Source organism: Dendropsophus ebraccatus, chromosome 10, assembly GCF_027789765.1.
Source record: "Dendropsophus ebraccatus isolate aDenEbr1 chromosome 10, aDenEbr1.pat, whole genome shotgun sequence".
In the NCBI taxonomy this organism is placed as follows: Eukaryota; Metazoa; Chordata; class Amphibia; order Anura; family Hylidae; genus Dendropsophus; species Dendropsophus ebraccatus.
This window is the reverse complement of record NC_091463.1, coordinates 91,590,807-91,879,164: the sequence shown is the minus strand read 5'-3', so window position 1 is coordinate 91,879,164 and position 288,358 is coordinate 91,590,807. Positions and strand designations below refer to the sequence as shown.

Genomic DNA, 288,358 nt, shown 5'->3' with positions numbered 1-288,358 from the left:
AATGTCAGGGAGTCCCAAGATTGGAGGGAATGTAGGTTTGATTCTGCTCCATATGGTAACGTGCAGTATAGAGCCTGGCTCCTCCAGTCAGGAAATAGAGGGGTCTCCCAGACCCCAATAATAACACTTTCTGGCTGTGCTATCCTGTTTTCATGTTCCAACCATAACAGAACTGAAGCATATTTATCCTCCTCAGTAGCACTTGATCCCCCCTGCCGCCAGTTCCCTGGAGTTCCTGGGTATGGAGTATACACGTGCCAGGGCACAACTGCCAATCAGGACGTATTCACCACAGATACACGGGCAACACCAACTGCAAATACGGACATGTAATATATACAATGTCACCATTAATATAATGGGCGGCCGCGGCTGACCTAGAAATGTTTACCTGGCTGGCACAGGAGAGCAGCGAACCAAGCCTGGCACCAAGCGAGCACCCTAGCAAGTGATAGGGTATAAAGGGATTACTGGTATACAGAGGTCAGTGCAAGGGAAAGGGAATGAAAAGTAAAACGTAAGTAAAGTAAATTATGGACACCTATAATGTAACTGAACTAAGTAAACATCCACAGTGCAGGAAGAAAGTAAGTGAACCCCTTGTTAATCACTTCCCCAGTATGTGATCAACAGCTATGAAGGGTTTTCTATTAGGGCTTCCATCACACATACTTTTTGCAATACTTTTTCATAGAAAATGAAAAAAAGTTTTGTTATTAGTATGTGCTCAGAGGTTGGGGGCTCACACGCTGTTTCTCCCAGTGTCTCCCTGCACTGTGCCTGGCTGTTTCTCCCTGCACTGTGCCTGGCTGTTTCTCCCTGCACTGTGCCTGGCTGTTTCTCCCTGCACTGTGCCTGGCTGTTTCTCCCTGCACTGTGCCTGGCTGTTTCTCCCTGCACTGTGCCTGGCTGTTTCTCCCTGCACGGTGCCTGGCTGTTTCTCCCTGCACTGTGTCTCCCCGTTTCTCCCTGCACTGTGCCTGGCTGTGTCCCCCTGCACTGTGCCTGGCTGTTTCCCCCTGCACTGTGCCTGGCTGTTTCTCCCTGCACTGTGCCTGGCTGTTTCTCCCTGCACTGTGCCTGGCTGTTTCTCCCTGCACTGTGCCTGGCTGTTTCTCCCTGCACTGTGCCTGGCTGTTTCTCCCTGCACCGTGCCTGGCTGTTTCTCCCTGCACCGTGCCTGGCTGTTTCTCCCTGCACCGTGCCTGGCTGTTTCTCCCTGCACCGTGCCTGGCTGTTTCTCCCTGCACCGTGCCTGGCTGTTTCTCCCTGCACCGTGCCTGGCTGTTTCTCCCTGCACTGTGCCTGGCTGTTTCTCCCTGCACTGTGCCTGGCTGTGTCCCCCTGCACTGTGCCTGGCTGTTTCTCCCTGCACCGTGTCTGGCTGTTTCTCCCTGCACTGTGCCTGGCTGTTTCTCCCTGCACTGTGCCTGGCTGTTTCTCCCTGCACTGTGCCTGGCTGTTTCTCCCTGCACTGTGCCTGGCTGTTTCTCCCTGCACTGTGCCTGGCTGTTTCTCCCTGCACTGTGCCTGGCTGTTTCTCCCTGCACTGTGCCTGGCTGTTTCTCCCTGCACTGTGCCTGGCTGTTTCTCCCTGCACTGTGCCTGGCTGTTTCTCCCTGCACTGTGCCTGGCTGTTTCTCCCTGCACTGTGTCTGGCTGTTTCTCCCTGCACTGTCTGGCTGTTTCTTCCTGCACTGTGTCTGGCTGTTTCTTCCTGCACTGTCTCTCCCTGTTTCTCCCTGTACTGTGCCTGGCTGTTTCTCCCTGCACTGTGTCCCCCTGTTTCTCCCTGCACTGTGTCTCCCTGCGTCTCACTGTTTCTCCCTGCACTTTGTCTCCTTATTTCTCCCTGTGTCTGGCTGTGTCTCCCTGCACTGTGTCTCCCTGCACTGTGTCTCCTTGTGTCTGTCCGTTTCTCCCTGCACTGTGTCTCCCTGTGTCCCCCTGTTTCTCCCTGCACTGTGTCTCCCTGTGTCTGGCGGTTTCTCACTGCACTGTGTCTCCCTGCATCAGGCCGTTTCTCCCTGCACTGTGTCTCCCTGTTTCTCCCTGCACTGTGTCTCCCTGTGTCCGGCTGTTTCTCCCTGCACTGTGTCTCCTTATTTCTCCCTGTGTTTGGCTGTTTCTCCCTGCACTGTGTCTCCCTGTGTCTGGCTGTTTCTCCCTGCACTGTGTCTCCCTGTGTCTGGCTGTTTCTCCCTGCACTGTGTCTCCCTGTGTCTCACTGTTTCTCCCAGCACTGTGGATGTTTCCTCAGGGTGCGCAGTATCAGACATGGGTGTACAGCGGGCTGCCTGTTATTAGTGCAATTACATTGTGTTTGTCTATAACTGTGACCTAGATAACAATCAGATATCACATGATATTAGTGATCAGTGCAGAAAAGCAGGTCATGCCAAAGGGTTCACTTACTGGTATATAGGAGCAGGTGATGTATAATACTGGTATATAGGGGCAGGTATGTATATTATATTATTGGTATATAGGGGCAGGTGATGTATAATACTGGTATATAGGGGCAGGTGGTGTATAATACTGGTATATAGGGGCAGGTGGTGTATATTATATTACTGGTATATAGGGGCAGGTGGTGTATAATACTGGTATATAGAGGCAGGTGATGTATAGTACTGGTATATAGGGGCAGGTGATGTATAATACTGGTATATAGGGGCAGGTGATTTATAATACTGGTATATAGGGGCAGGTGATGTATATTATATTACTGGTATATAGGGGCAGGTGATGTATATTATATTACTGGTATATAGGGGAAGGTGATGTATAATACTGGTATATAGGGGCAGGTGATGTATAATACTGGTATATAGGGGCAGGTGGTGTATAATACTGGTATATAGGGGCAGGTGATGTATATTATATTACTGGTATATAGGGGCAGGTGGTGTATATTATATTACTGGTATATAGGGGCAGGTGGTGTATAATACTGGTATATAGGGGCAGGTGATGTATAATACTGGTATATAGGGGCAGGTGATGTATATTATATTACTGGTATATAGGGGCAGGTGATGTATAATACTGGTATATAGGGGCAGGTGATGTATATTATAATACTGATATATAGGGGCAGGTGGTGTATATTACTGGTATATAGGGGCAGGTGATGTATAATACTGGTATATAGGGGCAGGTGATGTATATTATAATACTGATATATAGGGGCAGGTGGTGTATAATACTGGTATATAGGGGCAGGTGATGTATAATACTGGTATATAGGGGCAGGTGATGTATATTATATTACTGGTATATAGGGGCAGGTGATGTATATTACTGGTATATAGGGGCAGGTGGTGTATATTATATTACTGGTACATAGGGGCAGGTGGTGTATAATACCGGTATATAGGGCAGGTGATGTATAATACTGGTATATAGGGGCAGGTGGTGTATAATACTGGTATATAGGGGCAGGTGATGTATATTATATTACTGGTATATAGGGGCAGGTGATGTAGAATACCGGTATATAGGCCAGGTGATGTATAATACTGGTATATAGGGGTAGGTAATGTATATTATATTACTGGTATATAGGGGCAGGTGGTGTATATTATATTACTGGTAAATAGGGGCAGGCGATGAATAACATATTACTGCTATACAGAGGTAAGTAACGTATAAGATATTACTAGTATATAGGGGTACTGTACGTGATACACAACATATTACTGGTATACAGAGGTAAGTAACAAAGAAGATATTACTAGTACATAGGAACAGGTAAGCTACCGATACAGCAAGTGACATTTACATCTATTTAGACACTACTCTGTATACAATATGACCGATGCTATATAGACACTACTCTGTATACAATATGACCGATGCTATATAGACACTACTCTGTATACAATATGACCGATGCTATATAGACACTACTCTGTATACAATATGACCGATGCTATATAGACACTACTCTGTATACAATATGACCGATGAAATGCTGGTATACAGTAGCAGGTGACATATACATCTATATATAGGTGAATAAAGCTCTGGTTCCTGTATACAGGGATATGACAGGTGAGATACAGGGACATTGCTGGTATACAGAAGCAGGTGACATCTATATACAGGGACATGACAGGTGAGATACAGGTAGATGGCTGTTATACTAGAGCACATAAAATATACATCTATATACTGGCAGATACTATTCTCTGTACACAGGGATATTACAGGTGAGATACAGGTACATGGCTGGTATATAGGAGCAGGTGACATGTACATCTATATACAGGTGGATACACCTCTGGTCCCTGTATAACAAGGATATTACAGGTGAGATACAGGTACATGGCTGGTATACAGTAGCAGGTGGCAGATACATCTATATACAGGGATATGACAGGTGAGATACAGGTATATGGCTGGTATACAGTAGCAGGTGGCAGATACATCTATATACAGGGATATGACAGGTGAGATACAGGTATATGGCTGGTATATAGGAGCAGGTGACATGTCCATCTATATACAGGCGGATACTGTCCCTGTATAACAAGGATATGACAGGTGAGATGAGGGCAGGAGCCGTCTCCCGGGTCAGTGATCGGTAAGTATAGTCCCGGCACTTACCGTACTCCTCCGCCATCTCTCCCGCCGCCCCCCGGGCTCCGCTCTGTGGAGACTCCGCTCCCGAATCCGTGCGGTCACCTGGGAACGCCCCCCGCTCACACCTGCGCCCTGCCACGCCCACCACCGCTGCCAGCCACGCCCACTCCTCGTGTACAGGACACTGGTGTGACCATACAGTGTGCACAGTGGTGTATAGTGTATATGTGTGATATGCAGTGTGCTGCTTCTGATATGTGTATGTGTGATGTATGTAGTGTATGGTATATGTGTACAGTGTGTAGTATATGTGTATACTGTAGTATAGTGTATGTGTACAGTGTATAGCATTGTATAGTGTATGTACAGTGTAAAGTGTATGTGAACAGTGTATAATAAGGAGTCATTCCGGCTCCGAAACGAATCTTTCTATTTTTTGTATTGTGCTTTTTAAATAAATGTTTAATGTTTTTTTTTTTTTTTTAATGTGGAGCAGCGCCTTTTCCATATTTTTCTCATCTTCATATTGTTACCGGAGGAGTTTTCCACACCGGATCCTGACCGACGGCAGCAGCTCCCATACGTTTTTTTTGCTTTGTTTCGGTGTTGTGCTCGTACACAACCCAATCAGGTGAGCAGGCTTTGACCTGGTGCGGCCATTTCCCATTTGGAGTGTCTGCACACAGCACTTTCCCTATTGGTTTTCCTTAGCTGTGTACAGTAGTGCGTTGTCTTCCTTGGGGAGACAGTCAGCATATATGGGTGTTTGTGGTTTGCAGGGATGGATTCATACCCAGACTGGGTGAGAGCGCCTCCACATGGATGAATGGGCCAGAGAACGTCCCCAACCACTGTGATTATCCCCCTGACATCACTGTGTATTATCCCTGTACTGTGACATCACTGTGTGTATTATCCCTGTACTGTGACATCACTGTGTATTATCCCTGTACTGTGACATCACTGTGTGTATTATCCCTGTACTGTGACATCACTGTGTATTATCCCTGTACTGTGACATCACTGTGTGTATTATCCCTGTACTGTGACATCACTGTGTATTATCCCTGTACTGTGACATCACTGTGTATTATCCCTGTACTGTGACATCACTGTGTATTATCCCTGTACTGTGACATCACTGTGTGTATTATCCCTGTACTGTGACATCACTGTGTATTATCCCTGTACTGTGACATCACTGTGTATTATCCCTGTACTGTGACATCACTGTGTGTATTATCTCTGTACTGTGACATCACTGTGTGTATTATCCCTGTACTGTGACATCACTGTGTGTATTATACTCCCTGTATTGTGACATCACTGTGCGTATTATCCCTGTACTGTGACATCACTGTGTATTATACCCCTGTACTGTGACATCGCTGTGTGTATTATCCCTGTACTGTGACATCACTGTGTGTATTATCCCTGTACTGTGACATCGCTGTGTGTATTATCCCTGTACTGTGACATCACTGTGTATTATACCCCGTACTGTGACATCACTGTGTGTATTATCCCTGTACTGTGACATCACTGTGTATCATACCCCGTACTGTGACATCACTATGTGTATTATCCCCGTACTGTGACATCACTATGTGTATTATCCCTGTACTGTGACACCACTGTGTATTATTCCTGTACTGTGACATCACTGTGTATTATTCCTGTACTGTGACATCACTGTGTATTATCCCTGTACTGTGACATCACTATGTGTATTATCCCTGTACTGTGACACCACTGTGTATTATTCCTGTACTGTGACATCACTGTGTATTATCCCTGTACTGTGACATCACTGTGTGTATTATCCCTGTACTGTGACATCACTGTGTATTATACCCCGTACTGTGACATCACGGTGTGTATTATCCCTGTACTGTGACATCACTGTGTGTATTATCCCTGTACTGTGACATCACCGTGTGTATTATCCCCGTATTGTGACATCACTGTGTGTATTATCCCTGTACTGTGACATCACTGTGTGTATTATCCCTGTACTGTGACATCACTGTGTATTATTCCTGTACTGTGACATCACTGTGTATTATCCCTGTACTGTGACATCACTATGTGTATTATCCCTGTACTGTGACACCACTGTGTATTATTCCTGTACTGTGACATCACTGTGTGTATTATCCTGTACTGTGACATCACTGTGTGTATTATCCCTGTACTGTGACATCACTGTGTGTATTATCCCTGTACTGTGACATCACTGTGTATTATACCCCGTACTGTGACATCACGGTGTGTATTATCCCTGTACTGTGACATCACTGTGTGTATTATCCCTGTACTGTGACATCACCGTGTGTATTATCCCCGTATTGTGACATCACTGTGTGTATTATCCCTGTACTGTGACATCACTATGTGTATTATCCCTGTACTGTGACATCACTGTGTATTATTCCTGTACTGTGACATCACTGTGTATTATCCCTGTACTGTGACATCACTGTGTGTACTATCCCTGTACTGTGACATCACTGTGTGTATTATTCCTGTACTGTGACATCACTATGTGTATTATCCCTGTACTGTGACATCACTGTGTGTATTATCCCTGTACTGTGACATCACTGTGTATTATCCTTGTACTGTGACATCACTGTGTATTATCCCTGTACTGTTACATCACTGTGTGTATTGTCCCTGTACTGTGACATCACTGTGTGTATTATCCCTGTACTGTGACATCACTGTGTGTATTAGCCCCCTGTACTGTGACATCACTGTGTATTATCCCTGTACTGTGACATCACTGTGTGTATTATCCATGTACTGTGACACCACTGTGTATTATCCCTGTACTGTGACACCACTGTGTATTATCCTTGTACTGTGACATCACTGTGTATTATCCCCTTACTGTGACATCACTGTGTGTATTATCCCTGTACTGTGACATCACTGTGTGTATTATCCCTGTACTGTGACATCACTGTGTGTATTATCCTTGTACTGTGACATCAATGTGTATTATCCCTGTACTGTGACATCACTGTGTGTTCTCCCTGTACTGTGACATCACTGTGTGTATTATCCTTGTACTGTGACATCACTGTATTATCCCTGTACTGTGACATCACTGTGTGTATTATCCCTGTACTGTGACATCACTGTGTATTATCCCTGTTCAGGGAAGAAACAGAGTGCTGCACCTCACACCTATGGCTGATACTAGTGCCCCTAGGCTAAATAAAAAACACATCAGAATTTTGTGTATGAATTGATCAAGCCATACTGCCCCATGTACCTCGTGCCGGTATCTGATCCCATGCCACAGGACCAGACCCAAAAACACCACACCAGAACCCGGCCAGCACCGCCGGCGGAGAAGGTCGCCCCCAAGCAGCACAAGTCTGGATAAGATATTACACTCACCATAGCTGCAGCAAACAGAATGATGTGTTTTTTATTTAGCCTAGGGGCACTAATATCAGCCATAGGTGTGAGGTGCAGCGCTCTTTTTCTTCCGTGAACCGCATTTTGTTTCTCTCTTTTCCCAGTGTTTTGCACTCCTCCTGGTGAGACCCACATGACCGCAATTAGCAGGAGACACCTGAGTGCACATGGTTTTAATCCCTCCTGTCTTTTCCCATTCTGTTTGCTGCAGCTATGGTGAGCGCAATACCTCATCCAGACTTGTGCTGTTTGGGGGCGACCTTCTCCGCCGGCGGTGCTGGCCGGGTTCTGGTGTGGTGTTTTTGGGTCTGGTCCTGTGGCATGGGGGTCGCAGGGCCGTCCCATGGCCCCCGTTCCCTGACTGTGCGCGCCTGCGGGGTTGGTGGCCACTGACTGGCACGGTGTGGACTTAGTGTAGGGACCCATGTGTATCAGATACCGGCACGAGGTACATGGGGCAGTATGGCTTGATCAATTCATACACAAAATTCTGATGTGTTTTTTATTTAGCCTAGGGGCACTAATATCAGCCATAGGTGTGACATCACTGTGTGTATTATCCTTGTACTGTGACATCACTGTGTATTATCCCTGTACTGTGACATCACTGTGTGTTCTCCCTGTACTGTGACATTACTGTGTGTATTATCCTTGTACTGTGACATCACTGTATTATCCCTTTACTGTGACATCACTGTGTGTATTATCCCCGTACTGTGACATCACTGTGTGTATTATCCCTGTACTGTGACATCACTGTGTGTATTACCCCTGTACTGTGACATCACTGTGTGTATTACCCCTGTACAGTGACATCACTGTGTGTATTACCCCTGTACAGTGACATCACTGTGTGTATTATCCCTGTACTGTGACACCACTGTGAATTATCCCTGTACTGTGACATCACTGTGTATTATCCCCTTACTGTGACATCACTGTGTGTATTATACCTGTACTGTGACATCACTGTGTGTATTCTCCCTGTACTGTGACATCACTGTGTGTATTGTCCATGTACTGTGACATCACTGTGTGTATTATCTCCGTACTGTGACATCACTGTGTGTATTATCCCTGTACTGTGACATCACTGTGTATTATTCCTGTACTGTGACATCACTGTGTATTATCCCCTTACTGTGACATCACTGTGTGTATTATACCTGTACTGTGACATCACTGTGTGTTTTCTCCGTACTGTGACATCACTGTGTGTATTATCCCTGTACTGTGACATGACTGTGTGTATTATCCCTGTACTGTGACATCGCTGTGTGTATTCTCCCTGTACTGTGACATCACTGTGTGTATTATCCCTGTACTGTGACATCACTGTGTATTCTCCCTGTACTGTGACATCACTGTGTATTCTCCCTGTACTGTGACATCGCTGTGTGTATTCTCCCTGTACTATGACATCACTGTGTATTCTCCCTGTACTGTGACATCACTGTGTGTATTATCCCTGTACTGTGACATCACTGTGTGTATTATCCCTGTACTGTGACATCGCTGTATTATTCCTGTACTGTGACATCGCTGTGTGTATTATCCCTGTACTGTGACATCGCTGTGTGTATTCTCCCTGTACTGTGACATCACTGTGTATTCTCCCTGTACTGTGACATCGCTGTGTGTATTATTCCTGTACTGTGACATCACTGTGTGTATTATTCCTGTACTGTGACATCACTGTGTGTATTATTCCTGTACTGTAAAATCCCCATACCTGCCATCATCTATGAGCCACTCCAGGTTCCACCATCTGTCATTGGACTAGGGAGCAGGCTGACCTGTGTGTGACATGACAATGGGTACAGGGTCTGATGTGATGCCCCCTTGTGGCCAACCTCCGCAGTGCTCCCCTTGTTGGTCAGGATATAGGGACCCCAGGCCATATAGTTATTTATATACTGGCTTTTTATAGTAACAAGCAGCGTTATGTGTACAGATACTTCAGTGCAGGAACTCCTCTGCTCCAATAAGACGTGTACAGGCGGCGGGCGCGTCACACACCGATAATTATACACAAGTAGATTATTATACAAAATAAGCTGACGGGAGAGGACGGTCAAACATTAACAAGATTTACCAGGAACTGAGCAATCAGCCATCTTATACCAGGGCCGGAGCAAGCACCGGGGAGACCTGGGCAAATGCCAGAACACATGACCTGGGGGCCCATGGGGTTCTATGCTAGGGGTATGAGGGCCCCTCTATCACCCAAGGGCCGGCACTAGGTCATTCATTCAATGAGCTCAAGACCGGCCATAGGGCGAGAAACTCTTACAGTGTTGTATCCAACTCCAAGAGACGCAAGATAACCGTACACGTAATCGCAGCAAACGATCAAACGACGAGCGAGAAATCGTTCATTTTGATCTTTGAACATGTTCTTTAATCGTAGTTCGCAAAAAATTTGCAGATCGTTCCATGTAAACAGTCGTTCGCCGATTTTACCTATGTGCGAGATAGGCTTAAGCGATCGCAAAACAAACTTCCGTACGATATATCGTTCCTTCTATATGCTGACTGTTATAAAAAAAAAAATTGTTGCTTCAAAATCGTTAATCGTACGATTGGGCGAATTATCGTTCCTTGTACACGCAGCATCAGAAAGTTAGATTTGTAAATTACTTGTTTAAAAATCTCTATTCTTCCAATACTTATCAGCTGATGTATGTCCTGCAGGAAGTAGTGTATTCTCTCCAGTCTGACACAATGCTCTCTGCTGCCACCTCTGTCCATGTCAAGAACTGTCCAGAGCAGGAGACGTTTTCTATGGGGATTTGCTGCTGCTCTGGACAGTTTCTGACATGGACAGAGGTGGCAGCAGAGAGCACTGTGTCAGACTGGAGAGAATACACTACTTCCTGCAGGACATACAGCAGCTGATAACTACCGGAAGACTGGAGATTTTTAAATAGAAGTAATTTACAAATTTGTATAATTTTCTGACACCAGTGGATTTGAAAACAATTATTTTTCCCTAGAGTACCCCTTTAATAGGGTATATGAACAGTGGGTGTCATGATGAAACAATCTGGAGGTCGTGGTCCCTTTAAATATAGAAATGATGGAATCTGTAACCTTGTCCAAAACCAGATAGATTTGCATATAGCGGAGGAAGACGCTTTATCACTTTAGTCGAAAAAGGGTCAATTACAGGAATAACAGTTCCGTCTCTGAGGATAGAAAAAAAACCCCGTAACAAGACACCGTACAGGTTTTTCTAGATCCGATAAGGAATTTGTTCCAGTAACTACAACCATCTAGTATAGGAGTGCAGGGGGGAGTAAAGGGCCGACACATCATTAGGAAGTGGGCAACCCTCATCTATCATGGTCACATGGTCTCTGGTTGTCTTCCACGCTTAGAAAAACATGGCTGCTTTCTTTCAGAAACAGCACCACTCTTGTCCTCAGTTGGTCTGTGGTATTGCAGTTCACTTTTATTGAAATAGAGCACAGCTATACCATACAGTCTGAGGACAGGGATGGTTCTTGTGTTGTTTTTCTAGTCCTAGATAACCCCTTTAAGCTTGCTGCAGTCCTGTGCTGCTTTTATAGTCACAAGGGCGGTTAAAAGTATTTATAGGTACCCTGTAGTCACGTTTATGTTGCCCAAAGCAGTAGTCATAGGGACGGCCCCCGGCCCCTGCCAGGTCCATACACACCTCTGCGATACTGCGTATATACACAAATAAAATGCGGAAAATGACAAAGTCCAATCCCAACAAACCCTAAATAAGGAGGAGACATGGCGGCATTGATGTCACTCCATAAAGGTGGTAGTGACAGATGAGTGACTTATTACTGCACAGATTAACAGAGGAAGACTGTACGGAGAGGCCAAGGAGTCATAATCAACCATACCGGAGACCACCGCACCACGAAGACCAAGAGAATGCAGAACGATGGGTCACACTTCCCAAGCCACAGTCTGAATTTTGGCATCGTAGGGTTAACCCCTCAAACATGTCCTTGTTTAAAGGGTTTCTATTGTGCCTCAACCTGTGACCTTCCAGCTGTTGCATAACTACAACTCCCATCATGTCCTACAGTGAGAGGCCGTTTTGTAGCAACTGAAGAATGCTGCCATAAAGTGTCACTGCCATTTGTGTCTGTACTGCTGCTATGCACCATTGTCTTCACACCCAATCACCAGTGGCATAGCTATAAAAAGCAGACCACGCAACTGCTATGGGGCCAGTGAAACCCCCTCCCAGCGCTGGGCCAGGTGAGTATGTTGGGCCTATACAATTTTTTGCTATGGAGCCCCATGAATCCTAGTTACGCCCCTTAACAATTACTGGGAATCATCATACAGGCATCCAAATGAGATGCGGCTGTGTATACCCATCTAGTTATACCTACAGTATACAGGACTCAGACTCCACCCATAACTGTAGAAGATAGATTAATCTCTGCTGAAAGAAATGCGTTTCCTCCCGCCGCCCCATCTACCTCTCAGGACTCATGTCGCAAGTGAAGTGAATCAAGCATGACAGAAGTGCAAACATGGCTGATCCGGCAGAGCGCTCTGCACACAGCGGACGCTCTGCGACTATTACATCACAATGAAACGTTACGTACGTGAAACCTACGTTCTTATATATAAAAAAAGATCTTTATTTAAATGATGAGACTGGACGATTTACAAGACAACGATCAGGCAGGAGAACGGTGAGCAGAGCAATGCTCTGCGAGATCACTGCGGAGTCCCTGGACAGGACACTGGTGGATGGTGTGATGCTCTGCAGGACGCGAGACGCTCCGATACGAGAGTCTAATTGATCAGACAGGTTGAGGAGGAGCAGCGGCAGATACTGGCACTGAATCGGGAACCTCGATGCGAGCGAGGCGGCTCTGCTCCAGGGCGATGGCTTCGGCTGAGTGTTTGCATCTCTCTGACCCACACTGACACGTGAAGTATTTGCTCTTGATGTCCCAGAAACGGTCGCCGTAATCAAACCTGGAGGGAGAGGAAAGGGTTACACAAGTAATGGAGATAACAGAGGACACCTCATGATGTCAGATGGCCGTTTTCCTGCATTGGATCAGTGTACAGACTACGGCTGGTGGGGTCCAGATCAGCTACGGAGCAGTCATTCTGGTGGGGGTACCATGGTTCAGGCCCCCCCAATTATACAGGGTGCTGTTACCATGTGGTAGTGGTTAGCTGGAGATTTCCCCATAAGGCTGGATTCACTCTACGTTTTTGCAATCCATTTTCTTCATCCTTTTTGCAAAAAATAGATGAAAAACGATGCGTGTGTGCATCCGTTTTGATCCGTTTTCCCATTGAATTCCATTATAAAAAACGAAAACAAAAAAAAAACGGATCTGTTTTTTTTTAACGGACACAAAAATGAGGTCGACTATGGCTGGGTTTACACTACATTTTTGCAATCCGTTTTTTCATTAGTTTTTTTGCAAAAAATGTAGTGGAATATCTGATTAAAAAAAAACGGATGCAACTGTGTGCATCCGTTTTGATCCGTTTTTCCATAGACTTTTAATTATAAAAAATCCTTTTTAGCATACACAAAAACATGGTTGACCTCATTTTTGTGTCCGTGGTTTTTTTTTATTTTTATAATGGAAGTCAATAGAAAAACGGTTGCATCCATTTTCTTTTAAACTAGTTTTTCGTCAGTTTTTTGCAAAAAACGGATTGCAAAAACATAGTGTAAACCCAGCCTACGTTTTTGTGTACGTGCAAAAAAAAAAAAAAAAAAACTGATCCATTGATTTTTGATTGATTTTTTTTTTTTTTTTTTAAATAATGGAATTCAATGGAAAAAAAAGGATCAAAACTGATGCGCACACACATGCATCCGTTTTTCGCAAAAAAAAAAAATGATGAAAACACGGATTGCAAAAATGTAGTGTGAACCCAGCCTAAGGGTGGTATTACACTGGCCGAGCAGGGCCCGATAATACCTGTAAACGAGCGACGATCTGCTAGATCGTCGCTCGTTTACTGGGCCTATTACACAGCCCGATAATCGTTTAACAATCGTTACCGATGTTCTTGCAGCCCTTGCTAAACTGGCATACATTACCCATCCACATTCCAGGGCTGCTACTGCCGTCTGCTTCTCCCGGAGACCCGCGTGTGCTCTAGCTTCACAGCGGCCTGTCAGCTGATAGGCCGCTCAGCCAATCACAGGCCGGGACCGCTGCGGCCTGTGATTGGCTGAGCGGCCTATCAGCTGACAGGCCGCTGTGAAGCTAGAGCACACGCGGGTCCCCGGGAGAAGCAGACGGCAGGAGCAGCGCTGGAATGTGGATGGGTAATGTATATCGTTAGTCGCTGCCCGTGCACCGCTATTACACGCAGCGGTGCGCAGTCGGCGCCCGACAAAAATAGTTTCTAACCTATATCAACGATCAGCCGATGATCATTGTCATCGGCTGATCGTTGCATTTATTACACGGAGCGATAATCGGCCGAAATCGGGCCAATTCGGCTGATTATCGTTCCGTATAATAGTACCCTAACTGCAGCCGAGATCTGAACTTCCTGCTGCTTAAAGCGGCAACGCCAGGTTCTGAACGTACACGGTAGCCACAGGCTCTTATGTAAGGGCGGCCTCAGGGTGAAAGCATACTCGGTCTGCAGGACTTCACCACAGGGGTGTAATGAGTGACATTTCCTGTGAACTCGGATATGAATCTCCAAACAAGGATTCATTGCCAGCTTTGCCAGACAGCATTTATTCTATGCCACTTGGTAGACGTACCCCTAAAGGAGTAGTCCAGCAACAAAAAGAAAAAAACTTTCAAATTAACTGGTACCAGAGATCTGTAATTTACGTCTATGAAAATCTCAACTCTTCCGGTACCTATCAGCTGCTGTATGTCCTAAAGGAACGGTGTATTCTTTCCAATCTGGATAGGAGGAGTATGGTAGAACAACAACAATTCCCATCATGCTTTGGCTGTCCAGGCATGATGGGAACTGTAGTTCTGCAACAAGTTGGGGGACCACAGGTTTGACATCTATCAGACACCCTGATATAGGGGCTGAAGGTCATGATGGATACTCCGTAAGAAATGGACTCACTTCGGTGTGTCACTTACCCAAGCTCCTCTCCTGCCTTGATGTCCCGTCCACTGAAGAAGGCAATGCGAGGAAAGCGCAGATCCTGGTGGGACATGAAGACTCGTACGGGGATCAGGTTGGGCTCACACAGGTGATTGATGAAGCGGCTGACGTTCCCATAGTATCGGGCGTCTATACAGTACACCTCCCCATCCTGGAAGAAGAATGATATCAATAGTAAAGGCATCATGTATGCAGCCAGTCACAGTGTACTCTACAGACAGATGATGGCCCTCAGCCCTATACAGATTTCTATACTCACTGTAATATCCTTTGTTTCTAGTTTATTATAGCGTACCTGTCACTTTACAAAAAATTCAGACACATCTGGAGGTTTAGACCCTCACCAATCGCTACAACGGGACAGGAGACAGGTGGCTGAGCGCTTCTCTCCCTTTCTGAGCATGTGACACACGATGGTCCCATAGACTAAGGGCCCTATTACACGGAACGATTATCATGAAAATTATTCTATCATTCGAATTTTAATAATAATCATTTGGTGTAAATGCAGGCGACCACCAAGCCAACGAGAAATCGGTCATCGTTCGTTTAGTGCTGACACCAAAATAATTGTTAATCGTTCGCTGTAACGCCACATTTGTTCATTAACCCCTTCACGTCAGCAATATGTAGATATATGTATATGCACGTGAAGGGGTTTGATGTGTGCAGGAGCGCTGCAGTGAGAGCGGTCCCGCACACATCAGTGTCCCAAGAGCTGAGGGTAATGAGAGGCAGCTCATTAACCCCTTACATGCTGCCATCTATAGTGATCGTGGCGTTTAAAAAGGTACTCAGTGACAGAACAAGCATCTGTCACTCAGTGCCTGAGACCCCTGCAGCCACACTGCGGGGATCCCGATCACATGTACTGACGGGCAGGGGGTAATCCACTTACCTCCGTGCTAGCGGATCGGTGATCTATGTATAGAGTCTGCTCTCAGGCAGGCTCTATGCACAGATCGGCAATAACACTGATCTATACTATGCTTTGGCCATTTATTGGAGAACATGGTCATAGAGGAGCCAGGGCTGGTCTAACTAAATCTAAAAAATAGCCGTGTACATACATACATTATATATAATATTATATACACACACACACACATATATATTATATATATATATATATATATATATATATATATATATATATAATCTAACCTTGTAACATTGTACATCTAATCTAACCTTGTTATCCAGGTCAAATAGATAGGAATCATCTTCTCTCACGTCAGCTTCTGCATCAGAGATCAGCTCCCCCACATACCTGCAGGAGGAAGACAGACAGACAGGTCATAGAGGAGCAATGGCTCATGGGATGTCAGAGACTAGGACCACAGCAATGGGGATTACAAGTGAACTTTATCAATATATTGTGACACTTACTATTATTCAGTAACATCCTGTATTATACCTCAGAGCTGCATTCACAATTCTGCTGGTTGCACTAAGCTTAAAGAGCGTTTAATTTCCCTATATCAGATTGATATTCAGCCCCTGATGTACACGTTACAGCCTACAGAATGGGCTGGAAGATTTCAGCTCTGAAACCTGTGAGAGCAGCTCTGGGCTATAACAAGTAAGACAATGAAACGTCTTAAGAAGACCACCCAAAATGAGAAGAATAAAAATGGTCACTATGCATAATGTAAGGTGGATTCAATATCCGCCACAGAAAGCCTTGATCTGGATACAGGGGTGGTCGTCTTCTGAAGAGGTTTCATTGTATATCACGTTTGCGAAGTTATTTAGAGTTGGGACAGGAACTCTCCAGCAGTTGAAAAACTACAATTCCCATTATGTTTTGGCTGTCCAGACATGATGAGTAATGTAGTTTTGCAACAGTTGGAGGGCCGCAGGTTGGGCACCCATGCTTTACAGCAGGGATGGGGAACCTTTGGCCCTCCAGCTGTTGCAAAACTACAATTCCCATCATGCCTGGGCAGCCGAAGCTAATGCTTTGGCTGCCCAGGCATGATGGGAATTGTAGTTTTGGAAGGCTGCAGGATGGGCACCCATGCTTTACAGCATCTATAGGGGTTCTTCCAATACTAAAGAGAATCTCCCTCCAGACTTGTAGCTGGATATGAGCAGGTAACAAGGCAGATTCAGGACTCTGACAGTGTAGAAGGCCTCTTGACCATCATGGCAGTGGATACTCACTCGCAGATAAAGGATCCCTGAGGAATGGCCTGCAGCGCTCTCACCCCCCAGCCCATCTTTGCTGTGCGGTATAGCTGCAGTCGGACCCTAAAAAAAACAAAATGTCAAGTTATCATTCGATCAGGGTCATGTTAGATCCTTTGCTCCGCTTACTCCCCTGTCACTACTCATGGGCTAGGGGGAAGTGTGGAAATAAACTCAGGAAGAAAGCCTGTAGACCAAGGGTATGGGACCTTGGCTCTCCAGCTGTTGCAAAACTACAACTCCCATCATGCCTGGACAGCCACAGCTTTAGCTTTGGCTGTCCAAGCATGATGGGAGTTGTAGTTTTGCAACAGCTGGAGAGCCATGATTCCCTACTCCTTCGGTAGACAGACACCTCTTCACTGCATACTAGGTCACATCATTAAGGAGTCTTCCTCTCAGGGCACCCCTTTCTATAGAGAGCGGCTGGAGGACCAGACTGATGCTCTTCCTACAACACTTACTTGATGCCGCTCTGCACCACCCTGTTCTTGCACGTCTGCCAGCACGCACAGGCTTGGTTACATTCAAAGATAAGCGGAGGCTCAATCTTGTTAAATTCCTGTAGAAGACGACCGTCCTGCAGATAGAAAACAAGGTTAGGGAGTGCGATGGCAAGAGATGGCGGTGAGGAGAGGACTCCCTCCGTGTGCTCTCACCTTATCATACCAGCAGCGGATACTCAGCTGTCCACACAGGCAATTGCTGGAAGAACAGTCATCCTGGCAGCTACAATTCTGTCCACACAAAGAGGAAAAGGTGAGCGACAGAAAGAGAGACCCTCACAGGGGAAGAGACAGGAAAACCAGGGCCTGTACCTGCAGGTGGGTTATGTTACGGTCAATGCTCATGGCCGATGTTTCACAGTTTTCGGAAACGTACTTATAGTCGTCCGGGGTTAGTTCTTCATCCACTCCGTTCACACAGGGAATGGGGACGTTTTCGTACCCATGAGCAATGTCCCTAAAAACAAAGAAAAGACAAAGCTGCAGCGACTTTATTCAAGGTACTACTACATTACAGGTGTGGACTATGTAACTACACAAAGCTGCTACTAATATCTCATCAGGGGGGAAGGGACATCTTCCTCACCTTCCAAGAGACTGCAGCTCCCTTCCCCCTGCCTGGAGACTCCTCAGTCACCAAAACAATTCATCCAGCGTAATACAGTAAACGAGAAGAGAAGGAAAAGGGGGAGGAGGGGGACGAGGCTGCAGGATCTTTCCCTCTATTTAAAGGGGTACTCCAGGGAAAATCTTTTTCTTTCAAATCAACTTGTTTCAGAAAGTTATACAGATTTGTAATTTACTTGTATTTAAAAAAATCTCCCGTCTTCCAGTACTTATCAGCTGCTGCATGTCCAGCACAAAATGGTGTATTTGTTTTGGTCTGACACAGCGCTCTCTTCTGCCTCCTCTGTCCATGTCAGGAACTGTCCAGAGCAGCAGCAAATTCCCATAGAAAACCTCTCCTGCTAGGGACAGTTTCTGTCTTGGACATAGGTGGCAGCAGAGAGCACTGTCAGACTGGAGAGAAAACACCACTTCCTGCAGTACATACAGCAGCTGATGAATATGGGAAGACTTCAGATTTTTAAATAGAAGTCAATTACAAATCTATATAACTTTGATTTGAAAGAAAGAAATTTTCGTCGGACAACCCCATAAAGACTAAACTCTATGAGAGAGGAAAGAAAGCAGCGGGAAGGCCGACAACTGCTCACTGTGTCCACATAGCTCAGCCATACAGACTCCTTTATAAATAAGATACTTGTGATACATTGGATCACAGCTGTTGATGTATCCCGTCTATATAGTAGAGTTGCAGGTAAGTAATTCAACATCTGAAACCCATTATGTAGGATAGAAGTGAGGAGTGTGGAGAAGTCAGGGCAGGACGTGAGCCCTCCATTACTGCAATCTCTGCTCCACAATCCCCTGGTACGTCTGTCCGCACCCTCACCTGCAGATGATCCTCTCCGTGCGGACTGCTCTGTTCAGGATACCTTGCCGGATCTTACGATTTAGCTGCAACGCGTACCAGACGTCTGTGTGCTCCAGGGTTAGGTCACATGGTGTGTCGCCTTCATTGTTCCGAACCTCTGTGTCAGCTCCACGAGACAGGAACAGACTGAAAAGCAATAAAACAGATGCAAACAAAGTCTCATCCAGATGTAATAGAAAAATATTTGAAGAGAGAATAGGCTATGCGTGGGGAACGGGGGGTTAACAAAGAACCTATAGTACAGGGGTGCCAAACTCAGGCCCTCCAGCTGTTACAAAACTTCTATTCCCATCATGCCTGGACAGCCAAAGCTAAGGCTTTGGCTGTCCAGGCACGATGGGAATTGTAGCTTTGCAACAGCTGGAGGGCCTGAGTTAGACATAATATTATGGCATGGTAACGTGTATGCGAGTACACATCAATAGAGCAGAATACAGATGCTCATACTTTACGCAGTGGATGTAGCCTTCCCGAGCGGATATGTGCAGTGGCGTATCCCCATGGAAGTTTACAGCATGCAGATCGCACTGTGCATTCAGCAGGATCTCAGCAATCTCGGCGCTGCCGGTGAAGGACGCCCAGTGCAAGCAGATGTTCTTCTCCTGTCATGGCAGCAAAATGCAATTACAATTTATTATGGAACAGATATCTGTAATCTAATAGAGAGGGGATGAGTGTCGGGTACTTACATTGTCCTGCAAAGTAACATCTGCCCCCCTTGTCAGCAATGTGCGAATGACATCAATGTGCTTGTGCTCTGCAGCCCAGATGATTGGTGTCCAGCCACCATTATCCTAAGAAATACAGAGAAATCACTGAAAACATAGTCTTATTGCTTTCCACTAGAAAGGTGGATGTAAAAAACGCCGGTATTCTCACCTGGGCGTTCACATTGACCTGGCCTGTAGACAGCAGGAAACACAACATCTCCAGATTTCCACTTTTGGCTGCGTGATGAAGACAGGTAGAACCGTCCTCCTCCTGCGGAATGAGAAAACCTTTAAGAAAAGCTCCAGAGAAAAATAGCAATACCAAAAATAGTGTATACAGTTTTTGCTATCCACATCTACAGTATGTCCACATAACTGCATTACATAGGACATAAAACTAAACATAGCGCCACCTGGTGTCAGAAAATGCTAATGGCTGCAGGACAGTCTCACTTTTTATTACTGGAGATTAAAAAGGTGACAAGGTAAGGATTCAACGAAAAGTCGGCTCAATGCATCCATGTTATATTCCTCACTACTTCAGACAAGTTGGAATTCGCTAAAAACACTTAAAGGGAAGCTATTATCAGGTGAGAAGTATCAAACCTGCTGATATGTCCCTATAGCACACTTGGCACTGAGGATGAAGCCAAGTTTTTTACCTTCATCCTTGGCGCCGTTTTCATTTACTTTGTAGTTTAATCCATATGATAATGATGCGGTTTGGTGCACTGGGGCCAGACCTCCCCTTTCCGCCCAGTGCACCAAATCTCCTTATTAGCATGTACATTAAACTACTAAGTACAAGAAAACGGGGTCGAGGATGAAGGTAAGAAACTTCCTCCTCATCGCCCTGTGTGCCATAGGGAGATATCATGTTTTTGTAGCGCTGGATAACCCCTTTAACCTGTGTCCGCTCCTGAACCAGACACGGAGGGACCCTAGTACAGAGCCTGAACAAAATGAAGCCAAGACTGTGACCAAGAACAATTCATGATACACACAGGAGCGCTTTTTTTCTCACACTAACTCCCAAGTTATGGAAAAATGTTCAAAAAGACAACTCCACAACTCCCACTACAGTCTACGAGTGTTATGTAAACAGCGTTAAACAAACCGTTCAGTTTTATGGAACCCCAGCCACCCCCAGCTGATGTTACCAGGCTGGACGGAGCCGTGATAGACATTTATCCTGTGTCTGTGTTATAGCCTGGATGTGTGATGTTACCTGGTGATACACACAAGCTCCACACTGACTCAAATATTTGGCAACTTCCAAATGATTATTGACAACGGCTTCTAGAAGAGGGGTCCGGAGAACCTTGTCGGTGGCATTGAAGTTGGCACCCGCCTGGGGAGGAGAATATAACAACATTAATAATTTAAAAAAATTATTAATGGACTGAAGACAAGCAGGCGGCGGTAGTGCACCTGTACGAGGATATGACACAGCTCCAGGCTTCCTCTCTGTGCCGCAGCGTGCAGCGGGCTTCTCTTTAGCTGCTGATCATTTAGGAAATTAGGGTCTTGGTTATCCACTAAAACAGAATAAGAACACAGAGAAGATATTCAATTGTACATAAGAAAAGATCCCAATAGCTGCACAGGGGGGAGGGGTGGATACTATTTACATCGTAAACATACAGGTGCAGATATAAGAGAAGATCACATTGAGAAGTCTTCCAATGACCCCCGCCTTACCAGCAAAGATTAACGCAGAAAACACACAAAGTGACAAAACAGAGGCAATAGATATGGGGTAGAAGTATCAGGACGTGGGGGCAGGGGACTCACTTAGCATGAGCAGGACTTTCTGCAGCTCCCCGGCCTTGACACTAAGGTAGAGCTGACGGGAGTTGTAGCGGATCTTCTTTCTGCTCCTTCCTTCTCTCTTTTGCTGGTTCAGACTGTAAAAAAAAAAAAAAAAAAGGACCATTATTTGTACATGATGTAAAGAGTTGGGAAGGAAACGCCAACAAGTAAGAAGACCGTCTCATACTTGTCAGTCTCTTGGGAGAGCAGGGCTTTCTGTAGAGCGTCGCGGGCAGGACCAGGGGGCAGACCAGCAGCACTGAGAGCATTGCCAGACGGAAGGAGAACAGAGGGGCCGTCGGCGCTTCCATCAAGGGCTGAGTCGAGGAGGGAACGCTTGCCGTCACCTACACCGCTCATCCGTGCACTAAGAGTGAAAACAGATGTTATAAAAAGGGATAAATACAAAAACAGATATAGAAAAAGGAAGCAGCTGGACTCACCTGGGCTGTGTAGTGTCTGCCCTTCCTGGTCCGCTGCCGTCATGTGGAGGTGGGGCAGGGACAGGCACCGGGGTATCGGCTTTTGCTATGGTGATCTGCTCAGCTTCTGTAGCATCCTCTCCGCAGTGAGGACAGAAGATGATGCCGTTCAGAGGAGAGACGCAGGCCTTGTGGAAGCGATGGTTAATCCTGAAGTCTGGATGGCACTCCAGGAACGTTCCCTGCACATGGGGGGAATAACTGAAGGATTAGAGGTAATGTCTGATCCATTACAACATACAGGATCATACAGAAGACGGCACCATAGTACAAACTAAACGAAAGACCCAAGGGTCCATATACACAGAAAGATTATCTGATAGATTACCTGCCAAAGATTTGAAGCCAAAACCCGAAAGACTATAAACAGGTCTTAAAGGAAAGCCTGAGATTTCTCCTCTTTTCAAATCCTTTCCTGGCTTTGGCTTCAAATCTTTGGCGGATAATCTGTCAGAAAATCTTTCTGTGTAAATGGGCCCTTAGTGTCATTCAATTAAATGGGAGAAGGCTAAACTCGATGTCCTGAAGTTTAAACAGGCCCCAATGTCACTTTATAAAGTGCAGGACTTGATTTGCTCCTCTAGCTACAGAGTGTAGGAAGACATCAGCTGAATGCTCATGGGACTGACAACTATTGCTCCTGACTACTGCACATGTATGCTCATTTTAGCCAAGTGTGCATGTGTTCTCAATAAGGATATGGGAAGCAGCGGCCAGACACCTCTGACGCAGCTTATCTCTAGTGAGAAGTAGAGATTGAAATATTTAAAGGGGTACTCCAGCAGGGGGGCACTTTTGTGCTGGGACCGGGGAGGAGGTGGCCGAGGGAAAAGACGTCCACTCACCTCCCCGGTTCTAGCGGCGGGTCCCGCATCGCGGCGCTCCTGTGCCCGGTTCCCGGCCGCTTCCAGGTGTCTGGCGCGGGCCCGAGACGTGACGTCTCAGGTCCGCTCAGCCACTCAGTGAAGGAGGCGGGATCTGAGCGGACTTGAAACGGATCCCGCCTCCTTCACTGAGTGGCTGAGTGAACCTGAGACGTCACGTCTCGGGCCCGCGTCAGACACCCGAAAGAGGCCTGGAACCGGGCACAGAAGCGCCGCGAACAAAAGTGCCCCCCCGCTGGAGTACCCTTTTAAAAACCCATCAGGCCAGATATCCCTTTCCTCTTATGTCTGCCACTGGGAAAAAGTTAGGACACCCACAAGAATATGAGATGTTTGGCCAAGTCTCACAAGAATAGCGGGTTCAATCAACATCTGTCAGTGTATGGGGGGCCTTAGATGGGTGTTCCACTCTCCCAAAGTTATCACCTTATCTACAGGACAGGGAATTACAAGCTGATTGGTGACAGTTTGACTGCTGGAAATTCCCTCCCCTCCATCAATCCAGTGACTGAGAACAAAATCGTCCCAGGAATGAATGGTGCAGCCAGCGCTCAATTCATTCTCTTTAGGGTGCCTTCACACATACCGCATCGCTGCGTATTTATTGCTGCGGGTTTCTCGCACATAAATCCACAGTGAAACTGATTATAGTCAGTGTATGTGTATTCTTGCTGCGTGTTTGGTGCGATTTTCACAGGAGAGTTCAACACCCCAAAAAACGCAGCTACTTTTGTGCGAGTTTCATGTGATAAATACGCAGCAATACGGTATGTGTGAAGGCACCCTTAAGGCTACTGAACATTGTCCAGCACTAAACTCTGGAATGTTGAGTGGCGGCCTCATAGAATGAATGGGGAGGGGGCAGTCGAGACAAGTTCCTCATGCACAATATATTCCAAGGACAACTGCCCTCCGCCCTATTGGGATCAGTGGGGGTCCTAATGGTCAGGCAGCACCAATCAGCTTGCTATCCCCTACACTGCAGCTAAGGAATAACTTCTTCAGATAGGAATACCTCCTTAATACCTCCCAGTTTATGACTGGTACTTACACTGGTGCAGAAGTATCCACATCCGGGGCAGCAGTGATGTTTGACCATTCTGGCTCGGTGGCTTTCACACAGGACCATAAGAGGTACTTTGCTGGAGGGACGCATGGTCTCTCGCTTGGTGATGGGAGCGTTACATCCACTAAGCTAAGAAGAGATAAAAAAAAGATGGCATTCACATGAAGACTTTACTGTCCGCAGTAGAACACTGTCTATGAAATGATAATCTATAATTTCCTGTGTATACATTGACGACTGTACAGAGCAAGGTCGCTCATTCTCTCAATTCCCGTGCTGCTAAACATGGCTTCCATCCTTCTCTAAAGCAACACTAGTTTTGGTGGTTAGACCTACTCAGGGATGGGGAACCTTTGGCCCCTTTAGTGGTTGCAAAACTACAATTTCCATCATGCTTTAGCTGTCCAGGCATGATGGGAATTGTAGTTTTGCACCAGCTGAAAGGCTACGCGTGTGACACCTCTGTACTAGATAACGCTCCCACTCTATTCTCTCTCTCACCTCTCCATCCACACTCTCCGTGGCCATGCACATGTTGTTAGCTTGCTCGCAGACCCTCTCCACGCTAGGAGCCTCCATACGACAGCTGCACAGGGGAAGTTCTTCAAAGCGCTCGGTGTCCATGGAACTCGACTCATTGCAAACACCTGAAAAGAACCAGGATGTCAGCCATGCAAGGAAGGAAAATGCGTGCAGTCGTGTAGCCATAGCATTAGGGACAGAGGCAAACAACAGCCACGGGATCTTTAGTGAGAAAAAATAAAAGCACAAGCATTGCCTAGAAGAGGTCGTGTCAATAAGAGTATGAGGTGAGGGCACAATGCCGGCATGCACAGCAGACACTGTTAACATACTGGGTGACAAAGTTACCTGTGTGATTGGGAGACAGAGTCCCCTCACTAGGCAGATCCAGGGATCCCAGAGGCACCTCTGTGTACTCACTTTGTGATCCCCCTACAGTACTAGCAGCTACAAGAGGAGGGTATAAAGTAAGGTGACAGGTCTGCGGCTACCATGATAAAATTCAGCCTATCATATTATTACAGTATTTCTCATCCTATCATGTATCTACCTGACACGTCCCCATCCTCTCACCTGTTCCAGGTTTCTCCCTCTCTCGCCTCTTCCTTTTCCTCGTCGGCTTCAGCCAGGCCTTGTCCATCTTCCATTTCTTTTTGCTTTTCTTTTTAAGGCTGCTGGAGCTCTGGAAGGAACAGACGACAATTCACGACCCAATACTGGAAGAGCAGAGAGACGTAACACTTCTCTACAGTGAACGGATCTACTTACCCTTTCTGACTGGTTTCCAGATCCTTCTTCCTCTTCCTCCTCTTCTTCCTCCTGCCATTACACAACAGACTCAGTTTCTAGACAATGGCTTCATCTGCTAAGATTTGACCATGGCTCTATTTACCTTGCTGTCGGTGTCCCCTTGGTCCTCCATGGACATGCTGTCATAGAAAAGGCTAAACTCTGTCCCAACATCGGGCTCCCACTCATCTCCCTCCATGCCGTCAGGGTCCCGGGAGGATCCTGGAGCCGGGGAGGAGGGCACTGAAGGCTCCTGACAGGGAAGGAAAACGTTAAAATGAGCTACAAATCCTCTACCTTCCTTTCCTCAACTAAATGATAAAATTCCTGTAACAACCTAGAAAGGAGGGGAAAAAATGCTTTCATCCCTTAAGGTGTAGCTGTCAGTCCACTGACCGGAGACCATAATGAGTGTGATTCACATGCTGATACAATGGGGATTGCATGCATTATGGCCTCAGTGTGTTTCTAGCCATGAATACCTGAACTTAAGGCCACAGAGAGGAATTCATTGGTACATTTAACCCGTCTAAGGCTGGGTTCACACTACGTTTTTGCAATCTATTTTTTGCAAAAAACGGATGAAAAACTGATGAAGAAAACGGATGAAATTGTGTGCATCCGTTTTTCCATCAACTTCCATTATATAAAAAAAGATAGATCAATCCGTTTTAGTACACGTTTTTGTGTACACCCAAAAAAAAAAAAAACGGATCCGTTCTGATCCGTTTTTTAACAATGGAAGTCAATGGAAAAACGTATCAAAACGGATGCACACAGTTGCATCAGTTTTTTTCATCAGTTTCTCATACGTTTTCTGCAAAAACCGGATTGCAAGAACGTAGTGTGAACCCAGCCTAACCTTGTTCAGCATATAGTACAGTAAAAAAAAATAAAATAAGTACAGTTTAAGGCTATGTTCACACTACGGAAGAGACCGGCCGTTCCGTGACCCCGCCCGTGTCACGGAACGGCCGGTCTCTGCCCGGATCATCTCGGCCGGTACTTAAGTACCGGCCGGATGATCTTTCCGGCGGCAGAGCTCTGATGTGGGCGCATCGGCGTGCGCCTGCATTAGAGCTTCCCTCTTCACACTATGGAGCGAGCGAACGGAGCCGCTCGCTTCACAGTGTGAACTGACAGGGTTTCCTACGGCCACAATTGATTGAATTGCGGCCGCAGAAAACTGACATGTCAGTTATTTGCGGGGCCACGCGGGATCCCGGCTGGATCGTATACGATGTGTATACACTCTGGCCGGGATCCCGTTGACACTAAGGCAGCTTTACGTAGTGTGAACATAGCCTAAAAAAAAAAAAAAAAAAAAAAAAAAAGTGCTTTACTGATCTATTCTTAGGCACCATTTAATTTCTTTGGAGTGCAACTTTAAAGTGGTTATCCAACAATCAAAAAGCTCGGTCACTCTCTTCCAGCGATAACAGTAGTTTGCAATTAAAAGGTCAAGTACTTTTTTTTTTAAGGCGGGAGAGAACATAATAACCAATCCTTACTTACATCTCTCTGAGCCTGCCATCAGCCACGTGAAGGACCCCCACCAGAAGGCATTCTCACCCCAGACCCCCGAGTTGTGATGATGTGAAAATGCCTGACCCGGCTGATGGACAGCCCGCTCGGCCACTCAGTTACTGCAGCCGCATTCCACATAGTGACTGACTGGCTGAGCAGGTAGACAATCAACCGGGCGATGAAGCCAGCTCTGGTTGAGATCCCAGAGCAGAGATCCAGTGCTGAAGAAGCACGGGGAAAGGAGAGTTGAGAAAGTTTTTTTTTAATGTTCTCCCCACCTTTAACAAAAAAAAAAGTACTTAGCGGACCTCTCCTCTAAGCAGCATCTACTTCAATGGAACTGTAGTTGCGGCCATGTTTTACTAATGCTGGATAACCCTTTAACTTTATGGCTGTGTAAAGTAAACAAGTAACTAAGAGCTCTGACTATCATATCGTTACAAATTTAGAATAGGAACAACTGACCTCAGAGTCCTTTGACATGGCAGCGTGCGTATTTGCATCACGCAAAGCGCTAGTTCTTTTCTGTGTAGAATCTGGAAAAAAAAAAAAAGAGGGGGGAGGGATAAGTCTGGTCAGTATGAGGCCCTCCATACAGAGAACACCAACTGATCATACTGCCTATACGTTTTCGTTGGGGTAGGGTAGGGGGATATCTCTGGTCAGTATCAGGCCCTCCATGCAGAGAACACCCACTGATGATACTGGTTATAGTTTATTGCTTGGTTTGGGGGGGGGTATTGTGTCTGGTCAGTATCAGGCCCCCCATACAGAGAGCACCCACTGAGGATACTGGTTATAGTTTATTGCTTAGTTTGGGGGGGGGGGGGGTTGTGTCTGGTCAGTATCAGGCCCCCCATACAGAGAACACCCACTGAGGATACTGGTTATAGTTTCTGACTAGGTGTCTCCGTGAATACTCTTTGCGCTGCCCTGATGTCGTTCAGTCGGGAGGATGGGACATCAGGACAGACTTACTGGTCATTTTTACTCCTCTAATTGATCAGGTATTTGTGTAGCTCAGGCTGTTCCCTCCATCTATACAATACCTGGGCTGTTCCTGTTCCCCATCTCACGGTCTTTCCTCGTGCTATGCTTCTCTCTGTCTGTAAAGAACATCCCATCTCCCATCACCTAGAAAACATTGGTGTAAGAATGAAATACACAGCAGCGTCTCCAGATTATAGATACAAACAGCCATCCCTGGAAATACAGCAGGGAATAATGGGGGCCATCTCTGTCAGACACTTACACCACCGGCCCGCGGGATGGTCTTCCTTGCGCGGTGCACCTTGTTCGCTCCCTCCCGGTTAATATTCAGCAGTCGCATGGCCAGGGTTTGTGTGGTGTGAGGCGTCTTTCCAGCACCGGTAAGAGACATTTTTGCTCTGCTTGAGACAGGTGAAGAGGTCAAAGATGGAGGAGCTGGGAGGGACTTGGAAGCGTGACCTGTCAGGGAGAAGAAGCAGAATGGACACTTATTACCAATTCTGTACACAGGGGACCACTAGTGACATCAGGAGGAGGAGGGGCAGCGCCAGCGACGTCGGGAGGAGGAGGGGCAGCGCCAGCGACGTCGGGAGGAGGAGGGGGCAGCGCCAGCGACGTCGGGAGGAGGAGGGGGCAGCGCCAGCGACGTCGGGAGGAGGAGGGGGCAGCGCCAGCGACGTCGGGAGGAGGAGGGGGCAGCGCCAGCGACGTCGGGAGGAGGAGGGGCAGCCAATGACATCAGACTGTATTACCTGACAGCCCTCGACTAGGAGGTGAAAAGTTCAGGTTCTCCTTCTCAGTCTCCACTGTGTCGTCCGCCTCGGTTGTCAGAACGCCGGCAGGGACATCCTGGATCACCTCCGCATCACCTACACAGATACATCATTGTATGAGTCCGACCACACATCATACCCTGCACTATGGGAGACACAGTGTGGAATCAGTACTTATACTCCATACTTACCCCTGCTGGTGGTGCTGGAAGACAACCCCATGGCGTCTTTCTCATGGGGGCCGTCCCTCTCGGGTTCCCTCACGGGCAGCACCTTAAATGATGAAAACAGTTGTTATGGTAGGGATCAGCAGTGTAGGGGTCATCTCTGGACATTCGTGGGATTGAAGGGGCCTCAGGCTGATCAGCAGTGATTCCTCCAACTGTCCGGGGGGTTTGGGGGGGACATTTATATGGTTCTCATGAGACCTCCGCTCAGCCCCGCTGCATCCCCTCCTCAGTCCCCCCCCCACTGCCTCCCCTCCTCGCTCCTCCTGCTGTGTCCCCTTCTCGCTCTCCCCCCGTGCTGCGCCCCCTCCTTGCTCCCCCCCAGCTGCATTCCCTCCTCGCTTCTCCCCCCCACGCTGCATCCCCTTCTCACTCCCACATGGTGCGTCGCCTCCTCTCTTCCCCCGCTGCATCCCCTCCTCACTCCCCCGTGGTGCGTCCCCTCCTCGCTCCTCCTCACTCTGATGCATCTTACTGTAGCAGCTTCCATTAAAGGGTCATTCTTATAAAATGCTCCCCTTTCCACAGGAATATGGATAACTGGCTAAGTGGTAGCAGTCCGACCTCTGGGCCCCCCTATAACCAGATGGGAGAACATCTCTCCTGTAAATGAATGGGGGGCAGCAGAGAGCACCCTCAGCCATCCCTCCAGTCAATGGAGCCTTAGAGGGGGTGACGTCACGGACACTCCAGCCTTAGAGGGGGTCACATTATAGACACCGCAGCCTTAGAGGGGGTCACGTTATAGACACCGCAGCCTTAGAGGGGGTCACATTATAGACACCGCAGCCTTAGAGGGGGTCACATTATAGTCACCGCAGCCTTAGAGGGGGTCACGTTATAGACACCGCAGCCTTAGAGGGGGTCACGTTACAGACACCGCAGCCTTAGAGGGGGTCACGTTACAGACACCGCAGCCTTAGAGGGGGTCACGTTACAGACACCGCAGCCTTAGAGGGGGTCACGTTATAGACACCGCAGCCTTAGAGGGGGCACGTTATAGACACCGCAGCCTTAGAGGGGGTCACATTATAGACACCGCAGCCTTAGAGGGGGTCACGTTATAGACACCGCAGCCTTAGAGGGGGTCACGTTATAGACACCGCAGCCTTAGAGGGGGTCACGTTATAGACACCGCAGCCTTAGAGGGGGTCACGTTATAGACACCGCAGCCTTAGAGGGGGTCACGTTATAGACACCGGAGCCTTAGAGGGGGTCACGTTATAGACACCGCAGCCTTAGAGGGGGTCACGTTATAGACACCGCAGCCTTAGAGGGGGTCACGTTACAGACACCGCAGCCTTAGAGGGGGTCACGTTACAGACACCGCAGCCTTAGAGGGGGTCACATTATAGACACCGCAGCCTTAGAGGGGGTCACGTTATAGACACCGCAGCCTTAGAGGGGGCACGTTATAGACACCGCAGCCTTAGAGGGGGTCACATTATAGACACCGCAGCCTTAGAGGGGGTCACGTTATAGACACCGCAGCCTTAGAGGGGGTCACGTTATAGACACCGCAGCCTTAGAGGGGGTCACGTTACAGACACCGCAGCCTTAGAGGGGGTCACGTTATAGACACCGCAGCCTTAGAGGGGGTCACGTTATAGACACCGCAGCCTTAGAGGGGGTCACGTTATAGACACTGGAGCCTTAGAGGGGGTCACGTTATAGACACCGCAGCCTTAGAGGGGGTCACGTTACAGACACCGCAGCCTTAGAGGGGGTCACGTTATAGACACCGCAGCCTTAGAGGGGTCACGTTATAGACACCGCAGCCTTAGAGGGGTCACGTTATAGACACCGCAGCCTTAGAGGGGGCACGTTATAGACACCGCAGCCTTAGAGGGGGCACGTTATAGACACCGCAGCCTTAGAGGGGGTCACGTTATAGACACCGCAGCCTTAGAGGGGGTCACGTTATAGACACTGCAGCCTTAGAGGGGGTCACGTTATAGACACCGCAGCCTTAGAGGGGTCACGTTATAGACACTGGAGCCTTAGAGGGGGTCACGTTATAGACACTGCAGCCTTAGAGGGGGTCACGTTATAGACACCGCAGCCTTAGAGGGGGTCACGTTATAGACACTGGAGCCTTAGAGGGGGTCACGTTATAGACACCGCAGCCTTAGAGGGGGTCACGTTATAGACACCGCAGCCTTAGAGGGGGTCACGTTATAGACACCGCAGCCTTAGAGGGGGTCACGTTATAGACACTGCAGCCTTAGAGGGGTCACGTTATAGACACCGCAGCCTTAGAGGGGTCACGTTATAGACACTGGCCCCCATTGTAGACAGGGTGGGGGTCCCCTGTAATAAAGCAGTCTCCTGTCTGGCACTATAGGTCTCTGCCGAGGCACGCTGGGAGTTGTAGTCCCCCACCAGCTGCACCTGTTGCTGCCTGTCCTCTCTTTGTCTCAGTCCCCCCCTCTCCCGCCTCCATTCACCCCCCCGTCCCCCCCACATCCATCTCCCCGCTGCAGCCCCGGCTCCGGTCACATCCGCCCAGCCCGGATCTCACACAGTTCCCCCCTTTTTTTTCTCACTCTCTCTCCCGCCGCCGCCTCCATCGCTCCTGAGCACACACCACTTCCTGTCTGGCCACTGACCTCACATCCGGCTCTCCTCTCACCTGATTGGACGCTTTCCATTGCAGGGGGTGGCTCCAAATACTACAAAGCTATGGTCTCTTTGATTGGCTCTTACGTTGTCATGGAGAAATACGTTCTTTCGGCTCTTCTCTGATTGGACGACGCTAGGCTCCTTATAAACATTTTGCGTTTCAAGGATCACGTGACCACCGGCTGATTGGTTAGAATCTCATCCAAGCCTCGATGTCAAATGCGGGTCGTTTTGTTTTAAAAGGGCAATGCCACTTACAGGGGCTCCGTACAAATCAGATATTACGAGATGCCAGAGCCTCTCATACACCGATTGTTAGTATGTACGAATACTATAACAACTCTCCAACTGTTGTCTGCCCAGGCATGATGGGAATTGTAGTTTTTTAACAGCTGGAGGGCTGAAGGTTCCCCATGCTTGTTTAACAGTCATACCAGCAGTTTTTAACCCTTTAAGGTCCATAATTTTTTTTAACTGCATTCCCTATTCCGGATCAAAATTGTAGTGTGGCGCTACTTTCTTTATAAGTGGCTGGACTATTGGTCCGTTTACGTGGCCCGATAATTCGCCCAATCGAACGATTAACGATTTCGAAGTAACAATGTGTTTTTTTATACCGATCAGCGTTTAGACAGAACGATATATCTTTTTGAAAAATCGTTATTGCGATCGTTTTAAGATCGCTTAAGGCCGTCTCACACATACGGTGAATCGGTTAAAGAGTGTTTACACGAAGCGATCTGCGAATTTTGAGTGAACGACCAACGGCGATTTGAGAACTTGTTGAAAGATCAAAATAAACGATTTATCGCTCAAATGCGATCGTTATTGTGAAAATTTGACCGATAATCGTTCCGTGTAAACGCACCATATGGCGTTTCACTTTATTATATTATGTGCACTATAGGAGTCCATCTGACCGCCCCCGTCTCACGCTTAGTGCATTTGATGTATAATGCTACAGTAACAAAAAAAGTTGCATCTAAAGGTGCATTTACACGTAACGATTATTGTGCGAATTTGCGCGATAGCGATCGAATGCGAACGATAATCATACATGTTAACGCAGCGAACGATCAAACGACGAACGAGAAATCGTTCATTTTGATCTTTCAACATGTTCTCAAATCGTTGTTCGTCATTCACAAAAAAATCGCAGATCGTTCCGTGTAAACAGTCGTTCGCCGATTTAACCAATGTGTGAGATAGGCTTAAGCGATCGCAAAACGATTTTCCATACGATATAATGTACCGTCTAAACACTGATCGTTATGAAAAAAAAAAAAACGCTATTCCGACATCGTTAATCGTACGATCGGGACAATTATCGTTTCGTGTAAACGCACCTTAAGTCAGTGGAGCACAACCTGCAACACTCCAGCTGTTGCGAAACTACATTTCTTATAATGTCTGGACAGGATGTCCAGGAAGGCATGATGGGATTTGTAGTTGTAACTGGGGGTGGCGGAGAGCAGGTTGTGCGCCACTGACCTGGCTGGCAACAGTGTGCGACCAGTCACCGATAATCCAGCTGGGTTGGCCTGTGTCATGAGGCTGGGGGTGACAGTGCAACCCCACTGATAACCATTAGATGAGACCTCACATTGAGATCTTCAGGTCAGTCATACATAGTCATCAATGGAGGAGATTTATCAAACATGGTGTAAAGTGAAACTGGCCCAGTTGCCCCTAGCAACCAATCAGATTCCACTTTTCATTCCTCACAGACTCTTTGGAAAATGAAAGGTGGAATCTGATTGGTTGCTAGGGGCAACTGAGCCAGTTTCACTTTACAGCATGTTTGATAAATCCCCCCAATGTCTTTGCCTTTAGTTCTCTTACTGGCACAGCATCTCAATGAGATGGCACAGAAACCTTTCTTCTGATCACAGCCACTCATGGTGGTCTTCAAAGTGCTGAGCCCCTTGGGATCTTCTAGGAGTTGTTCAGGTTTAAAACATGGCCACTTTTTTCCTGAAGCAGCGGCACTCCTGTCTTCAGTTTGGGTGTGGGGGGGTTTGCAGCTCAGTTCCATTAAAGTGAATGGAGCTGAATTGTAATACCGCACACAACCTGGGGACAGGGCAAGAAAGTACTGCTTTATTTTTATTTTTTTTAAAACCTGGATAAACCCTTTAAATAAAGATGTAACATGGCTCCTAGACATGGAACTATTCAAACTAGTTGCCTGTGGGGGGGGGGGGGGGGGGGGGGGGGGGGGGGGGGGGGGGGGGGACGACAGCCCTTGGCACTCGTAAGGGCAACCACAATTCTATTCATTCTATTGGTGACATCAATATATAAGATGTGTAAACCTATTAAAGAGGTTATCATGGCAGCTTTCTTCTCTGGGATCTCCGGAGCTAACACATTACGAGCCGGCGGATGAACTGGCCTGTCAGTGACTGGGACAGGACGCCAGTCCAGGCACTGATCGGCTGAGCTGCCAGTCCATCGGCCAGGACAGGCCTAGTCATCACAACTCAGGGCAAAATGACGTCCGGCGGGGTTCCCGAGGCCCCAGAGTTGCAATGATTTTGTTGCGTATGCCTTCAGCTAACATGAACCAGTCTACGCCAATTAATCAGCCCATTACATAGTTGAACAGCAGCACAGAGTATTTAATCTAACCCAGTAATGTCCACAATGTCAACTTTCATTTAGTTTAGTTTAGTTTAAAACACACAATTTTTTTTTTAGTACAACAATAAAAAGTGAACCTGAAAGACGAGGACAAATCCTTAATAAAACATTTAAGTTTGTTTTTTAAAAAAAAGTCAGTATTGCTACAGCAGAAACCGGGGGAGAAGAGGCGGACGAGAGAAAGTCATCGATTATAAAACCAGTTCCGCTCCGGATCTTCAATGCCTTGAAATCTTAAGGTCTAGGGGGCACGTTACTCTTCTAAAGTAAAGCCTCTAAACTACAGTAGTCAAAGCTAAAAAAAAAATCAAGTCACGTCTATAAAAAAGGAAGAAGTACAACCGGCCATGTATTAGTGCAAATTAGCCAAAAACAAAAGGTAAAGCTTATAATCTTGGGTGGGATCCGCACCCAGGGGGTCTAACCCATCATTATATTCAGATCCGGGACCCCAGATTCCAGGGGGTTGTGTGCAGAAATATTCATCTCCACCACGCCGGCCTCCAAGACGTTCTGGGCAGTGGTCTTCCCGTGCTGCTCCTTGAGGTGACGTCTTATGGCCGGCTTGTGGGCGAATCTCACGTCACAGTAAGAGCAGCGGTACGGCCTCTCGCCGCTGTGCAGGTTGAGATGGTCGTGTAGGGTGGATTTCTGGGTAAAGCACTTACCGCATATATTGCAGGAGTGGGACTTGACGCCCCGATGTACGTTCATGTGTCGGTTAAGGTTACTGCTGTGGTTGAACTGCTTCCCGCAGCGGGGGCACATGAAGACAAAATGCTGCGCCCGCATGTGAAAGACAAGTTTCTCCACTCCTTGGAAAGTTTCTTCACATTTTGTGCACCTTAATGATCGTCTGTTGCCGAACCTGGCGTCGCCCATGACCATGGTGCCAAGGGACGATGAACTTCCCAGTCCACCGAGAGAACCTCTAGAACCTCCATCAATCACAACACTACTTTGACAGCCACCAAGCGCACCATCTAGCACCTCTTCCTCCTCTTCGTGGTAGCTGCTGGGTATGATCAGCACCCCTTCCCCACCCTCCACCTCATCGCTGTAGATGGCCTTCATGACTCCTTGTTGGATGGCCCCATCCACCGCCTCTCCCTCCACTGTCGAGTTGACAAGTGCCTCCTCTGGTTGAGCCACCGAATGCTCCTCTCTTCCTTTCCTCCAAGATCGACCACCCTTGCCTCCACCACCCATTTCAGCTTCCACCTTTACGATACAAATATCAGCAGGCGATTCCTCTTCCTCCTCCTCATCGTCTTCCTCCTCTTCCGCCATCATCAGCATCTCCTCCTCGCTCTCATCCGCTTTCACAGGCTTGGAGTTCTCAGCCGGACGAATGGGGCGCAGCGAACTTGTGGTTGTGGACGTGGCCCCACGGGATGGCATACTTTTTGGGTCCCTCAGGCCTATTTGTGGATCAATAAATTGCGTCAGCGCTTGGCGGCACTTCTCAACAACATGTTCCATTTGTAAGTAGCTGGCCGCTGTTAGGTAGTTGACTATATCCCTGACTGAGAATTCCAGAAGTCCAGTGTAACAAGACAGTAGAAGGTCTGCGACCACCCTTGGTCCGTGCATGAGGGAAACCTGGAGTTCAGAACCAGGGTTTAGGAGGAACTGGTCTCTAAGGAAAGGGGAGCAGGCGGCGAGCACCACGCGGTGACCTCTGAACTTGAGTCCATCGGCCAGAACAGTCACGTCACAGAAGCGTTCCTCCGTCCTCAGCTGGTTCATGCTCCGTAGGGTGGCTGCTTCATGGCCAGGGAGCTGAAAGCGAAGGACATCGTAGGCGGACGTCATCTTGGATAAGACCAGTGGATAAACAAGGCTTGGAGAAGGGGAGAGAGGGTCTTCAGTTTTGGTGGAGGCTGGTTTTTTTTGCAGGAGATCACAACTTTATATATGAAAAACCGGAAGGTCACGTGTCATAAGATCTTCTCTTATGTGTCTAATGGTTTTCTCTCTTAGGGTCGGACATATCAGCATTCAGCCTTCCCTGCAGAGAAGAAGAGCGATCGTGAATTAAGGGATCAAAGAAAACTAAACAACATGTGTTGACCACGCCCGGCAACGCTAGTGGGACCAGACAACCATCTAATGTGTATGAGGCTTCCCGACTGGCCACCACAGGAGTCTGGCAGTGGTTTACCCCATCTCACTTAACAGGAGATATCTGAGGCACTATGGCTAATAAGTTTACATCCTAATACAAGCCCATGATTATGGTTAATGTTGGCAGACCAGTAGAATTGTGTGGCGGTGTATACTGATCTCTACCTGCACCAGATCCACTGACTTCAAGGACCAAACAGTCTAACGGTCAGCGCTGTGAAAAGACTAAACATAATCACCAATAGGCTACAGTCCGTCCACTAACGTCAATGGATCTGGTGTAGGCACCGGCTGGTAGATGTCAGCACACCATACTGTGGATCAGTACCACTATCGTACGGTAGTTTTCAGATGTGAACTGTGAGGGCGATGGACACAAGAGCTTACACACTAGGAGGACTGGGGGAGGGGACACAAGACGGACTGGGGGGGGGGGGGGACACACAAGAGCTTACACACTAGGAGGACTGGGGGGGGCACAAGAGCTTACACACTAGGAGGACTGGGGTGACACAAGAGCTTACACACTAGGAGGACTGGGGTGACACAGGAGCTTACACACTAGGAGGACTGGGGGGACACAAGACCTTTCAGACTAGGAGGACTGGGGGGGGGGGACACAAGACCTTTCAGACAAGGAGGACTGGGGGGGGGGACACAAGAGCTTACACACTAGGAGGACTGGGGGGACACAAGAGCTTATACACTAGGAGGACTGGGGGGGGAGACACAAGAGCTTACACACTAGGAGGACTGGGGGGACACAAGAGCTTATACACTAGAAGGACTGGGGGGGACACAAGAGCTTACACACTAGGAGGACTGGGGGGGACACAAGAGCTTATACACTAGGAGGACTGGGGGGGCACAAGAGCTTACACACTAGGAGGACTGGGGAACACAGGAGCTTACACACTAGGAGGACTGGGGGGACACAAGAGCTTACACACTAGGAGGACTGGGGGGACACAAGAGCTTACACACTAGGAGGACTGGGGGGACACAAGAGCTTACACACTAGGAGGACTGGGGGGGGGGGAACACAAGAGCTTACACACTAGGAGGACTGGGGGGGGGGGGGGGAACACAAGAGCTTACACACTAGGAGGACTGGGGGGGGAACACAAGAGCTTACACACTAGGAGGACTGGGGGGGGGGAACACAAGAGCTTACACACTAGGAGGACTGGGGGGACACAGGAGCTTACACACTAGGAGGACTGGGGGGACACAGGAGCTTACACACTAGGAGGACTGGGGGGACACAGGAGCTTACACACTAGGAGGACTGGGGGGGGGGGTTGAGATGAGAGGTAGTAAGAGCTTTACTTGCCGACGATCCGGCCTTTGTAGACAGAATCAGAAAGTACCTATAAGTGTTGGCTGAGCCGGTCACACACCAGTTTCTGACTACCGGTAAAACGATAAAAGTACATGGAACCATCAGAGATAGAGTAGAGGACGGGTTTATAGCAAAGGGAAATGCTGCCAGACACCTCTGTACATCATATGTAACGCTGTCAGGTAACAGTCCTGGGGCATGTGCTCACAGTGTGATTCCCCTTTGGGTCTATGGCTGTCAGGGCATGCTGGGAGTTGTAGTACTATACGTCAAGCCTGTTAGGGCATGCTGGGAGTTGTAGCACTATGAGCGAGGGCTGTCAGGACACGCTGAGAGTTGTAGTACTATAAGCAAAGGCTGTCAGGACACGCTGGGAGTTGTAGTTCTGTAAGCGTAGCCTGTCCGGGCATGCTGGGAGTTGTAGTACTGTATGCGTAGCCTGTCAGGGCATGCTGGGAGTTGTAGTACTGTATGCGTAGCCTGTCAGGGCATGCTGGGAGTTGTAGTTTTCCACAAGCTGTGCAGTCACACTGGAATCCCTCTGACCTGGCAGCACAGCCCCACAATGGCAGATACAGAGCTACAGTGGACATGGTGATCCCAAGCAGTTATCTCTATCCTAAATCCACTATAGAGAGCAGCTGTGTCTGCAGAGCATTGCACCCAGCACCTGGCACCTCCTGGGCTGCAGCACTGAGGGGGTTAAGAAGGCAGGGAGACCTGTGATTGGTGCAGGAATTAATAGGACGATCATATGCAAATGATAAAGTTATCAGATCCCCCCCGGCACGCGCCCCTGCTGCCCCCCACTTTCATTTAAAGGCACATTACCTGCCCAGCCTGCAGCCTGTCCGCCTCTCCCCTCCCCTTCCTGTTCCTCTCCTTTCTTCCCTGACTCCCCTCCCCGGACCTCTACAAGCTATTTAAAGGGGCATTGCTGCCAAAAGCGGCCGGGCTTAACCCTTCACCCGCGGGCTGCAGTGCGGCCGTGCGCCACCAGGGGGCAGTGTGTCACTAGGATTAATGCAGCAGCGATGTACATAGAGCTCCTCTGCCCGTATAAGGGGCATCGCGGTAAATAACCCCATCCTGCACTGGCAGCACCGTTTTCCCTCCTTGCCCTCTAATGGGGGTTTTACACGGAGCGATAATTCGCCCAATCGCACGATTAACGATTTTAAATGAACAATGTTTTTTTTTATAATGATCAGCGTTTAGACAGAACGATACATCGTACGGAAAAATCGTTATGCGATTGTTTAAGCCTATCTCACACATAGGTGAACTCATTGAAAGACTGTTTACACTGCGATTTTTTTTGCGAACGACCAACGATAATTTGAGAACGAGTTGAAAGATCAAAATGAACGATTTCTCGCTCGTCGTTTGATCGTTCTCTGTGTTTACACGTACAGTTATCGTTCAAATTCGATCGTTATCGTGCAAATTCGAACGATAAATCGTTCCGTGTAAAAAGGCTGCGTTCACACATAGGGGGAGATTTATCAGCCGTCGCCCATAGCAACCAATCAGAGTCCAGCTTTCATTTTTAAAAAGGCCTCTGGAAAGTAAAAGCTGTCATCTGATTGGTTGCTATGGGTGACGGCTCCTGTGCACAAGGCCTGATAAATCTCCCTCACAGGACGTTGGACGCGTAAAAGTTTCCGAGAATATTTGACATATATATATGTATATAAGACATTTTGGGCTATTATTTTAATGTTTTAACGTAACTTTTTATTACAACTCTTTTGTAATAAATTACAACCTTTTTTAAAAAAAAAATTTTTTTATGTTTTTTATGTATTTTTATGCGATCACTTGATTTCTTGGATAATATACTGCAACACTAAAGTATTCCAGTGTATTGTGAGCAATCCACTTCTTAAAGAGACTCTGTCAGTAGGTTTATGGCGTCCTATCTCAGGGTAGCATATAATAGTGACAGAGAAGCTGAACAGGATGATGGATCACTTACATTGTTCTGTGCAGCTGATTCGGAGATCTCCTCCTGAATAACATGGACAATAAGTAGTCCTCTCCATTATGTGCATGAGCTCAGCAGTCCTGGATATTCATAAGCAACATCAAACTTTGCCCACCATCCGCTGATTGGCAGTTATTTACCCATGCTGTGTATAGGCAGTCATCTGTCAATCAGCAGCTGGAGAATGGGGGATGTGAGGTGTGTTTGTGAGTGTGTGTGTGTGGGGAGGGGGGGGGGGGGGCGAGCGGGGCGTCAAGAATCCCATTCTCCTGTATATTCAGAGAACGGCTGAACTGACTAGTTTATGCTGCTCTCGTTTAGGCAGTATAAACCTAGTGACAGATTCCCTTTAAGTGCTAAAACGGTGGGTCCCTGGCTGCCTATGCACCCAGCAATCACACTGTAGCAGGAGGGACTATGGGAGAAGAGAAGGGACCAACAGCCAAGTTACCACAGTGCTATTAATAGTGGTATCTAGGAGGTTGTACAGCCAAGATCAGAGTTATCTCCGATCCCAGATGCTGCTCAACACCCTGACAGAAGCTTCGGAATCCTTATAGCTGTCAGTGCATGATGGAAGATGTAGTTTTGCAAGAGCCACAGGATAGGGATCACTGCATAAGGGTGGGTTCTCACCAGGGGCGTAACTAGAAATGGCTGGGCCCCATAGCAAACTTTTGATTGCCCCCCCCCCCTTCTTGACTGACCACTAAGCCGTCAAGTCTAGTCATAACTGCAAGCACTCGGCCACCTGGTGCTAAAAATAATGAGAGCTCAGGGGGCCCAGTGTATTGCTGGAGCAGGCAATGGGGCCCCCTTATGTGGTGGGCCCCATAGCAGCTGCTATGGCTGCTACAGTGGTAATTACGCCCCTGGTTCACACTACGGAATCCGCACAGATAAATTCCGACGCTAGTACGTGCTCACAGCCGTGTGCCTCTCTGCCTGTGCCATAGACAAATCTTTTGGCGGAATCGGCCCACCCACAAAATGGTGTATATGGGGCCAGCGGAGATGCGGGGCTGGGAACGCGTACTAGCGACAGAATCCACACTTACAGTATAAGCAAAGTTTGCTTTAGCAGGTGACAGCGTAGCAGGAAGTCACATGACAAAAAAACTCGACACACCTGCAAGAAAACCACACAGATTTTTTGGTCACAATATTGAACGTCATTTATCAAAAAGAATAGTCAGTGTTACTATCAACGTGAGCTGTGATTGGCTGTGGTGGGGAACAAAGCTAATGTATACTATGGATATGGCTGGAATACCCCTTTAAGGAAATCACTGACTAGTCAACGGTTCTTTGTAGAGACACATCACAATATTTACATTTCTTTGGACCCGGTACCATTGATATCCCTGCTCCTCCGTGTCACCCATTATTTACCTGTAGATAAAATTACAGTCTCCATGTGGAAAGCTGGTGGAACCCGTCCTGCTCCTACATGGATGCGAGCCAGAAACACTGGACCGAAATGTGAGCACACGGAAATCACTCATCACACACCTCAGAGACACAAGTGCAAGTAAACACAAGGTAATCCCTCCACAAATAACCAGACGCTTACAAAGGAGTGACCCCTCACCGCAAGCTGGTCACATCAGATCACAGACCAGGCCACCACTCCCTAATACTGTGTTATAGTAGTTATATTCCTGTACATAGAAGGCAGTATTATAGTAGTTATATTCATGAATATAGGAGCAGTATTATAGTAGTTATATTCTTGTATATAGGGAGCAGTATTATAGTAGTTATATTCTTGTATATAGGAGCAGTATTATGGTAGTTATATTCTTGTATATTGGGGCAGTATTATAGTAGTTATATTCTTGTATATAGGGAGCAGTATTATAGTAGTATATTCTTGTATATAGGAGCAGTATTATAGTAGTTATATTCCTGTATATAGGGAGCTGTATTATAGTAGTTATATTCCTGTATATAGGAGCAGTATTATAGTAGTTATATTCCTGTATATAGGGGCAGTATTATAGTAGTTATATTCCTGTATATAGGAGCAGTATTATAGTAGTTATATTCTTGTATATAGGGGCAGTATTATAGTAGTTATATTCATGTATATAGGAGCAGTATTATACTAGTTATATTCTTGTATATAGGAGCAGTATTAAAGTAGTTATATTCATATATATATAGGAGGCAGTATTATAGTAGTTATAGTCTTGTATATAGGAGCAGTATTATAGTAGTTATATTCCTGTATATAGGAGGCAGTATTATAGTAGTTATATTCCTGTATATAGGAGCAGTATTATAGTAGTTATATTCCTGTATATAGGGAGCAGTATTATAGTAGTTATATTCTTGTATATAGGGGCAGTATTATAGTAGTTATATCCCTGTATATAGGAGCAGTATTATAGTAGTTATATTCCTGTATATATGGGCAGTATTATAGTAGTTATATTCCTGTATATAGGGGGCAGTATTATAGTAGTTATATTCCTGTATATAAGGGGCAGTATTATAGTAGCTATATCCTTGTATATAGGAGCAGTATTATAGTAGTTATATCCCTGTATATAGGAGCAGTATTATAGTAGTTATATTCTTGTATATAGGAGCAGTATTATAGTAGTTATATTCCTGTATATAGGAGCAGTATTATAGTAGTTATATTCTTGTATATAGGAGCAGTATTATAGTAGTTATATTCCTGTACATAGAAGGCAGTATTATAGTAGTGATATGCACAAGCCAAAAAGACAGAAATGGCTGCACATCGCACCCATGGCTGACACGAAAGCTTATTCAGCTGCATTTAAAAACAACATCAGAAGTTAGTATATAATATGGCCAAACCATATTGCCTCATGTACCACGTGCAGGTCTTCTGATACACATGAGTCCCTTACCAAAAACATCACTGTGCCGGTCAGTGACCACAATCCCCGCAAAACGTGCGCAAGCAGAGAAAGGGGCCACAGAATGGCCCTGCAACCCCATTGTCACAGGACCAGACCCTAAAGGGCCCCCCCCCTCAGACCCTGCAGTGATATTCTTGTATATAGGAGCAGTATTATAGTAGTTATATTCCTGTATATAGGAGCAGTATTATAGTAGTTATAGTCTTGTATATAGGGAGCAGTATAATAATAGTTATATTCTTGTATATAGGAGCAGTATTATGGTAGTTATATTCTTGTATATAGAAGCAGTATTATAGTAGTTATATAATGCACAAGCCAGGTAGGAAAGCAACAGAAAGGTAACCAGTAGCACTCACCAGTCTTCAGGCAATACGTATCTTTATTTCAGCGTGACATCAAACAGGTTGGTGTGGGGCAGGGGGAGACATTGGAGCAGTATTATAGTAGTTATATTCTTGTATATAGGGAGCAGTATAATAGTAGTTATATTCTTGTATATAGGGAGCAGTATAATAATAGTTATAAAATACGGTTCAGGGAAGAAAAAGAGTACTGTACCTCACACCTATGGCTGATACTAGTACCTCTCGGCTGCATAAAAAACATCAGAATTCTGTATGTGAATTGATCAAGCCACACTGCCCCATGTACCGCGTGCAGGTATCTGATACACATGGGTCCCTACACTAAGTCCACACTGTGCCGGTCAGCGACCACCACCCCCGCAGACGTGCACAGTCAGGGAAGGGAGGCCATGGAACGGCCCTGCAACCCCCATGCCACAGGACCAGACCCAAAAATGCCACATCAAAACCCAGCCAGCACCACCGGCGGAGGAAGCTGCCCCAAAACAGCACAAGTCTGGATAAGGTATTGCACTCACCATAGCTATCAAAGATAGAATGGGACAGACAGGAGGGATTAAAACCATCAGCACGCAGGTGTCTCCTGCTAATTGCGGTCATGTGGGTCTCACCAGGAGGAGTGCAAAACACAGAGAAAAGAGAGAAACAAAATACGGTTCAGGGAAGAAAAAGAGCGCTGCACCTCACACCTATGGCTGATACTAGTACCTCTCGGCTGCATAAAAAACATCAGAATTCTGTATGTGAATTGATCAAGCCACACTGCCCCATGTACCGCGTGCAGGTATCTGATACACATGGGTCCCTACACTAGTCCACACCGTGCCAGTCAGCGACCACCACCCCCGCAGGCGTGCATGGGCAGGGAAGGGGGGCCATGGAATGGCCCTGCAACCCCCATGCCACAGGACCAGATCCAAAATGCCCCCCCAAAAAACTCCCAGCCAGCACCGCCGGCGGAGGAAGCTGCCCCCAAACAGCACAAGTCTGGATCAGATACCTGCACGCGGTACATGGGGCAGTGTGGCTTGATCAATTCATAAACAAAATTCTGATGTTTTTTATGCAGCCAAGAGGCTCTAGTGTCAGCCATAGGTTCTTCCCTGAACCGTATTATAGTAGTTATATTCTTGTATATAGGAGCAGTATTATAGTAGTTATATTCCTGTATATAGGAGCAGTATTATAGTAGTTATATTCTTATATACAGGAGGCAGTATTATAGTAGTTATATTCTTGTACATAGGGGGCTGTATTATAGTAGTTATATTCCTGTATATAGGAGCAGTATTATAGCAGTTATATTCTTGTGTATAGAAGCAGTATTATAGTATTAACTGCAGTATCATTATTAATACAGTATATCAGTAGTGACTAGAACTGTTGGTGAGTCACCTGGACACATCACATAGTGAGATCTCCACCCATAGATAAATATTTAGTGTTGGTGGACTTATTATAGAATAACATAGAAGTCCGGCTATATATTGTTAGATGATAGGGCTACAACAGAACCCATGAGGCTCTAATCCCCATGGAGCAGGGAGGTTTGCTTAGTAAAGCTGCCCAGAACTCTGCCTTTCTATGGGGATTCCTTCTTTCCATGACCATGATCCAGGGTTTAGATGTAACAATATGGAGAAACAGGCCATAGCTTGTGACATAGGATGACTGTTCTTATTTACATTAAGTTTGTGAACCCTTCGGAATTGTGTATTTTTCTGCATAAATTTGACCTAGTACAGAAATGTGTACAAATGGAGGAAATATTTGACCATTGTTACCCTCCCCAGGAGTGGTTGTTGCTGTTACAACCATTACCCGCACCTCGGGCCATGACCGCACTTGTGCTCCTGTGAGTGGCACTGTGTCCTGGATGCCGGGCCGCGGGTGGACTCATGATCCCGGCCCCTAGTTGTTCCACGCACCCATCCACACTCCCTGCTCTTTAGATCTTTAGTGCTTTGCCAATTGACAAAGTGTTCTTTTAGCCTGTTCTTGCCATATATGTATTAGACCCCTTTGCCTAGTTCTTGACCTCATTCGCCTGTCCCCCCAGTCCTGATGTGGTACTCAGCTAGTTAGGATAGCCAGTGATGCCAATTCTGTGGTGTACGGCTAGTGATGGTGGTTGGCCGGAAGTGTTGTACAGCTCAGCAGAGATGTTACTGTCGTGACGCCATTGCTAGTCCAGCACACAGGTGTAATGTTGGTTCCTGCTTTGTGTTGTGGCTGGCTGTAATCCCCAGAAATGGTTGGTGACCTCCCGGGTTGTGATAGGTCCCTTGGGCTCCTGTCACGGTAGTCCTGAGTGGCAATCAACCCACTCAGACTATTGGTACCGCCACCCACAAAAAGGGGAAAAATGACCCAAGGTGTGCGGCTAGTGTGTATAGGTGCTGGTGCGGAGGAAGGATGACTGAGTCCCAGTGATGAAGAATAGAACAGCTTTACTGTACAGTTTCTTAATAGTACAAAACACTTTGGCAGCAAATACATAGATCTTTGTACAGACTTTGGTGCTTAAACTCTTTTATGCTGCGGAGATGCTTGAAGAAGTAGGACATAGTAGAGGTAGTTGTAGCGGTGCTTGAAGAGCTAAGAGTAGAGTAGAGCAGTGTAGAGGAGAGGAGAGAAGTTTGTCAAGGGAGTCTCAACCCAATATAGTTCTGTGCTCTACCAGAACTCGAGAATGAGAGAAATACTTGTACCCCGTATAGACTCTAGTCTGACCACCCTTTACCCTATAGTGTCAAGCTTCCAGTCCTAATAGGGTGATACAAGCCCCAAACTTTGTTATCTGGATTAAGCTAAGTGTCCGAGCCTTCCCGGTTACCTGCACTGCGAGATAGATTACGTAGACCTTCTTGTAGCTTTGTTCTATCCAGGCTAGTTCCTCTTGTGTTTTAGGGTACTGCCCTGCACTTTTTAGAATGGTTCACGGTGTGGGCCAGGATTATCACCAACTCTTCTCCCTTGGTAGTGTCTATCACTGCATACTAGATATAGTAGATAGACTGTAAGAACTTATTGTCTCTGGTTGCTTCTGCATACACGTGTCTTAGACTGAAGTCACTGAACACACTGTCTAGACTGAACTTCAACTAGTTCTGGACAAGGGTCCTGGCAGAGCCAGGCCCTGGCTTGGCTACAGCAGGGATGTCTGCTCTATGTGTCCTTCTCCCATGAGAATCTGAGGAGAACTGACACTACACTTCCTCCCACTGATTAACTTCCTACAGGGATGTGTAAGAGACCCTGTGAGTGGTGGAAAGGAATGTGTGCAAGAAAAAGAAGAAGAGTGATAGGCTAGAAAGAAAAAGCATGTCCATTGGATAATAAAAGCAAATAGTACATATGAAACAGTAACCCTTTGTCAACTTCAGCTGTCAAATACATAAGAGCATACATATAAAATACTGACATCTTGTGGTGAGACTATAGAATACTACCTTCATCACCACTGAACCTAGAGTAAGAAGCTTTTGCAACAGGTTTAAGAGAGAAACACGAAACACCCATGGTGGGATACCACACTGACCTTCCTGCCTATGATTCTGCGTTACACTACACCTTATCTGCTTCCACAAGCCAGTCACTCCAGGGGTAGCTATCTGGGGGTCGTCTGCCACAGCAAGCCCATCCTGCCTTTTGGTGGCCTCCGGTGACTTAGACTCCGCCCTCTGATGTGGCCTACACAATTGGAACAATGTTTTTTGGGGTGAATGAAACCAATATAGAGCTTTCTGATTTATATGAGAGGAAAGCACCAACATGGCGATGCTTGCAGGACTATTCCTAGTCACTGGACACAGCCCCCGCCAGTTCCCTAAATCTAACAGGAATCTTCCAGATGTTCCCAATGCTGACCCATTGGGATCCAAACAGCAGAGAGAAACTTCAGAATAGCTCTATATAGTTACTATATGACTCTGTATTACACGCTGTATTGTACATTTGAGCACTGTATGGCACTTTGTATATAGTTTGGCACTATGTATGGTAACCCAGCTGTACATGGACACTGTTTGGCTCTAGGTGGCACTGGTTATTTTTATACTGTTTGGCACGATCCAGGATCTGTATCATACAGTAACGCTATTTTCATCTATAGGTATGCGGTATAAGAAGCATTCTCAGCAAAACTATTTTGCTCGTTCCTCTTTCATTGCATCATTTCGGTCTTTCTTTGATTTAAAAACAATGCTATATTATCTGCATTTACAGGAAGATCTGAGGTTCATAAGGGCAATGCTGACACAGGGCAGCTGCCGGACAGTGACCGCCCACAGCGAGGAATAACAAGACCTCTAGTTATAGCTGTAATTTATATAAAGAATGAAGGTACACAATCAATATAAATACTGTATTATACCCCAGAGCTGCACTCACTATTCTGCTGGTGGGGTCACTGTGTACATTACATTACTTATCCTGTACTGATCCTGAGTTACATCCTGTATTATACTCCACAGCTGCACTCACTATTCTGCTGCTGGTGGGTTCACTATGTACTGCGTTTCCCCCAAGATAAGACGCCCTTCGATAATAAGACACTCCTACTATTCTACCCTATAGTGTAAAGTAAGGCATACCCTACCCCAAACTTGGGCACCCTGCAAAAGTAAGGCACCCCCTGGAAGTAAGGCTGACCGCCATCCACGACTCACTTAATCTCCTCGTGGAGCTTCACTGCTGGCGCCAGCTTGGTCCATGGCCCCCAACGTCCGCCGCACGTATAAACGCACACCGCCACATGCACGACCAGGCATACAAGGCCGCACACACAACCAGGCACACAAGGCCGCATACATGATCTGGCGCACAAGGCTGCATTTACGACTTGGCACACAAAGACACAAGCACAACCCGATGCGCAATGCTACCGCCGCCAGGACCCACAGCCACTGCCACATGGACCCGCTTCTTCACCCATCCGGCAATGATGTGAGTATTGCGGGCAAGTCTGGGGGGATGTCTTATTTCTCTCCCCTCTCCTGAAAATGAGACATAGGGGGAGATTTATCAAAGGGTGTAAAATTTAGACTGGTGCAAACTGCCCACAGCAACCAATCACAGCTCCTTTTTCATTTTTCCAGATCTGGAAGCTGAGCTGTGATTGGTTGCTGTGGGCAGTTTGCACCAGTCTAAATTTTACACCCTTTGATAAATCTGGGCCATAGTGCCTATTATGGAGAAAAAATTAATATAAGGCACTGTATAAGGCAGGTATTATACCCCAGAGCTGCACTCACTATTCTGCTAGTCGGGTCACTATGTACATACATTACATTACTGATCCTGTACTGATCCTGAGTTACATCCTGTGTTATACTCCAGAGCTGCACTCACTATTCTGCTGGTGGGGTCACTATGTATATATACAGGTCCCTGAAAGAAGATGCTTTTGCAGTGTAACCTGCGTGGTGTTTGGTGGCCCCCTGCTCTTATTATACCCCCTTTATGGGTCTTTTTTTCTGATTCAGAAGGTGAGACACGCTGTGATCCACTTATTATCCTTCTTATAAAAAGGATTATCCAAAGTGGACAACCCCCCATTGTGTCCCTGAGGATATTTTTGAAGAAATACTCCATAGGCTTCTGATCCGGGAATACTCTAACCCTATGACCTGCCCCTCGGTGGGGTGACTGGGTGGATTAGTCTCCGAACTCTTTGATAGTTGTCCAAGTGATATAAAAAAGCAGACACCTTTAGTCTGGTTATCCCCCTACATAAACAGTTCCCGTAAAGTCCATGCTATCAGCCGCCACTGACCCCGGCAAGCACCAACTAAGGGTAAACAGATGAAGAGAGATAGAAGAAATGAAAGTGAGAGTAACATGGGAACGATTTTAAGGGGAACTAAAAGGAGATAGAACTTTCCATTGTAATTATTCATTAGGGAGTGTTCACACACAGCAGAATTGATGCCAAAAATTCTGCAATTAAAAGTCTGAACGGGGTCTGTTGTGCAGCTAGTAGATGGTTTTCTGGAAATCCGAGTTTTGCAGATCTGCTATGTCTGAATTTACCCTTAGGGGTAGTTATTGAGTACAAGGCTTTGCCGGACGTAGGTGATAGACCTGGAGGTGACCATAGGCATTTGCACAACAGGAATAGAACAATACTAGAAGTCATTCTGTTACCCGTTTGTCTTTCTTGGAAGGTCCAGGAAGCTGAGATATTAGGAGCTGTTTGTGTTCTATTAGAGTACTGAGGGTCATGGCCGCTGGGTTACCCTAGTTCTACATGACATGGTCTATGTTCCTCCTAGTTCCTGTAGACTCTGCTTGTCTTATTGAGTTCATCCCTGTTCATTCCTTGTACTACGCTGTATCTCCTGTGTCTAATTTTGTCCTCTGTCCGACTATAAACCAGTGCAACCTGACCCATTTACCTGTCTCTAAAGAACTCTGTCCAGAACTCGGCTAGTACTCAGTCTATACTCCAGCCGGACACCCCTGTCTTTTTGAGGCCTGCCACCTATATTGGGACCATTCCTAGAGGTAGTAATCTGGTAGTTCCCTGCAGTGATGTCCAGGTCGCCACCTATGTTAGGACCACTCCTGGAGGTAATTCCCTGCAGTGACGTCCAGATCTTTATACTATGATAGAACTACTTGACAGGGTATTCCACTCAAACATAACTTTTGATAAGTTGCTGCCCATGGTGAGACTAACAATTCCTTCCATGCTTGTTATTATCTATTCTCTATTCAGTCTCCTTCCCCCAGTTCTCAGCTACTGCTTTCTGCTGAAGACACAAAAATCTGTGTGTGAGCTCTTCTCTCAGACAGTTTATATAATGTGCAACATTGTAGCATTGAAATTCTGAAATTTGTAATTCCGACAGGATTAATCACAGTGAGTTCATTAGCAACTTGACCTCAGAATAACCCTCCCAGCATTACAAAGAAGCTACAATGTTGCAGACAAAGCCAGTCAGGGACTTGTTTACACCAGCTGTCTCAGAAGGGAGGGGGGAGGTGGGGCAGAGAGGAAAGCTCACACACAGTTTTAGGTGTCTTTAGCAGATAACTGGGGGAAGGAGACTGAATAGATAATAACAAGTGTGGAAGGAATTGTTAGCCTCACCCTGGGCAGCAACATATCAACAGTTGCGTTTGAGCTGAATACTCCTTTAAGGACCACTTAGACAAAGCCCTCAAACTGCTGGTCATTACAGTTCGGTGGGGTCCTAGAGCTGCGTTTGCTCTCCATATATTGCTTTTAAAACAGAGAAAACCCATGGTCACAGACTCCAAATGTCATTGACCCTATAGAACCTCCTATAGAACGTCTGCGTATTAATTGATCCCTGTAAAGTGTAAATAGAGCTGGTTCCCTGTGGGGGGGCGACACAAGTCCTCTTTACCGTTACATATCTATCTGCAGCTCCCTTTCCTCAGTTCCCTGTGCTTCACTCCTCCCCGGAGGTGTAGTCTGGACTGTATTCTTCTCATTGCTCTGCACCTCGTATAGCAGAGCCGAGGAGCGGTGCAGAGTGACATGGGGCACAGGCTGCAGGCACAGGATATGTTCCCAGGTGGCCTCCTCCAGGTCTTCCTCCTCTTGGGGTTAATATTAGTCGCAGGTATGTACAACCTTCATTTTACTGGATGATTTTTGCATCACCTCTTTTTTATTGCCTGACAGTATAACACAGATATTGTCCTAATGTTGTGTGGCAGCCTGAGATGTGCCCCTGTAAGTGCCCCACCGCTTTACCCCCATCAGTCTTTTTACCCATGTGTGCACCATGGCACAAACACCTGTTCTGTCCTTTTCTTTAGATGAACTGAAAAACACTTAAAGGGGCAGTAAAAAGGATTGTCCAGGACTATGTGAAATTAGACATAAGTGCACAATGTAATTCCAGTACAATAGAAGCAGCCTGTCTGGCTACTATGGGTCGTTTCTTTTTGGCCAGTGGGAATGAACACAGGACACCCCCCTCCCCCATAAGCACCACATTGTTATAGAGGTTTTCCTATAGACACCTATTTGCATTATATGCTTTAATAAATGTCCCATCTCAACTGTTTCTGTAAAATCCTGGTGGAATGGAGGTCAGGATCATGGGCAGGGTCCAAGAAATGGCATTCCACTCTTCTTGAAGGGTGGCCCTCAGGGTATTGAGGTTCTGGGGTGCAGAGTTACGAGTCTCTTCATGGGGACTCTTCATGGCTGATCTCTTAGGTTTTCTATGGGATTAAGATCTGGAGAAAGCACTCCATGTGAGGTCCCCCAGTCTCCAGCAGCCGCTCCATGTGACGTCCCCCAGTCTCAAGCAGCCGCTCCATGTGAGGTCCCCCAGTCTCCAGCAGCCGCTCCATTTGAGGTCCCCCAGTCTCCAGCAGCCATTCCATGTGAGGTTTCCCAGGTCTGGAGAAAGCACTCCATGTGAGGTCCCCCAGTCTCCAGCAGACGCTCTATGTGAGGTCCCCCAGTCTCCAGCAGCCGCTCCATGTGAGGTTCCCCAGTTTCCAGCAGCCATTCCATGTGAGGTCCCCTGGTCTCCAGCAGCCACTCCATGTAAGGTCCCCCAGTCTCCAGAAGCCGTTCCATGTAAGGTCCCCCAGTCTCCAGCAGCCGCTCTATGTGACGTCCCCCAGTCTCCAGCAGCCGCTCCATGTGAGGTCCGCCAGTCTCCAGCAGCCGCTCCATGTGAGGTCCCCCAGTCTCCAGCAGCCGCTCCATGTGAGGTCCCCCAGTCTCCAGCAGCCGCTCCATGTGAGGTCCCTCAGTCTCCAGCAGCCGCTCCATGTGAGGTCCCTCAGTCACAAGCAGCCGCTCCATGTGAGGTCCCTCAGTCTCCAGCAGCCGCTCCATGTGAGGTCCCCCAGTCTCCAGCAGCCCCTCCATGTGAGGTCCCCCAGTCTCCAGCAGCCACTCCATGTGAGGTCCCCCAGTCTCCAGCAGCCGCTCTATGTGATGTCCCCTAGTCTCCAGCAGCCGCTCCATGCGAGGTCCCCCAGTCTCCAGCAGCCACTCCATGTGAGGTCCCCCAGTCTCCAGCAGCCGCTCCATGTGAGGTCCCTCAGTCTCCAGCAGCCGCTCTATCTGACGTCCCCCAGTCTCCAGCAGCCGCTCCATTTGAGGTCCCCCAGTCTCCAGCAGCCATTCCATGTGAGGTCCCCCAGTCTCCAGCAGACGCTCCATGTGAGGTCCCCCAGTCTCCAGCAGACGCTCCATGTGAGGTCCCTCAGTCACAAGCAGCCGCTCCATGTGAGGTCCCTCAGTCTCCAGCAGCCGCTCCATGTGAGGTCCCCCAGTCTCCAGCAGCCCCTCCATGTGAGGTCCCCCAGTCTCCAGCAGCCACTCCATGTGAGGTCCCTCAGTCACAAGCAGCCGCTCCATGTGAGGTCCCTCAGTCACAAGCAGCCGCTCCATGTGAGGTCCCTCAGTCTCCAGCAGCCGCTCCATGTGAGGTCCCCCAGTCTCCAGCAGCCACTCCATGTGAGGTCCCCCAGTCTCCAGCAGCCGCTCTATGTGATGTCCCCTAGTCTCCAGCAGCCGCTCCATGCGAGGTCCCCCAGTCTCCAGCAGCCACTCCATGTGAGGTCCCCCAGTCTCCAGCAGCCGCTCCATGTGAGGTCCCTCAGTCTCCAGCAGCCACTCTATGTGACGTCCCCCAGTCTCCACCAGCCGCTCCATTTGAGGTCCCCCAGTCTCCAGCAGCCGCTCCATGTGAGGTCACTCAGTCTCCAGCAGCCGCTCTATGTGACGTCCCCCAGTCTCCAGCAGCCGCTCCATGTGAGGTCCCCCAGTCTTCAGCAGCCGCTCCATGTGAGGTCCCCCAGTCTCCAGCGGCCGCTCCATGTGAGGTCCCCCAGTCTCCAGCAGCCGCTCCATGTGAGGTTCCCCAGTCTCCAGCAGCCGCTCTATGTGAGGTCCCCCAGTCTTTAGCAGCCGCTCCATGTGAGATCCCCCAGTCTCCAGCAGCAGCTCCATGTGAGGTCGTCCAGTCTCCAGAAGCCGCTCCATGTGAGGTCCCCCAGTCTCCAGCAGCTGCTCCATGTGAGGTCCCCCAGTCTCCAGCAGCCGCTCCATGTGAGGTCCCCCAGTCTCCAGCAGCCGCTCCATGTGAGGTCCCTCAGTCTCCAGCAGCCGCTCTATGTGACGTCCCCCAGTCTCCAGCAGCCGCCCCATGTGAGGTCCCCCAGTCTCCAGCAGCCGCTCCATGCGAGGTCCCCCAGTTTCCAGCAGCCGCTCCATGTGAGGTCCCCCAGTCTCCAGCAGCCGCTCCATGCGAGGTCCCCCAGTCTCCAGCAGCCGCTCCATGTGAGGTCCCCCAGTCTCCAGCAGCCGCTTCATGTGAGGTCCCCCAGTCTCCAGCGGGCGCTCCATGTGAGGTCCCCCAGTCTCCAGCAGCCGCTCCATGTGCGGTCCCCCAGTCTCCAGCAGCCGCTCCATGTGCGGTCCCCCAGTCTCCAGCAGCCGCTCCATGTGAGGTCCCCCAGTCTCCAGCGGCCACTCCATGTGAGGTCCCCCAGTCTCCAGCAGCCACTCCATGTGAGGTCCCTCAGTCTCCAGCAGTCGCTCCATGTGAGATCCCCCAGTCTCCAGCAGCCGCTCCATGTGAGGTCCCCCAGTCTCCAGCAGCCGCTCCATGTGAGGTCCCCCAGTCTCCAGCAGCCGCTCCATGTGAGGTCCCCCAGTCTCCAGCAGCTGCTCCATGTGAGGTCCCCCAGTCTCCAGCAGCCGCTCTATGTGACGTCCCCCAGTCTCCAGCAGCCGCTCCATGTGAGGTCCCCCAGTCTTCAGCAGCCACTCCATGTGAGGTCCCCCAGTCTCCAGCGGCCGCTCCATGTGAGGTCCCCCAGTCTCCAGCAGCCCCTCCATGTGAGGTCCCCCAGTCTCTAACAGCCGCTCCATGTGAGGTTCCCCAGTCTCCAGCAGCCGTTCTATGTGAGGTCCCCCAGTCTCCAGCAGCCGCTCCATGTGAGGTCCCCCAGTCTCCAGCAGCCGCTCCATGTGAGGTCCCTCAGTCTCCAGCAGCCGCTCTATTTGACGTCCCCCAGTCTCCAGCAGCCGCTCCATGTGAGGTCCCCCAGTCTCCAGCAGCCGTTCCATGTGAGGTCCCCCAGTCTCCAGCAGCCGCTCCATGCGAGGTCCCCCAGTCTCCAGCAGCCGCTCCATGCGAGGTCCCCCAGTCTCCAGCAGCCGCTCCATGCGAGGTCCCCCAGTCTCCAGCAGCCGCTCCATGCGAGGTACCCCAGTCTCCAGCAGCCGCTCCATGTGAGGTCCCCCAGTCTCCAGCAGCCACTCCATGTGAGGTCCCTCAGTCTCCAGCAGTCGCTCCATGTGAGATCCCCCAGTCTCCAGCAGCCGCTCCATGTGAGGTCCCCCAGTCTCCAGCAGCCGCTCCATGTGAGGTCCTCCAGTCTCCAGCAGCTGCTCCATGTGAGGTCCCCCAATCTCCAGCAGCCGCTCCATGTGAGGTCCCCCAGTCTACAGCAGCCATTCCCTAATGATGCTGTGACCTCGATGAGTTGGAGTATTGTCCTCCATGAAGATGACATTAGGCGACTGTGTTGTTCATGCAGAGGCACAATGACTGGATTACTGATGGTATTCAGGTAGTATGGCTGTCAATGTACTATTGACACCACCACTAGACACACCTGCCCTGTACACTGTAACACCACCACCACTAGACACACCTGTCCTACCTTGCTCCTTGGCCCATGCAAGACGACAAGTCTTTGGTAGCGGTGTTACGGTGTGGGCAGAAGAGTGTAGGGCCCAGTTGTAAGCCAGACTTAAGGATACAACACCTGAAAATACGTGATTAGAAAAAGAAGAAGGGGGACTACTACCAATCAACTAAGTGTGGCTGACATTACTACTTCCACAGAGGTTATCAGGAGTTACCCAGCTTCTCTGGAGTATCTAGCAGCTCCCATATCACAGCAGAGATTCTGATACATATGGCTAACAATATCCACCACTGTAATGGCGGCCATACAGGCTTGTCTTCAAGCTGAACAGTATTTTAGGAACCAACCAAATCCTAGTTAGATGTATATACACCAGCACTGTAAGTTATTTTTCATGTTTAGATGCTCTACTCTCTTGCAATCTCATATCTCAATTATTTTTCTGCAGCAAGTGAATCAGAGGTTCAATGCCCCCAAGACCTTGGCACCAAGATCGCTACTGTTGACTTTACGAATGGACGGAATGTGGGAAGTGTTGCCAAATTCTATTGTCCCTCAGGAGAGTATGCCTGGCCTCAAAACAGCCGCACATGCCAAGAAAACGGCAAATGGACGGACATAAAAAACAGCTCTGGAAGGAAGATGAGAGAAGTATCATGTAGAAGTATGTCATATGTGAGAAAGATGTCACAGTCCTATAGTAGTGGGTGATGATGGTAGTTGCCAGGGATAGTAATGGGCAATTATTTCTTTTGGCACCTAATAATGTAATAGACTTTTTGTGTGGATGGTATTTGGATGGTAATGGATTTATACATTATTTTTTGCTTAAAAAATTACGGTGGTTGTTATAATGCTGGGATGGTTGTGTCAGAGGCACTGCAATGGCTACTTACTTATAACCAAGCCACAGGGAGTGCTATGGGTACCTGTCTATAGCCGAGTACCCATAGTCATATAGCCAAGTAAGTACCAAGTCATATGGACTGTTATGGGTACCTTCCTATAACCAAGTAAAAGGCCCTTCCATAGGTACTTACCTATAACCAACTCACTGGAACTGATATAGGTACTTACCTATAACCAAGTAACAGGCACTGCCATGGGTAGCTACCTATAACCAACTTACAGGAACTGCTATGGGTACCTACCTATGACCAAGTCACAGAGACTGCTATGGGTACCTACTTATAACCAAGAAACAGGCACTGCCATGGGTACCTTCCTATAACCAAGCCACAGGAACTGCTATGGTTACCTACCTACAACCAAGTGATAGGAACTGATATAAATATTTACCTATAACCAAGTCACAGAGGTTGCTAAGGGTATGTACCTATAATGAAGTAACATGGACTGCTATGGGTACCTACCTATAACCAAGTTACAGGAACTGATATAGGTGCTTACATATAACCAAGTTACAGGGACTGCTTTGGGTACCTACCTAGTTCAATGACTGCCACTTGAATGGGCCAAACTAATAATGACAATTAGTCTAGTTTCTTCACATTGATACAAATGGAGCATCTACTTTTCATTTTCTCTTATATTTTTAGAAATTAGATGTCCCGACCCCGTTGTGTTTGAAAATGGAGAGTTTCATCCTAGAGGTCCCTTTTATGTTAACTCAACTATTAATTTCATGTGTAATGATGGTTACATAGCCAGGGGATCTATGGAAAGAACCTGTAAGTCAAATGGGAAATGGAGTGGAGAGACGGCAATCTGTGATGATGGAGGTGAGTGTGGGGATACTAGGACTAGAATTTATACAAACCATATATACAAAGGCTAGGTTAAATGGATGTCCGGGATTATACTGGAGGCTTAAAAGTTCTTAACGTGCTCAAAGGGCATGGTGGATACCGGATTTTTCTTCTAAATCAGGGAAGGGGAAGCTGTGGTCCTCCAGCTGTTGAAAAACTACCCGAAGTTTTAACTTTGGTTGTCCAGCATGTAGGGAATGGTAATTTTGCAACAGCTGATGGGCTGAAGGTTCCCATCCTGGTTCTTAGTGGTTCGAATACTATCATAGCTATCATGGGAAATGTTAATCCTAACGATATCTGAATTAACTAGTTTTTTTACCCCACAGCCGGCCACTGTCCTGATCCAGGTTTACCCCCTGGGGCAATAAAAACGGGTATTCGATATGACGTAGATGAAAGTGTCTCCTATAAATGTATCACCGGCCTTACCTTGATTGGATCATCAAAAAGAATATGTTTAGAGAGCAGGCGATGGAGTGGGACCGAGGTCAGCTGTCAGTGTGAGTACTGAGCACAAGGAGGTTAATATAGTATAGGTGATAAATAATGGACCTCCACCAGTCACAAGGACCCTTGTTCTTCCAGTAATTGGCAGCATGCAGGCTTTGCCTCTACGCCATTTACTCAACATGGGTACAGCACTTATTTATCTTCAGCCGATAATGCAAGCCACCATACCATGCACTCTGGGAACAAGGGACCCCTGATTTTATGAACAGTGGTCAGATTTCACCTATCACCTATCCTATGGATACAAGTTAGAGGGAATCTGCCAGCTACAACTCACATTCTAAACTGCTGACACTGTTACAGAAAGGAGACACATGGTACCTTTCATATATCTGTCTGTGCTTCCAGAAAAGAGCATTTATTTTCTGGAGTAAAAAGTCAAAGAGGGTTCTCAATCTTCTGACTTGTTAAAGGCCGTAATGCCTTTCCATTCCTGTCCCTGCTTGATTGACAGAATTTATGCTGCGTTTACACGAAGCGATAATTCACCCGATTGTACGATGAACGATTTTGAAGTAACGATTTTTTTTTTATAACGATCAGCGTTTAGACGGAACGATATATCGTACGGAAAAATCGTTTTGCGATCGCTTAAGCCTATCTCGCACATAGGTTAAATCGTTTACACGGAATGATCTGCAAATTTTTTTGCAAACGACGATTTAAGAACATGTTGTAAGATCAAAATGAACGATTTCTCCCTCATCATTCGATCTATCACTGCGTTTACATGTACGATTATCGTTCAAATTCGATCGTTATCGTGCAAATTCGAACAATATCCGTTCCGTGTAAACGCAGCATTAGCCTCCAGACTTTGTCATGGACTGTAAATGTGAACTACACACAGGTGTGAGCCCTCAGCACTTTAGGAGCTCTAGAAAACCTCAATAACTCTTTGCAGTGGACGATAAAGCATTTTCTATTAGCACAGACAGATAGATGAAAGATACCATGTGTCTCCTTGCCATAACAGCTATCTAACAGTGTCAGCCAGTGATGTAGCTACCATGAAGGCAGACCCTGCAAGTGCTACGGGGCCTGTGCGGCAAGGGGGCCCGACGCGGCAAAGCATGGTCTGCCTCCATGGTACCAGTGCCTCCTAACCAGGACCAGCATATTCATACTTACCTGGCCTGGTGTAGTCCCCTGGGGAACGTGAACGAAGTAACGTGTGACTGGGGGACTGCGTGGGCTGGACGAGTGCACAGGATTCATGGGGCCTGTACAGTTTTTTGCTATGGGGCACCATGACTCCTAACTACACCCCTCGTGTAAGCAGAACCTGAATAAACAAATGGCCTTCTCTGTCTCCTTCCCAGATCCTTATACATTTGACCTACCTGAGGAGGCCGGACAACACTTTGCAGGGTCACTCTCCGGTATCCTGAAAACTTCTGAAAAGAAAGGTCAGTTGTCACCAAAAGTTCCACCATGGAAAGGGAAGCCGGGGATGTCTGTTTTGTAGACAGTGAATCCGCCTCCTCATTGCCATGTTGGTTAAATTCACACCTAACAGTGGACATCTGTTCTCTTAAGGCCCCTTTCACACATCGGTACTATACTGTCTGCAACTACAGATCCGTAATTGTGTACAGTACTGTACCCATTGATTTGAATGGACCCTTTTACATATCCCAGCTGTAGTTTTTTTAGATCCGAAAAACGGCCATGATTCGTGCACTTACAATGCATGGCTTCATGTAAATGCGTAGGGGGGCGGATACACATCCTAACACCTATAGTTGCAGGTCTGCAGTTACAGACAGGATTTCCGATGTGTGAATAAGGCCTAAGGATGCATTCACACTATGTTTGTATCCTCTGCGGCAAAATGAAATACTGATGTATCTATATACACTTAGAGGCCTTAATTTAAGTGGCTCAAACCTAATGACTAGCTGGTTATTTTCAGGCCATTGACATCCGCATGCCCCATGCCTTCATGTTTACCACTGAGAACTACAATGGCAGCTTTTAGTGGAACAATCAAAAGTCCTCCTAGTCGGAGGTCCAATATGACCACTAACACCTGTCCCACAGGCTGTGAGGCCTGGAGAATAGAGCCTCCTTAGGGGGCTTTATTCACTGGGACCTCACAGCCTGAGGGACAGGTGTTAAAACCTATTAGTGGAGGTGGATGAGGGGCTCCTCCATCATAAGGAGACCAACGCAACTAAGAGCCAGCGAAGGAGACTAAAAAATATTGTCTCTGAATGTCCACCGTACACACAGTCATTCTCTATCGTATCCTTTCTTTTATTAGGAGAAGTGGGGGGGAGAACCTTCACGATAACAAAGGACGGGATCCTCCATGTGTATATCCTCCTGGATGCCTCCGAGAGTGTTGGTGAAGAAAACTTTAAGATCTTCAAGGAGTGTGCAGTGACTCTTGTCAGCAAGGTTTGTGGTGGTCCAAAATGTGTAGAATCGTCCATGTGGCTTTATTGTAGCAAAACGCTCAAACATGGTGCTAAGACGGGGTTGAGACCTTTGGCCGAGTCTGGGGCTGTGAGGTCCTTGTACTACTTCTCCTCACGGGCTTCTCCAGTGTGTCTTCTCAGAAACATCCAGCTCCTGACTCTTCACTGTCCTGCACTGAAGTCCTCTCCACACTCACTAGCCTTATCCTGAAGACATCTCCCTTCCAGTAGGTTTCTATAGTTTTACGGGAAACCCTTCTCAGTCAGTGCAGACAGCAGCACAACCTCCTAAGGGCCCTATTACATGGGACGATTATCGTGCGAAAAATCGTTAAATTGTTCGAATTTTTATGATAATCATTCTGTGTAATCGCAGGCAACGATTGAAAAATCGTTCGTATGTCGTTGATCGTTGATTTAGGTCTGAACCTAAAATTATCGTTAATCCCTCGCTGATCGTTCGCTAATCGTTCGCTGTAATTCCACATTCGTTCGCTCAAGTTCCGCATTTGTTCACTAATCATTCAGTGTAATTGCACATTGTTCATTGTTTTGCTGGGATCAGATGGAGTAAACGATCATAGTAACGATTGTAACTAACGATTATCGTTCTGTGTAATATGGTGAACGATTTCAGGTTAACGATAAACAATCTCATCATTAATCCTTAGGGTGGTATTACACGGGCCGATGGGGGCCCGATAATACCTGTAAACGAGCACCGATCTGCTAGATCGTCTCTCATTTACTTGGCCTATTACACGGCCCGATAATCATTTAACAATTAATTTAACGTTACCGATGTCCTTGCTGCCCTTGCTTAAACTATATACTTTATCTATCCACGCTCCAGGGCTGCTCCTGCGGTCCGCTTCTTACCGGGTCCCGTGCGCTCTAGTTTCAAAGGCTCAGCCAATCACAAGCGATAATTGTCCGAATCGGGCCGATTATCGTTCTGTGTAATAGTACCCTTAAAAATCACTACGTAAAAGTACAACCATTGTTGCCATCTGCAATAACGGCCAAACTTTTTGCGGTGTGGAACAATGCCTCTACTTCAATGGGATCCCGGCCGGAGCGTACACACATCATATACGCTCCGGCCGGGATCCCATGCGGACTCGCAAATAACTGACATGTCAGTTCACACAATGAAGCTAGCGGCTGTGGACGCTTGCTTCATAGTGTGCTATGTGAAGTTTTGATGCGGGCGCGCGCTGCTGCGCCCGCATCAGAACCCTGTGGCTCGAAAGATCGGGATGATCCGGGCAGAGACCGTCCGGGTCACGGAACGGCTGGTCTCATACATAGTGTGAACATAGCCTTAGTCTACTTCACTGATTTTGGTGGTGTTGGTCAATGATTTAATGTGCATAGGGGCCTCCTGACTCTTGCCTAAAGTGAGATGGCATGGAAAAAGAAGGATATGTAGACTTGTGAATTGTTACACAGTCCTCCCATCAGGTAGAGATGGTACTGGCTGTAGCTACCCATGTGATGATGTGCTGATGCAACATATATAGTAGATTTGAAGATGAAGGAGAGAACGCACTTGTGAAGTCAAGGTGGTGGCTGACCAGTGGTCACATGACCACAGATACCATAATAAAATGTGTACATACAGCTGAGCGAGGATTAAACAGATGACACTGGAGGAATAGTGGTGGTGAGTGTACATTATATGGGCAAAGAAAATCTATAAATGTGGGATTGCTTCATTAAGCGTCTTGTTTTTAAGGCTTGGTTCATGGGTGGCAAATTGCTGTAGGAGCAAAACTGCACATTTTACAGCAAACTGCATCATTTTGCTGTAACACATTTTTACATGTGTTATCTGTGAAAACCGCAAGGTCAAAAACCAGATCACATTGGTAAGGTGTATAGTTTAGTCAGATGGAAATTGTCCACATAGCAAATAAAATACCTTAAAGGGCAACTCCAACCATTTTTTTCTTTCAAATCAACCGGTGTCAGAAAGTGCCAGAGATTTGTAATTTACTTCTATTAAAAAATCTCCAGTTTTCTAGTACTTACCGGCTGCATATCAGTGTGTATGTCTATTACATACAGCAGCTGATAAGTACTGGAAGACTTGAGATTTAAAAAAAAAAAGTAAATTACAAATCTCTGGCACTTTCTAATACCAGATGATTTGAAAGAAAACAAAAAATATGCTGGAGATGCCCTTTAAAATTTAAAGGGATATGCCAGTGCAAAAATAAGTATATATTTTTCTTTGTCTACTGTAAAATGGAAAAAAAAGCGATACTTAACTCCCCTGATTCCCTGCAGCTCCCATTGTGACTCCTTCTGATCCACTTCCACTCGTCTTTTCTCCTTACTTCCGAGACATGAGGTTGCAGCAGGACCTGGTCAAAAGTGGACACTCATCTATGGCCAGCGATTGGCAGGTGCTGTTTTTACATCATCTCAGAAGCAGGGAGCAGAAACAAACATAGGAGGACTGGAAGGAGTCACAATCGGGCTGTGGGGGACCAGGGTCATTAAGTATCTTTTTTTTTTTTTTTTTTCTTTACAGCAGCCCCAGCATTATAAAAAATTCACATAATTTTCAGGCAACCTTAAGATTGTACATCGATGACATCTCCATCTCATTTTTCTCATCCCGCTAGCTCGGGGGGTATGATATGGATGTTTATTTTGGAGTGATATCTTTCGCCACGGAGCCTAAAGTGATTGTCAGCATTCATAACAAAGAAGATGCAGATGAAGTAGTGGAGCTCATAAATGATAGAATGAAGTTCAACAGTGAGTATCACAGCGTGCACGTACAGCCAAAAACATTCCCGGTTCACAAATTGAGGTATTCGTTCCTTGTTTTTGCCTTTAGATCACAAAAACAAATCAGGGACAAACACGTTTGCTGGCCTGAAAAAGATCAATGAGATGATGGCGTTTGAAAAGGCGGCCTCCAAAGACCTGAAGAAGTGGAATTCTATCCAACACGTAATAGTGCTACTGACTGACGGTGAGAGAGATGGTGAATGAGTGATATAAAGCTGGTCATACACATTAGATCAGATTTCAGCAGGATAGGGAAACCATCTACTGTGTCTGTCTGTATGGCGGCCTACCCACACTCCCCCGAGAGCTGATGTTGGGCTTCGACATGCCCTATTCTTTTCTTCTCTCAGAAATAGAAATAAGGTGTCTCACTATGGCTTTCCCCGTCCTTCCATGCAAAGTGGAGGCTGATCCAGATGTCCATATGTAAATGAGTGTAGGAATAGCGGAACAGTGGGAAGTAGATTCTTTGGTTTGGAGGAGCAATGGAGGCCCAGTAGTGTCCGTAGTCAATCAAACAATCCAAGGCTTGGTATATCCCCTTCCTGACCTATCATCAGTGAATCAGGGCATAAATAATATCCAATATGGCCATTCCGTTGATCCTACAAGCTTTGATTAAAAAGTGTCCTCAATTATCTTACATCATTTATAGAGCCTATTTTTTCATATGCAAAACAAGGATCTGACAAACACCCAACCATACTTAAGCTGGAATAGAGCTGGCTCAGGCAACGAAGCTGGTTAATTCTGTAGAGGTAGGATCGCAGGGGGTGCAACCGCAAAGGGGCCCATAAATCATTGACTGATCGCCGCATCCGCTAATTAGGGCCATTAAATGCAGCTATCAAACATGACAGCTGCATTTAAAAGTCCTCCATGGCGATCACCTGGTGGTCTACTGGCTGGATCATCCCCCACCCCCCGCAATGTGATCACGGAGGAGGGGATCCCCTTCTTATACCGGTCTAGGACTCAGCGTCGGAATGGCATTGATCCCGACTCGGTATTCTATTGATCTGGTCTGCAGCAGACCATACCAATACACCAGTAATCTAATCGATCAGTGCTGTATAATGCATACTACACAGGTCTCTATGAGGCATCAGTGCTGTGTATATCGACATCTAATTAATGCGTAATCGCCCGAACTATTAAATTATCACATTTCTGATCTTGCATGGTAAACTGCGCATATGAATTTTTTTCTGGTTTTGCAGCATATTTTATGCAAAAATTAGGTCATTGCAAAGTAAAATTAGTGCCACAAAAAATGAGGGCTCATCTGGGTCTGTAGGTGAAAAAAAGTGCTTTGGCCTTTTGAACACAAGGAGGAAAAAATTAAAGCACAAAAATGAAAATTGGCTCAGACCTTAAGGGGTTAAGTTAGGGGCTGTCGTCCAGTTTTCCACTGCTTCCCAGGGCAGTTGAAGCAAATTGCGGGGTGGGTACCAGCGTCAGGGTTGCAATTGTCTTTTGTTGTCCAGTCCCCTTGTCATGAATGCAACTTTGGCGCAGTCCTCCGTGCGTAAGGTACGACCGAGACTGCGCTTTTGGCCATAATCTTCTATTTATTCTGTGTTTTTTTTGCCTTTTGTTTTTGCCCTGTCTGAACTGTTTTTTTCCTTCTGGTCTGCTAATTGATTTCCCTGCCCCACCCATGTCTGTTCTTCTAAGCTTCCCTGGTCATGTAACGGTTAACCTGCCTTTGCCTCAGTGATTGACAGCTGGTCCCTCCTATCATCTTCTGGACTTGGTTCCTGGTGTCCTATTTAAGATTTCTGTTTCTGCCTGTGCCTTTCCGGTTATTGACTTTAGTCTCTGCCTGCTTGTGTGTTCTGTTTCTTTGCTTCTCCTGATTTCTGCCTTGTATCTTTTGACCTTGCTTGCTTGCTGCCTGCCCCCGACCATATTGCCTGTTATTTGACTACTCTTTTGGATCCTGATTTTGTACCTTTGCTGCCAGACTGTTGTGACCCGGATTGCTGACCATTCTTATTGTGTTTGTTCGTTTTGTCTTGTCTATTGTTTAACGTATCCAGGCCAGGGATCGCCACCAAGTTGTCCGCTGCCAATTTAGGGCAGATTGCGGCAATTAGGTAGGGACAGTGGGCGGGGCTGAGCTCAGGGCTCACTGTCTCTGTGTGTTTGGTGTGACTGGTCGTGACACCCCTACTCTAACAACTACAATTTTGTACTTCGCTGAACGTTTGTTGCTAACCTTGCTATACTGACCACAAATTTTGTATTTGTCTGTCTTGTCCACATTTTGTGTCACACCTGTACAGGCCAGGAACTGTCAACCAGTTATCCGCTGTCATTTAGGGCAGTTGAGGTAATCAGGTAGGGACAGCGGGGGGGGGGGGGGGGGGTGTCAGTGCTAGGGCATCACCTGTCTCAAAGTCCCCAAGTCCTGACAGAATCATTCCTAAAATCATTCATTTCAGGAAAATCCAATATGGGAGGACCACCCGTGCAAATGATAAAGAGGATCAGAGATGATCTAGAAATCACAGATAAAAGGGAAAAATATCTAGGTGAGATCTATGTATGTATGTATGTATGTATGTATGTATCTATCTATCTATCTATCTATCTATCATCTATCTATCTGCAGTGATAGGGAACAGTGGGGGTGTTAGTCTAGGGTCACTTGGGCACTTGTCACGGTAGCCTGGAGTGGTTTGGATCCTCACTGGCACAAAAGGTCTATGTCCTATCTATCTATCTATCTATCTAATAATGTAGAAAAATGGTTGCGGTTTTGGGCGAATAAATCACCATTTTTTTCACTACTTTTGAGTGCCACAGTGATTCCTATATTGTATTATCTATCTATCTATCTATCTATCTATCTACACTGATTTGATGGACACATGTATTCACCTATTGGATTTGTTTGTTATTTACTGACACTTGTATAAAAGGAGGAAGTTGTACACTGAGAAGTATGCTTGAAAAGGGTGACGTAGGTCACCGAAACGTCACATCGTACTTCATCATTTTTTTGCTGTGCTGCACGTATGCCTTTTTCTACTTGAATATGAAATAAATAACATAAAGTTTTTTCAACACGAGTTGTGCTGCAGGAAATTTGTGAAATTGCTGAGTGGGTACTCCGATCTATCTATCTATCTCCTATCTATCTATCTATCTATCTATCTATCTATCTATCTATCTATCTATCTATCTCCTATCTATCTATCTATCTATCTCCTATCTATCTATCTATCTATCTATCTATCTATCTATCTATCTATCTATCTATCTATCTATCTATCTATCTATCTCTACATAACTCACATTTGATGTTAAAATCCATCCGTTATACTTGTGTTTCCATCTCTCTCTTTAGATGTCTATGCATTTGGCATTGGTGGCAGCACAGACAGGGCCGAGCTGAGTGAACTGGCTTCTCAGAAGGAGAACGAGAAACATGTTTTTTTCGTGAAAGAAGCAGAAGACATGAAGAAAACATTCAATCAAATTATGAGTAAAGTGCCGCAAATCTAATATCTGTCTATCTACTCCTACTGTATAACACAAAGACAAGCAATGTAATGCTGCCACATACCTAGACATACATCCTATCTATCTATCTATCTATCTATCTATCTATCTATCTATCTATCTATCTATCTATCTATCTATCTATCTATCTCCTATCTATCTATCTATGTATCTCCTATCTATCTATCTCCTATCTATCTATCTATCTATCTATCTATCTATCTATCTATCTCCTATCTATCTATCTATCTATCTATCTATCTATCTATCTATGTATCTATCTATCTATCTATCTATCTATCTATCTATCTATCTATCTATCTATCTATCTATCTCCTATCTATCTATCTATCTCCTATCTATCTATCTTCTATCTATCTCCTATCTATCTATCTATCTATCTATCTATCTATCTATCTATCTATCTATCTATCTCCTATCTATCTATCTATCTATCTATCTATCTCCTATCTATCTATCTATCTATCTCCTATCTATCTATCTATCTATCTATCTATCTATCTATCTATCTCCTATCTATCTATCTCCTATCTATCTATCTATCTATCTATCTATCTATCTATCTATCTATCTCCTATCTATCTATCTATCTATCTATCTATCTATCTATCATCTATCTCCTATCTATCTATCTGTTACGGCCGCGGCGGCGTCCCGTGCTCCGGGCCGCCGCCGCGACTCCCCACTGCCCCATGCAGCAGCCGGTGTCCGTAGGCAGGGACCCGGCGCTGCTGTCACTTCGGCCCCGGGGGGCGCCTTACCTCTCCACGCTCCTGTCCGTCGCTGTGCCGGCCGGCGCGCGCGTCCCCGCCTCCTAGGGCGCGCGCGTGCCGGCTGTCTCAGATTTAAAGGGGCAGTGCGTCCCTAATTGGTTAGTTGCACCAATCACTCCCCTATAAATCCCAGCATGCCCTGTCCCTTGTGTTGGAGCCTCTACATGCTTCCCATAGCGTTTGGCCCAGCTCCCTGTTGTTCCTGATTCCTGTCCGCTACCTGGTCCCCAGTCCTTGTTCCTGATTCCTGTCCGCTACCTGGTCCCCAGTCCTTGTTCCTGATTCCTGCCCGCTACCTGGTCCCTAGTCCTTGTTCCTGGTTCCTGCTTCCCCGTTACTCTATTGCTCCTGTCTTCAGCCTGTCTCCTGCGGTCACGACTACAGACCTCTGCCACTACCATCTCCTGCCTACTGCTCCTGCCACGCCTCGCCTGCCATCACCAGCAACCAAGCCAGGGGTAGCGACCTGGGGGTCGCCTGCCGCAGCAAGTCCATCCCGCCTTGCGGCGGGCTCTGGTGAAAACCAGCGGCCCCTTAGACTCCGCTCCCTGGTGAGGTTAGTGCCATCGCTGGTGACGGTCCAGTGGATCCACTACTCCAGGCGTTACAGTAGGCTCCAACCATGGATCCCGGCGAGGTGCCTGATCTCCGTGACGTCGCCAGAGTGGTCGCGCAACAGGCTCAACAAATCCAGCAACAGTCGCAGCAAATCCAGCAATTGACTGCCGCCCTACAGCAGCATGCTACAGCCCAGCGCTCACCACCACCAGCAGCCACCTCGAGACTTCGACTGGCCCTCCCGACTAAATATGGAGGCGATCCCAAGTTGTGCAGGGGATTCCTGGCTCAGTGCACCATGCATATTGAACTTTTAAGTAGTCAGTTTCCCACCGAGCGCTCTAAAGTGGCTTTCATCATTAGCCTATTGGAGGGTAGAGCTCTGGCCTGGGCCACGCCGCTGTGGGACCGAGATGACCCTGTTGCTGCCAATCTCCGAACCTTCCTGGCCGAGTTTCGCTCCGTCTTTGAGGAACCTGCCCGTGCTACTTCAGCTGAGACAGCTCTCCTCAACCTCTCTCAAGGGAGCTCCTCTGTTGGTGACTATGCCATCCAGTTCCGCACCCTGGCAGCTGAATTGGACTGGAACGAGGCCGCCCTATTAGCCACCTTCAAGAAGGGCCTTTCTACTCGAGTGAAAGATGTGCTCGCTGCCCGAGACCTTCCTACCTCCTTGAACGAACTCATTCTACTGGCTACCAGAGTCGACACCAGGTTTTCCGAGAGAGAGGAGGAGGTCCGACAAGAACGGCGTCTGAGCCTGCCCCGTCGCCATCCTCGGTTGGCACCGGTATTCCAAAATCCCGTTGCTCCTATGCCCCAGTCGTCTCCAGAAGTTCCTATGCAGGTGGATCGAGCTCGCTTGACGACTGAAGAAAGGGCCCGTCGACTAGAGCTGAATCTCTGCCTATACTGCGGTGGCGCTGATCACTTTCGGCAGAGATGTCCCCAACGTCCTCAGCGTCCGGGAAACGCTCGCACCTAGGTCCAGTGGGAGAGGTCTCCCTAGGTGTGAATGCCACCTCTCCAAGATTGACTATGCCAGTCTCCATCCAGACACCCTCAGGGCAAGTTCTCCAGACTACTGCCCTCATCGACTCTGGCGCTGCTGGCAGTTTCATTTCTGCTTCGTTGGTCCAAAGATGGCGGCTACCCGTGATACAGCTAGCCCAACCCCGGTCTATCTCTTCGATCACGGGCGAGATTCTTACCGAAGCTGTGCACTGCCAGACTGAACCCCTAGTCCTCCAGGTGGGCGCCTTACATCAGGAGAGGATCTCCTTCTACGTCTTGCGCCATTCCTCTTCCGCCATCTTGCTGGGTCTTCCTTGGCTGCAATTACATACCCCTAAGCTGGACTGGAGAACTGGGGAGGTTCTCAGCTGGGGCCAGGACTGTCCAAATAGGTGTCTGAGACCTCCTCAACCCAAGTGCTCTACGAGGTCACCTGCTAATACCAAGCCTTTGTCTGGTCTACCGCACGAATACCAAGACTTTATGGATGTCTTCTCGGCCAAGGAGGCAGACTCTCTACCACCTCATCGGTCCTATGATTGCCCTATAGACCTTCTTCCTGGAACTTCTCCCCCACGAGGTCGAGTATACCCTCTCTCTGTGCCCGAGACGGAAGCCATGTCCTCCTACATCCGGGAGAACTTACAGAAGGGCTTCATCCGTAAATCCACGTCTCCCGCTGGCGCTGGATTTTTCTTTGTGCAGAAGAAGGACGGTTCCCTCCGCCCATGCATAGACTACCGGGGCTTAAATAAGGTGACTGTCAAGAACCGCTATCCTCTTCCGCTAATCCCAGAACTATTCGACCGTCTCCGTGGAGCTAGGATCTTCTCCAAGTTGGATCTCAGGGGAGCGTATAACCTGATCCGTATTCGTGAAGGAGACGAATGGAAGACCGCTTTCAACACCAGAGATGGGCACTACGAATATCTGGTCATGCCATTCGGCCTATGCAACGCCCCAGCGGTCTTCCAGGAATTCGTGAATGATTTATTCCGCGATCTCCTCTATGTCTGCGTCATAGTCTATCTTGACGACATCCTGGTCTTCTCCCACGACCAGCAGACCCACGTGTCCCATGTACGACAGGTTCTACGGAGACTACGGGCCAACCGTTTGTATGCCAAGCTGGAGAAGTGCGTTTTCCATCAGCGCAGCCTGCCGTTTCTTGGATACATTGTCTCCGACCAGGGCCTACAGATGGATCCTGCCAAGCTCTCAGCTGTTCTCCAGTGGCCTCGTCCTGAGGGACTTAGAGCTATCCAACGATTCCTTGGATTTGCCAACTACTATCGGCAATTCATCCCTCACTTCTCTACCCTGGTGGCACCCATAGTGGCTCTCACAAAGAAGAAGGCGGATCCTAGACGCTGGCCTCCCGAGGCCGAACATGCCTTCAAAAGCCTAAAGTCTGCCTTTGCCTCCGCTCCTGCTCTAGTTCGCCCGGATATCTCCAAGCCGTTTTCTCTTGAAGTTGATGCTTCCTCTGTGGGCGCCGGAGCAGTCCTCTCGCAAAAGGACACATCAGGCAAGACCAGAACCTGCGGGTTCTTTTCTAAGACTTTTTCCCCTGCCGAGAGGAACTATACGATAGGAGATCGGGAACTCCTGGCTATTAAGCTGGCACTGGAGGAGTGGCGTCATCTCCTAGAGGGGGCTAAACATCCCGTTAACATATACACGGACCACAAGAACCTCCTCTACCTCCAATCGGCTCAACGCCTCAATCCCCGGCAGGCCAGGTGGTCCCTCTTCTTCTCTCGGTTCAACTTCACCATTCATTTCCGTCCAGCCGAGAGGAATATCAAGGCCGATGCGTTATCCCGAGCATCCGATGTTATGGGGCAAGAGGAATCTCCTCGACACATAATACCTCCTGATCGCCTAGTACCAGTTGCCACTTCTACTCTGCAGCAGTTGCCTCCCGGTAAGACTTATGTGCGCCCCGCACTCCGTAAACGCATCTTGAAATGGGGTCATTCCTCTATGGTGGCCGGGCATCCGGGAGTTCTAAAGACCGGGCAACTGATCTCCCGCCACTACTGGTGGCCTAGCCTACTCCTGGATGTCAAAGACTTTGTGGCGTCCTGTACCATCTGTGCCAGAAACAAGTCCTCTCATCAAAGACCTGCCGGCCTACTTCAGCCCTTGCCAGTCCCAGACCGCCCCTGGTGCCATATAGGCATGGACTTTGTCACAGACTTACCTCCATCTGCGGGTAACACAGTCATCTGGGTTGTCACGGACCGCTTCTCCAAGATGTCCCACTTCGTGGCTCTTCCTGGATTACCATCAGCCCCTCGCCTGGCCCAGCTGTTCTTTCAGCATATCTTCCGCCTCCATGGTCTTCCTCTTCATATAGTCTCTGACCGAGGCTCACAATTTGTCTCCAGATTCTGGCGTGCTCTCTGCTCTCAACTCCAAGTGAAGCTGGACTTCTCTTCGGCCTATCATCCCCAGACCAATGGGCAAGTGGAGAGGGTCAATCAGGTCCTTGGCAATTATCTTCGACATTTCGTCTCCGCTCGCCAGAACAACTGGTCCAGTCTGCTTCCTTGGGCAGAGTTTTCCTACAATCATCTGGACTCAAGCTCCACAGGCAAGTCACCCTTCTATGTGGTCTATGGACGTCACCCTCGTCCTCCTCTGCCTCTCTCTCCATCCTCTGAGGTCCCAGCCGTGGAGGAGTTGTTATCTGACCTGCAGTCAATCTGGGAACAGACTCGACAATCTCTGCTCAAGGCATCTGTCCGCATGAAGGACCAGGCGGATAAGAGAAGAAGACCCGCCATGAATTTTCTCCCTGGTGACAAAGTCTGGCTCTCGGCCAAATATGTCCGACTCAAGATTCCCAGCTACAAGTTGGGTCCTCGATTCCTCGGTCCTTTCTCGGTGCTAAAACGCCTCAACCCTGTCACCTACAAACTCCGCCTACCCCCTACGATGCGGATTCCAAACGCCTTCCATGTCTCCCTCTTAAAGCCAGTGGTCCTCAACCGGTTCTCCGATAAAGCTTCGCTCTCTGCTCCACAAGCCGTCTCTGATGACGTTTACATTGTCAAAGACATTCTGGCTATGAAAACTGTCAGAGGGAGACGATCCTTCCTAGTGGACTGGAAAGGATTTGGTCCTGAGGAGAGGTCCTGGGAACCCGAGGCTAACATCCTGGACCAAGACCTCATCAAGAGGTTCCTACAGGCCAGAAAGAGGGGGAGGCCAAAGGGGGGGGGTACTGTTACGGCCGCGGCGGCGTCCCGTGCTCCGGGCCGCCGCCGCGACTCCCCACTGCCCCATGCAGCAGCCGGTGTCCGTAGGCAGGGACCCGGCGCTGCTGTCACTTCGGCCCCGGGGGGCGCCTTACCTCTCCACGCTCCTGTCCGTCGCTGTGCCGGCCGGCGCGCGCGTCCCCGCCTCCTAGGGCGCGCGCGCGCCGGCTGTCTCAGATTTAAAGGGGCAGTGCGTCCCTAATTGGTTAGTTGCACCAATCACTCCCCTATAAATCCCAGCATGCCCTGTCCCTTGTGTTGGAGCCTCTACATGCTTCCCATAGCGTTTGGCCCAGCTCCCTGTTGTTCCTGATTCCTGTCCGCTACCTGGTCCCCAGTCCTTGTTCCTGATTCCTGTCCGCTACCTGGTCCCCAGTCCTTGTTCCTGATTCCTGCCCGCTACCTGGTCCCTAGTCCTTGTTCCTGGTTCCTGCTTCCCCGTTACTCTATTGCTCCTGTCTTCAGCCTGTCTCCTGCGGTCACGACTACAGACCTCTGCCACTACCATCTCCTGCCTACTGCTCCTGCCACGCCTCGCCTGCCATCACCAGCAACCAAGCCAGGGGTAGCGACCTGGGGGTCGCCTGCCGCAGCAAGTCCATCCCGCCTTGCGGCGGGCTCTGGTGAAAACCAGCGGCCCCTTAGACTCCGCTCCCTGGTGAGGTTAGTGCCATCGCTGGTGACGGTCCAGTGGATCCACTACTCCAGGCGTTACACTATCTATCTATCTATCTATCTATCTATCTATCTATCTATCTATCTATCTATCTATCTATCTATCTATCTATATCTATCTATCTATCTATCTCCTATCTATCTATCCATCTATCTATCTATTTATCTATCTATCTATCTATCTATCTATCTATCTATCTATCTATCTATCCCGTATCTCTCCCTTTCTCATTTGAATATAAGTATGTGGTGATTTTTTTCCCTCTACAGATATCACCCATTACGGGGAGATGTGTGGTCTCAATGAGGAGGGTGAGGAATCTGAAGTCAGTTTTCATCATCCTTGGAATGTGGGAATTAAAGTGAGTGGAGACTGTGATATCTGAACGATCTCTTCTTTGTATCAGCAGGAAGGGTGTCATGTGACCCGCTTCATAAGGAAACCTGTCATCACTTTCATGCTGCCTGAACCATGAGTCATTGGGGGGGGGGGGGGTACCCATTGGCTTCTCTCCACCCCACCAGCCAATTGACAGATCATCTCCTGTTTTGGTATAGAAGCATAGAGATCTATCAGCCAAGGCTGGTGAAAAAACACTGTGGACCAACCTGATGACTCGTAGTTCGGGCAGCATGAAAGTGAAAAGTTCTCTCTGAAGTCGGCCTACACATTAGATGATCAACAAGTCTGGCTGGAATCGGGTCGAGTCAACACATCGAGTGTATATGGCCAGCTAAACACGAAGGATTATATGCGCCAGGAAAGGTCTGAACATAGCCATAGGCCATTGTTTCCTACCTCCAGTCCTCAAGTAGCCACAACAGGTCATGTTTTGAGGATCTCCTTAGTATTTCACAGGTGATATAATAATCAGGTGTCTTTAACATGGGATATCCTCATATCATGATCTGTTGGGGGGTAATTGAGAAACGCTGACATAGGCCTGCACCGACCTAGGTTTTAAGCGGAAGAGGCGAACGTGTGAAAATAATCTATCTACAACCAGACAGGACGCTTATCTGTATGTAACTCTTCTCCTTCCCAGACTGAGTCCGGAAGCCCGTGCTTCGGGTCCCTTATTTCCAGCAGCTGGGTCATCACTGCAGCCCATTGTTTCAAAGAAGGCAAGGCAGTAGAGGAATACAGCTTTAAAACTGGTACGCAGATCAATTGGGTTACAATGGTAATTTATCAATGTGTCAGTGGGGCAGCATCAGGCTTTAGGCCTGTAACTTCAAGGGATCGTATCAGAATACTGAAAGAAGAGATTACAGTTTTTAAAGTGTCTCTGTTAAAAAATTTTATCTTGCAGAAATAAATAGTCCAGGTGATTTTAAGAAACTTTGTAATTGGGTTTATTAGGCAATATGCCATTATCTGCCTTCAAAAAGACTTTCCCCGGGTCCCCACCCCCTCCCTCCTCTCTCTCTCATTCACTGCTTATTATCAGGAAATCTCAACTCCTTTACATCAGTTGGGCCCAGTGTAACCTATGGAGAGGGGAGGGGGGAGGAGGGAGATAAGTCACCAGCAGAGAGCAGAGAACAAAGGATTACACAGTGGGACCTGTGTGAAAGCCGGTATTCAGAGGTCAGAGAGGTCAGTGCTGACTTCAGAGGAGATAGCCCGGTGTTGTAGCTGTAAATTAACTCTTTGTTGTCCTGTTTTGGTGCCTCATCTCCCTCCACCCCTCCCCTCTCCATAGGAGAACCATGAAGACAGGGAGGAGAGCTTCAAAATGCTTTTTAATTATATAAATGCATTTTTCGGCTAATAAACCCAATTACAAAGTTTCTTAAAATCGCCTGTGAGGTTCTCCTTACTGCACCCCGACCTGCATGAACTTGATGGTGATGATCACGAGACACAAGCTGTGATTGATAGCCTTCCCCCAACAATAATAGCGACAGCTCCCTCTCTCCTGATACAAAAAAATCATTCTTTGCTTTGATAATGACTGTGCCTGATGCTACACCCACTGTGACCCACCGGGAATTTGCCCAGTTGGGCAGGTTGTCAGTCCAGGTCTTCATTCATGCTAGTGTATGTATCTAGATTGCTAGACAAACCAACACGCTATGTATGACTAGCCACATGTCTTTGATCTATTCTCTTGTAGGTGATAAAGAATACAAAGCAGAAAAAATCCTCATTCATGACTGCTACAACCTATTGCGTAAGGAAGGTAGAGGGATACCTCAGGACTATGACTACGATGTGGCTCTTGTAAAACTAAGTACAAAAGTGAAATTCTCCAAAAGCGCCAGGTAGGACATGTAAATGAGTTGGATATTGACTAAAGGGGCCACTTAATATGGTGGTTTTTGGTGGTCTCCTTACAGAAGCCAACCCTTTCTAGGTCCTTACCTGGAGGGATATCTGGCTTGTCTTGCTTTGAGTCTTGTAACTGAAGCTCTGCGGACTCTTTTGCATATATGTATAAGGAGTCATTGGGGGAGATTTATCAAACATGGTGTAAAGTGAAAGTGGCTCAGTTGCCCCTAGCAACCAATCAGATTCCACCTTTTATTTTCCAATTTTCCAAAGAGTCTGTGAGGAATGAAAAGTGGAATCTGATTGGTTGCTAGGGGCAACGGAGCCAGTTTCACTTTACACCAGTTTAATAAATCTCCCCCATTGTGTTTTGCTAAACTGGACCTGACTCATCTCAAAAGTTTAGATGGATGGCGGTCTGAGTGTTTAGATCCACATCTTTCTCTCTTATACATACGATAAAAAGCACTTGGCTTAGCGCTGAGGTGCAATTAAATTGGGAAGGTCTCATAGACTTAAGGCCCTATTCCACGGAACAATTATCGGCCATATTCGTCCGATAACAGCCGTTACGGACGATAATCGTCCCGTGGAATAGAAGCCAACGATTAGCCGACATCGTTCCTGTCGGCTGATGGTTGCAGTCGTTTGTCTTTCAACCATGTTGAAAAACAAACAACTGTGATAGCAGCGATCTGCTGTCGTCGCTCTGTGGAACAGCAGCGGCGGCAGCAGACCGCCACTATACTCTATGAGCTGCCCGGACGATCTAGCGATCACCCGGGCAGCTCCCCGCGGCCTCTCCCGCACTCACCTGCTCGCTGCCACCGCGTGTAGTAGCGGGTGGGGCTGACAGCGCTTGTTTGCTCCTCATAGTCGGCCCATGGAATAGGGGCTTTACACTGCTGGAGAGAAAATACATATCTAGTGATCAGTGAGGGGTCTAAACACCTAGATCCCAACTGATCATAAACCTTTTACATTTTTCTACCACATGTCGAAGGGTTTTTAAAGTGACAGTGCCCTTTTAAGTTATTAAAAATTCCACTCAGGCACTTTAGAAAGGTAACCGTCAATGTTGCCAGTTTTGTATTTATCAAATAGCGAGTTATGGACCTGCTTCTCCTTAATCTGGCCATACACATATAATAGCTGTCTCTTAAAATCCCTTCTGTTTCAACAGAAAATAAAATTATCAGGCAGTGGAATTTCAAGGTGCCCAATCCTTCACTCTTCTAGGATAATAAAAGGTTGGCTGTTGGTTTGTTTGGCCTACAAGTTTCTGATCGGTATGGGAGCCATTACACGATAAAGGACTACCTCTGGCCACCACTAGGGGGAGCTCACTGCATACAAATTTTTTTAGCTCCCATTGGGTAATGCTTTGACAGTTGGTTTCCCCTGGTGGTGGTGACAATTATCCAGAAGTATATAATCTATCAAGTATAGGAAGAAAAACTCCCAAAAACAGATGAATTAGGAATCGAATCAGCACACAAAATGTGAACGTGAAAACGAATCAGTGGCCGTTAACTTTAACAAGGTGATAGAACATTGGTTGGGACTAAGGCCCACTGGGGTTGGCACTAAGCCTGCATTGTAAATGTTTGTAGAGATGTGATACTCTCACCCACCCACACCCGGTAATTTGCAGGAGAACCTGGTGTCAAGGGTTTAGTCCTTCTGCAGCGCCCCCACAGGTGAAATCATGTATTACACTGTGCTCTTTAAAATGAATTTGCTGTGTGGCACATGGACATGTTGGGGCCTCCGGATGATGATGATCTTTGTAGCCTCGTTCTGCTCTAGCTATTAGGTGGAGCTTATGAAGAATTGTTCCTCCACCACAGACCCCCTCAATGTAAATCTCCTTTTTTTGTGTATGACAGGCCCATCTGTCTTCCCTGTACGGAGCCCGCCAACAGAGCCATGAAAAAGACAAAAGATGCAAGCTGCGATGAGCACCGTAAGGTCTCCCGTGTGTCCTGTCCGTTTAGTACAATAACAAGCAAGCGCATCGCCGCTCCATTCGCGATGTCGGCTGATCATGGTCTTTTAACATGTGGAATAATCACGATCAGTGCAGAGACGGTCTGCTGTTCGTTGCTTTATGTAATAGGAGCAGAGGCAGCAGATCGCTGATTACTTCCATGGGCGATCTAAGCATTGTCCAGGCAGCTTTGCATGTGCCCCCCCCCTTTCCCAGCTTGCTGTCTGTGCGTGTAATGACACAGGCAGCGAGCGCGGAACGAGGAGGAAGCGAGCTCTGACCTGACAGTTTGGTGCTTGCTTCCTCCTCAATATTGTGCGTGTAGTACGGCCTTTAGTCTGTGGAGCTTTAGGCAGAATCAGCTGTGCTTGGGCCCCTGTAGACTTATATACCTGTCCAGGAGCTGTAATGCTAATCTTGTCCTGACCATAGCTATAATTCATAAAACCAATCTATAAATTAAAGAGTTAATTGTTTTTTTTTAACCCTTGTTGGTGAACAGTATAGGCAGATACCACATTGGGAGGAAGGGGTTAACACACAGTTCATATCACTCCTGCTCCTGTCACCGTGACTTTACTTCTCGGACCTCTGTCAGTGCTGCTGCACAGACCTGCATATACCATTGAGCATTGGAGCTGAATGTTAGGGTCCATTTACCCAGAAAGGTTATCTGACAAATTATCTGCCAAAGATTTGAAGCCAAAGCCAGGAACAGACTATAAACAGGGATCAGGTCATAAAGGAAAGCCTGAGGTTTTTCCTCTTTTCCAATCCATTCCTGGCTTTGGCTTCAAATCTTTGGCAGATTATCTGTCAGATAATCTTTCTGTGTAAATGGACCCTTAGGTCAGACATGAACTGGCAACTTTAAAGAGGTGAGCAGGACCTCTGGGCTCCCTGGTTTATGGGCCCGGTTGCAGCTGCACACCCTGTGACCTCCATAGCTATGCCACTGTGGAACGGCCAGTCTGTGCCCGGATCATCCCGGCCGGTACTTAAGTACCGGCCGGGTGCTATTTCTGGCCGCGGAGCTCTGATGCGGGCGCATCAGCGTGCACCCGCATCTGAGCTTCCCATAGCCCACAGTGAAGCGAGCATCCGGAGCCACTTGCTTCACTGTGTGAACTGACAGGTCTTTCTGCGGCCGGAATTCACTGAATTTCGGTCGCAGAAAACTGACCTGTCCGTTTTCTCTGGCGCCGCACAGGTTCCGGGCCGGAGCGCATACGATGTGTGTACGCTCCGGCCGGGATCCCACTGACAATAAGGCTATGTTCCACCCCGCAAAACTACGGCCGTAGTTTTACGTAGTGTGAACATAGCCCAAGCCCATTCCATACTTTATCAATGGTTGTTAGACTAAAAAAAAAATTGTCCAAATGGGGAAGTGCTGTTTGGTCGCAGTCATGGCGTCATTGTGGCCTATAGAGGTCTAGTAATCAGATCTTTCCAGTTATGAATTATGATGAGAAATCTACGGTATTAAAGGACTGTACGTACAGAACCCTTGTATGTTCCTTGCACCTATGATGTCCTCTGTATTATCTCAGGTACCTTCCTACTTAAAGGCAATGAAGTGGAGGCTGGATTTCTGTCCAGAACAAAAGATGAGCTGCCCGTCTATATACAGAACAATAAGATGGTGAGTCCTGTAGCAGCAAAGTCGTACCATAGCTCTGTAACATTCAGAGCTTCAAATCTCCTGTATTGATATAGATTTATTATGATGTCTGCCACAACTAGGGGGAGCTCTGGAGCTTACTGCATACTGGGGGAGATTTATCAAACATGGTGTAAAGTGAAACTGGCTCAGTTGCCCCTAGCAACCAATCAGATTCCACCTTTCATTCCTCACAGACTCTTTGGAAAATGAAAGGTGGAATCTGATTGGTTGCTAGGGGCAACTGAGCCAGTTTCACTTTACAGCATGTTTGATAAATCTCCCCCACTGAGTTATTATTGAGTTCAATAGATAAGCACAGAGACAGCAAAGTCTGGGAGGACTAAGGGTACTATTACACAAAGCGATTTTTCAACAATCAACGATAAACGACCACTATAGCAAACAACCTGAAATCGTTCACCCAATTGAACGGAACAATGATCATTACTTATGATCGTTATTGCCTTCGTCCTGTCGTCGCCACTCTGTTCACCGCTACTGCGAAAGACTGAGCGACGCCTTATTACATGCGAACGATCTGCAAACGATCAAATAGGTCCAAATTCTATTAAACGACCAACGATTTCTCGTTGGTCGTGTAATCGTTGTCTGCTATCACACTAAATGATTATCGATCATCCGAATGATTTAACGATTTTTGAAGCAATAATCGTTCCGTGTAATACCACCCTAACTCATGACATCCCAGATTGGGAGAGGGTTAGCAGAGTTTTCTCACTGTCATTAGAAGAGAGCTGTATTGTAGTGATGGAGGCCAAGGTAAATCAACATGGTATACACTATATACAGAGATAAGGCCATGTATGCAGCTCTCCTGTTACAGTGGTCTCTGCTCTGGGGCGGGGCTATACTCCTAGAGATTGTAATAATATATGACACCTGCCTGTCAATCGACGTCCGTTGATTTCAGCTGTCATAAAGTGCCCATTACCTGCTATATCGCCATTATAGGAGGAAAGGGTATTTGTCCAAAATGGCCGCCCCAGAAAAGTGTAAAAAAAAAATATAAAAATAATACCACATAATACACGTCACACTACACCTGTGTTACCTTGACTCTTTATCCCTATTGTTCGTGAACTCCAATTTCTCTTTCAAAAGAGGCTCTGCAGCAGCTGGGGCGTCACTGTAATGACTGTATTTTATCATCCAGAGAGAAGCCTGCATATCGGCCGTTCAAAGCGGTGACCGGTATAAAAACATCACCCTGGAATATTTGGTGTCTCCGCGCCATCTCTGTGTACAGGGAGATATGTCTTGTAAAGGTAAGTGTTAATTTCAGCAATACCCGAAGTCCCCGGACCCCTGCACAACAAGGCTTTAGGGTGGGAGTATCAGGCGCACTTATAGCCGTGTGTTCTCATCAAACACAGGTTTAAAGGGGTATTCTAACCAATAAAGATGTTTCTTAGTAAATTTATATAGACTTTTTTTTTTTTTACAATGGATGGCAGCAGTAAGGGACAGCATGGTTGCTCTGCTACCACCAAAGGCTATGCAGGGTACTGCAGGGCTCCACAAGCCTTGGTCCCAGCATAGTTATATATCACTAGCGCTGCAGCATGCAGATACTGATTCTCCCCTGATGTCTAAATATTACATGTTAGCATTAGAATAGTAGAGTAGACATTAGAGTAGCAGTGGAAGTGGTGATTAAGTTATCAACACTCGCACTGTGCTGGGCTGTAGCGTTAGTGACACAAACAGCTTCCCCAAGTGTAATGTCTATTATAATGATAACATATATTATGTAGACATCAGGGGAGGCTACAGCACGAGTGACGCAGACAGCTCCCCCAGTGTGATGTATATTCTAATAGTAACATGTATTATATAGACATCAGGGAAGGCTGTAGCCCAAGTGATACAGACAGCTTCCCCCAGTGTGATGTATATTCTAATAGTAACATGTATTATATAGACATCAGGGGAGGCTGCAGCACTAGTGACACAGACAGCTTCCCCCAGTGTGATGTATATTCTAATTGTAACGTATTATATAGACATCAGGGAAGGCTGCAGCGCTAGTGACACAGACAGCTTCCCCCAGTGTGATGTATATTTTAATTGTAACGTATTATATAGACATCAGGAAAGGCTGCAGCACTAGTGATACAGACAGCTTCCCCCAGTGTGATGTATATTCTAATTGTAACGTATTATATAGACATCAGGGGAGGCTACAGCACTAGTAACACAGACAGCTTCCCCCAGTGTAATGTCTGTTCTAATAGTAACATGTATTATATAGACATCAGGGAAGGCTGTAGCCCTAGTGATACAGATAGCTCCTCCAGTGTAATGTATATTCTAATAGTAACATGTATTATATAGACATCAGGGAAGGCTGCAGCCCTAGTGAAACAGACAGCTTCCCCCGTGTAATTTATATTCTAATGGTAACATGTATTATATAGACATCAGGGGAGGCTGCAGCACTGGTGACACAGACAGCTCCCCCCAGTGTAATGTCTGTTCTAATAGTAACATGTATTATATAGACATCGCTGTAGCCCTAGTGATACAGATAGAATATACATTACACTGGAGGAGCTATCTGTATCACTAGGGCTACAGCGATGTCTATATAATACATGTTACTATTAGAACAGACATTACACTGGGGGGAGCTGTCTGTGTCACTAGTGCTGCAGCCTCCCCTGATGTCTATATAATACATGTTACTATTAGAATATACATTACACTGGAGGAGCTAATAGTAACATGTATTATATAGACATCAGGGGAGGCTGCAGCACTAGTGACACAGACGGCTCCCCCCAGTGTAATGTCTGTTCTGATGGTTACGTATTATATAGACATCAGGGAAGGATCAAAGTGCAGCAGTGATATGCAACTTTACCAGGACTTGTGCATCCTTGCAGTACCTGACACAGCCACTGGTGGCAGCAAAGAATGTATGGAATACACCTTTAAGGACATGTACTGTCAGCCTTACAGGGAAATGTGCCCTTATTCTTGTGTAAAGCGGGTTTCTGAAAGTTTACGGGATTATTTGTATGTCATCAATTGCCCTTTATTTCCTTACAGGAGAATCGGGAGGATCGCTTTTTGTGAATATCCGGGAAAGGGCGAGATTCTTCCAGGTGAGATATAGAGGGATGTGAATATAATCTGCCAGTAGGAGGGCGCTCCTTGCATCAGTCTGTATGTGATGCCATCCATACCCCTACAAATGCCTTGGTCTTAGGTGTAAATCAGTATAGCAATAGCCCCTTGTGTTTGTGCCCCACAGTAATAGGATGCTGGTCTTCTTACTTTAATGGTATCTTCTTCCTCTTCGTAGGTGGGAGTCCTCAGTTTTGGCACCTATAATCCTTGTGATAAACCCGTAAGAAAAACCACATATCCAGAGTATGCTCGGGACTTCTATGTTAACGTCCTGGAGGTCCTTCCCTGGCTTCACAAACATCTCAAAGAGGAAATAGTGTTTCAACCGGGCATAAAAAACTACGAGGAAGTTGTGTGTCCTATATGACAAGATACTCTGGCCTGACCTCTGATAGCAGCTGTATAAAGCGGCTTGTTTTACGGTTACATAAAACCTCCAGCACACGCAGATACTAACTACATGGATTGTCTTAAAGGGGTTATCCAGGATTAGAAAAACATAGCTGATTTATTCCAACAATAGCGCCACCCTGTCCTCAGGTTATATGTGGTATTACAACTCAATTTTATTGATGTCAAAGCAACGGTGCTGTAATACCATATACAAACTGAGGACTAGAGTGGCGCTGTTTATGAAAGAAAGCAATTTGTTTTTTTCTAATCTGACCATATTTTGCAATTTGCAATTGTGGACAGTGAAGGACCTGTGAAAGTCTATGAACAAGTATTCATGACTATGGATGCCGCAGCCTGTGCATTTTGCCTGGAGCCCAAGTTGCAGTCTGCATGAGTGCATGAGGTTGTGACAGTAGACGGCACAAGGAGTGTCATCTGTGAATTATCCACAATCATGGACTATAGTGCTCTTAATGAAAAGAAGTCCTCCCTATGAAAAGTCTTAAGACAAGACAGAGTTCTATTTACACACACTATATACTTATATATATGTAAGTATAAACTGCTTGTTATCACATGTATATTATTTAGCTTTGTAATAATAATCTTTTCCTCAGTCCACATCATGTATTGGCTTTACTGTTTTATTCTATATTCCTCTCTCTCTCTCCCTGCCCTGCACTGATCTACAAGATGATAGAGAATAGTGTGTTCACGGGAGCACAGTCCTCTCTCTCCCTGCCCTATATGATAATCTAGAACAGTTTGTTCACAGGAGCACAGTCCTCTCTCTCTCTCCCTGCTCTGCACTATATCATAATATAGAACAGTGTGTTCACAGAAGAACAGTCCTCTCTCTCCCTGCTCTGCACTGACTTGTATTTATTATACTGTAGATCTCACAGTCGTCTTAATAAGGAAACAGCATAGAGATGGAATCGGCAGGGAATAGCTGTGAATCTCTGGCTATCAGTAATGATGAGAGTAGTAGTACATGTTTATTATACAATATTCAACATTTCCAAGATACAATGAAAGCCGTTCACATGACTACAAGACAAATAACCTTACAGGGGTCTTTCCCACCAAAGTTTTAGATGAATTGTTGATAGGACGGGTCATATACATCACTAGATTTCATGCTCCTCCTCCGTGGAGTCACGCCATGTGTGGTCGCTCATTTTATTACATTTTGGAGTGACCCTTCTTTTATCAGCACATTATTAAAACTATGGAAAATCCCTTTAACAGAACATAGCTGCACTCCTATGAGCTGTCTAACACCTCACACCATCTTCTCCTCTGGTTATCCGGTTGTAGTGTTCTCCGTACTGGCGGATCCCACAGTGAAGTAATCAAAGTCTTCTGAGTAGCTGACTTGGGCCCTCTTGTCCTTGTGGGATCCCTTGACGCTGTTGTGGAAGGCTGCAGAGAAGAGACGTCACGTTACATGGCTCTATAATCTGCTTCAAGGATATGTTCACTTTTACAGTCAATTTTTAGTGCTCCGAAGTATCCGAGATAAAAGACTGGTGGTGTCCAACTGTTGTGTCCAGCTGTTGTGTAATTACAATTGCCATCAGGCCTGGACAGCCAAAGCTTTGACTGTCCGGGCGTAATGGGAACTGTAGTGTTATGACAACTAGAAGGCTGTAGGTTTGACCCCCAAGATTCATAAGCTGTAACCAGAGAAACATATACACTCACCGGCCACTTTATTAGGTACACCTGTCCAACTGCACGTTACCACTTAATTTCTAATCAGCCAATCACATGGCGGCAACTCAGTACATTTAGGCATGTAGACATGGTCAAGACAATCTCCTGCAGTTCAAACCGAGCATCAGTATGGGGAAGAAAGGTGATTTGAGTGCCTTTGAACGTGGCATGGTTGTTGGTGCCAGAAGGGCTGGTCTGAGTATTTCAGAAACTGCTGATCTACTGGGATTTTCATGCACAACCATCTCTAGGGTTTACAGAGAATGGTCCGAAAAAGAAAAAACATGCAGTGAGCGGCAGTTCTGTGGGCGGAAATGCCTTGTTGATGCCAGAGGTCAGAGGAGAATGGGCAGACTGGTTCGAGCTGATAGAAAGGCAACAGTGACTCAAATAGCCAACCGTTACAACCAAGGTAGGCAGAAGAGCATCTCTGAACGCACAGTACGTCCAACTTTGAGGCAGATGGGCTACAGCAGCAGAAGACCACACCGGGTGCCACTCCTTTCAGCTAAGAACAGGAAACTGAGGCTACAATTTGCACAAGCTCATCGAAATTGAACAGCAGAAGATTGGAAAAACGTTGCCTGGTCTGATGAGTCTCGATTTCTGCTTGAACATGACAATGAGGTCACTGTACTCCAATGGCCTCCACAGTCACCAGATCTCAATCCAATAGAGCATCTTTGGGATGTGGTGGAACGGGAGATTCGCATCATGGATGTGCAGCCGACAAATCTGCGGCAACTGTGTGATGCCATCATGTCAATATGGACCAAAATCTCTGAGGAAGCTTCCAGCACCTTGTTGTATCTATGCCACGAAGAATTGAGGCAGTTCTGAAGGCAAAAGGGGGTCCAACCCGTTACTAGCATGGTGTACCTAATAAAGAGGCCGGTGAGTGTATACTTGTTAACAATGGTTTGAATTTTTTAAAAGCCATCACATAAAATAAAGGTTATACATGTTACATATCGTTGTAATCGTAACAACTTGAGGAACATGCATAACAAGTCAGTTTTACCATAGGGTGAACGGCGTAAATGCAAAACTCCCCGAAATCAAAACAAATTCGTTTTTTTTTTCAATTTGACAGCGCAAATGATTTTTTTCCGGTTTCGCAGTATATTTTATGGAAAAATAATGCCTGTCATTGCAAAGTACAATTTGTTTTGCAAAAAATAAGCGCTCAAATAAGTCTCTCGGTGCAAAAATGCAAGCGCTATGGACTTTTAAACATAAAATGGAAAAAGCAAAAGCGCAAAAACGAAAATTAGCTTTGACCGTAAGGGGTTAAAGAGCAAAAATATAAATAGAAAAAAGTCAGAAAAAACTAGATTTGCATTTTCTTTTCAATATAATCCACTTGCAGAGAAAATAAAAAAAGGAATTCATGCTAACTGGTACTTGATACAAAAAGTAATAATAAAAAGATATGTTTTTAATCACAGTGTAACGCCCACTCACACGAGCAGTCCAGGTGATATTTAACCTGGAGCCTGCGTGAAGGGCGAGCGTCAGTCGAAGCACGTAGGTAACGTGCGAAACAGCTGTCACGTGTCTGTGGAGGGGGTTGGCGTCCTCGCCAGCGAGTGCAGGTCTATGGACCATAGCCGCATAAATAAGAAATAAGAATAAAAAGTGAAACTACGGGGACGTGGCCTGGACACCGAGGAGAGCAGACGCATGTGAGAGCTGCTCCGTGAGAACCCCGCTATTAACATTATCCTGACCTGATCCTGAGAACACCGGTAGACGGAATCTTCGGGGATAGACTGGTGGCATCACTTACCTGCAAGATTAGCCCCACCAGAGCGCAGATGGCAGCGGCGCAACGGCTGGTGGAGTATGCCCGACATGAGGCCCAAGGCGCCGGTTCTTCTCAGACGCCGAGCGCGGCGCGCAGTGAGGAGGATTCTTTCACCTCCGATGGTGAGGAGCAGCCGGAGCCCACTCTAAAAAAAGGTATCGGCACAGCTTGCCTCAGTCTTGGAGGCCACTGCAGCTAGCACTACTTCCCTCACTGGGAAGATTGAGGAGGTGAAGATCGATGTGGGGCTCCTGAGACAGGACATGCAGGTGATTAGGGAGAGGGTCCGCCATGTGGAAGATCGTGTATCCGGTCTGGAGGACAGGATGGAGCCGATCCCTGCAGCTGTAGCTGCCTTAGAACACCAAGCAGAGGGCTGGCGCCAGAAAGCAGATGATCTGGAAAATTGCCTCAGGCGAAATAATCTGCGGAAACTAGGCCTGCCGGAGAGAGCGGAAGGACAGGATCCGATTGCCTTTACAACTCAGCGGCTGACCGCCTTGTTGCCTGAGGTAACCTTCTCCCCTGCATTTGCTATAGAGCGTGCTCACAGAGTCCCTGCACGGCCTCCGCAACCAGGAGCTCCTCCTAGGCCTTTCTTGGCCCGTCTGCTGAATAGCACAGACCGAGATTTGGTTTTACGCCATGCTAGACGCCTGCCAGAGATCACGTATAACGGAGCTCCTGTCTCCATCTTCCCTGACTTCTCGGCGGAGCTGCAGAAGAAACGCGAGACACACATGGCGGTGAAACGCAAGCTGCGAGAGAAAAATATTCCTTACTCTATGGCGTACCCTGCACGTTTGCGGGTAGTGGATGGCGATAGAGCGGTATTTTTCGGGACTCCACAAGAGGCGGAGGAATGGCTCTATCGCCAACACGGACGTTCTCCTAACCGTCCATAATTGGCAGTACAATTAAATATAGTATAAAGTAAAATATAAATAAAGTAAATATTCTGGTTTATATATTAATTGGTCTAAGTCCGTTTTTATGTGTCTGTGCCCTGAGGGCTGGGCGGCTAGTGCCCATGGGTTACCTGTTGTGTCCCAATTCAAATATTTGGGAATTACGATCTGTAGACAATACTCCCTTGACATCTCCATGAATATTTACCCTCTTTTAGAGTATATATAAAAGCGAAGTTCAAGATCTGGGCGACTCTCCCTCTTGCTGTTCCAGGGCGTATTAACCTTATAAAAATGGTCATTTTGCCTAAATGTCTGTATAGGCTGGAACACGCTTCTGCCCCAATTCCATTATCTTTCTTTAAAAATCTTCACTCTCTCTTTCCCTCTTTTGTTTGGGGTGCCTCCAGGTCCAAATTAAGTCTACTGACACTCCAGCGGCCTAAGTCATACGGTGGGATGTCCCTCCGGGATATGTATTTATACTATCTGGCGGGACAACTGCGGTATCTTAGGAAATGGGTAGAGGCGGAGATCTTGCCGAATAGAGAACACCATCTGTCTCACTTTTTGGATCTCCGGCATTTGTGGCCTATTTTAGAGGGTGGGTACCTAAAACCATCTAAGCTTCTGCCACTGCATAAATTGGCCTCACAAGTTTGGGGTGCTGTTAAAAAGTTATTAAATTATCAAGGGGTGATGGTGGACACTCCACTATGGTACTATCCCAACCTACCACATTTTTCTGAGCACTTGGAGCCTCATTTCTGGATACGACACGGTATTTGTAAAATAGGGGATGTGTGTAGAGATCAAACTTTTTGTTCTTTTCAACAATTGCAAGACAAACATGATCTACCGAGGGGGTCTATGTACAGATATTTGCAGCTCAGACATGCCTTTCATGCCCAGTTTCCACCGCCTTCTTTACCTTTCTCTGATTATCCCCTCATTGGTGTGTTCAGGTCTCAGGGTCCTGGAGGCCTGATCTCTGCACTATACTCATTTCTCATTCAGTATCACATAGAAAACAACCCTCTACCAGTTGAAGATAGGTGGCGTTGTTCTTTGGGAGAGTTGTCTGAGGATCAGTGGTCTGATGTCCTATCTTCCCATTTATATGTTTCTCCTGCCATTAACAATAGATTGACACAGTTATTTATCATTCATCAAAGTTATCTAACACCTGTACGAATGCATAGAATGGGCAGATATCCTTCAGAGGAATGTCACAGGTGTCACTGCCCAAGATCAGACTTCTGGCATATGATATGGGCCTGCCCAGATGTCGGAGCATTCTGGTCTGAAGTGTCGGGGCTGGTGGTGAGACTCGCCTCTGACAGCATTCCAACCTAGTAGGTTTGTACGGATAGACGAACATAATATTCCTTCACCTCGCGGTGATGATTAATTTAATTTCATGACTTCGCTGTGTGGAGATGTCCACAATGGTATTATTGTATGGTATGTGTGATATCTTTCCTTACTATGTAATGTGGTTTTTTCTACTGCCCTTCTCTGCTTTCTTTTGTGATTCGTGGACACAGGCGCCTTTATAACTGCTCTGCTGAGCTGTCATGTACATGATGTATGTAGTATTTCACATTGCTTGTGTCTGTTCCTTATCCTTCAATAAAAAAAGTTTTTAAAAAAAGTGAAACTACAGGTGAGTGCCCTCTTCTTGTCTCTTTTTTGAAGTACGTTGTTGAAAGACAAACCACTAAGATAGCAACAATCTGCTGCCGTCACTCCACTGAACAGGAGCGGCTGCAGCAGACTGCCGCCATCTTCTATGAGCTGCTCGGATGATCTAGCGATCACCCGGGCAGCCCCCCTGCTCTTACCCGCTCTACTGACTCATGTAATAGTGCTGGCAGCAAGCGGGGAAAAAGAAGCAAAGGAGCGTGTAATAGGGGCTTAAGTGTATAACCACAGGGGATCTGACTGCTGGGTCTACAGTCAGTAATTGCAGCTCTATTCATTGTCTATGGGACTGCTGAAGAGTGCAACACTTGGCTATCTCCAGCAGCCCCCATGGACTGTGAAAGGAGCGTCAGTGTGCACGTGTCTGTGGCACCATTCCCATGGGGAATTGTCCTCGAGATTGTGGTTGGACGCCCACAGCCATCATACACCTATCCCCTATTTTAGTATAATTAACTCCATACGTAAGCAGGACTTACTGTTGTATCTCTTTGGAGAGAGCAGCCACTAAATACTCACCTAGCTGACCCCACACCGACTTCTCTATGGCCGCGTCCAGCATCGGTTGCTTACGCGCTATGCTGACCTTCACTGAGATGTCCTCTATCATTGTGTTATTAAGCTGGGGAAGAAAAGCAACACTGTTACACATTCAGCACCTCTGACCTGGAGCGATAACATTCCCAGCATGCTTTGCTTGTACTATTGATATTTTTATACAAAGCACCAAACCTCCTGCCCCGATACAGATACCAGCTGCAGCCACCACTATGGAGAGCTTAGACCTCTACTGTATACTGTAGGGTTAGGGATCCTTGGCCCTCCAGCTGTTGCAAAACTACAACTCCCATCATGCCAGTCCAGGCATGATGGGAGTTGTAGTTTTGCAACAGCTGGAGAGCCAAGGATCCCTACCCCTGGTATAATGTGTGGACAACTCTAGAAGCAGAGATACAGTATATACTGTATACAGTACTGTGCCTACAGATAAGCCTCTGTCAGATCTCACCTCCTGGATCGCCTGGTCCGCAGATTCCATCTTCTCAAATGTAACAAAAGCGCAGCTGTACGAGACAAATCACAAGGTCAGGTGACCCCGGCTTATTCCTTACAACTCTACGAACAGATGTGTCATGCGATCTTACTTCCGTGGAGCATCGGTGGCGAGGTCTATTATCTTCCCAAACTTGGAGAAGGCGTCGGTGAGCATCTGCTTCTTCATGCCCACGCCGTGAACGTACACAGTGTTTCCTTTCCTGGGTGCGCGACGTTCTGGGAAAGAGTCCGACCCTGTATATATAGGAGAAGATTTCATATATACATCCCCCCTCTACCAGCTATTACATGTAGCTATATATACATCCCCCTCTACCACCTATTGCATGTAGCTATATATACATCCCCCTCTACCACCTATTGCATGTAGCTGTATATACATTTCCCACTGGGGTCAGGGACTGTCTATACTTGTGTAGTGATATATGTAGGTACATACTCCTGGGGTCAGGGGACTGTCTATACTCTGTGTACAGTGATATATATATATAAGTACATACTCCTGGGGTCAGGGGGTGACTATACTCTGTGTACAATGATATATATGTAGGTACATAATCCTGGGGTCAGGGGGTGACTATACTCTGTGTACAGTGATATATATATATAAGTACATACTCCTGGGGTCGGGGACTGTCTATACTCTGTGTACAGTGATATATATGTAGGTACATACTCCTGGGGTCAGGGGGTGACTATACTCTGTGTACAGTGATATATATGTAGGTACATACTCCTGGGGTCGGGGACTGTCTATACTCTGTGTACAGTGATATATGTAGGTACATACTCCTGGGGTTGGGGACTGTCTATACTCTGTGTACAGTGATATACATAGGTACATACTGTTGGGGTCGGGGGTGACTATACTCTATATACACTGATATACACACTCCTGTGGAAGCCTTCTCTGTCCCGCTCCCTCTCTCGATCCCTTTCACTTCGGTCTCTCTCCCTGTCTCTCTCCCGGTCGCGTTCTCGTTCTCTCCCACGCTCTCGTTCAAAAGGCTCCCTGTCTGCAGCACGGCGGCTCTCTCGGTCACTCTCCCGGTCCTCTGCCTCTCTCTCGGGGTCTCGCATACGTTCACTGGAGCTGACAAAGCTGAAGAGGAGGAACAAATCAATCAATATGGGGTCAGGAAGGTGAGAGGCGACCACCGGGGGAGACTCACCTCTCATACAGAGACTTCCTCTGGTTGCGTCTTGAACCCTGGTGAGAGATAAGTGACAACATGGTAAGAGCAGGTGTCCCCCATATGACGGCCCTGACAGTCTAATAGTATTTCTCTCTGTATTTACCTCGGCTTGTTCCTCATCTACAGAGACGCTGCGCTGAAAGGGCTGGAAGGTGGGTGCTGGACCCTTGTCGGGGTCCTGAAGGCAAGAAGAGAGGTGTCAATACTAGAGTAAAAGGGGTTAATACGTTTTTTTTTGGGGGGGGGGGGGAATTTATGGTTTTATTATAAAGGATTAATAAAAATTATTTTTAAAAACTTATTTTTCCCTCAAGTTTAGTCCCTCTAAGGCAGGGATGGGGAACCAAAGGCTGTCCTAGTGTCCTACTATTAGGGGATCTTCACTGTGTGATCTATTAATCGCTTACATAGTATAGTATATAGTTCTCAAAACGCAGGACTAGCCAGATATCCCTCCAGGGAAGGGCCCAGCCAAGGGGTGGCTCCTAAAAGTGGAAAGACTTAAAGGCCGCTAAATGTGGCAGTTTTAGTGGTGTTCCTGCAGGAGCCAACCCCTGGCTGGGCCCTTTGCGGAGGGATATTTGTCTAGTCCGGTGTTTTGAGACTCAAAGAGGCTCCACAGACTCTTTTTTCAGAACTGACAGCATCTTGTCCGACAGCTGATGAAAGCAAAAATCCCTTACATCACGATGCATTGAGGTGTTAAAGGGGTTTCCAAATTCAAAAATCCTTGTCCCCTATCCGCAGGAAAGGGAACAAGTAGGAGATTGTGGGGGTCCAACCTCCATGCCTCCCAGGGATCTATCTATTGGGTTGCAGGTCACGATGTGTCCCGCAGCTCCATTCATTCTCTATAAAGCTGCTGGAAAGTCGAGTGCTGTACTCAGCTATATAAAAAAATGAATGGAGCCATGGGTCACACGCTGACCAACAGCTCAATAGATGGATCCCTGGGAGGCAAGGAGGTTGGGCTCCCACAATCTCATACTTGTCCACTATCCTGTGGATAGGGTACAAATATTTTTAAATCAGAAAAAAAAACTTTAAAAGGTTGTATGGGACATGTGGGAGGTCACATGACCAGTCACATGAGCACTGGGTTCAATAGAACACTAGGTAGAATTCTGAAACTGCCTTGCCAGACTGTGTTGCCCGTAGCAACCAATCAGAGTTCAGCTTTCATTTTACCACAGCAGTATGTGACATGAAAGCTGAGCTGTGATTGGTTGCTATGGGAAACAAACAAAATAAATCTTATTATACACAGTTAAGATGGTACATAAGCAGAGGCCTTAAACACAGGCCGTACATTGTATACAGCCCAGGGCAATGCATGATACACGTACAGCACATGGCTGCTGGGTTACAGACTGGCAGAGCTCAATGTCCACCATGCAAAGACACTGGGGGTCAATATATAGACATCACCTTGAGTTTGCCCTCTAGTGTCCGAGAGCGCTTGAAGCCGCTATTTTTGGTGCCAGATTTAATAGCACTGATGGCTCCAGTCTTCACCAGCATCTTGGCTTGTTCTGTGGCTGTGGCAGTGTCCACCGCCGGCTGGTCCGATAAAGCTGCAGAAGAAATGTATACAATCATATAGATGTAACTCAGACTTGGGGTAAGGGTAACAGTGCCACTCCTGTGTGCAGGCTGTGCCTGGTACTGCAGCTCAAGCACAATAAAGGGCATGCTGCAGTACCAGACATGACCACTGGAGATAAGCGGTGATGTTACTGTCAATGACAATGCAACAGGGACAGTATAATGTGGACTCACATCTCTTGATGCCGGCCTGGCTGGTCTGGTTGGTGGACGTCTGCTTCTTCAGAGCCAGCAAGGCTTTTTTCTGGTAGGAGACAGGCAATGAAATTCATAAATCCCCCATGGACTGGGCTCAGAATTCTAACATGAAGGGTGTCATTAGAGATGAGCCAACTTACAGTATGTGCAGGTTAAAAGTTCACTCATCTCTAGGTGTCACCAATACAAGTAAAGGCAGACAGTGAATTTTTTTATGATTAGAAAAACAAAACCTAACTGCTGTCTTCCAGAAACAGCACCACCCCAGCCCTTAGGTTGATTGTAGAATTACAACAGTGGCCTATTAAATTAAATTAAAGGGTTTATCCAGCAAAAATCTTTTTCTTTCAGATCAACTGATATCAGAAAGTTAGTTAGTTAGATAGATTTGTAATTTACTTCTATTATACAATCTCAAGTCTTCCCATACTTATTAGCTGCTGTATGTCATGCAGGAAATTTTTTATTTTCAGTCTGACACATGGCTCTCTGCTGACATCTCTGGCAGAGACAGGAACTCTGTCTCGGTTTTCTATGAATCCCCATAGAAAACCTCTCCTGCTCTGGACAGTTCCTGTCTCGGCCAGAGATGTCAGCAGAGAGCACTGTGCCAGACTGAAAATAAAACTGCATGACATACAGCAGCTGATAAGTACGGGAAGACTTAAGATTTTTTTAATAGAAGTAAATTACAAATCTATATAACTTTCTGACACCAGTTGATTTGAAAGAAAAAGATTTTTGCTGGACAACCCCTTTAAATGGAAGAGAGATGCAATACCACACACGACCTGACGACAAGTGTGATACTGTTTCTGGAAAAAAAATCACCTAGGTTTTTCTCCTCTTGTATTTAAGGCTATGTTCTCACACAGTATTTTCGCTCAGTACTCTACAACCAAAACCAGGAGTGGATTGAAAACACAGAAAGGCTCTGTTCACACACTGCTGAATTTTAGTGGACAGACGTCATTTAACGGCCATTATTTGCCATTAAATGACGGCCATTCACTAAATTTCAACAATGTGTGAACAGAGCCTGTGTTTTCAATCCACTCCTGGTTTTGGTTGAGCACAAATACTGTTTGGGAACATAGCCTTATGCTGTATATCCAGGATGGCCACACCGTTCATTTGTCTGTAGGACAAGCATAGTTTTAAAGCGTCACTGTCGTTTAAATTTTTTGCAGAAATCAATAGTCCAGGCAATTTTAAGACTTTGGGTTTATTATATTAGGCAAATATGCCATTATCTGCATTCAAAAAGACTTTCCCCAGCCCCCCCCCCCTCTCATTTACTGCTCATTATCAGGAAATCTCGACTCTTTTACATCAGTCAGATCCTGTCTGTTCTATGGAGAGGGGAGGGGGGAGGAGGGAGATTAGTCGCCAGCAGAGAGCAGACAACAAAGGATTACAGGAGCTGTGTGAAAGCCAGTACTCAGAAGTCAGAGAGGTCAGTGCTGACTTAAGAGGAGATAGCCCAGTGATGTAGCTGTAAATTAACTCTTTGTTGTCCTGTTTTGGTGCCTCATCTCCGTCCACCCCTCTCCGTAGACAAAAATGAAGACAGGGGGGAGAGCTTCAAACTGCTTTTTCATAATAAAAATGCATTTTTTGGCTAATAAACCCAATTACAAAGTTTCTTAAAATCGTCTGTACTATTTCTGAAAAAAAAATTTAAAAGACAGTCACACTTTAAGCTTTAAACTACACTGTGTGAACGCAGCCTTAAAGTAAATGCTCCCCACTTTTATCTGTAACAAACCTTCTTTTTGAGCTTGGCGAATTTCCTCTGTAGAGCCTCCTCTTCTTCTGTCAGGACGGGGGGCAGCGAGACCATGGTGAGTGGGGGGAGCGGACACCTGAATGGGAAGAAAAGTAGGGTGGGGGTCTCATCACATAGTGTATATTACTGTAACCTCAGCCCCTCATTCCCAACACAGCAAAGAAGTCCAAAGGCATCCAAGATTTCAGCAAAGAGCCAGCGGTTTTATTACATATCTGAGTATAAACAGCTGCTTCTACTCGGATATGCAATGAAATCACTGGATTTTTGCTAAAATCTTGGATGTCTTTGGACTTCTACTAGGATACTCTACACAAACATAATTTTTGATATGTTGCTGCCCAGAGTGAGACTAACATTTCCTTCCATACTTGTTATTATCTATTTAGTCTTCATCCCCCAGTTCTCAGCTGCTGCTTACTGCTGAAAACACAAAAATCTGTGTGTGAGCTTTTCTCTCTGCCTCCCCCTTCCCTTCTGAGACGGCTGATGTAAATAAATCCCTGGCAGGCTTTATCTGCAACATTGTAGCTTCTTTGTAATGCTGGGAGGGATAATCACAGCAAATTGACCCCAGAATAACCCTTCCAGCATTACAAAGAAGCTACAATGTTGCAGATAAAGCCTGTCAGGGACTTGTTTACATCAGCCGTCTCAGAAGGGAGGGAGGAGACAGAGAAAAAAAGCTTACAGACAGATTTTTGTGTTTTCAGCAGAAAGCAGCAGCTCATAACTGGGGGAAGGAGACTGAATAGAGAATAGATAATAACAAGTATGGAAGGAATTGTTAGCCTCACCATGGGCAGCAACATAGTAAAAGTTATGTTTGAGTGGAATAACCCTTTAATTATCATTATTGTCAATAAACAAATGCATACGAAATAGGATATGCACTTATACAGTCTCCATAAGCTTCACAATCCATGAGAGCAGGGGGCACGGTTGGTGGCATCCATGTGCCACCCAAGATCATGGCCGACACACTATGGAGCCACTTTGCAGACCATGTATTCCTATACACCAGGGATGGGGAACCTTCGGCCCTTCAGCTGTTGCAGAACTACAATTCCCATCATGCCTGGACAGCCAAAGCGAAGCTTTGGCTGTCCAGGCATGATGGGAATTGTAGTTCTGCAACAGCTGGAGGGCTGCAGGTTCCCCATTCTTTTTATTTGCAGACAGACAAAGCGAGGAACTGGAAGGCAGAAAATTCCAGAACTTCTCTTCCACATTGGCGACCTGTCTTACTAACAAACAACAGGAAAACAATAAGACATGAGGACTACTATGCATAAAGATAGAGCCCAACAAAGCCCCCACTAAGCCATCCACTGTAAGCTACCTACAGAAACATATTACAGGTCGCTGACAGCTATAACAGGCAAATGAGCGCGATATTACAATAAGAGACGCAATCTATGTAGTGTTTACCTCGGCTGTTAAAAGTCCGTCGCAGCTTTTATACGTCACAGTCACTTTCCCGGGTAGGGCCAACCAGCGGCGCCGCGTTTGCCAACCAATGACGTCATTGGGGTGGTTGAGCCAATCACAGAGCCGTACTTCCGCCCTAACATGGCTTTTGAATGGTCAGGTGACTAACGTTTCTTCCGCCACAAGGGAACACGCTGCTGTGATTGGCTGGTCGCAGGAGTGTCGTCACTGCGCGCTGTAACTTGGTGTAAAACCAATGAGCACAGATTATTATATAAAAAACAGTCCCTGCGGGGTGTAGGTATATTAGTTGCTATAGGAACCAGATAAGTCTATGTTGCTATTGGCTGCCACAGTGATATCATGTGACCTCATTCCCCAAAACATCACTATGCCATCATCCCAGTGTAACAGCGCCACCCCTACGAGGCTGAAGTTGGTTTCTTATTCGGCAGTTTCTTATTCAGAGGATTTTTCTTTTTCCTGTTTTAGCTATTATTCTTACAGAAAATGAATAATATCCATACCCTACCGTAAGTGAGGGGCCCTGAGGGGACTGGTGATAAAAATGGCAAAAAAGACCCCACGGTTGGCATAAAAATGGGCATGAAAGTAAAACCACAAAATTATTATTTAAAAATAAAATTATCTTTGGGCCACTGATCTCACACTGATAATACACAGAGAGGGATGCCCCGCATCACATCCAACAGAGTCCAGCCTGGCCCAAAGTGGTTCTGGGTATAAAAACTGGCATCAAAGTGGGCACATAGGCATTTTTTTCCTAATTTGAATAAGTAACAGCTGTTTTCAAAGGGTTAAATGAGTTTGGGCCACTGATCTCACACTGATAATACACAGAGAGGGATGCCCCACATCACACTGATAATACACAGAGAGGGATGCCCCACATCACACTGATAATACACAGAGAGGGATGCCCCGCATCACACTGATAATACACAGAGAGGGATGCCCTGTGGGTCCTTACCAGACTTTGGAGCAAATGCCAAACTTTACTGAAACGGTAATGAGGATTAAGGTAAAACACATACCTTTATCCATGGTGTTTTTGGTGCAATAAGGAGCTATCAGCAGGTTAGATTAATCTAACTGGCTGACAGTTCCCCTTTAATAATGTCATTATTTGCCCTTATTTTTACTTTGTTTAAACATAGCCTAAAGGGGTATTCCTGGAAAAATTGAAAAAAAAAAGAACCAAAATTAACCCTTAACTAAAGAACTTATATATTCCTTGTTGGCTTTACTCGGAGATTGCTGGTCCAGTCACATGATGCAACCTTTCTTACAGTGATGTCCTACTTCCTTTCATCTTCTTGGGTATGGTGACGTCAGCACTTGGGGGCAAAGCCATCTCTCGTACCCAGAACAGCCTTCCTACACGTGTGCAGTGTGATCATTAGTATTGCAGCATGCATCTGCTAATCCCACTGGGTACAGGGACATCAATGCTCCCGTAATCAGGTTCTGCTGGCTACAAGGGCGGTCTTACTGACTACAAAGGGGTCCTATATGGCTACAAGGGGACCCTGACATTGCAGGCAACACATAGGACAAATATATTTCAATGGCCCTGTTCACACATCTGTACAAGTGTTCAGGTCCACGTCCCGCGCTACAAAAAAATAAAGGATAGATTATAGTGCGGACTTGCATTTGCGGCACGAATCATTGTCTTCTACATAGTGCTCCGTAAACTGCGTAGCACTGTTACTGCACATTCATAGTGCGGTCCAGCATTACAGCTCCGTATTCACTGGCTGAACTATGGATGTGTGAATGAGGCCTAACATAGCCTAAAGCAGACCTGTCAGCAGAAAACATTGCTGCAGGTATTGTTACTATAGAAATGTATTCAGGGTTAGCCGAGAAATGTTTAATAAGAAGAGATGGGACAGCGAATTCTGGGATCCTGTTATGCTGACAAATGCTTCCTGAGTACTTTAGCCCTGTTTGCTTAAAGGGGTAGTGCGGCGCTAAACATTTATTCACAAAATACCCAGAACCACTTTGGGCCAGGCTGGACTCTCTTGGATGTGATGCGGGGCATCCCTCTCTGTGTATTATCAGTGTGAGATCAGTGGCCCAAACTCATTTAACCCTTTGAAAACAGCTGTTACTTATTCAAATCATGAAAAATGGCTATGTGCCCACTTTGATGCCAGTTTTTATACCCAGAACCACTTTGGGCCAGGCTGGACTCTCTTGGATGTGATGCGGGGCATGCCTATCTGTGTATTATCAGTGTGAGATCAGTGGCCCAAAGTCAATTTTATTTTTAAATAATAATTTTGTGGTTTTACTTTCATGCCCATTTTTATGCCAACCGTGGGGTCTTTTTTGCCATTTTTATCACCAGTCCCCTCAGGGCCCCTCACTTACCGTAGGGTATGAATATTATACATTTTCTGTAAGAATAATAGCTAAAACAGGAAAAAGAAAAATCCTCTGAATAAGAAACTGCCGAATAAGAAACCAACTTCAGCCCCGAATAAGAAACTGGCCGAATAAGAAACCAACTTCAGCCTCGTGCCACCCCTGCCCTGTGTGTGGTATTACAGGCATTTCTCATTCTCTCAGATTCAGGCAGGACCAGAGCAGGGATGTTTGTCAGTAGTACATGCAGAGGAGCTTCCCTTCCCTTACTTCTCTGGCCAAGCACTACACATACTGCCATGACAGTGCACTGACTAGAATAGGCTGCACTGTGCTGGGCTGAGGATTTACAGTGCATTGTAGATATATGGAGAAGAGAGTTAGGCTCCAATTACACAGAGCGATTTTTAACGATTAACAACTAACGATAAACGATCTCAAACAAGATTGTTTATCGTTAACGTGAAAGCGTTTACACAGTAAGATTTATCTGACAGATCTTTGAAGCCAAAACCAGGAGCAGACTATAAACAGGGATCAGGTCATAAAGGAAAGACTGGGATCTATCCTCTTTTTAAATCCATTCCTGGCTTTGGCTTCCAAAATCTGTCAGATAAATCTTTCTGTGTAAACGCACCCTTATGCTGCGTTTACACGTAACGATTATCCTGCGAATTTGCGCGATAACAATCGAATTCGAGCGATTATCGTACGTGTAAACGCAGCGAACGATCAAACGACGAGCGAGAAATCGTTCATTTTGATCTTTAAACATGTTCTCAGATCGTCGTTGATCGTTCGCAAAAAATTCGCAGATCGTTCCGTGTAAACAGCCGTTCGCCGATTTAACCAATGTGTGAGATAGGCTTAAGCGATCGCAAAACGAATTTTCCGTACGATATATCGTACCGTCTAAACGCTGATCGTTATGAAAAAAAAAATCGTTACTCCGACATCGTTAATCGTACGATCGGGCCAATTATCGTTTCGTGTAAACGTAGCATTAGTTACGACCGTTACTACAATCGTTATTGCGATCGTTACTATGATTGTTTACTCCTTCTGATCCCAGCAAAACAATGGACACTGTGCAATTACACTAAACGATTAGTAAAAAACATGCGGAACTTTAGCGAACGAATGTGGAATTACAGCAACCGATTAACGATAATTTTAGGTTCAGATCCAAGGGCCCTATTACACGGGACGATTATCGTGCGTAAAATCGTTAAAGCATTCAAATTTAAATTATAATCATTCTAATTGAAGGCAACGACTAAAAAATCGTTCGTATGTCGTTGATTTAGATCTGAACTTAGAATTATCGTTAATCGTTCGCTGTAAAATCCACTTTTTTTCGCTCAAGTTCTGCATTTGTTCACTAATCATTCAGTGTAACTGCACATTGTTCATTGTTTTTGTTCCATCAGATGGAATAAACGATCATAGTAACGATCGCAATAACGATTGTAGTAACGTAACTAACGATTATCGTTCAGTGTAATATGGTGAACGATTTCAAGTTAACAATAAACAATCTCATTTGCGATCGTTTATCGCAAAAAATTATGCTGCGTTTACACGTAACGATTATCGTGCGAATTTGCGCGATAACGGTCAAATTGGAACGATAATCGTACGTGTAAACGCAGCGAACGATCGAACGACGCACGATAAATCTTACATCGTGATCTTTCATCAGGTCAGAAAATCGTCGTTCATCGTACGCAAAAAATTCGCAAATCGTTCCGTGTGAACAGTCGTTCGCCGATTTAACCAATGTGTGAGATAGGCTTAAACGATCGCAAAACGATCGCAGTGCGAATTTTCGTACGATATATCATACCATCTAAACGCCGATCGTTATAAAAAAAAAATCGTAAATCCGACATCGCTAATCGTACGATCGGGCCAATAATCGTTACGTGTAAACGCAGCATTACTTAGTGTAATAGGACCCTAAATCAACGATCAACGACGGTTTCTCAATCTGCCAGAACGATAAGCGTTTAAAATTCGAACGATAACGATTTTTCGCACTATAATCGTCCCGTGTAATAGGGCCCTTACTGATGCACTGGCGTTTCATCGTGTTATGTGAGCAGTAATGGAAGAAGCTGCAACAGAGCAAGGAAAGGGTTATAATAAGCACTGAACTGCTGGTGATGGGAAGGTAAGGGCAGATTACTCTGCAGCACTGGGTATATACAGCATACGCTGGTATTCACACAAGGTACAGCTGAGCTTTGTGGTCCAGATAAGGCAGGATAAATCACAGATCGGGCAGACTAGGTTGCAGGTACACAGCCCTGGAGTGCCCTTCCTAAAACAGTGCACTTTCTATACCTTCGCCTTACTTCATGTGTTCTGTCTGGCTCAGGCTGCTACTAGAGACAGATTTCCCCTAACAACACACAGTGGGTAGCAGATTGCAGAGAAATCATTTTTGGTAATCAAGTGGTCCATCACGTGAAGTTGTTCAAAAGGACAGTGACCATTTTAAAGCTCTGTAACGTGAATGGGCTAACAACCCTTTGTATCATCTCTAATCATCTGGTGTAGGCGCTATAATAAATCTCCAACGTCCTGTGTCAGGATCCGGCGCAGAGGCATATACAAGGCCTGGATAGAGAAGCACCAATAATATTTAAACAGACTCTTTAAGTAATTTTATACTGTCCTGTCTCAGGGTAGCAGAAACTAGTGGCAGAGAAGCTGAGCAGAATGATGGATCACTTCTCCTAAATAACATAAGTAGTCCTCTTCATTATGTGCATGAGCTCAGTAGTCCTGGATATTCATGATCAGAAAACTCCGCCCACCAGCTGCTGATTGACAGTAATCTACCCATGCTGTTTATAGGCAGTTAGCTGTCAATCAGCAGCTGGAGGGTGGGGGGAGGGGTGTGGCAAAAATCCTATTCTCCTGCATATTAGGAGAACAACTGAAAAGAATGATGTAAGTAATACCCCGATCTGTTCAGCATTTCTGTCACTAGTTTATGCTGTCCTCATTTAAGGCACCATAAATCTAGTGAGAGATTCCTTTTAAATGGGTATTCCACAAAAAAATTTTGTTTTTTTCCTGCTATATACAAGAAACAGCGCCACTCCCATCCATGGGACGTGACTGGTATTACAGCTCACCATCCTTCACTAAACTTGGGCAAATAATGGGGCCGGTAGTGGTGGTCTAATGCCCCTCACCCCCTTTCCTGTTCTATTGTCATAAACAATGAGACAAAACACCAACTGAGACCAAGAACTGGTTTATTTCATGTATTGCTGTAATTTACAGCAATAAGGACCAGGCTGAGCGGCGGCCACAACAGGTAAAGGGGGGTACTGCATCATCTAATAGAGGGAGTCCAACTAGGGAGGAGAGGACGCCTCGCCCAATACTGTCCTAAGGGGGCAGACCTCACAGAGGTTAAGCCGACAGCCGTGAGCCGCAGAAGCCATAGAGCCGGAGGTCGGGTCAGTGTGAAGGAACCTTCTCTATAGTCTTGCTGTATACACCGCCATGCTGTGGTCTTCACTTCTGGAAGCTTCTGCCATGCTTAATGCTGCTGCCGTATATCAGAGGAAAAGAAGAGCAAGATTAGGAAAAGCCGTTCCCCAGTATTACTGGAGATCAGTTAGGGTGCTGGGGTGGTCCTCCAGGATGGGTGAAGCATTGCTCCCTTCATTGTCTAGACCAAGGTTAGGGAACCTTGGCTCCCCAGCTTTTGCAAAACTACAACTCCCATCATGCCTGGACAGCCAAAGCTTTAGCTTTGGCTGTCCAGGCATGATGAGAGTTGTAGTTTTGGAACAGCGGGGGAGCCAAGGTTCCCTACCCCAGCTCTAGAGGAGTCCTTAAGCGGTAAAACCCATTTAAAGGGGTTATCTGGGATTAGAAAACACAGCTACTTTCTTGTAAAAACAGCATCACCCCTGTCCTCAGGTTGTGTGGTATTACAATTCATCTCCATTCACTTTAATGTAACTGAACTGCAATGCCATACACAACCTGAGGACAGGGGTGGCGCTGTTTCTGAAAGAAAGCGGACATGTTTTCCAAGCCTGCATAATCCCTTTGACTACAGCTGCCACCTGCTATCAGGACCAGATAAAAGGCTGACCCCATTCTTTTAACCCCCTAGATGCCATGGTCAATGCTGACTGTGACATCAGTCACCTGATTGGACAAAAAAAAAACAAAAGATCATAATAACCTCATGGTGACCAATCACTGTGTGTACAGGCTTGCAGCAAAGACTATATCCCTCTTGATAAGCTGTGAAGCGGCGTCCATCTTGGCGCAGAGTGTGGCGTCTCCGACCAGTCGGGCAGCAGAGCGCACGTCCCGGCAAGCTTCATCCAGTCGCTGCACGCAACGCACAATGAGGCCTTCCTGGATGTCGGTGAGCGTCATAATCTCCGAGAAGGGCTGGAAATGAAGGTGAATACAGTGAGGAGGAAACTACTGGAAACTCTGTCACCTGGATGGCTATGGTGGTCCAGACTGGACACAACTGTAACAAACCCTCAGCTGTGATAGTATCAGGTCTGTACAGAATGTCGCTTTTTACCGACATCTTTAAAGGGGTATTCCACTCAAACATAAATTCTGATATGTTGCTGTCCATGGTGAGACTAACAATTCCTTCCATACTTGTTATTATCTATTCAGTCTCCTTCCCCAGGTTCTCAGCTGCTGCTTTCTGCTGAAAACACAAAAATCTGTATGTGAGCTTTCCTCTCTGTCTCCCCCTCCCTGATGTAAACAAGTCCCTGGCAGGCTTTATCTGCAATATTGTAGCTTCTTTGTAATGCTCGGAGGGAGTTCAATAGCAACTTAACCTCAGAATAATCCTCCCAGCATTACAAAGAAGCTACAATGTTGCAGATAAAGCCTGCCAGGGACTTGTTTACATCAGCCGTTTCAGAAGGGAGGGAGGAGGGGGAGACAGAGAGAAAAGCTCACACACAGATTTTTGTGTTTTCAGCAGGAAGCAGCAGCTGAGAACTGGGGGAAGGAGACAGAATATATAATAACAAGTATGGAAGGAATTGTTAGTCTCACCATGGGCAGCAACATATCAAAAGTTATGTTTGAGTGGAATACCCCTTTAATATGATTACAAACACAATGGGGGAGATTTATCAAACATGGTGTAAAGTGAAACTGGCCCAGTTGCCCCTAGCAACCAATCAGATTCTACCTTTCATTCCTCACAGACTCTTTGGAAAATGAAAGGTGGAATCTGATTGGTTGCTAGGGGCGACTGAGCCAGTTTCAATTTACACCATGTTTGATAAATCCCCCCCAATGTCTATTAGAAAGTTGCAGAACCTGATGAGGATTTAGTATATAAAGCATCGGTCTTACCATGCCGCGAGCCCATTCATACACGACCTCCGTCAGGCCAAACTTGTACTGAGCAACAAAGTCTTCTACCGACTCCCTCAGGCCGCACTCCCGCTGTATCAGCGCCAACCGTTCTGCCAGCTCCCGCACCTTCTTGACGCCCTGCAGGTAACCAGAGGGGGTTATATTCCCTATACGCCATTCTATAACCCTGCAGACACTTATGATGGCGGATGATGCTGCTATGGTATATGGTCAGCTGATCTCACCTCCTTTAGTGTATCTGTCAGTTTCGGTTCACACTGAGTTTTATGCTGGAAGACGAGACAGGAGAGCAGAGCGGCGATCTCCTCGGGGTTGAGGGGTGACAGCGCCCCATCCAGCACCAGCTCCGTAACCAACAGTTCGTGACTGCTGACCTCACAAGCCACACGGCCCTTCAGCTGCACCGCTCCGCCGCCATCTATATACTGCAGGGTGCGCAGGACCTGACGTCACACAGAGGAGAAGAAGCTTAGGGTCCTATTACACAGAGCAATTTCTAACGATTAACGACTTACGATAAACGATCGCAAACGAGATTGTTTATCGTTAACCTGAAATCGTTCACCATTTTACCCAGAACGATGGTCGTTAGATACGATCGTTACTACGATTGTTATTGCGATCGTTACTATGATCGTTTATTCTTTTTGATTCCAGCAAAACAATGAACAATGTGCAATAAGGCTGGGTTCACACTCCGTTTTTGCAATCCGTTTTTTTCATCCGTTTTTTGCATCCGTTTTGATCCGTTTTTCCATTGACTTCCATTGTAAAAAAAAACAGATCAAAACGGGTCCGTTTTTTTTGACCGACACAAAAACGTAGCTGACACTTCTTTTGTGTCCGTTAAAAAAAACGGATCCGTTTTGATCCGTTTTTTTTTACAATGGAAGTCGATGAAAAAACGGATCAAAACGGATGCACACAAATGCATCCATTTTTTCTTCCGTTTTTTGCAAAAAACTGATAAAAAAACAGATTGCAAAAACGCAGTGTGAACCCAGCCTTACACTGAACGATTAGTGAAAAAACGTGGAACTTAAGCAAACAAATGTGGAATTACAGCGAACGATTAACGATAATTTTAGTTTAGATCTAAATCAACGAGCAACGACATACGAACAATTTTTCGATCGTTGCCTGCAATTACACGGAACGATTATCGTTTAAATTCGAACAATTTAACGATTTTTCGCGTGATAATCGTCCTGTGTAATAGTGCCCTAACAGTCAGATCTGTCAGCGGACACAGGACAGGAGCGGCTGACCTCTATTGACTTACATCGATTCTTTGCTGGTACTCAGGCAGAAGGCTCAACGACTGGTCAGAGGTCAGGAAGCGGAGTCGATCCAGCTCGTCCATGACCTGCGATCGCTGCTCCAGGCGCAGATACTGGAAGGACAAAATGGACAAAGTCATGAGCACGATGTAACTCTGATGGATGTAAGCAATGTGTGTGTGTGGGGGGGTGACATCACCTGGGAGGTAAAGCGGGGGCTGTGGGGGCAGATGAACCCTCTCAAGGCTCCTTCCAGTCTCTTCACCCTGCTGACGGCCTCCACCACCTCCAGCTCCTTCAGCTGCAGATCATTCACAGGGCACAGAGACGCCAATGATCCGGGGGGCAGATCCGCCAGCCGAGACAGCTCCTGGGTCACCCCGGACACTGCCGGCCCCGGAGGGTCATTTCTATTAATGTAATGGAGACGTGTATCAGGCTACACAGTGGAGGAAGGTCTATAGCAGGGAGGGGGAACCTTCGGCCCTCCAGCTGGTGCAAAACTACAATTCCCATCATGCCTGGACAGCCAAAGCGAAGCATGATGGAAATTGTAGTTTTGCAACAGCTGGAGGGCTGAAGGTTCCCCATCCCTGGTCTACACGATATTATAGCGGAGGGTTTATTACCTGAAGCGAGGGGTTTGGCTCCTGGCGACGTCATCCAGAACTTTATCGGCGTGGACCCGTAATGTCTTACTGGTTATCATGAGAATTTCTGAGGAGCGGAGTTTCAGGAGCTTGTAGTCACATGGTCCTAAAGGGGGAGGGGCAAGCAAATGAATTCTCTTTGAGAAAGATTATCTTATAGACATGTCAGCTGGCCACCCACCACAGCTATGTCTACTGGGGCTTCCATGCACAGCTTGGACGAGTGTTAGGGTTCTATTACACGGAGCGATTTTTAACGTTTAACGACTAACGATAAACAATCGCAAACGAGATTGTTTATCGTTAACCTGAAATCTTTCACCATATTACAGAGAACGATGGTCGTTAGTTACAATCGTTACTATGATCGTTTACTCCATCTGATCCCAGCAAAACAACGAACAATGTGCAATTACACTAAACGATTAGTGAACAAATGCGGAACTTGAGTGAACGAATGTGGAATTACAGCGAACGATTATCGATAATTCTAGGTTCCGATAAAAGGGTCCTATTCCACAGGCCGATGGGGGCTCGATCAATAATGTAAACGAGCGCCGATCTGATAGATCAGCGCTCGTTTACTGGGCCCATTACACGGCCCGATAGTGGTTTAGCGAGGGGTGCAGGAACATCGTTACCGATGTCCTTGCAGCCCTTGTTTATACACAATACTTTACCTAAGCATGTTGCAGGGCGTCTCCTGCGCTCCTTCTTCCTTCCGCTCCCGCAGGCAGCAGCAGCTTCGGTGCGGCCAGAACCGCCGCGGCCAGTGATTGGCTGAGCGGCCTGTCAGCTCAGACAGGCCGCTCTGAAGCTGCAGCTGCGCCCGGGTAACGGGAGGAAGAAGGAGCGCAGGAGAAGACCTGCAGCATGGTTAGGTAAAGTATGCTGCTTGTGGAATCGCCAATCGCCCGCCGCGCATTGCTATTCCACGTAGCGATGTGCGGTCGGTGCCTGATGACTTTAGGTTTGAACCTAAATAAACGATCAGCAGCTGATTGTTGTCTCTATTACATGGAGCGATAATCGGCCGAATCGGGCGATTATCTTTCTGTAGAATAGGCCCCTAAATCAACGAATCAACGATATAAGAACGATTTTCTGATCGTTCCCTGCAATTACACAGAACGATTATCATTTAAATTTGAACGATATAACGATTTTTTTGCACAATAATCGTCCCGTGTAATAGGGCCCCTAATGGACCCATCATAGACCCTTGACGTCTTCTTACCCTCTGGCCGGAACACTTTGCCCATTAAGAGATCATCTGGACTTGGCGCCTTCTTGTTCTCCTTCTCCCCTCGCTCCGCAGAGGCCATCTTACCATCCTGCTTCTTCTCACACAGCACTAGTGTAGTGTAGACCCTATTGGTGGCATCTGAAGACACCTGAAGGATCATAGACAAGGACTGTCTGCAGGGCTATACACAAGCTCCTAGACTAGAGTGAGGCCTAGGTGACCCCCTACCTGCAGGATGACTCCAGGCACCCAGGGGTGATACTCCGTACTGACGATGATGATACGTCCCACGCTCAGACACTTTATACCGCTGATGGATTCCACCACTCTTTTCTAGATGACAAGCACAGACCAATGGGGTGTATATATAAAGCTTCAAGGTATTTAAAGGAATTACCTGGACAAAACTGATACTATGGGTCATGTATAGTGCAGGGCCTCAGATTACACTTAAAGGGGTGTTCACCAAAAATATTTCATTCTTTCAAATCAACCGGTGCCAGAGATTTGTAATTTACTTCTACTGTAAAATCTCTGGTCTTCCAGTTGCTGTATATCCTGCAGGAAGTGGTGTATTATTTCCAGTCTGGAGAGTGGGAGAGGTTTTCTATGGGGATTTGATCCGGCTCTGGACAGTTCCTGACATGGACAGAGGTGGCAGCAGAGAGCACTGTGTCAGACTGGAGAGAATACACCTCTTCCTGCAGGACATACAGCAGCTATAAAGTAATGGAAGGCTTAAGATTTTTTTAATATAAGTAAATTACAAATTTCTTTCTGGCACTTGTTGGGACCAGTTGACTTGAAAGAATTTTTTTTTTTGTGAACAACCCCTTAAAGATGGGAAAACCCCTTCAATCGTGTCCATCCAATACCTGGATATTCAGGATATTTTTTCTATACAATACATAAAAACATGGAAGAATTCTGATGTTACCTGCAGCATCTCCTTGGTTCGGATGAGTTCCTGCACAGTCACAAAGTAGTCCTGGAGGTCTGCAAGGTCCCCGGAGCAGTCAATGTCCCCCATGTCGCCCAGAGTCTTAGTGAGCACTTTAATCCGTTGCTCGTGGGCCTGTAATATAAACCAGGTAACGCCAAGTCAGTGCTCTCCAACCTGTGGTGCCCTATCTGCTATGTACTGTGATCACTCTGTTACTAGGGACAGGCTGAGCCTAACAACAGGCAGTGAGCAGCAGACTGCAGACAAGGGAGACACCTAGTGGTCAAGACTTTAGAGCTTTTTCTTTGGGGTAAGGAGTTATTTTGGTTAAAGGGGTTATTTAGGCTAGGAAAAGCATTCATGTTAGTGTCACATATGTTTGGTGGCCATCTACAGTACTGTGACAATGATGGACCAACAGGTGGCGGATTACTGGTATTACTCTCTGTATACGACCTGAGGAGCTGTCCTCATATACAACCCAGCATGAAGCAGAACATTAGAAGTGCTCACCTTGCTATCTTTTTGGGTTCGGGCTTCAGCAAAACTCCTCTTCATCATATCCTCCACCCTGAGAGCCTCAACGCGGAGGAGATTCAGGATCATGGAGTAGGTGAGACGGAACTGGGACTGCAGCAGAGTGGGCTTTCCCTGGACGGGAGGAGAAGGAGGAAACATTAGTAACCAGACGTTCTGTATACTCATATATTTATCTACTATCTATCAGCATTGTGTACCCCTCCCTTCCCCTCCTCACCATCATCATCTTGTGTAGATCACTCATATCGGGCACATCTGCCTTACACAGTATGATCACCATTCCAGTACTGTCCAGCCCTCGTCGTCCTGCCCGTCCGGCCATCTGTATATATTCTCCTGTATGAGGAGACAATGGCTGTTACATCACTACATGAGATGCTTTACAGCTGCGGCCTCACCCAATGACAACCCCGGCTCTCCATTCATTATCTGCCACAGTGGATGTCACCTACCGGGGGTCAGGTCTCGGAAGTTGGTGCCATCATGTTTCCTGATTGAATCAAACACCACGGTACGGGCCGGCATGTTAACCCCCATGGCAAAGGTCTCTGTGGCAAACAGGATCTGAGGAGCACAAGGAGGAACTATTATCCTGCATGCAGTGCTAGCGCTCTGTTATTCCTCCTGGAAATGTCTAAATAGACAAGTGGGTGGTACCAGGGTGTGTCCCTATACACTGACACTGTCCATTGGTGCTACAGGTGTCACCCTATAGAACATGGGAATGGTAACACCCAGTTGTCATTTTCACAAATTTCCAGGAGGAATAACAGAGGGACATCATGATCTATCACGTTTAAAGTGTTCCAGAATTGATATTTTATTAAAGAGCTATGAGAACATATCACCGACCTTAACAAGTCCCCGACTGAATAACATCTCCACCACTTCCTTCAGGATGGGCAGGATGCCGCTGTGATGGATCCCGATCCCTCTCTTCAGGAGGTCCAGCATGTGTAACACCTGCACACATTATAAATAGTCATCTCAACCATCTTATGACCATTTCTTACCAGACATGCTGGGACTATTAGTACCCCAGCATAACAGGATCATAGAACACAGTACACACCTGCGGTAGCTGCCGGTCGCCCCCGCGCAGCCGGGTTAGGCACTTGTTGTAGTACGTCTGGATTTCGCTCCTTTCAGACCCTGTACACAAGTCCACGGTGGTCAGAGCTCCGGCGTTCTGCTCACACCGAGAGCGGGAGAAGGTGAACACCACAACCGGGAGGGCGTCTCTCTGCCGCAGAGACTGAATGAGTGACAGCCAGGTGCCCTTATCCTGCGGGGACAGGTACAGCACAGATAGCACCAGGTATGGCACAGACAATAGGACCTTTTACACGGACCAGGAGCATAACGAGAAAAAACCTTTGGCCAATAACACCGGTCAACAAAAGTTGTTTGGTTCAGAAATAAAATGATCCATTTCTTAAAGGAGAAGTCCGGCGAAAATTATTTTTTTTATATGTTATTACTTATGGAAAGTTATACAATTTTCTAATGTACATTAATTATGGGAAATGCTCATATACTGCTATTTCCCTTAATTTAGTGTATCAGGAAGTGTTAGAATTATCTCTGAAGCAGTGACGTAACAACGAATGGTATAATTCCTATGGAGTGTCCAGCAGGGGGCGCTCTATATATAGAAGTCAATGAGTACTATTGACTTCTATATCTAGTGCGCCCCTGCTGGACACTCCATAGGAATTACAGTGTATGTAATGTAATGATGTAATGATGTAATGATTTTTATGTGCTGAATTCAAATATCACAAGGAAAAATGTGAATTGTCTCTAGTTTCTATGATATGGAATATGGAATATGGAGTTCTCATGTTACTGTTTTGTGAATTGTATAGAATACAGTATAATAGCCGACAGATTTATTACTTCTGCAATCATAAGAAAGCAAGTTTACTGTTCATAAACCTTTGAAATATATTCATAGGAAACTTAGTTCTATCTGAAATCAACTACAATTTACAGGCAAATCCAAGAATTTTTACAAATTAATTATGTTTATTGAACTCTGGAATGTAGCTCCTTATTCAATGGCTTTTACACGTCTTTTGTATTCATACATGGGATTGTCTCTGATAACTGTCCAACAGTAATCTGCAAGCATTGATGGGTTCTATGACGGCTAGGTTCACACTGCGTTTTTTTTAAATGCGTTTTTTGCAAAAAAACGATTAAAAACGGATGCATTTGTGTGCATCCATTTTGATCCCTTTTTCCATTGACTTCAATTATAAAAAAAACGGATCAAAACAAATCCGTTTTTTTCTTTGACGGACACAAAAACTTAGCTGACACTACTTTTGTGTCCGTTAAAAAAAAAAAAGGATCTGTTTATAATGGAAGTCAATGGAAAAACGGATGCACACAAATACATCCGTTTTTTGCAAAAAACGGATTGCAAAAACGCAGTGTGAACCTAGCCTTACCCCGATACCTTTTTTTCCATATTAGTCATTCCTAGATGATGCAATATACCAGTTGATGATGCAATACTGATGATGCAAACTTTTTCCAGTATTGGCTGTGAAAAATATAGAAAGTACGTCTATATCTTGAAAATCAGAGCCAATTTAAAAATTTGAACATCATTTTCGATCTCAGCACTCAGCATTATAATTGGCCTGTTTAAAAGTGACAGCGATCAGCTGAGGACAGGAAAACGCAAGATCCTCAGCCAATCGCATCTTTAGGATTCCAGTAAAATGTATTGCTATCGGCCACACATCTTCCTGAGTAAATTGGAGATGTGCGGCCAATAGCAAAAAGGAAAATAACAGCATGCATATACATATATCCGAGCCGTCACACATACATCCATACCTAGTGCACTGCCGTGTGATCCAGCATCCTGCCCTCAGGCTCTCTTGTCCTGCTCTCTCTTCAGGCTGCTGCCTTCTCAAGAATGATTGACACCCGGAGGAGGCGGGACCCGAGACCAGGATAACAGAGCTGTTCACTGTCAGTTTTCATAGCTTCACGAACGATACAAGGGTCAATCCAGCAGCTTGATTTGTTGTGCCAAGTAAAAGCACTGCAAACTAGTGCTGGTTAAGTTTGTGCCCTTACACGCCCCCATGTTGGGCCATCTAAGGGTCCTTTTACATGTGGCCACTTTTCGACCCTCGGGCCGCTGTAAATGAGTGCTGATCAGTAAGATTGGAACTCGTTTGCATTGCCTTAATATGGCATGAGAAAAAAGCGGGTGGCCAGGCTGCATCAATAATCCATGTACCATGAAGTTTGCCAAGCACACAGCAGTTGCATACTTACCTAGCACGCTGCTGTTTGTGATCTGGCATCCTATGGCTCTCCTGTCCAGAATGATTGACAGCCGGTGAAGGCAGGGAGCAGCGTGAGGGGCTGCCTGAACAACCTTTTGATCGTTCGGGCTGCCCATTGAAGGCAGCAGCGGTCTGTGGGGCAACACCCAGCAAGCCCTTGCTGCACAAATCGGGATCTTTCAAAATGTTTTGAGATCACAATCTGCTGACATTGTGCATGTCAGCTGATTGTGACCTTTCATTGTGTCCTATTACACGAAATGGACAATATCGGCTGTTAGACCAACAATCACCCCCTTAGCCCCAGCACTGAGCGCTCTCTCTCCTCCTCTGAAGTCACTTACATGTCCCGCTCCACCTCCATGTGGATGTTTGGCTCCAAATGTCTGGGAGTACTTAGATGACCGCTCCTTCTTTGCTTCCACTGCTGCATAGTATCTGTAGAGACAGAGGAGATGTATTTCTTATAGAGACGTGCAATATGTGACTACATGATCAGCATTTTTTTCCTAATGTAAAGGGAAATAATAAACCTAAAGGGCCTATTCCACGGAACGATTATCGTCCGTATTCGGCTGATATCGGCCGCTACGGACGATAATCGTCCCGTGGAATAGAGTGCAACGATCAGCCGACATCGTTCATGTCGGCTGATCGTTGCAGTCGCTTGTTTTTCAACATGTTGAAAAACAAGCGACTGATACAGCAACGATTTGCTGCCATCGCTCCGTTGAACAGGAGAGTCGGCAGCAGACGCTGCTGTATCCTATGGGCTGCCCGGACGATCAGCGATCCACCGGGCAGCCCCCCCGCAGCTCCCCACCGCCCCTCCCACACTCACCTGCTCGCTGCTGCGTTGAATATCGGCGGCAGCGAGCGGGGAACGAGGAGAAAACGAGCGCTGAGAGCGCTCGTTTGCTCTTCTAAACGACCCGTGAGATAGGGCCTTAAACCCTGCACAATGCGTCATTTAAAGACTGCTCAGAGATTCTTCCACACTGGGATAGCATCTCAGATCATATACAAATTTATCATTAAAAGGGTATCCCACTTAAATATAACAGTTAATATGTTGCTGCCCATGGTGAGACTAACAATTCCTTCCATACTTGTTATTATCTATTCAGACTCCTTCCTCCAGTTCTCAGCTTCTGCTTAAAACACAAAAATCTGTGTGTAAGCTTTTCTCTCTGTCTCCCCCTCCTCCCCCCTCCCTTCTGAGACGGCTGATGTAAACAAGTCCCTGACTGGCTGTATCTGCAACATTGTAGCTTCGTTGTAATGCTGGGAGGGTTAATCACAGTGAATTCATTAGTAACATGACCTCAGAATAACCCTCCCAGCATTACAAAGAAGCTACAATGGTGCAGATACAGCAAGCCAGGACTTGTTTACATCAGTCATCTCAGAAGGGAGGGGGAGGGGTGGAAGAGAGCAAAGCTCACACACTTTAGTGTTTTCAGCTGATTTTTGTGTTTTCAGAAGCTGAGAACTGGGGGAAGGAGACTGAATAGATAATAACAAGTATGGAAGGAATTGTTATTCTCACCATGGGCAGCAACATATCAAAATTTATGTTTGAGTGGAATAACCCTTTAAGTTCAATGGAACCTCTGTATTTAGTTAGGCTTTCAGCTCCCTCTAGTGGTGGCTGCAGGCAGGCAGAATTTTACCATTTACTTTCTATCACATATAACACCACCCAGAAGTGGATCTTACCCTTTGGTCTGGAAGGTCCCAGTCGCATCTTGCAGCAGAAAGAACTGATTCTGTGTCTTCTGACTGTTTCCCGTGTACAGATAATGTTCTAGGGGGACCGGTCTCTTTGTTGTACTAATGACGTATATTTTCCTCTTCTTAATTCTCCTGTAAGATGTTATTACCGACAGCAAGAATTCTATTAACCAGGACATCAAAGTAACTATGAAATGTTAGTATATGAGTATTCAGACAGACTCTAGGTGCTATAATACTTGTATAATGACTTGCGGCACTCACTAGTGTGACCTTTTTTTATTTTTTTTGGATATAAAAGGTCATAGGACACATAGGACATCATCCTTATCCGTGCCCTATGACCTTTTATATGCAATAAACGTTGGCAAAAGTTCACACAGGTGAGTGCCGCAAGTCATTTTAAAAGTGTATAAGCATAAGAATGGTGCAGAGAACTTCTTATAAGAAAAGGGGGTGACAATATCACTTTAAGCACAAGGTCGAGCAGCCGTATTATTATATCACCATGTGACTCACCCAATCCAATCTGCAAACTCTACCGTGTTGGGGACGGTGGCGCTCAGCAGAATGATGTTCACATGGTCTGGCAGCATTATAAGAACCTCTTCCCATACAACACCACGCTGGAGCAAGGAGGGGGGAATATAAAGGGGGTTAGTGAGGTTGTGAGAAGAACTTACTGCAGTATATGATTTTAAAGGGGTACTCCAGCAAAAATCTATTTCTTTCAAATCAACTGGTATCAGAAAGTTACATAGATTTGTAATTTACTTCTATTTAAAAATCTCCAGACTTCCAGTACTTATCAGCTGCTGTATGTCCTGCAGGAAGTGGTGTATTCTTTCCAGTCTGACACAGTGCTCTCTGCTGCCACCTCTGTCCAGAGCAGGAGAGGTTTTTATGGGAATTTTCTGCTGCTCTGGACAGTTCCTGACATGGACAGAGGTGGCAGCAGAGAGCACTATGTCAGACTGGAAAGAATACACCACTTCCTGCAGGACATACAGCAGTATTGGAAGTATTTTTAAATAGAAGTAAATAGAAGTAAATTACAAATCTATATAACTTTCTGACACCGGTTGATTTGAAAGAAAAAGATTTTTCCCTTTAAGACTTACCTCAGCGTCATTAATATAATGAACCTCATCAAAGATGACCCATTCTAGGTCCCGGATGACATCAGAGCCATTGTACAGCATTGATCTAGGAAGATGGAAAGAATAGGGAGAATACCTCTACATATATGTATGCATTACTTATCCTTCAGAGCTGCATTCACAATACAGCAGTATGTGATGTACCTTAAGATCTCAGTGGTCATGATGAGACAGGACGCCCCAGTATACAGCTGCACATCTCCAGTGATCAGACCCACATCTCCAAATGTGATCTTGAAGTCTCTGAATTTCTGATTGGATAAAGCCTTGATGGGTGAGGTGTATATAGATCTAGGGAAGAAGATACAAGAGCATGGTTATGAGGAATACTGACAGACAGGGGGCGGTATAGTCACACAAGGGATGCCTGGCTATGGAACACTGTGTACAGCGAGACCCTCACCTGGTCATGTGCTTGAGGGATAGCGCTATAGCGTATTCAGCCACCACCGTCTTCCCGGCAGACGTGTGAGCAGCAATGAAGACGGAGGAGCCGGCCTCCAGACACTGTACCGCCTTCTTCTGGAAGGTGTCCAGCTCAAAGGGATGCTGCAAGGAAAGTCATGGTCTATCAATGTAAAGAATCAGGCGATTCAGCGCTACAACACGGGAGGGCAACAGTGACGTCTATACTACAATATACAGAATATATATATGTACGTACCTTAAAGGCCAAATCTGGGATACGCTTATAGAAATCATCCACAGGGGAGTGACTGTCCAGGGGGACGGCCCACTGCTCCTGGGGGGCTTCTGCTGGGGGAGAGGCCGGGGGAGGAGGCGCCGTGCTGGAGACCGTCTATGAGAGACATCAGGAGTGGTAATACACTGAGAGTGATCCCCATCGAGAAATCAGATAGATAGAAAGATAGGAGATAGATAGATAGATAGATAGATAGATAGATAGATAGGAGATAGATAGATAGTAGATAGATAGATAGGAGATAGATAGATAGATAGATAGATAGATAGATAGATAGATAGATAGATAGATAGATAGGAGATAGATAGATAGATAGATAGATAGATAGATAGGAGATAGATAGATAGATAGATAGATAGATAGATAGATAGATAGGAGATAGATAGGAGATAGATAGGAGATAGATAGATAGGAGATAGATAGATAGGAGATAGATAGATAGATAGATAGATAGATAGATAGATAGATAGATAGGAGATAGATAGATAGGAGATAGATAGATAGGAGATAGATAGATAGATAGATAGATAGATAGATAGATAGATAGATAGATAGGAGATAGATAGATAGGAGATAGATAGATAGATAGGAGATAGATAGATAGGAGATAGATAGATAGGAGATAGATAGATAGATAGATAGATAGGAGATAGATAGATAGATAGATAGATAGGAGATAGATAGGAGATAGATAGATAGATAGATAGATAGGAGATAGATAGATAGGAGATAGATAGATAGATAGGAGATAGATAGATAGATAGGAGATAGATAGATAGGAGATAGATAGATAGATAGATAGATAGATAGATAGGAGATAGATAGATAGGAGATAGATAGATAGGAGATAGATAGGAGATAGATAGATAGATAGATAGATAGATAGATAGATAGATAGATAGATAGATAATCTGCTGATCGGACACTTCCCATCCTCCTCTTGTTACCTCCACTCCCAGCTCCTCCAGGCTGTTGGTCCGGGGGAGACTTTCTGTCTTCGCTCCCTTATCCTTCTCTTTGGTTTTCCCATCTTCTTCATCCTCACTCGAGTCTCCCAATGTGAAATCTTCCAGGGATCCCAGCAGGCTGGCAAAGGGCAGGATCCCCGGGGCCTGGGAGCCATCTGCCCGGAGAAGCAGGCTGCATTATACCGTATACTTTTCTTGCAGATATTTTAGCCTTCTATATCTGACTGAGCCTGTAAGTCCGGGATGACTTATTTCCTTGGTTTGGATTCATTATGGTTATATATAGATTATGCTGCACTACCATAGTGGAATCCCCTTTTTACCGCCACCCCCATCTGGCTTTAGGAAAGCTAAGTGAATTTACCTACATACTGGTTGTCACCCAGCTTTCCCAGAATCAGATATACCTACAGAAAAGGCTGTAAGCCCATGTATGAGAGGAGCTTTACATATGGGGGAATGCCTGTTCTCAGCGTGTTAGTATACTATAGTGATACTTACCCGGCTGCTTGAAGTTCATTCCATGTTTCCAACCAGGAGGAACAGTCAGCAGATCTGTAACAGGAAGGAGACATATAGTCAGGGCTTTTCTCAAGAATTGTCCTCATCCTGTTAATTCATACAAAACCGCCTGGAAATCCTGATTATTTACAAAGCAAGATAAATGACTGCAGTGTCATCTGCTTCATCCCAGCTCTGCTGCATATATACATTTTATGGCTATGTTCACGCAACGTATTTTTTCGTAAAACCACAGCCGTTGCACAGCAGGCGTGATTATTACGAAAATATACATTACCTTTCTGTCTATGGGATCTCGTCCGGAGCGTATACACACGTATACGCTCCGGCCGGGATCCCTAGCGGCGCCGCAAACAACTGAAATGTAAGTTCAAACTATGGAGCGAGCGGCTCTGGCCGCACGCTCCATTGTGTGCTGTGGAGAGTTCTGATGCGGGCGCACGGATGCGCCCTCATCAGAACTCTGCGCCTGCAAAGATCATCCCACCAATACTGTAGTACCAGCCGAAATTATCTTTTCAGAGACCAGTCGTTCCGTGACCTGGCTGGGTCACGGAACATCCGGTCTCTTACATAGTGTGAACATAGCCTATTACTGTGACTGGGTCATGTGATCTCTGAGCAGCCACCTTCTTAACATTAAAGGGGTAGTTCACAAAGAAAAAAACTTCTTTCAAATCAACTGGTGCCAGAAAGTGACGGACATTTCAAGTTTACTTCTATTAAAAAATCTCCTGTCTTCTATTACTTATCAGCTGCTGTATGTCCTGCAGGAAGTGATTCTCTACAGTCGGACACAGTACTCTCTGCTGCCACCTCTCTCCGTGTCAGGAACTGTCCGGAGCAGGAGAAAATCCCCATAGAAAGCCTCTCCTGCTCTCAAGACTGGAAAGAATACACCACTTCCTGCAGGACATACAGCAGCTGATAAGTACTGGAAGACTTAAGATTTTTTAATAAAGGTAAATTACAAATCTCCGGCACTTTATGGCAACAGGTTGATTAGAAAGAAAAAGAAGTTTGGTGAACGACCCCTTTTAGATTGCATCAGCACAACAACATTGTCTCTATTACAGAGTGATAGTCGGCTGAATCGGATGATTATCGCTCTGTGTAATAGGGCCCACAGACTTCATAATGGCCGTCTCTTCATAGTAAAGGAGGTGACTACAGACATAAGGGAGGCACCTTTCTCAAAGTCCAGCGCTTCTTCCTCATCCCCTGCGGCCTTTATCTGATCTAGGGTGGGTTCATCCATTCCCCCTGGAAAAGAGAGGGATGGTGTAAAGACAACCTTGGTCAACATAATAGTATGTACAATACCTATCACCTCCTGCATGATCAGTCTCTGACATCTTACCAGGCCAAAAGGGAAAGTTAGAGGTGCTGCCCTTGACAGACTGTGATGGAGGACCCGGAGGGCGGCGAAGAGAGAGCGAGTTCTGAGCAGAGAGGCCGCTGTGCCCAATAGAGATCTGACAAGTGAGAAGGGAGGAGCGGAGTTCAGGAGAGAGTAAGCTATTATTTACTACATACATTACTGATCCTGAGTTACATCCTGTATTATACTCCAGAGCTGCACTCACTATTCTGCTGGTGGGGTCACTGTGTACATACATTACATTACTGATCCTGAGTTACATCCTGTATTATACTCCAGAGCTGCACTCACTATTCTGCTGGTGGGGTCACTGTGCACATACATTACATTACTGATTCTGTACTGTTACATCCTGTATTATACTCCAGAGCTGCACTCACTATTCTGCTGGTGCGGTCACTGTGTATATACACATTACATTAAAGGACAACTCTGGCCATAACTATTTTTTAATATGTTATTACTTATGGAAAGTTAGGCAAATTTCAATTGTACATTAATTATGGGAAATGCACATATAGGGCTATTTCCCTTAATTTAGTGGATCAGGGAGACTTCAGATTCTGAAAAAAAAGTGACGTCACGAACCGGGGGTGTAATTACAATGGAGTGTCCAGCAGGGAGAGTACCATTGACTTCTATATATAGTGCGCCCATACTGGACACTCCATTGGAATTACAATGGATGTGTATGTAAATGTAATATACAGTGTTTTTGATTGAATACATTTATGGAATACTTTGTGGAGCAAGTGTTCTTGCCCCCCCTAAAGTATTCCATAAATGTAATCAATCAGTACATTTGGATACTGTAAGCCCGCCTCTGCTCTGGACTACACTGAACTATTACTCCCATCACCTCATAGCATGAGCAGGTGATGGGAGGTGTAGTAGCTTGGTTATCGCTATGAGATCGCCACCGCCGCCGCTAATGCTGCTGGGCGCCGCTCATCACTGCAGCCATCATCCTCCTCCGCTCCCCCCTCCTGCTTCTTCCGGGATCCGGCAACTTTACATTATCTGATGGCTGACTCCCTGCCCGGCCGCCGCTCTCTGATCACGTGCCGTCTGAAGACACCAGGAAGCACCGGGAGCCGGTATGTGTGATCGGAGAGCGGCGGCCGGGCAAGGAGTCAGCCATCAGATAGTGTAAAGTTGCCGGATCCTGGAAGAAGCAGGAGGGGGGAGCGGAGGGGGATGATGGCTGCAGTGATGAGCGGCGCCCGGCAGCATCAGCGGCTGTGGCGATCTCATAGCAATAACCAAGCTACTACACCTCCCATCACCTGCTCATGCTATGAGGTGATGGGAGTAGTAGTTCAGTGTAGTCCAGAGCAGAGGCGGGCTTACAGTATCCAAATGTACTGATTGATTACATTTATGGAATACTTTAGGGGGGGGCAATGGTACTCATTGACTTCTATATATATAGTGCACCCCTGCTGGACACTCCATTGTAATTACACCCCCGGTTCGTGACTTCACGGTATTTCAGAGAATCTGAAGTCTCCCTGATGTACTAAATTAAGGGAAATAGCCCTATATGTGCATTTCCCATAATTAATGTACATTAGAAATTTGTCTAACTTTCCGTAAGTAATAAAATATAAAAAAATAGTTTTGGCCGGAGTTCTCCTTTAATGATTCTGTACTGATCCTGAGTTATATCCTGTAGGTCCCTGTGTATATACATTACATCATTGATCCTGAGTTACATCCTGTGTTATACTCCAGAGCTGCACTCACTATTCTGCTGGTGGAGTCACTGTGTACATACATTACATTACTGATCCTGAGTTATATCTTGTATTATACCCCAGAGCTGCACTCACTATTCTGCTGGTGGGGTCACTGTATACAGATATTTATTATGAAGCGTTCGGTAAGGTGTAATATGGGGTGTGATATGTTGGATATAAGGAGATCGGACACATTGCTCTTTCAGTATAAGGACTGATCCGTTAGTGTGTGATGTCATGTTACCTCACTGATCCCCCGGAGTTCCCCAGTTGCTGCGTTTCGTTCCATGCTGAGCTCGGTCTGCGGGGCGCTGATGTCCATATGATAAAGGGATCCGACATCTTTACTGCGAGGAAAAGACCTGAGGGAATATTAAGCGTTATTAACAGGCCGTCCTCCGGATCCAGTAGATGACATCTGTAACCAATCGGATCACTCACCTCCGGCTCCTATCAAAGTCATGGATGGAAAGATATTCTGGGTCAGACAGATACTTCTCTATGACATCATAGGAGAGATCCACGTCATACGGGGGTAGCCCGTGAGGAACCTGGGGGGAGGAATAACCAAAGTGTAACTATTCTTATCACCTCAAACCTTCTAATATATCAAGTGACTCCAGGGGCCACAACCCGGCAGACCTTACCACTGTCACAGCTGAGGGTTTGTTACAATGGTATCTACTCAAGAGAGGAAGAGTGGCAGCACAGATCTCTCTCCTGTCCTTGTTACAATGTGTCAGCGCAGCCCGAGAGTCCCGGCTATTCAGCTCACTGTTTGGAGTGAATAGAACTGTAACAAACCCTCAGCTGTGAGACGCATTAGATCTGTACAGGTTGTACATAGGAATGCTCCCATACCTTGAAATTGTGAAGAATTAAAGCACTTAAAGGGGAACTCCAGCATTTTTTTTTCTTTCAAATCAACTGGTGCCAGAAAGATCTCAAATCTTCCAGTACTTATCAGCTGCTGTATGTTCTACAGGAAGTGGTCTATTCTTTGCAGTCTGACACAGTGCTCTCTGCTGCCATCTCTGTCCATGTCAGGAACTGTGCAGAGCAGGAGCAAATCCCCATAGAAAACCTCTTTTGCTCTGGACAGTTCCTGACATGGACAGGGGTGGCAGCAGAGAGCACTGTGTCAGACTGGAAAGAATATATCACTTTATGCAGGACATACAGAAGCTGATAAGTAATGGAAGACTGGAGATTTGGAAGTAAATTACAAATCTATATAACTTTCTGACACCAGTTGATTTGAAAGAAAAAAAACATTTTGCCAGAGTATCCTTTTAACCCCTAGACGACCCTGGGCTTACCCGTACGTCCTGGGCCGCCTAGAGGTGTTCAGAGCGGGGCTCTGATCGCCCCCCCCCCCCCCCCCCCCCCCCCCCCCCGCGCGAGGGCGGATCCCCGTGTTCTTACCCGGCCAGGGTCTACGCCGTAATATCGCTGATCCAGGCTTGGCACTCAGTTGTTTTGGGCTGCAGCAGCCGAAAGCAATCGAGTGCCGATCTCATCGATCTATGCAGTATAACTATACTGCATAGATCTCAATGAGAGATCAGTGTACTTATACTAGAAGTCCCCCAGGGGGAAAAACCCTAACCCCAGGGGGGGGAATAACCCTAACCCCAGGGGGGAATAACCCTAACCCCAGGGGGGAATAACCCTAACGCCAGGGGGGAATAACCCTAACGCCAGGGGGGAATAACCCTAACCCCAGGGGGAAATAACACTAAAGGCCTTATTCCACAGAACGATTATCGTCTGTATTCGGCCGATATCGGCCGCTACGGACGTTAATCGTCCCGTGGAATAGAGTGCAACGATCAGCCGACATCGTTCATGTCGGCTGATCGTTGCAGTCCCTTGTTTTTTAACATGTTGAAAAACAAGCGACTGATACAGCAACGATCTGCTGCCGTCGCTCCGCTGAATAGGAGCATCGGCAGCAGACGCTGCTATATCCTATGGGCTGCCCCCCCGCAGCTCCCCGCCGCCCCTCCCGCACTCACCCACTTGCTGCTGCCGCGATGAATAGCGGCGGCAGCGAGCGGGGAACAAGGAGCAAACGAGCGCTGAGAGCGCTCGTTTGCTCCTCTAAACGACCCGTGGAATAGGGGCATAACCCCAGGGGGAATAACCCTAACCCCAGGGGGGCTTCTAGTATAAGTGTAAAAAAAAAAAAAGTGTCATTATTAATAAAAAGCCCCCTCCCCTGATAAAAGAGTGAATCACCCCCCTTTTCCCATGTTATAAATAAAAATAAATAAATAAACGTTTGGTATCGCCGCGTGCGTAATCGCCCGAACAATTAATTAATCACATTCTTGACCTCACACGGTAAACGGCGTAAGCGCAAAAAAAATCCCAAAGAGCAAAATCGCGCATTTTCGGTCGCATAAAATCAAGAAAAATTGCGATAAAAAAGTCGTATATGCGCAATCAAGGTACCGATAGAAAGTAAACATCATGGCGCAAAAAATGACACCTGACACAGCCCCATAGACCAAAGGATAAAAGCGCTATAAGCCTGGGAATGGAGCGATTTTAAGGAACGTATATTTGTTAACAATGGTTTGAATTTTTTACAGGCCATCAGATACAATATAAGTTATACATGTTATATATCATTGTAATCGTAACGACTTGAGGAACATATATAACAAGTCAGTTTTACCCCAGGACAAACGCCGTAAAAACAAAAACCCTCCAAATAAAAAAAATGTGTGTTTTTTTTTTCAATTTCACCACACATTTAATTTTTTCCTGCTTATGCAGTGTACTTTATGAAAAAATTCAGCCTGTCATTGCAAAGTGCAATTAGTGACGCAAAAAATAAGGGCTCAAGTGGGTTTCTAGGTAAAAAAAAAAATGCAAGTGCTATAGGCCTTTTAAGCACAAGGAGGAAAAAACGAAAACGCAAAAATTTAAATTGGCCCGGTCCTCTAAGGGTTAATGTATTTTAAATGTTGCCGATCCAAAACTTACCGTAGACAAAGGAAAGGTGGATCCCTTAGGGTTAGGGGCATCAGTGATCAGCTCTAATCTCCCAGCAATGCCCACTTCCAGAATGGAGAGCGGGAGATCCAGTGGATCTACAGAAGAGAGATCTGAAGGTAGAAATGATGGGATTAGTTTATAGGAGAAGAGTTCATTGCATCCTGAGCTAATTGGAGGGAAAGTGGATCAGCTGTCCACAGCAACCAATCAGGTTAAAGCTTTACAGACTCTACTGAGGATAAAGAAGTGATCTGATTGGTCGCTATTGCTTTTCCTTTGCATTAAAGAGTAGTCTGGCATTCAACATTTTTTTTCAAAGAGCCAGGGAGGAGGTGGCTGAACCTAACAACATGCACCTACCTCCCCGGCTCCAGCACATGGGTCCGCTGTCGGCCCCTCCGGCTTCTGATCTCTTGGCCGCTTCCTGGTCTGAGTGGGGACCCAGATCTTGATGTGTCAGCCCCACTCAGCCAGTCAGCGTTCGAGGTGGGACCCCGCTACGGGTGCCGGAGTACCCCTTTAAACCCCCCTATTATCTATAGGAGATTTCACATCATAGGTATTAATCAGATATAGTATTGCTGGGGGTTTGCTACACTTGCGCCCTGATAAAACACCAGAGCGAATAATAATTTTTTATTTGTTGCTACAACTACAACCCCCAGCAAGTTGTCACATGATTAATATGTAAGACTGGAGACAGGTCAACCACTGGCAATGCATGCTGGCGCTTGTTGTACCACTTGGCGTATAGAAGCAGTTATCAGTGTCTCCCAAGCTGTGGATGTCCAGCTGTAGCAAGACTTCAACTCCCATCATGCCCTGATAGCTGTCTAAAGCAATGGCTTTAGTTGATGATGGGAACTGTAGTTCTGCAACAGCTGGCGGGATTAAGGTTCCCCTTACCTGATCTAAAGCAGAGATGGGCAACTATAGGGCCTTCAGCTGGTGCAAAACTACAAACCCCATCATGCCTGGACAGCCGAAGGCTGTCCAGGCATTATGGGGATTGTAGTTTTGCAACAGCTGAAGGGCCTATGGTTCCCTATCTCTGATCTAAAGCAATGATCTCCAACCTGTGGCTCTCTAGAGGACTGCGGTGCATGATGGGAGTTGTAGTTTTGCAACAGCTGAAGGGCCTATGGTTCCCTATCTCTCATCTAAAGCAATGATCTCCAACCTGTGGCTCTCTAGATGACTGCGGTGCATGATGGGAGTTGTAGTTTTGCAACAGCTGAGGGGCCTATGGTTCCCTATCTCTGATCTAAAGCAATGATCTCCAACCCAAGGCTCTCCAGAGGACAGCAGGGCATGATGGGGATTGTAGTTTTGCAACAGGAGGGCCTATGGTTCCCCATCTCTGATCTAAATCAAAGATCTCCAACCTGTGGCTCTCTAGAGGACTGCGGTGCATGATGGGAGTTGTAGTTTTGCAACAGCTGAAGGGCCTATGGTTCCCCATCTCTGATCTAAAACAATGATCTCCAACCTGTGGATCTCTAGAGGACTGCGGTGCATGATGTGAGTTGTAGTTTTCAGCAGCTGGATGGCCCCAGGTTGGGGAACGCCGGTGTTGCCCCTAACCTTGTAACTTACCTAGTTTACTCATTGTAGAGGTCTGGGATTCATACGAGAAGGACGGATCGGCATGAGAAATCTGGAAATTCCTGAGATATTCAAACACAAAGTCTGTTATAAAATTGCAAAACTTTTCATTGTATAATAATTCAACTTTATTAACAGTTCCTTCATGCACAGAGCAATTTGAAGTCAGGTGTCATCCATCACCATAGTAACAGATGTCACCCTGTGAGCCGCTGTTAGCTTCATCATGCACCACACTGCTGCAAACATGAACTTAAAGGGGTATTCCAGCCAAAACATTTAGGGTGAGTAACCCCTAATTATACAGTAATACATACAGGAACATATGTTTCAGCTAAAATGACACTAAGATCAGCTATACAATATGCAAATTCATGATCACAATGAGTCATTGTTAGTTACCATTCAATGCAGTCAGCTGTACTACAAAACTCAGCACTTTGCCAGTGTGTCAGTAAGGAGGAGAGTGTACCATGGGTGACAGACGTCAGAGTATGGCAGAAGTATTTGATACCTGACTTGTCTCCAATAGAAGCCATTTTTAAGGAGACAATTACATACATCGTAATGGAGTTTTGTCCATTCAAAGATGGCGGCCACGTAAACTCCACATGACACGTACATTTTTTTCTCTAGTAAATGAACTTCGGCATCTTAGCAAGGCGTTACGACTCCTGCGTCATGACGCAATTACGTAATCGGATGGCGGAAGTCAGTTGTGGCGTTGTACGTGGAGTCGGGGAGGTTTATCTAATGGTTGGCACGGCCGTGTGATAGAATGAGGAATTGCAGATACGTGGGGGGAAGAGCAAAATGCAGGAACTGGAGCTCCTCCTATATATAGTGACGGTATATAGGGGGACTCTGCATGGCACAACATAGGGGGTTGACGAGTAACACTGTATATAGCGAAATTCTTGAAGACACGTGGTGGTTTGTGTATGTGGTAAATTTTATTGGGGAACTCTGGGTGACACTATAGAGGGACTGTAATACTGTATATGGGGGAACTCTGGGTGAGACTATAGAGGGACTGTAATACTGTATATGGGGGAACTCTGGGTGACATTATAGAGGGACTGTAATACTGTATATGGGGGAACACTATAGAGGGACTGTAATACAGTATATGGGGGAACTCTGGGTGACACTATAGAGGGACTGTAATACTGTATATGGGGGAACACTATAGAGGGACTGTAATACAGTATATGGGGGAACACTATAGAGGGACTGTAATACAGTATATGGTGGAACTCTGGGTGACACTATAGAGGGACTGTAATACTGTATATGGGGGAACACTATAGAGGGACTGTAATACAGTATATGGGGGAACTCTGGGTGACACTATAGAGGGACTGTAATACTGTATATGGGGGAACTCTGGGTGACACTATAGAGGGACTGTAATACTGTATATGGGGGAACACTATAGAGGGACTGTAATACAGTATATGGGGGAACTCTGGGTGACACTATAGAGGGACTGTAATACTGTATATGGGGGAACTCTGGGTGACATTATAGAGGGACTGTAATACTGTATATGGGGGAACACTATAGAGGGACTATAATACAGTATATGGGGGAACTCTGGGTGACACTATAGAGGGACTGTAATACTGTATATGGGGGAACTCTGGGTGACACTATAGAGGGACTGTAATACTGTATATGAGGGAACACTATAGAGGGACTGTAATACAGTATATGGGGGAACTCTGGGTGACACTATAGAGGGACTGTAATACAGTATATGGGGGAACTCTGGGTGACACTATAGAGGGACTGTAATACAGTATATGGGGGAACTCTGGGTGACACTATAGAGGGACTGTAATACTGTATATGGGGGAACTCTGGGTGACATTATAGAGGGACTGTAATACTGTATATGGGGGAACACTATAGAGGGACTGTAATACAGTATATGGGGGAACTCTGGGTGACATTATAGAGGGACTAATACAGTATATGGGGGAACACTATAGAGGGACTATAATACAGTATATGGGGGAACACTATAGAGGGGCTGTAATACAGTATGTGGGGGAACTCTGGGTGACACTATAGAGGGACTGTAATACTGTATATGGGGGAACTCTGGGTGACACTATAGAGGGACTGTAATACTGTATATGGGGGAACACTATAGAGGGACTATAATACAGTATATGGGGGAACACTATAGAGGGACTATAATACAGTATATGGGGGAACACTATAGAGGGGCTGTAATACAGTATATGGGGGAACTCTGGGTGACACTATAGAGGGACTGTAATACTGTATATGGGGGAACACTATAGAGGGGCTGTAATACAGTATATGGGGGAACTCTGGGTGACACTATAGAGGGACTGTAATACTGTATATGGGGGAGCACTATAGAGGGGCTGTAATACAGTATGTGGGGGAACTCTGGGTGACACTATAGAGGGACTGTAATACTGTATATGGGGGAACTCTGGGTGACACTATAGAGGGACTGTAATACTGTATATGGGGGAACACTATAGAGGGACTATAATACAGTATATGGGGGAACACTATAGAGGGACTATAATACAGTATATGGGGGAACACTATAGAGGGGCTGTAATACAGTATATGGGGGAACTCTGGGTGACACTATAGAGGGACTGTAATACTGTATATGGGGGAACACTATAGAGGGGCTGTAATACAGTATATGGGGGAACTCTGGGTGACACTATAGAGGGACTGTAATACTGTATATGGGGGAACACTATAGAGGGGCTGTAATACAGTATGTGGGGGAACTCTGGGTGACACTATAGAGGGACTGTAATACTGTATATGGGGGAACACTATAGAGGGGCTGTAATACAGTATGTGGGGGAACTCTGGGTGACACTATAGAGGGACTGTAATACTGTATATGGGGGAACTCTGGGTGACACTATAGAGGGACTGTAATACTGTATATGGGGGAACTCTGGGTGACACTATAGAGGGACTGTAATACTGTATATGGGGGAACACTATAGAGGGACTATAATACAGTATATGGGGGAACACTATAGAGGGACTATAATACAGTATATGGGAACTCTGGGTGACACTATAGAGGGACTGGAATACAGTATGTGGGGGAACTCTGGGTGACACTATAGAGGGACTAATACAGTATATGGGGGAACTCTGTGTCACACTATACAGGGAGACTTTAATACTGTATATGGGGGAACTATATGTTGGAACTCTTAGTAACACTGTATATGGTGGAATTGTTTATGATAGGGCATTGGGGTTGCTCACTTGGCAGTTTTAAGGAGGACTCTAACACTGTATGGGGAACTCTTTATGACACTACTGTGTATGGGGGAACTGCTCATGATAGTATATAGGGGAACTTTGCATAACACTATATGGGGGAATCTGTTGACACTATAGAGGGGGCTCTAACACTGTGTATGGGGGAACACTGGATGGCACTTTATAGGGGGCTCTAACACTGTGTATGGGGGAACACTGGATGGCACTTTATAGGGGACCTAATACATTCTATATGGGAGATCTCTTTATGACACTATATATAGGGGACCTAATAACACTGTATATGGGGGAACTCTTGATGACACTATATAGGGGAACCAATAACACTGTATATGGGGGAACTCTTGATGACTCTATATATAGGGGGCCTAATATTGTTCTATATAGGGTAACGCTTGGTGACACTTTATAGGGGACCTAATAACGTTTTGTATGGGGGAACTCTTAATGACACTATTAGAGGGCTTGATAACACTGTATATAGAAAAAGTTTGAATGACACTATAGAGAGGGACTTGGCGTATCACTGTGTATGGGGGAGCTCTGAATTACACCATATGGGAATCAAAAAGCACTTTATATGTGGAAAGTCTGGATGAAGCTATATGGGGAAACTAACTGCATATGGGAGAACTCTTAATGACACTAGGGGGCGCTGAATAACACTGTAATCTGGGGAACTATGGCACTATAGGGGGGCTCTGCATGTAGTAAAGCCACAAGGACTGCATCATCTTTCCTGTAGATCAGATTCTGTAATGGAAAACCAGAATTACAATTTTCTGAATTTACCGTAAATAATAGATGTGAACTGAAAACTGCTGATGTTTCTTTACCAAATTCCCAGTATTTTGGGGGGTAAAATGACAACATCCTCTTACAGGACCGTGCTGCTTGTGAGTAGTTGCCTGTCACTTTAAATGGCTATATATAAACGTATGATGTTTTGCTGTACTGCAGTGATCTGTGTGCATACTGGGCCTTTAAACACAACGGCGCAACAGGCCCAAATCCCAGAAGAGCCAGGATTTCCCCGATACTAATAAAACATAGCTATAATTAATGTAGCCGGTGGTAACCGAAGATAGCTGCAGACTACCTTGGTAACAAATGGACTGTGGTAATAGACTTTATAAACTAGACACTTCCGCTACAACTAGTTTCACATACTGGGCCTGGACTCGTTGGCCTGTGTGCACATTGAGTCTGGACTTGTAGGCCTGTGTGCATATTGGACCTGGACCCATTGACCTATGTGCTTATTGGGCCTAGACTTTTGCATATCGGGCGTGGACTCGTTGACCTTTGTGTATATTGGTCCTGGACTCGGTCTGGGCTTGCTGTCCTGACACTTCGCAGCCTTCTGCATACCTTTTTCTTTAGGTGGACGTTGGTTGTGATTATCGATGGGTAACCCCTTTCAGGGTGAGACCAGGAGACTGCAGGTGATCTGAGCATGTTCGACTATCTCAATGGATGGCTCTAAGACAGTCGTAACCAAGAACAAAACTAAGCAGGAATTAGTGAGTCTAGGGGGAACGTGTATCTGTCCCCCTCTCCGTCCAGCTTGGGTGTGCCAGCGCTGCCGGCCGAGGGCACGGATGCTCAAGGCCCCGTCTCATTGACACCCCTCTCGCCTTGCAGCGCTGCTGAAAGAAAACTGGCCTGATGAGAACTAGACATGGTGTGATGAAGGCTAGAAAACACTAGTGGCTGTTTGGAGCAGGTGATGTTTGGTGAACGGAATCGGAAGCCCCATCCCCCCTAAGCCTATGAAAAAAACCACGGAAACCCTTTACTGTGAAATATTTTATGGCCGCAGTTCTTCCTAAGGGTTACAATATATTAAATCATTAAAGGGGAACTCCAGGTAGAGGTAAAGAAAAAATGAACCTTCTGCAGAAGCATATAGCATTACTTACCTATCTATGCCAATTTTGAAACTACCAAAAATCCATTTGTTGGGGGTTTTTGATCTGTATTGTGTTTTTTGTACTTCCTGGTTGAGCAGTTCTACACAGTACTACAGGTCCCAGAGGGCAATGCTTTCCCTCAGCTGTTTTTCACAGTCCTCCATCCTGTTCACACATTGCAGTTTCATTGTGTTACTGAATTATTTGCAGTACTTTATCCTTTCTTTGTGATCCCACCCCTACACAGCACACAGTTACTACCTGTAACACCACACAGCACTGTATTCTCTACCTGTAACACCACACAGCACGCTGTATTCTCTACCTGTAACACCACACAGCACGCTGTATTCTCTACCTGTAACACCACACAGCACGCTGTATTCTCTACCTGTAACACCACACAGCACGCTGTATTCTCTACCTGTAACACCACACAGCACGCTGTATTCTCTACCTGTAACACCACACAGCACACTGTATTCTCTACCTGTAACACCACACAGCACTGTATTCTCTACCTGTAACACCACACAGCACGCTGTATTCTCTACCTGTAACACCACACAGCACTGTATTCTCTACCTGTAACACCAGACAGCACGCTGTATTCTCTACCTGTAACACCACACAGCACGCTGTATTCTCTACCTGTAACACCACACAGCACACTGTATTCTCTACCTGTAACACCACACAATATGCTGTATTCTCTACCTGTAACACCACACAGCACTGTATTCTCTACCTGTAACACCACACAATATGCTGTATTCTCTACCTGTAACACCACACATCACTGTATTCTCTACCTGTAACACCACACAGCACACTGTATTCTCTACCTGTAACACCACACAGCACACTGTATTCTCTACCTGTAACACCACACAGCACTGTATTCTCTACCTGTAACACCACACAGCACACTGTATTCTCTACCTGTAACACCACACAGCACGCTGTATTCTCTACCTGTAACACCACACAACACACTGCATTCTCTACCTGTAACACCACACAGCACGCTGTATTCTCTACCTGTAACACCACACAGCACCCTGTATTCTCTACCTGTAACACCACACAGCACACTGTATTCTCTACCTGTAACACCACACAGCACTGTATTCTCTACCTGTAACACCACACAGCACGCTGTATTCTCTACCTGTAACACCACACAGCACGCTGTATTCTCAACCTGCAACCCTCATATTGGAATAAAGTAAAGTGAAGTTGAGCCCCACAATAAGGACGTTATCCAATATTATATTACATGGTATATACTGTTCATGCCTTGGTTTTTCTCCAGGTGGGATTGGCAGTGTCGGCTCTGATCCTCTCTGCCGTTTAACATCATTTAACTGTTACTGCATCATTTTTTTGAATACGCTGCAGTACTGCAATGAAACTTTAACGTGTGTAAACACAGCCTTAATTTTACTGCAGAGTTTTGCACAATCAGTCAAGTTGCCGCAGCTGCTTCTTGCCGGTCAGAGATGGTGACTCACTCAGGGGATTGGTGGATCCAGCTGCACATCCTGTGACATCACGCCCTGCCCCCTGTCTGCATCATCAGCCTGCGCTCAGCAAACACACACAATGTGAGACAGAGGCATGGAAGATTTGTCTCCTAAGGGGGGATAGCAGTGGGAGCAGGAGACAATGTGAATTGGCACAGGGGCCATTTTTCTTCATTTCCTTGATTTCTATCAGCTACCAATGGGGCAGAACTGCACAGATATAGTAATACATTATATAGACACACATATATAACTTTTACTGTACTTTTAATAGAAAACAAGTTTTCCTTATGTGGAGTTCCCCTTTAACATAAATTCTCCATCAGTCAATTTCCTATCCTCCCAGAATGAACTTTGTAGCAAAATGGGGGGAGCTTCCAGCTCCTGGCGAACCGCGGCAACTGAGCGGAGACAGCTCCTTAAATTTGAATCCGGATTACCGCTCTGACGGCAGCCAATCACAAAGTGGTCTACTTGGGTGCCACTGTTCTCGGCCCCTACCAGATTCGCTGTGACCGATCAGAATTTTTTTTGTAACAACAGTAACACTTTAAAAAAAAAAAATGACATGAACTGTGTTTATCCACGGAGCTCACTGGGTGGTAGAATCTGCTTTTCCCATGTTAACCAGCTCTTTATGAATAGTTCACATATGAAGTTTGAAAAATTATCCTGGTTGTTTATGCCAGTGATATACTGCACAATTTATTAACCCCTTAATGACCTTTTTCTTTTTTTTATTCTTGGGTTCTTTATACATCTACACCATGGGGGAGATTTATCAAACTTGTGTAAAGTAGAATTGTCTTAGTTGCCCCTAGCAACCAATCAGATTCCACCTTTTATTTTTCAAAGAATATGTAAGAAATGAAAAGTGGAATCTCATTGGTTGCTAGGGGCAACTGAGCCGGTTTCACTTTACAGCAGTTTGATAACTCTCCCCCCATATGTATATATGAATATACACCAGCCAGACCAGTGCTTTTAGAGCAGAGTGGTGGTCAGTAACCTAAACAACGAGCTGTCAACAATGGTATCGGTAAAAGGAAACACGTTTGTTAAATGATACTCAATAGAGAGAAAAAATAGTCTGCTTATGGATGACTATCTGCTTCTCAGCAACATTTACGACTAACATCAGGAGTTAGTTACATAGGCAACACCACCCGCAGACACAGTGTCGTCACAGCAATGGCCACACGTGGCGCAGTTGTTACTGTGGTGGTCTTTGCGTGGGGCTTCAATATTTTTAAGTTAGGGACCCACACGTATCAGGAACCTTGGCGTGGTGTGTGGGCTTACTCCTGATTGTTAGTAAATGTTGCTATGAAGCAGATGGTCAGACCTAAGCAGGTTGGATGTGCGGTTATATATGTTTTTTTCTTTATTGAGTATAAGTTTGTTAAAGAGGATGTACCATCAGGTACATCCTCTTTAATCTGACACAGGGATAGAACGGCGCCGTCACGAGCAAGCCGGTGCCGTGGTCCGTTTTTCGATTCGTGGCCCGGTTCCAGTGTATGGCGCCGTTCTGTGCACAGGTACCGGGCCGGTGCTCAAGCACTGGAGGTGGAACGGCCGCCCCCAGTGGGAAGAAATTCCCTCCCCTCTTTTCTTTTTATAAACTATTTAACAACACAATTTGCGGGTACAATAGAGGGGCTGCAACCCCGTAACCACCACTTCAACAAGTAGAGCAGAATGAAGCATTTACATACATGGAACATCTTATGGATAGCAAGTGAGAGTAAATGTTGGGAGGGAGAGTAGGCGGCACTGAGGGAACCCCCTGCCAACTCCCAATTCCCCATTTTTCAATTTTTTTTTACTTCCAAGGAATAGGAAACTAGAGAGAGGGAACAGGCTGGAGCAGCCTACTCCAAGGCTCAGTGGGCCACAGATAACAGGGTTAAAGAAAGAGGTGGGGGGGGGGGGGAAGAGTAAGAAACCAGGGAAGGGGGGTGAAGCAGTGGACACAAAGAAAAGGGGGAGGGGGGTAACATTAGGGGACGAAAGCAATCCAGAGGGGCCGAGGGCTAACCCCTCATACACCAGGGTAGCATCTCCTCCAAGCAGTTCGGAGTATTCTGCCGTCTACTGGAATTCCATCCATGGGAGCCACGTCCGGTAGAACCGGGCATTGGCATTGTGGAGGAAGGAGGTCATATCTTCCATTCTCATTACCTCATTAACCTTCGGGATCCAGAGCACAATGGGGGGAGCGTCTGTGCGTTTCCAATACAAGCTCTGGCGGTCATGACCAAGAATCTCAGAACAGCGCCGGTACTTGGTGGTGGACATCTCAGTGTGATGGAGGAGGAACAGCATCGGGGGGGAAGGCTATCGTCCCAGAAACCTTCCGGGCTATCTCTTGGACCTTATCCCAGAAGGGGGTAGAAATTCCCTCCACTCTATGACGCGGTTTTATTGATTCAAACTGAGCTGCGTCATAGAGGGGAGGGAATTTCCTCCCACTGGGGACGGCCGGCCCACCTCCAGTGTTTGAGCACCGGCCCGATACCTGTGCATAGAGAACGGCGCCATACACGGGAACCGGACCGCGGCAAATCAAAGTCTGTCTATCTGTCCCGTATAGACTTACAAACGCCTGAACCGTTTGACCCCAAATTTGGCCCACAGATACATTGGGTGCCCGAGAAGGTTAGAAGGTTCCATCCCAGCCAGGTGTACTGGAGGAGAGGGGGGAGAGCGCCCCATAGAAATTAATGGGAGAATCCCCACACTGCACACACAGGTAATATAATTAGTGCTGCAGCTCTCCAGCAGGTATGGCAGTTGGAAGCCTTAACAACCAATAGGATAACTACTTTCATTTACAGAGGGAGCTGGAATCTGATTGGTTGCTAGGGCAGCTGCCTCACAACAGATCTACAGAAATAAATACAGTAAGGGTACAAACACACTTTTCTGTGGTAATTTATATGGTTAATGGCTACAGAAAATCCCAGGCAGGGTTAGTTGGGGTGTGGTTATTGGGATGGGGGCAGGGCTAGAGGGGGTGTGGTTAGTGGGGAGCCCACACTAAGGCCCATGGTACACTTAATACGCCCCTGAGCAAGAGTATAGGTTTATGTATAAAAACCTTATTATTATTATATTCACATTGTTTCAGTGGTGTTCTTTTGAATATTTCAGTTTCACTTATTAATTTTTATTAAAGGAGAAGCCGAGGCACTGACTTTTTTAAAAAAAAAACTGCTGGGGAAGAGATGGGTGAACAAAACAGCATGCATCTATATTCCCGGCTCTAGCACTTACCTCCCTGACCGAGACACGTCAGGCCCGTTCAGCAGCAGAGTTGGGAGCCCACTACGGCCGGGGCCTGGCTGAACGGGTTTGGAATATCACATCCCAGGTCCCCTCTTAGACCAGGAAGCGGCCGGGGACCAGAGAATAGGACAGTGGACCCCAGTGCTGGAGCTGGGGAGGTAAGTGCATGTGTCCATGTTGTTTTATTCACTCCCCAGCATATTTGAAAAAAAAAAAAACAATTCCATGCACGGGCTTAAGATCTACTGCAATCCCGGAGGCTATATGCAACCCGGGACCGCGACTATTAGCAGGCACGATCCGATCACCGCACCTGCTCATTAGGTATATAAATGCAGCTGTCAAAGTTGACAGCTGCATCTAAATACCTTTTCTCCCCCATCCGTGGTGGTCTAGTGGAGGGACGCCCCCCCCCCCCCATGTGAACGCGGGGGAGAGCAATAGAACACTAATCTCATTAATCTATACGGCATAGATCTCAATGAGATCAGTGTAGTGATACTAGAAATCCCCCAGGGGGAATAACCCGAACCGTAGGGGACTTCTAGTATGTGAGTAAAAAAAAGTTGTTTTTTTTATTAAGAAAAAAAAAACCCCTAATAAAAGTCTGAATCACCGCCCCTTTAACCAATTTATAAATAAAAATAAATAAACATGTTTGGTATCGCCGCGTGCGTAATCGCCAGAACTATTAAATTATCACATTCCTTATCTTGCATGGAAAATGGAGTAAGCGCCAAAAAATTCCAAAGTGCAAAATTGCGCATTTTTGGTCGCATCAAATCCAGAAAATTGTTATAAAAAGCGATCAAAAAGTCGCATATACGCAAGCAAGGTAGCGATAGAAAGTACAGATCATGGTGCAAAAAAACTTCACCCAGCCCCATAGACCAAAGGATAAAAGCGCTATAAGCCTGGGAATGGAGCGATTTTAAGGAACATATATTTTTATCAAAAGGTTTTAATTTTTTAAAAGCCGTCAAATAAAATAAAAGTTATACATGTTACATATCGTTGTATTCCTACTGACTTGAGAAACATATAAAGCATGTCAGTTTTACCCTGGGGCGAACAGCGTAAAAACAAACCCAAATAAAAAAAAATTATGTGTTTTTTTTTTCAATTTCACCACACAATTAATTTTTCCTGGTTTCACGGCATTTTTTAGGCAAATATTACATCTGTCATTGCACACGCTATGGCCTTATATACACAAGGAAGAAAAAAACGGAAGCACAAAAATGAAAATTGGCCGGGTCTTCTAAGGTTTAAAGAAGAGCTGAAGAGTTTTGTCTGTTCTTCCATATGGTGATCCCCTGTATCCAGGGGGGTCTGTATCGTTCTCCATCATTACAATAAAGAAGCATTGAAAGCTTTAAAGTTAAGCTGCTGAGCACAGTGTTTACTTACTTACCGATCACTGTGAGACGAGTTGGGAATCTCCCGTTTAATCAATCATCACTCCACGCCCGATAAACAGTCACCTAGGCCCCTCCCACTCTGCATTTTTTCAGCCCTTCTTGGACTCGGACAGGTGGTTGCCGGCTGCTTTGCTTATCCTTGTGATTCTGTGGTAATTTATCTTGCTGGACGTCCTAAAGTGTGGTCAACTCCTTGCAAACTTTGATGTCTGTAATGCTGCTTGCAGACGGCTATTAGGGCCCTATCGCACGGAGCAATAATTGTCTGAATCGGCTGATTATCGCTTCGTGTAATGAAACGATCATTGCCTGATTATTTCTTTTGGCCCAGACCTAAAATCAGAGACTGCCGACTGCGCATCGCTATGTGTAATAGAGGTGCGCGGCTAAAAGCTGACAATTCAACAAAGTGTTAACATTACCTGTCCATGCTCCTGGTCTTCTCCTGTTCTCTGCCTCCTCCCTGGTCCCACGTGCTGGGACTAGAGATGAGCGAACCTGCCGAGGTTCGGATTCGTATGAACCTGAACTCTCGGCAATGATTCCCGCTGTCTGCAGCCTTCGTGGAGAGGGTGGATACAGCCTGAGGACCGCCTGGAAAACGGATACAGCCTATGGCTATGGCTGTATCCCAGTTTTCCAGGCCGTCCTCCGGCTGTATCCACCCTCTCCACGGAGCGGGCAGACAGCGGGAATCATTGCCGAGAGTTCAGGTTCATACGAATCCGAACCTCGGCAGGTTCGCTCATCTCTAGCTGGGACGCATACAGAGCGCAGAAGAAGACCCGGAGCCTTGACAGGTGAAGTATTAACTGTTTGGGCGCAGCGCATCGCTATTGCACGTAGCTATTACACAATGCGGTCGCCGGTCCCTGATTTTAGGTCTGGGCCTAAACAAATGATCAGCTACAACAGAGGGGGAGAAATAAAATATCTAATTGGAATCGACTAGACAAAGCCCGGACCTTAATCCAGTGGAGGATCTGTGGTCTGACTGCTGGACACTAACAAAATCCACTTTCTTTCTGGTGGATATTTTTATTGTTTTTTGTTTTTAGAATTTTTTATTTTGTTCTTGCAGATTAATAATGATATTGATTTTAGCCATCATGTATGGTAAACAGGGACATCTAGTAGCGATAGGTGTTAATGCTAACAACAGACTGTTAAAGGGATTATCCATAGAAATAGAAAAATGAAATAGAATAGAATGAAAAAAAAAAAAAAAAAGTCCTCACCTCTCCAATGTCACAGTGATCAGCCACACAAGCTTCGGTTTAGCCAGTCAGTGGCTTTAGTGGTCACATGTACTCACAGCATCATGTCTCCCATCACTTAGCGGTCTGGAGGCCTAGGGGGAGATTTATCGAGCATGGAGTAAAGTGAAACTGGCCCAGTTGCCCCTAGCAACCAATCAGATTCCAATCTTCATTCCTCACAGACTCTTTGGAAAATAAAAGGTGGAATCTGATTGGTTGCTAGGGGCAACTGAGCCAGTTTCACTTTACACCATGTTTGATAAATCTCCCTCTAGAGTGCAGTAAAGTCCTTGCTCAACTTCACTAAGATAAGTTCTGTACTGGTTATCCTGGGTAAAACTGTAGTCCTCCCTGGGCTACTGCTTCATGTGACCCAGGATGGTGTGTAAGTGCCCTATTACACGGGACGATTATCGTGCGAAAAATCGTTATATCATTCGAATTTAAAATGATAATCGTTTTGTGTAATTGCAGGCAATGATCGAAAAATCATTTGTATGTCGTTGATCGTTGATTTAAATCTGAACCTAAAATTATCGTTACTCGTTCACTAATCGTTTGCTGTAATTCCACATTCGTTCGCTCAAGTTCTGTGTTTTTTCACTAATCGTTCAGTGTAATTGCACATTGTTCATTGTTTTGCTGGGATCAGAAGGAATAAACGATCATATTAACGATTGTATCTAACGATTATCGTGTAATATGGTGAACGATTTCAGGTTAACGATAAACAATCTTGTTTGCGATCATTTATCGTTAGTCGTTAATCATTAAAAATTGCTCTGTGTAATGATGCACGGAACGATTATCGTTCGAATTTTCGCAATAACAATCACATTTGAGCGATAATTGTACCGTGTAAACACAGCAAACGATCAAGTGAAAAGTCGTTCATTTTGATCTTTCAACATGTTCTCAAATTGTCATTCATCGTTCGCTAAAAATTCGCAGATCATTTCGTGTAAACAGTTTAAAAGATTCACCCTATGTAAAAGATGGGCTTAAGCGATCTTAAAAACAATTTTTCTTACGAATTTACTTACAATTTTTCTAACGATTTAATCACTGATCGTTATAAAAACCAAATTGTTGCTTCAAAATCGTTAAACGATCGATTGGCTGAATTATCGCTTTGTGTAAACGCAGCAAATTAGGACCCTAAGTCCTAATCTACAGGTGGGAGCTTAAGTCTGCTTTTCACCTCCCCTCACATTTCCTCCACTCCTGGCTTACTAACTTCTCATACATTGTTAGGCTATGTTCACACTACGTAAAACTACGGCCGTTGTTGCCGATGGCAACAGCGGCCATAGTTTTTGTGCAGCGGAACACAGCCTATTAAGCAATGGGATCCCGGCCGGAGCGTAAACACATCGTATACGCTCCGGCTGCGATCTGTGCGGCCCCGCAAATTACTGACATGTCAGTTTTCTGCGGCCGGAATTCAGTGAATTCCGGCCGCAGAAAGACCTGTCAGTTCACACTGTCGGCCGCTCGCTTCACTGTGTGTTATGGTAAGTTCTGATGCGGGCGCACGCTGATGCGCCCGCATCAGAGCTCTGCGGCTGGAAAGATGATCCGGCCAGAGACCGGCCGTTCCGTGACCCGGCCGGGGTCACGGAACGGCCGGTCTCATACGTTGTGTGAACATAGCCTTAACGTACATGACAGACTGCACAGTGTGCCAACACAACAAGGTAGACTCCAATAAAGTTAGGATATGAAGCAACATGAAAAACATGCAATGGGACGCTCCGTGTGCATACAGAGCTAGCGGACAGTCTGTTTGGTTCCTAAGTCCAGAATGAACAGAAACTTACATCTCACAACTTATACTGTAACTGGTAACTGTGTGCCGCGGTGGTTTTGTTTATCGATTTAACAATGTAGGATTGCAGACGACAGGGACCGGCTACTGTAATTCTGGCGAAGTCTATTTCCTCTAACTTTACTGTTTGTTCTCCTGCCTATCGTCAGAATCTCCAGGGTCAACCCCTCTTAGTTGCTGCTGACATTTCATTTTGCACTTTATCTTTTAGATGTTTGCATGCCGTAAAGATAATCTCAATGCCGGGAACTTTTTACTTTTTGTTTTTACCTCTATTGTGTGGTTACCTGAAAACCAACAGAAAGCTGCTGTTGACAGATCCTATCATTATTGTTATTGTTGCTTATCGTGAAAATAATTGTTAAATCATTTGAATTTAAGCAATAATCTAGTGTGAACGCGGGAACGAAAATTTGTTCATATGTCATTGACCGCATCTTTGGAGCTGACCTCAAAATCATTGCTAATCGTTCTCAAATCTTTCAGCGTAAACACTCAGCGTTCACAGTATATAGATACAAATGCAATTACATCATACGCAGTATATATATATATATATATATATATATATATATATATATATATATATACGAACGCAAATACGATCATATTTACGATTGTAATTATAATTGCATTAAGTCCTTTTCATAGCAATTTATCTTTTCGGCTAAATGCCTATTGTGTAAAAGAAAAAATTATCGCTTGTTCGCTAAACGAACGCTTAAGTGGTTTAGCTGTACTTGTAGAAGGGGCCTATTACATGGGGCGATTATCTGTTGAAAATCATAAAATTGTTCGAAGTTAACGATAATCGTTCTGTTATCGAAAAATCGTTTGTGTGCCGTTGATCGTTGATTTAGATCTGACCCTAAAATCATCTTTAATCATTCGCTGTAAACCCACATTCGTTCGATGCAACTCCAAATCGTTCCTTTTCTTGCTGGGATCAGATGGAATACACGATCAAAACTAACTACTTTCGTTCTGTGTAATATGGTGAAAAATTTTATGTTAACAATAAATAATCCGTTTGCGATCATTTATTGTTAAAAATCGATTAAGGCCCTATTATACGGAGCCATTATCGTTTAAAAATTCAATATAATGATCAAAAATTAGCGATGATCTTTCCGTGTAATAACAACTAACGATCAACTAACGAATGAAAAGTCGTTCATCTTTGTTTTTCAACATGTTAAAAATTATCGTTGGTAGTTCACTGATCCTTTGCATATCTGTTCGTGTAATAAGTCGTCACCCATAAAACATGTTGCGTAAGTCGTCCTGAGGAACGATTAGCGGCTATTAAACAATGTAAAAACCATCGTTCATAACAGTAATCTGTGAATGTAATAACCTCAGAATTATTTGCTACAAAATCACTCGTTTTTACTAGCGATCGATCGTTATATCGAAACTTTAAACGATAATCGCTATGTGTCAGGTCAGCGCTCGCTTGCTTCCTTGTTCTCTACTCACTGCCAGCACTATGGGTGGGGGGAGCCCATAGGAGATAGCAACATCTGCTGCCACCGCTCCTCTTGCACTGAGCAATGGCAGCAGATTTTTGCTATCTGCATCGTTGCTCATTCAACATATTGAAGCTGACATTGTGCATGTCAGCTGATCGTTGTCTTCTATCACATGAAGCTTTGTGTAATAGGGCCTTAAGTGTGAACTGTTCAATTATTTGCATTCACCAATATACATATGTTGCAGGGTAAGTGGACACGTTGTAAGGGCTTGTCTTTGGGCATATAAGAAGACCCCATAGCGGTCCCATGTATTTCCTATTTTACATTGTGAGAGGTTCCTTTACTTAAAAAGTGAGATTGTGAGATTGTGTGGTGACCCCCGGTGTGGAGGTGCGGCCGGTCACTTGCCAGATGGTTAGGTGTGATGCCAGTTCTGTGGTGGTTGCCCAAGATATAGCCTAGCCCGGTGGTATTGTGTTGTGACGCCAGTGCGGTTGGGCACACAGCTATGGTGGCACACGGGATTTTTATACGTTGTTCCCCTGTAGACAGTGACCTGCCTGGTTGTTGCGGGGTCCCTTGGGTACTTATCACGGTGGTCCAGAGTGGAGTAATGACCCACCCAGGCTATTGGTACTGCCACCCACAGAAAGGGGAGATGACCCAAGGAAGGTGTGTGTGCTGCTTGACAAGGAATCACAGAGTATCTTTAGCATAAATATAATCTTGTTTACTCTGAAGATACTTGAGGTAGGCAGCAAATAATACAACTTTGCCTTGATACAATACTTTACACTTTACAGTTACTTAATAATTTAGAGTTCAGATCTGCACTGAGAATAGAAGGAGTGATACAGTCGTGCTGACTGGGTTGCATGATGAGAAGAAGAAGAGAGGATCAGAAGAGTAGAGAGGAAGATGTCAAGAGAGTCCCAACCCAAGTAGTACTGTGCTCTGCCGGAACTTCGGAGGTAGAAATAGAAGAATACTTGAGAGTAGAGAGAATACTTGTGCGTGTACTGACTCTTTGTTCTTTGCACCACCTATTGCCCACCAGTGTCGAGTGACCTGTTCTAGAGGGTGACACAAGCCTCAGACCTTGTTACCTGGGATCAGCGGAATGCTGAGGGTTCCCTGCTTACACCCGCGCTGCGAGATAGAGTTCATAGGCTTCTAGCAACTTTGGTGTATCCGGATCAGTTCCTTACTTTTTTATGGATACTGTCCTGCACTGTGTCTCTTCTTGTCCACGGTGTGGGTTGAGATGATCCCTGACTTGTCCTCCCTAGTTAAGGCTTAAGACTATGTTCACACTACGTATCGGACCGTTGGATGATCTTTCTGGCTGCAGTGTTCTGATGCACACCGGAGCCGCTCACTTCATTGTGTGAACTGACAGGTCTTTCTGCTGCTTAAATTCACTGAATTGCGGCCGCAGAAAACTGACATGTCAGTTGTTTGCGGCGCCGCATGGGATCCCGGCCGGAGTGTATACGATATGTATATGCTCCGGCCGGGATCCCATAGATGAATAGGCAGTGTCCCACACCGCACAAAGTATGGTCGTTGTTGCAGATGGCAACAACGGCTGTACTTTTACGTAGTGTGAACATAGCCTAACACTGCATAGTGTGTCGTGAGGTTACTTGAGAAGAAACTGTAACGGGTATCCTACCTCTACAGAGTCTAAAGGCAAAAGACTCAACACTTCCTCCACCCATGTGACTTCCCTCCTACAGTACATGTGCTGTGAGTGGGTGAGGAGTGTGTGTAAGAAGTAAAGAGAGATAGGTGAAGAGAAGAAAGAACTCTCATTTGGTGTGCAGATCCATGTGGTACACAAACAAACCATAACCCTTTGGGTACTACAGCCGTGCAATATCTAGGTATACATACTTGTAGTAACAACATCTTGTGGCAAAACTCTGGTACTACTACATAACCACTTAATCTTAAAAGTACAGGCTTTTACGAAGGGTGTAACCAATAGCAACACCCATGGTGGGACACCACAATTGCATTGCACAGAAGGGGAAGTCCATTGGAGGAAACTAACAAAATAATTACTTGGAAGCAAAAATACAGGGAGGGAAGCTTTGGCTGCAGTGAAAAAGCTGATGGCATCTATTCCGAAGAATGAAAAAAACCTCACCCTCATTAACTCCTTGTGGGGCGTCACGGCGCTCATGAACACTGATAAATTAATCTGAGTTCTGGACTGCAGCCCAGCAGGAAATCGCTGCATGAAAACACATGAAACATCACAACCTGTCAACATTTTGACAAGCTTCCCGGTTTGATAATCCGCCCAGGGAACCCCTAGTACACAACAAGATCGTGCCAAGCTATGTGATGGCAATACAGCTACCTCTGTAAGAATCTGGTTTGCCAAATCCGGGATTTTATGCAACATCTAAAGTAACAAAGTGCAGAGTGATCTGTGATCCAAACCTAAAGAACAAGCAAACGGCACGCAAGGACAGATAAAAGTGAAACCAGCGACCAGCAGTAAGAGTGACTCCAATGCTGTATACAGAGTCAGCAGGGTACCCTATAAACAGTGCCAGTGCTCACGCAGTAAGCTACAGAGGTTGTTCCTAGGTTCATATTCTTCCTTCCTGAACTTTATTTAGGCCTTTAACATATTTAAAGATTTTGACCATGTCCCCTCTTTACCTTTTTTCCTTTGGATCTTTAATCCATATAGGAGATGCTGCCAAGTAAAACCCAATCTGGGGGAGTACCACCATTTTTATCAGGGCTATCCTTGCTGACATGAACAGGGGTAGTTTTTCCCAAATCCTAACCTTATCAGTTTTCTTTAGTATTCTATAAACTTCCTGGGGTCCACTGTTATTACTATACCCAAGTACTCTAACCCCTCATCCCTAGAAAGAGTCCTAATATTTTTTATAGAACTACTTATAGGTCTATCCAGGGCAAGTACCGAAGACTTGGTCCAATTTATCTCCAGTCCCATAGGGCCTCCAATCTTCCAAAATCCCTCCATAATGTTCGCCAAACATCCCTAACCTACCAAACCTTCTCCTATGTCACTATGCTTACATACCAAACCTTCTCCTATGTCACTATCCTTACCTACCAAACCTTCTCCTATGTCACTATCCTTACCTACCAAACCTTCTCCTATCTCACTATCCTTACCTACCAAACCTTCTCCTATGTCACTATTCTTACCTACCAACCCTTCTCCTATGTCACTATCCTTACCTACCAAACCTTCTCCTATGTCACTATGCTTACATACCAAACCTTCTCCTATGTCACTATCCTTACCTACCAAACCTTCTCCTATGTCACTATGCTTACATACCAAACCTTCTCCTATGTCACTATCCTTACCTACCAAACCTTCTCCTATGTCACTATCCTTACCTACCAAACCTTCTCCTATGTCACTATCCTTACCTACCAAACCTTCTCCTATGTCACTATCCTTACCCACCAAACCTTCTCCTATGTCACTATCCTTACCTACCAAACCTTCTCCTATGTCACTATCCTTACCTACCAAACCTTCTCCTATGCCACTATCCTTACCTACCAAACCTTCTCCTATGTCACTATCCTTACCTACCAAACCTTCTCCTATGTCACTATCCTTACCTACCAAACCTTCTCCTATGTCACTATCCTTACCTACTAAACCTTCTCCTATGTCACTATCCTTACCCACCAAACCTTCTCCTATGTCATTTACAAACATATTAAAAAGAACAAGACCCAGAATAGACCCTTGTGGCCATCACTTTTAACCGGCCTCTGCTGGGAATACACTCCATTACCAAGAATCCTCTGATATCTATCCTTCAGCCAACCACAAACTATTCAGGGATTAATCCTCCAATAATATCAGCTCTTTATAAGGAACTATATTGAAGGCTTTGCTAAAGTCCAGATATCCATGGTATTACCTTCATTCAGAACTTTTGTGACTTAGTCAAATAAATCAATGAGAGTAGGCTGGCATGATCTGTCCTCAGTAAAGCCATGCTGGTTTGGCTCTATCAAGTTGTTGTTTTTGTGGGATCGCTGGAGTTCCCCTTTAAAGGAGAAGTCTGGTGGGGGGGACATAATAAAGAAGATATATTTACCTGCCCCGGTGCCCGTGCAGTGCCGCAACCTGATTCTGGACCCAAATCAATGCTGCTACATCATGACCGGTGGTGGGACACCACTGCAGTCACTGATTGGCTGAGCGTGCTAAATCCCACCCTTTGGTGACGTTTCAGCCAGGTTGTGAGGTACCCCGAAGCCAGGAGAAAATGACATCTGGCGAAGTTCAGGACCAGTGATGCAGTGCAGTGTGGGCATGGGGTCCAGTAAGCATACTTTAATACGTTCCCCCCTGCCCGAAATTATTTTTTCCTTTCTCCTTTAGGTTACAAACCCACTTGGCGGGTCTGCAGCGAGTCTCCATGCTGCGTTTTTGCAGCGAGACTCGCTGCAGATCCCGGCCCTATGCTTTTAATGGCAGACAAACATGCAGCAGGGATGTACATCCCTGCTGCGAGTTTGTCTGCAGCCCTCCCCATTAACCCCCCGGGCGCCGGAGCTGATACTTCACCTGACCCTGGCTCCGGCGGTTCCCGATGTCTTCAGCAAGCCGGAGCGGGGACCAGGTGAAGTATATGCTCCAGCCAGCCGCCCTATCGCCCCCCCGCAGCCCCGGCCGCCCCCCCCCGCAGCCCCGGCCGCCCGATCGCCCCCCCGCAGCCCCGGGCCGCCCCCCGCAGCCCCGGCCGCCCGATCGCCCCCCCTCGGTGCTGCGGGGGGGCGATCGGGCGGCCAGGGCTGCGGGGGGGTGATCGGGCGGCCGGGGCTGCGGGGGGGGGCGGCCGGGGCTGCGGGGGGGGCGGCCGGGGCTGCGATCGGGCGGCCGGGGCTGCGGGGGGGGGGGGGGGCGGCCGGCGGTGCGGGGGGGCGATCGGGCGGCCGGGGCTGCGGGCGGCTGGCTGGAGCATATACTTCACCTGGTCCCCGCTCCGGCTTGCTGAAGACATCGGGAACCGCCGGAGCCGGGATCAGGTGAAGTATCAGCTCCGGCGGCCGGGGGGTTAATGGGGTGGGCTGCAGACAAACTCGCAGCAGGGATGTACATCCCTGCTGCGTGTTTGTCTGCCATTAAAAGCATAGGGCCGAGATCTGCAGCGAGTCTCGCTGCAAAAACGCAGCATGGAGACTCGCTGCAGACCCGCCAAGTGGGTTTGTAACCTTAAGAAGAGTTTTCATAATTTTTACTGCTACAGTAACCAGCCTGTAGTTACTTGGCTCTTCTAATACATCAGATGGGTATGCGATGGCAATTCTCCAATCATCAGGAACATCTCCTGTTAGGAGGGATTGGTTATATAGATCTGTCAGGGGGCAAACATCACAGATTGGAGTCCTTTAAAGCGTAACTGTCATGTTTTTTTTTTATTGCAGAAATCAGTAGTATAAGCGATTTTAAGAAACTCTGTAATAGGTTTTATCAGCCAAAAAAGCCTCCTTCTGTACTCAAGAAGCAATCTCCCAGCCTCCCCCCCTGACTTCTTATCTGTGCATTATCAGGCAAACACGTCTTCATTACAGAGAATCCAGTGAAGACGGGCTCTGCTCTCTCCATTGTAAGCCTATGAAGGGGGGAGGGGCTGAGGGAGATGAGGGAGCAGGAAGAGGTGACATGAAGGTCAGCTGTTTGTAGACTCTCTGGGCACCTAAAACGCTAAATTCAGGTGTCAGAAAGGTCAGTGCTTATCTATGAACTTACTGAGAGAAGATTGCAGGGTGTTGTGCTGTGCAGGACTGCTCCGTGCTCAGTCACTCCTAACAGCCCCTCCCCTCTCCATAGCCACATAATGGAGACAGAAATCCTGCTTCATTTGATGTGAGGGGGGAGGCTGGGAGATTGCTTTTTCAATACAGAAGGAAACTCTTTTAGTACATGAAACCTATTACAGAGTTTCTTAAAATCGCTTGTACTGTTGATATTTAATGTTTTCAGAAAAATGGCCCTGGAATGACAGTTATGCTTTAAAGAGACTCTGTCAGCAGGTTTAGGTTGTCCTATCTCAGGGTAGCATAAACTAGTGACAGAGAAGCTGAGCAGAATGATGTATCACTTACATTGTTCTGTGCAGCTGATCCAGAGATCTCCTCCTGCATAACATGGACAATAAGTAGTCCTCCTCATTATGTGCATAAGCCCAGTAGTCCTGGATATTCATGAGAAGCAGAAAACTCCGCCCACCAGCTTCTGATTGGCAGTTATCTATCCATGTTGTGTATGGGCCGTCAACTGTCAATCAGCAGCTGGAGGGCAGGGGGAGGGATGTGGCAAGAATCCTATTCTCCTGCATATTAGGAGAACAACTGAACAGAATGGTGTAAGTAATACACCGATCTGTTCAGCATTTCTGTCACTAGTTTATTTTATACTGCCCTCATTTAAAACAGCATAAACTTAGTGACAGATTTCTTTTAAGAACCCTGGGGTGGACGCCATCTGGACCCATTGCCTTATTCAACTTTAAACAGGAAAGTTCCCCTCAAACATCAGTCTCTGAAAACACTAGAGCTGAAGCCATACATCTGAAGGCAATACTATGTGCAGCCATCCTGTGATCCTTCCAAAAACACTGAGCAGAAGTAGCTAATCACATGGTCAGCGACCGCCTTATCTCCGTCGATAAATGTACTGTCCCCATTCTTATTTCTGTAATGTCACAGTTCTTCTTCCTGTCACATATATAAAGTTGGTTTTATTCACACGCCCTCCAGATTTTGCAATTTTTCCTTTAGCAGCATTTATAATCTTCTGTATAGTTTTATACCCCTCTCTATCAGCTATACCTCCAGTCTCTTTATACCTCCTATAGGCTGCCTTTATTCTTGTACTTATAGCCGTGTTTAATGATTGGGATATCTCCAGCCTGCACGCCTCTCAGAGTTCCTCAGTAAATGTAGAGGAATTTCCCCATTTTTGTGTGTTTGGGGAATTGGGTAATATCCCTCCGCTCCTCCTCCCTGCAAACACCTGTTGTGAAACCGAGCTGTTTATTTTATCATTTACTGGAATTGACCCGTCCTCCTCACCCCCAGCTATATACACAGCAAAGATACAGCAAGATACAGATCCCGGGAGGAGAGGGGAGCAGACAGACCACGGGTCGGAGAGGGAACAAGATGTTACCTCTAATCCTCCTCAGCCATATAGCACGTAAGTACCAGGAGGGACGTCAGTAGAATGTACAGGTTTTGTTGCATTATAGTTAGAGGGCTGATTCCATACAATGAATTGCTGATCTCCGTTAGTATCATAAATTATTTCATTGGACACAGAGGAACACGCCACCTGCAGAATTTCATTACGGATATAGGGAATATTGATAACATTTCCTTCCTTTTTGAAGTATCTGCTCTTAAAGGAAGTTTTATATAGTTTTCTGCACAACTTCCCCCCCCCCCCCCCGACTAATGTCCGCCATTTTATATGAGAGAAATCTCATATTGCAGCTCTGCGTCCAGCACCTAACAGGTTCCCTATTAAAGGATTTCTATTCTACCCAAAATACAATTTATGTACGCTTGATAGGACATAGGTAGAGATGAGCGAACCTGGAGCATGCTCGAGTCGATCCGAACCTGAACGTTCAGCATTTGATTAGTGGTGGCTGCTGAACTTGGATAAAGCTCTAAGGCTATGTGGAAATCATGGATATAGTCATTGGCTGTATCCATGTTTTCCAGACAACCTTAGAGCTTTATCCAAGTTCAGCAGCCCCCACTAATCAAATGCCGATCGTTCGGGTTCGGATCGACTCGAACCTGAACCCGGTTCGCTCATCTCTAGACATAGACATTTAAAGGGTTTTTCCAATAGAAAAATATTTGTTCCCTTTATAAAAGATAGGGGTCGGTGAGGGAGCTCTATTTGTACTCTATGGAGCTGCTAGAAAGAGCCGAGTGGTGTACTCGGCTTCATAGAGAATTAACAGAGCCGCAGATCACGCAGCGACCCTTGGCTCCATACATAACAAAGGATCTGGGGCAACAAAAAAGGGGGGGGGGGGGGGGGGAACCCCCTGCGATCTCATACTTGTGAATAGGGGACAAGTAGTTTTAAATCAAAAAACCCCTTTAAGCTTTACTATATTGTTGCAAAAATCGCCGTAGGACTGTGAAGTGTGAATATAGCTGAAAAAAAAGAGATTTATTCCAGGACAGATACTATGTTTGTTCAATTTGTACCGTATATATTATACGGTAGTGTTTTTTGATTACTATATGATGGTATTATGTAGACATGGCATCGGGGTATAATTTGGATACTGAATGGCTGTATTGTGTGGACATTGTATGGAAGTATTTAGTGTATGTCAGTATTTAAGTCAGGGTTTTTAGTTATTAAAAAAAGAATAATTTAAAAATAATATATTTATTTTTTCCAAGAGCATTGTATAAAAATTCAATTCAAGGGGCGCACTTGGAGATAAAGAGGTCTGCTAGTTCCTGGACCCTAACCCCTCTGAGCTATTAGTTCTGCTCTGCAAATACATTTCTTATAGACATAAAGGGGTTATCCAGTGCTACAAAAACATGGCCACTATCTTCCAGAGACAGCACCACTCTTGTCTCCAACTTGGGCGGGGGTTTTCTGCTCAGTTCCATTGAAGTGAATGGAGCTTAATTGCAAACCGCACCTGAACTGGAGACAAGAGTCCTGTTGTCTCTGAAAGAAAGTGGCCATGTTTTTGTAGCTATAAGATAACCCTTTTAAGCGGGAGCTGTATAGCTTTGCAGTAAGTGCCCCCTAGTGGTAGCTACATACAGAATACTGGCTATTAGTCTCATATTTTTTCAGTCCAGTTTAAAATATTCTCTGACGCCTGCTGTCCCAACAAAAGGACACTGTGTTGGAATATGTTGGATTAAACCTGGACCCATTGCCTCTGTTGGGAGAACCAATACCCTTACCATTAGAAACTTAGAATACCTGATTCTAACACTATTTAATTATTATTTAATGATTATTTGTGCTTCTCTTGCCATGATATGCGGTATTTTAGGTCTTCCAATTTTGGTAATCTTGGATTGATCATTTTAATTCGACTCCTGGATTGGACTTGTTTTTTTGTCTTAATACACAGACAATTTTACTTATTGTAAACATAATGAACTGATTTTTCTTTATATAACTTATTATTTACTATCGTATTGTATATACTATTGTTCTTCTAATTTATCTAATTTATTTAAAAAAAAAAAATCCTGTATTTGCTCTTGCCTGCAACTCATTGTCTATAAAAGATTTATTGGAGTAGATGTGGTAACCTTGCTCTACACAACTCCACTGTATATCTGTATGGTTTGAAATCCACAATGTATGCCCTTGAAGGGTTCTCCATTACTGTGCAGATGAGGCAAATCCATGGGTAAGAATGGCACTGTGTGTAAGATTTAGGAGGTTCCCATAGATCCTGCTGCTAGACTCCTCAGCAATCCTGAAAAAAACTATTAGGGAACACAGAAACAATTATTCCATTACCCTGCAGCGCCTCCGCAGGGGGAATTAAGTATTACACAGTTATAATCAGTTGTCAGTATAATGCATGGATATTTCAGGTCCTCCAGAGTAAGAGATACTCTTCTTATGCTTGTAGAGAAGATAAATAGTTGATAACAAGGGCCCCCCATGATCCTGTTAGTAGGGTCCCCAGTCACCCATTAGAATAGGAGATTAGGTGCCAGAAACAAACGTTGTATTCAACGGTTTCTGCAGTCTCCATAGAAAATGAAAAGAGCAGCAACACACATCCACAACCCACCACGTTCAATTTTAAGCGGAATCCCGTTCTTGAGATTGTGGGGGTCTGATTGCTGGGGGCCCGTCTGCAATCTCAACAATGGGCATCCCAGTTTCCCATTAGAAGGAGGTAGGAGGAGGAGCTTGTGCTAAGCCTGTCCCTCTACAGAAGAGAGGGAAGACATTGTAAAAAGTTTAGAGCGGTTTCTTTTTATGGATGGATGTGCAAAATAAAGTAAAGAAAGCCAAGAACAGACGACATGTCGAGTCTATCTCTCTGTAAAGAGTTATTCTTATACCCAGGACTGCTTGAGATGGTTCTATCTCCTGCAACAAACCCTAACAGGGTGATCATCTTCCCCAGTCCTTCCGGAGAGCTAAAGAAACAAAGCCGATCAGCTGATCAATGCCTGCGCTAAACAGTGAAGGGGTCGGAAGCAGTTGTCTCCGGGCCTGGTCACTGCCATTCACTTGAACAGGAGCTGTACACCACGATCAGAGCCAACTACTTTCGGCTCTATCCGCTTTTTTAGTGCGGGCGCTGAGCTACAGGTGTGTCGGAACCCTGCCGATCAGTGACCGATGATCTATCCTGTGACTGATGATCTCTCCTCAATCTATTTTGCTTGGAAAATTACAATAAAAAATACAATTTTCCAATTTTACGGAAACTGTTCGATGATTAACATCTTCCCTCTTTGATTTTAGTGTCCATCGCTGCCCCTTCCCCTACCGTTGAATGTGATCTTGATAAAATAGCCATTGTTGGTGGTGAATATACTGTGAGCGAGGGTGGAAATGTTAGCAGTAAAGTGGAGTACACCTGTCCGGAAGGGATGTACCCGTACCCGGCCTTATCGCGGGAGTGCCAATACAATGGTCGCTGGACGGATGAGAAACTAAAGGCTGAATGCAAAGGTAATTGACTACCTATCTGATGGTGAGTTTTATAGGCAATAAACAGGGGTGAAGCTACTGAGGATGCAGAGGTAGTAGACGCACCTAAGCCTTAGGGCCACATAAGACAACACCAGTATTATAAATGGCACATGGTAGATGGGTAGATGTTGTATTGGGGACTACAGCTTTATTATGCTCATTGCAATACAGAATATGATATATGTGACTTTTCCACTTGGCAACGTTGAGCCTGGATACCTCTGGTCCTTTGAAGGCTTTAAATAAGATTGTGTTATATACAGGGTCCATTACTGGCATCAGTACCCATGTTAATATTCCTATGTGTCATCCCCTTACAGCCATACTGTGCCCCAGACCAACCATGTTTGATAATGGATTGTTCCATCCCCGGAAACTAAGATATGGTATCGGTGACGTCCTGCACTTCGAATGCTGGGGAGGATTTAGAATGTATGGACCTGAAACCCGCACCTGTCAGGCCAATGGAAAATGGAGCGGAGAAGTAACCATATGTGACGATCAAGGTAGGAATCTGTAATAAAATGTAAAAAATAATCATCGAGGAAACAAAATACTGAACAATGCATCTAGAAGGAGTTGTTAGGAGGGAATAACGATAGGTAATGATAATATGTAAATGATTACAATATTAGTACATGGAGGCTCTAGGACCCTGTTGGGCACTTCTAGCCTGAAGAAGAGATGTGGTTGGACATGGAGGATACGGGTTCCAGGTTGCATATTATCCATTGTTGTTACGCTTAGGATGCTGGAAATATATCCTGCTATTATACATTGACAAAGCTCTACTCTATGAACTTCTGCTGCCATTTCCATTCCCCTTTATTAACCCCTTGGTTTTCCACATTACTTTTGCACAGAGGGCTACTGTCCTAACCCAGGAATTCCTATTGGGGCTTCAAAAGTTGATATATCCTATAAGATTGAAAGCAAAGTGACGTATGAATGCGGACCTGGTCTGACGATGTACGGCTCCAAGGAGAGAGTATGCATGGAGAACAAGCGCTGGTCGGGAGCAGAACCCACCTGCAGATGTAAGAGGATTCAGGGCAAAGTCTTTAATGGGATTAGATGTCAGACTCACTGCTGTGTAGACTTTCCATTACTCTGCTTTCTCTTTGTATAAAACATTTCTCCTATCCCATTTACCATATCAGCATTTGGGATAATGACTTAAAATTTCTATCTTCAATGTAATATAGACCTCAGTACAGACCCCCAGTGTAATACAGACCCCAGTATCAGACCCCCAGTGTAATACATACCCCAGTATAAAACCCTCAGTGTAATACAGACCCCAGTATCAGACCCCCAGTGTAATACAGACCTCAGAACAGACACCCAGTGTAATACAGACCCCAGTATCAGACCCCCAGTGTAATACAGACCCCAGTATCGGACCCCCAGTGTAATACAGACCTCAGTATCAGACCCCCAGTGTAATACAGACCCCAGTATCAGACCCTCAGTGTAATACAGACCCCAGTATCAGACCCTCAGTGTAATACAGACCCCAGTATCAGACCCTCAGTGTAATACAGACCCCAGTATCAGCCCCCCAGTGTAATACATACCCCAGTATCAGCCCCCCAGTGTAATACAGACCCCAGTATCAGACCCTCAGTGTAATACAGACCTCAGTATCAGACCCCCAGTGTAATACAGACCCCAGTATCAGACCCCCAGTGTAATACAGACCCCAGTATGAGACCCCCAGTGTAATACAGACCCCAGTATCAGACCCCCAGTGTAATACAGACCCCAGTATGAGACCCCCAGTGTAATACAGACCCCAGTATCAGACCCTCAGTGTAATACAGACCCCAGTATCAGCCCCCCAGTGTAATACATACCCCAGTATCAGCCCCCCAGTGTAATACAGACCTCAGTATCAGACCCCCAGTGTAATACAGACCCCAGTATCAGACCCCCAGTATAATACAGACCCCAGTATCGGACCCTCAGTGTAATACAGACCTCAGTATCAGACCCCCAGTGTAATACAAACCCCAGTATCAGACCCCCAGTGTAATACATACCCCAGTATCAGACCCCCAGTGTAATACAGACCCCAGTATCAGACCCCCAGTGTAATACAGACCTCAGTATCAGAGCCTCAGTGTAATACAGACCCCAGTATCAGACCACCAGTGTAATACAGACCCCAGTATCAGACCCCCAGTATAATACAGACCCCAGTATCAGCCCCCCAGTGTAATACAGACCTCAGTATCAGACCCCCAGTGTAATACAGACCCCAGTATCAGACCCTCAGTGTAATACAGACCTCAGTATCAGACCCCCAGTGTAATACAGACCCCAGTATCAGACCCCCAGTGTAATACAGACCCCAGTATCAGACCCTCAGTGTAATACAGACCCCAGTATCAGACCCCCAGTGTAATACAGACCCCAGTATCAGACCCCCAGTGTAATACAGACCCCAGTATCAGACCCTGAGTGTAATACAGACCCCAGTATCAGACCCCCAGTGTAATACAGACCCCAGTGTAATACAGACCCCAGAATCCTTAGTGTAATACAGACCCCAGTATAGAACTCTCAGTATAATACAGACCTCATTATCTGACCCTCAGTTTAGTTCAGACCCCAGTCTCAGAACTTGAGTGGTGGGGGATCAGACAGGTGAGTATCCCTTAAGCTACCCGGACCCGGTAAAAAAAATCTCAACAATCTCAAGAAAACAATGACATTTTTTTTTCCAGAAATAGTGCCACTCTTGTTATATGGTTATGTCTGGTATTACAGTTCTGCCTCACCTTCTTGAAGGGGCTCAGCTGTAGTACGAGACACAAGAGTGGCATTGTTCAAGAATCGGTCTTGTTATCTCATACTATCGTTTTAGAGAGAGATCTGCGCTAACTGTAATAGGGAACTGATGTGTCTCCTTCATCCACAGTCCCGTACACGTATGATACCCCAGAGGAGGTGGCCCAGACTTTTTCTGCTTCTCTTTCCGAAACAGTTGAATCATCTGACCCGGATAAAGTAGAAGGTAGGAGAACGGTATTTTCTAATTAGCTCTATTGGAGAATTCCTATTTTAATGCTCTTCAGGGCCCATTATAAACATTGTCTGGCAGTAGGAAGAATGCAAATATACTAAATACATATTTCACAAGAAAACCAGATAAATAACTTTGATCAGGTTCTCAGAGGTGATACCGCAGTCAGATAAGCCAAATAAACAGCGCTGGGTCCAAGGTCTGGTTTCACGCTGGAGTTTGGCTTCCGAAGAATTGAGGGTTGATGGTCAGTTTACACTGGGAAAATTTTATTCCGGTAAATGGGGTCATGGGGTCATTGAGTCTCCCCCCCCCCCACACCCCATGTTGAGATGGTGGTGTGGACAAGAGAGCTGAGCCTGCTCCATACCTAGCACTAGAAAAGTGAAAAATAAATAAATAAAGATATAGACAAAAGATAATTCAGCAGCACTCCATAGATGTCAGTGGTGCCAGCGGATCTAAGGTAAATCTGCAAAGGATAATCCACAGCACAGGTGAAAAAACAAGATGGCGAAGACTGTTCGCTGAAATGTTGCTCCGGTATCTTTTGTATGCTGCACCTTCCTGTGAAACTTTTTTGGATGGAATGACACTTTTTTGCATGGAAAAAAAATCACATTTTTTTCACCTTCAATCATTGAGTGCTGTGGATTATCCTTTGCATAAATTAAAAAAAAAAAAAAAATATATATATATATATATATATTTATATAATAAAAATTCTAATAATTTGATGTGGACTTTCTGCACTAAATGTATCTGAAATGCTATGCTATTACTCCGACCCATGTGAAAGTACACTAAGGCCTCACACAGTTTTTGGGGTGTTCTTTATAAAAAAAATTGTGGTGTGAAATGACTTGTACCTGATGTCATAATTTACTACAGATGTTAAAGTGACAACTGGCCGCAGGAAAAAATACTAAAAACAATGCTGTAAAAAAAAAAACTGTAAAAAAAAGACCAGCCAAAGTAATATTGGTGGTCCAATAGCCAACCCTTTTATTTTATCGGCTACTGAAATTATTTTTGCAATCTTCTGAAATTTTATTAGTGGATTCTTTGACCATTTTTTTTTCATTTATAGATCTTAAAGGGGTACTCTGGGCAAAACATATTTTTAAATATGTCATTACATAAGGAAAGTTATACAACAGTCTAATATACACTTATTATGGGAAATGCACATATTCTGCAATTTCCCTCAATATAGTAGATCAGGCAGGCTTTACTTCCTCATACAAATCGTGACGTCACGTCTGAAGCCGTATGTTCCGGCAGGGACAAGAAGCGAAAAGAAGTCCCAAAACACTAGCAGGGATGCCGCTGCTGAGTGTTTTTCCCGGACCCTCTCTCTCCTCCCGGCGTGCAAGCCAAGTAAAGAGGCAGGTAACTTAGGGCTGGTGCCTGGGTGCATACCTCTGCTCTCATGTTACCGCGCCCGCAGAGCCGACGCGCCTGGTGCTGCTCCTGTACTTGAGGCCCCGGTCTCAAAGGAGAATTAGGCCGCAGGCAGGATTGGTGGTCGGGACCCCCGAATTTTAAGTCCTGTGCAGGAGCGCTCACCTTGCTGCATCCCCGGTAACATCAAAGCAGAAGTACGCACTCCGGCACCAGCCCTAAGGATGAGAGATAGAGGGGCCGGGAAGGTTAACCAGCAGCAGCGTCCCTGCCCAGAGATGTGCCGCGGTGGTGAAGCAGCACAGGGGAAGCAGAGAGGGATGCCGCTCTTCCGGGCCCCTTATGATTGGTTACCGGGAGGCCTGGTGCCGGATATGTCTGGACACACACAGAGTACCGGGTCTCTTTGCAATACAGGCCCCAGGAGGAGAGCCAGGCCCGGGCACGGCTGCTGTCTCTTACCCGCCGACGCTGATACACAATGACACCGAGCACAGTGAGGTGAGCGCTCCTGCACAGGACATAAAATTCGGGGGTCCCGACCACCAATCCTGCCTGCGGCCTAATTCTCCTCTGAGACCGGGGCCTCAAGTACAGGAGCAGCACCAGGCGCGTCGGATCTGCAGTCGCGGTCACATTTGTAAACAGGGACGTGTTCCTATGTCGGCAAACTGTCAAAAAAGGTTGCCGGTTTATACCAGGGCATAGTCCCAACAGGCCCATAGACTTTAATGGATTGACATAGTCAAGTAATGACTATATTTGGTCAATTTTAAGTACAATTGGTAAGACCTTATATGGATCTGTAGAAAAAATTTAAGTGCTATGGCCTTTTAAACACGTAGAGGAAAAAAATAAAAGTGCAAAAATTAACGTTTGCTTATTGTTCAAATAATGTTTTTTTTTGTTATAAATATTTTTAAAGAATTTTTTTCTTATTTTCCATTTTTCTATCTACAGTATATAAAAAAATAATCCTGGGGCTAAAACTAAGCTGATACTTCCTGTTGTGTCTGGGGTGATAAGAGGAGGCTGCTGTAAAGTGATCTGTACAGCATTGCAGCGTCAGGTGACACCAGTAGAGGAGACAATAGCAGCTCCCTGTGGAATGACCGCTCTCAGAGTGCGCTCAGAATGGTCTCACATTTATCTCAAGGGGACAGACTCTGTCTATTGTCGTCTGCGCCCATGAGTCTTGCTGTAAAGCATATCACTAAATGCTGTTAAAAACAACCTAGGCAATATGGCCGCCCCCCCCCCCCCCATAACAATGTACAAAAAATGAAATAAAAAAAATCAGTCTGAAAATAGAAACAGATTAGAATAAAAAAAACAAAGTTTTAGTATCCAGATCTAATCAGTAAAAGAAAATTTTGGTGACACATTGCTTGTAAAGAGACTAATTCGGTAGGTTTCTGTTGCCCTGAGGGTAGTGACAGATGAACTGAGCAGAATGATTTATCACTTCATGCTTTTAACATATTCTGGAAAATTTATGAATAAAACAATGCAGCTTTTATCTCTTATATGGGGGAGATATAGCAGAGCATTGGCGGAGTTGGCCATAGCAACCAATCAGCTTTCGTTTCTTATATTGCTCTGGTAAAATGAAAGCTGAACTGTAATTGGTTGCTATGGGCAACAGAAAAACCTTACTATGAGACATCTTGATATATCTATCCCATTGTGATGGAGATTTCTCACACTTATAGTAAGGCAATTAAAGGGATTGTCCAGGATAATATGATAATTGGGCATCCTGTCGAGGCTGCAGGGGACATGTCAGTATTGTATACTTACCTGCGCCGCTCCAACGTCGCTGCCGGATCTGGGGACACCCGCTTTCTGCCTCTTTCAGTGTTCTGAAAACATCCAGTGACATGGTGCTCCCTCTGGGAATGGCTGCTCTATGCTGATCGGCCATTTCCGGAGGGAGCAGAATGTCACAGGATGTTGCTATTATCCTGGACAACCCCTTTAAGCAGTAGTGACCCATGTTATCTCTGCAATTGTGGGCCTCAGTGGTCCTCTGCCATATACCGCTCTGAGGCCAGTGATTGGCTGCAGTTGTAACCTAAATATATGAGCATATCATCACTGCGGCCCTCTACATAAAGCCGACAGGTAGAAATATGAGCTGTATCAGATGGTGGTGGTGGAGTACTGATGAAGATCTTCCACATTGCGGCCATGCCAGGTGGTGCCAGTGCCCCAGCTGCAATGATGACTTCCTGCTCCTCTGCCTTGTTCTTCCACTGAGCCTTCTCTGAGAGTTGAGAACTCTTCCAGTAGCGTGTCTACCTGCTTGCACTTGTATTCCAGCATCTTTTGATCATGCTCCACTGTTGGAATTATGGACGCAATGTTGTAGTTGTAGCGGTTATCCAGCAGGGTGGCCACCCAGTAATCAGCACTGGTGAGAATTCAGGCAGTCGGTTGCGCAGGCATGTAGTTGCTCATGTGAGCCAGGCTCCCCAAAGGGGCTGTCCTCGGAGGGAGGTGTCTCCTCTGGGTCCTCTGCATGTTGGCCACAGCACTTGCTGCCTAACTCCGGCAATACTTGGATTTATTGGCCACAGCACTTACTGCCTAAGGCTATGTTCACACGACGTATATTTTCATAAAACCATGGCCGTCATTATTATGAAAATATACGTTACCTTTCTGTCTATGGGATCCCGGCAGGAGCGTATACACATGGTATACGCTCCAGCTGGGATCTCTAGCGGAGCCGTAAACAACTGACATGTCAGTTTTCTGTGACTACTATTCAGTGAATAGTGGCCGCAGAAAACCATGTCAGTGCACACTGTGGAGCGAACGGATCCGTCCGCTTGCTCCATAGCGTGCAGTGGAGAGTTCTGATGCAGAACTCTGCAGCCTGGAAGATCATCTGGCTGGTACAGCAGTTGTTATATTTTTATATCACTGGGACTCTGTCATCCTTTCCTCTGCACCAGCACCTATACACACCAGCCGCACTCCTTGGGTTATTTCTCCCCTTTCCGTGGGTGGTGGTGCCGATAGTCCGGGTGGTTCAGTTGCCCCTCAGGACTACTGTGACAAGAGCCCAAGGGACCCATCACAACCCGGTAGGTCTTTGACCATTTTGGGGAGTACAGCCAGCCACAACACAAAGCAGGTACCAACATCATACCTGTGTGCTGGACAAGCACTGGCGTCACTACAAAGGCAAACACCTAGTAGCACACCACACGTGTGACAACCACCACTTGTACGTTCAACATACTGGTGTCACAACAAACATTTTTTAATTTTATTTGAAAAATAATAAAAGTTACATTCTATACATAGAGGGTCATGTTTGAGGTGTGAGTATACCAACTCCATTATTCAGCGGTGTGAGTTAGGGCTCCATTCTAGACATTTTGGGGGACCCCACCTCTTGACTCGTGGGTAGGGGATATGTTTTACCAGATGAGGATCTATTCTAAATTACAGGCCTTAGGGTTGTCTACCGCCTGTCATGTTAGGCCAGATGTACAGCTACTGATACTTACATTTTCTTTCACAGAGGACGCTGATCGGACAATACGAGTTGAAAAGGATGGTCTCATGAACATCTTCATCGTCATTGATGCTTCTAAAAGTGTAGGAGCAAAAAACTTTAAAACAGCTAAAGATATCAGTGAAGTGTTCATAGACAAGGTAAGGAGAACATATACAAACAAGTCACGGCCTCTACCCTCTTAGGACGGCCTTATGTTGCCTGGAGGCATGATTTCAGCTGCAAGCATATATCACCATGTAGAGATGCAGCCTTAGGCTATGTTTACACTACGTAAGTGCCGCAGAAATCACGTCCGTTGTTACAATGGCCATGATTTTCACGGCACTTACGTAGTGCTGCAGCCTGAGGGAATCCCGGCTGGAGTGTATACACTTGGTATACACTCCGGCCGGGATCCCATGCTGCGACGTAGAAAACTGACATGTTCACTGAATTGCGGCTGCAGAAAACCCTGTCAGTTCACACAATAGAGCGAGCGGCTGCTTGCTGTGGGGAGTTCTTCGGTACTGCGGTACTGCAGGGATGATCTTTTCAGAGACCGTCCGGTCTCTTACACCATGTGAACATGGCCTTAGAGTGAAACCGCATGATTAGGATGCATTGCAGTTGTGTTGTGGTTGGTTATATGCAGTAACTACTTCGAAAATGTTGCCCTTAACCTGCCTTTTTTATACTTGTTGCTCTTTAGCAGTGTTTAATTAGTATTTAGAGTGTATTTAGATTCTTTTAGACTGTGTTCCCACATTGTGGTCACTAGAGATGAGCAAATCACTAGCGGCTTATCTCTTAGTGAATCCGGCCACGCCTCCTCCCCGCCTTGTCACCCCCCCCCCCCAGCCTGCCCATTGGGCGAGCGGAGCGTACAGCAGGCGTACACCAGGGAGAAGGGGGCGAATCTGCACCTTCTTCCTGGCGTATGCCTTGGGCGGACCATTCATAAATGTCCCCCATAGTATACACTCTGGCCAGGATCCCTAGCTGCGCCGCAAGAAACTGACGTGTCAGTTTTCTGCGGTTGCTCTGGCCACACGCTTCATTGTGAGCAGCGGGGAATTCGGATGTGGGCGCACACTGATGCACCCGCATCCGAATTCAGCGGTAGTGAAAATCATCTGGCCGTTACTGCAGTTTTTTCTGACACCGGCCTTTCCGTTACCGTGGCCTGTCTCTTACAAAGTGGGAACATGGCCTTGCTGTGATTGCAACCCAAATCATGGCAGATATGCGTAGAAAAATGTTAACGCAGTTATGCACATCATAAAAAATAGGCACATTGGGGGAGATTTAATATGGTGTAAAGTGAAACTGGCTCAGTTGCCCCTAGCAACCAATCAGATTCCACCTTTTATTCCTCACAGACTCTTTGGAAAATGAAAGGTGGAATCTGATTGGTTGCTAGGGGCAACTGAGCCAGTTTCACTTTAAACCATGTTTGATAAATCTCCCCCCAATGTTTGCAACAATTTTACCAAAATCACAGAAATAATGCAATGTGTTAACACTGCCTTAGGTTGAGTCTCCACATATGCTTTCAGAATGTGGTAGAAACCATGTCCCCCCCATTTCTCCCCCGATAATCCTGGCAACAGTGCACAGCTATTGGGGGAGAAAAAGGGGTGCGGTTTCCATCGTATTTGGAACGCGTTCCATACGCATATGCCTTATATTAAACCTGCTTGATAGTTTAATTAATGTAGCTATTTTCACCAGGACTGACCCGCTGTACCAGTAAGCTGCACAGTATACAGACTGCTTTTTATAATGGCAGCTGATTGGACATCATGGGGATCCTCACTGTTCTCCTTTGCGTTGGCTTCATGTTATGATGGATATAACCTGTATATCATTGTCCTTACAGATGGCCAGCTTTGATTTTTCCCCTCGCTACGCTGTCATCTCGTACGCGTCATTTGCAAAACCCGTTGTGCAACTTTCAGACGACGACAGTGCGAAAGCCGACAAAGTCATTGAGAGGATTAAAAAGTATAAATATACAGGTAATGTAGTTAAATTAACTTCACTAATGATATAAGGAAACACAACTAACCAAAGAACACCAACGACCTCTATATTTTTTTTTTAAATGAGAGAGGAGGGAGGGGGGGGGGACCTGGGGAAAGTCTTTTTAAATGTTGATAATGGCATATTTGCCCAATAAACCCAATTATATAGTTTCTTAAAATCGCCTGTACTATTGATCTCTGCAGAAAAAAATGAAACAACAGTGACACTTTAGGCTCTTAACCATGACATACGAGGTCATACACAATCTGCCCCCTCCATACATCTCTGACCAGATCTTAAAGGGGTACTCTGGGAAAAATGGTTTCAAATCAACTGGTGTCAGAAATTTATAGAGACTTGTAAATCACTTCTGTTTATTTTTATTTTTTTTCTTAAATCAACTGGTACCGAAAAGTTAGATAGATTTGTAAACTACTTCAATAAAAAAAAAAATCTCCAGTCTTCCAGTACTTACCGGCTGCTATATGTCCTGCAGGAAGTGGTGTATTCTTTCCAGTCTAAGGGCCCTTGCACACTACGGAAATCATGCGGATAAGCTCCAGCAGATTCCGTGCGTTTGCCCTTTCTCACCCCTGCATAAAGTGGTTATCCAGCGCTACAAAAACATGGCCACTTTTCCCCCTCCCTTGTCTCCAGTTCAGGTGTGATTTGCAATTAAGCTCCATTTACTTCAATAGAACTGAGTTCCAAATCCCATCCATTCTGTAGACAAGAGAGGGGGAAAAGTGGCCATGTTTTTATGCCATAGGCTCCATTCTATTTAGGCAGATTCCGCAGTCTGCCCAAAAAACTACGGCTGCTATATTACATGTTCCTGCGGCTGACACTGCCATATCAGCCACAGGAACGTTATCTTTTTACCATTTGGATTGGGGCCACCTTTGGGTATACCCGTAATCCAATTAAGCATTGAACACAATGTAAAGTACAGCCAGTCACCGCACTATACATTGTGTGCACAACAATTTTCTACAGCAGCTGTTCGACGAACTGCAGCCATAGCCAATGGCCGTAGAAAATGGGGGCAAATAATACTGCCATGCCACGACCAAATATTAATATCTAATACCATCATACTGTATACAATCCACTATATGCATAATATACCTCCATACAGTGCGCTTATTGCAGCACAGTTACTGTACATCCGGTGACTCACAAGTGACGTCTTCTCTGATTGGAGTCTTCCTCTTCCATCATCTTCCCCACTTGGCCCAGGCTGTCATGATGACTTCTTCTGGTCACAACTCATTGCCGCATAATCTGTCAGACACACATCTTAGGCTCTGCACTTTTATAACACCATTTACCCACCTCTATACAAGCTGCCCTTCGATAGTGCCCCAAATGGTAATAATGCTCCCTTATACAGCCCATATAATATTAGTTCTCTTAACAGTACCCTATACAGCAGTTACCCCATAATAATGCCCCCATGCAAAAGTTACCCCTAATAGTGCCCCACATAGTAGATACCTCATTATTTCACCCATGCAGTAGGTAATCCTATAATAGTGTCGCAAATAGTAATTAAAGGAAACCAATCACAATAACAATACCCCCCCCCCCTTATAGGTCTTCTTGGTTTTTTGTTTCCTGGAATATTTGGCTTGCAACCTCATTATAGAAATACTGGTCGTCTCGCCATATATACCAGTCTGTCATTTAATTTATTCATATTGTTTTCTTGATTTTATGTTGCATTCTGTATGTTAGTCCTTGATCATATGTACAATCAAGGGTGATATATACATATATATAATTACTTTTTTTTCACAGAACATGAAGATAAACAGGGAACCAATACCCGGGCTGCTCTAAGTGAAGTTCATAACATGATGTCTCTGGAACATGTGAGAAACTCTACAAAGTTTCTGTTAACAAGAAATGTTATCCTGCTGATGACTGATGGCAAGTATCAGGCCTTCAGATATCTAGAATTAATAGTCAGTGTTCCATTGTTTTTCACCAAAGTTTAAGAGATCCTATGATGGGTTCAGGCTCTGGTGGTATGGTAGGCCCTAGAGGAGGGGCACTCAACCACTTTTAGTGAAGGTCCACTTACCGGGGTCTATTGTCAGGTGAAGGTCCGACCTGAACATCAGTAGTAAACGTGTTGTTTTGTTAACTTCAATGTTGTTGAACTATTTACATACAGAATTGATGCTTATTAGTGGGAAAACTGGCATTTTTTTCTCTCTCACCAGCCCTTTGAAATTAGGTACAAAGGGGGTGACTGCCCCCAGTAGTATATAGCCCACCTGTGCGCTTCCCCAGTAGTATATAGTCCCCCTGTGCACTCCCCTATTAGTATATAGCCCCCTATGCGTTCCCCCAGTAGTATATTGCCCCCTATGCACTCCCCCAGTAGTATTTAGCCCCCCTGTGTGCTCCCCCAGTAGTATATGGCCCCCCTGTGTGCTTCCCCAGTAGTATATGGCCCCCCTGTGCTCTTCCCCAGTAGTATATGGCCCCCCTGTGCACTCTTCCAGTAGTATATAGCCCCCCTGTGCACTCCCCCAGTAGTATATAGCCCCTCTGTGCACTCCCCCATTAGTATATAGCCCCCCTGTGCGCTCAGTATATAGCCCCCCTGTGCTCTCCCCAGTAGTATACAGACCCCTGCTGTGTGCTCCCCAGTAGTATATAGCCCCCCGTGCGCTCCGCCAGTAGTATATAGCCCCTCTGTGCGCTCCCCCAGTAGTATATAGCCCCCTGTGCACTCCCCCAGTAGTATATAGACCCCTGTGCACTCCCTCAGTAGTATATAGACCTCCTGTGCTCTACCCCAGTAGTATATAGACCCCTGCTTTGTGCTCCCCAGTAGTATTTAGCCCTCCTATGTGATTTCCCTTCCATATAGTCCCCCTGTGCACTCCCCCATTAACTATGAGCTGTGCAGAGCGCAGCTCAGTATACAGGTATACTGAGCTGCAGCAGGGGTGCGGACAGCTGGCCTCTGCGGTCTGCCAGTTGAGGACCCCTGCCCTAGAGGTCAAGCAGAATGGTCTTCAAATTTGCATCCAGTGCTTTAAGCTCACCATGATAGCCTATATTGCATGCCTTTGTCAACAATTGTCTTTCACCTCCCTTAGGAAGGCATAATATGGGTGGAGACCCGACTGTGGAGGTAAAAAGAATCAGAGAACTTCTGGACATCAGGAAGGGCAATGGACGGGAAGATTTTCTGGGTAAGGAATATATCGTACATACTTTGTGTCTTGTTTCGATAGTTGTAAGCTGTATTACTACAAAAAAATTGGTCCATTGGTGGCAACTTATCTTCCCAAGAACAAAAGGATTGTGCAGTTGGAATACAAAATGTCTGATCTTGATTTCCACCAACATCTACTATCAGGGAACAGTCAGGAGGCCACCATATAAATTAGATAGTCAGTCCCTCAACGGCTAGCATGGTTTTATGTATTGCCAGTTCGTCTGAACGTTACTCAACATTTTATAATCTTTTATCTCATATAAAAAACTTTTCTCCTATATCCAGATATCTATGTGTTTGGCCTGGGTAATGATATAAGCGATAATGAAATCAATGATATTGCATCCAAGAAAGATCCTGAGAAGCATGTCTTCAAGATGAAAAATATTGATGATATGAAGGAGGCCTTTGATAAAATGTTAGGTGAGAACACTTCTTTCTTCCCTATTGTTGTAATGCAATGACATTGCAAAGTGTGACGCTGCAAAAAGAACAGTCCACAGGGTGGAATGGGCCTGAAGTCTGCACCACTGGATACTGATGTGGAAATGGGAACAGGAAAGTAAAGCGATGGATATGTCGCTGGAGCAACGTAACCTAAGGGATTGGTGTTCCTGGGTTACCTGGAGAAGGTTCAGTTCACGCTAGCTCTTAATGATTTTACCAGTCCCTTAGGGTCCTATTCCACGGAGCGATAATTGGCCGAATCGGCCCAATTCGGCCGGTTATCGCTCCGTGGAATAGAGACAACAATAGGCCGATGTTCAAACCTAAAATTATCGGCCACCGACCGCCCATCGCTGTGTGGAATAGCGATGCGTGGCGGGCAACTGACGATTTCACAAGCACCATACATTACCTACACATGTTGCAGGTCTTCTCCTGCGCTCCTTCTTCCTCCCGGTCCTAAGTGCAGCAGCTACTGTCTTAGCTGACAGACCGCTCAGCCAATCACTGGCCAGGACCGCCGCGGCCAGTGATTGGGTGAGCGGTCTGTCAGCTCAGACAGGCCGCACCGAAGTTGCTGCTGTACGTGGGATCGGGAGGCAGAAGTAGCGCAGGAGAAGACGTGCAACATGTTTAGGTAAAGTATGGTGTTTAAACAAGGGCTGCAAGGACATTGGTAAACAGTTATCGGGCCGTGTAATAGGCCCAGTAAACGAGCGCCGATCTAGCAGATCGGCACTCGTTTACATTATTGATCGGGCCCCCATTGGCCCGTGGAATAAGACCCTAGTCTTTTGACCCGAATAAGACCCAAGCTTCCGACAGTGCTTTAGTTTCTTAGAAAGGACTGCAGGACTTAGGGTTGTGACACACTGGACTGGTTATGGCCGGAAGCGCACTTGGTGTCTTAGTTTGGGTCAACATACTTAACCATTTACATTTCTCAAAGGCTTTTAGTTCTTTTTTTCTCCTATTCTCTCTGCTCCCAGATACCGTGGTCTTCGCAGGAGCTGGTACAGGAACAAAGAGCATCATATCATAAAACAACAGGGTTAACACAAACCTATACAAAACAAGGCCATTAACAGACTGCACCCAACCACAGGCTCCACCGGGATCCCAATGGGACACTGCACACCCACACATTTTATGCCCTTGGACCTTGTTTCTGTACATTAACAAGTTTGCTTCCTCTCACATTTTACCTTTAGATGATTCAGAAATTCTCCAGATGTGCGGTATTTCCAGAGATCCAGGTCAACTCGGAGTGCAAGAACAGTTACCTTGGATTGCCAAAATTTCCATCACTGTAAGTGGCCATTACTTTTACAACTCTTTTAACATGTAAATGAGCTTGTAGAGAAGGAGATGGACAAGATTATGTCACCTATATCTTATATATTACACCTCTACACTGCTGTACACTGACTCCAGATGTTGTCTAATAGGGTCATATTCTGTCACGTTCAGTCCCTGTGCCTAGCTGTCCTCTCAAGAATCACCATTTCACAGAGCGTTGTCTCCTCTACTATAGCATCCCCCATTGCCAAATATCTTTATCTACTCATATATCAGTTTAGAGGGTTGTTCAGGAGAGGAGAGATAAGGGCTGAACACTGAGCTGACAGAATTCACTGAAAACAGGACCCAGCAACCAGCCCTGTGTGTGTAAACAAGAAGGCTGCAGATGAAAAAAACTAAGCAAAATGTGTAATACAGACCTATATAGAGGGGACTGCACCTAGGTGTTTGGTGATGATGGTACTTGTGGTTCCCCCGGGGTTCCTCTATAACTGCTGCCTGAGCTATTGGGGGAGAAGCCCTTGATGGTGATGAGGTGAAGAATAAAGCAGACAACAGGGAGGGTAAGGATAGTGACATAGGAGAAGGTTTGGTAGGTAAGGATAGTGACATAGGACAATGACACCTTTATTTATTTCCTTTTTTTCCTTTTTTATTGTAGCGGGGAAGTAGTGAAGAGAAATGTAAAGGATCTATTGTGAGCAGAGACTTTGTCCTGACCGCTGCTCATTGCTTCCATCTAGATGAAGAGCTCCATACAATCAATATCAGAGTGGGAGGTAAGTTCTCCTATCAGCTACAACCTCCAGCGTCTTCTCTAGTGGGAGACGGCCCTATGAATGTGAGGTGCACACAGCTACATATATTTCCCTTACATCTCTTGTAGGTAAGTCATTCAAAGCGAAGCAGCTCTACCGTCATCCCAAGTACAACCCAGCTGGCAAACAGGACAAGAAGGTGGAAAAATCCTTTGATTATGATTTGGCTCTCATTGAACTGGATAAAAAGATTCAGTTTTCCCGAACCATTAGGTAAAATAAGTGAAAATCTTCTTGGCTATAGTGAAAAAAAAGATTTCAAGGTATTGGACATAATCAGCAAATCATGGGGCACCGTGACCAATACAGGGACTGGCATTGTTATAGGGACATTGTAATTATGTCTGTTACATGGGATGGCACTATTATGGAGGCATTGTGGCTTGTATTGTTACATGGGGCACAGTAGCTGGATGTATAGATGGCCGTGTTTGGGGCACTGTGGATGAATGGATGGATGTATAGATGGCCGTGTTTGGGGCACTGTGGATGGATGTATAGATGGCCATGTTTGGGGCACTGTGGATGGATGTGTAGATGGCCGTGTTTGGGGCACTGTGGATGGATGGATGTATAGATGGCCGTGTTTGGGGCACTGTGGATGGATGGATGGCCGTGTTGGGGGCACTGTGGATGGATGTATAGATGGCCGTGTTTGGGGCACTGTGGATGGATGTATAGATGGCCGTGTTTGGTGCACTGTTTAGATGGATGTATAGATGGCCGTGTTTGGGGCACTGTGGATGGATGGATGTATAGATGGTCTTGTTTGGGGCACTGTGGTTGGATGGATGTATAGATGGCTGTGTTTGGGGCACTGTGGATGGATGTATAGATGGCCGTGTTTGGGGCACTCTGGATGGATGTATAGATGGCCATGTTTGGGGCACTGTGGATGGATAGATGTATAGATGGCCTTGTTTGTGGCACTGTGGTTGGATGTATAAATGGCCATGTTTGGGGCACTGTGGTTGGATGTATAAATGGCCATGTTTGGGGCACTCTGGATGGATGTATAGATGGCCATGTTTGGGGCACTGTGGATGGATAGATGTATAAATGGCCATGTTTGGGGCACTGTGGATGGATGTATAGATGGCTGTGTTTGGGGCACTGTGGATGGATGTATAGATGGCCGTGTTTGGGGCACTGTGGTTGGATGTATAAATGGCCATGTTTGGGGCACTGTGGATGGATGTATAGATGGCCTTGTTTGTGGCACTGTGGTTGGATGTATAAATGGCCATGTTTGGGGCACTGTGGTTGGATGTATAAATGGCCATGTTTGGGGCTCTGTGGATGGATGTATAGATGGCCGTGTTTGGGGCACTGTGGATGGATAGATGTATAGATGGCCATGTTTGGGGCACTGTGGATGGATAGATGTATAAATGGCCATGTTTGGGGCACTGTGGATGGATGTATAGATGGCTGTGTTTGGGGCACTGTGGATGGATGTATAGATGGCCGTGTTTGGGGCACTGTGGATGGATGTATAGATGGCCGTGTTTGGGGCACTATGGTTGGATGTATAGATGGCCGTGTTTGGGGCACTGTGGATGGATAGATGTATAGATGGCCTTGTTTGGGGCACTATGGTTGGATGTATAGATGGCCGTATTTGGGGCACTGTGGATGGATGTATAGATGGCCCTGTTTGGGGCACTGTGGATGGATGTATAGATGGCCGTGTTTGGGGCACTCTGGATGGAAGTATACATGGCCGTGTTTGTTGCACTGGGGATGGATGGATGTATAGATGGCCGTGTTTGGGGCACTCTGGATGGATGGATGTATAGATGGCCGTGTTTGGGGCACTGTGGTTGGATGAATGTATAGATGGCCGTGTTTGGGGCACTGTGGATGGATGTATAGATGGCCGTGTTTGGGGCACTGTGGATGGATGTATAGATGGTTGTGTTTGGGGCACTGTGGATGGATGTATTGATGGCCGTGTTTGGGGCACTCTGGATGGATGGATGTATAGATGGCCGTGTTTAGGGCACTGTGGATGTATGTATATGTAATTATTCTGATAGCAGAAATAACCTAGCTTCCTCCTTCTGCAGACCTATCTGTCTTCCCTGTACATCTGGAGCCTCCTGGGCTTTAAAGCAAAGAGGGAAATCTGTGACCTGCAGCGACCATGGTGAGTGTCAGAGGAAGGGAATTTAACGTTCTACATTTAACTATTAAAATCTGATCCCTGGAGGTCTAAGTACCTGGAACCCAACTGACATGCTGGGGTTTTTAAACTCTTTCCCAACTGCCCTTACACTAAACAATAGGTTAAACAAGGTAAAGTCCTTAGTTATCCATCATAGATTACATAGATTAATGCAGTAAATATGTACTGCATTGATCCCTATGAGCAATCATCGTATTGCTCATAGGAGTCTCCTAATTTTGTCATTAATAAAAAATCCCATAATAAAGGTTTTAATGCACCTTTTCCTATTTTATAAATAAATAAAAAAAAACATATTTGCTATTGCTGCATGGGGAATCTCCCGCAATATTAAATGATCATATTCCCGATCTCTCACTGTAAACCGTAAGTGCAAACATTTTATTTTTTTGTCACTTCACATGCAGAAAAAGAATATAAAGTGGTCAAAAAGTCGCATATACGCATGCAAGATACGGATAAAAAGTATAGATCATGGTGGAAAAATTAACACCTCAAATAGCACCATTGACCAAAAAATAAAAGCAGCATAAGGAAAGTAATAAAGCAATTTTAAACCTACTTAGTTTTTTTTAAAGGCTTTAATCTTTTTAAAGCAGTAAAATAAAATTAAAGTTATATAAGTTGTCTATTGTAATCAAACTGACTAGAGCAGTGATTTTCAACCTTTTTTGAGCTGCGGCACACTTTTTATACTTAAAAAATCCCGGGGCACACCACCAACCAAAATGGCACAAAATGACATTAAAACAGTACATATTATACATATAGTTAATAATATAGATTCTAAATGTATTTATACTCACTCAGTGTGAAACCTGGGCCTGTTTTCTTCTCCCCCTGTGCTTCTCTCCACCATACTTCTCTCCCCTACTTCTCTCCTGTGCTTCTCTCCACCATACTTCTCCCCCCTGCTTCTCTCCTGTGCTTCTCTCCACCATACTTCTCCCCCCTGCTTCTTTCCCCTATGCTTCTCTCCTGTGCTTCTCTCCACCATACTTCTCCCCCCTGCTTCTCTCCTGTGCTTCTCTCCACCATACTTCTCCCCCCTGCTTCTCTCCCCTGTGCTTCTCTCCCCCATGCTTCTCTCCACCATACTTCTCTCCCCCCTACTTCTCTCCACCAAACTTCTCTCCCCCCTACTTCTCTCCGCTGTTTCTCTCCCCCATTGTTTTCTCCTGTTTCTCTCCCCCATCCCCAGGTTTTTCTCCCCCCCTTCCTCCTCCGAGATGGTTGCTGCTGCTGTCCACTTCACCTACTGGCCGCCTGTAGGGCCTGGACGTGCTCCTCCAATCAGCGGAGACCGGCAGCGTGGTGTGCTGCGTGGGACGTAGTGCACACGTTGATTGGATGCGTGCATCACGGCCCGCCGCAGCGCACCACGCTCCCGGTCTCCACTGATTGGATAGGAGGAGCACGTTCGGGGTGCTACAGGCGGCCAGTAGGTGAGGCGGACAGCAGCGGGGCGATCTGCAGGGGCACCATAGTTTGGGGAACTTTCCCCGCGGCACACCCGACCATGTGTCACGGCACACTAGTTGAAAATCACTGGACTAGAGGAACACAGATAAAATGTCAGTTTTAATACAGGGCAAATAGTGTAAAGACAAAACTCCCCTAAAAAAATTTTTTTTTAAGTTTTTTTTTCCAATTTCTCTGCGTAAATCATTTTTTTTTTCCAGTTTTACTGCATATTTTGTAGAAAAATTAAGTCTGACATTGAAAAGTACTGTATATAGTTTAAATATATAGTAACAATCCAAGTTCCAAAGTTCCTAAAATCATTTTCTTCAGTTGGGTTATGTGATCTAATGGTGACCCACCTGGAAATTACAAGTGTTTCTGTGTTTTCAATGGGGTCACAATCTCATTCAGCAGAACCTCTTGTATGAGGAAGCTGCATGGCCTGTTTCTTCACAAGCTTTTCAAAGGGGTAGATATAAAAAACTCAGCTCCTGTCACATCATTGTAATGGATTTGTTGACAGTTTAGTCTCCCTGACCGTGTACTCATGGCGTTTTAGCTTATTTAGACATAACTAGACATAAGGATTATTACACGGTCCTCTCAGCGAGCGCTGGCACTGGCTGTAGCTCCCCATGTAATGCATGGGATTAACAACAGATTTTACAAAAAAAGAGAATGCAGTTTAAAATCTGAAAGTAAACATGATAGCCAATCAGAGGTGACATGACCTAAATACAGTAATATACAGGCAAAAAAAAAAAGCTAAAGATTTTACACCTATAACATTTTTTTTCTAGAAAAAACACTACTCCCATCAGATATGGAGAGGGCCAAGTTTGTCGCAGAAGAGACAACTAATGCGCTGGAGTGGAAGGATGTGTTTGTAAAGCGAGGCAATTGGGTAAGGCAGCCTGCCACATTGGAAAGGGAAGAGTCTTATGTTTTAATGGCAGAAAATCGGCATATTCCTGCCCTTATAGCTTTTTTCCTCTCTGGAGCTGTGTGGGAGCTCATTTTATTTTCGCACTGTGTGGTACCATTTTGCGACTTTTTGGATTCAACTTTCGATCCTGCCATTGGGTGTTCATTTTCATTTACAGTGTTCGTTGTGCAGGAGAAATATTGTTATACACGAGTAGATAGAACATTTCCACATGCGATAAGCCGGTAATGGCAATTTTTTGGGGGGCAATTTAGACTTTTTATATAAAAAATTGGGAGGGGGGGATTAGTTTTAAAAACCTTTTCCATGACATTTTTAGTCCCCCTAATAGATTTCTCTATATGATTGTTTCAATTCAATACAGTTCAATACAATACAGGCCGCCACTGTTTTTTCATCTGTATCCGACGTTCCTCTCTAGTGTTATTGTTATCGCTATTACTGTAGTGCGTAATCCACATCACTAGAGAAGCCGACATTATATTTTATACCAAGTATCAGGTTTGGACAGGAGAGGGACAGTGGAAAATGTAAACTTTCCTGACATTTGTATGGTGGATGTGTTTGGTGCGACTTTTGTTATGCCGCCAACTAGATGCTGGTAAACATCTGGCATCAATACATGTCCCAGTTAGGCACAAAGAAGTGGTTAATTGAACAAGTGCCCCTAGAAGACCCTTGAGGACAGACCCCAGAGCATGCTCCCTCTTTCCCAACCACAGCTCTCAGACCAGAGAACACACTTCCACCTTAAAACAACCCCCCAACCATAAATATGGGCACCACCCTCCACTTCATAACAGCCTCCCACCTTAATCACGTGACTTGTCTCCTGTTTCAGGCCAAGTGGATTGGTGCGGCAGCCTGCAGTATGCCGAGTCAGGTGATCTGCAGGCGATCTCTCCACCAATCAGGAAGCAGGGCTGCTTACGTCACTTCCGTGCTTATGTGGACATCCTGGCTTGGCGTTACATGTAGCCAATAAAGAACAGTGCTTAGCCGGGATGCCTCATTACTAACGGGAACTATGGTGACTGTGTTAAGGTGGCGGGACAGCACCCAAATAAACAGACCTATTAGGCAGATTTCCTACGGGTTCCACAGTGAAAAATAGCGATTGGCACTCTCGCAATATGAACAAGGTCCCATTAGGATATCCCGCTGGTATTTTTGCCCACAGTCAAAAGGGTATGGGGTGCTCCTTCCCATGAAATGAAGTTCCAATATAATAACATTCAGTACAAGAGATACAAGGAAGGCACAAACCATTAAAACGTGACTTTTATTCTAGCTTCATTAAAAACAGTCCATTCTATTCGGGCGACTAGGACGCCAGCACCATGTGGTGAACGTACGTGACAGCTGTTTCGTGTGCGTCAGCACGTTTCTTCAGACCTCACCACATGGTGCTGGCGTCCTAGTCGCCCAAATAGAATGGACTGTTTTTAATGAAGCTACAATAAAAGTCAAGTTTTAATGGTGAGTGGCCTCCTTGTATCTCTTGTACTGAAGATTTCCCATGGGCATATTGATATTGCTGTCCATATTCTGTTTTCAAGTTTTGCTGAGTAAACAGGTACTGTATGTATGGGGCAGTCACCACCTCTCAGTTCTAAACAGAGAGAGTTCTTTATGCCCTATTGACAGCAGTGGTGACCACCCCTTCATGATTCACAAACTGCTACAATGCCCATAGACTGTCATGGGGGCGGTCATCACGCGACTCATTGGGGCATGAACCTGAGGTCTTGTAGCATTGACAACTTCCTTTCTTCTTCACAGAGGCTTAACTGTCTTGAGGCTACCAAAAAGATTGACAAATTTAAGGATACGCCGGACATTAAAGACCTGATAACTGATAATTTCATATGTACGGGAGGGACGGAACCTCAGGTGGATCCACCAACCTGCAAAGGTAACTCATTCCTCTTCATATGTCATAGGGAAACTGTATATAACTTATTGTACTGTATGTTCAATGCCAATACCCATTAGTGATTCATGTGTGTAGCTACCAGCCACAATGTGCATTACTCAGCCACCCAGCGTAGTGCCCTGGTACTGCTGTGTCAGAGTTCCTACAGATCTGCAGACTTATCCAGTTATCCATTGCTACAAAAACATGGCCACTTTTCCCCCTACTGTTGTCTCCAGTTCAGGTGCGGTTTGCAATTAACCCCTTAAAGACAGAGCCAATTTCGATTTTTGCATTTTCATTTTTTCCTCCTTCTGCTTAAAAGGCCATAGCACTTTTTTTTTCCACCTAAAAACCCACATGAGCCCTTATTTTTTCCGCCACTAATTGTACTTTGCAATGACAGGCTGAATTTTTGCATAAAGTGCACTGCGAAACCACAAAAAAATTGTGTGGTGAAATTGAAAAAAAACCCCTGCATTTTGTTTATTTGGGGGGTATGTGTTTTTACGCCATTCGCCCCGGGGGTAAAACTGACTTGTTATATATGTTCCTCAAGTCGTTACGATTACAACGATATATAAAATGTATAACTTTTCTTTTATCTGATGGCCTGTAAAAAATTCAAACCATTGTTAACAAATATACGTTCCTTAAAATCGCTCCATTCCCAGGCTTATAGCGCTTTTATTCTTTGGTCTATGGGGCTGTGTCAGGTGTCATTTTTTGCGCCATGATGTTTACTTTCTATCGGTACCTTGATTGCGCATATACGACTTTTTGATCTCTTTTTATTACAATTTTTCTGGATTTGATGCGACCAAAAATGCGCAATTTTGCACTTTGGGATTTTTTTGCGCTTACGCCGTTTACCGTGTGAGATGTGATTAATTAATATTTCAGGTGATTACGCACACGGCGATAGCAAGCATGTTTGTTTATTTATTTATTTATATTTATAACCTGGGAAAAGGGGGGTTATTCTGACTTTTATTAGGGGAGGGGGCTTTTTATTGACAACAACACTTTTTAAAAAATTTTTTTTACACATATACTAGAAGCCCCCCTGGGGTTAGGGCTATTCCCCCCTGGGGTTAGGGTTATTCCCCCCTGGGGTTAGGGCTATTCCCCCCCTGGGGTTAGGGTTATTCCCCCCTGGGGTTAGGGTTATTCCCCCCCTGGGGTTAGTGTTATTCCCCCTGGGTTAGGGTTATTCCCCCTGGGGTAAGGGTTATTCCCCCTGGGGTTAGGGTTATTCTCCCTGGGGTTAGCATTATTCCCCCTGGGGGACTTTGATCTCTCATTGAGATCTTTGCTGTATAGTTATACAGCAAAGATCAATGAGATCGGCACTCGTTTACTTTCGGCTGCTGCAGCCGAAAACAAACGAGTGCCGAGCCGGGGTCGGCGCCATCTTGGAGCGGACCCCGGCTGGCATCAGCCACGGAGATCGCTCCTCCGGGACAACGTCTCGGGGGAGCGATCTTCGCCACTAGACACCAGGGAAGTGCTGTATCCGGTAATCGGATGCAGTTGTCAACTTTGACAGCTGCATCTGATTACTGTATTAGCGGGCACGGCGATCGGACCGTGCCCGCTTAAACCGTGGTCCCGGGCTACACGCGGCACCCGGGAGCGCGGCGGTTCAGAGCGGGGTCGCCGCGCGGCCCCGCTCTGAACACCCTTACCGGCAATAGGGCGTAAATATACGCCCTTTGTCGTTAAGGGGTTAAGCTCCATTTACTTCAATGGAACTGAGTTTCAAAACCCCACCCAAACTGGAGACAACAGTAGGGGGAAAGTGGCCATGTTTTTGTAGCGCTGGATAACCCCTTTAAGGAGAGATGGGGATGAGCGTTACAGACCTTCCTGAGAATCAATTTTGTAAAAAGCAGCAATGAAGGGATAAGAGGTAGACAGAGTAGGCAACTGCCTAAAGCACCATTGTGGGAGGATTCTAGATTAAAACCCCATGGCAGAGGCTGGAAGGACTGGACCTAGCAGTGCTAAGTGAAACATCTCTGCATCACTATGTCTCCCACTGGGATTATTGTAAAAGCTCATTCTCGGCACTCACCATAATGCTTCATAATTTTTTTTTGTAGAAAAAAATCCATCACAAAATACAACAGCAACAGGACGTTTTAGCGTCAGGCCTTTCTTAACTGTCTACTGTCTAGACCGCTGAGAAAGGCCTGACGCCGAAACGTCCTGTTGCTGTTGTATTTTGTGATGGATTTTTTTCTACAATAAAAATTATAAAGCATTATGGTGAGTGCCGAGACTGAATTTTGACAATATCTCTGGGATTTTTTTCTTACTGCGAGCACCACCCATAGACACAGAAGTGCCGTGTAAAAGACTCTCCCACTGGGATTACACACGGCTCCAGGGTCAATCCACAAGACATCAGAGGGAGACATAGTACGGGTTAAAAGTACATACTTATGGCTCCCGAGCATTTTTGCAACCGAGTGACGTCAAAAGAGCTCTCAACTATAGTGAGAGAGAAAGGAGCAATTTTGCTAATGCTAAGTATTCATTTGCATTAATTTGAGAATAACCCCTTTATTATGGTAAAAGGAAAAATGTCATTACAAAAACAAACTCTTCAACAAAAAACAAGCTCTCATCTGGCTCTGTAAATGGAATAACAAAAAGTTTGGCTCTTAGAAGGTGAAGAAGGAAAAAAAATGAAAGTTTAAAGAACTCTGTAAGTCAAGGTAGGGTGGCTCATGGTTCCTAGGATAAGATTATGCCTGGAGATCTATATAGAGCGGATAGGGTTAAGTATAAGAATATTAGGGATATATTAGGAATTGTTAGGGAAGGGGCTTAATTGGGGGCGATTAACTGAACTTCTGTTACTTCATTTCTCCTACTACAGGTGACTCTGGGGGTCCTCTTATTGTGCAGTACAAACAACGCTTCATCCAGGTGGGTGGCATTTCTTCTTATGTCCATTGAATTTTTTTTTGTGCATTTGATTCATGTTAGGTCAGTTTTGGCATTGTATATGGTGCTACATCATGATGGACCAAAACTTTCTCTACATGCTCAGAGGAAGCCCCTGCTGTCTATGGAGAAGGAGCCACCCACTCAGATGGGATGTATTTTCCCCCCAATATATACAATAGTAGTGAAGGAAAAGAGTGATTTGCTCACCATATAGCCGCCAACTTCGGGTTACGAAACCCACTGTGCTCCAATTATAAGGAGCAATATACTCACAGAGTCGATATGACTTGAATCTTTTTTATTTTCTTCTCTTTAAAGTTAATGCAGCAAAAAGTTTACATGCTCACAGCTGATGTTACTCTCAGACTCGGACGCCCAAGTACGTCCTCCTCGCGGACGTTTCGGAGGATACAGACTCCTCCTTCCTCATGCGCGAGGACGTAAGGGAGAGGGCGGGATTATAATGAATCAACATTTAACCCTGTAGATATCGCTGGTGAGTAATATGACATGTAATATAACGCAATGCTACAAATTCATTATAATACGCATGAAAGTTGGGTGGGACTAAAGGTAATAACTATACGTGCTCTATATTTACAAAAATGCACTAAAACTGCATACTTCATTGAGTCCGTTAGGGCTCAATGTTTCTAATTTGGAAATCCAATATGTCTCACAACGGAGTAACCGCTTGCGGTTCTCCTCTCTGTCTGCACAAAGCTCAACCTGCTCCACAATTTGCCATCGTAAATCGCAGATGTTATGTCGATTTTCGGAGAAGTGTCTCGCAACTGTTGTCTCCCCGAACAGTCTCTGCTCTTCATCTTTTCTACTCTCTTGTTTAGTGTCAAACTTACGTATAGCTGTTTTATGTTCGTTGAGGCGAATTTTTATCGGGCGGCTCGTCTGTCCGACATACCCTAGTCCACAGGGACATTTAAGGAGATACACCACATTTTTATCGTTACAGGTAAAAAAACCTTTCACTGGATATTTGGTGCCTTTTCTAGGGTGGCTAATGTACTCCCCTTTTATAATGGCACTACAGTGTTGGCAAGATAGGCAGCTAAATGTGCCTTTACGTCTGCTGGCTAGAAATGTCTGTTTAGAGATTTTCTTTTTTGCTATATCACCTCTAATTAATTTGTTACACAGTGACTTATTTTTTCTATAGCAGAAAATCGGATTCTCTCTAAAGATATTATTATACTTCGGATCACTTTTTAGTAGATCCCAATGTTTCAAAACACATTTTCTGATAATATCAGCATGTCGGTCATAAGTAGTACAAAATACCAATTTTTCTTTTTTATCTGTTCTCGTATGTTTTTTCCTTAAATCATTTCTCTGTAACTTTCTTACTTCTTTTTCTGTTCTTTCAATCTCATTCTTATTATAACCTCTTTCTTCAAATTTCTCCTTAATTTTCTCTGCATTTTTCTTATACTCATTCTCTGTACTAGCTATACGTCTTGCTCTAATGAACTGTGATTTGGGTAAACTTTTAAAGACATGGGGGGCATGTTGGCTTTCTCGATGTAACATATTATTACGATCGGTTGGTTTAGAAAACATCGTTGTTTCAAACCCTGTATCCTGTTTTATGATCTCTACATCCAAAAAATGGATTTTAACAGGATTGTATTCCAATGTAAATTTTATGGACTCGTGACATTTATTTAAAGTCTCCACGAATGCCAATAAGGAAGATTCGTCCGACGTCCAGAGCAGGCACACGTCATCCACGTATCTCACCCACGTGGACGACGTGGGCATGGTCGGGACGACGAACGTCTCCTCAAAGGCATGCATAAAGATGTTGGCTAAACTTGGGGCTACCGATGACCCCATTGAAACACCATGGGTCTGCAGAAAAAAGTCGTCATCAAATCTAAAGTAATTCTTGCTCAGGACAAGTTCTAGCAATCCCATAAGGAAATTTATCATATTATTACTCAGCTTGATATCTTTGTTCAGTTGTTCTCTGATACATGCCATGCCCTCATCTTGTGGGATGTTAGTATATAAACTCTGCACATCAAGTGTGCAGAGATAAGTAACTTCTTTAGTGTTTATTTGTTCCATCACATTGAGGAAATGGCACGTATCAACGAGACATCTGTCTAATTTCTTCACAATATCCTGTAAAAAGGAATCAACGTATACTGACAGGGACTGCAGCAGCGACCCGGAGCCTGAAACAATAGGCCGTCCGGGTGGGCTGCTGCAGTCCTTGTGTATCTTAGGTAGGAGATACAGAATGGGGACACGGGGGGTCTCTACGTATAAAGCATCTGCTGTTTTTTGCTGAATGACACCACCTACCACTCCTTCATTTATGAAGGAATCTACTTCAGCTTTAAACCGCGTTGTAGGATCTCCCGGTAGTTTACGGTATGTTTTAACATCTGTTAGTTGGCGTAGGGCTTCAGCGACGTAGGAGGTGCGATTCTGCACAACAATCGCACCTCCTTTGTCGGCCCTCTTAATGACTATGGAGGTGTCATTCTGCAAACCATTCAAAGCTTCCATTTCATCTTTAGTCAGATTGACTTGTTTGGCAGTCGCATGATCCCATAAAACATGGGCATCCTGCAATACCATGCGTTCAAACATGTTTAAAGAATCATTCTGTACAACAGGATCAAAGGAACTTTTTTGGTATAGGGCATTAGGTATTATATCTAAGGGAGAAGTGTGACCTTTCTCAGACCTCTTTACATCAAAGAAATGGATTTTCAACCGTAGTTGTCTGCAAAATTTGTAAAAGTCAACCTGAAAGTCAAATTCAGTAATGTCCTTTGTGGGGACAAACCCCAAACCCTTATTTAACACTTTAATTTCATTGTCATTAAGTGTCCGGTCTGAAAGGTTTACAACCAAATTTTTTTCTTTAGAAAAACACATAGTGTTTATTTTTTCTTTTTTTCTTTCACAATGCGTTTTTCTTTTCCTTTTCCTGTGGTATTCTTTGGAACTATTGTCCCTTCTGATGGAGTTATTCCCTCTGAATCCTCTGTAGTCTCCTCTCCTGAGGTTGTCTTCTCTAAAAAACGAATCGCTCTTTTCTTTGGTTTATATCTATTGCTGGTTTCACCCGATGTCTCTGATGAGTAGTCGGTAGACTCTCCCGATTTATCGCCTCTTTGTTGTCTGTCTCGTCTTATTTGTCTACGTTCATCCGCCCACGTATATACGCGATTAAGTAGATAATCGCGCGTATCGCCATTAACTCCATCAGAAGGGACAATAGTTCCAAAGAATACCACAGGAAAAGGAAAAGAAAAACGCATTGTGAAAGAAAAAAAGAAAAAATAAACACTATGTGTTTTTCTAAAGAAAAAAATTTGGTTGTAAACCTTTCAGACCGGACACTTAATGACAATGAAATTAAAGTGTTAAATAAGGGTTTGGGGTTTGTCCCCACAAAGGACATTACTGAATTTGACTTTCAGGTTGACTTTTACAAATTTTGCAGACAACTACGGTTGAAAATCCATTTCTTTGATGTAAAGAGGTCTGAGAAAGGTCACACTTCTCCCTTAGATATAATACCTAATGCCCTATACCAAAAAAGTTCCTTTGATCCTGTTGTACAGAATGATTCTTTAAACATGTTTGAACGCATGGTATTGCAGGATGCCCATGTTTTATGGGATCATGCGACTGCCAAACAAGTCAATCTGACTAAAGATGAAATGGAAGCTTTGAATGGTTTGCAGAATGACACCTCCATAGTCATTAAGAGGGCCGACAAGGGAGGTGCGATTGTTGTGCAGAATCGCACCTCCTACGTCGCTGAAGCCCTACGCCAACTAACAGATGTTAAAACATACCGTAAACTACCGGGAGATCCTACAACGCGGTTTAAAGCTGAAGTAGATTCCTTCATAAATGAAGGAGTGGTAGGTGGTGTCATTCAGCAAAAAACAGCAGATGCTTTATACGTAGAGACCCCCCGTGTCCCCATTCTGTATCTCCTACCTAAGATACACAAGGACTGCAGCAGCCCACCCGGACGGCCTATTGTTTCAGGCTCCGGGTCGCTGCTGCAGTCCCTGTCAGTATACGTTGATTCCTTTTTACAGGATATTGTGAAGAAATTAGACAGATGTCTCGTTGATACGTGCCATTTCCTCAATGTGATGGAACAAATAAACACTAAAGAAGTTACTTATCTCTGCACACTTGATGTGCAGAGTTTATATACTAACATCCCACAAGATGAGGGCATGGCATGTATCAGAGAACAACTGAACAAAGATATCAAGCTGAGTAATAATATGATAAATTTCCTTATGGGATTGCTAGAACTTGTCCTGAGCAAGAATTACTTTAGATTTGATGACGACTTTTTTCTGCAGACCCATGGTGTTTCAATGGGGTCATCGGTAGCCCCAAGTTTAGCCAACATCTTTATGCATGCCTTTGAGGAGACGTTCGTCGTCCCGACCATGCCCACGTCGTCCACGTGGGTGAGATACGTGGATGACGTGTGCCTGCTCTGGACGTCGGACGAATCTTCCTTATTGGCATTCGTGGAGACTTTAAATAAATGTCACGAGTCCATAAAATTTACATTGGAATACAATCCTGTTAAAATCCATTTTTTGGATGTAGAGATCATAAAACAGGATACAGGGTTTGAAACAACGATGTTTTCTAAACCAACCGATCGTAATAATATGTTACATCGAGAAAGCCAACATGCCCCCCATGTCTTTAAAAGTTTACCCAAATCACAGTTCATTAGAGCAAGACGTATAGCTAGTACAGAGAATGAGTATAAGAAAAATGCAGAGAAAATTAAGGAGAAATTTGAAGAAAGAGGTTATAATAAGAATGAGATTGAAAGAACAGAAAAAGAAGTAAGAAAGTTACAGAGAAATGATTTAAGGAAAAAACATACGAGAACAGATAAAAAAGAAAAATTGGTATTTTGTACTACTTATGACCGACATGCTGATATTATCAGAAAATGTGTTTTGAAACATTGGGATCTACTAAAAAGTGATCCGAAGTATAATAATATCTTTAGAGAGAATCCGATTTTCTGCTATAGAAAAAATAAGTCACTGTGTAACAAATTAATTAGAGGTGATATAGCAAAAAAGAAAATCTCTAAACAGACATTTCTAGCCAGCAGACGTAAAGGCACATTTAGCTGCCTATCTTGCCAACACTGTAGTGCCATTATAAAAGGGGAGTACATTAGCCACCCTAGAAAAGGCACCAAATATCCAGTGAAAGGTTTTTTTTACCTGTAACGATAAAAATGTGGTGTATCTCCTTAAATGTCCCTGTGGACTAGGGTATGTCGGACAGACGAGCCGCCCGATAAAAATTCGCCTCAACGAACATAAAACAGCTATACGTAAGTTTGACACTAAACAAGAGAGTAGAAAAGATGAAGAGCAGAGACTGTTCGGGGAGACAACAGTTGCGAGACACTTCTCCGAAAATCGACATAACATCTGCGATTTACGATGGCAAATTGTGGAGCAGGTTGAGCTTTGTGCAGACAGAGAGGAGAACCGCAAGCGGTTACTCCGTTGTGAGACATATTGGATTTCCAAATTAGAAACATTGAGCCCTAACGGACTCAATGAAGTATGCAGTTTTAGTGCATTTTTGTAAATATAGAGCACGTATAGTTATTACCTTTAGTCCCACCCAACTTTCATGCGTATTATAATGAATTTGTAGCATTGCGTTATATTACATGTCATATTACTCACCAGCGATATCTACAGGGTTAAATGTTGATTCATTATAATCCCGCCCTCTCCCTTACGTCCTCGCGCATGAGGAAGGAGGAGTCTGTATCCTCCGAAACGTCCGCGAGGAGGACGTACTTGGGCGTCCGAGTCTGAGAGTAACATCAGCTGTGAGCATGTAAACTTTTTGCTGCATTAACTTTAAAGAGAAGAAAATAAAAAAGATTCAAGTCATATCGACTCTGTGAGTATATTGCTCCTTATAATTGGAGCACAGTGGGTTTCGTAACCCGAAGTTGGCGGCTATATGGTGAGCAAATCACTCTTTTCCTTCACTACTATTGTATATATTGGATGTTTTGTCCGGACTGGTGGAGCTCGGAAGTGTGGAGGGTGCTCATAAGCATTATAGTGTGCGTTATCTCTTGTCACATAGTATGTATTTTCCCCCCTTCATGGGCATTATATGCCAACAAACAGGGCAGGGTTGATGCCCTTCTGTCTCCTCTACAAGAGATAGTCAACAGGAAGACACCATCTATAAACACACTCGAAATCTTGGCAAAACGCCATAATAGATCATTCTCCTATATGTGCAGCAGTATGTGCTCCAGGCCTCATCTACCATGAGCCTCTAGGGTAGGGAATACCTGTCAGACAGCTACTTCCTGTCAGCCATACTTTCCTCCATAGGTCACCCAGTGGCTCCTCCCCTTATAGGATATTTATTAAACAAATACTAATAGGGCATATGGAAATAGGCTGTTTTCAGAGCTTTAACTCAAAGCTACAGCTTTGTGCCTGAATTTCTCAGCATTGAGGACACCATTCTTACAAACTACATTTACTGAATTTTTTTTTATAGAGTGTGGACGCCATATTTTGAAAGCCCAATCTGCTTTAACATTTTTGTCTAGGAGAGACCTTGCTTACACCGTACGTCTTGTTGCTGTGCTCAGTCTTGGTGTGCTTATGACCTGTGACATGAAACTGTATTTTAATACTTTATATTTCCTTCAGAGTTTGGCTGTTCCGCACCCAGTTTTAAGCCTTTTTCTTCTTTAAGTGTTCGAACCTACCAATTATTGTTATTAGCACTTGTTTGGTATAACTGATTAACCCCTTGATGTCCTGGTACGTAGTGTGGTTGTTAGGGGTGTATAAAGCAGGTTTGGGGTCCTGCCTACTTCATACCCAGTGGCTGTCTGGGGCATTCATCAAAGACCTGCCTCTTAAATTGCAAGAAACTACACAAATTGGGTATCATTGTAATCGTACTGACCTAAAGAAGCAAGATAGCATGTAAGTGTGACCACACAGTGAACAATGTAAAGAAGAAACCCCCCTCCTCCAACTTGCATTTTTTTTTTAAATTTAGAAATAGAAAGCATCATTACCAAGTACAATTGGTCTCGGGAAAAACGAACCACCATATGTCTCTATAGATGGAAAAACCAAAAAAATTATGGCTTTATAAGGCAAAGAGGAAAAAAAAAAAGACAACTCAAAAATGAAACTCATACACTGGACTATAATCCCTGTACAAGATACCTAGAAGAAATCATACCTAGAAGAGAAAGGGCGATAACACTGGTCAACAAATTTTCAAAAGTTGTTTGGTTCAGAAATAAAATTAGCCATTTCTTAATGATTTTTATGTGCTGAATTCAAATATCACAAGGAAAAATGTGAATTGTCTCTAGTTTCTATGATATGGAAGAGTTCTCATGTTACTGTGAATTGTATAGAATACAGTATAATAGCCGACATATTTATTACTTCTGCAATCACAAGGAAGCAAGTTTACTGTTCATAAACTTTTGAAATATGTTCATAGGAAACTTAGTTCTATCTGAAATCAACTACAATTTACAGGCAGATCCAAGAATTTTTACAAATTAATTATGTTTATTGAACTCTGAAATGGAGGTCCTTATTCAATGGCTTCTCGGTGCATTTACACGTCTTTTGTATACATACATGGGATTGTCTCTGATAACTGTCCAACAGTAATCTGCAAGCATTGAAGGGTTCCATTTACCCCAATACCTTAGGCTAAGTTCACAGTTTTTTGCAATCCGTGTTTTTCGTCCGTTTTTTGCGAAAAACTGATGAAAAAAACATGCATTTGTGTGCATCCATTTTGATCCGCTTTTCCATTGACTTCCATTATAAAAAAAAAAGGATCGAAACTGATCCGTTTTTTTTTAAACGGACACAAAAGTAGTGTTGACACTACTTTTGTGTCCGTTAAAAAAAAAACGTATCCGTTTTTTTTTTAATAAGGGAAGTCAATGGAAAAACGCACACAAATGCAATTTTTTTTTCATCCGTTTTTCGCAAAAAAAGGATAAAAAACACGGATAGCAAAAAAGCAGTGTGAACCTAGCCTTATACCATAACTATTGGTCATTCTAATGGTGTGTTTACACAGAGAGATTTATCTGACAGATTTTTTAAAGCCAAAGCCAGGAACAGACTATGAATAGGGAACAGGTCGTAAAGGAAAGATTGAGATATCTCCTCTTTCCAAATCCATTCCTGGCTTTGGCTTCCAAAATCTGTCAGATAAATCTCTCTGTGTAAACGCACCATAAGATGATGCAATATACCAGTTGATGATGCAATACTAATGATGCAAACTTTTCCTAGTATTGTATCACAGGCTATGAGAAGTATAGAAAGTACGTCTATATCTTGAAAATTAGAGCCAATTTCAAAATTTGATCATCATTTTCGATCTCAGCACCCCAAAATTAGTTAAGTTCAACTGTTTTCATGTCGGAACCTTTTTGGCTGTTGACCAATGAAATCAAATACTGATTTTAGTCTCCTCTGTTAATTGATAAAAATATTAACCTATTAACGCTTCTATTTCCGTACTTTTGCATAGCACTGTACACTTCTTGTATTATTCGTTGGTGATTGTAGGGTTTGTACTGACCTCACGTCTCCTTTACCATTTAGGTGGGCGTTATTAGTTGGGGAACAATCAACAGCTGTGATGGAACTAAAAGAAAACAAGACCCGGTATCACCGCTGTCCCGGGACTTCCATACTGATCTGTTCCATATGGTGGATTGGCTGAAGGAAAAGGTGCCAGAGCTGGAGTTCCTGGCCTAAAGCTTCCAAGCGATGGAACCATGCAGGCAATGACTGGGGCCGCTCCATTGGCCTAAGATTTGGTTGGACACACTGGAAAAAGAGACTTTAGGAAGTGACAGTAATAAAATATCCCCAGCACTACATTATACACAGCAATATGGGATCACAGATACAATACATGTACTACTGGGATTATATAGACAGGACTTCTAGAGTTAACCTATTAGGCTCCTTTACATTGTGTCAGCCATAATGAGCACAAACCAGTAATATGGGGGAAGAAAATTTAAAGTTTGCTTCTTGTATAATAACGTGTACAGACAGTACATGGTTTCTGCTTCTAAAGAAGAAATTAAACTGTAATCTGATTGGCTCTTGTGGGTAACCCCCCTGTTTATTGCCTCAACAAATATTCATACATGGGGCCCCGTTTAACCTGTTTTACTCAATACAATGTGTGTGAAGTGTTTTTACATCATAATAGGAAAGCTTGTACCGGCCTGTGCTATCCTCCAACACTTTGCCCCAAATGTTTCCTTATTTAAGTTGAGAGAAGCGATACGAGGACCCAACTCGACAAGACTCCACAGAGAGACAGAGGGGAGAAATTAGCTGAGACAGTTCATGGTAGGAGCTCAATTCTCCAGCCACTGATGGTTGCAAGATAGTGGACTCACAGAAATCCTATTGCCATTGCCCATGTGGCTACACCTCACGGACCCCACACTTATGACATTGCTGTGAGGAGTAGAGGAGAAGATTGTCCCCAATTATTTTACTTTGCATTAAGTAATAAAGTAATGTTCCTGTCACTGTGGTGAAGTTACGTGTGTCCCGTTGGGTCTTCTAGACATTATTATACCCTGTAGAATGAGTATTTTGTTACTCAAGCCTGGCCAGGTCTCTCCTCACAATCCTGGCGGATTGGCAACTGAACAAGACCACCTTAAAATAAAGTGAACGACGGCAGTACACACAAAAAAATCTGAATTATCCTATGAAGCTCCTAATTTATTGTAAATATACTAATATACTGTAATAAACAAATACCAAAATAAACCAAAGTATACCAAGAATTACTGAGAGCCTCCTGGTAATCTTATGATTCATATAATCCACTAGATCTATAGAAAAGAAACTGTCTGACTATCAGAGACCTCAAGTTTTTGGAAATCTACTTACGTCATTCTGATCGTCTACAATGTTTTTTAACCCGTCAGGTGGATCCCAGAGGACTTGCATAAGATTAAAAAAACATGGCTGCTTTCTTCTAAAAACGTCCACAAGTTCCCTGTCCACAGATCTTGTCTGGTATTGCAGGTCATCCTCATTCATTTCAATAAGGAATACCGATGACACAGGTTAGCCCATAGTCTAGAACACAGGTGTCAAACTTCAGCCCTCCAGCTGTTGCAAAACTACAATTCCCATCATGCCTGGACAGCTATAGCTTTGGATGTCCAGGCATGAAGGGAATTAGTTTTGCAACAGCTGGAGGGCTGGAGGGGGCCATGGACGAGAAACTTCTTAGCAGGATTCTGTTGGGATTAGGGGGTACAAGTTATAAGGGCTCTCTGTGTAGACAGTAGGGGGCAGACTGCTGAAAAGTGTCTGAAGTGAGAGGCACAGGCTCTTTGGGAAAGGGGCACAAGATGTGACAGTGCTTTGTGAGGGAGAAGTAACACTATGGCCTCTTTCACACCGCGTACTGTCCACAACTGTGGGCCATATTGTATCCACTTTATTCTATGGGCTAAAGTACATGACCACAGATTGTATAGTCCATGGGGGAGATTTATCAAACATGGTGTAAAGTGAAACTGGCTCAGTTGCCCCTAGCAACCAATCAGATTCCAATTTAAATTTTAAAGAGTCTGTGAGGAATGAAAGGTGGAATCTGATTGGTTGCTAGTGACAACTGATCCACTTTCACTTTACACCATGTTTGATAAATCTCCCCCCATGTGTTTGTCGAGAGCCTGGATTGTTCCGATTGTGGTCCAGTTTACCTTCTGCACCGTGCATAATCTTTATTTGAGGGTGGCCCATGGTTGTTTTGTTGGCCACATGAAGAAGGCCTAAGGCTCGGTTCATACTAGCTCAGTATAGAAATATTTTTGACATCTGTATTCCAAGTCGGGGCCCAACCATAAGTTTAACGACCTCAAGTGCCCGAATATGGATGTACTGTAAATATATCTCCATTTTAGGTAGGTGTACATTTTGTACACACAAAAAGTCACATAATTCATGTGTACACCCAGGGGTAAATCTAGGGTCTCTGCTGCCCAAGGCAAACTATAGAGAAAGGTGCCTCACCCTCAAGTAATGACAGATTTACATTGCCCAATTATTGTCAAAACTGTTCAGTGTTAACAAAGGAGACTCTCTATATACAATATAGAAGAGACTAACCAAGAATCAATAATAAATATCACCATACTGTGACTGGATGATACCACCAAACCATGTCTACATAACACCAAGATACCGTGACTGGATGATACCACCATACCATGTCTACATAACACCAAGATACTGTGACACGATGACACTCCCATACTGTGAAGTGATGGCACCTCCATACTGTGACTGGATGATACCACCATACCATGTCTACATAACACCAAGATACTGTGACACAATGGCACCTGTTTTCCACAGCTAGTTGTACAACCACAATGGGTTGTTAGACAAGACTCTTAGGGAAACCAGCGAAAAGGGAGTCTTCACCCTAGCCTACACAGCTAAAACAGGACAGTCAACCACCTTAGAGAAAAGGGATGGATTATTCAAGACTGGACCTGCAGTAGAGCACAGTGCCAACAAGCCACTCTCTACTGACAAGACGCTCAGCTTTGTAGAAAGGGTTGTACAAGCCATGCTCCACCCAGAGCAGAGACCTGGGACTTGTACTACCTCAGTAGGACGGAAACCCGACACTGTGGGGTAGAAGGTGGTTAAGTGACATAACAGACTCATCCATGCGTGAGTACGAGGATTCTTTAAACACTCTAAAGACCCTTCACCATATCCCGGCAGAGTACATAGTACATTAGGCAAGGGCCCTCCTATCTACTCTATTGGAGTACTACTGCTGATTATTTTTTGCACACCAGAACCCACCAGCAGGCCCAACCTCTTTCCCAGCAACCCGGGCCACGGCAGCATGTCTACATAACACCAAGCTACTGTGACACTATGACACTCCCATACTGTGACTGGATGAAACTACCATACCATGTCTACATAACACCAAGATACTGTGACGTGATGGCACCCACATACTGTGACCGCATAACATCGCCATACTAAAAACATATACAATACTGATCAGATGTAGCCAAAAATTTGAATCCACTGTTCCATCCAGTGACTCACAGGTGACGTCCCCTGACTGGGGATGGTCACTTTCCTTTTATTTTCTCCAATGGGCCCAGATTAGTGTTATGATTTATTGTTATTGACTATAGAGAACATGGTGGCTCAGGATTTGGTGTAGATATGGACACTGGGGGGATGTTGTGGCTGGTAGATATGGGGGCAATATGGTGAACACTAAGGAGTATTCAGGATTGCTATATGAAGGCAACCTGGCGGACACTAGGCGGTATTGTGGTTGTTATTATGGAGACAATGTGGCGGACAGTGGGGCTATTTGTTTAGCAATACAGGAGTCTCACAATATGTGGGCAATGTGGTTGGAAACAAGGGGGTATTAGAACTGTCACTATGGGGGTAATATGGATAATAAACATGGAAGCAACATCACAGACACTGAGGAGATATTGTGGCTGTTGATATGGGGGCAGTGTGGCTGACGGGGTGGATATTGCAGTGTCGGACTGGCCCACCAGAGGACCGGAGGATCCTCCGGTGGACCCCCAGCTGTAGAACCTGCACAAACACTGATTGACATGTTGTTTCTCACTGGTTCTTCATTGGTGGGCCCCTAGGATCATTTCCTCTGGTGGGCCCCAGATACCCCAGTTCGACACTGGGATATTGTATGTGGGAGGGCACTCTGAATGCCACCATCATAGGGGCACAGTAGAGTCTCCATGGGCAGGAAAGGCGTACAGGGAGCAGTCAGGGATGGAGCTGAAGGCACAAGCAAAATTCAGCTTGTTTCATGAATATAGTTTTGTCTGTAAGGCACAATAGCGTGGATGTGTGTACATAGCAGAGCTGTGTGTGTACAATGAGACAGTGTGTAATATGCAGTTGTGGTGGTGCGCTACCCAGTCAGAGATGATGTGTTGTGGCGCCAGTGCTAGTCCAGCACACAGGTGTGATGTTGGTATCGTCTTTGTGTATGACTGGTAGCGTGTTCCCCAGATGGTCGGTAACCTGCCGGGTCTGTGCGGGTCCCTTGGGCTCTTGTCAAGGTAGTCCTCAGTGGCAACTGACCCACCCGAACTGTCGGTACCGCTACCCACAGAGGAGGGGAGAAATAACCCAAGGTGTGCGGCTTGTGAGTACCAGTGATGTAAAAATATAACAGCTTTACTGACAGGCATTTAATAATACAGTAGACTTTTGCATGGTGAATAAATCCTTACATAGACTTTAGTGCTTAACTTAGTTGTGCTTAAGGAGGTGCTTGAGAGTAGCGTAGAGGTAGTTGTTGCAGTGCTTAAAGGGTAGAGTAGAAGAGAGGAGAGGAGTTTGTCAGAGGATCCCAAACCCAATGTAGCGGTGTATTCTGCTGAATAGTTTACTCGTAGTTGTATTTAGCCTTTAGTTTGACCACCTTCTGCCCTACAGTGTCGGGTTACCCGTCCTGGTATTGTACTACAAGTCCCAGCTGTGGTTATCTGGGTGTAGCTAAGTGTCCGGTGTTACAGGTTACCTGCACTGTGAGATATGATACGTAGGCCTTCTTTATGGTAACTTTGTCCTATCCAGGCTAGTTCCTCCTTTGTTCAGGATACTGCCCTGATCTGTGTAGACATGTTCTCGGCATTGGTTGGGGTGTTCCTTGATGACCTCTACCTTTAAAGTGCGTAGCACTGCATAGTAGTAACAGTAGACGTTGTAGAAGAACTGGTTGTCTCTGGCTGCATCTATACACTACAGTGTCTATAAAAGAATGCTTTGCTCACTTCCTCCCACAGGGAGCTAACTAACTCCTCCTACAGGGGGTGAGTGTGTGTGGGGAGCAGGGATAGGTAGAAAAAAAGAAAGCACCTCCTATTGGATAGCACAGAACACATGGTACAACAGAACATTAACCAATTACCTTCCTTCAGCTGTGCAGAAAACAACTAGTCATCTAGGCATCTAGTGGTAAAACTATAGAATACTTCATTACCACTTAACCTTGAGGGTGCCTTCACACCTACCTGGATGAGCAGCGGGTCTCATGCTGCGGATTCGCAGCAAGAACCGCTGCGGATCCGGTACCATCCACCCCTATGATAGCACATACTCGCAGTGAATATGTGCTTTAACCCCCCTGCTGTCCGTAGCCCCACCGCCGCATCCCCCATCCCCGGCTGCATCAGCCCATCCCCGGCCGCATCCAGCAGTCCGCCGCCGCCCGCATCCCCCCATCCCCGGCCGCATCCTGCAGCCCTCAGATCAGCTGAGCGGGACCGGAGCCGGGAGCCTCACTGCAGCCGCGCCGCCGAACAGGTAATGCGGCTGGGGATGAGGGGATGCGGCAGGGGATGGGGGATGCGGGTGGCGGCGGGCTGCTGAATGCGGCCGGGGATGGGGGATGCTGCGGCGGGGATGCGGATGTCAATCCCGCTGCAAGTATGTGCTATCATAGGGGTGAATGGTACCGGATCCGCAGCGTGAGACCCGCTGCGGATCCGGTAGGTCTGAAGGCACCCTGAGTGAGAACTTTGTGACAGGTGCATAAGGCACTTAATAATGGGACACCACACAGTGTTGTGTGTGCATCGCAGAGCTCTGTGTCTGCAGTCCAGAGTTATCTGTGTACAGCGCAGAGCTGTATCTGTGTAAGAGCAGTGTACATGTACATGTGTAGAAACTAAGGCTGTGTGTGCGTGTGTATACAGTGCAGGGCAAGTGTTCATAAATTCACTGCACATGTGCTGAATCGTTAAGGCACTTGTGCAGTGTTCAGACACGTGATGAACAGGTGAAATCCTGCCCAGGGGTGTTCCTAATGGTAAAGAGGGGCGGTGCAGGTCTAGGACACAGACACTCTAGGCCACACCAATTTGACCAATTTTAAGTCTTTATTTAGGACAATAACTGCATCACCTGCCGAACGGACCCCAGGACAGATCTTGGATTAAAAGCAGCTATCTCATGGTACAAGTGTTTTTTTTTTTAGGGGGGGGGAGATTGTGGGTACAGAGTCGCTTTAAGGACCTGGGAGGTTGGTTCTCCAGTTACATGTTGGTTTATAATTTTTCCTAGTTTATTCCTATAGTATATATTTGTGGTAAGATGATCTCAGCTGTTACCTCAACAAGTAGCAGGATTGTGAAACAAGCCAATTGGAAGTCTCAGCTTTAGCTTTAGATGTCCATCCTATGACACTAAACCACTTACCCCCCCACCTATCAGCATTTGCCATAATAACGTCTAGTCCTTTGTGTTCCTCGTCCTGTGGAATAATCTGAAGATGTGACTGAAGTATATGGGATGTGGGGCAAGGGGACAAAGAATTAGTATAAATAATAGGGGTATATGAGACAGTAGATTTAGTAGGTTTTTATTGTAATCATAGTCGGCTTGAAATAATTTAAGAACAAGCCAGGGTAATGTTGACTCTTTAGGACTCTCGGAGTGCAGAGTCCAGTTTACATTGACCATGATAGTAATGTACACAAGAGCAAGGGTCGAGTGGGTCTCCTGACCATGTTAGTGATCTGATAACATTGTCTAAGAAAGGTATCTACACCAAGTTGATTACCGCTATCACCCAGTTTGAATGAATGAAATAGGGAAACATTTGGGGTAAAGTGTTGGAGGATGGTACAAGGTTTTTTTTTATAATTTACAAAGGGGTACTGCGGAGAAAAAAAACAATAGGGGAGATTTATCAAACATGGTGTAAAGTGAAACAGATTCCACACAGACTCTTTGGAAAATGAAAGGTGGAATCTGATTGGTTGCTAGGGGCGACTGAGCCAGTTTCATTTTACACCATGTTTGATAAATCTCCCCCAATGTCTTCAAATAAACTGGTGCAAGAAGGTTATACAAGTTAGTAAATTTGCACTGTTCATTCGGAACAAAACAGGTTTTGAAGATGGCAGCCATGTGTGGGTTTGAGTGCCAGGAAGTAAGGAGGGAAGAAGCCCAGGGGATCCCCTATAATGCCTAGCATCCAGCCAAGCTAACAACACCCCCCAATCTCTCCCCCCAGAATCACACACACTGTAGTTGTGGTAGCTACTCTGCGACCGGTCACCTGTTAAGTTGTTCCAGGTGACACCACTTCTATGGTGGATGGTCGGTGGAATATAGCTCAGCCGGTTAGGAGGTTGTCGTGACGCCAGTGCTAACTCAGCACACAGGGGTGATGGGACCCTTGCTTTTAGTTTTTTGTGGCTGGCTATATTGCTCCCCAATGGTCGGTGACCTGCCGGGCTGTGATGGGTCCCTTGGGCGCTTATCACGGTGGTCCGGAATGGAGATATGAACCACCCGGACTGTCGGTACCACCACCCACAGAAAGTGGAAATGACCCAAGGACGGTGTAATTTATGTGTAGTTGCTTCTGCAATGATCACTGAGTCCCAGTAGAATAAATAAACTTCCCTTTACTAGCAAATCTCTGGTAATACAAGACAATAAGCGACTGTTGAGGTACAGACTTGCGTTCACTGAATCTGTGCTGAGAGATACTGAGGTAGTGAATAGAATAGCACTGCTGATTTGGTTACGTGCTGAGAAGAGTAGAGAATTGGAGAATTGGAGAAGTGGAGAGGAGATTGTCGTGAGATTCCCAACCCAATGTAGTACTGTGCTCTGCCAGAACCTTTAGAAGTAGAAGAATACTTGAATACTTGAGAAGTGAATACTTGAGAGAAGAAGAATACTTGTGCCCGTGTTTTGACCTTTGTCGCTATTCCTCCTTTTCCCCTGAAGTGGCAAGTTACCCGTCCTGCCAGGGGGACACAAGCCCCAGCCCTAGTTACCTGAGTTGAGGAAAGTGTCCAAAATTATCCGGTGTCAACTGCGCTACGAGATAGAGTACATAAACCTTTGCAGTAGATTTGCTCTATCTGGATCAGTTCCTCTGTCTAGGATACTGTCCTGCACTTTTAGAGATGTTCACAGAGTGGGTTGGGGTGTTCTCTGACTTGTCCTCTCTTTAGTGTTCAGCATTGCATCATAGGTATAAGTGGTGCTTTAAGAAGAAAGTATCTGTGTTCTCCATACGTGTCTGTCTACTACCACACACCAGACTAGACTGAACTGTCACCCTGGGGTGTGTGTGTGTATAGAGAGAGAACAGGGATAGGTAGAGAAAGAACGGCATCTTTCATAGGCTGGCATGTGGTACATAAACAGTAACCCTTAAGTGACTACAGCTGTGCAGCATAAAAACAATGGTTAAACATAACAGTGACATCCTGTGGTAAAAAAAGAGAATGCACCTTCATTACCATTGAAGGGATAACTTTCTGATCGGTGCCTACAGCACTTAACTGTGGGACACAACATACTCCCCCACTTGGAAAAAAACATCAACGGCGTAACACCTGGAGGAAAGTTAGAACTGAAGGTTTAAGCACAGCAAGGGTTATAACTTTTGGCAATCTAATAGCTAACAGTGCAACAATATAACAGTATAACAGTGCAAAAGGCAATAAATTATAATCAAATCGTCTATAGTGCAAATAACTTTGTAACTGGTCATCAAAATTCCTTGAGAGTAACATATATACCACGGAAGAAGTTCATTAGTCCATGGCTTAGGAGCACAATCTCTAACTAAACTAACTACACTATTTAAAAACAATAAAGGGGAATAATAAATCGAGGGGCCTAAATCAAGGGGCAAATCTAAATATATATCCGGTCATGGTAACAAGCTGGTGATTGACCTTTATTTGGCCTGGTTGATCTTCTGAGTTGTAGGTTGTCTTCTGGTAGGACAGCAGAGTCAAGGGAGCAGTCGTCTGCCGGTTGGTAGAGAGGAAGGTGATCTGGATTTCTTGGTGGTTGGTAGGGAACCTCTGCTAGAACTGGATTAGAAGTAGGACCATAAGGTAAGTAGAGGGGCTCTGCATTCAGAAGGACTTCTCCTATGGAAGGCAGACAAGCTGGAGCAGGATAATTATTAAGGTCTTCAACAGCTGTTGGCCTAGTCACTGCAGAGTTTCAGTCAGTTGCGGTGAACATTGACAGGTAACCTTCCAGTTTTTTGTGTCTGGTAAACGCCAGCAGCTTCATGCAGGATATAAATTACAATGTAAGGTTTTTCTTCCCACAGGGGATTAAGTTTCCCAGAACAGTGGCCATCTTTTAGCCAGACTTTGTCACTGATTTTAAGAGGTTGGGTGTTGGCATGCTAATTATAGTCTTCCTCTTGGCGATGGTGAGCCTCTGTCATCCTGCTATTTAGTATCTCTTGTGCTTCTTGGATTCTCCGCTGGTTTTCTTGTACTCAGTCTGTTTGTGGTAGCAGGTTAGGAGAATCTGTGAGTTGAATGCCTAAGGCCCTGTCCTTAGGTAGTTAGCCTTGTCGCCCGAACATCAAATAGAAAGGAGTTTAACCAGTAGAACAATGAGTGGTATTATTGTAGTTCTCCACTAGTTCTCCCAGAAGTTCAGGCCATTTGCCCGCTTTTGATATTGCGGCTGTTCTCAGCATATTGATGACCACTTGATTCATGCGTTCACACAGTCCATTTCCTTGTGGGTGATACGCTGTGGTTCTGAGATTCTTGCACTCGTGATATTGGCATAACTCTTAGAAGATTTGCGACTCAAATGCCGGACCTTGATCTGAGAGAATGGTTTCAGGACAGCTATAGTGCTTGATGTAGTGATGGTACAGCATTATGGCTGTAGTTCTGGCTTTCACCAGAATGACTACTGCCCACTTGCTGTAGTGGTCGATCATGGTGAGGGCATAGCTCTAGCTGGATCTTGTTTTGGCCAGTTTCACATGGTCGATAGCCACAAGCTCTCCTGGTCTGGAGGTACTGATAGGGTGTAAGGGTGCACGGGCATCTGCGTAACCTCTCTTGGCAAGGTTGCAATCTGGGCAATTTTGACACCATCCCTCAATATCAGTCTTTATACCGACCCAATAAAATCTTCACTGGATTGTGGCTTCTGTTTCATGCACTCCGAAGTGGCCGGACTGATCATGGTATGCATCTAAGACCATTCTGGCATCTCGCCTGGGGATGAGAATTTGCTGGACTCTTTCGCCAGTAACAGGATTTAAAGAATTTCTGAGGAGTAGGCCTCTCTGCAGGAAGAGGCATTTTCTCTGGTGTCAGAGTCTCTGTAGCTCAATATCTGGGTGAGCTTTAGGTAGTCTGATGGGTACCTTGCCTGTGAGCAGGCTTTCCTCCTGGAGCAGCTTCCATTTAGATCTTGGCGAGGTACAGTCTTGGGATTGTCTTCATCCTGCTTGACCACTCTCATCAGCTCTTGATGGGCAAAGTGGTTGAAAAAGGGTGGCATCTCAACATCTTCCCACTGATCTTTACAAGATGGCTTTTCTCCAGTTTGTAAGCGGGATAACGCATCAGCGTTCACATTAGTTTTGCACTTTTTGTACTTGATATGGAAGTTAAAGTTCACTAGACGTGAGGCCCATCTCTGTTCTAAGGCACAAAGTTTAGCAGTATTGATTTGCCCCAGAGGATTGTTATCCGTATACACGGTGAAACTGGAGGCCGCCAGATAATCTTTGAATTTTTCAATTGCAGCCCAGACTTTAAGGCTGAGTTCCAATTTGAAGGAGCTGTAATGCTGATCATTCTTCTCACTTTCTCTGAGGCTTCTGCTGGCATAAGCGATTACCCGCTCCTTGTTATCTTGAACTTGTGAGAGAACAGCTCCTAGGCCTTGATAGCTGGCATCTGTATATAGCCGGAATGGCAGGGTGTAATGTGGGTAGGCTCGAATTGGGGGCTGAGTGAGAAGAGCTTTTAACGCTTGGAAAGCTTCTTCTTGCACCTGTTGCCAGTTAACGGACAGTCTCTTGCCAGGAAAATCCTTTGGACAGCCACACAATAGCTCTGTCAGGGGAGCAGCAATTTGGGCAAAGTGTGGGATGAAGCGCCTGTAATATCCTGCAAATCCCAGGAAACTTATGACAACATTGACAGTCTTGGGCGTAGCCCAGTTGGTAACTGCAGCTGTCTTTTCTGGATCAGGCTGGATGCCTGTGGAACTGACAACATGACCCAGTTAATTGACATGGGGTTTCAACAGGTGGAACTTGGATGGCTTAAAGTGACTCTGTACCCACAATCTGACCCCCCCAAACCGCTTGTACCTTCAGATAGCTGCTTTTAATCCAAGATCTGTCCTGGGGTCCGTTTGGCAGGTGATGCAGTTATTGTGCTAAAAATTTACTTTTAAACTGGCAGCTATGTGCCCTACGGGAGTGGCCTGGATTGTGTATGCATTAGGCTGGCACAACCTCTCTGTCCCTCCTGTACGCCCTCCTCATCATTAGGAATGCTCCAGGCAGATTGTGTCCTATTCCCCACCTGTTTAGCTCGGCACATGGGCTGGATCATTAAGGACCTGTGCAGTGTTCAGCATGGAGAGAATAATCCAGCGGCATTCCTAATGATGAAGAGGGTGGGGAGGAGGGACAGAGGGGTGGTGCAAAGTTAGGGCACAGATACTCCCATAGGGCACGGGATTGTAAGTTTAAAAGTTGTTTTTTGGACAATAGCTGCATTAAAAGCAGCTATTTGAAAGTACAAGTGGTTTGGGGGGGGGCGCTACAGAGTCGCTTTAATATTTAAGCCGTGACGAATGAGAACTTGAAAGACTTGATCTTGGTAAGAGCTGGAGTACACAATGACGTCATCTAGGTATAGCAGGACTCTTTCAAAGTTAACATGTCTGAGACATCTTTCCATTAGGCACTGGAAGGTTGCAGGAGCATTGCGTAGGTCTAATGGCATCCCTGAATCATTATCAAAAATATTTTTTATTTACCATGATTGTGTTAATAACATGATAAAAACAATATAAAAAACACTTAAAAAAATATATTTAAAAACAACCAAATCTTAATACAATTCCATATATTACTGACAACAACATATAATGAATGGATTAACACTGGGTGCCTCTCAAGGGATTGTCTAGTAAAAATGCCACTGTATTTGTTACCATGGATTAAATAAAGTGAACTACTATTAAAGCAATATTGTAAAAAAGACAAACCACAAGCCCTTAGTCTTATCAGCACTCACCCATTCTTTGCTATGAGGGTCACAGCCGTCCCTACGTACGTTTCGCCTCAACCGGGCTTCCTCAGGGAAAGTAGTTCACTTTATTTAATCCATGGTAACAAATACAGTGGCATTTTTACTAGACAATCCCTAGACATCTATTTTCTTTACCAGAACAATGGGTGTGGCCCAAGGACTTTGCCTGTCTTGGATCACCTTGGCATCTTTCATTTCTTGTATAAGTTATCTAACTGGTTGATACGTAGCTGGAGGACTGGGGCAATGGCGTTCTCTAACTGGTTTATACATAGCTGGAGACATGGGGCGATGGCGTTCTCTAACTGGCCAGTGCTCTCCAGTATCCAAGTGATGCCGCAGCAATGTTGTCTTCCCATAATCAAGGGGGTTCTTGCTGAAGACCAGATCATGCCTCTTTATTATTTTGAGGACTCCGTTGATATGCTTTGGAGGAGTGTTGGCATCTCCTATGTGGATGTCAGACCACTAAGGGGTAGGAGGTGTAGAAGTGGAACAAAGATTGACTGACCTCTCTTTGGCTTTGGGGTTTTCTGCCAGGACATCTTCTGGATGCAGTTGGTACAGCTGGGCCACTGCATGATATTTGGGCAGTCATGCAGGAACATCAAGGAGGTTAACAAGACAAACGGGTACTCGCCTGTTGGAGACTGTGACAAGGCTTCTTGCTGCTTTGATTAATGGCCATCCACATTGATGGGGTCCAGGCTAGCTTGGTAATCTTTATTTCCTATGCTGGGTTGTGCTCTGCAGCAGATCACCACCTCACTGTTACCTGGAAGGACTACTGGATGGCCGTCTGTAATTCTGACCTTGCAAATCTCTCCCTGGGAATTGGCAAACTTCTGCTGGGAACTTGTACTACCATAAGTTTCAGTGACAATAATTCCTTCACCTGGTATCCTATCTCTACCTAACTGAATTGTAGCTTCCCAGTAGCCAATCTGGTGTATGGGTGTACCATTACTTGCAACAGGTGACAGACCTCCTGGGAATTCGACAGTTCAAAACGGTCAAACGTATTTTGTCTCTATCCACAAGCTACCTTTGGGGGAATACTTCCGCTTTAACCAAATATCCCACTATCTTATGTCATTAAAGGATAAAGCAGTTGATGTGGCGGCTTCCACAGCCTTTGAAACTTTATGTATTAAATATTCTATAGGGGGCCATGCCTTATCTACATTGTATGCAATAATGATTTCTACACTAGATAAATTGAGTTACATGATCCAATGGGAACGAGATCTATCTATCTCTACTCGCGAATGGATCAGAAGGTACAATGTTTCATACATGGTGGTCTTGCACGAAAGTTTAACGGTTTTGGCGTAGGATTTTTAATATGCTATATTCATTGACGCAATGTAATGTACATATGTCACCTAATTATGCTTTACTAAATGTGAAGATTCCAGGCCTGCCAAAAATCTCCCAAAGATTCGCTTCTTTTCTATTCTTAGCAGCTAAAATAGCCATTGCCACTTCATGGAAAAAGGCGACGGTTCCTCTAGATTTAGTTTAAGCCAAATTGAATTGGATAATGGTAAATGATCGCCTCCATTCCATTCTTAATGATAAAGAGGAGCTATTTCATCAGGTATGGCTTCCCCGGATGTCATATTTAGATCCCATGTCTAGGGGCCTTGGAGATACTTAAGTAGAGGTTGTTGAAAGGGTATCTTGCGAGATATATCTTTCTCTCCCCTCCCCTCCTTTTATTCTCTCCCCTGTATTGTCTTGTGTCTATCGATGTGTGAATGAATGATGGAATGAATGTACATGTTCCTTGTTGAATTTCTGGCTGTAACGTCGGATAGGGGCGGAAGTCCTCTTAATACTTAGGCCTCAAAGTTTTAGTAGAGATCACACTTATTGTTATACTGTTGAGATCACTCTTATACTGTTGAAAATATTATTATAACATACTCTGTTGAGATTCTGTATGGAATTCTTTTGCGTTCCGAGGCTTCTGCATTGATTTCTTTGGTTGGCCTACTGTTTGCCTTGTTATTGAGACTATGTTAGGCTATTTGTATGTATATTTATACCCAAAAAACGAATAAAACTCTTTGAAAACCAAAACGGTCAAACAGTTTTTTGAACACCTGCTGATCAATGGTAGTGACTTGAGAGCCAGTGTCTATCAGAGCATCTAGGGGAATACCATTGACTCGGACGGTTACGGAAATATGGATTCGTAAATTACGGAAGTGCACCGTCTCTGAGTGTCTCACCCGGCTTCTGGCGCCTGTCATAAAATCTGAGCCTTACTTCAGAGGGTGACTGGATTTCAAATTCTTCTCGCAGCTTGTTCTGGATGGCATCAACGCTGGTCTTGTGAGCAGGTACGAACTTCTTCAGCTGCTCTAGCAGGATCTCTACCTGTTGCTCAGGAGATAAGGAGAGAAATTTTAGTGATCTGCACAGCTTCTCACTGAAATGCGCCAGTGTTCATGGGGTACCCCGGTAAAATGGCAGGTTAGCCGGGCGTTAGAAGATGGAAACTGGGTGAGCAGCCATCGCCAGTTGGGATGGAGTAACTTCACCGGAGGACGCCAGTAGATCCAGGGAGACAGATGCTGCAGCGGCAGCGCTGGCTTCGGGCTGATCGTTGGAATTTAGTCAATACATTCGTCCTCTGAACACCAAAAGAGTGATGGAGAAAATTAAATAGAAGCTCCGGTAGGAGATCAGGCAAATTTAGGTTCTTCTGCAACTTGTGGTGCGCCGCTGCAGAGCTGGAGGACTGTAAAATGGAGTAGCAAGATGACGGTGCCGTAACTTCCAGTCGTGGTCTTTTGCTGAACCTTCCAGCACTTTTGTGGGCGGGCTTTTTAAAAGTGGTGGCGTAGTTAGCAAACACTGGATACAGTCCTGTTTTAATAAAGATGGCTCCCCCACTTTTAGATCTGGAGATAGGATAATTATCTTTGGGGCACTTATTTTCTGAGCAGTACTGTTTTGGGTGGTCAGACAGTTGTAGTCCGCTTTGGCGGGAGAAATTACACAGTTCTTGAGGATGCACCAAAAATACACAAAATTGCACCTTACACAATTTTGCAAAAATAGGCAGCAAAGAGGTTGGAATCCTGCTCGTGACGCCAATTCTGTGGTGTTGCGGTGGTAGTACACGTCCAATGATGGTGGTTGTCGTGACACAGTGCTAGTCCAGCACACAGGTGTGATGTTGGTACCTGCTTTGTGTATGGCCGATTTGTACTGTTCCCCAAAATGGTCGATGACCTGCTGGGCTGTGATGGGTCCCTTGGGCTCTTGTCACGGTAGTCCTGAGTGGCAATCGACCCACCCGGACTATAGGTACCGCTACCTACAGAAAGGAGAAAAATGATCCAAGGTGAGTGGCGGATGTGTATATGTGCTCGTGTCCCAGTCATATAAAAATATAACAGCTTTACTGTGCAGTCTGTGGAGAATATAAAACACTTTAGCAGCAAATAGATAATCTGTGCTGCGCAGATACTTGAAACAGTGGAATACAGTTGAGGTCATTGTAGCAGTGCTTGTATAGTTGAGAGCAGAGTGAAGCAGCATAGAAGAGAGGAGTTTGTCAAGGGAGTCCCAACCCAATGTAGTACTTGTGCTCTGTCTGAACTTTAGAGAGATACTTGAGGCTTGAGATTGAGAACTTTACTTGTACTCGTGTTTAAACTAATGTCTCACCACCTTCTGCCCTACAGTGTTGAGCTTCCTGTCCTAATAGGGTGATACAAGCCCCAGTCGTGGTTACCTGTGTAAAGCTAAGGGTGTCCCGGTTTCACCTGCACTGCGAGATAGGATATGTGGACCCTCTGGTAGCTTTGTCCTTTCCAGGCTAGTTCCTCTGTGTATAAGGATACTGCCCTGCACTTTGTAGACTGGTTCTTGGTGTGCACTGCATAGTAGCGACAGTATACAGAGTGGAAGAACTAAGTGTCTCTGGTTGCTTCACACACATGTGTCTTAACTAGACAGAACTGGCTTCCTGTCCACACAGGGCTAACTAGCTACTTCCCCTGGGGCTGTGTATGTGTTTGTAGAGCAGGGATAGGTAGAGGAAGAGAGTGTATCTCCTAAAGGTCAGCACAGACCACATGGCACAACAACAACAGTAACCCTTTGCGTACTTCAGCTGTGCAAACATAACACTGACACCTAGTGGCGAAACTAGAGAATGCTACCTTCATCACCACTGAACTGAAGAGATAACTTTACAACGGGTGTGTAGGGCACTTAACTGTGGGATACCCCAACTTAAGCAAATATAATGATAATGAAACTGCATGGTAAATGGTGTGAATAAAAGAAAAATATAAAATTCCACAATTATGTTTTTTTTTTGCTAACATCCCAGTAGAATTGAAAAAGTCCCATCTACACCATTATAGTGGTGATAAACTGCAGATCATGGTGCAAAAACCTTTCACACATCTCATAGATGGACGAATACAAAAGTTATAGGGGTCAGAATGTTTTTATTTTTTTAATTTTTAAAAACATTTATTCTACAAAGTTTTAAACTTCAAGAAAATCAAAGCTGTAATGGATCATCCGGACATCCCAGGACATAGTCTCATATGACCAAAGGTGGAAGGGTGTTCATGGGTCCAAGATGAAATTCCAAGTTTCTTTATGCCTCGAGTTCTATAAAAAGAGAGGATAGAGTTGAGCATAGATTATAAATAAGTTGTTGGGGAGGGGGCTTAACTGGGGGCAGTGAAATTAATGATTGTTTGTTAGTACTAGGGGTTGTGTTGTGTAGGGGGGCATTACTAAATTACAGCAAGAGTTCTCCCCCCCTTCCCCAGGGCCGTATTCACCCCTAGGCACCCATGGCCCGGTGCCTAGGGCAGCACCTTGCAAGGGGGCAGCACCAGGGAGTAGGGGGGGGGGGGGTAGAAAACAACTTTTTTGTTTTTATTTTTTCAGTCTCCCACCTCCCTTTCTGAATTGCCAGTAAATCCAGTGTCTTTTGGGGATAGGGTGGGGGGTGTCATGGAGTGGGCTTGGGTGTGATTACAGATTAATCAAAGAGGGAGACTGGTATGATGGTGTTATCCAGTCACTGTATAGTGGTGTTATCCAGTCACTGTATAGTGGTGTTATCCAGTCACTGTATAGTGGTGTTATCCAGTCACAGTATGGTGGTATTCGGCTGCATGTGTCATACAGTAAATGTGGGAACAAGGCCTAAGACTGATCAGATATCAATATGATGTTCAGAAACTAGAAAATCCTGATGCTAATTGGTGAGTGAAGATGGGGGCATCTTCAGGCTTAGTGCCTAGGACAGCAGCAGCTGGTAATACGGCCCTGCCCTTCCCCCTTGGACACCAGCTTCAGGTAGAGCTGGCCCCCTTACTTCTGGATCTTGATTTTGAACTTGGAATTATTGGTACTGGCATAGTGTGACCTTATGACCTGTTCAGTTTCATTTCACTTCTGTTACTGTGGTGACCTCCCGCGGTGGTATGGAGGAGGTACGGCCGGTCACTTGCTAGATTGTGAAGTGTGACGCTAGTTCTATGGTGGTTAGCCAAGATATAGCCAGGCCCAGTGATGTTATGTTGTGACGCCAGTGTCGGTTGGGCACACAGTTATGGTGGCACACCTGCTTTTATTTTAAAGGGCCAGTTATACCTTGTTCCCCTGTGGACAGCGACCTGTCGGGTTGTTGCAGGGTCCCTTGGGTAATTATCACAGTGGTCCAGAGTGGAATAGTGACCCACCCGGACTATAGGTACTGCCACCCACAGAAAGGGGAGATGACCCAAGGAAGGTGTGTGTGCTGTGTTAGTGCGGGATGAGGAATCACAGAGTCTCTTTATCATAAATAAAATCTGTTTACTCTGAAGATAGTTGTGAGCAGAACATACAGTTTTGCACAAGTAGTTTATTCACTATGCCATTCTGTTTCTTCCCGCCATGTCCAGTGTTCCTGCTCTGGTCCTACATGCCACCCTGGTTATTTCCCTGTATATCACCTGCCCTATCACTGATGTCACCTGTGAGTCACTGGATATAACTGTATATTCTGCCTCTAAAATTTTGCACCAAACCTATAAACCTTTTGCTACAACGGTGCCATGCTGCATCCTTTTTGCAGCGTCGCAGAGACGGGCACAAGGATGGCATTTCAACACTAGGGAAGAGGCCTAAATGTTCTTACCCAAGAAGGCCTTCTTCATATCATCTATATTTCTCATCTTGAAGACATGCTTCTTGCCAGCTTTCTTAGATGCAATACCATTGATTTCATCATCGCATACAACATCACCCAGACCAAACACATAGATATCTGAACATAACAGAAATGTGATTTATATGACATAACAGATTATAAAATGTTAAGACTATAAATTATATCACATACAGTATATTTTGATCATAGTGGCTGAAGTATTCATGTATCAGTCAAACTCGCCAGTCTTTGAGGGTTGACTGACCATCTATTGTGTATGGTGGCTTCGTGACTCTCCTTTGATGGTAGATGTTGGGGTAGAGAAGGTTTAGACATGTCGGATACCACACAGGGGCGTGACTAGGATTCATGGGGCCCCAAAGCAAACAACAGTATGAGCCCTTTAAATCCTAGTGTCTAGGGGGTAGTGTATGTGAGAGAGACCCCCTTTCCCCAAGGACTGCGCTAAGAGTCTCTCAATGCCCCCCCAATGGCGCTCACAGACCACCCTTCCCCCGAAAGCACAGTACCATGAAGGTAGGGTGTGCCCTGCCGCACAGGCCCTATTGCAGCTGCGTGGCCTGCCTCTATGGTAGCTTATGTGTATGGCCAGCTTAAGGTAAACCCCCATAATTTCTACCGTTTGTAGTGATCCAGTAAATAAAGCTAAATTACTCTTTTTTTTGTACTTTCAACACATGAACTAAACATTTTCCACCCCTCCTCCCTTTTTTTTAACTTATCTTGCTGTACTAAATATTCATAATACAGTTTATGATCGTGGGGATCACATGCTGTAAAAAAAAGGTTATACTTATTAGTATTCAGGTCCAGTCTCATAAAGGCAGCTTCTTAGACTTGTGCTGGTTGAAAAAAAAACAGACTAAACACAAGAATCCTGGCCAGAAGAGAGTTTCATGGCTCAATGTGTCAATCACATGACTGCCTTCTCTGTGAGTGCAGATGACCAGAACTTCCAGTGTTTAGCCTCTTTTTTTTTTAACCAGCACAAGAATAAAAAGCTTTAGGAGACTGGACCTGGATACAGTAAGTATAGCTGTTATATAGCTGCCTTTAGGAGACTGGACCTGGATACAGTAAGTATAGCTGTTATATAGCAGTCTTCAGGAGACTGGACCTGGATACAGTAAGTATAGCTGTTATATAGCAGCCTTCAGGAGATTGGACCTGAATACAGTAAGTATAGCTGTTATATAGCAGCCTTCAGGAGACTGGACCTGGATACAGTAAGTATAGCTGTTATATAGCAGCCTACAGGAGACTGGACCTGGATATAGTAAGTATAGCTGTTATATAGCTGACTTCAGGAGACTGGACCTGGATACAGTAAGTATAGCTGTTATATAGCTGCCTTCAGGAGACTGGACCTGGATACAGTAAGTATAGCTGTTATATAGCTGCCTTCAGGAGACAGGACCTGGATACAGTAAGTATAGCTGTTATATAGCTGCCTTCAGGAAACTGGACCTGGATACAGTAAGTATAGTTGTTATATAGCTGCCTTCAAGAGACAGGACCTGGATACAGTAAGTATAGCTGTTATATAGCAGCCTTCAGGAAACTGGACCTGGATACAGTAAGTATAGTTGTTATATAGCTGCCTTCAGGAGACAGGACCTGGATACAGTAAGTATAGCTGTTATATAGCAGCCTTCAGGAAACTGGACCTGGATACAGTAAGTATAGCTGTTATATAGCTGCCTCCAGGAGACAGGACCTGGAGTCAGTAAGTATAGCTGTTATATAGCTGCCTCCAGGAGACAGGACCTGGAGTCAGTAAGTATAGCTGTTATATAGCTGCCTTCAGCAGACCGGATCTGGATACAATAAGTATAGCTGTTATATAGCTGCCTTCAGCAGACCGGATCTGGATACAATAAGTATAGCTGTTATATAGCTGCCTTCAGCAGACCGGATCTGGATACAATAAGTATAGCTGTTATATAGCTGCCTTCAGGAGACTGGACCTGGATACAAGTAAGTATAGCTGTAATATAGCTGCCTTCAGGAGACTGGACCTGGATACAAGTAAATATAGCTTTGTTTTAAAGCTATAAAACAAATGAATAAATAAATAAATAAAAGTAATTTGCAGACATGCTTTATATCACATCCCCTGCTGATTTAGATTTTGAAATTTATAACGGCAGCAACACTTTAATTGTTAAATGACTCTTTTTTATCTGTTATATAATATTATAATATATGCAGGTCTGTGTATAATAAGACGTGTTCTTGTCACTGATTTTGTGGGTATCGGGGCAGTACTCATGAGATCATTGTGACAGATATAGGCGTAAAACTGCAGAACCTAGCCACTGTCTTAGCAGATATATTGTTCACAGTAGAAGTAACTTCAATTCACTGAACCTGGAAGAATAGAAATAACTTCTATGGAAGGTTACCATCATAAAAATTCAGGGATGGATTAATATTTAGCAAATAACTATTGAAACAAGACACAAGTATACAAGTACTGTATATACTTTAAATTCCTTACCCAGAAAATCTTCACGATTATTGTCCTTTTTGATGTCCAGAAGTTCTCTGATCCTCTTTACCTCCGCGGTCGGGTCTTCACCCATATTAGTCTTTCCTAATGGATGTAAAAGACAATTCCTGTCAGGGGACATAAAGTAATGGCCATGATGGTGTGGATAAAGCACTGGCTGCAAATTTGAGAACAACGCCTCCAAATGGGATGGACCCACCATGGGATCTCTTAGACTCTGGGAGAACAGTCCAACTCTAAAGACAATAGAACACTGGCTTTTTATTCTAGCGGGAAAAAAAGTGTGGCTTAGAGGGTACAATAATGAAGCAAGGGCAATATGTTAAAGAGTCACTTAAAGGACCAGTTGTGGCCTGATACTTGCCATAGGTCATCAGCAGGATAACATTTCTTTTTAGCAAGAACTTTGTGGCATCTCTGGCTTGTTCCAGGGACATAATTTTATAAATTTCATTTAGAGCAGCCCGAGTATTCCTGCCCTGCTTATCTCCATGTTCTGTAAAAAAAAAAAAAAATCTATATGGACATACAGTAAGTGATTTAAATGTTAAGATTCCAGTTGTTAGTGCTTAAAGGACAACTCCCATGAAAAACTTTTTTCCCAGTAATTGAAGCACATTACAAAGTTATATAACTCTGTAATGTGCTTCAATCACCTATCTGCCTCCCTTCCCTGTCTTTCCCCCCCCCCCTCCACCTCCCACCAGGAAGTGTAGGAAACTCACACATACCTAATTACTGTCGTCACCAGGCTCTTCTCTCAGCTCCTTCTTGTGACGATGAGTCATCAGCAGGAGGGCTGGTCTAGCTCCTGTTACATCAGCCTTTCCCCTCCCCTGCCTTGTCAGGTGACTCAGCTTGCTCAGCTCCCATTGGCTGAGCAACTGCAAGCCATCTGAGTCCATGTCACTTGCTTATCTTCGCTAGTGACATGACTCATTCACTCACTGAGTCCACTCGGCAGCAGGAGAGAGAACATGAGGGGAGGGAGGAGCTGCCTATGTGCTGGGAGTCAGTCATGAGGGAAGATAAGCAAGTGACATGACTCAGATGGCTTGCAGTTGCTCAGCCAATGGGAGCTGAGCCAGCTGAGTCACCTGACAAGGCAGGGGAGGGGGAGGCTGGTGTAACAGGAGCTAGACCAACCCTCCTGCTGATGACTCATCGTCACAAGAAGGAGCTGAGAGAAGAGCCTGGTGACGGCAGTAATTAGGTATGTGTGAGTTTCCTGCACTTCCTGGTGGAGGGGGGAAAAGACAGGGAAGGGAGGCAGATAGGTGATTGAAGCATATTATAGAGTTATATAACTTTGTAATGTGCTTCAATTACTGGGAAAAAATTTTTCATGGGAGTTGTCCTTTTAGAACTACTGTCTTCTCCCTATGATAGTTATGTATCCTGCCTGTGACTGCACCCGGTCACTGCTGTGTTCTCCTCTATAATAGTTATGTATCCTGCCTGTGACTGCACCTGGTCACTGCTGTGTTCTCTATAATAGTTATGTATCCTGCCTGTGACTGCACCCGGTCACTGCTGTGTTCTCTCTATAATAGTTATGTATCCTGCCTGTGACTGCACCCGGTCACTGCTGTGTTCTCTATATAATAGTTATGTATCCTGCCTGTGACTGCACCCGGTCACTGCTGTGTTCTCTATAATAGTTATGTATCCTGCCTATGACTGCACCCGGTCACTGCTGTGTTCTCTTCTATAATAGTTATGTATCCTGCCTGTGACTGCACCCGGTCACTGCTGTATTCTCCTCTATAATAGTTATGTATCCTGCCTGTGACTGCACTCGGTCACTGCTGTGTTCTCTCTATAATAGTTATGTATCCTGCCTGTGACTGCACCCGGTCACTGCTGTGTTCTCTCTATAATAGTTATGTATCCTGCCTGTGACTGCACCCGGTCACTGCTGTGTTCTCTCTATAATAGTTATGTATCCTGCCTGTGACTGCACCCGGTCACTGCTGTGTTCTCTCTATAATAGTTATGTATCCTGCCTGTGACTGCACCCGGTCACTGCTGTGTTCTCTATAATAGTTATGTATCCTGCCTATGACTGCACCCGGTCACTGCTGTGTTCTCTTCTATAATAGTTATGTATCCTGCCTGTGACTGCCCCCGGTCACTGCTGTGTTCTCTCCTATAATAGTTATGTATCCTTGTGGCCTAGTTCCTGTGTAAGACGTCATTCTATTCACAGGTACCCGGCCAGGGGTGAAGCACTGGAGGCGGGAAGACCCGCCCCCAGTAGGAGGAAACCCCCGTCCCTCTATGACGTGGCTCCATCAGAATCAATGGCACCGCATCATAGAGGGGTGGGAGTTTCCTCCTACTGGGGGCGGGTCTTCCTGCCTCCAGTGCTTCACCGCTAGTACCCGTGAATAGAACGATGCCGTACACGGGATTAAAGTGAATGTACCTGATGGTACATTCGCTTTAAGGGGTTAAAAGGCCAGATATACCGACTGTCTAAAATACGGTCTTTTTGTATGTTATTTGAGTAAAATGTGTGTCTTAGAGGTTAGATATGGAACAGAGGTGGGTGAAGATAAGGTTAAGTGCGTGACCCTCCTTGAGTGCAGTGTTGGAGGATGGAGACGGCTGATGTTCTGTGACTAGTTGTGGTTCCTTATATCATTAGTAAAGTTATTGTAGAGGTGACATGAACTACATTACCTGAATATTTAACTTTTTGAATCCTCTCAATGACCTTTTCGGCGTCCGTACTCTCACCGTCTGAGAGCTGCACAATGGGTTTTACGTATGAGGCATACGAGATGACAGCGTAGCGAGGGACAATATCAAAGCTGGCCATCTGTAAGGACAATGATATACAGGTTGTATCCATCATAACATAAAGCCAACGCAAAGGAGAACAGTAAGGAACCCCATGATGTCCATTATAAAAAGCAGTCTGACAATGACCTGAGGGATTGCCAGGGCCGTATTTACCACTAGGCACCCGTGGTCCGGTGCCTAGGGCAGCACCTTGCAGGGGGGCAGCACCAGGGAGCAGGGTGACAGAAAAAACAATTTTTTATTTTTTTTTAGTTTCCCTCCTCCTGTTCAGACTTGCCAGTAAATCTGGTGTCTTTTCCAGGGGGGTGGGGGGTATGGTGGTATTGGTCAGGTCTGGTATCGCCAATAGGTGCGTGAAGATGGGGCGTCTTCAGGTTTAGTGCCTAGGGCAGCAGCAGCTGGTAATACTGCCCTGGGGATTGCTATAGGTAATACCTTTACCTTATAATAAAAGCCCCAGATATATATATAAGGCAGCATATAACACATTTTCATCTACTAGTGGGTCCGGCTCCAGGCACCTCTGCTGATCACCTGTATGGAGGGTCCTCTTCACTGTTTAGCCAGATCCACTGTGGTTCACATGGCTGTGGTTGGTGCTGAACTCTTTGACCAGGACTGACTTGCAGCACCAGTGAGCTGCACAGTATATAGAATAGATAAAGATATCTGACCACCTTCTGCCCAACCAGTTAAGCGAGTGCCACTTTGGGTAGTACGAGCCCCTGATCTATACAACTGGGCATAGCAGACTTCCCGAGACCTCACAGGATTGCCATGCCAAACCAGTGAGTTACTTCGGCTTAAGTGCGCTTTGCCTTACTGAGGATCAATCCTGTACCTTCTTTAGACTGTCCTGAAGCTTTTGAAGGATCCCTGGGGTGGACAAGGTGTTCCTTTATAAGGGTTTAGCACAGCATCTTAAGGCAAAAACTCTCACTGGAATCTGTGTCTGTGTCTTTGGGCCCCAGATAAGACCTTGGCCCCCGGCCCGGCTTCACTGTAGCTGGAACTCTGTCTTTTGTCTGTGTCTGTCTCCCTCTAACCGACTAAAGATCTCCCGCCAGGAACTAGCTGGGTTTTTATGGGGGGGGGGGGGGGTGACCGGGGGTGACTGGGGCTGTGTAAGAGAGAGAACAAGGAAGAAGTGTAGTTGGTGGAAAACTGTGTGTACACCCGCACCTGTGATTGGTTGAAATAGAAAAGCATATAGTGCAACACTTAACCCTTTGTCCTTCATCTCATACAAACAGACAGTCTAGGGGAGAGTGAGACACCTAGTGGTGAAGATACAAAGAGCAGCTTCAACCCCCACTGTGTGACACCTGATAGTTACCACTTGCCTAGGTGACACAAGTGTGGTGAACCCCTAAGGTATTGTGTAGGAGGATCGGCCGGTCTATTGCTAGATGGTTAAGTGTGACGCCACTTCTGTGGTGGTTGGCTGAGATACAGCCGGGCCCAGTGATGTTATGTCGTGACGCCAGTGCAGGTTGGGCACACAGGTGTGATGGCACACCTGCTTTTATTTTAGAAGCTTTATATACAGCTTTGCTTTGACAGGGTACGGTACACTTGATAGTTACCTTGATAAAGCACTTGATAAGACACTTGATAATACAACAACCAGATCTGTGACAGAAATACAGTGAAGAGAACAGTTGCGCTGACTGAGTAGCGTGCTGAGAAACACAGAGAAGCAGAGTAGCAGAGAGGAGGATGTTGTGAGAGTCCCAACCCAAGTAGTACTGTGCTCTGGCAGGATGTTGGAGGATGAGGTAAAACAATACTTAGCAGAAGAAGAAAAAGTGAATACTTGTGCCCGTGTATTGACCTTTGGGTCTTCATACCACCTAATGCCCACCAGTGTCGGCTGAACCATCCTATGAGGGTGACACAAGGCCACAGACCTTGTTACCTGGGATGAGCAGAATGCTGAGGATTTCCTGCTGACAATCGCACTGCGAGATAGAGTTCATAGGCTTTAGCAACTTTGCTCTATCCGGATCAGTTCTGCATCCGGATCCTGCACTGTGACTCTCCAAGTCCACGCCGTGGATTGGGTTTGTTTCTGACTTGTCCTCTCCTGTGAGGGTTTAACACTGCATAGTATCATGTAGCGTTACTGAGAAGAAACTGTTAGCTGTGTCTTGTCTTGTTTCCTACCCATACGGGGATCTGACTAAGGCTACTTCTTGAGAGTAGGGGGACCTGGCAGAGGGCCAGGGCCCAGAGAGGGACCACTGTAGAGAGCTATCCAGCTTGCATCCTTCCTCTACAATGTCTGACACAAAAGACCTCCACACTTCCTCTACCCATGTGACTTCCTTCCCCAGCATATCTAAGGTGCGCTGTGAGTGGGTGAAGAGTGCAGAAGAATTAAAGAGAGAGATGATAGGACAGAAGAAGAGAAGATTTCTATAGGTCCACAGATCCATGTGACACACAAATAAACAATAACCCTTTACATACTTCAGCCGTGCAGCATCTAAGTATATATACACTAGATGTCACTGCTTGTATACCTCCCTTCCCTGCATCATCCCCTCCTTGGTTGAACTTGATGGACATGCGTCTTTCTACCGTATTAACTATGTAACTATGTAGTGGGGAAACTTTATCGTTACCTTCATCACCACATGCATACAATAAGTACAGGCTTTTACGAAGGGTGTAACCAATAGCAACACCCGTGGTGGGACACCACACAAGATTTAGTGGACCACCTGTACCTAAACACTACAGTGCCATCCCTGGATATGGAAGCCTAAGAGGGTGGAGGCCGTGACTTGTTTATGTATGTTCCTATTACCTTTTCTATGAATATTTCACTGATATTCTGAGCTGTTCTAAAGTTTCTCTCTCCTACACGTTTCGAAGCATCAATGACGATGAAGATGTTCATGAGACTATCTTTTTCCACTCGTATTTTACGATCAGCATCTTCTGTGGGAAGGATGTTAGACACAGTTATTCATAGTGTTTTTTACAGCATTGTTTTTTTCCCCAGTGCAAACCAATCATCAATCCATAATTCTGCAAATTATCCAACTGTGGTGTCACATCCGGGAACCAGTGCAAAGTTATTGCTTCGAGTTTTCTTTTGAAAGATATACCTTCTTTTTTCTGTATTCTTCTTACTGCCAGACCATGTTCATTATAAGCTCCAAAAGGCAGTACAAAGAAGTGTCATTGCTACCCCACCATACAGCTGTTGTATCCATCCTCCCGCTATAATATAGGTATAAGAGCTCATCTAATGCACCGTTTCCTACCTTTTACTTTTTCCAGGTGAGGCGATACAACTGTTTCAAAAAACGATACTGAAAATGTCTCGACCACCTCCTTTGGGGTATCATACGTGTACGAGTCTGTGGATGAAGGAGATACATCAGTCACCTATAACAGTCTGGCTTTTTACCTACAAACAGTGCCACTATTGTCTCTTCATTGTGTCTGGTATTAGAGCTGAGCCCCCGAGTGGGTAAGAAGAACTTCTTTATACTGGTGGCCTGATTCTATGGTCTGTATTATACTGGTGGCTTGATTCTATGGTCTGTATAATACTGGTGGCCTGATTCTATGGTCTGTATAATACTGGTGGCTTGATTCTATGGCCTGTATTATACTGGTGGCCTGATTCTATGGTCTGTATTATACTGGTGGCTTGATTCTATGGCCTGTATTATACTGGTGGCCTGATTCTATGGTCTGTATAATACTGGTGGCCTGATTCTATGGTCTGTATTATACTGGTGGCTTGATTCTATGGTCTGTATTATACTGGTGGCCTGATTCTATGGTCTGTATTATACTGGTGGCTTGATTCTATGGTCTGTATTATACTGGTGGCCTGATTCTATGGCCTGTATTATACTGGTGGCCTGATTCTATGGTCTGTATAATACTGGTGGCCTGATTCTATGGTCTGTATTATACTGGTGGCCTGATTCTATGGTCTGTATTATACTGGTGGCTTGATTCTATGGCATGTATTTTACTGGTGGCCTGTATTATACTGAGGGTCTAATACTAGAGTTTGTATTACACTGGGGGTCTGATAATGGAGTCTGTATAAGACTGGGGGTCTCATACTGGGGTTTGTATTACACTGGGGGTCTGATACTGGGGTCTGTATTACACTGGGGGTCTGATACTGGGGTCTGTATTACACTGGGGGTCTGATACTGGGGTCTGTATTACACTGGGGGTCTCATACTGGGGTCTGTATTACACTGGGGGTCTCATACTGGGGTCTGTATGCCTGAGCATCTAAATCTAGGGGGTGTATGTTTCTTGGAGTCTGGCATATGAATTGTTTTTGTAGGTCTGAGCCTAGGGTCAGAGGTAATACTGGGGGTCAATTCAGTTTCAGTGCTTAGAGCTTAAGGTCATGCAGCTAATCCCATGAAGACTTTGCCCTGTATCCTCTTACATCTGCAGGTGGGTTCTGCTCCCGACCAGCGCTTGTTCTCCACGCATATTCTCTCCTTGGAGCCGTACATGGTCAGACCAGGTCCGCATTCATACGTCACTTTGCTTTCAATCTTGTAGGAAAAACCAAATTTTGAAGCCCCAATAGGAATTCCTGGGTTAGGACAGTCACCATCTGTGTGCAAGTAAGGTGGAAAACCAAGGGGTTAATAAAGGGGATGAAAATGGTGGTAGAGATACATAGAGAAGAAAGAGGAGAGTTGTGTCAGAGTATTATAGACCTGTCAGGAGGTAAACGGGAGTATAACTAAGGCCAGGATGGATATGGCTAGTAATCAGGAGTGCAGGCATACATTTCATAATTCATTGGTCCTCTCCATCAGCCTGTTTTGTTTTATAGGACAACTCCCATGGGACCCCCAAAAAAACAAACAACACAGACACACACAGACACAATACTCACCATCCCTCCGGTGACGATCGCCACTCCATTCGCCCGCCGTCCGCCTCACTGTCACCTGCTTCCGCCGTCCAGCGATGTCTCTCACTTCCGGGTCCATGGGAGAGAAAAGACTGCCAGTGTGCTTGGGCACCGGCAGCCTTTTCATTGGCTGGAACGCATCACATGGCTTCCAGCAAGCTCAGCCAATCAGGGCTAAGCAAGCTGGGAGCCATGTGATGCGCTACAGCCAATGAAAAGGCTGCTGGTGCGCATGTGCACCAGCAGCCTTTTCTCTCCCATTCACTTTCTATGAACACGCCGAGGAGGAAGAAGACTCGGAGCACCCCCTGGCTCTGACGTCGTCGTCACAAGATGGCGCCTGGGAGAAGAGGACCGTGACGACCATAATAGGTAATGTATAATTTCTTTAACTTCCGGGGGGAAGGGTCGGGGGTCCGAAAGTGGGGGAAGGGGGCCAGACCGGTTATTTAACCACATTACAAAGTTATATAGCTTTGTAATGTGTGTTAAATAATCCAAAAAATTTTTTCGTGGGAGTTGTCCTTTAATGCAAATGAGGCTTAGGTGTCCAGGGGGTGTCCCGCAACACAGCGAGGGCCCAGACATGTCCATCCTGTGTCCTCTTTATCAATGCTTCAAGTGTAGGTATCATTTCATTTTATTTATTTTTTGCATAACTCAATAGTTTAAACAATAGTTAAAACAAACAACTGAGCTGTTTTGCAGCCTCCCCCCTCACTTATCTGTGTCCATTATGAGAGGGGTCAAAGGGGTGAGGGAGCACGGAGAGGGGTGCCAAGGGATTCAGCCAGTGGTGCCCCCTTTTTAATTTTGGACTGACTAACTGGAGGATCAGGAGATCCTCCAGTGGGCACCAATGGCTGCAGAGCCATCCCGGGAATACAGGAGAACTGTCCCGGATAACAGGTAAGCGCCCCATTTAATTGTGTGTACGCCAGAAGCCAGAACTTCCAGCACAGACAGAGTCTTCGACATGATATCTGTGTCAGAAGATAGGTGAAGTGCGCGGGGAGAGACGCTGCTGTGTGTTTTCTTTGTTTTGTGTCTGGTGTGTCATGGGGGGCACTACTATAAGAGGATCTCACAAAGGTGGGCATTACTATGGGGGGACCTCTCAGGGGGGGCATTACTATGGGGGAACCTTACAGGGAGGGCATTACTATAAGGGGAGCACACAAGGGGCATTACAATAAGAAGAGCACAAAGGCGGCAATACTATGGGGGTAACTCACAGAGGCCATTATTAGAAAGGGAGCTCACAGGCAGGGGCATTACTATAAAGGGAGCACACAGATGGGCATTACTATAAGGAGAGCACACAGATGGGCATTACTATAAGGAGAGCACACAGAGGGGGCATTACTATAAGGAGAGCACACAGAGGGGGGCATTACTATAAGGAGAGCACATAGGGGAGCAATACTATAAGAGGAGCACATAGGGGGCATTACTATAAGGAGAGCACACTGAGGGGGGCATTACTATAAGAGGAGCACATAGGGGCCATTACTATAGGGGGAGCACATGGGGGAGCATTACTATAAGAGGAGCACATAGGGGGATTTCCTATAAGGAGAACACATAGGGGAACATTACTATAAGGAGAGTACAAGGAGGGGGACATTACTATAAGGGGAACAAACGAAGGGGAGCATTACTATAAGGGAAGCACATGGAGGGGGGCATTACTATAAGGGAAGCACACTGAGGGGAGCATTACTATAAGAGGAGCACACTGAGGGGGCATTACTATAAGGGAAGCACATGGAGGGGGGCATTACTATAAGGGAAGCACACTGAGGGAAGCATTACTATAAGGGGAGCAAACAGGCAGGCGTTACTATAAGGTGATCACACAGGGGGCAATTACTGTAAGGAGAACACACAAGGGGGCACTACTATAAGGGGAGCACATGGGGGGCATTATTAAAAGAGGAGCACATGGGGGCATTACTATAAGGAAAGCATAGGGGCCAATTACTATAAAGAGAGCACAAAGGAGAGCATTACTTTGAGGGAAGCACACAGGGGCATTACTATGAGGGGAGTACACAGGGGGCACTGCTATAAGAGAATTAAACAGGACCATTACTAAAGGGGATTGAAGAGAGTGGTGGGCATCTACTATAGGGGACTGGACAGAGAGGGGTTTTCTACTATGGAGAATACACAGAGGTGGGTACTATCGTGACTACCCAGGGGTTATCTACTATAGGGGACTGCATGGTGGGCATCTACTATAGGGAACTGGTAAAAGAGCGAGGTCTCTATGGGGTCTACACACAGAAGGGTATCTATTATGGGGTCTGCATGGGGGGTATCTACTATGTAGACCGCGCGCTCTGGGGGTGTTGCCATTACCATAGGTGACTGCACAGAGGGGCCACCAACTCTAGGGGCACAGGGGATCTAACTATTATATGTACTAGAGAAAGGAACCTAAAATGTTTCTCTGGCAGATTCTGGAGAGAGGATTCATAGCCAGGAGATGACTTTAAGATGGCCTGGGCTGAATGTAGAGAAAAACGAAAAGTGAACGGCTGTGATCAGATAAAACACTGGATGTAACTGTTCTCTCTTGTTGATGAGTGCATCTTACATTTTATCACCGGTTCATACCTTGATCATCACATATGGTTTCGTCTCCGCTCCATTTTCCATTGCCCTGACAGGTGCGGTTTTCTGGTCCATACATTTTATATCCGTCCCAGCACTCAAATTGCAGGACATCACCAGTAAAATATTTTGCTTTCCGGGGATGGAAATCTCCATTTTCAAACATGATAGGTCTGGGGCACTGTATGGCTGCGGGGGGGATTGACACGTAGGAATATTATAATTAACATGCGTACTGAAACCAGTGGATCTTCTGGATGACAAATTAATGGGCCCCAAACCTCTAATATAAAGACATTGGAACATAGAAGGGTGTAAGCAGATAAAGCCCCCCTGGTCTATCCAGTCTGCCCTTCTTATTATCTGAGGATAGATATACTGTATGTGTATGCCAGACAGCTTTACATTCAGTTATTGTAGATTTACCTACCACATCTGCTGGACGGTGGTTCCACGGGGCTTTCGCGGTGGCCCTCTTCTTCTGAACTTCTACTGATGTGCCGTGGGGACAGAAAATGACTACTCCTCCTAGCTAGTATGCTGAACCATTATTTTTCTTCTACACAGCTAAACAAGCATGCTGGACATGCACAGCTCAATAATAATGTTGGGTGCTAAGTAGTCAGCATATAAATCAATACACTACTATATATAACTAGAAAGGATATGCCAAAAAAGCACAATAGTACACCAGAGAAATGAGTAAATCAATAAAAGTACTTAATTACAGCAGGTACAATATTACACGTTAATGGTCCCAAAGCTAAAACAATTAAAAACACCAACATGGAGGTACCCAGTATGGTACCACCCACAATGACACCCCTATATGAGTATATCATACACCCTGTACAGGTAAAGTGCTAGTGCAATGTCCATACAGCTAAATACAAAACCTAAACCATATAAATCGTATGAAATTGTACAAAATACAAGTATTGTGACCAATACTGTGATAGAAGTAATTTTACAGGGAGAAGTACTAACAGTTCAAGAAGAAAAGAAAGTAGAAGGGGCACTCACCTTCTGATGCAACCTTCTTTATTTCATATGACACACAGTCTAAAACATAGCATGCGGGAGCAGGTGGGGGGACGCCACACGCAGTAAGCAGTTACAGCCGTTTCGCACGCATGCGTGCGCTTCTTCAGACTGCATGCGCCAGAAACAGCTGTAACTGCTTGCTGCGGTAGGCGCCCTCCCACCTGCTCCCGCATGCTATGTTTTAGCCTTTGCGTCATATGAAATAAAGAAGGTTGCATCAGACGGTGAGTGCCCCTTCTACTTTCTTTTCTTCTTGAACTGTTAGTACTTACAGCACTGTTTAAGAGGGTTAAGAGCACCCGTCATAAACCGCCATCTCACTCTCATTACGCTAAGTGTTATCCCCCCACAAACCTCCACCCGCCGCAGGATAAGCATTGCTGGCCGCTGTATCTACACCTAGTATTACAGCAGTACATATTCCATTGTTGGCTGTAGTGATGCGCCTACACTTTGAGTCACACCATATGGAGCCCTGCATAGCCTATTTTGAAACATATAAAAACTACACATATTCAGTAGGCTGTAGCGGTCATGCGATATGCTGACTCTGATCTGTACATGCGCACTGGCGCATGGGTTACGCTGTCGGCACCATCTTGGAGTCTGTTTGGAGCAGGGGACAGCTCTCGCTGTACAGGTAATACTACTAATTATTCACATGTTGTTCTCATCCTTTCATTATACCTATGTATATATAACGGTCCCTAACCTGTATACATTACCCCTGAGGAAGTCCGGTTGGGCGGACGGAACGCGTCTCTGTCCCTTGACGCCCCATCTTCACCATGCTGCTTTATCATTTATGGTGACATTTAGTTATTTTGTTTGATATTCTCTTCATTGTCTCACAGTATAGTAACCTTCTCCATGTAATATTACTTCTATCACAGTATTGGTCACAATGCTTGTATTTTGTACTGTTTAGTATGATTTATATGGTTTAGATTTTGTATTTGGCTGTATGGACATTGCACTAGCACTTTACCTGTACAGGGTGTATGATACACTCATACAGGGGGGTCATTGTGGGTGGTACCATACCGGGTACCTCCATGTTGGTGTTTTTAATTGTTTTTAGCTTTGGGACCATGTACTTGTAATATTGTACCTGCTGAAATAAAGTACTTTTATTGATTTACTAATTTCTCTGGTGTGCTATGGTGCTTTTTTAGCATATCATTTCTGGTTATATATAGTACTTTCCTTCTACACATTAGCAAAAGTTCAGAAGAAGAGGACAGCGGGCAGTCCGGGAACCAGCATTTGCGGCAGAGCGAGACAGTTAAGCACTGTTAGGTCCCAAAAAACACCCCAGCAGCATCATAAAATAGACATTTATACTGTGCAACTCATCGGTTTTATGCTTCGGACCGTCCACCATTTCCTTACCGCCTGGTTGAACTTTTCACTCATTGTGAGATGTGAGATCACTGCCCCTAAATCCCTCTCTTCTGAAGTCTTTGCTAACACAGAGCTATGTGATAAGATACTCGGATAGAGGATTCCTCCTCCCAAAGAGCATTATTTTACATTTGGAAACATTGAACTGCAGTTTCCATCGTTTGGACCACTTATCTAGTAAACCGAAATAATTTTTCATATTGCAGACACTTCCAGGAATGTCAAACCTATAGGATGTCAACTTTTCAGCAAACAGACAAACTTTACCTACTAAACTTACAAATATATTTCAAAAGGAACAAGACGAGGACAGACGCTTGTGGCACTCCACTTGTAACCAGTCTCTGCCCGGAATATACACCATTACCAATGACCCTCTTTAATTTTATATGAATGCTTCAGGGGACCAGGAGGTATCCAGGCTCAACATTGTTATGTGGCAAAATAACATATATCATATTCTTTATTGCCACAAGCGATACGAAGCCGCTAGACCCCAATACAACATCATCTGATGTGTGCCGTTTATAATATTGGTGCTTATGTGACTGATACCTCTGCATCCGAAATAGCTACACCCCTGACACCTGCCTATAATACTGACCCGATTACTCTTCAGGTAGATAGTCAATTACCTTTGCATTAAGCGTTCAGGTTCTCATCTGTCTATCAACCATTGCGTTGGCACTCCCGTGAGAAGGCCGGGTACGGGTACATTCCTTCAGGGCAGGTCACAGTATATTCACCACCAGAAATGGAGGTTTTATCAGTTTTCCCCAACTTATCTTCTCACTTGAATATTGTGATCAGTTACATATCATTTTTACATTGATTAAATAGAAAGTTTTATTCTCGTTAACTCCTTAAAGGGGGTTATCCAGCGCTACAACAACATGGCCACTTTTCCCCCTCTCTTGTCTCCAGTTTAGGTGTGGTTTGCAATTTACTCCATTTGCTCCATTTACTTTAATGGAACTGAGTTTTATATCCCACTCAATCTGGATACAAGAGAGGGGGAAAAGTGGCCATGTTTTTGTAGCGCTGGATAACCCCTTTAATGCATTATTTATAATTTTTGGGGTGATGAGTATATCTTACATTTTATTACAGATTCCTACCTTGGTCATCACATATGGTTTCGTCTCCGCTCCATTTTCCATCCGCCTGACAGGTGCGGTTTTCAGGTCCATACATTTTATATCCTTCCCAGCATTCAAATTGCAGAACGTCACCAGTAAAATATTTTGCTTTCCGGGGATGGAAATCTCCATTTTCAAACGTGATTGGTCGGGGGCAGTGAATGGCTGTGGGGGGGATGACAGAAAAGAATATTGTACTTAACATGCGTACTGACACCAGTGGATCTTCTGGATGACAAATTAATGATTAATGGGTCCCAAAAAAGCCCACCTGGTCCATCTAGTCGGCCCTATTAGTATTTCCCTTATTATCTTAGGATAGTTATATATGTATACACCAGGTAGGTTTACATTCAGTTATTGCAGATTTACCTACCACATCTGCTGGACGGTGGTTCCAGCTTTCCCCGGCTGTTTTCTTCTGAACTTCTGCTGACGTGCCGTGGAGACAGGAAATGAGTTCCCAGCATAGCTAGTATGCTGAGCAGCCATTCTCTGTCCACACAGCACATCAGCAGAAGTTTAGAAGAAGAGGACAGCAAGCAGTCTGGGAACCAGCATTTGCAGCAGAGCAAGACAGGTAAGCAGTGTTAGGTCCCCCACAACACCCCAGCAGCATCATAAAATAGACATTTATACTGTGCAACTACTTTAAGTTTTTTCCTGATCGGTTATATGCTTCGGACCGTTTACCATTTCCCTACCGCCTGGTTACACTTTTGACTGCCCCTAAATCCCTCTCTTCTGAAGTCTAACACAGAGCTACTAATATGATACTCGGATAGAGGATGCCTCCTCCCAAAGAGCATTATTTTACTTTTGGAAACATTGAACTGCAGTTTGCATTGTTTGGACCACTTATCTAGTAAAGGGAAATAATTTTCCATATTACAGACACTTACTGGAATATCCACCCTATTGCAGACTTTTCAGCAGATTAACCTTAATAATAATGATACTTTTATTTGTATAGCGCACACAGATTCCACTGCACTTTACCATTTTTGCTCCCTGTCCCCAATAGGGCTCACAATCTAAATTCACCTATCTGTATGTTTTGGGTGTCGGAGGAAAACGTACCCAGAGGAAACCCACACAAACACAGAGAAAACATACAAACTCTTTGCAGATGTTGCCCTTGGTGGGATTTGAACCCAGGACCCCAGTGCTGCACGGCTACAGTGTTAACCACTGTCAACAAGCTGCCCACCAACCAAACCTTCTCCTATGTCACATACAAATATATTTAAGAAAGAACAGGACCAGGACAGAACCTTGTGGCACTCTACTTGTAACCAGAGTCTGCTTGGAATATACACCATTAACTATGACGCTCTTTAATTTTATTTGAAGGCTTCAGGGGACTTCTAGGTATCCAGGCTCAACATTGCCACATGGCAAAATCACATATATCATATTCTTTATTGACATAAGCATTACAAGGCCCCAATACAACATCAGAGTCCTCCTCTACTGTGTGCCATTTATAATACTGGTGTTTTATGCCACTTCTACCTCTGCACCCCCAATAGCTACACCCCTGCCAACTGCCTGTAATACTGACCAGATTACTCATCGGGTACATGGTCAATTACCTTTGCATTGAGCCTTCAGTTTCTCATCCGTCCAGTGACCATTGCGTTGGCACTCCCGCGATAAGACCGGGTGCGGGTACATTCCTTCCGGACAGGTGTACTCCACTCTACTCTTAACGTTTCCACCATCAGTCACAGTATATTCACCACCAGCAATGGCTATTTTATCAGGATCACATACAGGGGAAGGGGCAGCAATGGACACTGAAATCAAAGAGAAAAAATGTTAACAACTAATCAACCATTTACAGAATAGGCCATTGGTTACTGATAGAGATGAGCGAATAGTGTAATATTCAATTCGATTGGATTCGATTTGAATAGCTACCGATATTCGACTATTCAAAAGAATATCGAATCCCATTATAGTCTATAGGAGAAAAATCCTTGGGACCTGGAAATCAAGATTCAACGAATCGGAGGTCACCAAGTCCAAGACATCTTTAGAAAGTGATGCAAACACCTCTGGAATGCATATGGGAAAGCAGGGAAGCAGTATTACAGGGAACGGTATTACTGGCAATAGTAATTGCCAGCAATAATACCGCTCCCTGTACTAGTTAATATATAATTAATAAAGCAAATTTTTGTTCTAATAAAGCTATTTTCATTGTACAATAGCATAAATAAAACGAATCAATGCTTTTGCAATTAAATATACTGTTAATAAAAAAATAAATATATAAAGAAATGTATATATATATTTATTTATTTACAGTATATTTAATTGAAAAAGCATTGATTTGTTTTAATTATGCTATTGTACAATGAAAATAGCTTTATTAGAACGAAAATTTGCTTTATTAATTAAATATTAACTAGTACAGGGAGCATTATTATTGCCAGCAATTACTATTGCCGGTAATACAGCTCAATTTAATACTTAATTAATACTTTACTTTAATTCAATTTAATTAATCAATTTTATCACAATAGCAACATTACAAAAAACATTTTGTTTTATATGTCCGCTCAGCTGATTGGCTGAGCGGACATATAAAGAGCCTGAGCTCAGTGTGCCAGGGACCGGTGAAGAGAGAAGACCTGGGAGGTTGAGTAGAAAGCTCTCCCCCCTCCCCTGCACTGCACCCATCCCAGCAAGGATGGGGGGTCACCTAAGCCCTTCCTTGTTGGTATGGGTGCAGTCTGACATCAGTCTGGCCCCCAAGGGGTTAAGTGGGCACCCTTGCTTAACACCCTGAGGCCAAATTGTTCAGTATGGCACCCAAAGGGTTAAGGGGGATGCAATGCACCCTCGTTTGACCCCTTGGGTGCCACACTGTAAGCAGCGATCTGTAAAAATGCTGCATACTGTAAGGTGCAAAACACCGCTCACAATGATGAGTTTTGTGCTCCTGTTTGTGTGTTTTTTTGTGTGTTTCTCCCTTTTTGTTTTTCAGATATCGGTGTGATGTTTTTCAGAAACAGTGTGATGGTATGGTAATAATATGGTAACAGTGTGACAGTATGGTGATAGTATGGTAACAGTGTGACAGTGTGGTGTCCCACTAGGAGTGTTACTATTATTTACACCCTTGGCAAAAGTCTGTACTTTTTGTGGTCATTTCACAGTAAAAGTAGTATTAAGGGTTGACCACTAGATGTCACTGTATTATATATTGATGTATGGAAGCTGCACAGCTGCAGGATCGCAAAGAGTTATTGTGTTTGTGTGTACCAGAATCTGTGAACCAGTAGGATTTCTTCTTTCTTCTCTCCTATCATCTCTTTTCTCTATTCTTCTATTGCACTCTTTTCACCCAATCACAGCGCACCCTACACGCTGTAGAGGAAGTTAGTCTCTTGGGTGGGGGAGGAGCAAGAGCTTTCCGTTCAGGATGGTGTGGAGAAAAGATGCAAGCTAGATAGCTCTCCACAGCAGTCTTGTCCGGGCCCTGGCCCTCTGCCAGGTCCCGAAGTTTAGTCTTAGCCAATGCCCAGCATGGGTAGGATGCAGGACAGTATACTGTCACCCACTTTCCCTCACGTACCCACACACAGCAATATGCAAAGTTAAACCTCTTAGGAGAGGACCAGACAACAGATAACCTCAACCCACGCCGTGGACAAGGAAAAGTCACAGTGCAGGACAGTATCCACTATAGAGCCTCAGAGCTAGGAACTGATCCGGGTGGAGCAAAGTTGCAGTAAGCATTATAAACTCCATCTCGCAGCACGGGTGTCAGCAGGGAACCCTCAGCATTCCGCTCAGCCCAGGTAACAAGGTCTGGGACCTGTGTCACCCATTAGTACGGTTCGTCCAACGCTAGTGGACATAAGGTGGTGTGAAGACTAAAGTAAAGGTCAATACACAGGCACAGGTGTTCTTCTTCTTCTACTACCAGTATTCTTCTATTATATCCTCCAACATCCCTTCAGAGCACACTACTACATAGGTTGAGACTCTCATGGCATCCTCCTCTCTGCTACTCTACCTCAGCACAACTCTACCATCTATCACCTACTCAGCACTCCCAGATCTGGTTGTCTTATGTTCAAGTCTGTATTGGAACTTTTGTCAAGTGTATATCGAAGATCTTCTGTATTACCTGCTGCACCTTTGCGAGTAGTAAACCAACTCAACGTTATCTCAGAGTCAGTGATCATTCATCACCACCAACACAGCATATATACCGCAACCTTGAGACACTTCCCCTTTCTGTGGGTGGCGGGTCCTACTATCCGGGAGGGTCATTACACCGCTCTGGCCACCTGTGACAACATCATCTGTGACACTACCCCAAGGGACCCAGGAGCGACTACAGGGGAAAAGGGTACACCTGGCCTTATCAACTAAAAGCAGGCGTGCCATCACACCTGTGTGTCCACCAGGCACTGGCATCACGTGACAACACCATAAGGTCCGGCTGTGTCTCGGCCATCCACCACCGGAGTGGTGTCACACTACAACACCTAGCGAGTGACCGTCCGTCCCTCCGATATAACACCTCACAGGGGCACACCACAACAGTATGGTGATAACATGGTAACAGTGTGACAGTATGGTGATAGTATGGTAGGGGTAGATGTTTTTGTTCTATCCCCTATTAGTGATGTTTTGAGGTCACTTCCCTGCACTGAACCCCCACAGAACTCTGTATTCTGATCTCCCACAAAGCATCCAGTGTATAGGACCCAACTACAGCAGCTGCAGGCACTACAACTCCCAGCATTTACTGACAGTCTGCAGCCCTGAGGATATGCTGGGAGTAGTACAGTGTAGACAGATGTGTTGCTGGACCTTCATGGCTGATGAGTGTGGCCCACATATTGCAGCCACCAGGAGACTCCGGACACAGTGATTTTTTAAAGGGTTGTCCTCTCAGAAACTACAACTCCCAGCATACCCTGAGAGCTTTATAAATGGAGGGTGTTCTGAGAGTTTTAGAACTGAAAATGTTATTTACAAGGGATTTGTCACAGATACAGATGAATCCAGGAAAGGACGGACTGTGTGCTATGAAAAAGACTTCAGAACTCATGGGGTCATTGCCGTGCACATGACAGCTCTATGGTGGTTGGCTGAGATGTAGCCGGACCCTAGGGTGTTATGTTGTTACAGTGCCAGTGCCAGTTGGGCACACAGGTTAGTTGGCACACCTGCTTTTTTTTTTAAAGGGCCGGATACACCTTTTCCCCCTGTGGTCAGTGACCTGCCAGGCTGTTGTGGGGTCCCTTTGTCTGTTGTCATGGTGGTCCGGAGTGGAGTAATGACCCACCCGGACTATCGGTACTGCCACCCACAGAAAAGGGAAATGTCCCAAGGATTGTGTGTATACTGTGTTGGTGCGGGATGAGGAATGACAGAGTCTCTTTATCATAAATAGAATCTTGTTTACTCTGAGGATACTTCTGTGCAGCAGGTCATACAGCTTTGCCTTGACAGAATATGTTACACTTGATAAGACACTTAATAGTTCAGGATCCAGATCTGTGATGAGAGTGTAGAGAGTGGTACAGTCGTGCCGACTGGGTTGCGTGCTGAGAGTTACAAAGAAGAATCAGAGGAGCAGAGAGGAGGATGTCGTGAGAGTCTCAACCCAGGTAGTAATGTGCTCTGCCAGAATGTTGGAGGATGAGGTAGAAATAGAAGAATACTTAAGAGAGAATATTTGTGCCCGTGCATTGACTCTTGTCGGAATAAACCACCTATTGCCCTACCAGAGTCGGGGGACCCGTCCTAGAGGGTGACACAAGCTCCAGGCCTTGTTACCTGGGATGAGCGGAATGCTGAGGGTTCCCTGCTGACACCCTGAGTTTGAGGGTTCCCTGTTGAGTTTATAGGCTTCTAGCAACTTTGCTCTATCCGGATCAGTTCCTAGCTTTCTGCCTTTGGGGATACTGTCCTGCACTGTGACTCTCCTAGTTCACAGCGTGGGTTGAGATGGTCTCTGACTTGTCCTCTCTTGTGAAGAGTTTAACACTGCATAGTGCTGAGTGGAGTGTCTAGAAGAGAAATTGTTAACTTCATGTGCCTGAGTCTGTTTCTGGACCGGACACTGAGACTGGGGACCTGGAGAGGGCCAGGGCCCAACTAAGCTGCTGTGGAGAGCGTTCTAGCTTGCATCCTTCCTCTACAGAGTCCAATATCGAAGAACCTTACACTTCCTCTCCCCACGTGACTTCCTATCTATAGCCCCTGTATGATGCCCCTGATGCCGTGAGCTCTTGGGGGGGGGGGGGGACACCAGGATTGCTGATTTTTTAAAATTACGTATCAGAAAAATAAATAAATAATAAAAAGCGATTAAACTTTTTCTTCTATACCAATATACACTATAAAAACGAGAGAAGTTACTTACATGCTATATGGCTGAGGAGGATTAGAGGTAACATCTTGGCCCCCGTTGTCTCCTCTCCTCCTGGGATCTGTATGTTGCTGAGGGATCTGTGCTGTGTATATAGTGGGGGGTGAGGAGGACGAGTTCCAGTAAATGATAGAATGCACAGCTCGGTTTCACAACAGGTGTTTGCAGAGAGATACTATAGAGTTCACCAAACACATGAAATTCTCAGGAACCGACCGAGGAAATCGGAGATGCTTTTAGGATGGGGATATCAGTAGGGATGAGCAGGTAGATGTTCGGGTTTAATGGATGCATGGGGCGGAGGGGGAGAGGAGCTACTAGAAAAAAAACTTCAAGCCCCATTGAATATAATATATATATATATTTTTTTAAATTTATTTATTTATTTATTATAAGTTATTGTAGTGGCTAGGGGTGGTCTGGGGAAGGAGTAGGGTGGCTTTGCATGTGCCTGGGAAGGCTAGAGGGGTCACAAGGTACAAGGTTGGGGGGGGGGTTGTTGTTGTTGTTGTTGGGGGGGGGGTAGTTCACAGCTCTGCGCAGGGGCCCATAATGCTGTTATGAGGGCCATGTTTGAAACTCAGTTCAATTGAAGTGAATGGAGCCCAATTGCAAACCACTTCAGGCTATCTCTGCAAGAAAGTGGCCATGTTTTTCTTATGCTGAATAACCCTTAGCATCCCCATTTAACCCCTTGAGGGCCAGACTGTGATCTACTTTACCCTTCTTGGGCTTATATGTTCTGTATTCAGTATCAGCTTAGCATCGGCTCAGCCAGTCAATGGTTGCATTGGTGTCTTGCTTCAGCCACTGCCTGGCACTGCAGGAGCCAATTCAGAAGACAAAAGACGAGCCAAGCCTAGACTGTACAGCCTTGCCCCCATGCCAGACAGTTAGCAGTTATCTGTACAGATGCTGCGTACTATAAAGGAGCAGAGCACCTGTCAAAATGATGGGTATTCTGCTCCTGTCCTTTTTTTTTTTTCTTTTTTTCTGATGTCTCTCAGAAATACATCGGATTTGGTGGACTGCGTTGATGACCAGCGGATTTTTTCTTTTAATAATAAAAATTCCTCAATGAAGGGTGTTTTTTTATTTCAATAAACAAAATTCTAGTATGTATTTTTTTATGCACTTTACAGGCTCATTAGTGGAAGTTGCCTGATAGATGCCATCCATTACTAGGCTAGGGCTTAGTGTTAGCCCGTAAAATGGCTAATGCCACCCCACCCCGTCGATTATTACCCCAGTATCCACCACCACAGGGGTACTGGGAAGAGTTTGGTATGTCAAAAAATGGTGCTTCTGGATTGGCCGGTAGCAGGGTGGTATTACTAGGCTAAGGAAGGCCAAAATAAATGGCCCTTTCCAGCCCTTACTAGGCTGCTGCTGTTTGTTTCTTTCCCTGGTTGGCTATGGAAAAGAGGGGGGACCCTACATGCTTTTTTTTCTTAAATAATTGAAATACAAAGAAAGCATGTAGAGTTCCCCCTCTTTTCCATGACAACTGCAGAGCTTGGACAAAATACCGGACATGTGGTTATTGGGGGGTTAGGGGTTCAAGACCTCTGGATGAGCTCTGTAAATGTCTTTTTTTGTTGTTGTATTATGTCTTTCATGCTTTCTACAGTCATGTCTATCTTTAGGTGCTATTTTACTGCAATTGTGAAATTTTGGCTGCAATTTCTTCCTGTATTTCATTGAAGTCCTGCAGTCTTCATAGACGAACATGTATTGACAACAGGAAGAGGAGCAGAAACAATGAATGTTATATCTTTCAATTAAACAAAGAACACTTTTTTTTTTCAATGACAGCGCTGCTTTAAATACAAGCCAGGGTAAGTTAAACTTAATGTTTAGGTCTCTCATAGTACAGAGTCCAGTTTAAGTTGACCATGAAACTAATGTACACATGAGCAAGGGTCAAGTGGGTCTTCTGACCATGTTAGTGGGCATTTGCCCCCCCCCGGGCCGGTCTTCCCCCAGTACATTATAGGGTCGGGCTATGATGTCATTGCGCCTGCTGGAGGATCCCTCTGGCGGCTGACAGGCTGGGGAAGAGAGGAAGACCCATGCCTGGATTAGGTGAGGATAATGTTTTTTGGGGCAATGCAGGGGGACATTATTAATATGGGGTAACAGCACAGGGGGCATTATTACAATGGGCACAGAGCACAGGGAGCATTATTACTATGAAGACACAGCAAATGGGGCATTATTACTATGGGGCACAGCAGGAGGCATTATTAATATATGAAGGGTAATATGTGTACCCAAGTACAAAACTCACCCCCTAAGGTAAGGCAGGGGGGCTGATCCCCAATAAACCTAGGATGCTAAGAGCCGAGGCACCTTACTGACACATGCTCGTGTCCACTCAAGAATATTCTTTAGTGAGAGCTCGACCTAGAGACAAAGGCAGGACGCCAGTCAGAAAATGAAACACATTACGGCTGGGCTAATTGTCCAGTGCAGTGAAAAGGCCATCCACGGCTGGGCTGATCGTCCAGTGCTGGAGGCCAGCCATACGCTCCAGCGGTGCTGGGAGCTGAGCGTGATGGCTGGCTCCTGACAACAGCACGCTGTATGGTGTTACAGGTAGAGAATACAGCGTGCTGTATGGTGTTACAGGTAGAGAATACAGCGTGCTGTATGGTGTTACAGGTAGATAATACAGCGTGCTGTATGGTGTTACAGGTAGAGAATACAGCGTGCTGTGTGGTGTTACAGGTAGAGGATACAGCACTGTGTGGTGTTACAGGTAGAGAATACAGTGTGCTGTATGGTGTTACAGGTAGAGAATACAGCATGCTGTGTGGTGTTACAGGTAGAGGATACAGCACTGTGTGGTGTTACAGGTAGAGAATACAGCACGCTGTATGGTGTTACAGGTAGAGAATACAGCATGCTGTGTGGTGTTACAGGTAGAGAATACAGCGTGCTGTGTGGTGTTACAGGTAGAGAATACAGTGTGCTGTGTGGTGTTACAGGTAGAGAATACAGCGTGCTGTGTGGTGTTACAGGTAGAGAATACAGGGGGCTGTGTGGTGTTACAGGTAGAGAATACAGAGCGTGCTGTGTGGTGTTACAGGTAGAGGATACAGCGTGCTGTGTGGTGTTACAGGTAGAGAGTACAGCGTGCTGTGTGGTGTTACAGGTAGATAATACAGCGTGCTGTGTGGTGTTACAGGTAGAGAATACAGTGTGCTGTGTGGTGTTACAGGTAGAGAATACAGCGTGCTGTGTGGTGTTATAGATAGAGAATACAGCGTGCTGTGTGGTGTTACAGGTGGAGAATACATTGTGCTGTGTGGGGTTACAGGTAGTAACAGTGTGCTGTGTGGTGTTACAGGTAGAGAATACAGTGTGCTGTGTGGTGTTACAGGTAGAGAATACAGTGTGCTGTGTGGTGTTACAGGTAGAGAATACAGTGTGCTGTGTGGTGTTACAGGTAGAGAATACAGTGCTGTGTGGTGTTACAGGTAGAGAATACAGTGTGCTGTGTGGTGTTACAGGTAGATAATACAGCGTGCTGTGTGGTGTTACAGGTAGAGAATACAGCGTGCTGTGTGGTGTTACAGGTAGAGAATACAGCATGCTGTGTGGTGTTACAGGTAGAGAATACAGTGTGCTGTATGGTGTTACAGGTAGAGAATACAGCATGCTGTGTGGTGTTACAGGTAGAGAATACAGCACTGTGTGGTGTTACAGGTAGAGAATACAGCGTGCTGTGTGGTGTTACAGGTAGAGAATACAGTGTGCTGTGTGGTGTTACAGGTAGAGAATACAGCACGCTGTGTGGTGTTACAGGTAGAGAATACAGCGTGCTGTGTGGTGTTACAGGTAGAGAATACAGTGTGCTGTGTGGTGTTACAGGTAGAGAATACAGTGTGCTGTGTGGTGTTACAGGTAGAGAATACAGCATGCTGTGTGGTGTTACAGGTAGAGAATACAGTGTGCTGTGTGGTGTTACAGGTAGAGAATACAGCGTGCTGTGTGGTGTTACAGGTAGAGAATACAGTGTGCTGTGTGGTGTTACAGGTAGAGAATACAGTGTGCTGTGTGGTGTTACAGGTAGAGAATACAGTGTGCTGTGTGGTGTTACAGGTAGACAATACAGTGTGCTGTGTGGTGTTACAGGTAGACAATACAGTGTGCTGTGTGGTGTTACAGGTAGAGAATACAGTGTGCTGTGTGGTGTTACAGGTAGAGAATACAGCACGCTGTGTGGTGTTACAGGTAGAGAATACAGTGTGCTGTGTGGTGTTACAGGTAGACAATACAGTGTGCTGTGTGGTGTTACAGGTAGACAATACAGTGTGCTGTGTGGTGTTACAGGTAGAGAATACAGTGTGCTGTGTGGTGTTACAGGTAGAGAATACAGTGTGCTGTGTGGTGTTACAGGTAGAGAATACAGCATGCTGTGTGGTGTTACAGGTAGAGAATACAGTGTGCTGTGTGGTGTTACAGCTAGAGAATACAGTGTGCTGTGTGGTGTTAGGGCCAGTTCACACAGAGTAAAAGAGGTGGAATTCCTGCCAGCCTCATTGTCATATAGGCTGTCTATCCGTGCCTCTCCGCTCAAAGAATTGACATGTCAATTGTTTGAGTGGAGAGGAGCACAGAAAGTAGGAAAGCAAGCACCCCCATAGACAGATTATATGACACTGAGGCAGGCGGAATTCCGCGGCGAAAAGTTCCGTTGTGGAATTCCGCCTCTTTTACATCTGTGGTGCACCAGGGGTTAAAGGGGTTGTCTGGTGAAAATATATATTTTTTTTAAATCAACTGGTTTCTGAAAGTTATATAGATTTGTTATTTACTTCTAGTTAAAAAAAAAAATCAAGTCTTCCAGTACTTATCAGCTGCTGTATGCCCTGTATTTTTTTCCAGTCTCTGCTGCCACCTCTGTCCATGTCAGAACCGTCCAGATCAGCAGCAAATCCCCACAGAAAACCTCTCCTGCTCTGGACAGTTTCTGACATGGACTGAGGTGGTAGCAGAGAGCACTGTGTCAGACTGGAAAAAATACACCACTTCCTGCAGGACATACAGCAGCTGATATGTACTGGAAGACTTAAGATTTTTTAATAGAAGTAATTTTCATAATTCACAGTCATTACAATTCATAATCAGCAGCAGCTTTAGGATACTGTTTGCTGCCGGTCTGCCCTGTGTCCCTGACTCATCTAATGATCCCATTGAATTAAATAGGAGTTTCTGATATCCCCATCCTAATAACCTCTCAGCTTTCCTCTGTAGGTTCCTGAGAATTTCATGTGTTTGGTGAACTGGGTAATATCTCTCTGCAAACACCTGTTGTGAAACCGAGCTGTGTCCTTTTATCATTTACTGGAATTGACTCGTCCTCCTCACCCCCAAATATTTACACAGCCCAGATCCCTCAGTACGAGACAGATCCCGGGAGGAGAGGGGAGCAGACAGACCACGGAACGGAGAGGGACCAAGATGTTACCTCTAATCCTCCTCAGCCATATAGCACGTAAGTAACCTGATGGTAGATACCAAACTGGCTGGGTTCACACTACGTATTTTTGAGGCTGTATAGCAACCAAAACAAGGAGTGGATTGAAAACACAGAAAGGCTATGTTCACATAATGTTGTAATTGAGTGGATGGCCGTCATATAATGGTAAATATGTGCTGTTATTTTAAAACAACAGCTGTTATATTGAAATAATGGCCGTTATTTACTGTTATATGGCGGCCATCCACTCAATTTCAACATTATGTGAACAGATCCTTTCTGTGTTTTTAATCCACTCCTGGTTTTGGTTGCTATGAGGACCTGACATGAGGACCAAATACTGCCTGAAATATACATAGTGTGAACCCAGCTGAGGGCTAGGTTCACATTGCATTTTTTCAATCCGTTTAACGTATCCAATTTATGGAAAAAACTGATGCAAAAACGGATGCAATTGTGTGTCATCCATTTGGATCCGTTAACCATTGACTTCCATTATAAAAAAAATAAATAAAAAAAACGGATCCAAACGGATACGTTTTTTTTTTTTACGTACAGAAAAGTAGTGTATGTTAAGGGTATGTTCGCATCTCGTTTTTGGCCCCATGTCGGGCTACACGTCAGGAATCAGTAAAAAAACTATGCGGATGTGCAGCCTGGTGTAGCAGGCCAGATTAACCCCCGTCCAGATTATACCCGGGTACAAAATGGCCTAGGCCAGAGTATATCCCGGGGTATAAAGTAGCCTAGGCCAAACTATACCCCCCTAGGCCAGAGTATACCCCGGTGTGTAAAATAGCCTAGACCAAACTAAACCCCGGGGTGTAACATAGACTAGACCAGAGTATACCCATCCAGGCCAGAATATATCCATCTAATGTCGAACCAGGCCACAGTATACCCCGGGGATAAACTATATACCTGGGGGTGTAAAACAGCCTAGGCCATGCTATATCTCTCTGGGCCATACTGTTATTACTTCACTGGTTTTCTCACCCCTGGCCCAGGCTACAGTATACACCAGGGCATATATTTTCATACCCAGGGGTGTAATATAGCCTAGGCCATACTATAAACCTGGGGACAGTTTAGCCCAGGCCACAATATACCCCGCCAGACTATATCCCTCCAAGTTATCAGGTCACTGTTTTTTTCAGTTCTGACCCAGGCAACAGTATACCCCAGGGGATATATTCTATACCAGGGGGCAGGGGCGTAGCTAATGTCTCTTGGGCCCTGGTGCAAGAGGTCAACTTGGGCCCCCCTCTTACCACATACTGACTAATAACACCACATACTGACTAACACCACCTCTGCTATTGACTAATACCACCACATAGTGACTAACACCACCGCTGCTACTGAATAAAATCCTCTGTACATAGACCAATATCACTTCATACAGTCATACAGAGGTGGACGCACTGTACACAGGCTCTATACACCATATACATCACAGTGTAGTTATATCAGGTGACTCACAGGGGACGTCTTTTCTGATCGGAGTTCTTCCCTTTTCATCTTCTCCATCTGCCCTGGGCCATTATGAGAACTTTTTGGAGCCACGAATCCACAGAATCTGCCAGACAGACATATTAGGCTCCTCACACTGACACCATCCTCAACTCTATACACAGTGCACATCTGTAATGGCCCCTTTACACCCTCATTTGGTGGGTAGCCCTGACTCTATGTGATCACCCTTATAGTACATATCCCCCTATTGTATACACCCCCCCCCCTTGTAGTCCACCTTATAGATGGCCCCCAATGTTTCCCCCTTATAGATGGCCCCCTGTGTTGTCCCTATTATAGATGCCCCCCATGTTATCCTCCATATAGATGGCCCCCATTTTATCCCCCTTACAGATGCCCCCCATGTTGTCCCCTCCTCCTGCCCCTCCATCATCATACTACAACCACCTTCACCTTAATACTACTACCCCTTCATCCTCCTGCCCTTTCATCATCATACCACTACACCCCTCATCATCCTCTTGTTCCTTCATCATCATACCACTACACCCCCATCATCCTCTTGTTCCTTCATCATACCACTACATCCCCATCATCCTCTTGTTCCTTCATCATACCACTACACCCCTCATTATCATACCACTACACCCCTCATCATACCACTACACCCCCATCATCCTCTTGTTCCATCATCATACCACTACACCCTCATCATCCCCTTAAAAACAAAAAAATCTATACTCACCTGCATGATTTCTGTAGCCCTCAGGTCACACGCGCTGGCGGGCTTCCCCCGGCGGGGGGCGGGGCTTAGGGTGGAGGGGGCGGAGCTTCGAGGGACCAGTTTTTTTTTCAACGCGATGCTCCCTGCGCTGGAAGTACTTCCCCCCGGTGCACACAGAGCTCCCTGGGAGCCGCAACATTGCTTGCGGTCACAAGAGGGAGTGGGAGCAGTGCAGTGGCAAGGGGGGGCCTCACAGGCCCCCCCTTGGTAGCGGCCCGGTCGCTACGCCACTGCCAGGGGGTGTAAAATAGCCTAGGCCAGAATATATTCCTTTCAGGCCATAATGTTATCACTTCACTGTTTTTTTCACCTTATCTCTAATTTTTAGAAAAGTCCGCAGATGTTTTTTTTTTTATCATACTCGGACACTGATCAAAATGGAGGCACACAAACGCTTCCTTTTTACTCATCCATTTTGCAAAAAACGAATGAGGAAAAAAAATGAACAACAATAACACAGTGTGAATCCAGTCTAAAACAGCTTGGCTACAAAGCTATGCTGGGGTAGGATTTTGCGCAAAAAAATGAAAATTTGCACTTGACAAATCTAATGAAAACTAGTTAATAGAACAACCCCCCTCCCCTTGCATACATTGAAAAAAATGTGCAGGCATTGAAAACTGATGTAAAATAGCGCAAAACCCTTAATAGCTCTTGGACAGGTATTTATGAAGTGCTCAAAATCTCCTTATTAGCCAACCCCCCCCCCCCCCTTAAAAAAATAACATAAAGAGAAATGTCCCCTATGGCCCAGTTCACACTGAGTAAGAATGTCGAAATTTCGGGGCGGAGCGCTCCGCCTTGGAATTCCGACGTTCTTGCTCAGTGTGAATGAGAGGCCAGACAATGCGGGACACACATCTGCACAACACTGTCAGCACCTCCGGACCAGACCAGGTGCTGACAGATTCCCTTTAAGGACCAAGGCATATTTCTTAAATTTGACCTGTTTCATTTTATATACTAAGGACTTTGTGAAACTTTAAATTATCTGAGTGATTAAAATGTAGTTTATGTTAGTACAGAAGTAGCTTTAGGTCAATACATTCACCTTTTTTGTAAGAAAAATAAAATTTCATTAAAAAATGCAAAATTTTCAATTTTTCTAGGTTTGAAATTCTCTGTCTACAGCAGAGATAGTCATGCCTCACAGCCGCGATAGTAATTCTCATGTACAATATGCCCGCTCTATCTCGGCATTATTCGGTAAAAGTCCTTTTAACTTTTCGGATGTTAAAGGGATTAGGAGCACCCCAGAGCTTTAGCGCTTTATCTAGAACATTCCTTGAAAGTAAAACATAGAAGGATGCCTTTTTTTTCTTTCCAAAAAAATGTTATTGTTCGATCAGGAAAAAAAGTTTATGTATAGCGAATCAGTGCCGGCTGCCAAATTTTTAAATCCGCCGAACTTCTACATATAACTGACTGCCACTCTGTGCCGCTCCTCTCCGGGTGCTGGGAAAAAACGCATCCAGTCCTGGGAAATTGGGAGGTTTCCCAGGACTGAATGCAGCTTTTCCAGGCACCCAGGAAGGAGGGGCACAGAGCGGCAGTCAGTTAAAAGGCAAGCGGATGATGAGCAGATTGCAGAGATAACCAAGCGCTTCGCTTTGTTATTACTGTAAATTCGCTCTTCTCTATTTATACTTCTCCCAGTTTCCCAGGATCAGATCCAGCTTTTCGCCGTCACCTGGGAAAAAGCAGAGCACAGATCAAACGAAGCACTTTGCTTTGTTTAGATGAGGGATTCGTTCATCTCTAGCAATAATTAAAGGGGTGGTGTTACAAAGAAAACTAGGTCTACATTATGTTACATGAAACAGATATCAAATTTACAAGCATTTCTTAAAATGTATTGTTTGAGAGCTATAGAATTACTAATCCCCCCCATGTGCTGCTTTGTTTGATAACCTGTTGCCCTCGGTCAAGGCCTCCCTGGCGTACACTATCGGGGGTCACACATGCTCAGTTTAATCCCGGTCACATGATCTGTCCCATTAGTACTTGCAGTTGGTTTTCACTATACATGCAAGCAGGGGGGATTGTGGGAAAGTGTCTGCACTGTTGCATGGCAACCGCAGGGTCACAGTTCCGAGAGGAAACCAGGTCGTAATCAGATATTTAGGGAGGAAAAATGGTCCAGTGATGTAAGCTCAGTGTTGGACTAGCCCACCAGAGGACCGGAAAATCCTCCAGTGGGCCCCCAGCATTAGAACCTCCACTAACACTGACTGACATGTCGTGTCTCACTGGTTCTTCATTGGTGGGCCCCGAGGATCATTTTCTCTGGTGGGCCACAGATACCCCAGTCCGACACTATGTAAGCTTCTTTACTAAGAACAGCACATTTGTTCTCCTTTACATATATGTTCTATATATTTATATTTTAAAGCAACTCTTAAGTGGTGAACATCTTCCCTCTTTGATTTTAGTGTCCATTGCTGCCCCTTCCCCCATATGTGATCTTGTTGAAGCTAAGTGTCCGAGGGTGTCCCGGTGTCACCTGCACTGCGAGATAGGATACATAGACCCTCTTGTAGCTTTGTCCTATCCAGGCTAGTTCCTCTGTTTATCAGGATACTGCTCTGCACTTTGTAGAGTGGTTCTCGGCGTGGGATAGGATGATGATTCCTTAAGTGACTACTTCCTACAGGGGTATGTAAAAGACCCTGTGAGTGATGGAAAGGAATGTGCAAAGAAGAGAAGGAAAGTGATAGGTTAGAAAAGAAGAGTATCTCCATCGGACAATAAAAGTACATAATGTATGAGAAACATAATGTAAGCTCAGTGTTGGACTAGCCCACCAGAGGAACGGAAAATCCTCCGGTGGGCCCCCAGCATTAGAACCTCCACTAACACTGACTGACAACATGTCGTGTCTCAATGGTTCTTCATTGGTGGGCCCCGAGGATCATTTTCTCTGGTGGGCCACAGATACCCTAGTCCGACACTGTGTAAGCTTCTTTACTAAAAACAGCACATTTGTTCTCCTTTACATATATGTTCTATATATTTATATTTTAAAGCAACTCTTAAGTGGTGAACATCTTCCCTCTTTGATTTTAGTGTCTATTGCTGCCCCTTCCCCCGTATGTGATCTTGATAAAATAGCCATTGCCAATGGTAATTATACTATGAGCAATGGTGGAAATGTTAGCAGTAAAGTGGAGTACACCTGTCCGGAAGGGATGTACCCGTACCCGGCCTTCTCACGGGAGTGCCAATACAATGGTCGCTGGACGGATGAGAACGTGAAGGCTCTATGCAAAGGTAATTGACTACATATCTGATGGTGAGTTTTATAGGCAATAAACAGGGGTGAAGCTATTGAGGATGCAGAGGAATCAGTCGCACCTAAGCCTTAGGGCCACATAAGACAACACTAGTATTAAAATTGGCCCATGGTAGATGGGAACCCTAATGTTGTATAGAGGATTACAGCTTTGTTATGCTCATGACAATACAGAATATGATATATGTGACTTTTCCACTTGGCAATTTTGAGCCTGGATACCTCTGGTCCTTTTGTGGGGTTGGTGTGGTAATATGCGGCCAGTAATGTTGTGACGCCAGTGCTAGTCCAGCACACAGGTGTGATGTTGGTACCTGCTTTGTGTATGGCCGGTCTATACTGTTCCCCAAAATGGTCAGTGAATTGCCGAGCTGTGATGGGTCCCTTGGGCTCTTGTCACGGAAGTCCTGAGTGGCAATTGCCCCACCTGGACTATTGGTACCGCTACCCACAGAAAGGGGAAAAATGACCCAAGGCATGTAGCGAATGTGTGTCGTTGCTGGTGCAGATGAAAAGATGACTAAGTCCCAGCTTTAGAACAGCTTTACTGTGCAGTCTCTGTATATTACAAAACACTTTGGCAGAAAATAGATAATCTTTGTACAGGTAATAGTGCTCAACTGGGGCTGCAGAGATACTTGAAAGTGCTGAATACAGTAGAGGTAGTTGTTCCTTTGTTTATCAGGATACTGCTCTGCACTTTGTAGAGTGGTTCTCGGCGTGGGTTAGGATGATGATTCTTCCTTGGTAGTGTCTAGCACTGCATAGTAGTTTTAGTGGATATACTGGAGAAACTGAGTGTCTCTGGTTGCTTCATACACATTTGTACTGAACTCAGTAACACACTAGACTGAACAGATCTGATCCCGGACAAGGGTCCTGGCAGAGCCAGGCCCTGGCTTGGCTACAGCATGGACGTCTGCTCTGTGTGTCCTCCTCCCACAAGAATCTGGGTAGAACTGACACCACACTTCCTCCCACTAAGTGACTACTTCCTACAGGAGTATGTAAAAGACCCTGTGAGTGATGGAAAGGAATGTGCAAAGAAGAGAAGGAGAGTGATAGGTTAGAAAAGAAGAGTATCTCAATCGGACAATAAAAGTACATAATGTATGAGAAACAGTAACCCTTTGCTTACTTCAGCTTTGCAAAATATAACAAAGTTTAGAAATAACACTGACACCTATTGGTGAAACTACAAAATACCTTCATCACCACTTAACTTTGAGAAAAGAGCTTTTCCGACAGGTGTGAAACACGAAACACCCGTGGTGGGACATCACACTTTGAAGGTTTCAAATTAGATTGTCTTTTATACAGGGTCCATTACTGACACCAGTACCCATGTTAACTATAATATTCCTATGTGTCATCCCCCCCCACAGCCGTACAGTGCCCCAGTCCAACCATACTTGAAAATGGAGCGTTTAGTCCTGTGAAACGTAAATATTTTACTGGAGACGTCCTGGAATTCCAGTGTTATGGAGGATTTACAATGTTTGGACCTGAAAACCGCACCTGTCAGGCCAATGGAAAATGGAGCGGAGACAATACCATATGTGACGATCTAGGTAGGAATCTGTGATAAAATGTATGATATAGTCATCGACAAAAAAATAGAAATAAGACGGAATCAAATAAATGTTCTGTGTGTGATGTAATGATGATATGTAAGTCATCACAATATTAGAGCGAAAAGATAAATTGGGGAAAACCGTACAAAAAGGTTCTAGGACCCTGTTAGGCATCTCTATACAAGATGAGATACAGTTGGGCGCCTCTAGCCTAAATACAAGATGGGATATGGTTGGGCTCCTCCAGCCTGGATACAAGATGGTATACGGTTTGGTGCCTCTAGCCTGGATACATGATGAGAAACGGTTGGGCTCCTCTAGCCTGGGTACAAGCAGGGCTGTATTTAACATTCATTTTAATGCTCACATCCGCTATTGTTAGAAATTAGCAGGATTCATCCTTGCAGATGCAAAGCAGCTAAATTGTAGACATGTTATTAGAAAAACCACATACAGGCCCAGATTTATCAATCTGCCTGAAACCTTAACCAAACCTAATCGGTATTTGCCCAAAGCCCCCAATCACTTTATATATATTAATGATTCTCTTTAGCACTGAGATATAAGCTTTTTTGTTAATATGCAAATGAGCCTCAAGTGCCCAGTGGGTGTTTCCCAGCACGGCAAGAGCCCATGTGAGTTCAGCCCATGCCCTCTTTAGTTGATGCCAGTCAAACTGGTTAGGTGGATGCAAGCGGGCATGGAGGCTGGACATGTCTGGGCCTGCGCCATGTTGGGGAACACCCCCTGGGCACTTAAAGAATTATTCCAGGGAAAGTAGATCGCAGGGGGGTCCAACCTCTGTACCCCCACCAATCTCCCTATTGAGCCCCCGGCTCCTGTATTAATAGAACTGTGAGTACGGCATGTGACCCGCGGCTCTTTTAATTCCTATGGAACCAACGGAAAGAGTTGAGTGCATCGCTCTTCCGGCGTACTCTGCTCTTTCCATCAGCTCCATAAAAATGAATAGAGCCGTGGGTCACATGGCGTACCAGCTGTTCTATTCATAATACAGAAGCCTGGACTCAATAGGGAGATCGGTGGGGTGTACAGATGTCGGACTTCCTGCAAACTCCTACTTTTGCTCTGTTTTGTGGATAAGGGAAAAGTAAATTTTACTTGAAATCCCCCTTTAAGCCTCGTTTTCATAATAGCAAAAGGCTTATATCTCCCCGATGAAGAGGACTAATGAATGTACAAGGTATGACTGCAACCCTGTATACTAGCGCTATCCATCCATGGCCTTAGTTATACTCCTGTTTGGAAATTCCCTTCTTCCCCACTTCTCTAATCCTAATCAGGATGGTGGAAATGTATCCTGCTATTATACTCGGACACAGCTCTTCTCTTTCTTCTCTTTATGCATTTCTTCTGCCATTCCCATTCCCCTTTATTAACCCCTTGGTTTTCCACCTTACTTGCACACAGAGGGCTACTGTCCTAACCCAGGAACTCCCATTGGGGCTTCAAAATATGGTTCTTCCTACAAGATCGAAAGCAAAGTGAAGTACGAATGCAATTCTGGTCTGAGGATGTACGGCTCCAACGAGAGAATATGCATGGAGAACAAGCGCTGGTCGGGAGCAGAACCCACCTGCAGATGTAAGAGCAATTACCTGCGAAACCTAAGCACTAAACCTGAATTAGAATTACAGTATATTTAGCGTGTACCATTTTGAATAGGGTGCCTAAATACCTTAAAGGAGGCCATGTTGTGATTCTGTGGTGGAAATTTGGAGATGAGTGCTATGGAGAAATTTGACATGAAAGTAATATAGAAGCATGACTACTGTGCCCAGTCTGTCCGACAGTCATTGTTCATAAGGCGATGGCTGAAAATACGGAAACTGTGCAAATCTATCAATTATAATTTTGCCCTGTCAGTTCCACACCTGATTTTGGTTTAAAAAATAATGACCAAAAGACTGCTGGAAACATAGTAAAGAGACCGGCCGTTCCGTGACCCGGCTGGGTCACGGAACGGCCGGTCTCTGCACGGATCATCCCGGCCGGTTAAAAAGGTTTAAATGACTAATTTAGCTGTCTCCATACCTTATTTCAGATTATTAATCATGGTGCTTGTTCTTGTGAAAAGTGTACTTTTATCCGCTTGTTACTGCGCCAAAGGGGCGTGGCTTAGTCTAATGCGCCACATCGCCCCGCCTCCATCCGTGATGTCATCGCCGCATAGGCCCGGCCCCCTTAGTGGCCATTGGTGTGGGTCAATCTAGGGGGGGGGGGCCTAGATCTTTAAGCTGGCCCTTCCAATGGCTGCTGAGGGAGCGGGGCCTATGCGGCGATGATGTCACGGATGGGGGCAGGGCACGGATGGGAAGCCCCACCCACATATACCAATCCAAAGATATTAAAAAACACTTTTTACCAGAACAAGCACCATGACGAATAATATAAAATAAATAATGAGAGCTGTAACATTTACCCTTTACACCTGTGGAGGGAAGTCAAAATGCAAAAAGGGGATGATCTTTCCGGCCGCAGTGTTCTGATGCGGGCGATGGCAACAACGGCCGTACTTTTACATAGTGTGAACACAGCCTAAAACTGCAGGTACATGTTAAAGTGTACCTATCATTTTGCCAGCGCCAGAGGATACATTGAAAAACTCCTGCAGGTGCACTGTCCTGTATTGTAAGTTTATTGCAATGCAGTCGATGACACTTCCGGGAGTTTTGTTCACTGCTTACATTAGAAGAGGACAGTGAACGTGCAATAGTTTTTCAACGTATCCCCCTGAGCTGGTACATGTTAAGGCTATGTTCACACTATGTATGTGTGCGGCTGTATTTTTTATGCGGCTGGAAATGTGCGGCTAAAACTACGGCCGTGGGAAAAAATAGACATGCGGCTGAAAACATACGGTCATTTACTTGGAAATCTGGTTCAACTAAAAATAACAAATAAATTTTAAGAAAGTGATGCAAACACCTCTGGATGCATCTGGGAAAGCAGGGAAACAGTTTACATGAATTGCTATTACCGGGGTTTGCGATCCTCTGCAGTATGCCGATGCCTCTCATGGTTAATATATTGAATTAATAAAACACATTTTCGTTGTAATAAAGTCCCTTTCATTGTTCAATAATTAAATTTAAACGAATCCATCATTTTGCAATTAAATATACTGTTAAAATAAATTTATTTATATATATATATATTTATTTTAACAGTATATTTAATTGCAAAATGATGGATTCGTTTAAATTTAATTAGGGGCCACCCTGTTGTTTCCCTGTCTATGTTCCAATACTCGCAACCGAGTGGGACTTAAGGGGTTATTTATCAGGGTGGTGTGGTGCTCTCCCCATCATGGAGGCACCCCGTTGGCAACAGGCTAGAGATATCTGGCTATCCCGTGTTTTGAGACTCGTAACTGAGGCTCCACGGACTCTTGTTTTGCATATTTAAATTTTTGGGGGCATCAGTGGAGACTCTTGACTCTCAGCCAGTGATTGGCTGAACAGCAAGGAATTGGTGAGGACTGAAAGAACATTAGTGGTGGGGAATCAGGTAGGTGAGTATCCCTTACGCTACCCTGACCATTAAAAAAAAAAAAATCCCTGGATAATCTCTCAACATGCATTGTACAGCAAGAAAAAAAATAGTGCCACTATTGTTAAATGGCTATGTCTGGTATTGCAGTTCTGCCTCACTTTCTCGAAGGGGCTCAACTGTAATACCAGACAAAACAAAAAAGTAAGTGTGGCGCTGTTTGTCTGTAAAAACAAAACAAAAAAGCAGCCACAGTCTTGTAATCTCATACAACCCTTTCCAAAAGAGATCTGTAATGACTGTTATAGGTGACTGGTGTGTTTTTATCCTCCACAGACCCGTACACATATGATACCCCAAAGGAAGTGGCCAAAACTTTTTCTGCTTCTCTTTCCGAAGCAATTGAATCATCTAACCCGGATAAAGTAGTAGGTAAAAGAATGGTGCATGACATGAGTTCTATTGGAGAATACCTATGTTACAGCAGGAGGATGGATGCCACGTGTCAGCTTTATGGTGGGGTAGCACTGACGCTCCTTTATATCGCTCTTAGGCGCCCATTATGACCATGGTCCAGAAATAAAGAGAAAAAACCATGGGGGACATTTATCAAACATGGTGTAAAGTGAAACTGGCTCAGTCGCCCCTAGCAACCAATCAGATTCCACCTTTCATTTTCCAAAGAGTCTGTGAGGAATAAAAGGTGGAATCTGATTGGTTGCTAGGGGCAACTGAGCCAGTTTCACTTTACACCATATTTGATAAATCTCCCTCAATATCTTTCACAAGAAAGTTCAATTCAATAAATTTGACCAGGTTCACGGACGTGATACCGCAGTCAGATAAGCAGAACAAACAGTGTTGGGTCCAGGGTCTGGTTTCACGTTGAAATCCGGTTTCTTTAAGAATTGAGAGGTTGATGGTTGGTTTGTACTGGGAAAATACAATGCTGTAAAAAACACTGTGAAAAACCTTTAAAACTTAAAGCGACTCTGTACACACAATCTGACCCCCCCCCCCAAACCACTTGTACCTTAGGATAGCTGCTTTTAATCCAAGATCTGTCCTTGGGTCCATTCGGTGATGCAGTTATTGTCCTAAAAAAACAACTTTTAAACTTACAGCCCCGTGCCAAACTTTACACCACCACTCCGTCCCTCCTCCCCACCCTCCTCATCATTAGGAATGCTCCAGGCAGATTATCTCCTATTCCCCACCTGTGTCAGCACGGCACATGGGCTGGATCGTTAAGCACCTGTGCAATGTTCAGCATGGAGAAAATGTTCCAGTGGCATTCCTAATGATGAAGAGGGTGGGGAGAAGGGACGGAAGGGGTGGTGCAAAGTTAGGGCACAGATACTCCGGTTTGACACGGGCTGCAAGTTTAAAAGTTATTTTTTAGGACAATAACTGCATCACCTGCCGAACGGACCGCAGGACAGATCTTGGATTAAAAGCAGCTATCCGAAGGTACAAGCAGTTTGGGGGGGACAGATTGTGGGCACAGAGTCGCTTTAAAACAGCAGCCTTAGTGATATCGTTTATGTGGTGCTTCGGTGGCCTAAACCTTTCGATTTTAGAACATTATATTATATTTATATATTTAGCGTTTTGATAATGGTCCGAATGTAGTTATTAGTTGACTACAGTCTGTACTCTGTTTCCGAATAAAGCTGAGAAGAAACAAAGAGACACAGCGCTCAGGAGACTGCTACTGTCCCTTAATTTTAGTGATCGTGGGGGTCTAAAGGCCCTATTCCACGGGCCGACTGTGAGGAGCTCCTTGTTCCCCACTCACTGCCGCCGCTATTACACACGGCGGCAGCGAGTGGGTGAGTGCGGGAGGGGCCACGGGGAGCTGCAGGGGGGGCTGCCTAGGTGATCGCTAGATTGTCCGGGCAGCCCATAGAGGATAGTGGCGGTCTGCTGCCGCCTCTCCTATTCCACGGAGCAACGGCAGCAGATCTCAGATCACAGTCGCTTGTTTTTTAACATGTTTGAAACACAAATTACTTCAACTATCAGCCGACATGAACGATGTCGGCTGATCGTTGCCTTCTATTCCACAGGACGATAATCGTTCCGTGGAATAGAGCCTTAACAGCCGGATCCCACAGATCACAACTCATCTCTATGAGATATCTATGAAGCTTAAAGCGACTCTTGTACTCACAATTTGACCCCCCCCCAAGCTCCTTTAACCATCAGATAGCTGCTTTTAATCCAAGACCTGTCCTGGGGTCCGTTCGGCAAGGGAAGCAGTTATTGTTAGAAAAAAAACAACTTTTAAACTTGCAGCCCCGTGTGAAAATGGCGTGGCTTAGAATGTCTGTTCCCTAGGCTTGTGACACCTCTATGTCCCTCCTCCTCCCCACCCTCATTTCTCCTAATAAACACTTGTGTGAACACTGCACATGGGCCTTAAAGAGTCACTGTCGTATTTTTTTTCTTTGCAGAAATCAATAGTCCAGGCGATTTTAAGAAACTTTGTAATTGGGTTTATTAGCCAAATCTGCCATTATCTGCATGTAAAAGGCCTTTTCCCAGGTCCCCCCCCTCCTTCCTCTTTTTCATCCACTCTGAAAAATCTGAAAATTGTGACTTGTTGCAGGAGACGTCCCCTGTCTGTTCTAGGGAGAGGGGAGGGGGGAGGAGGAAGGAGGGAGTTAGCCGGCAGCAGAAAGCAGATAACAGAGGATTACAGGCACAGAGCTGGGTGACAGCTGTAATCCGAGCTCAGACAGGTCACTGGTGACTGTCACAGAAGATTTCCCGTGAGGGATTTGTAGATTAACTCTTTGTTGTCCTGTTTTGGTCTTTTCTTTAGCTCCCTCCATAGGAGAACAATGAAGACAGGGGGGAGAGATTCAAACTGCTTTTTCATGATAAAAATGCATTTTTCGGATAATAAACCCAATTACAAAGTTTCTTAAAATCGCCTGGACTATTGATTTCTGCAAAAAAAAAATTCACGACAGTGACACTTTAACAATCCAGCACAATCCAGTGTCCAGACAAGTGATGAATAGGAGAAATCCTTCCATGGGCATTCCTAATGATAAAGAGGGTGGGGAGGGGGGACAGGCCTAGGGCACAGACACTGTGGGCCAACTTAACACAGGGCTGCAAGTTTAAAAGTTGTTTTTTTAAGGACAATAACTGCATCACCTACCGGTCCCCAGGACAGATCTCAACAGATTAAATACAGCTATCCGATGGTACAAATGGTTTGAAAGGCGGGGGGGGAGTCGCTTTAAGAAATATGGGCAACCATGTTACCATGTGTGGGAGAGACCCTCCCCTCCACATACACACCCCCTTGACACCTCCAGCAAGTGTAAGTGTCCATTTACACACAGAGATTTATCTGATTTTTGAAGCCAAAGCTAGGAACAGACCATTAACAGAGAACAGGTCATAAAGGAAAGACTGAGATGTCTCCTTTTTTCAAATCCATTCCTGGCTTTGACTTCAAAAATCTGTCAAAATCTGCCTCCCACGTCATTGCTTCAGCTGACTGGCTGCAGTGGTGAACCGGAAGGTAGAGCCTGATGCGACAGGGATTGAAAAGATGTCCGACAGACAATGCTGGCCTAGATGTGTCTGATTGCAGGGGTTACGACCTTTTGAACGATGAATAATGGAGCAGTGGGTCCGCACATACTCTATTCATTGTCTATGGGAGCACTAGGCTTACCAAAAAGACATATTCAGGTATCTCCAAAGCTCCCAGAAAGAATTAATGGAGCACTTGCCAACCCACTGGAGTGTGGAGCCGGGCTCCATTCTGGACATTGTGCAGGGGTCCAGCTCTGAATCTGTGGATATGCCTGTGGCCTGGGTTGCTGGTACTAATGTTGGGCCTGCTGGTGGGTTCTGGTGGCTACGTGTCATGGTGGCCAGGAGTGGTAACACCCACCTCCAGACATACAGTATGGCAACCGAACCTTAGTTAGGACAGGTGTGAGGTGCGGAGTATAGGTGCAGGTGCTGCAACAGAGATGACAGAGTCCCACTTTAAACAACTTGTAAACTTTACTTGAAAGGTTTCTCAGTGCAAACAGTAACAATGCTTAGTGTAAAAATAGTCAATAACAATATTCCAACAGGGAGAGTTGATAGAAGAAAATGTTAACAGGACATAGGGACCACATAGAAGGGCCCTTGCCTAGTGTACTAGGTACTCTGCCGGGATGGGGTGAAGTGTTGACAAGTGTTTAAAGAATCCTCGTACTCACGTATGGATGAGTCTAATTATCTCACCTAACCTCCTTCTGCCCCACAGTGTCGGGTTTCCGTCCTATTGAGGTAGTACAAGTCCCAGGTCCCTGCTCTGGGTGGAGCTGGTTTGTAGTGTCCTTCCTACAAAGCTGAGCGAGCGCTTGTCAGTAGAGAGCGGCTTGCTGGCACTGTGCTCTACTGTAGGATCAGTCTTCAGTTTGTTCGTCTCTTTTCTAAGGTGGTCGACTGTCCTGTTTAGCTAGTCTGTCCTTGGCCTAGGCAAGGGTGAGATCTCCTTTTGCTCCGATTTCCCTAGGGGTCTTGTCTAGCAGTCCATAGTGGTTGGATAGATAGTGTCAGAAACAGCTATATCCATGTCACTATCTGCTCAATAAATAAAGGTAGTGTTTAAATCCCATAATGTACAAGGACCTCGCTGGGCTTGCGCGCACAGCTCTCCAGGCAAGCCCCGTCCAATATTTCATTGGCTGCTCCACTCCAGGCTTCCTAGCAGCCAAAATCAGACCCTGACGGACCCCCGACTCTAATCCAAATGTTTAGTTTTAGGGTTATTGGGAGTGGGATTAGGATTATGTCCCACTGATTTGTCATGTTCTAACCCTCCCCACAGTCCCAACCTTAACCGTAACCTTCCTGATTAGCACCAAGCCCGAGGGTTGGGGTTAGGGTTGTTGTGTTGGCAGGGGATAGTTAAGTAATATGTTGGTAGTAACCCGACCCCCAACCCTAACCCTAAAACTAAACGTTTAGATTAGGGTCGGGGGTCGGGCAGGGTCTGATTTTGGCTGCTAGGAAGCCTGGAGTGGAGCAGCCAATGAAATCCGGACTAGGCTGGCCTTGCCTGGAGAGCTGTGTGCTCGCCCCCAGCGAGGTCCCTGTACGGTATGTGATTAAGTCATTACCAATAACTAAAGGGAAGTAGTTACTATAAAGGGAAGTTTGTGTGCAGCTAGACCTAGTGTGAACTGCAGCTGTGCTGTGAGAGTGTGACATCTAGTGGTTGGAGTAAGGAACAGCGGCCTCCTGTCCTAACCTGTGACACTAGAATGATACAGTTTTACCAAGGTGTATGAAGAGAAAAGTTAACACGTAGTGGGACACTACAGATGGGGGGTATGTTTTAGGGCTGGATTACTTATTTTTCTTGGTGAACAATAGGGATGATGCTTTATGATAAATTACAGGCATGCACACCGCTGTGGCCCCAGGGTCATGTTGTACAACTACTGATACATCCATTTTTCTTCATTTTTCCCACAGGGGACGCTGATCGTAAAATACAAGTGGAAAAAGATGGTTTAATGAACATCTTCATCGTCATTGATGCTTCCAAAAGTGTAGGACCGGAAAACTTTAAAACAGCTAAGAATATCAGTCAGGTGTTCATAGAAAAGGTAAGGAGAACATAGACAAACAAGTCATGGCCTCTACCATCTTGGGACGGCCCTGTGTTGGGTGGAACCCTCTGCAGTATATCCCCCTTACATGGTGTGCAAATACTATATACACCAGAAGGGGCACAAATAGTAGTGCCATACGTTAGAAATGAGACCTCCGCTATACAGTACCATACAGTGCCACCACCATATACTGCACAAATAATATTGATATTGTATCATGTAGCAGATCTGATCATGTTGCATTGCAATTGGCCACATGCAGTAACTGCTTTGCTAATGTTGCTGCTACCTGCATTTTTTTTAAAACATTTTGCCAATTAGGGTGTGCTTAGAATTAGCTAAACACATAATACCGGTAAAAAATAAAAAAAAAAGTAATAATAATAAATGAGAAGAAGAAGAAGAGGAAGTAAAAACACATAATACAGCTGCATTGCCGCCATCAAATACTTCTAAAATCTTGTAATGAGGCTTCAATCAGACACAAATTTAACATGGGTTTTTACAGCTTTTAACATTTTTACAGTTTTTTTTTTTTTTTACTTTCGAGACTAATAGTAAATGGGTTTTCCTTATTTTATTACCTGTGATTCTTTCATCACGTGATTCCAAGATTTATATAAAAGAATTGGGTGATTCCCCCCCCCCTATAAAAGTGTATAGAAGGAAAAACATCATTATTTCTTAAAAAAACTAAACAAAAAAAAAAAACGTCGGATGCAACTGGTGTTCTAAAACTGCCAAGGAGCAGAAAGACACCAATATGCCAAACACCAAACATAAAAGACACTTTAAATTCGAGGATCTGTTTGGATTATTGGAGTCAGGTAATCTGGGCTCAGTTCGAACTGACCTGACATTATGTCACTTGGCAAATAGGGTATGGGAGGAGACTAGAAGATTAGCACTAGATAAGGGGTATTTGAGTTGCACCCCAATCTGGGGGAATGTAAACCTCCCAGAATTTGGGAAAGTTCACAACAATCAATTTTGGATTAATAGAAAACTTTTGTATTTGTCACAGCTATTTTTGAATGGGGAAATTCGTCATTTTGATGATCTTAGTAAGGATTTTGCATTGGATGGGAAGTACAAGTTTTTTTATGTTCAGCTTTCTCACGCGGCTAGCTGCACGTTAACTAAGGAATTTTTTAGGCCCACTAAGAGTAAGGTACTATTAACCCCTTGCCTCCGCAGCCTGTTTTGCCTTAATGACCAGGACCTATTTTTCAAATCTGACCTGTCTCTCTTTATGTAGTGGTAACTCTGTGATGCTTTTAACTATCGCGGTTATTCTGAGATTGTTTTTTCGTGACATATTCCTCTTTATTTTAGTGGTATACTTTGGTTGATACACTCAGTAGTTTTTTGTAAAAAACACAACATTTGCGCAAAAATTTGAAAAATGTATGTTTCTGTATATTCAAAACTCTTTTCATAAGAAAGATAGTCATGCCACATGAACTAATTACTACTGCAACATCTACAACATGTCTGCTTTATGGTGACGACATTTGGTGAACGTCCTTTTACTTGTTAGGATGTTAGAGGGCTTCGAAATTTTGCAGCGATTTTTCAAATTTTCAGGAAAATTTCAAATTCTGATTTAATTAGGGACCAGTTCAGTTCTGAAGTGGATTTGTGGGACCTTTATGGTAGTTACCCCCATAAATCTCTCTACTATAAAAACTGCACCCCTCAAAGTATTCAAAGTAACATTTCATAAGTGTATTAACCCTTTAGGTGTTTTGCAGAAATTTAAGCAAGTTGGAGGGGATATTTAACATTTTCATTTTTTTGGCAGATATTCCATTTTAATCCATTTTTTTCCTCTTACACAGCAAATACTAACCGAGAAATACCACTCACTATTTATTCCCCATATTCCAATGTTTCTAGAAATCCCTCATATGTGGCCGCAGTGCGTCACCTGACTCAACCACAGGCCGCAGACATGACAGAGACCTGGGGAATTTTGGGGTTCTTTTTTATTTCAGAGTTTTTTTAGCCATTATACCATGTCACAGAGGACTTGCGGTGCCAAAATATTTGTGTAAGACAAGTTGACATTTCCATCGGTACCATTCTGGGGGACATGTGATACCCTGATCATTTTTTAATTATTTTTTTTATGAGGTGGTATGAATAAAAAACACAATTTAGCAGCTGTTTTTCATCATTTTTTTTGTACGCCCTTTACTATACGTCACATATGACATGTTATCATTATTCATCAGGTCGGTACGATTACAGTGATATCCATGTTATATAGCTTTTGTTATAGTTTATGGCATTTATACTATAAATACTGTTTGTGTCTTGCATATTGTAAGAGTGGTAATATTTAAATTTTTTCACCAATGGAGTTATGTGAGGGATTTTTTTTTGCGGCATAAGTTGACGTTTTTAGTGGTACACCTTTTGGGTACATGTGACTTTTTGATAGGTTTTTCCTTAATTTTTTAGGGGGCGGGATTAACAATAAATTGTCATTTTTGTTAGTTTTTTATTTATTTTTTTTATATCGTTAATCGGGTGGAATAATTAATGTAACGGGTTAATAGACGGGGTCATTACGGACGCGGCGATACCAAATATGTGTATCTTATTTATAGGGGATCATTTATAAAGGGGGGATGGGGAATGTGTGTATTTATTATATATATATATATATATATATATATATATATATATATATATATATATATATATATATATAATTTATTATGTATTTATTTAATTTATTTATTGTAATTAATTATTTCTTTAATTATGTATGTATGTATGTGTTTGGTGTTTTGTTTTTTTTTTTACTTTCACTTTTTCACATCTATAATGCATTACAGCACATGATCAGTGCTGTAATGCATTATATATTGAATGATCTGTCAGTGTTACACTGACAGATCATTCAAATGATCAGGTCCCTGCCTCAGTGCAGGTGCCTGATCATTAGAAATCATAGCAGCCCAGACGCACTGGAAAGCGTCTGGGTTGCTATGGATACCCTCCCGGAGTCGCGCGATTGCTCGCGCGGCTCCGGGAGGGGGAGAGATTGCAGAGGGAGCCGGGGGGGGGGGGGGCACGGGGAGGGGGCGGCCACACGGGGGGGCTCTACAGCAGAGAAGGGGAGCCTGGGGGGAGCGCAGCAGCATTTGCCGCAGCCTCCTCCCAGGCACCCGATCGGCAGGGGGAGCATATCTCCCCATAGACGCTGTGGTCGCACAGACCGCGGCGTCTATGGGGTTAACTGCTTGGGGGGAGCGCGGCTCCTCTCTGGGCAGTCGCAGCAGGAGGAGGCTGTGTGACACAGCCTCCTCCTGCTGCTCGATCTCAACTAGGGACAGAGGGGGGAGGCAGGAAAAGCATGACGTCCAGGGTGCAGTGCGTTTTGGCACTGCTTTTCATGACGTCCCTGTACGTCATATTGGGGGAAGGGGTTAATGTTGCAAGTAAGGATGGTCCGAACCCTCCGAGGTTCGGGTTCGTATGAACCCGAATGCTCGGCATCAGATTCCCGCTCCCGTGGAGCGGGCGGATACAACGGGAGGACCGCCTGGAAAGTTGGGATACAGCCTATGGCTATGGCTGTATCCCATTTTTTCAGGCGGTTCTCCCGCTGGATACGCCCACTGCACGGAGCGGGCAGACAGCGGGAATCATTGCCGAGAGTTCGGGTTTGTACGATCCCTAGTAGTACGGGTTCGTACGGACCATCCCTAGTTGCAAGGTATGGGATCTAATACCAAGAAAAGTTTATCTTTTGTTTATAGGTATATAACACTAAATTTACAATATGAACATGGGCACAGATTTGTTTACCGATCCAGATGGGAAAAGGAGCTAGGCCCTCTGAGTGAGGACACCTGGAGCAATATAATGAGTAATGTACAAAAGGTTTCACTTTCAGAGGGTCACAGGTTGGTTCAATTTAGGATTTTGCATGCATCATACTATTCCCCATTACTGCTTTCTCGTATGGGAGAAGAAATGATTCCTCTTGCCCGAGATGCCAGGAGGAATGTGCGGGCCTGGGTCATATGTTTTGGGGGTGCCGCGCTCTAGGCAAATACTGGGAGAGGATTTTTCATTTCTTGGAGATGAAGTTTAACTGTACTATCTTTCGTTCCCCAGAGATAGCAGTATTAGGAGATTCACCTAATGTGACTGATGATATTATAAGAGGGGTGATTATTAAATTTTTGTTTTACGCTAGACTAGTTATTCTAAGGAATTGGATAGCCCCTAGGGCCCCAAAGTCTACTGAATGGGAAAACCTGATACACCAAGTTTATCAATATGAAAGGATTTGGTACTCTGGAAAGGGAGCTAGAGGGAGGGGGAGGTTCCAACGTCTTTGGAAAAATTGGCAAGTGACACCTGATATACAGTATAAACATTGTTTATTTATTTAATTATTTTGAAGGAAAATAAAATGATGGGAAGGATATATTTTAAATTTTTAATTTTTATATTTATTTATTTATCTTTTTTCCTCTCTCTCTCTCCTCTCGAAAGGGCAGCCACACCTGGGGTTGGGGGGTAGGGGTGGGGAGGACAGGGTTGGGGATAAGATAAGGTAAGAAAAAAAGAAAAAAAAAAAACGTCACGTGAGTATAGAGTTCCAGATTACAGACAATAAAGTACCAATATACGACCGTAATTTTGAATATAATAATGTGCTCCATTAAAGTCAACGGGAAATTGGTTGGCAATGCACGCACTGTATAGAATAATGGTTTTAATTTATTATGGCCACCAAAATTATGGACATGCTTATTATTTACAACCTATTTTTGAGGGGGGGGGGGGTTACTGGTTCACACATTGTTTTATTTGTACTTGAAATAATGGCTGTATTTCCTTTTTATTTTAATGTCTGTGAACATAGCCTAAGGTCGGGTTCACACTACGTAAAAATACATGGCCATATTTCATAAAACCGTCCGTAATTGCGCAAACAACGTCTGTTATTTCACAAATAGTGGCCGTTATTTGCGCAACTACGGCCGGGTTTATGAAATACGCCGTGTTTTTTACGTAGTGTGAACCCGGCCTAAGTGTGTAATTGGTAAAACTTGCAAGTATAAGCAATTATTCCATGTGGTCAATTGCAAAGCGATCGAACCGTGTACTGTCATCCTAAGGCTATGTTCATACTACATAAGTTACATATTAATGGCCGTGATTACTAGGTAACTTACGTAGTGCTGCCCTCTATGGAATCCTGGCCGGAGTGTATACACATAGTATACACTCCGGCTGGGATCCCTAGCGGTGCCGCAAGAAACTGACATGTCAGTTTTCTGTGGCCGCTATTCATTGAATAGCGGCTGCAGAGAACCTGCCAGTGCACACAATGGAGGGTGCGGCTAAGGGCACACACTCCATTGTGTGCAGTGGAGAATTTGGATGCGGGTGCGCACGAGTCGCGGAACGGCCAAATCAGATGTGCCAAAATGTGCTGTTTTTTTTCTGCCAGAAAAACGGTATTTATACTGTGCAGCTCACTGGTGCTGCAAGTCAGTCCTGGTCAAATGAATGGGAAGTAAAGATATTACAGGTATACCTCTCAATTCTTGCTGAGAGCAAAGAGAGACATTCAATGATTATGACTTCTCTACACAGGTGTAAAAGGTAAGTTTTGCAGTTTTCATACCTTAATTTATATCATACATCATGGTTCTTGTTCCAGTAAAAAGTGATCTTTTATCATCTGCAGATTGGGATACCTAGGCGGGGCTTCACGGCCGCAGCGCAAATAAACCCCGCCCACATTACCACGTAGGCCCCCTCCTTTCTGTGATGTCATCACACATAGACCCCACCCCCTTGACAGCCATTGGTATGGGCTAACCTAGAGGTGGTGGGGCCTAGACCTTAAGATCTAGGTGATGCCACAGGAGGCGGGGGTCTATGCTGGTGTTGTGGGCGGGGCTAAGTGGTGCATCGGATGAGAAGCTCCGCCCAGGTGGCACAATCCGCAGGTGATAAAAGATCACTTTTTACTGGAACAAGAACCATGACGTATGAGATTAAATAAGGTATGAAAACTGCAAAACTTACCCTTTACATCTGTCTAGAGAAGTCAAAATGCAAAAAGGGGGTGACAGTGTCACTTTAGGATTTTACGCAGTAGGAGCGTGATCAGTCATTACATATATCCAATTTGTGAATCTAGGTGGTTTACAGTTAGCCTACTTATCTGACACGCAGCTCGAGCACTCCCGTGACATTGGAGGCTATCCTCAGGGCAACACTAATCGGTGTACGCTCAGTTGGTGGTTCTAATCATGGGGATCATCACTGTTCTCCTTTGCCTTGGCTTTATATGATGAATATATTATCTTTACAGATGTCCAGCTTTGATTTTGTCCCTCGCTACGGTGTCATCTCGTATGCGACAGTTGCGAAACCCATTGTGGCGCTCTCGGATCATGAGAGTACGGAAGGCTACAAGGTCATTGAGAAGATTAATAACTATAATTATTCAGGTAATGTAGTTAAAAAAACTTTACTTATGATATAAGGAAACTCAACTCATCACAGAACATCAGACGGTCAGCTACCCTAATCCTCCACAGCCACACACAAGGAGGGTCACATACTTGACCTTCCTTTCCCCTGTCTCTGTTCCCTATCTAACACATATAACAAGGGCGGGAGCGAAACTATAAAGCAGCCCTTACCGCCACATACCAAATCCCCCCTACCCCATATCGCAACAAAAAAAAAACGTAACTCATTTTTGAACAGAAAAAGAACCATTTTACTCACATAACATACATAAATACTTACGTACAGTAAAAGACCATAGTTAACACTATTGAATTCTATGTTGTTGTTTTTTTGCCTACAAAGTTGTGCATGATATATCTAACTATTATAGGAGAGAACACAGCAGTGACCGGGTGCAGTCACAGGCAGGATACATAACTATTATAGGAGAGAACACAGCAGTGACCGGGTGCAGTCACAGGCAGGATACATAACTGTTATAGGAGAGAACACAGCAGTGACCGGGTGCAGTCACAGGCAGGATACATAACTATTATAGAGAACACAGCAGTGACCGGGTGCAGTCACAGGCAGGATACATAACTGTTATAGGAGAGAACACAGCAGTGACCGGGTGCAGTCACAGGCAGGATACATAACTATTATAGGAGAGAACACAGCAGTGACCGGGTGCAGTCACAGGCAGGATACATGACTATTATAGGAGAGAACACAGCAGTGACCGGGTGCAGTCACAGGCATGATACATAACTATTATAGAGGAGAACACAGCAGTGACCGGGTGCAGTCACAGGCAGGATACATAACTATTATAGAGAACACAGCAGTGACCGGGTGCAGTCACAGGCAGGATACATAACTATTATAGGAGAGAACACAGCAGTGACCGGGTGCAGTCACAGGCAGGATACATAACTATTATAGAGAACACAGCAGTGACCGGGTGCAGTCACAGGCAGGATACATAACTATTATAGAGGAGAACACAGCAGTGACCCGGGGGCAGTCACAGGCAGGATACATAACTATTATAGAGGAGAACACAGCAGTGACCCGGGGGCAGTCACAGGCAGGATACATAACTATTATAGAGAGAACACAGCAGTGACCGGGGAGCAGTCACAGGCAGGATACATAACTATTATAGAGGAGAACACAGCAGTGACCGGGTGCAGTCACAGGCAGGATACATAACTATTATAGAGAGAACACAGCAGTGACCGGGTGCAGTCACAGGCGGGATACATAACTATTATAGAGGAGAATACAGCAGTGACCAGGTGCAGTCACAGGCAGGATACATAACTATTATAGAGGAGAACACAGCAGTGACCGGGTGCAGTCACAGGCAGGATACATAACTATTATAGGAGAGAACACAGCAGTGACCGGGGGCAGTCACAGGCAGGATACATAACTATTATAGAGAGAACACAGCAGTGACCGGGGAGCAGTCACAGGCAGGATACATAACTATTATAGAGGAGAACACAGCAGTGACCGGGTGCAGTCACAGGCAGGATACATAACTATTATAGAGAGAACACAGCAGTGACCGGTGCAGTCACAGGCGGGATACATAACTATTATAGAGGAGAATACAGCAGTGACCAGGTGCAGTCACAGGCAGGATACATAACTATTATAGAGGAGAACACAGCAGTGACCGGGTGCAGTCACAGGCAGGATACATAACTATTATAGAGGAGAACACAGCAGTGACCAGGTGCAGTCACAGGCAGGATACATAACTATTATAGAGAGAACACAGCAGTGACCGGGGGCAGTCACAGGCAGGATATATAACTATTATAGAGAACACAGCAGTGACCGGGTGCAGTCACAGGCAGGATACATAACTATTATAGAGGAGAACACAGCAGTGACCGGGTGCAGTCACAGGCAGGATATATAACTATTATAGAGAACACAGCAGTGACCGGGGGCAGTCACAGGCAGGATACATAACTATTATAGAGAACACAGCAGTGACCGGGTGCAGTCACAGGCAGGATACATAACTATTATAGAGAGAACACAGCAGTGACCGGGGGCAGTCACAGGCAGGATACATAACTATTATAGAGGAGAACACAGCAGTGACCGGGTGCAGTCACAGGCAGGATACATAACTATTATAGAGAGAACACAGCAGTGACCGGGGGCAGTCACAGGCAGGATACATAACTATTACAGAGAACACAGCAGTGACCGGGTGCAGTCACAGGCAGGATACATAACTATTATAGAGAACACAGCAGTGACCGGGGGCAGTCACAGGCAGGATACATAACTATTATAGAGAACACAGCAGTGACCGGGTGCAGTCACAGGCAGGATACATAACTATTATAGAGAGCACAGCAGTGACCGGGGGCAGTCACAGGCAGGATACATAACTATTATAGAGAGAACACAGCAGTGACCGGGTGCAGTCACAGGCAGGATACATAACTATTATAGAGAGAACACAGCAGTGACCGGGGGCAGTCACAGACAGGATACATAACTATTATAGGAGAGAACACAGCAGTGACCGGGTGCTGTCACAGGCAGGATACATAACTATTATAGAGAACACAGCAGTGACCGGGTGCAGTCACAGGCAGGATACATAACTATTATAGGAGAGAACACAGCAGTGACCGGGGGCAGTCACAGGCAGGATACATAACTGTTATAGAGAGAACACAGCAGTGACCGGGGGCAGTCATAGGCAGGATACATAACTATTATAGGAGAGAACACAGCAGTGACCGGGGGCAGTCACAGGCAGGATACATAACTATTATAGGAGAGAACACAGCAGTGACCGGGGGCAGTCACAGGCAGGATACATAACTATTATAGAGAACACAGCAGTGACCGGGTGCAGTCACAGGCAGGATACATAACTATTATAGAGAACACAGCAGTGACCGGGGGCAGTCACAGGCAGGATACATAACTATTATAGAGGAGAACACAGCAGTGACCGGGTGCAGTCACAGGCAGGATACATAGCTATTATAGAGAACACAGCAGTGACCGGGTGCAGTCACAGGCAGGATACATAACTATTATAGAGAACACAGCAGTGACCGGGTGCAGTCACAGGCAGGATACATAACTATTATAGAGAACACAGCAGTGACCGGGTGCAGTCACAGGCAGGATACATAACTATTATAGAGAGCACAGCAGTGACCGGGTGCAGTCACAGGCAGGATACATAACTATTATAGGAGAGAACACAGCAGTGACCGGGGAGCAGTCACAGGCAGGATACATAGCTATTATAGAGAACACAGCAGTGACCGGGGGCAGTCACAGGCAGGATACATAACTATTATAGAGAGAACATAGCAGTGACCGGGTGCAGTCACAGGCAGGATACATAACTATTATAGAGAGAACACAGCAGTGACCGGGTGCAGTCACAGGCAGGATACATAACTATTATAGAGAACACAGCAGTGACCGGGTGCAGTCACAGGCAGGATACATAACTATTATAGAGGAGAACACAGCAGTGACCAGGGGCAGTCACAGGCAGGATACATAACTATTATAGGAGAGAACACAGCAGTGACCGGGTGCAGTCACAGGCAGGATACATAACTGTTATAGGAGAGAACACAGCAGTGACCGGGTGCAGTCACAGGCAGGATACATAACTATTATAGAGAACACAGCAGTGACCGGGTGCAGTCACAGGCAGGATACATAACTATTATAGAAGAGAACACAGCAGTGACCGGGTGCAGTCACAGGGAGGATACATAACTATTATAGAAGAGAACACAGCAGTGACCGGGTGCAGTCACAGGCAGGATATATAACTATTATAGAGGAGAACACAGCAGTGACCAGGGGCAGTCACAGGCAGGATACATAACTATTATAGGAGAGAACACAGCAGTGACCGGGTGCAGTCACAGGCAGGATACATAACTGTTATAGGAGAGAACACAGCAGTGACCGGGTGCAGTCACAGGCAGGATACATAACTATTATAGAGAACACAGCAGTGACCGGGTGCAGTCACAGGCAGGATACATAACTATTATAGGAGAGAACACAGCAGTGACCGGGTGCAGTCACAGGCAGGATACATAACTATTATAGAGAACACAGCAGTGACCGGGGGCAGTCACAGGCAGGATACATAACTATTATAGAGAACACAGCAGTGACCGGGTGCAGTCACAGGCAGGATACATAACTATTATAGAGAACACAGCAGTGACCGGGTGCAGTCACAGGCAGGATACATAACTATTATAGAGAGAACATAGCAGTGACCGGGTGCAGTCACAGGCAGGATACATAACTATTATAGAGAACACAGCAGTGACCGGGTGCAGTCACAGGCAGGATACATAACTATTATAGAGGAGAACACAGCAGTGACCAGGGGCAGTCACAGGCAGGATACATAACTATTATAGGAGAGAACACAGCAGTGACCGGGTGCAGTCACAGGCAGGATACATAACTATTATAGAGAACACAGCAGTGACCGGGGGCAGTCACAGGCAGGATACATAACTATTATAGAGAACACAGCAGTGACCGGGTGCAGTCACAGGCAGGATACATAACTATTATAGAGAACACAGCAGTGACCGGGTGCAGTCACAGGCAGGATACATAACTATTATAGAGAGAACACAGCAGTGACCGGGTGCAGTCACAGGCAGGATACATAACTATTATAGAAGAGAACACAGCAGTGACCAGGTGCAGTCACAGGCAGGATACATAACTATTATAGAGAACACAGCAGTGACCGGGTGCAGTCACAGGCAGGATACATAACTATTATAGAGAACACAGCAGTGACCGGGTGCAGTCACAGGCAGGATACATAACTATTATAGAGAACACAGCAGTGACCGGGTGCAGTCACAGGCAGGATACATAACTATTATAGAGAGAACACAGCAGTGACCGGGGGGGCAGTCACAGGCAGGATACATAACTATTATAGAGAACACAGCAGTGACCGGGGGCAGTCACAGGCAGGATACATAACTATTATAGAGAACACAGCAGTGACCGGGTGCAGTCACAGGCAGGATACATAACTATTATAGAGAACACAGCAGTGACCGGGTGCAGTCACAGGCAGGATACATAACTATTATAGAGAGAACACAGCAGTGACCGGGTGCAGTCACAGGCAGGATACATAACTATTATAGAGAACACAGCAGTGACCGGGTGCAGTCACAGGCAGGATACATAACTATTAGAGAGAACACAGCAGTGACCGGGGGCAGTCACAGGCAGGATACATAACTATTATAGAGAGAACACAGCAGTGACCAGGTGCAGTCACAGGCAGGATACATAACTATTATAGAGAACACAGCAGTGACCGGGTGCAGTCACAGGCAGGATACATAACTATTATAGGAGAGAACACAGCAGTGACCGGGTGCAGTCACAGGCAGGATACATAACTATTATAGGAGAGAACACAGCAGTGACCGGGTGCAGTCACAGGCAGGATACATAACTATTATAGAGAGAACACAGCAGTGACCGGGTGCAGTCACAGGCAGGATACATAACTATTATAGGAGAGAATACAGCAGTGACCGGGTGCAGTCACAGGCAGGATACATAACTATTATAGAGGAGAACACAGCAGTGACCAGGGGCAGTCACAGGCAGGATACATAACTATTATAGAGAACACAGCAGTGACCGGGTGCAGTCACAGGCAGGATACATAACTATTATAGAGAACACAGCAGTGACCGGGTGCAGTCACAGGCGGGATACATAACTATTATAGAGAGAACACAGCAGTGACCAGGTGCAGTCACAGGCAGGATACATAACTATTATAGAGAACACAGCAGTGACCGGGTGCAGTCACAGGCAGGATACATAACTATTATAGAGAACACAGCAGTGACCGGGTGCAGTCACAGGCGGGATACATAACTATTATAGAGAGAACACAGCAGTGACCAGGTGCAGTCACAGGCAGGATACATAACTATTATAGAGAACACAGCAGTGACCGGGTGCAGTCACAGGCAGGATACATAACTATTATAGGAGAGAACACAGCAGTGACCGGGTGCAGTCACAGGCAGGATACATAACTATTATAGAGGAGAACACAGCAGTGACCGGGGGCAGTCACAGGCAGGATACATAACTATTATAGAGAACACAGCAGTGACCGGGTGCAGTCACAGGCTGGATACATAACTATTATAGAGGAGAACACAGCAGTGACCGGGGGGCAGTCACAGGCAGGATACATAACTATTATAGAGAACACAGCAGTGACCGGGGGCAGTCACAGGCAGGATACATAACTATTATAGAGAGAACACAGCAGTGACCAGGTGCAGTCACAGGCAGGATACATAACTATTATAGAGAACACAGCAGTGACCGGGTGCAGTCACAGGCAGGATACATAACTATTATAGGAGAGAACACAGCAGTGACCGGGTGCAGTCACAGGCAGGATACATAACTATTATAGGAGAGAACACAGCAGTGACCGGGTGCAGTCACAGGCAGGATACATAACTATTATAGAGAGAACACAGCAGTGACCGGGTGCAGTCACAGGCAGGATACATAACTATTATAGGAGAGAATACAGCAGTGACCGGGTGCAGTCACAGGCAGGATACATAACTATTATAGAGGAGAACACAGCAGTGACCAGGGGCAGTCACAGGCAGGATACATAACTATTATAGAGAACACAGCAGTGACCGGGTGCAGTCACAGGCAGGATACATAACTATTATAGAGAACACAGCAGTGACCGGGTGCAGTCACAGGCGGGATACATAACTATTATAGAGAGAACACAGCAGTGACCAGGTGCAGTCACAGGCAGGATACATAACTATTATAGAGAACACAGCAGTGACCGGGTGCAGTCACAGGCGGGATACATAACTATTATAGAGAGAACACAGCAGTGACCAGGTGCAGTCACAGGCAGGATACATAACTATTATAGAGAACACAGCAGTGACCGGGTGCAGTCACAGGCAGGATACATAACTATTATAGGAGAGAACACAGCAGTGACCGGGTGCAGTCACAGGCAGGATACATAACTATTATAGAGGAGAACACAGCAGTGACCGGGGGCAGTCACAGGCAGGATACATAACTATTATAGGAGAGAACACAGCAGTGACCGGGTGCAGTCACAGGCTGGATACATAACTATTATAGAGGAGAACACAGCAGTGACCGGGGGGCAGTCACAGGCAGGATACATAACTATTATAGAGAACACAGCAGTGATCGGGTGCAGTCACAGGCAGGATACATAACTATTATAGAGGAGAATACAGCAGTGACCGGGTGCAGTCACAGGCAGGATACATAACTATTATAGGAGAGAACACAGCAGTGACCGGGTGCAGTCACAGGCAGGATACATAACTATTATAGAGAATACAGCAGTGACCGGGTGCAGTCACAGGCAGGATACATAACTATTATAGAGAACACAGCAGTGACCGGGTGCAGTCACAGGCAGGATACATAACTATTATAGAGAGAACACAGCAGTGACCGGGTGCAGTCACAGGCAGGATACATAACTATTATAGAGGAGAACACAGCAGTGACCGGGTGCAGTCACAGGCAGGATACATAACTATTATAGGGAGAACACAGCAGTGACCGGGAGGCAGTCACAGGCAGGATACATAACTATTATAGGAGAGAATACAGCAGTGACCGGGTGCAGTCACAGGCAGGATACATAACTATTATAGAGAGAATACAGCAGTGACCGGGTGCAGTCACAGGCAGGATACATAACTATTATAGAGGAGAACACAGCAGTGACCGGGTGCAGTCACAGGCAGGATACATAACTATTATAGGAGAGAACACAGCAGTGACCGGGTGCAGTCACAGGCGGGATACATAACTATTATAGAGGAGAACACAGCAGTGACCGGGTGCAGTCACAGGCAGGATACATAACTATTATAGAGAACACAGCAGTGACCGGGTGCAGTCACAGGCAGGATACATAACTATTATAGGAGAGAACACAGCAGAGAGCGGGTGCAGTCACAGGCAGGATACATAACTATTATAGAGAGAACACAGCAGTGACCGGGTGCAGTCACAGGCAGGATACATAACTATTATAGAGAACACAGCAGTGACCGGGTGCAGTCACAGGCAGGATACATAACTATTATAGAGAGAAAACAGCAGTGACCGGGTGCAGTCACAGGCAGGATACATAACTATTATAGGAGAGAACACAGCAGTGACCGGGTGCAGTCACAGGAAGGATACTACTATTATAGAGAGAACACAGCAGTGACCGGGTGCAGTCACAGGCAGGATACATAACTATTATAGAGGAGAACACAGCAGTGACCGGGGGCAGTCACAGGCAGGATACATAACTATTATAGAGAACACAGCATTGACCGGGGGCAGTCACAGGCAGGATATATAACTATTATAGAGAGAACACAGCAGTGACCGGGGGCAGTCACAGGCAGGATACATAACTATTATAGAGAGAATACAGCAGTGACCGGGTGCAGTCACAGGCAGGATACATAACTATTATAGAGGAGAATACAGCAGTGACCGGGTGCAGTCACAGGCAGGATACATAACTATTATAGAAGAGAACACAGCAGTGACCAGGTGCAGTCACAGGCAGGATATATAACTATTATAGAGAGAACACAGCAGTGACCGGGTGCAGTCACAGGCAGGATACATAACTATTATAGAGGAGAACACAGCAGTGACCGGGGGCAGTCACAGGCAGGATACATAACTATTATAGGAGAGAATACAGCAGTGACCGGGCGCAGTCACAGGCAGGATACATAACTATTATAGAGAACACAGCAGTGACCGGGTGCAGTCACAGGCAGGATACATAACTATTATAGGAGAGAACACAGCAGTGACCGGGTGCAGTCACAGGCAGGATATATAACTATTATAGAGAGAACACAGCAGTGACCGGGTGCAGTCACAGGCAGGATACATAACTATTATAGAGAACACAGCAGTGACCCGGTGCAGTCACAAGCAGGATACATAACTATTATAGGAGAGAACACAGCAGTGACCGGGTGCAGTCACAGGCAGGATACATAACTATTATAGGAGAGAACACAGCAGTGACCGGGTGCAGTCACAGGCAGGATACATAACTATTATAGAGAGAACACAGCAGTGACCGGGTGCAGTCACAGGCAGGATACATAACTATTATAGAGAGAACACAGCAGTGACCAATCCATTCCTGGCTTTGGCTTCAAGAATTTGTCAGATAAATCTCTCTGTGTAAAGGCACCCTTAGCCTGTCTTTCAGGGACTGCATTGAATTATCAATCAAGGTATTGCTCATAGAAGTCCTCTTAGAGGACTACAAACGTGTTTAAAAAAATAAAGAAAACTTTTACAAAATATACATAAATCCACCACCCCATAACAAAAGTTTATCACCCCCTTTTCCTAAGCCAAAAACCCAAACAAACATATTAGGTATTACCGTGTATGGAAATTTTGCTAAAAAAATTGCTAGAAAAAAAAGCTTCATAGATAAAAAAAAATTCTATAACTTATATTTTTAAATTAAATCATTTTTTATTGTTCAAGAAAATTTTTTAATGTAAAAACGTGTTAAACTATACATATTAGGTATCATTGTAATTGCACTAACATGAGGAATACAGATAAGACGTAATTGTTACCGCACAGAAACTGATGTAATAACAAAACCCCTCAAAGTAACAAACTAGTTTCACCTCACAAAGAATTGTTTTCATGTTTCGCAGTAAAATGAAGGGTGTTTTTATAAAGTAAACCTGGTCCCACAAAAAACAAGCAATATGACTTTGTATATTGGAGAAAAAAGGAATTATGACACTTAAAAGGAAAAGAGGAAAAAATAAAAATTCAAAAATTCAAATTTCTTTAAGAATTGAACAACCTAATGTGTAATCTTTTTTTTTTTTTTCAGAACATGCAGATAAACAAGGAACGAATACTTGGGCTGCTCTGCGTGCTGTTCATAACATGATGTCTCTGGAACATGTGAGAAACGCTACAAAGTTTCTGCTAACAAAAAATGTTATCCTGCTGATGACCGATGGCAAGTATCAGGCCACAACTGATCCTTCAGATCTTTGCCAGTGCTTCATCCTTGTACCTTCTCAGCCACACTTCTTTTACCCTAGAATTCATGACCACTAGAGATGAGTGAACCTCGAGCATGCTTGAGTACATCCGAACCCGATCGTTCGGTATTTGATTAGCTGGGGCTGCTGAAGTTGGATGAAGCTCTAAGGTTGTCTGGAAAACATGGATACAGCCAATGACTATATCCATGTTTTCCACATAGCCTTAGGGCTTTATCCAACTTCAGCAGCCACCGCTAACCAAATGCCGAACGATCGGGTTCGGAAGGACTCCAGCATGCTCCAGGTTCGCTCATCTCTAATGGCCAGAATAATAGAGTTCTTTTGTCTTTTCTAAAAAATTTCTGCCAGAGTCGGACTGGTCTCCCAGAGTGTAAAGCCTCTTTTACACAGAGCAAGATTTTACCGCCCCAACGATCCTTAGATTGTTCTAGTTGGCCATTGAAGTCAACAGTAGTCTGCTGCTAAGGCTCTTATTATACGGAGAGATGCACTGCAGCCCATCGCTGATCACCACAATCAGTCATCATTGTGCATGTCGGCTGATCGTTGCCGGAGCGATCGGTAATCGGCCAAGTGAGGCCGATAATCATTCAGTCTGATAGGGCCTCTTAAAGAAGAAGTTCACTTATTTTTTTTTCTGGTCCCCCCAACCCGGTAGGCTCTGGCATGTATACTCACGCAAGATGATGGATGTCCCGCAGCGTAGCTCCGGTCCCGTCCCGCGGTGCAGTTCAAATCCGGCGCGTGCTCACTTCCGCCGGCGCTGTGACTCCTCTTCTCTGCCTTGTAATTTGAACGCCGGAAGTCACGCGCTTCCATAGATAATGCATGGAAGCGAGTGACTTCCGGCTATAATGACAGCTCAGAGGAGAGGACTCACAGCAGCCGGCGGAAGTGAGCGCGCACCGGATTTGAAAAAAAAAAAAGTGAACTGCCTTTTTAAGATCCTATGGTGGGTCCAGACTCTAGTAGTATAGTAGGCCTTAGGGATCCAGAAGAAGACCATGCCATTTGGAGATGTCCAACACTTTGCCAGTGCTTTATCCTGACCATCATGGCCAATACTTTATCTCCTCCTCACAACAATTGTCCTTCACCTCCCTTAGGAAAGTTTAATATGGGTGGAGACCCGACTGGGGAGGTAAAGAGGATCCGAGAACTCCTGAACATCACAAAGGTCAATAAACGGGAAGATTTTCTAGGTAAGCCATATGTAGATACTTGATAACCAACCTGTAATGGAAGGTGCTTCTAGACGGGGCTGGTTCCCATAGTGTTACATGTACTTCTGTCTCAATGATCTCATAGGTAGGAACAAGTCTTGTTACACATAGACCTGCATATATTATAATAATAATCATTTTACAGATAAAATTTTAAATTTAAAGGCATGGTTCATAATTTATTTATTTTTTCAAATCAACTGGTGCCAGAAATTTGTTATATACTTCCATTAAAAAAAAAAAAATCTCCAGTCTTCCGGTACTTATTAGCTGCTGTCTTGCAGGAAGTGGTGTATTCTCTCCAGTCTGACACAGTGCTCTCTGCTGCCACCTCTGTCCAGAGCAACAGGAAGCTCCCATAGAAAATAATAAGCACTGGAAGACTGGAGATTTTTTTTTAATAAAAGTAAATTACAAATCTCTTGCACCAGTTGATTAGAATTTTTTTTGTATGAACAGCCCCTTTAAATAATAACTTTCATTTGTAATAACTCATCAGATATGTCAAAAGTTATTGATCACAGTGGGTCTCAGCTGTCTTATGCACGTCAGACACTCATTCAGCCGACAGCAATCTCTCCCAGTACCCCATACACGCATGTCCATGCTCTGACTGGAGAGGAGGGGAAGCCACTGCCAGACTTCTCAGGTGGCAGCTTATTTTCTCAAGAACAAATGGACAGTGCAGCTGAAAGTCAACAAGTTTGATCTTACTCTCCCACAGGGGTGTAGCTAGGATTCATGGGGCCCCGTAGCAAAAAACTGTATGGGGCCCCCCTCCCCTACACTCTATAATATATATGTGGCTAAAAAATAAAATCTCATGTGGCCAGAGGCAGAATCCTGGCTGCAGCTACAAAAGTGACTGGTAGAGCATAAAGCCAATGGCTGCTTGCTCTATCAGTCCACTGCATTTAATTATAAGGGCCTTTATGGTTAAATACATAGGTGCAAGAACCGACTACCTTCTGCTTAACCCCTCATGTATTGCAGTATGTAAGTGACTCAATGTTTACTTACATGCTGCAACACAAAAAAGGGTTAAAAAGGAAGACAAGGAGATCTCTGCGTGCATTGATAACCCCTGACCTCTGAAGGAGCTCAGGAGAAGAGGTCAGGGGTTATCAGAGCAGTGAAGCAGAGATCTCCATGTCTTGAGTTTATTAACCCTCTTTTGTGTTGCAGCATGTAAGTGAACACTAGGTCACTTACACACTGCAGTACATAAGGGGTTAAGCAGAAGGACACAGGAGGCTCTTATCTTTCATGTGCATCCCCTGGCCCCCCTCCCCTATGGGCCCCATAGCAGCTGCCTACCCTGCCTCTATGGTAGCTACGCCACTGCTCTCCCCCAACATCTACCATCAGAGGAGAGTCAGGAAGCCACCATACACAGTCCCTCCAAGACTGGCAGATTTGACTTGTACATGCCGATATGATTAAAATATATGTGATATAATTTTTAGTCTCAACATTTTGTAATCTGTTATCTCATATAAATCCGTTTTCTCCTGTATCCAGATATCTATGTGTTTGGCCTGGGTAATGATGTAAGCGATATCGAAATCAATGATATTGCATCCAAGAAAGCTGGGGAGACGCATACCTTCAAAATGGGAAATATAAATGATATGAAGGAGGCCTTTTATAAAATGTTGGGTAAGAACATGTATGCCTCTTCCTTCCCTATTGTTGTAATGCTATGACATCATTGTGCCGACCTGTGTGACGCTGCAGGAGAACGGTCCTCAGGGTGGGAATACGTCTGTAGTCTTCACCACTGCACCACTGTATCTGTCATGGTGGGATGGGGACACTGACACAGCCAAGAGGGAGAGCAGATGGTGTAACAAGGAGGGAGGCCTGCGGGAGGCGTATATTTCCCATGCTGATCACAGTCTGGGCCTCTACAGGGACTCTGATAGGATTAGAGGCCAACTTGGGGCCCTTGTGAAACTTATGAGGCTTTAAGTTTTCCTCTTTTCTTGTCCTTTCTCTGATATAGGACCAGGTTGTGTGGTGGTGCCCTGCACCATGGTCATGGCAGGAGCTGGTACCAACCAAGTGGCCGTGAGGCCAGTGCTCCCCTAAACATTGTACACTAGACTAATAAAGTTGTTCCCTTCAGATCTTAGGGCCCGATTAGTCATGTAAAATGCCCTTGCTGTAAGGGTGCCTTCACACACAACGAATCCGCTGTGGATCCAGTGTCAGTGCATCCCTATGAGAATACATACTCGCAGCGGGATTAACCCCCCGGCGGCCGGAGCAAACATCACCTCCTACCTGCTCCGGCTTGCTCCGGGGGGCTCTCGGCAGGACATCCCACTCAGCCAATCAGTGGCTGCGGCGGGGATACGAACTGATTGGCTAAGCGGGACCAGCAGACGCCGGGAACCCCCGAAGCAAGCCGGAGTGGGGAGGTGGTGATCAATCCCGCTACGAGTATGCAGGGCCGGCGTCAGCACCCGGCTAACTAGGGCAAATGCCGGGGCCCACAGCTCCTCTAGGGGCCCAGTCCCGTCTGTTACTACATTTTTTTGTTAGTAAAAAAAAAAAAGTGTAGTAACAAAGGGGACTGGGCTCCTAGAGGCCACATGTGACAGTTAGGGGTCCGCCGATACATACTGGGGTCCCCAGGCACCTGTGTTCCTTCACAAATCTTCCCTACAGCAGAGTAGGAAAGAGGACCTTTGAGTGTGAAGGACCTTTGATGATGTCACGGGTCATGTGATTGGACACCTGACCTGATAAAGGGCAGCATGGTAGGCTCTGCTAACTAATAGTCTACTGTATGTGCTGGAGCTTCTAGTTGTTTTGTGTATAGAGGTCCTGCTGTATCTATCTATCATCTATCTATCTATCTCCTATCTATCTTCTATCTATCTATCTATCTATCTATCTATCCATCTATATTCTATCTATCTATATTCTATCTATCTATCTGCTATCTATCTATCTATCTATCTCCTATCTATCTATCTATCTATCTATCTATCTATCTATCTATCTATCTATCTATCTATCCATCTATATTCTATCTATCTATATTCTATCTATCTATATTCTATCTATCTATCTGCTATCTATCTATCTATCTATCTGCTATCTATCTATCTATCTATCTATCTATCTCCTATCTATCTATCTATCTATCTATCTATCTATCTATCTATCTATCTATCTATCCATCTATATTCTATCTATCTATATTCTATCTATCTATCTGCTATCTATCTATCTATCTATCTATCTATCTATCTATCTATCTATCTATCTCCTATCTATCTATCTATCTATCTATCTATCTATCTATCTATCTATCTATCTATCTATCTATCTCCTATCTATCTATCTATCTATCTATCTATCTATCTATCTATCTCCTATCTATCTATCTATCTATCTATCTATCTATCTATCTATCTATCTATCTATCTATCTATCTCCTATCTATCTATCTCCTATCTATCTATCTCCTATCTATCTATCTATCTATCTATCATCTATCTACCTATCTCTCTCCCTCTCTCTCTCTCTCTCTCTCTCTCTCTCTCATATGAACATGGTAAGACCTTTAGTTCTATATTCAGGTCCTGCAGTGATATACAGTGTGTGTGTGTGTGTGTGTGTGTGTGTGTATATATATATATATATATATATACAGTATATATATATATATATATATATATATATACTGTATATATATATATATATATACTGTATATCACTGCTTAACATGTTCATATATTATATATATATATATATATATATATATATATATATATATATATATATATATATATATAAAATCCTGTGACTGGGTCTGACTCCTCCAGAGTCCTGACACCCACAGAGATCAGGAGATACAGGAGGAGAAAGATATGCAGCAGCCGCATGTTTCTTTTGCTGCAAATCTTTCCTCGCCTGTCTCTCCATGATTTGCTCCTCAAAGGGTCCCGCCGAGGCTCTGTCGCCCAAGGGCCCACAAAAACCTGGAGCCGGCCCTGCGAGTATGTATTCTCATAGGGATGCACTGACACTGGATTCGCAGCGGATTTCGCTGCGAATACGCTGCAGATCCAATGTGTGTAAAGACACCCTAAGGGTGCCTTTACACGTACCGTATCGCTGCCTATTTAACGCTGCGTTTTTATCGCTGTGTTTTTGGTGTGATTTTTACATGCGAGTTTTGATTTTCATGTGAAAATCAAAACTCACATGTAAAAATCGCACCAAAAACGCAGCGATAAAAACGCAGCGATACGGTACAGGTGAAGTTACCCTAATTAGGCTATGTTCACTCTACGTAACTTTCCGGACATAGCGCGTTCCGTGAATAAGCGGCCGGAGATTTACGTAGTTTGAGTATAATGGAAAGTATACGATCTACGGTTGCACAGTTCACACTACGTAAGAACTTACGCCAGGATCATATGCAGCGCCGTAAAAAATGAACCAGACCATTGTTTGAGGATGAAAATGCCGTAACTTACGCCCGTAGCGTAACATGCGGTCCCGTACGTAGTGGTGACTTCTTCATTTTTGCACTTTTCTTTGCCGATCCAAAAGGTTCTGTGGGGTGTCCGGGGCTAGCCGAAGATTTCCAAGTAAAAGACCGCTGTCAGATCGCTACGTAGGTTGCTCGGGAAGCGTAAGTAGACTATGGGCGTAAGTTCACGGACCGTACGTAGCCGGCTGCAACTTACGTAAATCTTCGGCCGGAGTTTAACACGTATATATCCGGCCGCGAAAATATGCGGCCGGACATATACGTAGTGTGAACATAGCCTTAAAGTGTAATAATAGGGTATATACATTACCTTAGCACGCTCCCCGGTGTCTTCCCGGCTTCTCCCCGCAGCCGCTGGTTAAACCTCCGAACCGGTCTCTGAAGTGACAGGCGGCTCAGCCAATCACTGGCCACCGCAGTCCCATCCCGGCCAGTGATTGGCTGAGCAGACTGTCACTTCAGAGACCGGTTCGGAAGTTAACTGGCGGCTGACATCAGGGAGCATGGAGAGGTAACGCATATACCTTATTATTTTTTTTACATAGTCATCAGCTGTCGGCCGCATATCGCTATTACACATTGCAATGGATGGTCGGCAGCCAATGATTTAAGCTCAGGACCAAAAGACACGATCAGCCGATCGGACTGATTCGGCAGATTATTGCTCCATGTAATAGGTCCCTTAGTCGTGCCTGAAACAATGCAGTTACTAAAGCACATACAGTATACAACACAAATATAAAACAATAGAGATAACACAAACATATAGATGACAAGGCTGTTAGCAGACTACATCCAACCACAGGCCCCACACAGGGATCCCAGTAGGACACTGCACTCTGACAAAGTTTTTGCTTTTGGGTCTCCACCAACTTTCAGCCAGTTTTCTATACATAGGTTATATATGTTAACACGTTTGCTTCCTCTTACATTTTACCTTTAGAGGACTCACAAACAATCCAGATGTGTGGCCTTGCCAGAGAGCCAGAGAGCCTAGGTAATGATGGAAATAAGCATGAAGTGTTTCCTTGGATTGCTAAAATTACCATCACTGTAAGTGGCCATCACCAACCAACCCTTAAAGGGGAAACATACAAACCTGCTGTTATGTACCTGTAGGGGGAGAGATGCAGATTGCAGTGCTGCTCTTTTTATCTTTCTCTGTTGCTTCGTTTTGTGGTATTTTTACCAAACTAAATATGTAAATTGGGCGGTTTGATTCCTCGGCACCGTAAGAGATTGCTGGGGTCCAACCTCTGTGCCCCCTGGCTAGCAAGATTTAATTGGAAAACCCCCTGCGATGTAACGAGATCACAGCATTGAATCAGCCGAATGACAGGTGCCTGATCAGCACCCCTGCCAATGGGTCACTTAACAAGCCGGAGGTTCATACTTACCTTCCCATACTGCCATTGTGTCTCTGCTAATAGAGTCTAGCTCAGCATTTGTTAGCAGAGCACAGATCTCACTGATCTATAGAATTGCATAAATCAGTATTAACAATCTAATGAAAGGTTTTTAGGGGGACTTAACCTCTTAAGGACATATGACGTACCGCTACGTCATATGTCCCCAGGAGGTGAACCGCTGCGATCCCGGGTGCTGCATGTAGCCCGTGATCGCCGTGCCCGCTAATCCAGTATTCGGAGGCAGCTGTCGAAGTTGACAGCTGCCTCGGATTACCGGAGGCAGCCGTTCCCTGGCGTCTAGTGGGGTGGATCGCTCCTCCGGGAGCGATCTCCGTGTCTGCAGCCGGCCAGGGTCCGCCCCAAGATGGCGCCGACCCCGGCTCGGCACTCGTTTGTTATTGGCTGCAGCCGAAAGCAAACGAGTGCCGATCTCATTGATCTTTGCTGTATAACTATACAGCAAAGATCTCAATGAGAGATCAAAGTGTATATACTAGAAGTCCCCCAGGGGGAATAACCCTAACCCCAGGGCGAACAACCCTAACCCCAGGGGGGCTTCTAGTATATGTGTAAAAAAAAAAAAAAAGTGTTGTTAATAGTAAAAAATCCCCTCCCCTAATAAAAGTCTGAATCACCCCCCTTTTCCCAGGTTATAAATAAAAGTAAATAAATAAATAAATAAACATGTTTGCTATCGCCGCCTGCGTAATCGCCCGAACTATTAATTAATCACATTACTGATCTCGCACAGTAAACGGCGTAAGCGCTAAAAAAAAGTGCAAAATTGCGCATTTTTGGTCGCATCAAATCCAGAAAAAATGTAATAAAAAGCGATCAAAAAGTCGTATATGCCCAAGCAAGGTACCGATAGAAAGAACACATCATGGCGCAAAAAATGACACCTGACACAGCCCCATAGACCAAAGGATAAAAGCGCTATAAGCCTGGGAATGGAGCGATTTTAAGGAACGTATTTTTGTTAACAATGGTTTGAATTTTTTACAGGCCGTCAGATACAATATAAGTTATACATGTTATATATGGTTTTAATCGTAACGACTAAAGGAACATGCATAACAAGTCAGTTTTACCCCAGGGCGAAAGGCGTAAAAACAAATACCCCCCAAATAAAAGAAATGCGTTTTTTTTTTTCAATTTCACCACACTTTGAATTTTTTTCTGGTTTCGCAGTGTACTTAATGCAAATTAATTATTAATAAAATGGGCCTATTGTGACGCTTATAACGGTTTTATTTTTTCACCTATGGGGCTGTATGGGGTGTCATTTTTTCCGCCATGATCTCTAGTTTTATATTAATACCATATTTGTGAAGATCAGACTTTTTGATCACTTTTTATTAATTTTTTTTATATATAATGTAACATAAAATCGGTAATCCGTGCACTTTTTTCCCTTTTTCCGTGTACGCCGTTCGCCGTTCACAATGACGCTTGTTATATTTTAATAGATCGGACAATTACGCACGCTACGGTATATTATATGTTTATTTATTTATTTTTATATGTTTTATTTATATAATGGGATGGGGGGGTGATTTAAGCTTTTATTGGGGGAGGGGTTTTGGGGTTGTGTGTTGGTGTTTTTAACATTTTTTTTTTACACATTTTAAGTCCCTTTGGGGGACTTTTACATACACTAGTTTGATTTCTACAATGACCATTGCTATGCCATAGGCATAGCATTGATCAGTGTTATCGGCGCTCTGCTCATTGAGCCTGCCTGTGCAGGCTCAGTGTAGCAGATCGCCGATCGGACCGCACGGAGGAAGGTGAGAGACCTCCGGCGGTCCGTTTCAACGATCGTGACCCTCGCAGTCACACTGCGGGGGTCCCGATCGGTAAGTGACAGGGGACTCCCCCTGTCACTTACACTTAAATGCCGCAGCTGCACCGCACGATCGCTGCAGCGTGTCATGAATGGTGAGGTGTCGGCTGCTGATTGCAGCCGGCCCCCACCTGCTATGAAGCGCGCTCCGCTCCTGAGCGCGCTTCATACCGGGAGAAACACCCAGGAAGTACAGTTACGTCCAGGGTCGTCTGGTGACAGACTTCCATGACGTAACTGTACGTCCTGGGTCGTCTAGGGGTTAAAGGGTTAAAGTGTAACTGTTATTAAATTTTTTTTTACAGGAATCAATAGTACAGGCGATTTTAAGAAACTTTGTCATTGGATTTATTAGCCGAAAAATTTATTTTCATCATGAAAAAGTTTGAAGCTCTCCCCCCTGTCTTCATTGTTCTCCTATGGAGAGAGGGAAATGAGACATCAAAACAGGACAACAAAGTTAATTTACAACTACATGACCCGGCTATCTCTTCTGACAGTCAGCACTGACCTCTCTGACCTCTGATTACAGCTGTCACCCAGCTCCATGTTTGTGTAATCCTTTGTTCTCTGCTCTCTGCTGTCTAACTCCCTCCTCCCCCTCCCCTCCCTATAGAACAGACAGGGTTGTGTCTGATGCAACAAGTCATAATTTCCTGATATTTTACAGTGGTCCGTTGTAATGAGCCGTCTGGGGCTCAGCGTCGGAATGACACTGATCCCGGCTTGGCAATCCATGTATGTGGTCTGCAGCAGACCATTATAATAGAGCACCAATCTGATGGATCATTGCTCTATTATATACACAGCATTGATCTCAATGGGGGATCAGTGCTGTGTATATAGAAGTCCCCGGCGGGGATCAGTGCTGTGTATATAGGAGTCCCGCAGGGGGATCAGTGCTTTGTATATAGGAGTCCCCCAGGGGGATCAGTGCTGTGTATGTAGAAGTCCCCCAGGGAGATCAGTGCTGTGTATATAGGAGTCCCCCAGGGGGATCAGTGCTGTGTATATAGAAGTCCCCCAGGGGAATCAGTGCTGTGTATATAGGAGTCCCCCAGGGGGATCAGTGCTGTGTATATAGAAGTCCCCCAGGGGATCAGTGCTGTGTATATAGAAGTCCCCCAGGGGGATCAGTGCTGTGTATATAGAAGCCCCCAGGGGGATCAGTGCTGTGTATATAGAAGTCCCCCAGGGGGATCAGTGCTGTGTATATAGAAGTCCCCCAGGGGGATCAGTGCTGTTTATATAGAAGTCCCCCAGGGGGATCAGTGCTGTGTATATAGAAGTCCCCCAGGGGGTTCAGTGCTGTGTATATAGGGGATCAGTGCTGTGTATATAGAAGTCCCCCAGGGGGATCAGTGCTGTGTATATAAAAAGTCCCCCAGGGGGATCAGTGCTGTGTATATAGAAGTCCCCCAGGGGGCTTCTAATTACTGTGAGTGAAAAAAAATAAAGTGTTTTTATTAATAAAAAATCCCCTCCCCTAATAAAAGTTTGAATCACTCCCCTTTTCCCATTTTATAAATGAAAATGAATAAATAAACATAATTGGTATAGCCGTGTGCATAATCGCCCAATTTATTAAACGGCGTTAGCGCAAAAACCCGCCAAAGTGCAAAATTGCACATTTTTGTTTACATTAAATCCAGAAATTTTTTTATAAAAAGTGATCAAAAAGTTGCATATACACAAACAAGGTACCAAAAGAAGGAACAGATTGTGGCGCAAAAAATGACACCTCACGCAGTCCCATAGACCAAACAATAAAAGTGTTATAAGGATGGGAATAGAGCGATTTTAAACATTTAGTTTCTTTTAAAAGGTTATAATAATATAAAAGTTATACAAGTTAAGTATCGTTGTAATCGTACTGACTTGAGAAACATAGATAACTAGTGATGAGCGAATACTATTCGATTGGATAGTAAGGTATTTGATCGTATCGAATGTTGTCGAATAGTTCGCCGAATATTCGATAATTATTCGATGAGCATTCAAATCCCCCTTCTTCCCTGTTTTTTAGCCAATCAACATGCAGGGAGGCTGCCACAGCCCCTTGGTGTACATAGCATCACAAGAAACGGGAATAACAATGATTGGATGGCATAGTCACATGACCCAATAACATATATATGTGTGTTCATCCAGTGCTACGTGCTGCTACGTCATACATAAATACAAAGGGTAGTGCAAGCACTCTGCTCACCAAGTGCTTTGTGCTGGTGATACGTACTAGACTGCTAGATCTGAAAAAAACAGAGTAGTATGTGTGTTCATCCAGTGCTACGTGCTGCTACGTCATACATAAATACAAAGGGTAGTGCAAGCACTCTGCTCACCAAGTGCTTTGTGCTGGTGATACGTACTAGACTGCTAGATCTGAAAAAACAGAGTAGTACGTGTGTTCATCCAGTGCTACGTGCTGCTACGTCATACATAAATACACAGGGTGGTACAAGCAGGCCGCTTTGCTACTATAAGGCACCCAAGTGCTACGTGCTACATAATACAGCCGTCTAGATGTACCTATAAAATATTCATACACCCTTTAATAACCAGGTAATTCACCTGTATAACATCAACTTGTGACTTTATTACCTGCGATTTTAGGGTGTCAGATGCTTCCCCTGCTGTCCCAGTTGCACTCCAGTGGTGTTGGCATCATTTCCTGAGGTGTCATTGTGGACTTGGTGACCTCCAAGTGGTTGAATAGATGTTTTTCAATAAACGAATACTTGTTCCTATAGACATTAATGAGATCAAATATTCGTTCGAATATTCGAATATTTCACTATTCGCTCATCACTATAGATAACATGTCAGTTTTACCATAGGGCGAACGGCGTAAATACGAAACCCCTCGAAATAAAAGGAATTGCACCTTTTTTTCAAATTTCACTGAACATATAATTTTTTTCTGGTTTTGCAGCATATTTTATAGAAAAATTAAGGGTAGCTTCACACTTACCGACTCGCAGCGTGATCGCAGATCACTTTTACTATGTACACACAGCGGTCTGAACGACTGCTGCGTGTATGTAGTTCTGCCGGCCGCTTAACCCCTTCAGCTGCCGCCCGGCTCCCGCTCTGTATACATTACGTTCTTGCAATGTTACATTAGCCCAATAACATTGTGACAAGATAGTGAGATAGAGGATGAACATTTATTGGATTGCTTGTTCGCTGATCATTGAGCCCGTTACAGGACAACCCCGGCCTGTTCTGCCGATCATAGTTCGGCCATTAATAGGACCCTGTCTAAGAAGGAGACAGTTTTGGTAGATCAAATCCACTATGTTCTAGAGCCAGCATCAGCTTCCATTTATTATTATATAATTAAAGGAATTGGTATCAATGATCCTTTTTTTTTGTAATTTTTTTTTTTAAGCGGAAAAAAACTGAAGAGAAATGTAAAGGATCCGTTGTGAGCAGCGATTTTGTCTTGACCGCCGCTCACTGCTTCCATCCAGAAGATGAGCTCCATAACATCAATATCAAAATTGGAGGTAAGTGCTCCTATCAGGTACAACCTCCAGCGTTTTCTCTAGTGGGAGAATGTGAGGTGCACAGGGCTACATATATGTCACTTACATCTCTTGTAGGTGACCATTTCAAAGCGGAGCAGTTCTACCGCCATCCCAAGTACAACCCAGCTGGCAAACAGAACAAAAATGTGAATAGATCCTTCGATTATGACTTGGCTCTCGTTCTACTGAATAAAAAGATTGAGTTTTCTAGAAAAATCAGGTAAATAAGTAAAATTAGTTATTGCACTTGGTTAAAGCTAGGTTTCCAGCTATGTTGACACAATCACCAAAACATGGGGCACTGGGACTAATACTGTTATAGGGCACAGGGACTACCATTGTATTTAGGGGCACTGTGATAATACTGTTATAGGGCACAGGGACTGGCATTGTTATAGGGGCACTGTGATAATACTGTTATAGGGCACAGGGACTGGCATTGTTATAGGGGCACTGTGATAATACTGTTATAGGGCACAGGGACTGTCATTGTTATAGGGGCACTGTGATAATACTGTTATAGGGCACAGGGACTGCCATTGTTATAGGGGCACTGTGATAATACTGTTATAGGGCACAGGGACTGCCATTGTTATAGGGGCACTGTGATTATACTGTTATAGGGCACAGGGACTGCCATTGTATTTAGGGGCACTGTGATAATACTGTTATAGGGCACAGGGACTGGCATTGTTATAGGGGCACTGTGATAATACTGTTATAGGGCACTACGTAGGGCGCTCGGGAAGCGTAAGTAGACTTGGGGCGTAAGTTCGCGCTCCGTACGTAGCCAGCCGCAAGTAGCGTAAATCCCTGGCCGGAGTTTACAGCGTATATGTCCGGCCGCGAAAATATGCGGCCGGACATATACGCAGTGTGAACATAGCCTCAAGGTGTAAGCCATTTTCCCCTGTGGTATCCTGTCGGGCTGCTACCGGGTCCCTTGGGATAGTGTAGTCACTGAGGTTGTTATCACAGGTGGCCAGAGCGGTGTAGTGACCCTCCCGAATAGTAGGACACGTGTCAGGGCTGCGGCGGCATCCCGTGCTCCGAGCGGCGCTGCTGCTGTTTCGGCCCCCGGGGGTGTCTCACCTCGCCCCGCTCCTGTCTCCGTCTGTCACGACCGGCGCGCGCGTCCCCGCCTCTTAGGGCATGCACGCGCCCGTTGTCACAGATTTGAAGATCCAGTCCACCCCTAATTGGTGTGTGCACATAATCACTCCCTATAAATCCCAGCATGCCCTGTCCCTCGTGTTGGAGCCTCTACATGCTTCCCATAGCGTTTTGGCCCAGCTCCCCGTTGTTCCTGCCCGCTGCCCCTGTCCGTTGTTCCTGTCCGTGGTTCCTACCCATTGCCCCTGCCACCTGCGGTTCCACCTGTGACCACTATCTGCCTCCTGCCTGCCTACTGCTGTGACCGTTCACCTGCCTCCTGCCTGCCTACTACTGTCCGCCGTTACTAGCAAGCCAAGCCAGGGGTAGCGACCTGGGGGTCGCTTGCCGCAGCAAGTCCATCCCGCCTTGCGGCGGGCTCTAGTGAAAACCAGCGGCCCCTTAGACTCCGCTCCCTGGTGCGGTTAACGCCATTGCTGGTGACGGTCCAGGGGATCCATGACTCAAGTCCCAAGGTTGCGGTGTATATGCTGTGCAGGTGGTAGTGAATAATCACAGACTCCTTATATGACGTTGACTTGGTTTACTATTTGCAAGAGTGCAACAGGTGATACAGATGAGAGGTACACTTAAATAAAGTTCCAATAAATAAGAGAGAACCACCAGATCTGCGTGATAAGTGTTGAATAGGATGTAGTAGAGTTGGTAGAGTTGTAGAGTAGAGAGGTAGCGTAGTGGAGAGTAGAATCTCAACCCAAGTAATAATGTGCTCTGCCGGGATGTTAGAGAAGAATAGTTTCAGAAGAAGTAGAATGAGAAAACCTGTGCCTGTGTATTGACTTCCTTATAGTCTTCACACCACCTTATGCCCACTAGCGTTGTCTGAACCGTACTAATAGGTGACACAGGCCCCAGACCTAGTTATCTGGGCTGAGCAGAGTGCTGAGGGTTTCCTGCTGACACTCGCGCTAAGAGATGGGGTTCATAGACTTTCTAGTAACTTTGCTCCACCAGGATCAGTTCCTAGTTTTTGGCTCTTGTAGTGGATACTGTTCTGCACAGTTGTAACTCCTAATCCACGTCGTGGGTTGAGATGATCTGTAGGCTGGTCTGTAGGCTGGTCCTCTCCTAAAAATCTTAAGCACTGCATAGTGCTGTGTACGGGTGCTAAGTGAGAAGTTTGGAGCGGAGCACTGTCCTGCATCCTACCCATGTGGGGCACTGGCTAAGACTACACTACTGTTTACGGGGGGGGGGGGGGGGCTGGCAGAGGGCCAGGGCCCAAGTAGAACCACTGTGGAGAGCTATCTGGTCTGCGTCCTTCCTCCACAGAATCCTGACTAACACTCCTCCTTTACCCAAGGGACTAACTTCCAATCCAGCGTGTAAGGTGCGCTGTGGTTGGGTGGAAAGAGTGTAACAGAAGAGCTGGAAGAGAAGAGGTGATAGGACAGAAGAAAACATGGATCATACTGGCTAGCAGATTCTCGTGCGAAAAAACACAATAACCCTTTGAGACACTTTAGGTGTACAGCTTCCACACTTAAACATATAATATAGCGACATCTAGTGGTCATCTTTAAATACTACTTTGACCTCAATAAGACCACAAAAAGTACAGAGTGGATCTGCTATGATTTGGAAGGTGAGGGAGACTTCCTTGGTCAGAGTACAGTGCTGTAGACCACCCTATGCAGACCCTGCCCCTCCCCCACTCCCACCCAGCACAAGGAGCTCTTAAACCAAAGCAATGCTTTTAGACCAAGTTACAATTTTGAAAATCTATGAGCTCTTCTTGCAAAACGCTCTCAATCCAAGTTACTCTTAAACCAAGGTATCACTGTATTTTGATAGCAGAAATAACCTAGCCTTCTCCTCCTGCAGGCCTATCTGTCTTCCCTGTACATCTGGCACCTCCTGGGCTTTAAAGCAAAGAGGAAAAGCTGTGACCTGCAGCGACCATGGTGAGTGTCGGAGGGAAGGATTTTGCTGACTTGTATACCACTATAGATAATCCAGCTAGTTACAGCATTCAGTTCTTTTATATCTGAATATATCTGGAATCTTTTCCTTTACTTGGGTCATGTGATCTCATGGTGACTGTTCCAGTCATTCTCTATGGGCGTCAGATTCATCTCTGGTAAATGCGCGCACGGCTTCCGACGGGGATTTCTCGGCGGCGGGACGCGGTCCGGGAACGGGACTTCGAGAGGGGGATAAGTATAAAGAAAGCCGTTTGGAAATAACGATGGCGACTGCTCAGAGGCCACATGACCCTGCTACAGTAATGAAATGTACGGACGCATCAGAGCTGGGATGAAACAGATGACAGAATAGCGGTGGTGATAATTTAACATGCAGAAAAGATGAACCCATAACGTCTTATGTTTTCTAGAAAAAACACTACTCCCATCAGAATGGGATAAGGCCATGTTTGTTGCAGAGGAAAACACTGACGACTTGCGGTGGAAGCACGTGCATATAAGGAGAGGGGGGAAGGTAAGAGAAGGAATGAAATGCTTATTAGTCAGATTTCCACCGAGCATAATAATATTACTGCATTTTAGTGTCCATATAAAAACTAAGCATATCAACATCTACATGGGGTTTCCAGATTTGGTTCAGTAAACAGGTATGTATAGGCCTAGACTGTCCATTCCTTGTAGGTCGTCCAGATTAAAAAAAAAAAAACCTCTCCTGTCACCCACTTCCCAGCAGCTCCTCTCTCGACACGTTGTTATCTCTCTAATTCCGCTATAGGCAGTGTGGTTCAGAGACGCAGCCTTTATGCTTCATCTGCTTGTGTGTATCTTAAAGGCCCACAAACATTAATGATGGGTTCTTCTGGCAATCCAGGCAGGGACAGATTGCAATCTAGGCTTTTTGGGCGGCCTTCTAGGGCTCACAGCTCTTAAGGGGCCCATGGCCTGAACTGCCCATATTCCCTGAAACCCCTCCAAGGGAATACAGGGCCCCCTGGGAGCTGTGGGCCGCAGAGAACTGCCAGAACCACCCGTATTATAATATTCTAGTCTGTCTAGGCAGTCTTATGCCCGCGGCCTAGAAGTGAGTGGTAGTACTAAAGAACGCTGTGTCCCGGCACAAGCAGGTAACGTCATCACACACTTCCTGCAATGGAAGCATCCTACAGCCAGAGGGGAGCCATAGTGTAGAAGCCAAGGGAGGTAAGTAGACAACTGCATACTGCTGGGGGTGGAGGGTATTCACAATGAGGAGGGGAAACAAAAGTATCATGTGGGGACACTAATGGTGGCACTATTGGGGGAGTCTGGGGTCATTATTTAGGGTTATTTCTGGGATAGGAGAAAATATCTTATCAGAGAAGATGTCACCTGCGATTCCCTGGCTGATGAAGTCACTGGCTGCTCTCCTGACATCTGGCCCAAGACAAAGAGCTCAAGCTGAAGTATCTTATTGATCGCACACGGCTACCTTGGAAAACCTCAAGTCTACTCCATCCAGTTGTATAGGCCTGAGGCTCCTATTACCCAACATAGTCTGATAGTGTCACTGACGATTGGACAGGGTCAGTGTGTAGGGACGAGAGAAACACCCAGTCATCAATATATACATAGATTTCCAGAAGGAATAACAGAGGAAGAGCACAGTACAGAACAGTAACTTGGAGCACTGCTTTTCCTAAAGAACCAACTTAATAGTTTACAGGTAAAAATATTTTACCTTAATTATTATGAATGAGAGCAGACAGATCATCTATTGTTCTGTATTCTACCTATAAATGTGTCTGATCATTGCTTTATAGTCTTCCACAGTCTTCAGAGTGATAATACTCTTCAAGCATCTGTGTAGACCTGGTATCTGATCGTATCTGAAAAATTTTCCACTTGGCTCAGTTAAAGAAGCAGTTCACCCCAAAAATTTTTTGGCCCCCCTGGTAGCCACTGGCATGTATACTCACGGAAGATAATCGATGTCCCACGGCGCAGCTCCGTTCTCATCCCGCGGTGCCATTCAAATCCGGTGCGGGCTCACTTCCGCCGGCGCTGTGATTCCTCTTCTCTGAGCTGTCATTATAGGCCCGGAAGTCGCCCGCTTCCATGCATTCTCTATGGAAGCGCGTGACTTCCAGCATTCAAATTACAAGGGAGAGAAGAGGAATCACAGCGCCGGCGGAAATGAGCGTGCGCCTGATTTGAACGGCACCGCGCGACAGGAATGGAGCTGCGCCGCGGGACATCGATCATCTTCCTTGAGTATACATGTCAGCGGCTACCAGGGGGGCCAAAAACATTTTTTGGTGAACTGCTTCTTTAATGCAACGGTCAGGGGGAGATTTGTATGTGGACTGGTGGGCTTTGTGGGCCAGGGCTGCTTTTTAGTCCCAGTCCAGCCTTGTCTCTTATGGTCCTATAAGACTGCCCAATATTAAGGAGCAAGGAAGTGCCGACCTGTCGGATCAGCGATCGATCCTCGATCCCTGCTCGCTGTCTGTGCTATAACACGCACAGACGTTGAGGGTGAAGGAGCGGGAGGGGCTGCCCAGGCGATCCTTGTTCCGTCCGGGTGGCCCATAGAAGATAGCGGCGGTCTGCTGCCATCACCCCTATTACTCGCGGCGACAGCCAGCAAATAATCGCTATTGTTCATGTTTTGATCATGTTAGGTCATGTTTTAAGACAACAATCAGCTGACATAGTGCATATTGGCTGATGGTTGCCTTTTAACATGACCTATGACACAGAACGATTATCGGCCAAGAGCGGCCAATAATTGTTGGGAAAATAGGGCCCTTAGTACCACCAAGCATTACCTTGCTGCATTGACAACTTCCTTTCTCCTCCACAGAGGCGTAGCTGTCTAGAAGATACTAAAAAGTACAAAAACTTCAAGCACATTTTGGACATTAAAGATCTAGTAACTGATAATTTCCTATGTACGGGAGGAACACAACCTAAGGTGGATCCACAAACCTGCAAAGGTAACTCATTGGTCATAAGTGAACTGTATTTAACATCATATGTTCATTGCCAATAGCCATCAGTGGCCCATGTGTGTAGTTGCCGGTCACAATGTGCATTACTCAAACACCCTGCATAGTGCCCTAGTGCTGCTGGAGTGGTGTTTCAAAGTCCCTACAGAGCTGCAGACCTAAGGACAGAGGAGTATGAGAGTAACAATCCCCACTGGAAATCAATTTTGTTAAATAGCAGCAGGGCAGGGTTGAGAGGTAGGCAGAGTAGGCAACTGCCTATAGCACCATTGTGGGAGGATTCTAGATTCACCATTTATGCCTCATGGTGTACTATTATGTTATGATAGTGTTAAGGATCTATGCACCATGCTTGGTAGCTGAACACTTCCTACCTGGCGGCTGCTGGCTGCTTTGAGCAGCTGACATCTGTCGTCAGTAGCCGCCCTGAACTAATGTTATTAGTTATGGAAAGTTAGACAAATTCGTAATGTACATTAATTATGGGAAATGCACATATACTGCTATTTCCCTTAATTTAGTAGATCATGGAGACTTCAAATTCTCAGAAATTTCGTGACGTCACGAATCAGGGTGTAATTCCAATGGAGTGTCCAGCGGGGGCGCACTATATATAGAACTCAATGAGTACCATTGACTTCTACATATAGTGCGCCCCTGCTGGACACTCCATTGGAATCAATGGCTGTCTATGGAACAGGTCAGTCTGCACATATCTTGATTGAATCTTGGATTGTTAACCTAGAAGTATTGGGACGGGCCTAGTGTGACCTGCTCTGAAATTTAGTCTTCATTTCTCCTACTACAGGTGACTCTGGGGGTCCTCTTATTGTGAAGTACAAACAACGCTTCATCCAGGTGGGTGACATCTCATCTTGTAGTTCATGCTTGTGTTTTTTTCCTCTGGATTTGATTTATGTTGGGTCACAGTGCTACAATACAATGTAGTTGGTTTCTTGTTAAAAACCAAAGGTTCCTGCATACATGGGGAAGCCCCCTGCAGTCAGGTCAGATGTATTCTCCCTCCTTACAGGCAGTATATGCCAACCAACAGGGCAAGGTTCACTAGCCTCCATGCTCTTCTACAAGGGGAAGTAAACAGGAAACCCCCCATCTATGGAGACACTTATTAAAGAGAAGGAAGCATGCATAGGACGTTCATCAGCATTGACACAATTGCACAATTCAAGATAAAATATTGATATTTTTGCAGCAATTCCAACAAAATGGCCGCAAAAATATCGCAAGTTTACGGTGAAATTGCGAATTCATGTCAAAATAGCACTAATTAAACCCACATTAAAGGAATCCTTTCACCCCGGCACCCGGGGCAGAGCCTTCCTGACCCCCCGGGTAGGGCCCATCCTGCAAGTCCCACTCCATACTGCACGGTCTGCGCATGCGATTTGTAGATGACAAGAGATGAGTCTGACGTCCATAGGAAGTCACTGCTCCAGTGATCGTTGGGCGGCGATTTCTCCGCGGCAGGACTGGCTTCTGGAGCAGGACTTGCATGATGGGGTAAGTATCCAGGGCTCTACCGTGGGGTCAGACGGGCTCTGTCCAGAGGGCCAGGGTGAAAGGTTTCATTTAAATACTATGTGTGAACATAGTCTGGGACAATATTCACACATAGCCTTAATTAGCGCTATTTTTGATGGAATTGTAGCAAAATACAGAGAATTAAAGCTAAGTGCTATGTGTGATGTGTGCTATGTGTGAACACAGCCTCGATCTACAAATGTTCATAACCACTTTTTTTGGTATAATTGGTTAATCATACACCTGACTATAATCCTATAAAATCCTTGACTTTATGCGAGATACCTGAAAGAAATTATTCTGTTTTGAAGGCCATTAGTGACCCCCAAAATATAAATTTGATCCTACTCTGTTAAAGGAGTTGTCCAGCCAGGACCCCTTTTTTTTTGAATGCCAGGAGAGGTGGTAGGTGCAAAATAGTAACACACGTACACGTATCTCCCTGGCTTTTAGCATTCACTGCATTCAGTGGCAGTGGGACACCGCTACAGCCACTGAATGGCTAACCCCGAGGCATTGGAATATGGTGGCAGGGTGGGAGCCAGGGGGGTAAGTGTTCGTTAGGGGTCCTGGTAAAACAACCCCTTTAATTGTTAAACATTTCAAACTATTAACATATCTATTTCTGAAAGCATTCTTACTATCACATAGCACTGTACACTAAATGAACATCAATTTGTCCATGTTATAATAGTCCCTACTTGTATCCTTTGTTGGTGTCTGTAAGGTTTGTACTGACACCACTTCTCCTTTACCATTTAGGTGGGCGTTATTAGTTGGGGGACAATCAACAGTTGTGACAAAAAAACTGGAAAACGTTTGAGCGTACCAGAACTTTCTTATGACTTCCATACCGATCTGTTTCAAATGGGGGATTGGCTAAAGGAGGAGATGCCAGAGCTGGAATTCATGGCCTAAAGCTTCCAGGCGATGAAATCAGGCGAACAATGATTGGGGCTGATCCATCGGACTTTGGTTGGACACGCAGGAAAAAGAGTTTTTAGGAAGTTACAGCAATAAAACATCCCCAGCGATACACAGAGCAATATAGGATCACAGATACAATACATGTACTACTGGAATTATATAAACATTCCTTAAAGGGGTTGTTCACTAAAAATAAAAAAATAAAAAAATCTGTCTACACAGTGCTATATAAATAATATAAATCAACGAAGTTATGATGTTTCAAACCACAGGACCCTTGCTGTGGGTATTACTCTATAATATAGAGTACCTTATCAATTAGGTAGTCCTAAACACTTGAGCTTGCCTTAGTCAAAAAACTGTGGGATCCTAGTACTCAAAAAACATGTCTTAGCCAGACAAGATTTCCATATAATAGTGCCAGATCACTGTTGATTTAGAGTAACATACACTAGTAACAGCATCAGTTGTGATTAATGTGATTAAAGTTAAATGCTAAAACTTCTTTTATTCTAATCTGTTTCTATTTTCTGACAGTAATTTATTATTTTTTTACATTTTTATGGGGGCTATCATATTGCCTAAGCTGTTTTAACAGCAATTAGTGACATGCTTTACAGCAAGACCCATGGACATAGATGCCAATAGACAGACTCTATCCCATTGAGCCAATGGGAAACATTACTGGGCGTGCTCTGAGACCTTTGAAGATGTCATTTCACAGGGAGCTGCTATTGTGTCCACTATCTACTGGTGTCACATGACGCTGCAATGCTGCAAAGATCACTTTACAGCAGCCTCTTCTTATCGCTACAGACAGGGCTGTATTAACAACTGCTGCTGCCCTAGGCACTAAACCTGAAGACGCCCCATCTACACGCACCTATTGGCGATACCAGACCTGACCAATACCACCATACCCCCCACCCCCCTGGAAAAGACACCAGATATACTGGCAAGTCTGAACGGGAGGAGGGAAACTAAAAAAATAAAAACAAAAAAAATGTTTTTTTCTGTCCCCCTGCTCCCTGGTGCTGCCCCCCTGCAAGGTGCTGCCCTAGGCACCGGACCACGGGTGCCTAATGGTAAATACGGCCCTGGCTACAGACACAACAGGAAGTCTCATCTTGGTTTTAGCCCCTAGTGGTACAATTGAAAACTGCAAGATCACAGGATTAATGTATAATATAGATAAAGGAAAATGAGAAAAACATCACCAAATGTTCTTTAAAAATATGTTTAACATAAAAACGTAATTCAAACAATAAGTCGTTTACTGATGACACATTCCCTTTAACTCCTTCTCTCCTCAGCCAATTTTCCTTTTTGCACTTTTGCTTCCTTGTGTTTTTTTACCTACAGACCCACATGATTCCTTATTTTTTGCAACACCAATTGCACTTTGCAATGACAGACTTAATTTGTAATAAAATATACTGCAAAACCGGGAAAAAATAATTTGCACTGTGAAACAAAATATTTTTTTTTTCATTTTTGGAGGGTTTCGTGCGCATGCTGTTTGCCCTATGGTAAAACTGACATGGTATCTATGTTTCTCAAGTTACTACAATTTGAACGATATGCAACTTGTATAAGTTTTATTTTACCTGACTGCTCTTAAAAAATTTAAATCTTAAAAAAAAGTGTCATTTTTTTTAAAAATTGCTCTATTACCATCCTTATAATGTGGTTATTTTTTGATCTATGGGGCTGTAAGAGATTGCACTTTTGCACTTCAGGATTTTTGCGCTTACCCCATTTACCGTGTGAGATCAGGAATGCCATAATTTTTTAAGCGATTCCACAAGCGGCGATACCAAGTGCTTTATTTGTCCATGGTCCAGCCATTGTACATAGTCGGAAAGAACAGCATGAGCCAGTTACACGCCAATGTCTGATTACAGGTAAAATGTATAAAGTGCATGGAACCATCAGAGATAGAGTGAGGGGACAACAGAAGGGGGAACACGTTTAGGGAATGTTATAAGCCAGCCTGAAGAGATGAGTCTTCAGGGCACGCTTGAAACTGTGAGTATTAGGTATGAGTCTGAGGTCTTTGGGTAGGGCGTTCCAAAGAACGGGTGCAGCACGAGAGAAATCTTGGAGACGGGAGTGTGAGGTTCTGATTATCGAAGATGTTAGGGTCAGATCATTAGCAGAACACATAGCATGGGTAGAATGATAGATGGGCATGAAGGAGGAGATTTATGGAGGGCAGAGTTGTGGAGAGCTTTATGGTTGAGGGTGAGGAGTTTGATCAGTTGGATCAGTGTAACAGCTTTAGAGGAAGATGAGCCTGGCTGCCGCATTCAGAATGTACTGAAGAGGGGAGAGTTTAGAGAAGAGAAGACCGATTAGTAGGGAGTTAAATAGTCAAGACAAGAATGGATCAGGGCGACAGTCAGAGTCTGAGCTGTGTCAATGGTGAGAAATAGGCGGATTCTGGAGATGTTTTTTAGATGTAGGCGACAGGAGCGTGCGAGAGCTTGAATATAGGGAGTAAAAGATAGATCAGAGTCTAGCGTAATCCCCAGACGTGGAGCTTTTTGCACAGGAGTGATGCCAGTACCACAGACTGAGAGTGTGATGTCGGGTTTGGGTTAGTTAGAGGGAGGGAATATGAGAAGTTCAGTTATAGAAAGGTTGAGTTTGAGAAATAGAGAGGTCATAGTGTTAGAGAGAGCGGATAGACAGTCATTGGTATTTTGCAGGAATGCAGGGGTGATGTCACAGGAAGAGGTATATAGTTGGGTGTCACCAGCATAAAGATGGTATTGAAGGCCAAACCTGCTAACAGTCAGATAGGAGCTATATAGAGGGAGAAGAGGAGGGGACCCAGGACCGATCCCTGGGTAACTCAAACAGTAAGAGAAAAGGGAGAAGAAGTAGAGCCCGAGAAGGATACGCTGAAAGAGCGGTCAGAGAGGTAGGAAGAAAACCATGAAAGAACAGAGTCCTTAAGGCCAAGGGAACGGAGCATG

The 288,358-nt window shown here is 45.3% G+C and overlaps 9 protein-coding genes across 14 annotated transcripts in view; 3 read left to right on the top strand and 6 right to left on the bottom strand.

The window, feature by feature from the left end:
* Positions 1–4,692, bottom strand: part of SLC44A4 (solute carrier family 44 member 4) — a 43,420-nt gene extending 38,728 nt beyond the window's left edge. The window contains exon 1 of the mRNA XM_069944224.1: positions 4,612–4,692. Coding sequence (XP_069800325.1) covers positions 4,612–4,627 — 16 coding nt within the window. The 5' untranslated portion in view covers positions 4,628–4,692. The remainder of the gene's footprint in view (positions 1–4,611) is intronic.
* A 7,930-nt stretch (positions 4,693–12,622) lies between these two features.
* EHMT2 (euchromatic histone lysine methyltransferase 2) lies at positions 12,623–29,175 on the bottom strand. 2 transcript variants are annotated; one of them, XM_069944221.1, is made up of 27 exons: positions 29,073–29,175; positions 28,861–28,977; positions 28,371–28,567; positions 28,168–28,252; positions 27,584–27,654; positions 25,695–25,844; positions 25,571–25,621; positions 25,376–25,484; positions 25,151–25,249; positions 24,782–24,927; positions 24,266–24,409; positions 22,292–22,512; positions 22,036–22,215; positions 21,831–21,943; positions 21,468–21,574; positions 21,265–21,387; positions 20,206–20,307; positions 20,016–20,120; positions 19,774–19,928; positions 19,285–19,452; positions 18,141–18,285; positions 17,982–18,059; positions 17,787–17,902; positions 17,299–17,385; positions 16,324–16,402; positions 15,108–15,283; positions 12,623–12,993 (listed from the first exon to the last, which is right to left on the bottom strand). In XM_069944221.1, the coding sequence occupies exons 1-27, from the start codon at positions 29,101–29,103 to the stop codon at positions 12,816–12,818; spliced, it is 3,333 nt and encodes a 1,110-aa protein (XP_069800322.1). In that variant the 5' UTR covers positions 29,104–29,175; the 3' UTR covers positions 12,623–12,815. The 2 variants fall into 2 exon arrangements, with proteins under 2 accessions (XP_069800322.1, XP_069800323.1); XM_069944222.1 differs by lacking the exon at positions 25,151–25,249.
* Positions 29,176–34,330: 5,155 nt separating this feature from the next.
* On the bottom strand, positions 34,331–38,725 carry ZBTB12 (zinc finger and BTB domain containing 12). The gene is made up of 2 exons (XM_069942830.1): positions 38,674–38,725; positions 34,331–36,384 (listed from the first exon to the last, which is right to left on the bottom strand). Exon 2 carries the CDS (start codon positions 36,186–36,188, stop codon positions 34,794–34,796), a length of 1,395 nt encoding a protein of 464 aa, XP_069798931.1. The 5' UTR covers positions 36,189–36,384; positions 38,674–38,725; the 3' UTR covers positions 34,331–34,793.
* An 11,798-nt stretch (positions 38,726–50,523) lies between these two features.
* On the top strand, positions 50,524–82,186 carry LOC138766623 (complement factor B-like). The gene is made up of 18 exons (XM_069944215.1): positions 50,524–50,689; positions 55,207–55,422; positions 56,318–56,500; positions 56,857–57,030; positions 58,363–58,449; positions 59,307–59,443; positions 62,097–62,232; positions 62,315–62,452; positions 64,716–64,805; positions 65,624–65,761; positions 72,356–72,447; positions 73,132–73,243; positions 74,206–74,353; positions 76,250–76,326; positions 77,904–77,995; positions 79,191–79,302; positions 81,089–81,144; positions 81,345–82,186. The coding sequence occupies exons 1-18, from the start codon at positions 50,605–50,607 to the stop codon at positions 81,534–81,536; spliced, it is 2,265 nt and encodes a 754-aa protein (XP_069800316.1). The 5' UTR covers positions 50,524–50,604; the 3' UTR covers positions 81,537–82,186.
* A 346-nt stretch (positions 82,187–82,532) lies between these two features.
* On the bottom strand, positions 82,533–95,044 carry NELFE (negative elongation factor complex member E). The gene is made up of 11 exons (XM_069944216.1): positions 94,979–95,044; positions 93,527–93,623; positions 91,735–91,804; positions 91,384–91,529; positions 90,059–90,133; positions 89,932–89,969; positions 89,653–89,861; positions 88,849–88,993; positions 88,713–88,767; positions 88,223–88,325; positions 82,533–82,990 (listed from the first exon to the last, which is right to left on the bottom strand). The coding sequence occupies exons 2-11, from the start codon at positions 93,599–93,601 to the stop codon at positions 82,872–82,874; spliced, it is 1,035 nt and encodes a 344-aa protein (XP_069800317.1). The 5' UTR covers positions 93,602–93,623; positions 94,979–95,044; the 3' UTR covers positions 82,533–82,871.
* Positions 95,045–100,627: 5,583 nt separating this feature from the next.
* SKIC2 (SKI2 subunit of superkiller complex) lies at positions 100,628–136,271 on the bottom strand. Of its 4 annotated transcripts, none has more exons than XM_069943993.1 (31): positions 136,253–136,271; positions 123,552–123,622; positions 121,944–122,065; positions 119,391–119,500; positions 119,194–119,311; positions 117,190–117,304; positions 117,018–117,092; positions 115,809–115,862; positions 115,287–115,462; positions 114,301–114,435; positions 114,040–114,185; positions 113,781–113,927; positions 113,598–113,682; positions 112,996–113,102; positions 112,462–112,608; positions 111,087–111,180; positions 108,504–108,716; positions 108,284–108,394; positions 107,884–107,995; positions 107,649–107,767; positions 107,405–107,542; positions 106,886–107,023; positions 106,177–106,281; positions 105,940–106,096; positions 104,682–104,808; positions 104,252–104,462; positions 104,055–104,165; positions 102,997–103,215; positions 102,749–102,889; positions 101,592–101,806; positions 100,628–100,943 (listed from the first exon to the last, which is right to left on the bottom strand). In XM_069943993.1, exons 2-30 carry the CDS (start codon positions 123,562–123,564, stop codon positions 101,606–101,608), a joined length of 3,747 nt encoding a protein of 1,248 aa, XP_069800094.1. In that variant the 5' UTR covers positions 123,565–123,622; positions 136,253–136,271; the 3' UTR covers positions 100,628–100,943; positions 101,592–101,605. The 4 variants fall into 4 exon arrangements, with proteins under 4 accessions (XP_069800094.1, XP_069800093.1, XP_069800092.1 ...); XM_069943992.1 differs by lacking the exon at positions 136,253–136,271 and adding an exon at positions 135,008–135,028; XM_069943991.1 differs by lacking the exon at positions 136,253–136,271 and adding an exon at positions 123,963–124,045.
* LOC138766410 (complement factor B-like) lies at positions 124,359–185,468 on the top strand. Its single transcript, XM_069943995.1, has 19 exons — positions 124,359–124,409; positions 146,681–146,798; positions 150,093–150,302; positions 150,644–150,829; positions 151,187–151,360; positions 153,247–153,342; positions 158,291–158,424; positions 160,146–160,284; positions 162,092–162,223; positions 163,408–163,503; positions 163,815–163,952; positions 165,188–165,285; positions 165,940–166,057; positions 166,165–166,309; positions 168,166–168,245; positions 170,549–170,652; positions 172,477–172,609; positions 175,497–175,546; positions 184,255–185,468. The coding sequence occupies exons 1-19, from the start codon at positions 124,374–124,376 to the stop codon at positions 184,408–184,410; spliced, it is 2,343 nt and encodes a 780-aa protein (XP_069800096.1). The 5' UTR covers positions 124,359–124,373; the 3' UTR covers positions 184,411–185,468.
* A 15,794-nt stretch (positions 185,469–201,262) lies between these two features.
* On the bottom strand, positions 201,263–225,980 carry LOC138766414 (complement factor B-like). The gene is made up of 12 exons (XM_069944001.1): positions 225,837–225,980; positions 221,035–221,238; positions 219,419–219,604; positions 215,856–216,041; positions 212,754–212,927; positions 211,594–211,689; positions 211,131–211,264; positions 208,196–208,334; positions 205,875–206,006; positions 205,499–205,594; positions 202,966–203,094; positions 201,263–201,440 (listed from the first exon to the last, which is right to left on the bottom strand). Exons 1-12 carry the CDS (start codon positions 225,868–225,870, stop codon positions 201,427–201,429), a joined length of 1,524 nt encoding a protein of 507 aa, XP_069800102.1. The 5' UTR covers positions 225,871–225,980; the 3' UTR covers positions 201,263–201,426.
* Positions 225,981–231,237: 5,257 nt separating this feature from the next.
* Positions 231,238–285,882, top strand: LOC138766411 (complement factor B-like). 2 transcript variants are annotated; one of them, XM_069943998.1, is made up of 18 exons: positions 231,238–231,345; positions 236,657–236,860; positions 238,268–238,453; positions 239,888–240,061; positions 242,306–242,401; positions 247,472–247,605; positions 253,967–254,105; positions 264,122–264,253; positions 265,409–265,504; positions 267,047–267,184; positions 270,982–271,091; positions 276,685–276,802; positions 276,899–277,043; positions 279,821–279,900; positions 280,332–280,435; positions 282,764–282,896; positions 283,717–283,766; positions 285,213–285,882. In XM_069943998.1, the coding sequence occupies exons 1-18, from the start codon at positions 231,312–231,314 to the stop codon at positions 285,366–285,368; spliced, it is 2,229 nt and encodes a 742-aa protein (XP_069800099.1). In that variant the 5' UTR covers positions 231,238–231,311; the 3' UTR covers positions 285,369–285,882. The 2 variants fall into 2 exon arrangements, with proteins under 2 accessions (XP_069800099.1, XP_069800097.1); XM_069943996.1 differs by lacking the exons at positions 236,657–236,860; positions 282,764–282,896; positions 283,717–283,766; positions 285,213–285,882 and having other exon boundaries at positions 231,251–231,345; positions 280,332–280,579.
* Positions 285,883–288,358: the final 2,476 nt, after the last annotated feature.

Bases quoted from the DNA above. Each gene is read 5' to 3' on its own strand.
- ZBTB12 (XM_069942830.1), bottom strand. From the start codon at position 36,188: ATGACGTCCGCCTACGATGTCCTTCGCTTTCAGCTCCCTGGCCATGAA.
- SKIC2 (XM_069943993.1), bottom strand. The intron at 115,463-115,808 runs GTAAGTATCACT...TTCTCCGGGCAG, and splicing joins AATGAACTTCAAGCAGCCGG to ATGGCTCCCAGGCCCCGGGG. The intron at 107,543-107,648 runs GTGAGGAGGGGA...CCTCCCGTCCAG, and splicing joins ATCTACACAAGATGATGATG to GGAAAGCCCACTCTGCTGCA.
- NELFE (XM_069944216.1), bottom strand. From the start codon at position 93,601: ATGGTCTCGCTGCCCCCCGTCCTGACAGAAGAAGAGGAGGCTCTACAG. The intron at 91,530-91,734 runs GTGAGTCCACAT...TTTCTTCTGCAG, and splicing joins CCAGGCCGGCATCAAGAGAT to CTTTATCGGACCAGCCGGCG. The intron at 82,991-88,222 runs GTGAGTATTTAG...TCTTCTCTGCAG, and splicing joins GTCGGTGTGGGGTCAGCTAG to CCTTCCACAACAGCGTCAAG.
- EHMT2 (XM_069944221.1), bottom strand. From the start codon at position 29,103: ATGGGGTTGTCTTCCAGCACCACCAGCAGGG. The intron at 28,253-28,370 runs GTAAGTGTCTGA...AATGTTTTCTAG, and splicing joins CCATCCCGCGGGCCGGTGGT to GTGATGGGAGATGGGATGTT. The intron at 18,060-18,140 runs GTACAGGCCCTG...TTGTGTGGACAG, and splicing joins GTAACATAACCCACCTGCAG to AATTGTAGCTGCCAGGATGA.
- LOC138766623 (XM_069944215.1), top strand. From the start codon at position 50,605: ATGGGGCACAGGCTGCAGGCACAGGATATGTTCCCAGGTGGCCTCCTC. The intron at 62,233-62,314 runs GTGAGTATCACA...TTTTGCCTTTAG, and splicing joins TGATAGAATGAAGTTCAACA to ATCACAAAAACAAATCAGGG. The intron at 64,806-65,623 runs GTGAGATCTATG...CTCTCTCTTTAG, and splicing joins TAAAAGGGAAAAATATCTAG to ATGTCTATGCATTTGGCATT.
- LOC138766410 (XM_069943995.1), top strand. From the start codon at position 124,374: ATGCAGGAACTGGAGCTCCTCCTATATATAGTGACG. The intron at 146,799-150,092 runs GTAAGTACCAGG...CTTTGATTTTAG, and splicing joins CCTCCTCAGCCATATAGCAC to TGTCCATCGCTGCCCCTTCC. The intron at 172,610-175,496 runs GTAACTCATTCC...CTCCTACTACAG, and splicing joins GGATCCACCAACCTGCAAAG to GTGACTCTGGGGGTCCTCTT.
- LOC138766411 (XM_069943998.1), top strand. From the start codon at position 231,312: ATGTTACCTCTAATCCTCCTCAGCCATATAGCAC. The intron at 276,803-276,898 runs GTAAGTGCTCCT...CATCTCTTGTAG, and splicing joins CATCAATATCAAAATTGGAG to GTGACCATTTCAAAGCGGAG. The intron at 280,436-282,763 runs GTAAGAGAAGGA...TCTCCTCCACAG, and splicing joins ATATAAGGAGAGGGGGGAAG to AGGCGTAGCTGTCTAGAAGA.
- LOC138766414 (XM_069944001.1), bottom strand. From the start codon at position 225,870: ATGTTACCTCTAATCCTCCTCAGCCATATAGCAT. The intron at 221,239-225,836 runs GTAAGTAACTTC...CTTTGATTTCAG, and splicing joins CCTCCTCAGCCATATAGCAT to TGTCCATTGCTGCCCCTTCC. The intron at 212,928-215,855 runs GTATGAACCGGT...ACTTGCACACAG, and splicing joins AACCATATGTGATGATCAAG to ATGGTGACTGTCCTAACCCA.